The sequence below is a fragment of the Mus musculus genome, chromosome 11, assembly GCF_000001635.26.
Source record: "Mus musculus strain C57BL/6J chromosome 11, GRCm38.p6 C57BL/6J".
NCBI classification, from domain to species: domain Eukaryota; kingdom Metazoa; phylum Chordata; class Mammalia; order Rodentia; family Muridae; genus Mus; species Mus musculus.
Genome location: NC_000077.6, coordinates 98,381,493 through 98,623,267, shown reverse-complemented (window position 1 = coordinate 98,623,267; position 241,775 = coordinate 98,381,493). Strand labels below are relative to the sequence as shown.

Below are 241,775 nucleotides of genomic sequence, written 5' to 3'. Positions count from 1 at the left end.
AACTAACGAAACCCCTGTGCACAACTGCGGGTAGATATTAGCAGAAGAAACTGGAACTCGTCCGGAACTCTCTGACCAGCCATGGCCAGGAGCAGCAACTTGGTTCACCGATGGAATCAGCTTTGTGGTAGAAGGTAAGCGAAGGGCCGGGGCAGCGGTAGTAGATGGAAAATCTGTCATATGGTCTAGCAGTCTACCTGAGGGAACCTCAGCTCAAAACTCGAAGTTCATCGCTCTAACCCAGGCTTTGAGGCTGGCAGAGGGTAAGGCTATCAATATTTACACTGACAGCCGATATGCTTTTGCTACGGCTCATGTCCATGGAGCAATCTATAGGCAGCGTGGCTTATAGACCTCCACTGGAAAAGACGTTAAGAACAAAGAAGAGATCCTTGGTTTGTTGAAGGCTGTTCATCTGCCTCTCAAGGTAGCGATCATCCACTGCCCAGGGCATCAAAAAGGAACCAGACCAGTAGAAAAGGGAAATCAAATGGCAGACCAAGTGGCTAAAGAAGCAGCCCAGGGGCCAATGACTCTGGTAATTAAAACTATGCCCCAACTAGCTGAAGAAGAGACAGAAAGAAAGGTTCTCACAGAAGAAGAGGGGCTAAAGTACCTAGCTGACATACACCATCTCACTCATTTAGGATCTAAAAAGATGATAAAATTAGTCAGTAGGTCCCCCTATCACATTCTTGGGCTACAAAAGGCGGCAGAAGACCTGGTGAGCAATTGCTGAGCCTGCACGCTCACCAATGCTGGATCCAGCAGGCTCCCTGGCAGAAGGCACCTGTGGGGAGACAGACCTGGGACCTACTGGGAAACTGACTTTACTGAGGTAAAACCAGCCCGGTACAGAAATAAATATCTGTTAGTCTTTATAGATACCTTCTCTGGGTGGGTTGAAGCATTTCCCACCAAGAAGGAGACAGCCACCGTGGTAGCCAAGAAGATACTTGAAGAAATTCTCCCTTGTTTTGGGATACCCAAGGTAATTAGGTCAGACAACGGGCCTGCCTTTGTCTCTCAGGTAAGTCAGGGTTTGGCCAGACAACTGGGGACAAATTGGAAGTTACATTGTGCTTACAGACCCCAGAGTTCAGGACAGGTAGAAAGAATGAATAGAACTCTAAAAGAGACCTTGACTAAATTGACCTTAGAGACCGGCGGGAATGATTGGACAGCCCTTCTCCCTTATGCTTTATTCAGGGCCCGGAATAACCCCGAGCCTCTGGCCTAACACCCTATGAATTAATGTATGGGGTGCCTCCGCCCATCTATGGGACAGTAGAGAGTAGAACTTTCCCAGATGTATCCTTCATCCCCTCCTCTCAGCTTTTAGCCCAACTCAAGGCTCTTGAAATTGTGAGAAAGGAGATCTGGGAACAGTTAAAAGAAACCTATGTTGCTGGTGACATGCAGGTGCCGCATCAGTTCGAAGTAGGAGACGCTGTCCTGGTGAGGAGACATCGAGCAGGGAACCTTGAGCCACGGTGGAAAGGACCCTACTTGGTGCTGCTAATAACACCCACCGCCATTAAAGTGGAAGGAATCCCAACCTTAGTTCACGAGTCTCACGTCAAGAAGGCACCCCCTGAGGCTGACCAAAATGAGTGGATCCTGGAAAAGACTCCTAATCCTCTTAAGTTGCACCTACGTCATTGGTGCCATCCTGAAGAAGAGTGACAACCCACACCAGCCTATGAATCTCACTTGGCAAGTGTTATTCCAATCGGGGGAAATACTATTTACCACCTCAAAATTAGAACCTCCGGGGGGCATGGTGGCCAACCATGTATTTTTGCCTTCACCAAATCATTCCTGCAGCCAAGAGTACTCCCCCTAATGAGGTCCAAAGCTATGGGTTTTATAGCTGCCCCAAACATATTAAGAGTTCCCGGTGTGGGAGGCCTAAGTGGTACTATTGCAGTCAATGGAGTTGTGTTACCTCTAATGATGGAGATTGGAAATGGGCCGTTGAGCCTTCTGGGGATGGATTAGAGTTTTCTTTTCAAAATAAGGGGCCAGGAAAACATGCAGTAATGGGGCTATACAAAGATCAGGAATGCAAGTCTACAGACTTAGATCGTGTGGAACTGCAGTTCGCAGAAATGGGAAAAAAATTATGCCCTTGCCCAGTGGATTGGAGGCATGACCTGGGGAATCGTGTTCTACAATTATGGTAGTAGACCTGGATCGTTGCTCCATGTCCATCTAAACATTGAAAGTCCTCCAGCCCTACCAGTAGGGCTAATAAGGTGCTCCCTGAGCCGAACCAACCCCTTCTCCCAAGGCCGGCTCCGACCTTACCCCCCACCCAAAAGACTCCCCAAGAGCCCTCGACCATCGCCCCCACATACCCCCCGACAGGACAGAGACTGTTTAATTTGGTCCGAGGGACTTACTTTGCCCTCAACGAAACAGATCCTGATGCAACTACCGACTGTTGGTTATGCCTATCCTCAGGCCCCCCATACTATGAGGGAATCACTTTTGATGGAAACTTTAACAAAACCAGTAACCATGCTTCCTGCTCATGGGGACCAGGGCAAAAATTAACCCTGACTGAGGTGTCTGGAAGGAGCCCTGGTCTCTGTATAGGGACACCCCCTCCTTCCCACCGGCACCTATGTGGCCGAACTCGTTCCGTGTCCAGGACAGATACCAATTATTACCTTGTGCCATCTTCAGTTGGCTGGTGGGCTTGTAGTACAGGACTCAACCCATGTGTATCAACTAGTGTTTTTGACCCCTCTCATGATTTTTGTGTCATGGTTCAGTTATTGCCTCACATATATTATCATCCTGCTTCCTGCCTAGAGGATGAATATACACAGGGGAGATTTAAGAGAGCCAGTCTCCCTTACCCTAGCTATGTTAATGGGGGTAGGTGTTATTAGACGCGTTCTCACGACCGGCCAGGAAAGACGCAACAAACCAGAATCTTCTGCGGCAAAGCTTTATTGCTTACATCTTCAGGAGCCAGAGTGCAAGAAGCAAGAGAGAGAGAAAACGAAACCCCGTCCCTTTTTTAGGAGAGTTATATTTCGCCTAGGACGTGTCACTCCCTGATTGGCTGCAGCCCATCGGCCGAGTTGACGTCACGGGGAAGGCAGAGCACATGGAGTGAAGAACCACCCTCGGCACATGCGCAGATTATTTGTTTACCACTTAGAACACAGCTGTCAGCGCCATCTTGTAACGGCGAATGTGGGCGCGGCTCCCAACATCTCCCCCTTTCCTTTTAATAAGAGCAAATAGGCCACCCATATTAATGAGAGTGGAGATAGAGGTCAAATCCCCAGTGTGTAGGTAAAGGAGCCATGTACAGGATTAGCTCTTAGGCTCACAGGCTTTTACCCAGAGCAACCCTGACCTGCTCCCGTGTCGTTTTGCCTGGGGGAAGGGAACTAGGACACTGAACCTTCATGAAAGATGACATGTCTCCCTAGAATAGGCTCATATATGCCGCAGAGCCTTTCCATTGCAGTGCTTAGCCGTGCAACTCTCTCGGGCTGCTGAAGCACACTCACTCTATCCCGTGCAATGAGTCTAGCCTCGTGAGATGTAAGAGCTGAGTGGCCAGCGACCTATTGCCTAAGCATAGATAACCATATATCAGGGGGAGCTCCATGTTCTAGTCCTGCAAGCGCCTGGGCAATAACCACCTTGTCTCTCCTAGTTTGGGCCTTAAGCTTACAGACCAATCAAAGAAGCAACACTAATCCACAGCAAAGTGTATCTCCAAATAATATTAATCCCACCCATTTTTTAAAGAAAGAAAATGCTGAGGAGATCCAATTGGGTAATCCTTTGGTCAGGGACAGGTCCAAGCGCGTGGAGTTGACCTGAAGTCTCAATTCCCGAAGGATCTGTTTAAATTCAGCCGTCCAATTCTGTAACATATACTGAAAAAGACTTTTTGACAAATTAGCTGTCCTAGTAAATTTCTCATACTGAAATGGAAGTAACACACAATCTCGGAAACTTTTGTTTACACCCCAGCTGAGTTATTTGTCATAATACATCTAGTTGTATCTGGACAAGATCTATGAGTTGATTAACCAGCATGAGACCTCTCTGTATCTTGACATTAGCTGAGGCCTGTTTATCTATGACTGTAGTCACTGAGGCTGACAAAGTGTTAATGGTGTCAGTCATCTGGACCTGTCCAGACAGAGCCAAGGCTGTCTGAATCAAGGCTAAACCTAGTTCCTAGTTAGTGGTAAAAAAGTAGGAGAATACTTGAGCATTATACATCACCGTCATTGGGAGTGGAAATGTCGACATTATCCCCCAATGCTGCTCTCTCTTTATTATTGACGCCCTGGACATCACCAAGACGAGGGACATCAGTATTCCCTTGGTCAGTCTGGATTTTTCGGGTGAGTCTTTCTGGTATCCAAAATGGGTTGTCTTCATTCTGTGGGAAAACACAGATAGCTCCCCTGGATCTTATCAAAATAGGATCCGGGCCATACCATTTATTATCAAGGACATTTTTCCATTTAACCATCTCATTGGGCCTATCTGGCTCTGTACAATGACGTTCAGCCGCAGTATGGCCATGAGCATCAATATTTAAAAAATTGAGTGTAAAGAGTGCCAAAGACACAGACACTCTTGGTGCTCGGGGTACAGTCTCCTCAAAAGTTCCCCTCTTCTGTTTTATAAGATAGGTTTTGAGGGTGCGATGCGCACGCTCAACAATACCCTGTCCTTGAGGGTTGTATGGAAGTCCAGTCAGGTGGGTCACGTCCATCTGACGGCAGAACTGTTGGAATTTTTGAGACGTATAAGCTGGTCCATTATCAGTCTTAAGGAGTCTGGGTTTCCCCCAAGCACTCCATGCCTCAAGACAATGTTGAATCACATGTGAGGCTTTTTCTCCGGTTAACGGAGAAGCAAACATGATGCCAGAACATGTGTCAATGGACACATGGAGATATTGAAGTTTTCCAAAGGAAGAAACATGTGTAACATCCATTTGCCAGACCTGTAGAGGTCGAATACCGCGTGGGTTAATTCCCACATGAGGAACTGGCAAGAACTCACAGCAGCTTTGACATTGAGTAACAATGTCACGGGCTTCTTTTCTTGTCAAGGAGAAACGACTGCGTAATGTTTCAGCCGTCACATGAAAATTGTTATGAAAATTTCTTGCAGCCTCTACCGGGGATGATAGGGCAGCAGCCACCACTTTAGTGGCCTTATCTGCCAAATCGTTTCCCAGAGCCATGGGGCCAGGTAGGCCTGAATGGGCTCTAACATGAGTAATATAAACAGGAAATCTTCTAGATAACAAAACTAATTGTATCTGCTGAAAAATATTGGCAACTCTACTGGAAGGCTTAATCACTCCAGCCACTTCTAAAAGATTTACTGCATTAACCACATAACAGGAATCTGACACAATATTAAGGGGTTCTAAAAAGGTTTTTAAAACTTCTAAGACCACTAAACATTCTACCACTTGAGGTGAATTTTCATTATATTGTTTGGATACCACTTTACCATTAGCCACATAGGCACCTATGCCAGTTTTTGATCCATCAGTATATACCACAATCCCATTTTTAAGTGGGTTTCTTACTGTTATTTGTGGAAACACAACAGATTGATTTTGGGCAAACTGTAAGATTGGATGTTTTGGATAATGGTTATCTATTTTTCCTGAAAAGGAGGTAACTAAAACTGCCCAATCATTAGATGTGGCTGCCAAGGTTTGAACCTGTGCAGCGGTATAAGGTACAATTAAAAGATATGGACTTTGCCCAAAGTGGGTGATTGCTGCTTTTAGGCCTTTAAGGGCAAGCTGTGCAATTGCATCAGGATACCAATCTATTATTTTAGCTGGGGATACGTTTGGATGGATCCACAACAATGGCCCATTCTGCCACAAAACTGCAGTTGGCAATTGTGCTGTCTTAAAGACACACAAACTGAAAGGTTGCGAATCCTCAATACGTTGTAATTGTGCATTCTGTAAGGCCTTTTCCACTTTTTGTAAGGCCTGGTTAGCAGCTAGAGTAAGAGTCCTAGGGGAGGAGATATGAGGATCTCCTTCTAAAATACCAAACAAAGGCCTTAACTCAGCGGAAGGAATCTTTAAAAAAGGTCTGAGCCAATTAATATCTCCCAACAGCTTTTGAAAATCATTTAAGGTATGGAGGTGATCTCTTCTTATCTCTACCTTTTGGGGCACAATCTTATCTGGGGACACCACAGAGCCCAAGAATTGTCCTGTATCAGAAATTTGGACCTTTTCTGTGGCTATCTGTAAACCCCACTGACTTAAAGTTTTAAGTAGAAAAGGATATGCCTTTTGTAGCATGGTAAGGTCTTTATGGCACAGGAGGATGTCATCCATGTAAAGGAGCAAAATTAAAGAGGGGAATTGTTCCCTCACTGGCAAAAGAGCTTCTTGCACATAAAGTTGGCACATTGTAGGACTATTGGACATTCCCTGTGGTAAGACCTTCCATTGATACCTCTTATCAGGTTCCATGTGATTAATAGAGGGGATGGTAAAGGCAAATCTGGGCCTATCCCTTGGACACAAAGGTATAGAAAAGAAACAATCTTTAATATCTATAATAATTAAATTCCAGCCACGTGGTAAGGCGGAAAGTACAGGGAGACCCCTCTGTACTGGGCCAAATAAGTTCATTTGCTCATTAATGGCTCTGAGGTCATGGAGCAGTCTCCACTTTCCTGACTTTTTCTTAATTACAAAAATTGGAGTATTCCAAGGTGAGGTAGATGGCTCAATATGGCCTAGTTTTAATTGTTCCTCTACCAGTTGAATCACAGCTTCCAGTTTTTCAGAGGATAGGGGCCATTGAGGAACCCACACTGGATTCCCCGTTTTCCATGGTATGGGCCGTGCTGCCCCAATGGCCGCTAAGGAAAACCCAGACCCTGTCTGTCTTGGTTTCCATTAGGTGAGATGGGCTCTATCCTTCCCTGTTCTTGATGTCCTAACCCTTTTCCTTCTTTATAACCCATCTTTGCCATGATATTTTTTGCTTTAGCTGAATACCCTCCCGATGGGGCGTTTTCATTGGACAAAATAAGGCCCAAATGCTGCATAATATCCCTTCCCCAGAGGTTAACCGGGAGTGGGAGCACATAAGGTATGAATTTCCCTTGCTGCCCTTCAGAGGATTCCCACGTCAAGGCAATGGAGCTTATAGTGGGACATGATTGATATCCTAGGCCCTGTAATGAATGAGATGACTCTGTGGTGGGCCATGCTTTGGGCCACCAATGTGTAGAGATTATACTTTTATCTGCTCCGGTATCAAGGATGCCTTCAAACTCTTTTCCGTTGATCTTAAGGCGGAGCTTAGGTCTATCATTTAAAGATACAACCAAATAGGCAGAATCATTTCCTGAGGAGCCCATTTTCTTTATCTCAGGTCCTGCAAATTTCTCCCTGGTATTATCAGGGAGGAGCAGCAGCTGAGCTATCCTATCTCCTTTACTAATAGAAAAAACGCCTTTAGGGCTTGAGCACAGGACCTGTATTTCAGGGGAATGTTGACAATCCATAACTCCAGGGTGGACTACTAAGCCCTGCAAGGTGAGTGAACCCCGGCCGAGAATAAGGCCCATGGTTCCCGGGGGCAAGGATGGTATAGGCTCCACCGGCACCGGCTGAATACTCATTTGAGGCATTAGTAGGAAGTCGGAGGCGGCACGCAGGTCCACCCTTGTGGGTCTTCCTGGGTCGCCTCTCTGACTGCTTCCTGGGTCCTGACAAACCGGTTCCCATATCTTTGAGGGCCCTGGGACCGAGGGCCCGATGACCCGTTTTTTGGCACATCAGTTGATTGACTATCAGGTGGGGGAAGAATTCTGCCCTTTATATCCCTCACAGAGCGACACTGGTCAGCTCTATGATAACCCTTGCCACACTTAGAGCAAAGAGTGAGAGTCCCTCCCTGTTTATCTGGAGCTCTGCAATCTTTCTTAAAATGCCCAGGCTTTCCGCAATTAAAACATGTCCTCTGATTATTTCTGCCCATGGAGCGGTTTTGGGATTGAAGGATGGCAGCCGCTAAGCCTGCATTGGTGAGAGGTCCCCCAAGCTCTCGACAGACCCTGAGCCAGTCTTGTAAGCCTTTGTTCTTTCTTGGGGCTATGGCCGCTCGGCACTCCTTTGTGGCTTGCTCATAGATTAGCTGTTCTATCAGAGGCGCAGCTTGCTCTGACTCTCCAAAAATACGCTCTGCTGCCTCTGTCATTCTGGCCACAAAATCTGAGAAGGATTCCTGAGGTCCCTGGATTATCTTTGTTAACTGACCAGTGGTTTCACCTGCTCGGGAGAGCGCCTTCCAGGCCCTAATAGCCGTGGAAGAAATCTGGGCATAAGCTCCCCAATGGTAGTTTGTTTGATCAGCAGAATAAGCTCCCTGACCCGTTAACAAGTCAAAAGTCCAATCTCTCTGCTCTGGAGTCAAAGCAGCTGCGTTTGCTCGGGCCTGCGCTTGTGCAGCTTCGTGCCAAAGCGCTCTCCATTCCATATATTTGCCCATACTAGGGAGAGCGGCTTTTACAACCGTTTGCCAGTCGGCAGGAGTTAGTGCCATGCCGGCAAGCCTGTCTAACTGCACCAAGGTAAAATTAGCATTGGTTCCGTATTTACGGACCGACTCGGCAATTTCTTTAATTTGTAAGTATTCTACCGGAGCGTGGACACGCCCACCCTCGGCTCCTTCAAAGACCGGAAATGCCTGTTGTATTTTCCTTTGTTCCTCTCTGGGAATGAATGAGTCTGCGCACTGCCTCTCTGCGCACTGCCTCTCTGCGCAGGGCTGACGCACTACGCAGGGCGGGGACTCCGCATAGGGCGGACCTTGAAGCCGACTGCCCTGAGGCCAATCAGCAAACTGGCCTTCGCCAGCCGCTTTTGGCTTCCTTAACTGATTAGCTAGCACTTTACCTGGCTGGTACCCTTTTTTCTCATAATGAGCTGCTTCTTCCTCCCAGTCTGTTTCTTCAGAGGAGAATTCTTCATCTGCTTCAGAGCTACTAAGAGCTGGCTCCCCGAGCCCATCCAGCGATGAGCACAGGCTCCTTTTCCTAGAGACCTCCGCTAATTGATCTTTCTTCTTTTCCCTTTTTCCTCTTTTTCTTCTAATCTCTCTCCAGGTATTCCTACCTAACCTTAACTTTTCCTCAGGTTCAAGACCCTTGGAAAGGCCTGTATACTTATTTTGTGTACCATATTTTCTCTTTGCTCCTACTCTCTCTCCCCGCTTTACTTCTGATAGATTGTCCTGAATTTCATCTAGAATCCGCCCTGCCTTAACCACTTGATAACATGTGAAAAGGAACAAAAGGGCTTCTAACACTAGAAAAAATTCAAGGCCAAACATTTTCCACTTTACTTCTGATAGACTGTCTTGAATTTCCTTAGAAAGTTCAAGGCCAGGCTTACCTCGTAAAGCTGTACTCACTGGTACTCTCGTTCCCCAGCTGAAAAGTTCTGAATTCATACAGTTGAATCCTTCTTAACAGTCTGTGTTGTGGGAACACTTCATAACCGCGACCCGCAGTTCTGGTTCTGGAATGAGGGATCTTCCTTGCACCGGTGATGGTAAACTCTCGTCCCGAGTTTTTTCTCGTCCCGGAATTCGGCACCAATTGTTATTAGACGCGTTCTCACGACCGGCCAGGAAAGACGCAACAAACCAGAATCTTCTGCGGCAAAGCTTTATTGCTTACATCTTCAGGAGCCAGAGTGCAAGAAGCAAGAGAGAGAGAAAACGAAACCCCGTCCCTTTTTTAGGAGAGTTATATTTCGCCTAGGACGTGTCACTCCCTGATTGGCTGCAGCCCATCGGCCGAGTTGACGTCACGGGGAAGGCAGAGCACATGGAGTGAAGAACCACCCTCGGCACATGCGCAGATTATTTGTTTACCACTTAGAACACAGCTGTCAGCGCCATCTTGTAACGGCGAATGTGGGCGCGGCTCCCAACAGGTAGGACTTGCAGCAGGAGTAGGAACAGGGGCAGCAGCCTTAATTGATGGAAGACAAGGAATCCAGTCTTTAAGAGGTGTTGTCAATGAAGACCTAAGGATGTTAGAAAAATCTATAGATGCCTTAGAAAAATCTTTAACCTCTCTGTCAGAAGTAGTTTTACAGAACAGAAGAGGTCTAGATTTACTGTTTTTAAAAGAAGGAGGACTTTGTGCAGCCCTAAAAGAAGAATGCTGTTTTTATGCAGACCACACAGGAATAGTCAGAGATTCTATGCAAAAACTGAGAGAAAGATTGGATCAGAGAAGGCGAGATTGAGACGCTCAACAGGGATGGTTCGAGTCTTGGTATTCTCGGTCTCTGTGGATGACCACTCTATTTTCTGCCCTCGCTGGACCGATTCTTATTATATACTTACTTTTAATTTTTGGCCCCTGCATAATAAATAAGGGAATTGTTTTTATTCAGAGTAGAGTTGATGCAGTCAAGCTCATGGTTTTACAACAACAGTACCAGCCTCTAATTCAGATAGAAGAAGAATCAGGAGATATGGGCTTTTGAAATCCTAAGATTAGAATTACTTAGTAGAAGAAGAGGGGAATGAAAGAAAATTAAAATCAAGGTCCATGACTCATGTGGCTTGCTAGTTAGGAGGGTTTTTTGGGCCTAGAGCAAAGAACAAAGCCTGTAAAGTCATCCCAGGAACCAACTAGCCATAAAGATAGGGAAGACATACAAGAATGTCTGGACTGGCCCGGCGCCTCACTATCTCCCGCCCTTCTGACATGGGTTAAATGTTAACCAGATGCTCTGCTGTTACCTCGATCTGCATGTACAGTCTGCTGATGTTTAAATAAACCAATCATGTGAAACCGTGCCAATGAGTCTCGGCCCTGTAGTGAGGAACAATATAACTGTCTGTCTATTTTTCCAGTTTTGGACAGTCTCTCTTAAGATGACTTATACTAAAAACATTCCTTATAACTTTAGTACTGTGAAAAAATTGCTTGTACTGTAATCCCCTACTGTAATCATGTACTGTAATCATAGTCAAACTGATTGAATGAGAGTCCAATTTCTGCACAAAGGTAGATATATCTAGATAAATCTGTCTTTGCTTTGTATGGCCAGATGGCTGCAATGAGCTGCATTAGTGCTCTCATTCTCTTGGAATCATCCTAATTACAATATATAAGTGAGTTAAAAATCTTAAGTTTGCGATCAAAGTGCAGACTGCAATCAATGGAACATTGGCAGTTTTAACCATAATTTTTAAGTTTCTTTTGCAACGTTAGCATATATATATATATATATATATATATATATAGTTATATATATATAACTTTTGGTAGGCAAAACCCAATTTAAAACAGTTTATTATCTTTAAAAATCAATACCAGAAATATCACTTTAATGTTATGAAGTTTGGCTGCCAATTTATACATATGAATGCATGACAGTGCAAATATTAGTACTTCATTAAAGAGACATTGTTTTAAATCTTATCTCTACAAGTCTACTTTCTAGGATAAGAATTACATAAAATATTATCCCAATTTAGAAGTATCCTTAGAGGCTTAGTTTCCTGGGCTGGTTTATGCCACGTGTTGTTATTTAAAATGACTCCAACCCTGAGTTACCAATTTAAAGCTAACTTTCTTGTTATCAACGTTACGCCTTTTAATCATACCCAATAACTTATAAGCCAATACTCTATGACCAAGACATGCAGAGCATATTTATACTTTCTTTTAAAAAAAGATTTATTTATTTATTTAAAGTACACTGTAGTTGTCCTCAGACACTCCAGAAGAGGGAGTCAGATCTCGTTATGGATGGTTGTGAGCCACCATGTGGTTGCTGGGATTTGAACTCCTGACCTTTGGAAGAGCAGTCAGGTGCTCTTACCCACTGAGCCATCTCACCAGCCCATATTTATATTTTTAAGACCAGTCAGAACCCAAATGAAGCAGCTACAGGAATCTTATAAATTTAGACCAATCAAAGAATTTTTACTTTTTCTAACTATAATTTCAAGATAAAAAGCATTTTGTCATTTGCTGGACCCAATAATCACAATTGCAGAGAATTTTCTAGAAAAAAAACAACTATCAGCTTTTTTTGTCTTAGAACTAAGAATCTGCAGACTCCTTTTTTTTTTTTTTTTTAAAGACAGTTTTTCAGCAGGGCCTCTCCTGCTGTGCTTGACTCCTGGCTAAGGTGCAGGGCAACTTTAACCAGCCTTCGCTGTGTAAACTGAGACTGAATGAAGAGATGGATAGCCAGCAGATAAAGTTTTAACCATTTTTTTTCTTTTCAACATGAAACATAGAACAACAGTTATTCAGACAATGAAACAAAAACAGACATGAATTGACACGTGGACGTATTGGTGCACCAAACGCAGACAATACATGAATAAAAAAAGATGCTTACGGTGCTGGATACATCTTCTTAATCTTCTCGTAGAGCTCTACCTAGACAGTGTTCTCTCAGTCGGTCCTTCCTTTTTCAGGTGCCACGTTCTGGCGCCACCTGTAGCAGCCCATGGTCACATGAACCAGGTTCCTGAAAGGAGGCTGGAGCTACATAGGAGGAAATGGCAGGAGAAATAATGAGACCAAAATAGATTCTGATCAAGCCCCAATGTTTACGTAAGGGTCTGAGTTTATAAAGGGAAAGGCCCATCCCTCGCCATGCCAGGCTTCTTGGTGTTTTGTCGGAAGTTAGCACTTGTTCTGCCATACTTGTTAGCACTTGGTCGCCAGTAGCCAGGTTATCTATCCCAGGAATATCTCAGGAAGACAGGTCCAGGCTCTCAGTGGGTAGGGTAGTGGTGTCTTGGAGAAAAGTGCAGAGGTGGCAGAACAATAGACCTATAAAGGTCGGAAGACTCCACCCTAGGTGGTTTCATTCACAGTGGAAGGTCTGAGCCAGCCTGCTCAAGGCTGGGGGAGGTTACACCTTGTGATCAACAGCCTTCAAAAAATGCAATTTGTAGCGCTAACATTAATGCTGTATGATGCATACCGGGCAAGATATATCTTCTTCTGTTTTCTGTGGAGCCCCACCAAGACAGTATACCCCCAGTCATTCTTTTTACTTTCAAGCCACTTGTCAGGTGCCACCTGTAGCCACCAGCAGCCATGGGTTACTAGGTTCATGAAAGGAAAAATGGGGTTTGAATGGGAAAGGTGATAAGAGAAATAACAAGACCAGGACAAGTTTCTGATCAAGGCCCAATGTTTACTTAAGAGTCTGAGGTTATAGAGGAGGGGGAAGCATGCCCCCCCCCATGCCAGGATCCTGTTGCTTTGTCAGGAGCACATCAGGAAAACAAGTTGAGCCTCTCAGCCGGTAGTGTTGTCTTGGGGGAAACTGCAGATGTGGCAGGACAATAGCGTTTACCTAGGTTGGAAGACTCCATTCTTTGTGGGCTAGCAACTGTGGCAAACCAGGTCTGAGCCAGCCTGCTTAAGGCTGGTGGGAGGGCACAGCCTTCTATAACTTGGAAGCATTTCTGCTTCTCTAAGGATATGAAATATATGTGCACACACACTCAGAGGTGGATCCCAGCGGTGGGATGACAGCGCAGGATGCTGTGGACATTCAGCTGTCCCCCTGTAGGTCATTCAGGAACTTCCCCTCTCTCCCTCTCCCTCTCTGATGTATGTGAGTGCACTGCCGCTCTCTTCAGAGACACCAGAATAGGGCGTCAGATCCCATTACAGATGATTGTAAGTCATGTGGTGGTTGGGAACTGAATTCAGGACCTCTGGAAGAGCAGTCAGTGTTCTTAACCACTGAGCCATCTCTCCAGCCCCCCTCATCTTTCTTCAGTTGCTGCTTAGAAATAACTTGAAAGAGGATTCTACACACACAGTCAGGTCTCTAGAATACAAGTAATGTGATTTACTGCAAGGCCATATGAAGAATCAGTTTGCTGGAGATTTTCTTAGGGGCTGGTAGGAGTGAGGAAAGAGTCTCACACTTGGTAAAAACACCTTTAAAACATTATTACTCTACTTTCTCAGAATCCTTCCACACATTGTCCCACTTCTCTGGTCCCTATTTCTCATCCCCTTTCTTTCCTTCATTCCCATTAACTTCACACCTGGCACAGCTATCAGCCTCTTAGACAGACAGCTCTAGAACCTGCTTGCTTTCTGGTGCCCATCCCCCTTTAGGAAAGGCAGAATTGAGGGCTTGGGTGTGTGGGATGGTTTTCCTCATATGACCGTACATGTGCAGAAGTGTGATATATGTGTTATACAATTCTGTTTTCTGATTCCCCCTAGATTTCTGCCTCTGTCTCTGTTTCTTAAAACCACTACACTATAGGGCATTTAAAATCGTGTATATAGTCTGGGGACTATATACAAACACCTATCTCTTAATTAGCTCTGGGAAGGTGGCCCAACCAACTATTCCCTTGGTCAGATATTTGGAAGTCTCTTCCTAGAGTGTGCCTTCCTCTGGCGTGTGATGACCAAGGTTTCTTGTCTCATTCGTCTTTGAAAGATCTACGGAGCAGCAGCTGAGCACAGTCACACGGGAGTCTGTTTTTCCTGAAAGCCCCAAGTCTCCCGATTGGTTCTTTCCTCTGACCTAGCATCAGCTTCTTTTCTTTCTCTTGGCGTCCTTCCTCCATGTAGATCTCTCTCCAGCCTGATGTCATTCTGCTTGTCCTGCCTCCACCTCATTTCTGTCTTATTGCCCCATTTCCCCAACCTGACTAATGGGATTCCAAGCACCGGGCTTAGAGGGCTCAAAGAAGAAAGGAGGAGAAAATGAGACTATGTTTACGTGTGTCCCTGGGCTGTTGGACTTCACATGCAGATGCCCTGGCCTTTATACATCCCAGAACTCCTCGGCAGAGTTTATTTATTGTCAGAACTAGTGTGTGTGTGTGTGTGTGTGTGTGTGTGTGTGTGTTTGTGTGTGTGTGTGTGTGTGTGTGTGTGTGTGTGTAAGAGAGACAGACAGATAGACAGAGAGAGTAGGCAAGTGTGTGTGAGAGTAAGAGAAAGAGTATGTGTGTGCATGTGCACAAGTGTGAGTTTGTATGTGAGTGTGTTTATGAGAATGTGAGTGTGTGAACGTTGTGGATAGTTACACAAGTCATGATGCACTGGAGAAAGTCAGAGGACAACTTTGGAGTCAAGAATCTCCTTCCACCTTTATGTAGGATCCAGAAAGTGAACTCAGGTCATCTGAGTCACTCTTATGTTCAGGGCAATATAGGTAAGAACTTAAATTGTAAGAAAAATATTTATATGAATTTGACTAGTCTGTGAAAATTCTTTGTGTGTGTTTTGAATCTGTCTGTGTAGCTAAGGGTGACCTTGAACATACAATTCCTTTGCCTTAGCCTCTAGAGTTTTGGGGTTGCATTTGAGTTAGCTAGACTTGCCTCTGTAAGAACTTTTAAATTCTATTTTTTCATTTATTTTCATTTTACCTGTTTGAGTGTTCACTTGCATGTATGTATGTAAGTGTGACAAGAAGACAGTATCAGAGCCCCTGGATCACTAGATATAGGTAATTAGTAGCCACCATGTGGATGCTGGAAACTAAACCTAGGTCTTCTGCAGATCTCTTTCTTTCTTTCTTTCTTTCTTTCTTTCTTTCTTTCTTTCTTTCTTTCTTCCTTCCTTCCTTCCTTCCTTTCTTTCTTCCTTCCTTTCTTTCTTTCTTTCTTTCTTTCTTTCTTTCTTTCTTTCTTTCTTTCTTTCTTTCTTTCTTTCTTTCTTTCTTTCTTTCTTTCTTTCTTTCTCTCTTTCTATTTTATGTATATAAGTATACTGCCCCTGTCTTCAGACACACCAGAAGAGGGCGTGAGATCCCATTACAGATGATTTCGAGCCGCCATGTGGTTGCTGGGACTTGAACTCAGGACCTCTGGAAGAGCAGCAGTCAGTGCTCTTAACCTCTGAGCTATCTCGCTGGCCGTTATTTATTTTGTTTGTTAGCTTTCCAAGGCAGGGTTTCTCTGTGTAGCCCTGGCTGTCCTGAAACTCGCTTTGTAGAGAAGGCTGGCCCTTGGCTTTAACTATATATATGTCTGCAGGTGTGTGTAGGTGCTTATGTAGGACAGGAGTGTGGAGTCCCCTGGAGCTGGAGTTACCATAGACAGTAGGCTCCCTAACATGAACTGAGCCATCGTCCAGCTCCTGTAAGAATTCCTGATGTCAGGCTAGAGACCTGAGGGAGGGAGAGGAAGATAAAATAAAAAAGAAACAACTCAGAAAACGTTTGAAGCCAATTTAAGTGATTTAACTCCACACTGAAAACTGTTGTGGGCGTGGTGCTGCAGTTGGTTGTAGGTGTTAATCTTTATCTCCCCCTGGTGGTCAGTCTATGTAAGTGCTAGCAGATGCTCATCCCTGATTCTCTGACTGTATGCAAAAAGTGTGTGTGTGTATTTATGTATGCATGTGTGAACTCTCTGAGGACTGACACAGGCTCCAGGACAAAGCTTTCTTTCCTTAACTTGCTTTTCCTTTTATTGCTGCTGACTTTTCCCTTTGGAAGGGGTCAGTAGAAGGAAAGGAAAGCAGACAGAGAGAGTCTGCATGGGACTCGCTGGTCCTGGCAAGAATGGGAACTCTGGTGTCTGGAAGCCAGGGGTCCAAGGAGGTTCTGAAATGCAGGAGACAGAGCAGAGTGTGCTGCGAGGTTGCTGGGCAGCTGAGGGCAGCGACTACTCACTCAGACACATTCCCAGACTCTCTTGAGCAAGAGAAGAAAAAGAGGTTGGAGGGAGAGGCTAGGGCAAGAGGAAGCTGCTTTGTAGCTCACATTGGAGCCTCAGGTTCCCAGCTTGCTTCTGCACCTCTCCTCTCCTTCCCTCTTCCTTTTCTCTCCTCTCCCCGTGTCTCTCCCCTCCTCTCCTCACCTCCTCTCTCCCCTAATATATAGTGCTGGCTGACCTTAAACTCCTGACTCCCCTGCCTCAGCTTCTTGGGTGCTGGGATTATAGTACCCCACCATACCTGTTTGCTGTTTTCCCTCTTTTCTTTCCTCTCCCTTATTCTCTCCCCTTCCCCACCCTTCCCCATCTGACATGCGGATAGAAACACAGAGAAAACTGTTAGCATCAGTACCAACTCCTAGAAGCCTCTTCTGTCAGCTGGCCCCAGGACCTTCTTGAGTACCTGAGCATGGAGGTGACAGGTGTCAGAGCTCCTTGTCCACCATGTGGCTGGTGTTAGAGGCACAACCTCCTCAGCTGGGATGTCTAGACCTGCCTGTTAGGACATAGCTTCCAGATCCTTGCTGAAGAGACTGGGTCCCAGGTAAGGAAAGCTTGGAACCCAAACTCCCCCAGGCCTAGCACCATGCTGCACTTTCCCTAACCACAGTTACAACAAGAAAAAATATCTGGAGAGTGGCTATGGTTGGCCCGTGCACAGAACATGGGGAAATTCTATGGACCACAGAGCTATGACAAGGCTCTTGGCTTTGGGTATAGAGAAGCTTGTCTGGTGTGCGTGTTTGTGTTGTTTGGGTTTGTTTGGTTGGTTCTTTTAACTGTTTTTACACAGGGTCTCATGTAGCTTAGTCTGGCCTCTAACTGTCCATGTAGCTGAGGCTAGCCTTGAACTACTGATCCTCCTTCCTCAGCCTCATGAGTTCTGGGATCACAGGGATCTGCCTTCACAACTAGCCGTTCGCATACATGTAAAGGCCAAGAAAAAATCCCGTCAGGGCTTAGTTACCAACTCCTCATCCAGAGGTCCATGAGCATGCAGAATGCAGATGGATGGTCCTTGATACTACTTGGAAGAAATTTTGGCCTAGCATGGCCTCCATCTGCACAGGAGAGAAAGCAAACTAATATAAAGATAACATCTCTTTGTACTAACGCTTTGCACTTAGAGAGTCATCGATTTCAGAGGTGACCGGTAGCAAAAATCTTAAAGTTCAGCTCCACCCTCATCCTTGATGCCCCTCTCCAGGCTGTGAGCGCTGCGAGTGAGCAGAACTGGGCAAGGATTAGATCCCAAAGCCCTAAGTTCAGTACGGAAGCCTGTTAGGAGCCTGCGGGGTGGCCCTGAAGTCCCCATGCTTTGTGTGTGCTGGAGGACTCATCTGAGACAGCTAGATGACCTCAAGCTCAATTTGTCCTCGTGTAATCTCAGGCTTACTCTGCAACACCAGGGCCCACACTGGTCTGTCAGGTCTCTCACTCCAGGGGTGTGGCCAACAGCTGCTCCTCCTCTCAGTCCTACAGAGGTGAGATGAGAGGAGGGTGTGCTCTTCCTTCAGGAAGTGGGGCTCCTCAGATAGAGTTGGAGGTGCTAAAGAGCTCTGTGTGTGTGTGTGTGTTGTAACCATGTGCATGGATGTTCATGTGTGTTCGTTTGCATGCACTTGTGGAGACTTGAGGTTAATTTTGGCAGTCTTTGTTGATTGGTCTCTGTCTTATTCATCAAGTCATCAAGGTCTTCTTCTTCTTCCTCTTCCTCTTCCTCTTCCTCTTCTTCTTCTTCCTCTTCTTCTTCCTCCTCCTCCTCCTCCTCCTCCTCCTCCTCCTCCTCCTCCTCCTCCTCCTCCTCCTCCTCCTCCTCCTCCTCCTCTTCTTCTTCTTCTTCTTCTTCTTCTTCTTCTTCTTCTTCTTCTTCTTCTTCTTCTTCTTCTTCTTCTTCTTCTTTTAAAGAGTTATTTATTATATGTAAGTACACTGTAGCTGTCTTCAGACACTCCAGAAGAGGGCATCGGATCTCATTTCAGATGGTTGTGATCCACCATGTGGTTGGTGGGATTTTAACTCAGGACCTCTGGAAGAGCAGTCAGTGCTCTTAACTGCTGAGCCATCTCTCCAGGCCCCAAACTCAGAGCTCTTCAATACCAGTCTAGCTAGTCAGCTTGCTCCATGGAGACCCTTCTAATGCTGTGTGGTTACAGGTAAATCACTATGCCACCCAACATTTACAGAGTTTTAGGGGACCTGGGCTTTAGGGCCAGTGCCTTCTGCTTGCAGAATAAAATAATGCTTTAACTCCAGAGCCGTCTTCCTAACCTCTGCCTTTAACGGTTGTTTTGATTTTATGTGTATGGGTGTTTTGCCTTACTGTATGCATAGCACCATGTAGGTGTCTGGTACCCTCAGAGACCAGAAGGGGGCATCTAGTCTCCTGAAACTGGAACTACATACAGTTGTAAGCAGTCATGTGGGTATTGGGAATCAAACCCACATCCTCTGCAAGAGCAGAAAGTACTTTTTAGCCCCTGAGCCATCTCTCTAGACCCTTACCATGAGATTTTATTTGTTGTGCTTTTGATAATAGAATATCTTTCCTTTATTGTATGACAACTTATCACTTGTTAACAATGTATTTTGGTCATACACACCTTCAACTCTCCCCCATGCATCCCCAAACATGTCCCTTTCCACACTTCATGTCCTTTGTCTCTGTCTGTCTCTGTCTCTCTTTCTCTTCCTCCCCCCTTCCTTCCTGACACTCCCTGACTGTACTTAGTGCTGGCTGCTGGGATGCTGTCTGATCCTGTTGCTGTAAGGTTGTGTAGGTCCTATCTAGGTGCAAGGGCAGTGTCCTGTCCAGAAGACATTCCATAGCACTCTTCCACATCCTTTGGCTCTTCCATTCTTTCTGCTTCTTCCATGATGTTCCTTGGATCCTTGGGGTGGGGGGGTGATATCCCATTTAGGACTGAGCACTTAAGAGTCCCAATCTTAGCATGTTTACCAACTATATGCCTCTGCATTGAATTTCTCTGGTCTTTCTGCTTTGGTTTCCCAAGTTCTAGAATTGCAGGTTGACCGACAAGACCAGTTTAACTCTCTTAAAAATGTTTGTTTGTTTTGTGTGACAGAGTATTGTTATATAACCTAGACTGGCTTCAAATTCTTGGCAGTTTTCACTTCAGATTTCCCCAAGTACTAGGATTATAGGTGTACGCCACCATACCCAGGTTTTGTTGTTTTACTTATTTTGGTTTTTCAAGGCAGGGTTTCTCTGTAGCCTTGGGTGTCCTGGAACTCACTCTGTAGATCAGATTGGCCTCAAACTCAGAGACTCACCTGCCTCTGTCTCCCCTCCCAAGTGCTGGGATTAAAGTCCTGCATCGCTGCCGCCACCACCACCTGGCCATTTTGATTTTATTTCATTTATTTTTATTTTGTGTATGAACGTGCACCACATGCATGCAGTGCTCATGGAGGCCAGAAGAAGGCATCCGATCTCCTGGGACTGGAGTTACAGACAGTTTTGAGCCACTACAAGGGTTCTAGGAATTAAAGCCTGGGTCCTTGGCTGAGCCATCTCTCTAGCCTAATTATTTTTATTTTTGAACAAGTAACTCTGCACTTTTTTTTTTTTTTTTTTTTGCACTAAGACCTACAAATTTCTGTTTGGTGCTACTGTGCCTATCCTGGCCGACCCAAAACCATGAAGAGCCTAGCAGGTGGAGGATGTTCCTAGACAGCTTGGAGTAGAGTTTGCTAGAAGTCTCCAGCAGCTGTTTAAGGACCATCTCCACGCCTCCCTTCCAAGACCAGCTGGCTCTTTAAAATCCCGGGTTATCCCTAGGCAGATATATGTGTGTGTGTGTGTGTGTGTGTGTGTGTGTGTGTGTGTGTGTGTGTGTATCCCCTCAGGAAGCTTCCTGAGGGAGGCGAGTGAGCCTCCCTTCAAGCACGCAAGCAAGTCTCTCCTTGAGGTTAAAGATAATCTCCTAGCTAAGACCTCATTTTAAGACCTTCTCCCTCTCCAGTAGCCCATAATCCAGTCCTCAGATGACCAGCCCCGCCCCCAGTCCTTTTAAGTCCCTTTCTTTGCTTCTCCGCAGCCCGGGAGTCATTGTCCATCCAGCTCCGCCTCGAGATAGCGTCACCACAAAGGTGGTGGTCCCCAAAGCTGTTTTGCCTCGGTCCTGGGCTGCTACAACGGAGCCCCGGGGCTATCCAGCTGGCTTCAGGACCACTTCCCACACTCCTTCTGTCCCACCCCGGGCCACACCTCATCCCTCGGCCCCGCCCCTCCAGGTCAACACGGGTCCCTCCTAAGCCCCTCCCCCTACCAACTTCTCCGCCCCGTACAGCTCAAGCCCCGCCCACTCACTGCCTGCAGCCTCTTTCCTGCCTTTCAGCACCTGCAGCCCCTCCCTGGAACCTGATTAGAACTTTTTTTTCCCGTTGCAAGAAGTTGGCCAGCGGGATCAAGCTCTCCAGCATCACCGCTCATCCTCCACCTTAACTTCTAGCTACCGAAACCCCATTTGTTCAGGCCCAGATTAAGCTCTGAATTCCTGACAGTAGCAACTGGCTTCTATAGGACTTCATCTGTAGGGTCATCTTCTCCTAAGGCACAGAAGCCTGAAGCTTTCTGGGGGCTTGTTGTCTTGCTTCCTTTCTCAGACACCCCTGATCAGGGAACCACAGGCAGGGCAGAATCTGGAGTGGAGTGTCCCCATTGCTTTGCCCCTTCTTCCAGAAGGTTGTCCAGCATCTCCACACCTTTGGCCACTCCATACTGTTCTGGCTTTTTTTTTTTTTTTTTGCTTCCTGTGATTGGTAGGGGTGAAGCCTGGGGCCTCTTTTCCTCTTAGCTGCAACCCTGGTCCGAGCCTCCTCTGTCCCACTAGAGCAGGAGACTTGTTCTTCTCACTTCCTGTGGCTCTCGCTTCAGGCCTCAGCTTCAGCATTCTGGGCTTGCTCTCTCTCTCTCCCAACCCCCTCTTGTAGATAAGGAGGCTTTGGATAACCATTTCCAGTGTGGAGAATGGCTTAGCTTGATCAGGCTCAGAACTCCCCTGAGTTTCTTACTTTGGTCTGAGTTTCCCAGGGCTCTCTAAGGAGTCCGCAGAGCGAAGAAGCTGATGGTAGAAGGCTTCTTCTCCCTTTCTCCTCCTTCCCACTGACAGCCAGCTCCAGGAAGTTACCCGCCAGGTATGTGGAACCTTGCCTGAGAGTGAAGCTGGATAGCGGAACTCTGGAACGTCCAGGTAGAGGTGGTTAGTTTTGACATACTGTGCCCCTTGGAAAAGCTTACCTTTCTCTTCTCTGCCAGGCCATAAGTGTGCAACACCATCGAGGCCCGTTAGCATCGTAGAACCCACTCCATCCTTCCTGAATCCGGGCAGGGCTGAAGACAGCAGACGCCAGGCCACCTTCTCTCTAGCCTTCCTCACACTTTTGATTCCATTCGCATTATGTCATAGACTCTGTCTCCTACTGCTGGACTCTAATGTCGGGGACCAAAGCAGGAAGAGAGAGGGGTGGGCAGGGCTCCACATTCTTCCTGCTGCTTACTGCCCACCACATATGCTCAGTAAAACAAACAAAGAGAAACAGACCACGCAAGCTCACAAAAGGGTTTTTACTGAGTTGTTCAATGATGCTCTGGGGTCTCTGCTCAGCCCCCGAATTGTTACCCATCCTTAGTTCAGTCTCTAAACGGGGCCATCTTTCCTCCAAGGGAAGCTATCAGTGTATGAAGGAGAGGGCAGAATGACAGGGAAATATTGGGAAAGGAAGTAGGGGACCTTGATGGAGGTCCTTGATAGGTGACCCAGGGAGATGAGCTTGGGAACAAGAGAGGTGGAAGCAAGGTAGAGGGAGCAGAGGAAGAGCCCAGAGGCCCTTCTCAATATGGCCGCAGCCTTGCTTTCTATTCTCTCCTCATATTTGCTTCCACCATCGCTTGACTTTCTCCAAACCCTCCCTCCCTCCCACTCACAAGGCTGGTCCCTCGGTGGCCACCTATGTGGACCACATCTTCTCATCTCATAGCATCCTTTCTTTTGTACACTCTGCCTCTTCTTCCCAAAGCCCTCATTCTGGGGGGGGGGGGAATTCTCTCTCTCTCCCTCTCTCCCTCTCTCTCTCTCTCTCTCTCTCTCTCGTGTGTTATGTGTGTTCATGTGGGTGTGTTCATTTGGCTGCAACGGAAGGCTAGAGGGTGATGTCATTGAATCCCTCCATCAGTTGTTCTCCCTATTATTTCGGCCAGCATCCAGTGACCCACCGAACCTGGAGCTTATTGATTTGGTCAGTCTGGCTGGCTGGTGAGCTCCAGGATCTGTTCGCCTCTCTCCCAACCCCCAACACTGGAATTCCAGACACCCACCCTATGCCCAGACTTTAAGTGTGCACTAGAAATCTGAGCTCAGGTCCTCATGCCTGTAGGACAGGCACTTTACTGTGAACCATCCTCCTTACCTCCCTCAAAGCCATCCATCCTTTGGTCATTACCCACATCTGTATGGTGTGGCTTCTGTGGTCCCCTGTAGCCAGGCACAGGCTCCTATAGCTTCTCCCTCTGAGTTGCTGCACACCCAAATGGCTGTTCATTCTGCCACCCCCACCTCCATCCCATGGATTCAGGAACTCTGGAATTTTTTGAGTCTAGAATAATCCCAAGAAATCCAGGCCCCCAAATCCAGGCACCAAAGTGCTCCAAAGAACAACCAAGAGAGAGAGAGAGAGAGAGAGAGAGAGAGAGAGAGAGAGAGCAAGCTGCTTCTTCATAACTGTACTTTTGATACTGTTATGAATCGTAATGTAAGTCTCTGATAGGCAGGAGATCTGATATGTGACCCCTGTGAAAGGGTCATTCCACGCCCCTACCCCATCCCCGGCTTGAGAACAGCTGGGATAGAGGGCAGATGGGGCAGAGGAGGTGGTAGAGCAGTAGGTGAAAGGCTGGGGCATAGGGCCAAGAGCTCAGAGCACTGTGCTGAGTGTAGAGGAGTCCTCTGAGCGCACAGGCTGCGCGGGAGGAGCCCGCTTGACCGGGCGCCGCGTCTCATCTCGGTTCTGCCACACATAGCGGATCAGATAAGCCACTACCAGTGTCAGCCAGCCCCCCATGGTGACTAACAGGGCCACATCCGTGCTCCTTCGGGTCCCACCTCGTCCTGTCCCACACAGCTCTTCCTCCCTGGTGAGCAGAAGGAACTCGTGTCCCACGAGATCTGGTCGGGCTTCTGGACCACACACAATGCCTGTCCCGGAGCCTGGAGCCAACCTGACGTGCCTGAGCACTTCCTGTAGGGCACAGTCGCAGCGCCATGGGTTGGCAGACAGGTTCACTTGGATCTGCAGCCCCACGAAGGCTGCCACAGGCACAGATGCTAGCTGGTTGGCAGAGAGGTCGAGGTGGCGCAGAGTGCCCTCCAGGCCCTGGAAAGCAGCCCCTGAGAGATGAACAAGAGCGTTATGAGACAGGTCTAGTTCTTCCAGGGCAGGCAGGTGCTGGAAGGCACCAGCTGGCACTGATGCCAACTGGTTGGCGTCCAGGTAAAGCTTTCGGGTGTCGTTGGGGATACCGTTGGGCACGGCACTCAGACCAGCCCGGCTGCAGCGGAATGTCTGTTCCCCGGCTTCTTCTGCTACGTAGCAGCCCTGGGGCAGTGCCAGGGGGCGGGGCACAGAGCCCCCGGTGCCAATCACCAGCAGGAGGGGCAGGAGGCGAGGAGCTAGTAGGGGCATGGTCGCAGATAAACATAATCCTGGAGTGGAGGAGAAGCTGGGGAATAGACGAACCTACGACAGAAGAGCAAAGTTAGAATTCTACGTCCCACTGAAACTCGCTCCTGCTAGAGTCCCTCAGTGGACCCTCTCTGGACCCAAGCCTGTCCTTTCAGGGCTCTCTTAGCCCAAGGTCCATTGGTCTGTCCGACCGTCCCTCTGTCTGTCTCTGTCTCTGTCTCTGTCTCTGTCTCTGTCTCTGTCTCTGTCTCTCTCTCTTCAACAGGACCCCGGGGGAAGGAATCCCTTAGACTTGGAACGTTTGGGTTCTATTGATTCTAGATTAATCTGTGAGGTCCTTCTGTCCCTTTGCCCTGCTGAAATGGGCCCAAGGGGCCTGTCCAAGCTATTTCTTCTGCTTGAATCTTCATTTCCTTCGTTGAAATAAACATTTTTGTCCTCTAAGTACCTGTATGACTGCCAAGGGAGGCCAGGTAAACACCAGGGAGGCGGCCTGGCTGGCACTCGTGTCACAAGAGTGACATATTAGCGATAGATCCCAGGTTGTTCAGAATATACAAGTAGGTAGCGGGTGCCTCTGGCGCCGCCTTCTGTGCACATCAACTCCCCCTTTTCTGAAAGCATCTACCCCATCCTGCTTCAGCTCCTGGATTAGCTCACCTTCCCACCTCTCTCCCTTCTCCTTCCTGCCTCTCACCCTGGTTGGTGGCAGAGTCCTCTCCTGTGCTCCTGCCTTTTTTCCGGAAGTAGTCCCCCTGCCAGTGGGCTCTGGAGACCCGTTTCTTCCTTCAGAAGTCCTGTTTGCTTCAGCAGCTGAAAGCTGTGACCTGGGGCCCAAGAGTGTAGAGTTTCCTGGCATATGACTCTAGGCCCCAGGTGTCAGATACCTGAGCCATGGCCTGGCCAGGCAATGCCAAGAGAGAGCAGATCCCAGACCCTGATGTTCGGGAGACAGGTCTGGATTCCATTTCCTGCCCCAGGCTTTCCTCTCATAACTTAGCAGTTGCTATCTCCTATCAGCTGCGAGAATGGCCTCCCAGAACCTCCTTTTCTTGCCCAGAGCCTGGCTGGCCAAAAGGATGGTGGTTTGGTTGCCCTGGGTGCAGAATCCTACGATTCCCTCTCAGCAACTTGCAGCACAAGCCCCCTCCCGCTATTTTTTTTTTTTTTTTTTTTTTTTTTTTTTTTTTTTTTGTTCTCTGTAGGTCCCTGGTACCGACCCGGTCTTTTCCTCATCTTCAGAGGATGCCCCTGAATCTTCACAGGGCCAACCCTTCTGACCACCAGGAGGCGCTGTGGTTTAGTCTCAGTTTGCTGTTGTAGATGGTCGCTCTAGGAGTTGAAAGCTCTTTAAGTCTGATGTGGTGAATTGTTTTCCTGCCAACTTTTCAGTACTGAACTAGAGGCCAACCCAGATGTTCTTGGGCTCCCAGGATGGCAATTTGAATCCTTCTTCAAGCCTGAGACTGCGATGACTTATTCAAGGACCCTTCATCCTAACGATTGTTTGCAGGGGTCCCACCATTCTTCTACATCCCTTCTCCTGATGTCCTGGGGGTGGCCGGAAGGAAGGATTTGAACTCCGGAGAGTGTTTTGTGTCTATGTCTGAGCCCTTGTGAGTGAACAGTGGCAGAATGGAGGGGCTCCGTGCAGAATGGACGTGAGCGAGCTTGTGGCAGTGAAGTCCAAAAGCTATTGTTTTCATTACATTTTCCAGAACTGTCTGACTTGACTTTATGGTTGCAACACCAACACAGGTTTTCCTGCTCCACTCACCTGCTGTGTTTTGCAGCGACAGGGGTGACCCGAAGTCATGGGTATGGATGTAGATCAGTTGTTCTCAGCCTATGGGGTCACACCAGCCTGGGGTGGGGGCGGGTCAATCGACCCTTTCACACGGGTCACCTAAGACCACTGGAGAACAGATATTTACATTGCTATTTATAACGTAACAGTAGCAAAATTACAGCCATGAAGTAGCAATGAAATTAATTTTATGGTTGGGGAGGTCATCACAACATGAGGAACTATATTAAACAGTCGTAACATTAGGAAGGTTAAGAGCCTTGTTGGGTTGTTATAATAATTTAATTAATTAGTTAATTAATGTATATGTTGATGTAGTGCCTCACTATGTAGCCCAGGCTGACCACATACTGTGTAGTCCAGGCTGGCCTTGAACTCACACTTTTGCTTTCTTAGCTTCCCAATCTTTGCTGGTTTTTTTTTTTGTTTTGTTTTGTTTTTTTTTTGTTTTTTTTTTTTTTGGTAAGAGTTTGTGTTTGACCAGACACATAACTGTAGAGTCTGGTGCAAAATAAGATGTGAGTGAGATAGCCAGGCATGGTGGTGCACGCCTTTAATCCCAGCACTCGGGAGGCAGAGGCAGGCGGATTTCTGAGTTCGAAGCCAGCCTGGTCTACAAAGTGAGTTCCAGGACAGCCAGGGCTACACAGAGAAACCCTGTCTCGGAAAAAAAAAAAAAAAAAAGATGTGAGTGAGGCCTTTTGTTTATAAACTTAAGAATTTCAAGATTGTAATAGCAAAGTGGCAAACCCAGCCCCAGGTTTCTCCGAGCAATGATGTGGCCTTCCTGGAACTATGGACTCTATGTGTCATGAGACTGCCCCGTGACTTACTTTTGAAAATGCAGTTTTAGAAGTGTGATGGGGTTGGGACCAGAGAGTAGGGTACCAGATATTATCACCTCTGAGGATGTACTCACCTCTGACTCATCCCTGTGATGTTGGTAGGGCATTTCTCAGGTTCACATCTGTCTGAAGATGAGGTGAGATCTCTCTCTCTCTCTCTCTCTCTCTGTCTCTTTCTCTCTTTCTTTCTTTCTTTTTTCTTTCTTCCTTTCTCTCTTTCTTTCTTTCTTTCTTTCTCTTCCTTTCACATTTGTTCTGTGTGAGTTGCTTTTGAGTTGAGGGTAGACACTCTGCCACTGAATGCTTGGACATACATTTCCGAGCCTTCCCATCCTGCCGTTCTCTCACCCTGTCAGGGAGATTAGTCAAGGTTCGGGGGGGGGGGGGGCTGAGCCTGTCTGCTGCTGGAGAGTTATCTTCATGGACGAGGTCATCTGCCAAGGCAGAGTGGGACTGGCATGTGCCACAGGGCAGCTAGAAGAGCAGCTGTCGATCCACCCACGGGAGAGGCCACCTGGAGCTGTGGTTGTGGTTAATAAAGAGAGGCCAAGTACAGGGCTCAAGAAATGGGAGATCCAAGGGGATGGGAAACTGTGCTTAGGGCGATGCACACTGACTGCATCGTGGAGACTGATAGAAGTCAGAGGCGAAGATGTGCTCGGCCATTTTAGACAAAGATGTATTGGTATTATTTTTTTTAAAGTGTGTGCATGTGTGTGTGTGTGTGTGCACATGCGCACTTGCACACCTGTGTATGTGTGTGTGCTGGGGAGTGTGTCCACTTGAGGATGGATGCCTGAAGAGAATATCAGATCTCCTGGAGCTGGAATTACAAGTGGTTGTGAAATTCTGGACAGGAGTGCTGGGAACCAAGTTCTGGTCCTACGCAAGAGCAACAGGTGTTCTAAGCACGGAGCCATCTCTGTACCCTCCCCCACGTGGTTTCCTTGTGCAGTGAGGGCTTCCTGTCAGCCTGACGCTCAAGTATGTGAGGTGAGGAGTGAGCTGAACAGACCTGGTTCTAAGGTGCTGAGTCTGTAGTCGATGGTTCAAAAACAGTCTCCATGTTGGACTCTCTAAGACTGCTTTAAAAATCATTTGTGTGTGTGTTCATCTGGAATAATTATGTCATATTTTTCATGCGTTGACTCTAGACACTAGTATGTTTCCAACGTTCCCCAGGAATTTCTTCTTCTTCTTCTTCTTCTTTTTGGGGGGAGTGGGGTGGGGTTTGAGACAAGGTTTCTCTGTGTAGCCCTGGCTAGCTGAAACTCAGTTCGTAGACCAGGCTGGACTCGAACCTACAGAGATCCTGCCTGCCTCTAACTTCTAGGTGCTGAGATTCATGACGACCCCTCAGCATCCCTGGGAATTTCTCGTGTGAGCCTGTGTTATGACTTACAGTCAGTTTAGGGACTACAGACATGTTGATACATTTCTTCTCCATACATTAATGTGATGTTTGCCTTGATTACATGTGTGTAAGGAGCTCGAGGCACAGATAGACACTGTGGCAGTACCTGCCCACTTCCAGCTTGGTATCCAGCCCTCACCTCCCTCTGTGATAGCCATATGAATGTGGGAGAGCCTCTGGATTCTCAGTCTCTGATGATGGAGCCTGATGGGCCCTTCAGATACCCTGGATCTGTGGCTCTCTTTTCCCTCCTCCTTGGCAGCTTGGAAATGATACAGATTCCAGCCAATGATTTCTCAGCGGTTGATTAATGTGTTTTCTGGGACAGTTTTTGATTTGTTCATAAGAGAGGATGGGGCCAGGCCCTTCATGTTCTGTGCTTTGAACAGGGAGGGGCACTCTAGCCATGCTGTCACCATGGGGGCAATCCAGGAGAAAGGGACAACCTTAGTGAGGTGTTGGCCTGGCATCACTGGGTTGCTCGGTCACACCAGCCTTCCTTCGTTTAGGGCACAGAGGTCTTTGTGCTCACAGACTAGCACTGGGGGGCCGGAAGTTAAGCACACTGGGTTGTTCCTTCAAGGGAAGGAATGCAAAGCCTTTTAAGTATCCAGAAGGCAGGAGGGGACATGCTTTCAAGCCTGTGACCTGGTGGTTCTGTACGGCTACACACTTTTTTTATAAGATAGATTTAATTACTTATCTATTTATTTAATGTATATGAGTACGTTGTTGCTGACACCCAGAAGAGGGCCTCAGATTCCAATTTAGAGGGTAGTGAGCCACCATGTGACTGCTGGGAACTGGATTCAGGGTCTCTAGGAAAAGCAGCCAGTGTTCTTAAACACTGAGCCATCTCTCCAGCCCTGGCTATACGCTTTTTCAGCACTGGGTCTTCCACAAGACTCTTATCATAAATTTTTTCTCAACCAATCTATAGAACCTATCTTTATGGATTTTACAAAAACAAACAAACAAACAAACCCCAAACCTTTCAATGTAGATCCATCTGCTCTGCATTTAGCTTGCTTTGTCCTGAGATCATTTATGTAAGCTTTGTTGTACGCATGGGATTGAGTTAATTATCACAAGAATCGTTTTCACCAAATTGTGCTGTGTTTAAAGATCCCTGAAATAAACCATTTGGAGTCAGACTCCTGAAGTTTGAAACAGTACTGGCTACTTGGTAGCTGCCATTGTGCTGAACTACCTCCTTGTGTCCTGTTCTGTCTCTCTCTGCTGCCTGTGAAGGTCTCAGAGATCCCCCTACCCTGAACCTCCTTGATCCACATTCGGGAAGATAAGCCCTCCTTTAACTTAGCTACACAATAGGATAGTAGCAGCTTTGAAACCAACTGGTGTGGATAAAGAAAACATGATAAGGGATACGCAACGGAGGGGTTTGTTTGTTTGTTTTTGCCATAAAGAAGAGTGAATTGGTGCCATTTCGGGAAAATGGATGTAATGGGTGATCATCATGTTGAGCATAAAAGGAAGATTCAGAAAAGCAAATATCAAATGTTTCTCTCATATGCAAATCTGTACACACACACACACACACACACACACACACACACACACACACACACACACACAAGCCCTTTGGTGGGTCTCAAGTTACATTTCAAAAAGATTGCTATAAAACAATCTCTCTCTCTCTCTCTCTCTCTCTCTCTCTCTCTCTCTCTCTCTCTCTCTCTCTCTCTCTCAGAATGAGACAAATGTGGTTACTCCAGACAGCATTAGCTGAAATTATAATCTGATAAGGTTTGGAAGCAGAAGGCACTAGGGCCGCCCAAGGATCTAGCACGTCCTTCCCTGTAAGTGGGGATTCAGGTGAGATGCACAGAAGATTGCAGGGCTGCATCTGGGAAGGGAGCGTGGTCCTGGGGCTTGTTAACCATGCTGGGATTCCTGCTCTGCTATTGTGAGAAGTGCGAACTTCTGCGTTGAGGGGACCCTTTTCTTCCTGTGTCCTTAAGGTTTTCCTCATCTTTCCATCCCATCCCACCTTAGCGCGCATCTCCTGGGGGAGTGGGAATGCTTCACTCACTTGTGTCTGAAGGTGTCTGAGGAACCCAGAGAATGAAGTAGTGGGTGTTGCCTTGGGACAGATCTCACAGGGAGGAAGGATAACTGCCGAGTGGGGCTTTGGGGATGACTGGGAGTCTGTTAGATGTAAGAGAGGGAGGAGAGGGATTGGAGGCAGACAGAATCAAGAGAGTGCTGGTGCATTCTGGGAAAGAAAGCCCTGAGGTGCACCTGGTATGTGTGCAGAGCATACTTCAGTTATCAGCTCTTCTCCCTGCAGGAAAGCTAAGTATACCAAGATGAAACCCGGGGTAAGCAGCCTGACCCGGGGAAGCCAAACCACAAATCTGTAGAGTAAAGCCCTTTGTCCTGTGCTGGAAATATAGCAAGTGTCCAGCAATGTTTACTGGAATTGTTCTTACAAGAAAGGCTAGCGAGCCTCAGGCAGGGGGAGGAGTGGTTTAGGGGTGGAGGCCATCCAGACTTTCTAGCTAGGTGAGGCCTCTTAGGAGCAAGAACTCAGTTGAGAAGGTAGCAGTTTGGGTCTTGTGGTGAGGCTACTGGGTTTAGTATCCTCTGTCCTCCGTCTCTGCAATATAGCTAGTGTCAGTGGCCACATCAAGGAACATGTAGACTGGAGACTACCGTTCTGCCTTTGAAACCCAGAAGGAAGGACCCTGAAGTTCTGTTGGATTTTTACCTCCCTTCTCTACGCTCCCATAAATAAGACTCAGACTGAAGACATGCTTACAAATACCTCGGCCATACAGCTTCTTCTCTGACTAGGACCATAACTTAAGATAACCCATTTATTTTAACCTACATTCTGCCATGTGGCTGGTTACTTGTGCTCAGGTATCAAGTGTCCACCTTGTGACATCTTCCCGTGAATCTCCCGCCTGCCTCTCTCCCAGAACCCTTTCTCCTCCCGGATGTCCCATCTTTATTTTCTACCTAAGCCATATGCCCTAGGTTTGTTAATGGACAGGTGATACAGCCATACAATATACAAGATACTCTCTCTACAGAGAGGTTCTGGTGCCTGGCACTGGCTGTGGGCCCAGAGGCCTGGGAAGGTTAGTTTTTCCCTCTGCAGCCCATGATAGCCCACTGTTAGGCAGGGCATAAAGTAAGAGGCAGGCTGCTGCTGTATCTTTAGCTTCTTCCCCAGAGTGGTCCCCAGGAAGTTCACTCCAGGCTCGGAGTGCCTCCCTCAACCCAAACAAAAGCACACACACAACCCCACACAGCTTTCCAGCCCTGCCTTTCTGCACGATGTAGAGAGTAAGGTGGAGAGGGGCAGAGGAAGGGGTGGTATTTGTAACCCAGTGCTCCTGTCGACAAGACAGAACATATGGGTCTCCATTTCCCAGTAGCCCTTTTTCCAGCATCTACTGTGGCTTCCTTTCAAAGAATGTGTTCCCTGTCTACCGTTCTGCATGCAGGTGGCCATCTTGGCTACCATCCACCAGGGTGTAGATGTGTTTGTCATAAGCAGGGCCTCCCAGCACCAGATGGGATCACTCCAAGGCTGGAGAACGTGTGCAGGCTGCTCCGCCAACCGAGCAGCCTGCACTGGACAGGCGGAGCTTGTGATATTTAAAAAAGACACATTTGATAAAATATTTAAAAGTTCTATCACATTACATAGAGGTTGAAACTGGAGAATGAAAAAGATCATCCCGAGTAGTCCATCACCCGAATATAAGGTCTCTCTTTTCTTTCGCTGACTTCCCGTTGCCTAGTAAAGACGTCAGTATTCCAACCTGGAATGGACCAATAGCAGACAACCCACACTGGGTACTTAACCATGTGCCAGGGCTGCTCCAAGTACTTTACACTTATCGACCCCATCGATCTTTGCAAATGAGGTTATTGTGATCATTACCATCTCCATTTAGAAATGAGGTCACTGAAGTACAGAGCGGGTCAGTGACTTAAGGTCACACAGCCAAGGGAGCAGAGACAGCTGGTGGCCAAGGGAGCAGCGAGCTAAGCCCGATGCCAGGGTTTATTAGCGCCACTCCAGTGTTGCTTTGTGTGTGCACGGATTCAGACTCAGGTTTGCAAAATCCTTTTTATTATGAGCAATTTTAAATGCCAACAAAGTAGAGAAAGTAATACGAGGGGTCTTGTGTCTCAATCTCCCAGGCTTAATAATTATCACTGCACACAGTTTAATAATTATCACTGCACACGGTTTAATAATTATCAGTTTATAGCTGTTTATTTTCCCATGTCCCCAGTCCAAATTATTTTGTAGTAAATCCAGGTATTGTATCATCCATTCACAAATAGTTTAGAATATAATATATCTATCTCTGCTTTCTTTCTTTCTTTGTATATTTAATTTAATTAATTTATTTATTTAGAAACAGGGTTTCTCTAGATAGGGTCTCTCTACTTAGCCCTGGCTGTCATGGAACTCACCATGTAGACCAGGCTGGACTTAAACTCACAGAGATCCACCTGCTTATGTTTCTACTCATGAGTGATAACTTATTTCTCCGCTGCCGCCGGTGAAATGAGGCATTTAAGCCAGATTAGATTATATTAAAGGCAGGTTTATTGGGAAGCTGCACTTGGACGGGTAAGTTTATTGGCCTCAAGGACCCAGGCCTGGGAAGTCACCTGGGGCGGGGCGGGGGGGGGGTGGCTAGTGGGGGGAGGCGGGGAGGTTGGGGACAGGGAGAGAAAAGAAAAGGGTGAGCTCATGCCCAGAGTGAAGAGAAGAGGAGAAGAGAAAAGAGGAAGAGGGGGAGAGGGGGGGAAGGGAGGGAGAGAGGCAGGGCAGGGGGAGAGATCTAGTGAGCAAAATGTCTGGATTATATAGGGAGGACTCTCTGGGGGAAGGGCAGCCAAGCTCTGGGCTAGAAAGCTCAGTGTATGCCAGGTAGGGATAGAGGGATGCTGGGAGAACCTGAAGGCCAGCTCTGCTTTGGTAAAATAGGCACCTCAGTCCCTTTCCCAGGATCCGAAACCTGAAACCTGAGTGTTGGGACCATAGGCATGGACCCTATGCCTGGCTCTTGAGTTTCAAATAGTCTTGCTATGTAGCCCAGGCTGTCCTAGGACTGACTCACTGTGCTACCCAGGTTGACTTCCAATTTTTGAGTGCCCGACCTCTGCTTCCTAGAACGCACCTGTGCCCCTTGACCTAGGTTTTGCTGACGACATCCCTGAGAAACTCGAAGTCTCTATCCTTATCTTTTCATATCATCCGGCAGCTGTTTTCCCATGATGCCACAGTTTCTACAGCCATAAGTGGTTTCGTATTTTTCTGCCCAGTGTGGATAGAGCATTCCCTTTTTTCTTGGGCACTTACATGGCTCTCAGGATTTCACTGCTAGAGACATTGCTGGGATACACAACCTCTCACACGGAGCCGTGTGCTGTAAATGGGTTTGCTTTCTTAGATGTGGATACAGTCATGCCTTCAGGGCATGGACAATTTAGTTCCTTGGCACACGGTGTCAATCTTTTGTCCCAGGGATTGCGTGTTCCCCGGTGCCTTGTGCTTTCACTCTTCCTGAACAGTGCTCAGGCGTCACAGCTAGAGGAAGACTTGGTTGTCTTGAGGCAATGAATTAGAGGAGATGGTGACAGGGACTCGAGTTAACTCGAGTGGAATGTGATCCATAACTTACCACAAGGCAGAAAGAACCAGAACTTTGTTCATTCCCATTGTGGAAGAAAAAAAAAAAAAACAACTTGATAACAGGAGCTATTAATAGGCCATGACATAGCCAGTGACCTTGCCAATGGAGTCTGCATTAGTCAGAGTGCCTTGTTGAGATGTAGACCCTGTCTGGTCCCTGAACTTCACAGAGATGGGAGAAAACTGGCAAAGATCCAGAGCTCAACCAACTTGATGGACAATGGAAGAATTCCAGGAAAAAAAAAAAAAAATCAAAGGAATCCGGCAAGTTCATTTTGGAAAAAAAACAAAACAAAACTCAAAAACAAAAACACCCCCCCCCCCATTGTTTTGGCTCTAAGGCTGAGCAGGAGGGAATAGGGGGTGGAGGTGCGGTGTGGGAGTGTGGAAGTGTGGGGGTGTCTCTGTGAGGCTTCTTCAGTCTCACAGAGGCTGAAGGACGGTTAGTTAGATGTTCGGATCTGAAGGGCCCCTGCCTCTGGAATACTTGAGAAGCTGCCCATTTTTACTTCTCAGGGTAAGTCAGATAGATATACACTCACTCCTGGCTTCCAGGGCTCCGCCTCCGGCCGGAGACAGCTATTCCTCCCCGCCCCCACCCCCTCTGGCAGCTCCCTGATGATGGGCGGGTCTAAGGAAAAAGCTCCCCAGGTTGTCCGGGCAGGCCTTCTCCTTCCAGTCCTCGCATGTTCAGTCCGTCGCGCATATACAGCCAGCCAGGCTGGCATCTGTTACGTCATCTATTCCTGTCATTCCAGCCTTGCCAGGGTTTATGGGCACGAGACTGAGAAGGTGGGCGGGGGAAGTAGAAACAACTAAAAGGAGGCCCTCTATTGTTGACGTGGAAAGTGGGAGTGACCTAGGAGAGCCAAAGAACACTCTAGTTGCGTTCCTACAAGATAAGAAGTGCTTTGTATGACATTCTTTTGAAATATCAAAGCAACCTTGGGAGTAAGTTTTGACAGCTGTAAAACTGAGATTAAGACAAGTCATTTGTCCAGGCTTACTCTGCCAATAAAGATGTACATACACTATATGTACCTAGCAATAAAGTCTGTGCCCTTCTTTTCAGAGCTTCCAGACATGAAAGTTGCAGAAATGAGGCTCCCTACCTAAAGCTACACGTATTAACCTCAGACAGAAGCTCAAAGCTCCTCACGTTAGTAAGGTCTCGTCCTATGACATAAATCCTATTTTATACCTGATGTAGGGAGGAGATCCAGGAGTGGCCAGACCTACACCAGCAAGGATTAAGCATAAAGACTAGGTGGGCCAAAGATGCCCACAGGCTCCTGTCTCTACCCTGAACACATGTACCCAACTAAAGTCCTGAAAAATGTAATCCCGGGAGTGAATGGGGCTCCTTCGGGGCAAAGGGTAGTGTTTCTCGGCTTCTGGAGATAATCCGGGGCCCAGGCAGCGACGGTTAGGAAAAAACCAAACCAAAACAACCTCTGCATTTAGGGTCAGGCTATCTTAGCAGGGCCTTAATGCAGGTTACTTAAAACTCTTAAGTCTTCGACTACAAGATGGGACATGGACAAACCGCTTGTGCAACACGTGAAGGGCGCAGATGCAAAAGCTACAATTGTTAACGCACCAAAGAGACAGCATCTGATCTCACTATTGCGTCAGGGTGGGACGTTCTGCGGGGTGCCAAAGCTCGCGGTGGGATCAAAAGCTAGACCAGGGAAAAGCCTACAACTCCCAGGAGGCGCCGGGCGGGCCGGTGAGGAGGCAGCCTAGAAACTACACTTCCCAAGAGGCACAACGTGATAGGCGCGTGGTAGTGACGTCACCGCCCCGGCTCGGGGAGCTGATTCGGCCAGAGCTGCCAGCGGGGTAGCCACCGCCGCTGGTTTGTTACAGCTGCTGGAGCGGCCGCGGCCCGGGTTCTCGGGCTCTCTCCCGGGCCCTCGACCTCCAACCCCGCGCGGTGAGTCCAGACGGGTGGCATCGGAGTGGTGAAGCCCGAAGGCTCCACGGGTTGGAGAGCCGGGAGAGAAGGCTGCTGCTGGGGAGGCGTCCGCGCAGGAGGAGACCTGAGCTGGGTGGCTGGGGGTGGAGAGTGCGTGCATCAGGCGAAGGAGTGCCAAAAGAGGAAAGTGGGAGCAGGGGGCCGGGGGTGATAATCCGGGAGGAGCGCTGCAGCTGGGGGTGGGAGGCGGGGAACGGCTGGACTTAAGGGATAAAGGTTTGGCTGCCTCCAGGGTTGAGTGAATGCGTGGAGATGGGGGTTGGGCCCCGAACCCGGCCAGACTGCTAGTGCGAGGTACCAGGCTGCAGAGCAGAAGCGGGAGGCCCCGTGGAAGGAGTTCTCATACACATACTCCCAAGATATCGAGGACACCGTTCCCTCGCTCCTGACTCGTGGAGGCTTGCTTTTTTTTCCACACCCACTTTCCTGAGTCCAGGAGTCGGGCTGGCGAGGACAACCGTGGTTCTGCAGATTGAGGGTGGGCCGAGTGGAAGCGACATTGTGTGTTGCATGAACTCCCTCTTGGGATCCCTTGGGAACAGGTTTGCTGTATAAAGGGCAAGTCTTAAACTGGGGAGGGATTTGGGAAGTGCTTACCGGATGGTTAACGCCGCGGGGAGGGGGGGAAGGCGGGAGGGAGGAGATGGGGGTGGTAATCTGGTCTTGGCATGAGTGTCTGACAGACTGGCTTGGGCCTGCATGGAAAAGAGGCAAAGAGCTATACCATAGCCAAAAGTTTAAAAAAAAAAAAAGTGGTTAACAGGACGGAGTTGCTTCAGGCTCTGATTTGAGGCAGATTATGAAATCACACCAGCTACCTGCCAGTTGTGGTAGCAGTTTTCAGTCTGGTCACCCCAGACCTTTCTGCCCCTGCCAGTCTCCTATTTCTTCACTTCTGGGAGAAAGGTCAGTTGTGTCCTAATGGAAATACACAAAGCCACAGGAAAGTCTCAGGAGTACTTTTGGGAGGATGGTGAAAGAGGGTGCAGCAGTCTCCTGAAGTTCCTAACCTGCTTTAAAAGACAACTAGCACTTAGGCTTTAGGAAGACAGTTCCCGTGGGGTCACCTAGGCTCTCTTAGATGCCCTGTTAGAGCCAGAAAGGAGTGGAGGGTCTTGCAGTCCTGGGATCCAGCCAGAGGTTTGGCACTACTGAACCGCAGTGTGAGGGAGTTGTGTCTATAGCTGTGCCACTGTAGGGCTGTGTAATGGAGAAGGACAGCAGTTTCTGCCGAGACTTGGGAAACTTTTCCTCACCTTAATGATCTTTCAGAGACTTTAGCTCTCAGTCCCTGCCCTCCCATGGAGGCTGTTACATAGTAGATGTCCCAGGGGTGGGCTCTGTTAAGGGCCCTAAGGCCTGAGGAAGGTAAACAACTGGTGTTCTAGTTCCTTGGGTTTCTGTTGGGACCAGTTATCTGTCTTAATGAGCCAGGAGTTTGGTCCCTGGCGTATGTCCACCTGCATGCACCCTAGGCCAACTCAGGGGTATGTTTGTTGGGAAACTGTTGTGGGTCCTATCTCCCGAGGTATTTGAGAAGAGGAAACTTGCTTCCATTATCCTTAAGTAATGAACTTATCTGAGTGAATGCTAGCTCCTGTGGAGGAGGCTTGGCCAGAATCCTAGCTGGGTGAGATAGCATCTGAGTCTGGGGGTGAGGTGACTACAGCAGGGTGAGGGAGCTGGGCTGGCACTTCCAGACTCTCTCCATTGTTCCTTCTTTCTGTGCACCTTGCTGTTAGCCTCAGTAATGTGTCTTTCCCAGGCTCGACACTAAAGTGGGAGAGGGTAAGCCAGTACATGGATGCCTCCCATTTCCACTTTCTGCTGGTCAGCAAGTGGGCCCTCAGGAATCTGGGGACAGCCATGCTCCCCTCTGGCCACTGTGGGCTACTACTGTTGTATTCTGGGCATGAAGGGTAGCCTTTTTCAGTTCCTTGTGTAGAGCTTCTACCACTGGGGCTGGGCAAGAAAGGGGTGTTGTCACCTCACACCCACAGACAGATGCTGGGAAGGGAGCGAGGTCAGGTGAGGCCGAGAAGAGAGGCGGTAGGAGGGAGGCCACAGGTAGTTTTGTGTCCTTGGGAGGGGAAGGTTGGTACAGGTACCACATCCTACCCGTGCACATCCTACCCGTGTTGATGTCAGCTGTGTGCTCTGGTCATGTCCTCCTCTCTCCCTGGTGGGCTGAAGGGCTTGGGTGGTTTGGCATCTAGTGGTGGCACCCCAAGAGAGTCAGCCTCAGCAGCTGCCAAGTGGACAAAATGTCCTAATGGATGGGTCATTTGATGTGGCAGTGTTTGTAGGACTGAGGGAAGGCTGTCCCTGGCCTGCTGTTGCCTCTGCCCTCTTCTCCCTTCCTTGTCAGTCATCCTGGGCCTGGGCTTGAGAAAATCCAGGGTTGGAGAAATAGGGGTGGTAGGAACAGTAGCCCCAAAGTTCTTCATCCGTTGTTGCTTGCTGCACCCACAGATCTTCTCTGCTTCTTAACGTTTTGGGGGGAGAGCTTAGGGTGGTGGGTGTCTTCTGTCAGGTCTTCAGTGAGAGCCAGCAGAGGTTATTTTGAGTGAGAGTTCCAGGGCAGGCTTTTTTCCCTCCTGCAGGAGGAAGAGGCCCTCAGGAGATCTGTAGGGGATATGATTGGGGTAAAGGCACTGATTGTTATAGCCTGGGCAATTGATTGCTGGTCACCTCTTGGTGACTTGTCCTCCCTGGCTATGTCAGCAGATGGTGTGTATGACAGCCTGGTGTTAGTCCAGCCCAGTGACAGGAAATGACTAGTGTCACGTTCACATGGACTTTCTCCAGCTTCTGGGCTTGAGACTCCCAACAGTGGACAGTGGTGTGGAGTTCTCAGGGAGTGAAAAGCCTGCCTCTCTGGGGCTTGGGGTGTGAGGGGCAGGGAAAGTGGTGTGACTTGTCTCACCTGTGTTGCTCTTTTGCAGAGCGGCAGTCAAGAGGGGTGGCAGGATGAATGTGGGCACAGCACACAGTGAGGTGAACCCCAACACACGGGTGATGAACAGTCGCGGCATCTGGCTCTCCTACGTGCTGGCCATCGGACTCCTGCATGTCGTGCTGCTGAGCATTCCCTTTGTGAGCGTCCCTGTCGTCTGGACCCTCACCAACCTTATCCACAACCTGGTAAGATCCTGCTTACCACCAGCCACCCCCCCACCCCCCCCCCACCCCCCGTGCGGGCTGTTCTAGGCCAGAGCTGAGAGATAGGAGGAGCTTCTAATGGGACAGACAGCAGGTCCTGACAACATCTGTCACCAGAGCCCAGGCCCAACTCTTACCTGGCTCCCCCTTGTGGGCTTTAGAATCAAATTTGCACATCGTCCATGTCTCCCTAGTTGGGTGGCTGGTGTGTTTGAAGGACAGCAAACTGGGAGCTGAGCCCATGCTGAGGCTGCCCCCAGGTCCCAGGAATCTGTGCAGAGACATTCTTTTCCCATATTAGGATCTCATAATCCTCTGTGCTCCCTAAAACCTGCTGCTTTGTACCCCACTTTTGAGCAGGCTGGGGTCTAGTCCTTCCTCCTTGGTTTGCTCCTTTTAGCTAACATGTAGAGACCCCAGTTGGGCTGGAAAGGCTGCCTTGCTGTGTCCGTTCCTTCCTTATTTCCCCCCTTGTTCTCCCACCAAGCTCTGGTGCGCTCTCCTGTGTTAAGGCTGCCTTCCTGAGTTACTGCAGCAGAGCAGGTGGCAGTCCACCCAGAGCTGCTGCTGTCTGATAAGTGGGGGAGCCAGGCTGGGAGCCATCTCGTATGTTCTGACAAAGGCCCCTCTTTTCAGGGCATGTACATCTTTCTGCACACCGTGAAAGGGACGCCCTTCGAGACTCCAGACCAAGGCAAAGCAAGGTTGCTGACCCACTGGGAGCAGATGGACTACGGGGTCCAGTTCACAGCCTCTAGGAAGTTCTTAACCATCACGCCTATAGTGCTGTGAGTACTCTGGCTATGGGAGAATAAGCAGAGGTAAACGGGTGGGCTCAGCTGGCCCTAAACCCTCCCAGCTTTGGCCCTTGCTGTATGGATGAGCAGAGGGAGGGAAGAGACATATTCTTGGGTCTCACACGGGGCCTTTGGCCTCCCTGGCCCTGTCTTTCCTCACTGGAGTAAGCTGGGGGGGAAGGTAGGTCAGGAGGGCCTTGCTAGCTAGAGAGTTGTCACTCCACTTCTTATCTGGGAACCCATATTTCCTCCTTCCCTCCCTCCCTCCCTCCCCTCCAGGTACTTCCTCACCAGCTTCTACACCAAGTATGACCAAGTCCATTTCATACTCAACACTGTGTCCTTGATGACTGTGCTCATTCCCAAGCTCCCCCAGCTCCACGGAGTCCGGATCTTTGGAATCAATAAGTACTGAGGTTGTAGCCCCTTCCCCAGCCGGGTTGGCAGGGGAAGGGTGGAAGGCCTTTGCTGTGATGCTGAAGACAGGAGCCTCTGGACACTGCCAGAGATGGGGGTGTGCCCTGGGCCTGGCTTCCCCCTCGCTTCCCCAGTAGCCGACTTGGAGTAGCTTGTAGTGGGGTTAGGGTGGGGCCCTTGGGCTCTAACCCATTCTGAAGTTTTTGATCTTTTTCCTTTTGCCTTTTGAATAGAGATGCCATGGGGGTGGTCAGGAAAGAGGCTGGGCTCTCTGGCTGACTGTGGGCCTGAGAAATTGGGACAGGAAGCCAGGAAAAGGCCCTGTTGGCTTGTTTACCCTCAGGCAGCCATAGCACTTTAGCCCCCAAAAAGGGGGGCAGAGGGACGGTACAGCTTCTGCATTGGTTGCCCTCATTCCTTCAGTGTGTGAAGCGAGACTCGCTGTTCTGTATGTATTAGAACCCTGCGCCGTGCTGCCTCTGCCGCCAGGCAGGGAGCAGGCGGGCTTTGTGGGCTTCCTGGCAACCCACGATGGGTAGGCTGTGGGGCAGGGGAGATTAGGAAAGGAAGATGGGTTGATGGGACACCTAGAGGTGGGGACAGGATGCTGCCACCTTGGTCCTGGGGAGAGGGGAGTTCTGAGCAAGGGTTGGGTGGGGATAGTAAGTTGGGTCTTACTTAGAATGGACAAGATAACTGCAGCCGATATGGATCAGTGTAAAAAAAAAAGAGGTCTGGGAAGGAGAAGCCAGACTCCGCCTCCTCTGAGATGTGGGCTAGGAGGAGAGCTGGCGTGGAGGGTTAATTTACCCACAGAACGATGCTGATAGGAAGGGAGGCCCCTGTGGGTTTGAACTCCTGGGTTGGAATGAGGATATGCACAGGCTGGAAGGGCCTGTGAGTCCTCAGAAGCGGGTTCACTTCGACACTTCCCTTAGTGGTGTGTGTGGGCGCGCGCGGAAGCTTTCTGAGAGGCTCTTCCTTAAGCGTTCAATTCGTATTCTTGTGTAGATTGTGCTGGGGCAGTGCCTCTTGTGTGGCTTGCATGTGAATGGTCAGGAGGCCACCTCCACATGTGGTCAGTGGCCTCCACAGTGCTACAGGATCTCTGCCCAAACCAGGCAGTAGTAGGGGCAGCTGCAGGCACTGTCCTCAGCCCAAAGAGAGGCAGGTCATGGAGCCTGAGGCTAGGCCGAGAGGAGCTGTCTCTCCACTCGCTGGGTCGACTGGGGCATGTTCCTTTGGAAACGCGTGGCTACCCAAGCCCTCTCCCAGGGAGGGGCTGGAGGGAGGTCACTCACCTGTTTGTCCCCCTCCCCCTCATTCTGAACCCAGTGTATCATAGGGAACTTTCACCTTCTGGTCTTTCTAAGCAAAGTGTGAATAGGATTTTTACTCCCTTTGTACAGTATTCTGAAAAAATGCAAATAAAGAGCAACATGTTCTGTTTACCATGTCTGGCCTCTGCTTCCTGGCGGGTGGGCCCTGGGAGGAAAGCTGGCGGCAGTGGGAGCAACGGCAGCTCCTGCCTAGGCAGTAGTGGGGACTCTGGGGCGGCTGCCTTTTTCCAGGTCCAGGAGCCAAAGGCGATGTGAGGAAGATGGTGAGGACCCTGGTAAGTCAGAGTGGAGTCCTGCTGTCCTCGGTTGGCTCTGAGCATCCGGCTTTATAGGTCTGGCTGGGGGAATCTGGAATGGGGCGTGGTGGCCGGGAAGGCCAGTCTAGACCTTTACAAGTGGAGTGGGGTGGGGGTTACCTCTGGTTCTCCGGTTTCCTACTGGCACTGTGAATCTATCCTCTTTTCTCTCTCACCTTGGTCATTTCCAGCCAGTTCCTGTTTTGGAGAGGGTTGGCCTTTGTGCTTCCTCCTGCTTTGAGGATTAGGAGGAGAGGAGGGTTCATTGTGGCTTTTGCTAGCACAGCGAGGAGAGGGAGGACACTCCCTTTATCTCCCGAGGACACTGGCCTCTCGGGCTGTCCTGTGTACTATCTGCTGCTCCCTGGCCAGTACAAAGTTCCAGGCAAGCGGAGGACTCCCTTCCCAGCAGCCTGGCCCTGGCTCTGTTGTCAAGGTGTTCTTGGAGCCAGGAGCGAAGGAAAGTGAGATCTTCATTCTAGTCTGGCTACACTGCCCCTCCTCCCACAGGAACTCAGGCTTGGGTGTGGGGCAGACCTCCTTGACCTTTAAGCCAGTCAGGGTGAGCGAGGTGCCAAGGTATCTGGACAGCGACCTTTGTTCAGATCCTTGCTCTGCCACTTGAAGCTCCACGGTCTTATCTCATTGCCCGTCTGAGCTCAGTCTTCTGTTGATGGAGCACGGGCCTGGTCAGGCTGATGTGGGCAATGAGCATAGATAGTCCTGGCATCTGGCCAGCAGTTCGGTAGCTGGGTTACAGTAGTTACCATCACTGCTTCCTCTAGTGTGCTTTGGATGGAGGAATGGGGAGGCCAGGAGGTAGGCTGGGCTCAACTCTAGCAGTAACCTCTGAGATAGGATAGAGGTGAGGCCAGAAGACCCCTGGGGGGAGAAGGCAATGAAGAAGATGGGGGGAGGGGGTGTCTGAGGAGGGGCACATGGGAATGTGTCCTGTTGGAGGCAGAATACTTACTGGACCAGCCAGATGCTGTAGTTGTTGGCTGCGGTTGTGTTTGGTCTTCATTACTGCCTGCCACACTAGGAAGTTGAGGATGATGCATTTGAGACAGGCCTATGGCTCTGGGCACCTGAAATTCCCAGACCAGAAGAAGGTTGAGAGCAGAGACTACCATGATTGGACTGGGGACAGAGAAAAGGGCAGTGAGTGGATTGATACCTGGGCTAGGCCTAAGGGACTTAAGAGAAGGCCACAAGAGGTCGCATACAGGTGGCAGTTGTCATAGAAACCCAGGATGCTTTTGCTTCTCCCTGGGCCTGGCTTATTAGCATCCTGCCTTTGGGAAAGGGCTGGTTGGGAAGCACGTGGTTGTGAGCCAAGGGAAGACATAGCCAGGTTAGGACTGAGTGCCTCGAGTCCAGTGGTCAGCGCTGCTGAGAGTCTAGCCTTTGGGAACAGACAGCAACTTTGCTCTGAAGAACTTCGGAAAATGGGCTTACCCTTCCCACGTGGGAAAATCCCTCACCCCGTTTTGTCTTGGTATAGGTTCTATGAGTAGATTTGGGAGCTGCGGTGGTCACCTTTACTATGTCATGATCGCCTTGCTTTCAATAAGCAGGGGAGATCAGCCATCCAGTTCCTAGTTGTCCTGGAACTTTGGGCTCTTGCTTGACCCCAAGCTGTCAAAGGCAAAGGTTTAAAAAAAGCACGTGAGCCGGGCGTGGTGGCGCACGCCTTTAATCCCAGCACTTGGAAGGCAGAGGCAGGCGCATTTCTGAGTTCGAGGCCAGCCTGGTCTACAAAGTGAGTTTCCAGGACAGCCAGGGCTATACAGAGAAACCCTGTCTCCAAGAAACCAAAAAAAAAGACATGAGTCCAGGGCTGGAGAGATAGCTCAGTGGTTAAGAGCACTGGCTGCGCTTCCAAGGACCCAGGTTCAGTTCTCAGCACCCACATGGTGGCTCACAACCATCTATAATACCAGTTCCCAGAGATCAGACACCCTCTCCTGACTCCCATGGACACTAGGCACACATGTGGTGCACACGTGTATATGCAGGCAAAACGCTTCGCTTAAACACATCAAATAAAAACAAATCTTAAACAAAAAAAATCATGAATCGAAGCCAAATGTAGTGATCTACCTGTAATCCCAGCGCTTGGGAGGTGAAGTCAGGGCGGTCAGAAGGTCCAGGCCGCCCTTTATAACCCTTTGCATAGCAGGTTTGAAGTCAGCCTGAGCTAGACATGACTGTAAAATAAAGCAAAACAACCCCTCTGAACCAATACATTTCCCTCACAGTTGGCCAGGCTAACTGCCTGTATTTGAGAGTCACAGTTCTCTGGTCCAGGACTTGGATCCTGGATGGAAGGAGGAGGAGGAGGAGGAGGAGAGAGGAAGAAGAGGAGGAAGAGGAGGAAGGAGGGGTCCCTCCTCCTCCTCTTTCTCCTCCTCTTCCCCGTCCTCCTCTCCCTCCCCTCCCCCTTCTTCCTCTTCTCTTTCTTTGTTCCTTCTTCTTCCTTTTTCCTCTTCCTCCCTCCTGGCATCTATGGTGGCAGGAACACACACTAACCGCTCCTGAGTTCCCTTCCCACTGTGCATCCCTGTCCCCATCCCACAATAGGTAGAGTAAACTGTGATAGGCGCGTGGTGTTCCTAAGTTAGGTAGCCTTACAGGCACTTACTGTCAAGTAGGAGGTACTTGATGGACAGGGAGAGGTGTCACTGAGACCCTGAACTCTTTTTTTTAAATCCCTTCCACTCCCTCTATGAGGCTGAAGAAGCAGCTACTTGCCTGCTGCATTCAAAACAATTCAGCCTGCAATAGTGGCTTACTCCTTTAATCCCAGCACTCAGGAGGCAGAGGCCTCAGAGTTTGAGGTCAGCCTGGTCTACAGAGTGAGTTCCAAGACAGCCAGGGCTATACAGAGAAACCCTGTTTTGAAAAACCAAAGAACAATAACAACAACAACAACAACAACAACAACAACTCTTAATTCAGAAGGCAATGTGCCTTTGGTGACAGAAAGCCAAAGAAAGTGAGGAAATCAGTGTGGAATCTGGAGCTCAGTTCCTGAGGGCATTAACCATGAAAACAAAGTTAGTGTCCCGGGAGATGGGGCGTGGACGAGTTAGCTTTGTGCCACCCACTGAAGGCCAAGGGGATGCCAGCCAAGACCCAGCCTCCCTGGCTCTTCCTTCAGGCCTCTTGGCGAGGTGCTGGCTGGTGCCCGTGCTTTTGTGCTCTAAGGAAGGATGTGTTTCCCTTCAGAGCTGTCTAAGGATGGCCTCTTCCATGTTCTTTTCTTTCTGTTTTTTTATTTTTATTTTTATCTACTTTTTAAAGATGTATTTATTGTATTTATATGAGTACACTGTTTTTCAGGTACACCAGAAGAGGGCATCGGATCCCATTAGTGATGGTTGTGAGTCACCATGTAGTTGCTGGGAATTGAACTCAAGACCTCTGCAAGAGCAGTCAGTGCTCTTAACCACTGAGCCAACTCTCCAGCCCTATTTTTATTTTGAAACAGGGTTTCTCCATGTAACCCTGGCTGTCCTGGAACGCACTATGTAGATCAAGCTGGCCTGGAGCTCAGTCTGTCTGCCGCTGCGAGTGCTGCATGTCCTAGCACGTCCAGTCTGTCACTTGACATCTGTAACTACGAGGGCGCTCTATTCCTTCTCTGCCTCCCTTCGTAGGAGAATGAACCCTGTCTTCAATATACACCTGTTAAATGAACAGTGGGGACAGCACGGGGTTGGTGACACAGGTTTGGATTTCATTGCTGCCTTTTGTTTCACCTGTAGGACTGGCTCGCATACTTACCTTAGAGCCTTGGTCCTTCCATGTGTAAACTGAGAATAAAAATGTCCACCTCATAGGAATGTTTGGGAGATCAGGGACAATAACAGTGTAATATCCATCTCTCCGAGTTTCTTTCTCCTTAGAACCAAAACACAATCACCAACCCTGCCAGCACAATCCTGTCCTATTGAAAGAAGCAGCTTATCTTTAAAAATGGGAGATTACATGAGCAAGAAGCTGTGGGCACGGGAGGTGTGGCCCTGAACACATGAGTGGGTGGATGTGGATTGACACAGGCTCTGTATTCAGCCTTGGATGGATCGATGGATGGGTGGATGGATGGATGGTAAACCTGCAGGTGGAAGAGGAAGAAGGGAGGAGGGAGGCCTGAGAGGGCTTGTGGGCCACATGGGTTGTGGCTGAACATCCGCCATGACATCAGTCTGGCCTACGGGATGGCAATCTCAGTCTCCTAACGGACTGAAGATTTTTCTTTTCCTCTCCTTGGTTGGGAGCAGCGTGTGGGGGCTGGGAGGGATGGGAAGAGGGAGGGATACAGAGACAGTTGTTTTCTTACCATTCCTCCTTCCTCTGCCTGAGCTCCCCTCAGTGCTGGGTTTTCTGTTGCCTTCTGGACTGAAGCAACACTTTTTTTTTCAAGAAGATGAGTGAGCCCTGGGTTACCTGTTCATCATTTCTGAATGGACAAGGAGGTCATTGTCAAGCAAGAGACAACACATGGCTGAGTATGGAGTAGGATGCAATCAGAGGTGGGAGCCATAGAGGGTAAGTCTGCTTATGGAGAAGCAGCTCAGGTGCACTGTTGGCCTGGGGACCCCAGGCTCCTTTCAGGGCAACCCTGACTTGATGTTCCTGAAGGCCTGATGCCTACAGAGCACAGCTGAGCTCCTGGCCATCTGTTCATGTCAGCACAGGCTGGTACAAAGGGACCACACTGAAGTATTTATTCTCAAGCCTAGTTCTGCAGTGTGGCTCTTGCTCTGTAGCCTCCCAGGTCCTGGTTTTCCTGACCAGGCTGTAAGGTCTGTGGCTCTGAGTGGGATTTTACCTATATCCCAAGCAAACAGTTGTATTGGTGGCGAGGCCTTGGGAAAGGATGCAGGGCACATTGTACCTTCTCTGGCATGGCTGCCGCTTGAGTCTTCTAGGCACAGTCCTGTGGCTGCCTATCTCTAAGGATGTGGGAAGGAGTCTGCAAGGATAATTTCTACATAAGGGTACAGGCTCCCCGACGTGGGCAGTGGCAGTTCAGAGTCCAAGAGTAAATATGTCCATCCCTGGGAAGAGAGTGCCCACAGGTGTGAGAGGTGACCCGAAGACCCCGAAGATCTTCCTGCCTCTGCAGAAGGGACTTCTTAGCTATGAGTGGGGATTTACCTATCCTTAGGCCAACCATCGCTCCTCAGGTCCGTATGATGTAATAATACCACTTAGTGTGATCAGCAGGATGACCCGGGGTGATGTCTTAGTTAGGGTTCCTATTGCTGTTATAAAACACCAGGACCAAAGCAACCTGGAGAGGACAGGGTTTGTTTGGTAAACACTTCCACGTCACTGTTAGTCAAAGGGAGTTGGGACAAGAACTCCAACAAGGCAGGGACCCAGAGGCATAGATTTCTCTCTTCTTCCTCCTTCCCTCAAATTCCCTCCTGCTCACTGCCTCCTTTTCTTCACACCGCTCAGGCTGGCCTGGAACTTCTATGTAGCTGAGGTTGGCCTTGAACTCCTGATCCTCCTGTCTGCTCCTCTCTAGTACTGGGATTACAGATGTGTGCCACTACATCTGGCTCTGGGGAGTATACGTTGAATGCTACCAAGTAAACAACCAAGCTTATTCTTGGATCTGGCAAATGGGAGTGAGCTAGGGAGATGGAAGCCACGTAAATGGGTGATGTTGGGTGATGTCGGGCATGTCTGGAAGAGGGAGCTTCATTTTAACAGAACAAATTAGTTTAGAAGAAGGGAAGACAGAGAGATGATGTAGCATCATCATCATCATCACCACCATCATCATCATCAACAATAACAACAACAACAAGCAGACTAAAATAATATCTAGCCAGGCATGGTGACACTCTACTGTGATCCCAGTTCTTGACGAAAGACCATCATGAAGAAGGGCTATCCTTGGCTCATAAGTGAGTTCAAGCCTGGGCTACATGAGACTCTCTGGGGGGGGGTGTGAGGACAGCAGGGGAGGGGTGTGGAAGAGCAATGAACAGTGGACTTTATGGGCAGAGTGAGTCGGGTTCATAGTTTCTGTCTCTATAAGAACGACTTTGAGAAGACAGAAAAAATAGTAGAAATTTGAAGGGGCAGGTACGGGACACAGTGAGAAGCATCCAGGAACCAGATGAGAGAGATGAAGAATGTGCCCTGCTTCATCACCTTGGGTGCCATCAAGGAAGAGGGCCTGGAGGATCTGGGGCAGACCCAAGGAAGAACTGGGAATGGACACTGTGGAAGGCAGGATGGGAACCAGCTGCTAGAGGACCAAGCTTAGCTTTCTGTCTCCCATCCCCAACAAAAAGTAGACTAAAATAAGGTCTATCCAAGCCTTGATAGGAAAGGAAGGGCCTGGTGTATGGCAGAATCGAGAAGATGCTGAGCAAACAGGCTGGTGGGGAATGAATCTTGGGAAGCCTTGGTTTATGCTCTGTGAGGAGCAGCCCTCAGCATTCCAGAGACTATCAGCCTTCCCCAGGCCAGATATTGAGGGGCAACCACCCCTGTTCTCCCTGGTATAGTCTATGATCCCCCATATTCTAAGAGGGGAGCAGGAAACACTTGGGGTGACTCCTACCCGGTGTCCTTGAGTTCTCTGAAACCCTCTGATAGATATGGTGTCATCGTCAGCCACTGAACTCTGACTACATGCCCTCTTGTTTTCTGCTAAAAACCCTTTTTCTGCCTCCAGAGCTATCTGAGAAACGCAAACATGTGACCAAAGCACTCGAGAAAGGGACCCAGACTTTGCCGAGGGACCAGGAGATACACGTTGGATGGAGAGGTCTAGGGCCATAGTGCACACTAATGTCTGTGTTCTCAAGGGGCCCGGAACCCCCTCAACAGCCCTTTCTTAGTTACTCATAGGCATACATTTTTGCAACCTACATTTAATAATGGGCTCAACTTCTCCAGCCCACCATCCAGCAGAGGTGGTGGAAGAGAAAAGGTATCAGAATGTGGGGGAAGTGAACCTGTTCAGCAATAGTTCTTTGGAGGCGCGCTCGATCTTCTTTGACAGCAGTTCAGTCCCATAGCAAACACCAAATACGACTCAGCCACTGCAGACCAGTCCTCTAGGCAAGCAGACACCATGCATGAACCAGAAGCTATAGCCAGGTCCTTTCAGGAGGCAGATACCAGGCAGCTGGAGTTCAATCCTGAAGAAACTGCCAGGCTTGCCAACTGGCCTAAGGCTAGGCCGCAGATGGCAAGCTGCTACAGGAACCTCACAAGCAGTTCCTGGGCAAGTTTCTCTCAAGGGCAGCGTTACTACAAGTTGAGCTCAACAACACTATGTAAGGCGAACCCATACATGCGTTTCTTTAGCAAAGAATAGCAAGGCAGAGTAAACCAAACCAATGCTTAGCGCTCCTCTCCCACTGTCTGTGGGGTCGTATTGATCCTCCTCCATCACGGGTCCTTGCACGTGTTTGCTATTTCAAACCATCCTTTCACCTATGTCTGCTTCAGGAAAAAAAACATCATTTGACATAACAAACTTGTCAAAGAACCAGAAGTTTCCACCTTAGTTATGTCTATGTAGCAGCTTTGTGACAATTCTCTGGTAAGAGAGAGAGAGAGAGAGAGAGAGAGAGAGAGAGAGAGAGAGAGAGAGTTACCAGGACAATTTGAGATATTTTGTTGTTTGCCTATGAGCAAAGGAGGAGTAGAAAATGGTTAGTCCCACGATGGCATCTGGTACCATCTTGAGTGCCTGCTGCTGTGTGGGGAAGGCACGAGGCTCCTCAGCTCTCTGAGAAGGGTGCCATGGTGGATCCCTGCGTATGTCACAGGCTCAGAATGAAGGGCTGAGACAAGCTGATTGCTGTTGTGGTTATCTGTTCCCAGCTTTTTTTTTTTTTTTTCTGGTTTTTTGGTTTTTCGAGACAGGGTTTCTCTGTATAGCCCTGGCTGTCCTGGAACTCACTTTGTAGACCAGGCTGGCCTCGAACTCAGAAATCTGCCTGCCTCTGCCTCCCAAGTGCTGGGATTAAAGGCGTGTGCCACCACGCCCGGCTTTCCCAGCTTGTTTTTATTTTTTGAGACAGGGGTTCTCTGTGTAGCCCTGACTGTCCTGGAATTCCTTTTATAGACCAGGCTGGTCTTGAACCCCATCATCTGCCTGCCTCTGCATCCCAGATGCCGTGTGGCATCAGGCCCAACTCTAGGATCTGTGTGTGTGTGCATTTCTAGCTTTCAGTCTGGGGAGTTTCCTTTCAGGTGGAGGCCTTCCAGAACCAGGGTAAACAGATTAGCCAGGGTGTGGGCTGTGACCGTGAGGCACAAATCATCTGTGACCACTCTTTGCTTCCTCTCCCCTGGTACGGCGGAGTCCCAGCAATGTCTACTCGGGCCTGTTCCTAATCCGTAGTTGGCCTGGATTCTGTGCATGGTCTCTGATTAAAAGTGGCAGATTGGGAGTATTGATTTCTTCTCACTATACATTTTTGTCCTTTTTGCCTGGCTAGTTTCAAACGCAAGGTCTTCACTAATATGAGACAAGCAAGTATTGTACCACTGAGTCACATCCCCGCCGCCATGCCATCTTCTGTCCCTAGAAATCTCATTAGATGACACAAAGAGAATCAGGCTAGGAGTTGTTGTGCACACCTGCAATCCCAACTCTCAGGAGGCAGGGGTGGGAGGATCCTGTCCAAGGCCAATGTAGTAGTAGACAGGGTTCTTTGAGGAACAGAACTGGTAGAATTAATACATCATATGGTGTGTGTGTGTGTGTGTATGGGATTTATTAGAATGGCTTATAGGCTAGTCCAACAATGGCTGCCTACCAGCAGAAGGTCCAAGAATCTAGGAGTTGTTCAGTCCCTGGGGCTGGTCTCAGCTCGTCTTCAGTACATGCTGGAATCTTGAAGTAGGCTGTAGTGCGAGTGAAGGAATGTCCTTGTCAGCCAGAGTAAGCAGGCAAAGAGAGCAAGTGTCCTTCTTCCGTGTCCTTTATACAGGCTGCCAGCAGGTGCGGCCCAGGTTAAAGGTGGATCTTCCTACCTCTAAAGATCTGGATTAGAAATGGATCTCCCTACATCAAATCATTTAATTAAGAAAAAAATTCCCCCACATGTGTGCCCAGCCATCTGGGTTTTAGTTAATTCCTGATTAACCAAATTGACAACCAAGGACAGCCAGTACAGCCGTTGTCTACGGCTTTGAGATTTTGAGGCATGAAACCACATCTCTTTTTTTCTTTTCTTTTCTTTTCTTTTCTTTTCTTTTTTTTTTTTTTTTTCTGTGACAGGGTTTCTCTGTGTAGCCCTGGCTGTCCTGGAACTCACTCTGTAGACCAGGCTGGCCTCGAACTTAGAAACCTGCCTGCCTCTGCCTCTGCCTCTGCCTCCCAAGTGCTGGGATTAAAGGTGTGCGCCACCACTGCCTGGCAAGACCACATCTCAAAGACAGAAAGAAACAAAAATATAACAGTCCAAACTCCAAAAGCAACAAGAAAAAAAGAAGAAGAAGAAGAAGAAGAAGAAGAAGAAGAAGAAGAAGAAAAGAAGAAGAAGGAGGAGGAGGAGGAGGAGAAGGAGAAGGAGAAGGAGAAGGAGAAGGAGAAGGAGAAGGAGAAGGAGAAGGAGAAGGAGAAGGAGAAGGAGAAGAAGAAGAAGAAGAAGAAGCTGGCAACAGAAAGGAGGGTTTAACCTTTTTCTGGAGTCCAGGAAGCTTGCCACAGTGCAAGCTGGGTGCGGTGGGCAGAGGGTGGAGAGGAGTGGCAAGAGGGCGGTTTCCAGTGGATTATGGAAGAACTGCAGAAGTTAAATACCCACAGCCTAGGATCAGCCAATCAATAAATGGGGAGTGAAATGGACACAGTTCTTAAAGGAAAGATCCCAGTGATGGGAGTGTTCAGCAGCCTCAACTCTCAGGGAAGTGCAAGATGGTTAAAGCTGCACAGTGAGTCCTCCTTGTGAGTCCTCCTGGTCCCAGTTAGAAATGGCTGGCATCAAGGAGACCAACCACACACAACACCGGTGGCATGTGACAAAAGAAAAAGCTAAGGTAGCTTTTGCAGCCACTGGGGAAAGCACTATGGAGGTTTGTCAAACTGAGATGTTTCAGAACCTTCCCATGATCCAGCTGCACCACCCCTGAGTACACACCTGAAGGAGTCTAAATTAACAATTAAAGGATGTCAGAAGTGCTTACACATCAGTGTGTGTCGGGTTGTGCTTTTTTTTTTTTTTTTTTTTTTTTTTGGCTTTTCAAGAGAGGGTCTCTCTGTCTTTTTCTGGCTGCCCTAGAACCACATAGATCAGGCTGGCCTTGAACTCAGAGATCCGCTTGCCTCTGTCTGTCAAGTACTGAGATTAAAGGCATACCCCATCACTGCCTGGCTTACTGATGCATTCTTTACAGTACTAAGAAACAGAACGAGCCTAGACGTCCATCAGTATATGAATGGATAAAGAAAATGTGGTAGCCGGGCATTGGTGGCACATGCCTTTAATTCCAGCACTTGGGAGGCAGAGGTGGGCAGATTTCTGAGTTCAAGCCCAGCCTGGTCTACAGAGTGAGTTCCAGGACAGCCAGGGCTACACAGAGAAACCCTGTCTCGAAAAACAAACAACCCAAATACCTCCCCCCCCAAAAGAAAACGTGATACATACTATGGGGTTCTGTGCTGCTGTAAGGAAAAATGAGATGAAAAAATAGAAAAACAAACAGGCTGGTCATAAAGGCATGCACTTTTTTGTTTGTTTTGTTTGTTGAGACAGGGTTTCTCTTGTAGCCCTAGCTGTCCTGGAACTCACTTTGTAGACCAGCATAGCCTCGAACTCAGAAATCCACCTGCCTCTGCCTCCCAAGTGGTGGGATTAAAGGCGTGCGCCACCACACCTGGCAGAGGCATGCATTTTTAATTCCAGCACTTGGGAGACAGAAGCAGGAGGATCTCTGCGAGTTCAAGGCCAGCCTGGTCTTTATAGTGGAATCCAGGACAGCCAGAACTACACAGAGATACCCTGCTCAGAAACCCAACCCAACTCACACCAAAAAACAAAACACACAGGCACAGACAGACAGACAGATAGACAGACATATATCTATATGGGGATCTGATACCCTCTTCTGGTGTGTCTGTAGACAGTGAACTCACATATTTAAAATAAATAAATCTTTTTATAAAAGTTTGTGGGATTAAGCTAAAATCATTTTTTAAAACATGAAAATATGGATTATCCTCATTATTCATATTAGAAAGAAGGAAAAAAATTCTGGCTTATAGCCGGAAGAGATGAGCACTTGCTACACAAGCAAGCAATAGGACTGGAGCTGAGATCCTTGAAGCTCAGCAAATGCCATTTCAGGTGTGCTGAATTCTGGATCCTGAAGGGGAACCTAGAGCAAGCTGGTTACAGAGACTAGCCAGATCCATGAGCTCTAGGTTCGATTGAGAAACCTGTCTCCAAAGCATAGGTGGAAGGGTCTGAATAGTGGCAATCTAACGGGTGTGGGTCAGAGGAAGATGCAGGTCAGCCCTCGCCAATCGCTTAGAGGGAAAAGGAGACAGAGACCAAGCAATATAATAAAGGCTATGTGTGTGCTAATCTGGAATCTCGGCCATTAACAATTTAAACTGGGCATGGTGGCTCATTCCTATAATCCCAGCACTCGCAGGTTGGAGGATTTCAGCAAATACCAGGCCAGCCAGCGCCACAGGAGGAGACTCTGTCTCAAGACAAACAAAATAAGCCAAAGGGGGAAAAAATCTAAGGAAGAAAACGATAGGATCATTTCCGTTGAAATGAAAGGGCACCGTGTAAAGCAACAGAAATTCAGGAACACACTGGCGCTGCTATAGTCTGACCAGAGTATATGGAAACACACAGGAAGCAAAACTCAGCAGGTAAGCCGGGATGGCCACGCCTACCAGGTCCACTTCCTACTGCACAGGAGATCTAGCAAGAGCAGGGCAGCAAGAGAAAGAGGACAAACAGTAGGACTTGTGAAGGGAGGAGGAGGGGGAGGAGGGAGCGGAGGAGGGGGAGGTAGGAAGGAGGGGAAAGAGGACACCATATTGCTTCACAATGATCAGATATGTGCAACAAAACTACAGGTTTACAGGTAAGTTGGGAAAATAAAATAACTTAGCATTTTGATACAATTAATATTTACTAGGCAGATCACCAATAAATGCAATTTGTAAAATATAAAATACTTAGGAAAGCATCAAAGGATATAAGAGATTTAATCCTTTGCTATAAAATATGAGCTATCTTAGAAACGAATAAGCAAAAGATAAATATAATACCGAATAATTAGAAGACATTGTAAGAATGTTGTTGTTTTTTTCTTTTCCTCCCATTAACTTAAAGATTCAGGACACTCCCCAACAGTTGACTGTCTGATTTGAAAATGCTAAAGATTAAAACGAACCATGATTAAAACAAAACAAAACAAAAACAAAAACAAAAAAAACCACAATTAAAACCCTTTTATTTTTGTGCATGTGCATTCCTGCGTGAGCTCGGTTCACCATGTGTGTAGTACTCCCAGAGGCCAGCAGAGGGCACTTCACTCCCTGGGATGGTGTTACAGGAGGTTGTGGTCTGCCTGATGTGGGTTCTGAGAACGGAACCCACGTCTTCTGCAAGAGCTGTGAAGTGCCTTTAACAGCTGAGTCGTGTCTCCAACCGCAGCCACGATGTTCTTCAAAAAGAGCAAGGTAGGAAAACTTGTTCCACTAGATTAAAGACTGGTTATAAAACCTGTAAATATTTTAGTGTGGCACTGGAGACAAAAACAAAAGCCAGAACGAGACATCTCTGAAACGATCCCATGTTTACAATGATATCTGATATATGAGAAAAGAATGACTGAAGATTAGTGAGAAAGCCCAGGGCCAGGACAGCGGGACAGCCATGGAGTAGTTACTAAAGGCCATCCCTCCACACAGTGCTAACTAACTCTAGGAGCACTTTGAGTCAAAACGTAAAAGGCAAAACTGTAATTATAATAATAGCATCAAAACTTCAGTTCTTCTGATTCATCAAAGTGTATCGCAAGCGGGTTAGAGGCAGCACAGCGTGAGAGAAGCTACTTAAAACAACGCGCAGTTCTGAGTCTGGCACCCAGGACATGAGGGAGTTTGGATAGGTCAGTAACAACAACAAAAAAAAGACCCATTAGAAAAATGTGAGGGATTTCAACGGCACTGTTTTTATAGTTTAGAGGAGATGCTCCATATGTTCATGTGTTTGGGAACTTGCTCGTCACCTGGGAGCATCATTTTGGAAGTTTCGACAAGTACTGGGAAGTCAGGTGTAGGTCCTGACACAGGCACAAGGGGTGGGGGGCCTTGAGGCTGTCCTGGGTGGAGCCTCTCCAGCTGCCATGCCTTCCCTACCATGATGGACTGGCACCCTGTTAAGCTAGGAGTCAACAAGAGCTTTCATACAACACAAGATAGTACAACCAACTTGAATAACAGTTTGGGTTATACATGGAAGAGCTGTCTTCACTTGGTGGTGGGGAGCTTAAGTATTTACTGGATATGCTGGCTGGTTTATGACAGCTTGACACATGCCTCCATAAGCTTGGGCTGCGGGCAAGCCTGGAAGGCATTTTCTTATTTTTTTTTTCTGGCCCCTCTGGCCCCGCTCACTCTGACCTATTTATTTATTATATAGAAGTACACTGTAGCTGTCTTCAGACATCCCAGAAGAGGGCATCGGATCCCATTACAGAAGGTTGTGAGCCACCGTGTGGTTGCTGGGATTTGAACTCAGGACCTCTGGAAGAGCAGTCAGTGCTCTTAACCGCTGAGCCATCTCTCCAGCCCCCTTAATTAGTGATTGATGTGAGAGGGCCTAGCCCATTATGGGTGCTACCCCTTGGCTAGTGGTCCTAGGTTGTGGGGCTGGTGGCTCAGAAAGCTGAGCAGGCCATGGAGAGCAAGCCAGTAAGCAGCACCCCTCCATGGGCTCAGCATCAGCTCCTGCCTCCAGGTTCCTGCCTGCTTGAGTTCCTGTCCTGACTGCTTTTGCTGATGAACTGTTATTCGGACCTTCTCTTCCTCAAGTTGCTTTTGTGAATGGTGTTTCATCACAGCAATAATAACCTGAGGGGTCTCTGCAGGTGTCAGGCAGGGGAGAGAGGGCTTGGTTCAGACTGACTTCCTTAACCTGGATCAAGACTTCAGGGGTAGTAAGGCATATTTAAGCGTATTTAAGCACAGTATAATTTGGTATATTATGATCCCTGGTGCACAGGGAAACATACTTACATCAAAACTCAACTCGGAGTTCATATCATTTCTTCCCAAAAGATGGGTTCTGGAGATAGGCTTCCTGTATTTGCTTAGGGGTCTAGGGAAGGATCCGAAACGGTCTTGGTCAAACAGTGTAGAGGTCGCTTGGGCTAATAACCACCTCTGGTCCTGGCTGTGGGAGCTTGGGGAGTCCCTGTCTGTAGTGGTCATTGAGATTACTGGCCACCTCCGGTTCTGGTTGTAGGACCTTGCCATGGCCTGGGTCAGCAGATAACACAGATCACCAGGCTGTCAGTCACCTCCAGTCCCCGGCTTTCTGGATAGAAGGCAGGTTTTACGTCCATTCCTTTGAGAAGACAATCCTGTGCACTTAACAGTCCTGGCTTCTCTGGAGACCTGTGTTCCCAACAGCCGCTCTAAGCCCCCTGATGACTATTTCAGATATTCATTTATGCTGAATGCTCTTTTCCAGAGTCGTGACTCACACAAGGAACAGCGATGTTCGGGTTTGTATTGAATGCTCTTTTGTGTTGTCTGAGCATGATCCCCACCTTCCACCTGTCATCTTAGTCTCCAAGGGACAGAAGGTCCCACACAAGTATCTAGGCTAAAGATCGGCACAAGGAAATGGCCTTGGTCAGAAACTGCAGAGGCAGGGCTAGAACCAGCAAGGCCAGATCCTCCCCCACAGACTACCGAGGTCTTCTTTGCTTGATTTCTATCCCCCGAGGGAGCTAGGCCTTGAGAGACTCCTTAAAAGCCATCGGCTTATCAGATCTGGTTTGTAATCCCAGGACTGTGAAGATCCAAAGGTCAAGGTCTGCCTGGCCATCAGAGCAAGATCAAGGCGAACACAGGTAAGTCAGGGAGAGAGACCCTGTCTCAAAAAAAAAAAAAAAAAAAAAAAAGCATACGGCCTGAAGATGGACAGCTATTGGGGAAGGAAACAAGACTTTTAAAAAAGGGTTAGGGATATAGTTCACTACTTGATTAGCATGGGAAGATCCGAGGTTCAACTCCAAGTATCACAAAAAATTAAAACCAAACCAAAAGACTTCCTAGGCATGGCAGTGTTCGACTGTACTACTGTAGTACTACTAGCTGCTATGGAGACTGAAGCAGGGGGACCCTTTCCACCCAGGGGTTAGAGGAGCCAGCCTGGCCAACACATCAGTTTCTTAGTGCTGATTCTTGGGGGGGGGGGGAATAGTGCTAGAGGAGAATTATGTATAAGAAGGCTTTAAACAAACTTGCAAAATCTGAAATAACCAAAAGCCTCTAAGGAGACAATGAGAAGAAAACACAAAGGCCAACAATTGGCAGCAGAAGCTGTCACCTATAACCGCCAGCCTTTCCATCCATGCCCCAGTTCCCAGCAATGACGCAGAGGCTTGTTATTGATTAAGTAATTCCCTGGGCATAAGTTAGGGCTGTTCCCACTAGCTTGTAACTTATTCAACCCATTTAAACTATCCTATATCTGCTTACCTCCTCTCAGTTTTATACATCCACCTCTCTCAGAGTGCCAGTGGTGAATCTCCTGTCTCTCTCTCTCTCTCTCTCTCTCTGCCAGGTGTCCCACCTTCTATTTCCTGCCTTTTGCTAACTGGCCGTCAGCTTGTTATTAACAGGTGATGCTCCCCCAAACTACACACGAGATTATCCCTATAAGAAGCTACGTAGTAGAAAAAGGACAGTGAAGTTCGTTTGAACATCTGGTACAGCTGAACTCACCGGGAGTTCACCGTGAGAGTTCTGAAGCCAGCACAGCTGCTTGACAGAATAATTCCAGCGAAGTTGAGCCGAATGCTGCAACCACTGTCCTTCTGTTCTCACTCTTGGGTTTTGGTCTCTGTGTGTTGCATTCTTGGGGATTTTTCTGTGTTACGCGATTCATCTTATGTCTTTTCTTGAGAAAATTATGTCTGAGTCTTTTTAGGAACACCCTAAAATTAACTCTATCTGGCCACTATTTGGAAGTCTTCCTTATGTCCTGGAGATCTTTGAGCACAGATAAGCATAGCTAGATGAGGCCATTACTCCAGGGATCTTCTTGGGGTCTCTGCCCCTGAGCAAACTCACACAGTATAATTGGTGCAGGGTAAACAGAGACAACTGACAAACTCTGACTGGCCGGGGGAAGAGGTTACAGAGTCATGGCCTCCCATTGCAATATGCTTAGAGCTTTCTGACAATGTAGTTTAAAGATACGGGGTCCCTGGAGGAATAGAACTCGGTACACAGGATAGAGTGACTAAAACAAACATTTTCTACTTTATAGCGTAGACGACGAAACATATAGTAAAAGAAGTTAGGTATTAGTGTTTGCCACTCATAAAGAGGCCGGTTCAGATATTTTCTGTTTGTCTGGAGTGCTTTCAAACTGCCGACTCTGCCAGCCTAAAAGCAGGCTGTCGTGTAATGAACGTGTTTGCTTTGGCGGAGACGTCCTTTAGATTCTTTAAATTGGACTTATTGGGCTGATAATCAAAAATTAAATCTGCTCATCTGTTCTCTTTGTATCTTCTATTGGGACTGAACTTGTAACCCTGGATACGTAATGACACACACAAAAAAATCAAACACATAATCTGTACTTCTTAGGCAATCATTAGTCTGTCTTTGTTCTGCGAAACCCGTATGAATACGGAAGCACCCGGTGGCCAGTCAGTCAGAGCTTCCAAGTTCCCTGAACACCGTCACCTCATTCACCCCTCCCTGCCCTCCCTATTTCCTCTGCCCCGGCAGCAGTGGCCCAGGAAGGCCCCTGGCAATGTTCTGGACTTTCTGAGAAAGTTCACACCGAGCTGACAAGCAGGAACGTGGCGTTAAGTCTACCTAGTAATTCACAGAGCAATAACCAGTGCCTAGACATGGACCCTTGCAGGAGATGTCATGATTGGAAAGTACATACGCTATTAGGCTTCTGTTCTCAAGTAGTCTCTCTGATCAGCTTGCTAGCAGGTTGGTAGAGCGTAAATGTCCAAGCAATGGTATTCTTCAAACAAACAAACTAACAAGATTGACTTGTGCATTGTGCCTTCATGTGAGTCCCTGTGCCACTTTTGTGCCTGATGACAGAGAGGGCAGAAGCAAGCACTGGGTGCCCTGGAGCTGGGGTTATGGAGGGTTGTGAGCCACCATGTGGGTGCTGGGATCGAACCCAGGTCCTCTGAAAGAGAAGGCAGTGCTCTTAACTACCAAGCCATCGCTCCAGCCTGAAATTGTGTTCTTTAAAGTTTGTATGATCAGTGATTTTCTTTTACTTCAGTGGCGTTTGGCGGACGGCCAGAACATTGTACTGAAGTGTATTATCTGAGCTATGGCATGCACTAATGTTCTTAGCAGTTTCAAGCAAAAGCATCCACAAGACAGAAAGGCAAGACTCCCACCATTAAAGCTTAGGCCTGGTAGCATCGCAGTTGGTCAGATGGACATTAGACCAAACAAATGGGACCCAGGTGTTCCTCTATCGTTAGTAGTCTGCTAATGTTGGCAGTACAAAGTACAAGATGTTATTTAACAGTGATGCTTGGTAGATAACAGTTATGTGACACCTGACTTCTTACAGACTCAAGATGAAAGAGGGCTGGGACTTTTCAATACTACACTGTGTGGATGATGTTTCAATTTCTGTTTCCATTGAACAATGTGAAGGGTTAGCTCTGTTGCCATTTCAGGACCTTTTTATGCTAATGAGAGAGAAGATGTCATTGAACTTAATTATTGACTGATTTACCATTTAACATACCCTTTGTATCACTGACTGCTCTTCCAGAGGTCCTGAGTTCAATTCCCAGCGACCACATGGTGGCTCACAATCATCTGTAATGGGATCCGATGCCCTCTTCTGGTGTGTCTGAAGACAGCTACAGTGTAAATACATTAAAAAATAAATTTTAACAAACAAACAAACAAAAAAACCAGTGAACAGGGGAGCTGGGGAGCTGGGGAGCTGAAAATGGACCCCTGGATAAAGACTCGGTTGCTTTAATTCATTATAGCTATCAAAGTGGGTGGGGTTGCCGGCCTGGCATAGAGGTACATACCTGTAACCCCAGGACTTGGGAGGTAGAGAAAAGAGGCTTGGGAAATCAAAGTTCTCCTTAGCTACAAGTCTGAGGGTAGCTTGAGTTTTATGAGACCATGTCTCAAAAGATCAAATAACAGCTTCACAAAACACAAACTGAAGACTGCTGAGGAGATGTCTGTGTGGGTAAAGTGTTTGCCAACTAAGTAAGAGCACCCAAGCCTGGTACCCAGGGTGATGGAGGCTGGGGAGACGGCTCAGTGGTAAGGACCATTTGTTGCTCTTGAAGAGGACCAGAGTTTGGTTCCCAGACCCATGTTGACTGACCCATCACTGCCTGAGAGCCAAAGCATCCCTTCTCCTTGGCCTCTGGAGTAGCCATACCGACATGTGCACTCCCACATAAAGATAGGACAAAGTAAATGAACACATATAAATATATAGCTGGGTGTGGTAGCGTGTGCTCGTAATCTCAGTGCCAGAGAAATGGAGACAGGGGATCCTTGGGTCTCACTGACCTGCCAGTCTGGTTGAATTGGCAAACCCCAGGTCCTAGTGAGAAGATGTGGTTTCGAATACAACACAACACAAGACAACTAAACAAAGCAATCCAAGGTAGGTAGCCACAATAATAGGTAAGGCTGACTGCTGGTATCCCGAAGTCATACATACATATGTGCATGAGAAGGTACACGAACACCCACACCACACACACCCTCTCACATACACTCAGACACATGCACACACAAACTCCAGGAAAGGGGATGCAAGAGCAGTGTGAGTATGCTCCTTCTCATAAGTTTATTATTTAACAGGGGAAAGAAATAGCAAGCTAGCAAGCTTCGCTCAGTGCTGGAGAGGTGTGACAGATCATATTACATTTTACACAGAGTCTCACTGTGTAGCCAGGCTGGCCTGCAACTCACACTGTGTAGCACAGGCTGGTCTGCAACTCACTATGTAGCACAGGTTGGCCTCAGCCTCACTGCAGTCTTGCTGCCTTTGCCGCCTCAGTGCTGAGATCACAGGGCAGCTGCCGTACCCACTTACATCCCTTAATACAATCCCTTCATCTTACAAACAATGAAGCTTTGGGATATAAACGGCAGAACATTGTAAGGATGCTTGATAAAATTAGCAGCAGGAGAGGGACTTAAGTAAGAAAGTGGGGAACTAATTACATCTACTCTAAATAAAGGGGGTGTGGTGGCTGTAATCTTATAATCCAAGCAACCAAGGGGCTGAGACAGGAGAAGTGCAATGAGTCCACGGCCAGCCTGGGCTAAGAGTGGGCTGGTGTCTTCAAAACACAAAAGGAAGGGAGGGAGGGAGGAAAGGAGGAAGAGGGGAAGAGAGGGAAGGAGGGAAGGAGGGAGGAAGGGCATTCTGTATATGAGGAATCAATGTAGTTTGTCCAGGAGGCAGAAAAGAGTTTGAGGAAAGGTGAGATTTTTAGGTCTCTCTCTCTCTCTCTTTCTCTCTGTCTGTCTGTCTCTGTCTCTGTCTCTCTCTCACACACACACACACTCACACAGTACAGGCTGTCCTTGAACTCTTCCCTCAGTGCTGGGATTACTGATGTACCTCAAAGCCTGGCTGTGGAGTGGTTGTAAATCTATCTTATCTGTCGACGTGGAAGCCGCCAGAGCCAGTGCAAGGCTTTGAATAGCAACTTTGGAATTTGACCCTTTGATTATGGCTTCACTCACTCAGCGACTGCTCATTATTCGCTGCTCCTGAATTTCTGTCTGGGTCTAGGAATTGCATCTAGAGCCTGGTGCATAAGAGACTGGCAGCAGCATTCTGTCGATGAGCTACGTGCTTGCCTCCCTTACTGCTTTCCATAGAAGGCTTTTTAAGCATTTCTTCCCTAATGGCCTCCCCCAAGAAATTTTAATACAAAGCGACTCTGGATTACTTACAAGGCACAGTAGTATACATCTAATGAGAAGCTAAGTAGTTACCATGACTACTGCTGGTTAGTAGCTGAAGCTAATTAGTTACCACGACTACTGCTCGTTAGTAGCTGTTGCATTTCGTCAGCCTCACTTTACAAACTGTAAGGCAGTAGATGTCACAACTCGACAAAAGTTGGCTTCATCTGCTTGGTACTGAGAAAGTCAGGGCCGATTTGAAACCCTGTACGCACCTCTTCAACAGAACTGCCTTTCTTCAGGGACTCTAAAATGATGCCTAGAAACGAAAGAAGGAAAAGTGCCCCCATCCCTGAGCTAAACTAAGTGGAACCCCATAAGCACGGGAGCAGAGAGCCATCCCTCCAAGCAGCATGGGTAAGAGGCCAGGACACAGTGGAATGGAGGCTTTGTTTTACAGCCGCGGGTTTGTCTTTGTGGTTGAGTACTTGCTAATGTATGTGAGGCCTTGGGCTCCATCCCTAGCATTGCCAAACAAAACCACCAAACCCAAACAGGCCAAACGAACAAAAAACCAACAGTGAAGTGAAACAAGTCCCCAAGTTCCAAAACCCATAATGCTATTGTGTTTTGGGAAAGATAACGTGTTAAGAGGAAAGTTTATACACAACGACCAGCAAGGGTTTATTCAACTACATATATGAAAATTCTTTTTGGGTGATAGTCTCACTCTGTGACACAGGCTGGCCTAGAACTCACTGTCTTGAACTTATGATAATTTCTGAATTAACGCAACCTATCCCATTAACAGGTTTACGGAAAAATCATGTTAACATGTCAATATTAGTGCAGGATTACTAACATATTACTGAAGAATACTATTCAAATTAGGTAGGTACCCATGAAGCAAGGCACTATGGTACACTGACTTATGGACAGTCAGGCAGGGGTTCACTGAAATCAAAACTCTGCTCAGTGAGACAGTGGGAAGGGGATGAAACACAAACCCCAGGAAGAGTGAATATCTATGTAGGGGTGTCTCAAACTCTGGACCAGAACATACCACGACAGACAGACAATCCGATTAAAAAATAGCAGAAAATCTGGACACCAAAGAATAACTAAGGAGCACACACAGAGCCAGTGACCACAGGAGAAGACACTCAGCATCAGACGGCTGGAGGGATTTGGATAAAAAAAAAAAAAGGAACCCCCTCCCTCCATTAGAGTGGTCAGCTCTCACCGCAAATCCTCAGTACTGAATGCTGGCGAGGAGAAGGACCAAGACCATGAGGAGGGAAGCTGCTTTGTCTGGCAGTATGTTCATCTCTTACGAAACAAGACAGTCACCACCTTCGCCTGCAGCCATGTTCCTCAGCATCACCCCGACCTCGCTGAGAACTCTGTCCACATGGACTTGCACACTCACGTTCATGGAAGCTCTATTTACACCCTGTAATATTACCCAGCAGTAGAAATAAGCTATGACATCATGAAAAAGACACAAAGGAACCCAAGATGCATAGGGCTGAGTGAAGAGAAGCCAGTCCGAAGAGTCCACGCATTGTATAATCCCAACGGCATGGCAGTTAGGAAAAGACAAGAAGAAGATGATGAGTTGCCAGAGTCCCCGGGGAGCAGGTGAAGCACGGTGGGTCTCACCTCACATGGTGAACATATCACTATGCATTTCTCCAAACCTGTGACCCGAGGAGTGAGATCTTAATGTGAACAATGGACCAGAGTGAAATTAGTAGGGGATGTGTGTGTGTGTGTGTGTGTGTGTGTGTGTGTGTGTGTGTGTGTGTGTGAGAGAGAGAGAGAGAGAGAGAGAGAGAGAGAGAGAGAGACAGAGAGAGAGAGAGAGAGAGACATGAGTGCACACGGAGGAGCATAAGTGACTGCACATCTCTTGCTTCATTCTCTGTAAATCTAAGCCTAGACTAAAACACAACTCCGTTGTTAGAAATTAAATGCAAAGGGATTAACGTAACCCCTTTAGTTATTAATCCCAAAGTACTATAGTTGTTGGAGAGATGGCTCAGTGGTTGAGGACACTGGCTGTTCTCCCAGAGGACCCGGGTTCAACTCCCAGCTCTCACACATCGATTCACAACCTTCTCTAACTCCAGTTCTGAAGGTACCAAGCACGCATGTGGTGCACGGACATACATGCTGGCGAAATAACCACACATCTAAAATGAATCTAAGAAACAAATTAAAAAGGGTATTATATATGTATTGACAGAAGCCCTTTCAAGCAAATTAATATTTGGAAAATAGACAATGTTTTATTATATTATACTTTGCTACTCTTTTTGACCTTAATATCAGGTACAAAGCATGTTTCAGTTTGTAGAAAACAGAACGTATTCATTTAAAGCATCCAGTAGCACTTGAACTTCCTCTCGTACACCGGAGGCACAGAGATAAATGCCTTCTCAGAAGCAACTTCTCTGGTCCATGTCAGCTACTTTCTGCTGTTGTTTCTAGAGTGCGGACTTCCAAAGCTTTGCCCTTACTGATCTTACTTTCCCGAGGTACCTACGATGCTCTCTGATGCCAGCAGATCTTGGCCCCCACCTTCAAGGGCAAACAGCCATGCTTCCACCTCTGCTCTTGGAGTTTATGGGCAAGCTTTAGCTCCATAGATATGGACAGAAACACAGATCTGACAGGTGACATCCACATCGGGACTGAACGTTCCAGGACTACAGACCACTGCAAGGGAAACGCAGGCTGTCAGGCAATATAGTTTACAGACACCTTGTCTCAACAGTGCAAAGGTGTCTTCAGTGTTAACACTGTTTCTACACAGGCTACCCACACCTGTTTAGCCAATTAAGTGGTAAAGATTACCCCAATCTTTGTAATGTGATAATCTTAAACACAGGAGAGATAGACTATTGTATTTTCCTTTCTATCGGCATTTGCAAGACCTTCTCCACGCCTCATTTGTCAGTGCCTGTCTGCAGTTTCTACCCTCTGCTCCCTAGCTCTGGTCCCCAGGCAGGACCATTCTGCTCTCCTGCACAGAACAGTGTCATATGTCAGAACACGGTGGAAATGTTTTGTAATACAAGAGTGAACAATGCAAAGAATATATAATAGGATGATTATATGTAGAAATTTGTGCTTTCAAGTTGTTTTTTTTTTTCTTCTCTCTTCTGTGGAAGAAACGATGAAAAGATTCAGCTAGATGATCTATCTCTGGAATATACAGACACTTAGGTATGTGTATTTTATAATTACCGCAACAGGTAGCACAATTGCTGTGCAGACCTTCGTTTTTCCCAAAGCCTGGTCGACAATTGTCTATCCGTGTTACTTGAAAACTGTGGTCCACAAAGTGCATAGCTGGGACCGTTCTGTTGAAGTGATGGTGTAGAATGTGTGCTTGTTTCCGAAAAAATTCTTCCATCCGATCTCTCGCCTAAGATTTAGATACGCCAGAGAAAATTATAATTACTAACTTCGATAATCAAAATCCTTCTCATGAATCACAGGCCGTAGAACACAGCACAAATATTTCTTGCTCATTAGGGCAAGATGCATTAGATGAAGTCCTGAAAAATCTATGTTAAAGCCTAAAATTAGTACCTTTGGCTTTACTAGTTTTTGTTAATTTATACATGGAGTGGCTAAGGAAAACAGTTATAAAAACTTGTTGGGGTGGGGTGGGGCTGGAGAGGTGGCTCAGTGGGTAAGAGCACTGACTGCTCTTCTGAAAGTCCTGAGTTCAAATCCCAACAACCACACAGTGGCTCACAACCATCTGTCATGGGATCTGATGTCCATACAGTGTACTCAAATACATAAAATAATTTAAAAAAAAAACTTGTTTGGGGGGATGGATGGCTCAGTTGGCCAAATATGTTCCTTGCTTGTAATCTCAGTGCTGGGGAGGTGGAGACAGAAGGATTCCTGGGGCTTTGCTGGTCAGAATGTCAAGTCTAACTAGGCAAAGACCCTGTCTCCAAGGAGGAGATGGTGGTCCTGAGACTGGCATTTGAAGTTGTACTGCAGCCTCAACACAGCCCCGTGTACCTGCACACACACAAGCAAGCACACACACACACATGGATAAAAACTAGCTTTGAATTGTTTGCCTTTTTCATAGACTAAACATGATCTCTAATTCTCCCTGGTTAAGAAGGAGGGGGGGGAAGCACCAACAAAACAATCAACCCCCCCCCAAACAGAGAAAGAGACAAGGTGCTGCAGAGGGGGTGGCTCAGCTGTGAAGAGCACTGGCTACTCCTCCTCCAGAGGACCCAGCACCTACACGGCAGCTCACGGCTGTCTCTAACTCCAGTTCCAGGCCGTCAATCATATGTCCTATTCTGGCCTCTTCGGGCACTAAGCATGCGTGCGGCACACAGGCACACATGCAGGCAAAAACTCATATACAGAATACATAAATGAAAAATTAAAAAAGAGCCAAGTAAAATAGAAATCAAGGCTTTAGTCAGTATTTCAAACTGACTATGTGAATCTGGCTTTGGGACAAGCTACACTAATGAGTAAGCCTAACCAAGTATTTCTTATAAACCGTATAAAACATTACAGGCACGGACTTGGGAACAAGTACAGATATTTTTCTGACTATGCCCTCAGCCTCCGGAGTCTGTGGCAGGAGAACAACGACCACATTTCCCATAGCAGCGACTTTGGAAGACCCACACATGTAACCTATGGTAACTTGATTGTGAGGTTTTTTTTTTCTTCAGGCCACTGCTTAACCATTTAGAAAATGAAGCCTAGCAGTGGTGGCTCACATCTTTGATCCCTGACATCCACATACTGGAAGGAGAGAACTGACTTCTAAAGTTTGTCAAGGAACTTATCTCTCTGTAAATATTTCTCCATAATAAACCATTCCGGGGCTGTCAGGGTGGCTCAGGGGTAAAGGCACGTGCTGAGAAACCAGATGACCGGATTTGACTCTTGGAGCCCACAGCCCACACAGAGGAAGGAGAGAGCCAATTCCTGCCAGTGGTCTTCAAATGCTCACATGTGTGCTATTGCATGTAAGTGATGCACACACACAAAAACAATGTAAAAAAATATAGAAGAAATAAACGTAAATTGTTCCTTAAAAAAAACTAGAACAGTATTATGATTGTGTGTGTGTGTGTGTGTTTGTGTGTGTATGCACATGTAGGTGCATGCACACCATGGTTTGCATGTGGAGGTCAGAATTTTTCTTTTCTTTTGAGATTAGGTTTTCATGTAGCCCAGGCTGGCCTTGAACTCACGGTGCAGATGAAGATGACCTTGGACTGCTGTTAATAAGATAGGGTATTTACCAAAGGCCCTGTAGGTCCCCAGTGCTTTCCCCTGCCTATGGCATTTGCTTACCTTGAGGACGTTGTGATTCGTGATGTCTTCACAGTCAGCAGAGCGGTTGCACAAACTTCTCCAGCCCGGTGCGAAAGGATTCACTGGAGAGGAAAACATGACAGGGACACACCGGCTTCTCAAAAGCACCGGATCCTTCAGTAAAGTCCCAAAGGCTTTGGTTGGTGTGCAGGCATACGCCCCTTTAACCCAGCTACCTGGTCAGAATACTAAAGCTAGGCACACAGTTTGAGTAACACGTGCACTGTGTCTTTACTCCATCTGGGGGCTAATTGAAGTAATTACAAGGCTTGAACATAGAAACATAGTATGTCTGGCTACTCCCTCGTTAATTCCTCAAAAACAGAAACCATAAAACATCATTCCTAAAGTTCTATAAGAAATTGTTAAGTTTGTACCTAGCTGCACAGTTAAAAGTCATGTCAATAAAACGACATTGACTTTGAGTAATAAACAATATATTATATTTGAAGGTAGGCTGACTTTAAAACCACAACCAGGCAGTAGATTAGTGCTTAGCAAACACTTCAAACTTATTATAGGTAGGAGACATCTCGTGTTTATATGGCGATTCTTTTTTTTTTTTTTTTTTTTTTGGTTTTTCGAGACAGGGTTTCTCCAGGCTGTCCTGGAACTCACTTTGTAGACCAGGCTGGCCTCGAACTCAGAAATCCTCCTGCCTCTGCCTCCCGAGTGCTGGGATTAAAGGTGTGCGCCACCACGCCCGGCGGCGATTCATTTTATAATCTATTATGGTTTTGAATTAAAGCCATAAAATTAACGTTGTAAAATGGTTTCACCTTGAAAGGCTATGAACAGCTCATACAGGAAGTCCCTCTCTGGAAGTTTAACAAAATGGCATTTGTATGATGGCTCTATGACATGGCACAATAAATCAGAGATTAAGTTATCCAAGATTTTCTTCAGCACTCTAAAGAGCAGGTCATTGTGTCTTCCTACACAAGATCCTGTGGTAAAACGCACGGCCATGTGGTAAGAATAATCAGGTTCCCGATATGCTTTAGAGAAAGGTGAGAATAAAAACAGTTGTGTCTTGCATTAGTTTCTGCTGCGTTTTTCCAAAAACATGTAACATTCAACATCGTTAATTTTGCAAATCAGTTTCAAAATCGTACTTATCTAGTAAATGGTCTAGATAATTCCATTGGTCTGTTTATACAATACATATAACTAATAATTTTAATGAAACAACAACAACAAAACCGGTCATTATCATTATTAGATGTCTGTCTACTTAAGAGAAATGGCTACCGTGTGGTAGCAATACAGGTAAGTTAATAGTGTCAAAAAGCCATTGGGGCTCAAGAGATGGCACAGAAGTTAGGAGCTGTGGTTCCCAGCCTCCCCCATCAGATAGCTCACAGCTGCTCCTAACTCCTGGGCATCAGACGCCCTCTTCTGGCCTCTGCTGGCTCCTGCACTCACATGCACGTGACACACACACACACACACACACACACACACATGAGACACATAATAAAAATACATCTTAAAATGTAAGGATGTTTTTGGGGCACTGGAAAGATGGCTCAGGACCTTATATTATTATTATATATATTATTACCAAAGACCAGAAAGTCATATTTCTTCTTTATCATAGTTTCTTCTTGGGTTTCTGCTTTGATAGTCTTATAGGAAAGCATACATGAGTAAAGTCCAGATAACGGCTCCAGGAAATCCTTCAGTACCAGTTCTCCTGTGTTTGTTATATTTATCTGGCTATTCCCTGATCAAAAGAGGAAATCGCTGGGTTACTCAACAGGTAACTTAAACATTATTCAGTAGACGCAGGGCTATAAACAGACATGCAAAAATTCAAAAATTAATAGACTATTTGAACCTTGAGAACCCAATAAAACATTTTTTAAGACACGGTCTCACTGCATAGCCCTGGCTGGTCTAGAACTTGCTATGTAGATCAGGCTGGCCTTGAATTCACAGAAATCTGCCTGCTTCTGCCTTCTGAGTGCTGGAATTAAAGGCATGTAGCACCAGGCCCAACAGCCCAAGGGGGAAAAAAAACCTTAATTGTCATACTACTCTATGAAAGAATTACATGAGCCGGGCACACTTGTGAAATATATGTTGATTTTCTTTATTTAGTTCTGACTGATTTATGCCAGTAATTCAGTAAATTATATATCTATACATATTTACGTGTTTATATAAATACATTTATATTTTATATTTACACACACACACAGAAACACACACAACACACAAATAATGTTGATATTACAAGGTACTATTCTAACATAAAATTACATATTGAATATCCCATATTACTGGTGTTTTATGGGTAAACTTTAGTACTTAGGAAAATGTTTAGTACTTAGGAAAAGTAGGGCCCAAAAATAACTGCCGCAGGGTAACCAGACAGCATAGAGAAAATTTGCTTGAGAGGGAGACTCTGGATTCAGTCCCAAGCACTGGGAAACAAAAGTAACAAAAAATGGTCTCTTTGGTTAGCCCAGGCCACCTTCAAACTTGTAATCCTCCTGCCTCAACATTTTGAGTATTGTGCTCACATGGGCTGTGCAGTCTTTTGCATCTGCTTTTAGTTTTTGCATACGAAGAACTTAAGTCATGGGCCAAGAAAAATTATAATTTGTCGTGTTGAGAAAAGTTAATTGCAGTTAAAATTAAATTTCTTGGGGCTGGAGGGATTGCCCACTGTTTAAGAGCACTTGCTGCTCTTGCAGAGGATCTGGGTTCAATTCCCAGCACCAACAAGGTGGTTTACAACCAGTAGTAATTCCACTTCCAGAGGATCAGATATCCTCTTCTGACCTCTGAGGGCATCGGGCATGTGGTGCACATACACGCATGCAGGCAAAACACTCACATATACAAAAATAAAATACAGCTAATAGAATTTTAAAATTAAATTTGTTCTTTTCAATAATGGCAGTGCTTTTTTAAAAAAACAATGTTCACACCGTTAAAATATATTTAAATTATTTACCTTTTAATGTGTTTTCATTTGGCCCAGTCCATAAATAGGTGGGGTCCACTGTTTCTTTATTGGCACGATCAATATCCATACAAATAAGGACAGGACTAGCCTGATGTAACTTTACATATATTTTTACTGTGACAAAATAAAATTCTGCGTAATTACATTATACAGAGAAATAAAGACACACACACTCCTAGACAATGATACCAGTTAGTTCTTTCAGGATTTCAGTACTTAAAAAGTCTTCGTAACGTGTCCAATGCTAGTTGTCATTTAGAATGAAGTCTTTGCTGCTTCCCCATAGTAAACCTTTAAACTGTACTTTGTCGGTAATATTTTTATTTTGTGACAGTCTAGAAAAATGAAGATCAAGTTCCTTTTAACGTACACATTAATAAATAGCTCCAATAAGGAGCTATGGAATCAATGTTACAGGATGTTAGCTTGACTGACAAACTATTTCAAAACTGAAAACTTGGTATTTCGCGTAAGCTTCCTGTTGTCTTGTGCAGTGTTTACTAGAAAGGTGTACAACAGTGACTCAACTGGATAGATAGTACCTAGTCTCACAAGGTACTTTTTAAGGTCCAATCATTGCCAGGATCAGAATCTCTAAAGTCTATTGTTCAGTTTGGCAGTGTAATGGTGGTGTTGGGAAGAGAAAGGCCTTAAATGTGGAATTGTTCTAGACGGAGTGCAGTGTTATTTCAAATTTGGAGTACTTTTTCCTGAATGTAGGAAAACTACAGAGAGTAGTAACACTGGAGCTGATGTTTGATGCATGAATAGGGCTGGTTAATACAAGAGGGAGAGAAGAGCCTTCCAGAGGGGCGTCCACTCTGCTAAGTGCCTTCACCCATTACAAAGCAGAAGTATTTGAAAGAGAGACGTGGTATCAGAGCGGCAGATCTGTGGTGAACACTGGAATAGAAGACTAGCTTTGAGGGCAATGATGCAAACTTCCCGAACTGCAGAGCACAGACGCCCTCCTGCCTAGCTCCCTTTTCCCTGCCTGAAGAACCTAAGAGGATGCATCCCCAGCTCTTGGGACAAGCCTTGCGTGAGAAGAGGCACGTATTACCTGGGTGCCCTACCGTGCCGTAAACAAAGCCTTTGATATTGAATAAGGAAGAACGTTGCGATCCAACTGCGGAGGAGAGAACACCTCTGGCTTATTATTAGTGTTTGGAGGACACACGGTTCAGGGCGGGGCGGGGCGGAGGCGAAGAAGGAGGGACGGGGGAGGAGCCTGCGGGCCAAGCCCCACCTCCTGCGAGAGACCAGAGCACCGCGTAGAGTAGGGCCCACGCAAGCATCACGGCTCAGGCACTAGTGGCGACGGCTGGGTGCCCTCCTACCTCAGGCCAGGCCCAACGCCTCCCCATCGCTCCTCTACAGAGCGAAGCAAACCGCCAAGGGCATCTTCCCTACCGGTCCCAGGCTATCACGGGGGCGGCTGTGCCCGAGAGCGCCTGCGTGTTCCGGCTTGGCACGAGGGGCGGGGCAAGCGCTCGCAGATGGAGAGCCCCGCCTCCTGGCGCACGCGCAGTTGCGGAGCGCTGCACCCTCCGAGCCTTTCGCACCTCTCCTTGGGTCCCGTGTTCCCGCTCTCTAGCTCTAGTCGGCCTGGTGGTGTGACGAGTAAAGGAAACGAACTCAAGACTTCCTCAGACTAAAGGAACTGATGAGTGAACACAGTGGGTCCTAAGGACGGTGGCGGCGGCTCTGAGCAGCCCAAGGATGCCGTAGTTTGGCGATCAGAAGAAGGGAGATGTTTGTGAGAATTTCCTAAAAGCGAGGGCTCAGCTCTGGAACCCCGAGCTAACGTTGCTAGCGTTGCTGGATCTGTCAAAACGTCACATCCAGTTTTCACCTAGTTGCATTTTTCTGGCATACAAAACCAAGACCTTGAAGAGCCCTCTCCTCTGTGCTTCAGAAGGGTGCCCTCAGACCTTCCCACGTGGAGGAAGGTTAAACCTTTATTTTTTTCAGCTTAGAGTGTGAGATGATGTAAGGGACACCCCCTCATGCAAATTTATTCGGAAGTAACTTTGCTTTAGAGAATGGGTCCCTTCGAAAGGAAGGCGAGAGCGGGTGATCTTTTCCTCAGCTGATGTGAGATAAGTCACTCTCAGGGAGCTCCAAAATAGTCTTTCAAAGTTCTTCTGAACCCTGTGCTGGGGACCAAACCCAGGGCCTTTACTGAATTGAGTCGCTAACCCCATCATGCGTGGTCCCATCTTGACTGCTATTTTAGGTGACCTGAAAGACTTTAGGTGTTGTTTACCTCTTGGCAGTAGAGCACCGCTCTCAGTAGTGGTTTTGAGTAGGTTGGTTAGGGAGAGAGCCCAAGGTTCAGATAGGGTGCAGAATGGTTATTTGGGGTGAGATCAGGAGTTTTCAGTTTTATTTCCTTTGAGCCGAGTCAGTATTTGGACTGTCTCAGATGGTCCAGGAGCAACCTTTGTCAGTAATTTCATTTTTAGTCACTGTTAATTTTATCGATCTAGCACAAGCATGAAATGGGATTCAATGAGTCAGATCCACCCCCTGTCAGTTACTACGTCTAGACTCATGGGTTAGCCTCAACTGTTAAAAATGTGGATGGGTGTTTTGCTTGCATTTCTGTCTGTCTGTGCACCACAGGCATGCACTGCCCACAGAGGCCAAAGAGTGTGTCGCCTCTGGGACTGGAGTTAACAATGGTTGTGAGCAGCCATTTGGATGCTGGGAATCAAACGTGGGTCCTTTAGAAGAGCAGCCAGTGTTCATAACCGCAGAGACACCTCACTTCAGATTTAATCAAAACATTTTCCAAAAGTACAAAGTATTACTAACTTCTCAGTTATTGCACACGATTCTCATAAACTTATGTGTTAAATCTTAACTCTTATAGAAGAGTGTTAGAATAGTCGGGCTGGAGAGATTGCTCAGTGGTTGAGAGTTTATCTGCTTTTCCAGAGGGCTCTAGTTCCAGGATCCAGCTGGGTAGCTTACAACAACACCCTTTTAACTCAGTTCCAGGTGAGCCAGTGCCCTCTTCTGGAAACCATGGATGCCTGCATTCACGTGTATATACCCTCTCCATCCCTCCCATATATACAGAATTAAAAAGAAAACCTTTAGCTGGGTAGTGGTAGCACATACCTTGAATCCCAGCACTCAGGTAGCAGAGGCAGAAGCAGAGGAGGGCAGATCTCCGAGTTTTAGGCCAGCCTGGTCCACAGAGAGAATTCCAGGACAGCCAGGGCTACATAGAGAAACCCTGTCTCAAAACAAACAAGCAAGAAGAAAAGAAATGAGAGAGAGAGAGAGAGAGGGAGAGAGAGAGAGAGAGAGAGAGAGAGAGAGAGAGAGTTAGTTTGGGTCTTGGAAGTATCCATGTAAATGTTTGATGTAAGCTTTGTGCTTTAGTTTTGTTTACTTATTTTGAGACAGTGTTTCTCTGTGTACCTCTGGCTGACCCAGAACTTGTTATATAGTCCAGACTGGCCTCCTAGAGATCTGTCTGCCTCTGCCTTGTGAGTGCTAGAATTAAAGGCAGGTAGCATCATGCTGGGCAGCCCAGACAAACCTTGTCATCTGACTCTATGGAGACGCTACATGAGCTGGGTTCACTATGAAATCTATACTGATTTCCTTTATTTCTCAATATCTCATTTAAACTGATTTAGGTCAGTAATTCAGTATATGATAGATATTTTTATAGAAGACAAATTTATTTGATTTTTAAAAAAGATTTATTTATTATTTTATCTAAGTACACTGTAGCTGTCTTCGGATGCACCAGAAGAGGGCGTCAGATCTCATTATCGACGGTTGTGAGCCACCATGTGGTTGCTGGGATTTGAACTCAGGACCTATGGAAGAGCAGTCAATGCTCTTAACCACTAAGCCATCTCTCCAGCCCTAGAAGACAAATTAATAATGCTGATATCACAAGGCACTATTCTAACATGAAACATTACATATTGATACTTGCCAAGGCACAGTTGTACACTTGGGCTATCCTGTCTTTCCTTCTTTTCTCTTTTTCTTTCCTTTTAACAAAGAGGGTCTTTCTGTATAGCCCTAGTTGTCCTGGAACTTTCTTTATAGACCACACTATCCTCAAACCAGAGATACTCTTGCCTCAGCTTCCCAAGTGCTGGGATTAAAAACATGCAGTCTATGCCTGGCATGATACAGCATTGTTAATTAAAGTTCATATTTTTAATATTTCCGTAGTTTATCTGCACCAGAGTCACACTCAGGCTTTCGTGTCACATTTAGTTGTGCTGTCCCCTCAGGTTCTTCTGAGCTGTTGACAGTTTCTCAGACTTTTCTTGTTCTCTTTCTTCTCTTGTTTTCTTTCCTTTTGGTTGTTGTTGACTTTGACAGTTAAGGACTGCTTTGAAGATCCGGACTCAGCCTTAAATGATCAAGTATTTTGTGGAAAGACTCTCTTGGACTTTGCTTGATGGTTTTTCTCATTATTGCATAGAATTATAGATTTTTGTGAGGATGGCAGCAGAAAAGTGACGTTCCCAATACATCATATCACTGATACATACTAACATCATACTTTACCACTGTTTTGTTTTGGTTTTTTTCGAGACAGAGTTTCTCTGTGTAGCTCTGGCTGTCCTGGAACTCACTTTGTAGACCAGGCTGGCCTCGAGCTCAGAAATCCGCCTGCCTCTGCCTCCCAAGTGCTGGGATTAAAGGCGTGCACCACCACGCCCGGCTACTTTTCCACTTTTAATGTTAAATGCATTAAATGTTTGTCAGGTTACTCCATATAAGGTTATCCCTTGCCCCCAATACTGTACTGTTTGTACTCTGCACTTAAAGAGGAGAGATTTATGCTCCACCCACTTGAGGGTAGAATTGCTACACAAATGGTTGTACGGCTCTGCTTTTTATTTGTCTCTTCAGGTATCTGGAGAGACTGGAATAAGCAGCAAACAGCATGGTAACAGTTTGCTGTTCTGTATAGAGAACATTGTAACAGAAACCCCCAAGTTTCTCTCTGTCTTTTAAATAACCAATTAACTATTCATCCTTCTCATCCCTGTGAAAGTGTACAGTTCCTCTTCTGCTACTTTTGACGTTGCTATTTTTGCTTTTAGAAACTAACAAACAACAAATTTCCCCTTTTCAGTACTAAAATTAAACCTTAGTGTTTATTAAACCTTAGAATGTCTCCGAGCTCCATATTGTCCTGCAGAACTCATGTCAGTGGAGATGCTGCTATGGTTCTGTGATCTCAGAGACAATGTGAGCCACTCGTGTTATATATGCATATGTACACAAACATGGAATATAGAGTTCACAGACTGCCTATATACCAAGGCACTAGTTAATGTGAGCTCGGGTTCATGTTTTCAGTGTGCTTGCTTAGCTCAGAAGTATGATTTTCTTCAGATACAGATAGATGGCTGATGTACAGTTCTCAACCTTTCCTCTCAAATGTGTGTGTGTGTGTGTGTGCGCGCGCACGTGCACACATCTGTCGGTCTTTTTGAAGACAGGGTCTCTCTATTATAAAGCCCTGGCTGTCCTGGAACTCAATGTGCAGATCAGGAAGGCTTCAAGCTCATGGGGATCTCCTTGCCTCTTGCCTTCCCAGTGATGGGATCAAAGGTGTTGCACCCCCATACCTGGCTTCAAATATATTTGTGTAACTAACAAGATGATGAAAGTGGGACCATTCCTTCCACCCTGTTGGCATCGTTAGAAATGCCCCTCTGAGCCCCATCTCTTAGGACTTCAGCGTGATGAACCGCTGAGCTTTGAAAAACTGTTCTGCCTTCAGTTCCTCTCCCCCCTCCCTCCTGTCAAATGCTTTCCTCTCTAAAGTGTAGATGATGGGAAAGGATGTTGATTGGCACGCCTCTGTGAACCAACACCTTCCCTTGACTTAGTCCCTCTACCCCACATAGCTTCACTCTGTATTCTTCTGACACACCATACGTGGGTTTTTGTAAAGTGTCCTATTTAGAGGAAAGAAGATTCGTAGGAAATGAACACACATATGTACTGCTGTCTTTTTTTTTCTTTCTCTCTCTTTTTCTTTTTTCAGCGCTGGCAAACCAACCAGTTCTCAGAAAGGACAGCAAAATGAGAGAATTGTTCCCTCAAGTTAAAAAGTTGGAGAGCCGTAAATGCCAACGCACTTTTGAACTATCTATAAATCTGAACCAAAGACTTTTTAAAGTTTGTTTTCTGAGAAATGGCTCATACTGTAATGTGGGGCTGGCCTGCAACTGATGGCAATCCTCCTGCCTCAGCCTCTCAAGTGCTGGGATCATAGTGGCGGGCCACTCCAACTGGAGTGAAAAACCAAAGGGCGACGGGGGTTGGGGGGAGACCGCCATAAATAACTCAATGAAGTGAGTTCTCACTGACAGTTCTCAAGACCGTCATCCCTGAGTCTAGATAAAAAGTTCCAGGTCCTTCCGTGTCAGGCAAATCTGGAAGTTGGGCTTACGCACACCGCTCGGCTCTCCTTGCGACAGCGCCCTCATCCCCGGTGTTTCTCAAGTAGACGTCCCGAGACGGTCGCTGAGGCACTGTTTCCACGCGATCAGGGTTCCTCAGGCTTGACATTCAAAAGTGGGTGCGGAACCCGCGGCACTCGGAGCGTGCTTTAAAGCGGCCGCCAGCCAGCGCCGCTCTAACCTCGCGCCCCGGCTGCCGGCGGCTCCCGCCCTGCATCTGCGCCGACGCGACCGAGCGATCCCGGGGCCTCCCTGCGCCCGGAATCTCCCGCCAGCCGCGCGGGTCCCCACGGCAGCAGCACGTGGAGCGGCCGCGGAGCCTGAGCGACAGCTGCAGCCCGCGCGGCCCGCGGCGACATGGAAGGTGAGCTCGGCGCCGCTGCGCTGGGGGCTTTGAGCAGCCGGAGCGGCGCGCGCTCAGAGGCTCGGCTGGCTTCCTTCTGAATCTCGGTTTTGCTTCTATTTATTTCTTTTAATTTAAATGCGTGTCCGTTCTCAGACACCCCCTCCCCCAACTTGGGAAAGTGCTAAGTTCTCTTCAGTTTTATTTCTTGGGGGTTGTGAGACGGGGGCATATGTATGGGTCACCTTAAATCTGCAAAGGACAAACAGTCTTGGGTGTCCCTAAGTTTGGCACCAAACCTGGGACGGAATAATCTCCCCCTCCCCCGGGTTGGGGGTGGGGGGGACGCTCCGCGGTCTCAGTCTCCATAGGAATTAGTTTAATCTTAGTTACTTGAGTCTACTTTTCTGTAATGTGACTTTTCTGTGAATACTGTCTTAGTGGCTAAGGGCATATTTGAAAATGATTAGCAATTGTAGTTAGTTAGCTTGGAAATCAAATGAACTTAAAAAAAAAAACAAAAAACAAAACCAAAGGGGGGAAAAAACCCGAAACAAAAATAAGGCTCACGTTAAGGGTTTCATTTGAATTCATTTCGGAAGTTATAGCTTTGCTTCTCAGAAGCCTCGCAGTATGAACTTCCTTAAGATAAGTGCAATTTCACATTTTCAACAAGTGTTTCTAAAACTCTGAAGATGGAAGATGTGGCTCAACTTTGGGGGAGGAGAGGTGGCCCTGAGAAAATCAGAAGTTGAGCGCTGCATTCGTTTAAAGGAGAGAGATACTGACGCTTACCTAATTGAAGTGTTGGTCTGTAAATATTATGAATATCACAGTTACTTTCTTCATGATGGTTGAAGAATCTCTTTTAACACATGAACCTTGATCTTTTGGCATCTTTATTTAGTTCTAGTGTATGTGAAGCTATGAAATATGATTAACAAGTTTGGAACACAGTTAAATATGATAAAGCTTTGTTTCACAATGCAATTGAGTGGAACACAGCCCTTAATTCTCAGCTTGTGCATGGTATGCTGGTAAATGTGGCTTCTTCTTCTTCTTCTTTTTCTTCTTCTTTTTCTTCTTCTTCTTCTTCTTCTTCTTCTTCTTCTTCTTCTTCTTCTTCTTCTTCTTCTTCTTCTCCTTCTCCTTCTCCTCCTCCTCCTCCTCCTCCTCCTCCTCCTCCTCCTCTTCCTCCTCCTCCTCCTTCTCCTTCTTTTCTTCTTCTTCCTGCTTTGACTAATGTAAACATATTTTTTTCTCTCAGTAAAATGGCAAGTGGTAATGCAAAGCTTTTAAATGTCCGCTGTTGAATGATGCTTCAAACATTTTCTCGTGAAAAAAAAAAAAAAAACCTGTATACTTCTAATGTTTTAGTGTCAAAGTTTAAAAAATAACTTCAAATTGTTTTGACACTTAAATAATGATCTATGAAATGTAATATTTTACATGTAAAAGTTTCCTCATCCAAGAACAGAGGGGTGGGGGGGTTGGCATGGTGTATACTATAGGAAACTTTATTTTAAAACGAGCTCCCATGCTTTAATTATTACAAATAATCTCTTTTCCTGAAGTTGCTGGCCAGTTCTCCAATACCATGTCCTAGTTTTAACCGTGTCGTTTATTAGGAATAATGTAAACCCACAACTGGAGTATTTTTGTGCAAATGCTATTAGCTGATTAGTTATTCAAGATGCAATACAGACACTAAGCTAAATAGCTTACTTTAGGACATGGGTCTACTTACCAGGCTCTTCAGTAGGACCCATAAAGACTTCCTGAAGGAAAAGACAATGAAAACTTGTATAGTTCAGCATTTGTAGACTATACGTGAGACAAGAATGTATAGAATATAGGTTAATTATTTAAAGAAGTTATGAGTGTGGATGGCTAGATTAAATAGATACAAAGAGATAGATATCATATGGTATATTTAATACACAAATTCAGTCTTTAAATAAAAGCAAACTAAAAAAGGTTAATATGTGAGTTTGGTCATTTTAATGTTAGGTCCTTGAGGTTAGAATAGTTGATGTAGTAAAATAACTAAAAATAATCTAGACTAATTAGAATAATCTGGCTAATTTTGATTGTTTATTGAGACAATGCAGGGTTAGCCTTGAACTCACTATAGCCCAGGCTGACCTTGAGCTCATGGCAATCCTCCTGCTTTAGCTTCCTGAGTGATGAGATTATAGGACTCACAGCATCTTGTTGACTCATGTTTTTGATATTTAAAATAAGATACTTTGTACTATTTTGATATTTGCTGTTAGAGAGATTTGACTTGTATCATAGCGCTCTGTCTTACTGATATAAGAATGTATGTCATAAAAATGTCTGACTTAAAAATGCATTATATATATCTTCTCATGTCAGATGCCTTTGTTTCTGCCTAATATGCCACAGTTATTGTGAACTGCAAGAGCACACAGTTATTCCTTCATTCCTATCACCTTTTCACCCATTTATCTTTGCAATCATCAACAGACTTGGGGGGGCATTCTCTGTGTGGAGATGTCAGATGAAATAAGCCTTTAAAATAGAGACCTTAGGCTCTATCTATAAGGCTGTATCTTTTCATTAAAATGTAATCTTTCATGTAAAACTGAAGAGCTTACCAAATTAAAACTGATAGCATTTGTCTCCCCACAGTCAGGGACCTGGGGTATTTGTACCCAAGGCTAGGGACCACCGATGCTGCATGGCTCTGTGGCACTACGTCCGTCCATACTACCACAAGCAGCGGTTTTATCCGGAGTGGCTCAGAGAACAGGCGATTCACAAGGCTGACTTTCCCATGGGTTTCTTGCTTGTCCTAAAGTCTTCACGTTAACCATATGCAAAGATTTTTTTTAAGGTGTATCTCTTTTACATAAATTGTTTATTGTATTTCATATGTATTCATCTTTCTCCTGCATGTACGTATATGTAACACATGCCTGTCCGGTGCCCACAGTGCTCATGGAGGGCAGACGAGGGTGTAGAGTCCCGTGGGACTGGAGTTAGAGGTTGTGTACCACCACGAGCATGCTTGGAACAGAACTAGAGTCTCCTGTAATGACAGCTGTGTTCTTAACTGCTGAGGTATCTCTCCCATCCCAAATGTGTATATATTTTGTACAGCTTCCTGCTTTTTAAACAAGGTGCATATCAGGACATGATCTCAGTGCTTCCGGGTCATCCTATAGACTACGGGGAACCTGTTCTAGCTTTCATTCCCATGGGATATTTACAACAGCACAGAACTGGATGCCCCTGCATTAAATAGTTCTTTATTATGCTATCTTTTTTTTTTAAAAGATGTTGACTTCTGTTGTTTAGTTCAGTTTGTGGAATTTATGGTAGTCATTTTCTTTTTCCAGTTTTGAGTCCTTTTCCGTGTTCTAGATGTCAGGGATTAGCAGAGACTTAGCTTCTAGGTGGTGCTTTCTTGCTTCATAATATGAGTGTGTAGAGGTTTAAAATATCAAAGTTGAGCAACCACAGCCATAGAAGTGTCATGGGTTCTGGTAGGATGTGATGTTCTTTCTATAACTTAATAGTGTGTTTCACACTTCCACGTCTTTCCTAACAACCTGGCCCCCCACCCCCAACTACTCAGGTCTCAAGGCTCTGCTCAAGCATCATCACCAAGGACACTCTACTGATAACCTTTGATGATGTCTCTCTACTGCCTTCTGGTTCTCACCCCTAACCAGTGCCACACTCCCCTCCAGTTTTACCAAAGCCTTCTCCTTTCTGTAGGTACTTCTACTATGGTATATGAAAATGGTGGGTTGCTTTATCCTTCCTATGGGCTTCATGCTTTGCTGTTGTTGAAAGAGGGTCTCATGGTGTAACTTAAACTAGCCTCAAATACGTGATCCTCCTGCTTCAGCCTCTTGGGGTCTGGGATTGCAGGTGGCTACCACACTCCATGAGCGACTATTTTTAATAACTTATTTGTTTATTTTTGTGCTTGTGGGAGTGTTTTGTGCATGTGTGTAAACCTGTGTGTGCATGTATATGGAGGCCAGAGGTTGGTGGCAGGTGTCCCCCCCCCTCCCCCCGTGGCTCTCCCTCTTATTTTTGAAGCAGGGATTCTCAGTGGACCGGAAGCTCACTCATATCGTTGGAGCAGCTGATCAGAAGGTCCTGGGAATCCTCTCGCCTCTGCTTCTACACTACGGGGAATGCTGGCACACACTGCTACACATGGCTTCTTATGCGTGTGCTGGGGACCCAAGCTCAGATCCTCTTGTCATATTCTCATTCCTTAAGTTTTACTTCTGTTTGCCCAGTGCCTGGTTTGTAGAAGGCTTTCAGAGTTTGTTGTACTCAGCGAAGAAAGCAGTGCCAAAAATAGCTTTTATTATGTTCATTTAAATTTTCTATTACATTTAGCTGTGTGTGTGTGGGGGGTGGGGGGACACACACATGCCCAGCACACTGTAGAGGTCATAGTGTGGGAGTTGGTTCTCTGCTCCAACCACGTAGCAGTGAGTTTTGTGGCAATTACGGCTGTCTGATATTAAGCCCCTGGTTCTCAGAGCTATGTAACTTCCTTTGTTACACATAGCTTCCTAACTCCATCTTGGTACTGTGGGTGTTAGGTTCTAGCAGTCAAACTTTGAGAAGCACATGAACCAACAGTTTGCAAGAAGTATTTGTCTAAATCAGTTATGTGCAGTAGAGTCAAGGGAACCAGAGGGGAGAAACTATTCACAGCTCGAGCAAACCTGCATTTCATAAGCTTTGCTCACTCAAAACCCCTTACATCTGGTAAATTTTTATGTATGTATAGATAAAAAAAACAGGTATACAAATCATACACTGCATGGTAATAAATCGCAAATAAATTTATTTTAAAGTAACTACTCATATAATTTTATCATTTCTTAAGGCAATCTTAAACATTTCATATTAATGAAATGGATATGATTATTTTTACAGAAGAATTAAATCTTGGTCAAGTATTTAATATGGCAGGACAGAGTATTGTCAATATTTTCTGGACTTGATTGATTTTTTTTTTAAAATAGTTGTCAATACTGAAAACAGTGCTTCATATAAACACATAGAACAAAATGGCCAATGTGTTTAGGGCTATTTCAGAAATTATTGTCTAATCTCAAGCCAAAATTCACTTAGTGGTTGAATTCAGCAACTCAAACAGCAATTTTATAACTTATTTTCATTTTATTTTTTTATCAAATGTGTGTGTCTATGTGTAGGTGAGTGTAGTGCCTGTGGAGGCCAGTAGAGGGCATGAGAGCCACGGGAGTTGGAGTTACAGGAGGTTGTAAATCACCTTATGTGGGTGCTGAGAACGGATGTGCCCTCTGTGAAAGCGCTCTTAATTGCTGAACCAGACAACCCTCCAATAGCAATTTAAAAAGCCATTCACTCTACTCCAATCCAATCCAAACATACACCAACTTACCACTGATATCGCTGAAGAACGATGGTCAGCAAATATTAAAAGTATTTTCCCTAATTAAACCATTATATTCCCATAAAAGGAGAAAACTGTACATAGTTTAAAAAACAAACAAACAACAACAACAAAAGCCAGGTGCACACCTTTAATCCCAGCACTTGGGAGGCAGAGGCAGGCAGATCTTTGTGAGGCCAGCCTGGTCTGCAGAGCAAGTTCCAGGACAAGGGTTTCTTGTCATAGAGTCCTCCCCCAAATGAAACAAACCAACCCCACCTTGCTGCTGTAGTTCGAGTATTAAATAGACTCTGGCTTGGCCCAGGGTGTTTCAGACAACGTTGACTGGCTGTTGTGGCTTGACGGTATACACAACGCCAAGTGTCATGCGCTATGTTTAGAACCAAGGCTACCTTGAGATTGCAAGGTGGGACACGGCTGAGTCCTGCTACAAACACCGAGGATTCATTATACTTCCATTATGACTTAATTTGTGGTCATTGCATTCAGAACTGTTTTGCTGTTGCCAAGTTAGGGACTCCCACACAATCCTGTGACCCACAGCTTAAGGCCCATGGTGTGAGGTGGCTCTTGCTTTGTGAATCTTTGCATCAGGACAGGGGCATTTTATACAGTCCTAACAAACACACATCTGCATGCTACTATTTATGTATGTGAGTGTTTTCCCTGCAAGTATGTCTGCACCACGTGTGTGACTAGTGCTTGAAAAGGCCAGAAGAGAATATCAAATGCCCCGGAACTAGAGTTATAGGTGGCTGTGAACTACCGTGATGATGATGGGAATTGAACCCTGGTCCTCTGGAAGAAAATACAGGGCTCTTGATCTCTTTCTGCAGCACCTCCTCTTCTCCTCCCTCCCTCTCCTCTCCTCTCCATCCCATCTTCTCTCCTTCTTTGAGATAGGGTCTCATGTATTCGATGCTGGCCTTGAGCTGTCTGTGGCCTTGAACTTCGGATCCTACTGACTTGTCAATGGCTCCTCCCCCACTCTGGCCCCCCGAAATTACAAGTGTGCATCATCACACCAGGTTTACTTGGTCCTGGGACAGAATCCAGGGCTTCATGCATACTAGGCAAGCATTCTGCCAACCAGCTCCATCTTCAGGCTGTTTGATATTATTATAAGAATTTCTCTGAATAAATGAGAATGTATGTGTGAGTAGATACAAGGATTAGGATAACATTTTAGCATTTTCATACATTCTAAAAATGAAGTCAGGAAGCTGATAAGCAAGAATTCAAAAAAAATTTTTTTTTAAAATCAACCCTTCGAGGCTGGAGAGATGGCGCATTGCTTAAGAGTGCTTTTTGTTCCTGAGGGGACCAGAGTTCCATTCCCAGCCACCTGTAGTCAAGAGTCAGGGGCTCCAACACCCACTTCTGCCCCCCACTGGTACCTGCATGTATGTGCACCCAAGTGCATGGGCACACATACAAATAAAAAGAAATCTTTTTTTTTAAATCAATCCTTGCATTTGAAAATGTAGCCAGTTGCTTTGTCTCTTTGTAAATTATAATACATACAAAACATAAGACATGATAATTTGTTGTGTTATGATTTATAGATGTAATGATTTAAGTGGAATAAATCTTACTTCTCAAATTTGAATTAAAAGGGCCAGGAGCCCAGAAGACACAATCAAGTACACAGTTTCTGAGTATGCCAAGCCAACAGTATGGCATGCACAGCTCACTGGAAGGTAGGAATTTGTATTTGTCAAAGGACTTCACCAATAGCTGTTACAAACACCAGTGACCTAATATGTCCTGGTTACCTCTAAATAAAGCAGCTAAACAACATATGATAGAGGTATAAGGAATAAAATTGGACAAATAATAACTGATATATAATTCATAGAATTTTTTGTTGTTGTTGTTTTGTTTTGGTTTTTTTTGAGACAGGGTTTCTCTGTGTAGTCCTGGCTGTCCTGGAACTCACTCTATAGACCAGGCTGGCCTCGAACTCAGAAATCTGCCTGCCTCTGCCTCCCGAGTGCTGGGATTAAAGGCATGCGCCACCACTGCCCGGCTTCATAGAATTCTTATAGTTTCTTTTTTGTGCTTGTTTTGCTTTGACACAAGGTCTCATATCCAGGCTGCTTTAACCCTGCTATGTTGGGCTTAAACTCCTCATCTTTCTGCTTCTGCCCCTAAACCATTGGACCTACAGGTGTGTGCCGCCATACCTGCCTTTAGATTTTTATGAGGCTTTAGGTCCCCTGAAATTGGAGTTACAGAAGTGGGTGCTGAGAACCAAAGACAGGACCCCTGGGGGAGCAGCAAACACTGTTAACTGCTCCTCAGCCCTTCATTGTTTGACCAGGCTCTCATTGGGTAGCTCAGGTTGGCTTGATTTGATATTCCTGCTCCATCTCCTAAGTGCTGGGATTAAAGGCATGTGCCCAAGGACCTATGGATTGTATACTGTTAGTTCACCAAGAGTTAGCATTAGAGGCAAAAATGAGACACAACTTGTGTTTACTTTTCAATAGAGGCTGATGAAGCCCAGATGTGAGTGCAGTGTCCAGATAAGAGATGGAGGGAGCAGGAGAGCCTTGTTAGGCCCAGTTTCTCTCTGGCAGAGGTCATCACCCCTGGTGGCCCCTGGGACCCTATAGGTCCCAGGGGGATTACTACTGACTCAGGGGGAATACTACTGACTCAGAATGTTACATGCTTTCCCCTCCTACTGCTAACCTTGTATCTAGACTTTCCACCCTTAATCTATTTTGAGGATGGCTGCAGGAGTGATTGACCCACAACAGAATGTCAGTCTCCTACCCAGAACACTTCACAGTGTAGCTTCCTGGTGTCTTTCCAGTGGTGTTTTCTGTCTTCCAATATTGCCCTTCTGCGCCGCTGGTGTTCCCAGAACACACATTTTCTTTAACTGCCTATTTTTGTAATGTTTCTCTTCCAACTCACCAAGTCCAAATATGAACTCATCTCCCATCTCTCTCAAACCCAGACCAACTTTCCTTGGTTTCCCAACGCTGTTAAGAGCCCTGCCACAGGTGCAGCTCCTCACCCATCCATCAGGGCTCCTCTCCATGCTCTCTGTGAAGAAGCCGCTGCTCATTCCAGGGTTCGCTTCCATAGGTCAACGTCTAACCACCTGCAGGCTCTCACCCCATTTTATGTTTATATACAAAGTGTTTTTGCACGGATAGAACACACTCTGACTTGTCTAGGATTGTAAGTACCACGATCATGGAGAGGATGCTTTTCTTGTTCAGTTCACAACCAATTCTTTCACCATTATTAGCGTGCCTGTATCCTTCTGTATGGAAGTGTCTGTCCCTTGTAGAGGCAACTCTACAGATGCCCCTGTTGTCTTATGTCTCTGATTTCTAGAATAATGGTGCTGGTGCATTTACACTTTGAAATATAGGAAACTTATCTGTCAGAAGGCAATAAAATCATGACAATAAAAAAGATATACAAATATTTTTTTCTGAAGGAGGGTACTAGGTCTTGGTAGGAATGATTGACCTAAAAGGGGAGAAAACAACTTTCAGATACATAGTTTATTCTATCATGAGAGACCATCCAGCCACAGAGTAAAGATAATGTATATGAAATATATGAAATCAGCGTACTTAAAAAATAGACACAGAAGCCAGAGGGTGGCGCACACCTTTGATCCCAACACTTGGGAGGCAGAGACAGGTGGATCTCTGAGTTCAAGGCCAGTCTGGTCTACAGAGTGAGTTTCAGGACAGCCAGGGCTACACAGAAAAATCCTGTCTCAAAAAAGCCCCCCCCCCCCCCGTGCACAAAAAAAAAAAAAGGCCCAGACTCAGAGCCCTGCTAATGTTTGGGTTGGTCCACAAATCCTTTACAAGGCCTCTTCAAAGCCTTGCTGAGAGTCTTGGTTGTATACTGCCTTTAGTTATTCTTCTGTTGTTGCAGTAAAATACCATGACCAAGGCAGCTTATAAAAGAGAGGATTTTGTAGTTTCCGAGGGTTAGAGCCCATGGTGGCTGAGTGAAGTGACAGCTTGAGAGCGATAGCTCACGCCTTGGTCCATTACTCTAAGAGAGGTGGGGTTTTTTAAAATCCCAAAGCCCACCTCAGTGACACACCTTTCACAACAGAGGCACACCTCCTAGTCCTTCTCAAACAGTCCCATAAACTGAGGCCTAAGTATTCAAACGTGAACCTATGGCGGCCATTCTTGTCCAAACCATCTCATAGACCAAGAGCATCCTCATGGAGTGCATCACTGGGAGTTGTTGTAAGTGCAGAAGTGTGGACTAGACAGACTGATCCAGGACCTTCACCCAGATCCCTGGAAAATCCTGTGCACATGAAGGTCTGACACGCACTGCTCTTGATTAGACTAACATCGGCAAAACCTATTACTACTTCCCTAGCACGTGTTGCGACCAGTGGAGGGTTTATTGCTATACATAGATTTAGCATGTCATTTAAATGCTGATTTTATCTTATGTTTTGAGTTTATCTATTTTTTTTAAATGTGCATTGATGCTTGCCCACATGTCTGTGTGAGATATGTCTGTGTGAAACTGTCAGATCCGATGGGACTGGAGATACAAACAGTGCCAAGTGGGTACTGGGAATTGAACCTGAGTCCTCTGGAAAAGTAGTGAGTGCTCTTTTTTTTTTTTCCCTTTTTTTTTTTTTTTTTGAGTGCTCTTAATTGACACATTTACTTATTTGGAAAATTCTTACTAAGTCACCCTTGCTATTCTGGAACTGTCTGTGTAGACCAGGCTGGCTCTCTCATTCCTCCTGCTCCTGAGTACTGAGATTTTGTGTATACACCAACATATTTGGCTTCAATAATCATTGTGAAAGTTACTCAGGGCACGGAGGCTCATGCCTATACTCCAGTACTTGAGAATCTAAAGCAGGAGAGTTGCCGTGAGTTCAAGGACAACATAGTGACAAAACAAAAAATCAGCACTACCAACAAAAAGATGAAGGATAGAAGCCTTTGTTTGTTTGTTTGCTTTTTGTTTAGGTTGAACCTAGTCCTTCTCACATGCTAGGTAAGTGTGCACTCTGCTTACATTTTATTTTGAGACAGAGTCCTACTAAGTTGCGCAGGTTGGACTTGAACTCATTCTGTCTCCTGGACGGGTCTTGGGTACCTCCAAGTAACCCGAGTATAATTTCGAGCGGCTGGAATTATAGATCTATTTCACTAGGCTAGAGAAAGCTTTCTTTTTTTTTTTTTCCATTTTTTATTAGGTATTTCGCTCATTTACATTTGCAATGCTATACCAAAAGTCCCCCATAGCCACCCACCCCCTCTCCCCTACCCACCCACTAGAGAAAGCTTTCTGATATTTTGTTTTGATTAGTCGTGTGAGACAGTGCTTATTATACACTATGATTCAAAACTCAGAACTGAATTCAGTCTTCATTCAAAAATTACTTACTGGGAGACTAGCAAGACGCCTCAGCAGGTAAAGGTGCTTGCCATGCCCAGAACCCCGTAAAGGTGGAAGGGAGAGGACCAGTTCTTCAAAGTTGTTCTCTGACCCAGACATACATGTTGCAGCATGAGCACCCCCAATGTGTACACACACTACAATGAAGTTTGTTTTAAGACGAGATCTCTCTGTATAGCTCTAGCTGTCCTGGAACTCACTGTGTAGACCAGGCTGGCCCAGAACTCACAGGGATCCTCCTGCCTCTCTATCTTGCAAATCTGGGACTAAAGGCATGTGCTGCTATGCCCAGCTAGATTCCTTAAAAACTATGCATTGAATTCCTCCTACCTGACATCTATGCAAAGTACTGGTTTCCAGTGAAGAGGGAAGACTGGGCTTTGGTTCCCATGGATTTAGTCAGGTAAGGAAAAAAGATCTGAAGAAGAGGGAGAGACAATGGAATTAATTAGAATTATGCTAAATACTATTTAGGAAATAAAATGAAGGAGTCATACAGAAAACAGTGGCCGAGGGGCTGGGCACTCGAAGAAGGGCCTGGCTAAGATAGGAGTGTGGCCATCCTCAGCACACCCATCGTATTTGAAGCCGGGAGAATGACTGGAATCTCCTGAAGAGAGAGTTCTGAGAGAGGGGGACTCAAAGCACCAAGAAATAGTTCATTTGGTCAGCAACAGAAGTGGGGACAGTAGCAAAAATGCTGCCAGCAGATCCTTCCCCCTGGAGACTCAGTAGTGAGATAAGAGTGTGGCTGTTACGGTTGGACATGCAGGAGATGTACTGCAATGAAGATGGGAGGTAGGCTACATGTGAAAGGGGAGGCTTATTTAATGCATAGTTTTACATGTGTAAAGTTCAAGACTAGGTAACACCATTGATTTAGTCGCTGTTGCATGACATAGGTGATGTTGCATTATGGTGGGCTATGTATAGGAACGAGAGGGCTTATCTCAAACCCAGAAGCTGAGATGGAGGGGAGGTGGGGGGACAAGGCGGGCTTCTCTTACAGCCCTCTTAATTTACTGTAGACATGTCGTGGAAAACAACAGCAACTGTCTCTTAAGAACTACCAAGGGGGTTGTGGCTTTAGAGATGGCTCAGCCGTGAAGAGCGCTCGCTGCTCTTGCAAAAGACCCAGGTTCGCTTCCCAGCATGATAGCTGACAACCATCTGTAACTCCAGTGCAAGAGGATCCAGCATCCTCTTCCAACCTCTGAGGGCACTGTACATGCATGGTGCACAAACATGCATGTAGGCAAAATACCCATACCCCATCATACACCTAGAAAGGAAGGAAGAAAGAAGAGAGGAGGGGAGGGAAGGGGAGGGGAGGGGAGGGGAGGGGAGAGAATGCTACTAAGGGTATCCCATGAGAGCTGCATTCATGCCCTTTTGGGACAGTGTTCTCAGTGCCCCAAGGGCCGTCTACCACACTACAATTTTTAAATACCAATACTACCACCCTGAGAACAAGCCTTCTGCACGCAGACCCTTAGGAAACACTCAGATGACATCCAGACCATTACAGTGTGTGAACCAGTACCTCCTCATGAAAATTGTAAAGCTATTTAGAGCACTTAGTAGATGACTGACCATCTTATACAATAAACACTGTATAATAAAACCCTTTTAACGTCTGGATTTTTAAAAATTACTCATTTTTATTTTATGTACATGAATGTTTGGCGCATGTGTGGAACAAAGAGACAAAGATCAGGAAAGAGACCAGGGTCTGACGTCAAGCACACACGGCAAGGGGCAGCCTCTCTCACAGGACTGCAGAGTCTACCAAGGGGAAACTGGCCTGGACCTTTTATAGAGGGCGTGGGAATGAGGAAATGGTTGTAGCTGTGGGGAGCTACCTGGGGTTCTGTAGTCTTTCCTCTCTTGGAACACAGACTGTCTTGGAGTTTGGGCTGTCTCAGCAAACATTTCTGTCTGTGGCTGACTGATAACGGTTGAACAGCGCTGGCTGTAACCTCCTAGGAATTCTGTTTTGCCACAGGATGGCCGTATCAACCTGCATGTGTGCCTGGTGCCTGCAGAGGCCAGAGGAGGGTGCTGGATCCCTTAGAACTGGAGTGACAGATGGCTGTGAGCAGCCACCAGGGTGCTGGGGACTGAACCCCAGTCTTCTGCAAGAGCACCAAATGCTGTTGAACAGCTGGATCATCTCCCAGGCCCTGAAAGTCTACTTTCTGTTCAAAGTGGGAAGTTTCTCCTGTAACCCCATTCCCGAGTTTCCAGATTTGAGGCTGTTTGGTTCAGTGGATTTGACATTTTGTTGTTGTCTTTTTTTTTTTTTTTTTCAAGACAAGGTTTTCCTGTGTGGTAGATTTGACATTTTAAAACTTACATTTTATTTATGTGGGTGTGCTTGTGGGAGTTGGTTCTCTCCAGCCACTGTGTGAGTCCACGATATGGGCTCAAACTCAGCTCATCGGGCGTGGCAGGAAGACACCTTTACCTGCTGAGCCATCTTGTTGGCCCTTCAATGATTTTTTTAAATTAACCTACAATAAAGTGTACACACACACATTTTATATATACATATATGCATACATAGTTACATACATTTGTGTGCGTGCGTGCGCGCACTCGCACGCACACACACACACACACACACACACACACACACACACACACACACACATCCTTCTAGATCAAAAGATGGGACAGATGGATGCCTTTAATCTCAGCACTCAGGAGGCAGAGGCAGGCAAATCTCTTGAGTTTCAGGCCAGCCTGGTCTACAGAGTAAGTTCCAGGATAGCTAAGACTATACAGAGAAACCCTGTCACAAAACAAAACAAAACAAAACAAAACAAAACAAAACAAAACAAAACAAAACGGTGGACTGTTTATCATACCAAAAACATTTCCTTGCACTGATCTATAGTTACGTTCTCCCTCTATGCTCATTAAACACTGTTTGGGTTTCTACCATATAGATGAGGGTTATTTGTGTTTGGATTCCATTGGAACAGACTCATGTAATACATGTTTTTTCTTTGTTCCTGGCTTCTTTTTCTCCATATATTTTGAAGATCTATATGTATTATATTTATAGTACAGCAACATCTTTTATTATTGCATAATATAAAATGGAAATATACAACAACTTATTAATCCATCTTTGGTGATGTATATTTGATACGTATATATATCTTTTCTGGGTAAATAAACTCATGCCTCTTTGATATGTTCCTAGACCTAATATTTCTGGGTAATACATTGTGTGTTTGTTTAGCTTTGGCACAGGCCACCAAATGTTTCCAAAGATGTTGGAGCCATTCTCCCTCTTACTGCCAATGTCAGAGTCCCACCTGTCTCACCTCTCAGTGACACTCACTATTGCCAGCCATCTTTTTACTTTTGAGACATTCTGGTGTGTGTTTTAGTAGCTCCTTGTGGTTTTCTTTTGCATTTTTCTTTTGAGTAGGATTTTTGGGTATTTTAAAAAAATGTTTATTGGTTGCTCAGATATCTTCTTTCCTGAAATTCATTTGTTTCTGGCTTATCTATTTTTAAATTATACGTATGTATGTTTGTATGTATGGATGTATGCATGGATGGATGGATGGATGGATGAATGTGGAGAGGGGTGCATGTCATGTCATAGCATGTGTGTGGAGGTCAGAGGACAGCTTTCAGGAGTCATTTATCTCCTTCCACTATGTGTGTCCCAGGGATCCAACTCTGGTCCTCAGACTTGGTGGCAAGTGCCTTTACCCACTGAGCCAGTTCACTGCTCCTCTGAATTTTTAACTCAACAAGATTGTGGGCTTTTTCTTTTTCTTTTTCTTTTTCTTTTTCTTTTTCTTTTTCTTTTTCTTTTTCTTTTTCTTTTTCTTTTTCTTTTTCTTTTTCTTTTTCTTTTCCTTTTCCTTTTCTTTTTCCTTTTCTTTTTTTTCTTTTCCTTTTTCTCTTTCTTCTTTTTCTTTTCTCCTTTTCCTTCTTCTCTCTCTCTCTCTCTCTCTCTCTCTCTCTCTCTCTCTCTCTCTCTCTCTCCCTCCCTCCCTCCCTCCCTCCCTCCCTTTCTTTCTTTTTGATAAGGGCTCACATACCTTAGGCCGACTTTTCAAATTGCTTATGTAGCCAAGGATGACCTTGAACTCTTGATCCTTCCTGCTTCCATCTCCAAACGCTTGGGTTGTAGGTACAAGCCACTACACCCGATTTATGGGGTGCTGGAGACTGAACCCATGGCCTTGTGAGAGCTCGCAAGCACTATACTAATCTAGATCTCTAGCCCAAGTCTGTGATTTTTTTTTTAATGTTTAGAAGTGTGTAACTTGTCAGATGTAAATATTTTCTTCTCTTCTGTAACTAACATACTCCTTTATTTGATGAGGAGAATTCCTATTTCATTCCGTTTTTATATTTATATGTTTAGTGGCAACACATAACATACAACATAATTCGTATCTCACAACTTTATTATTTGTTTTAGATAGAGTCTTGCTATGTAGTCCTGGATGGCCTGGAACTCTCCGTGTAGGCTAGGCTGTCCTGGAACTTATCGAGATCTGCCTGTTTTTGCCTCCTGAGTACTGAGATCACAGGCATCCAGCACCACAGCCAGCCCGGTCTCATGTATTCACACAGGAAAAGTTTGAGCATGCAAGAACCTTAGAGCTCTAATGGAGTCCAGTAGGCTAAAGGTATGCTCATCATTTCCTGTACAAATGTTTAATGAAAAATAGTAGTGTTAAATGGAGCACTGTTTCAAAGATAGTGTAGCTTTCCTTTGAGTTTTTTTTTCTTTTCTTGAGACCAGATCTCACTGTTTCTCCCAGGCTGACCTTGAACTGGCAATGCAGTTGAGGCTGACTGCGAACTGTTGATGCCTCTGGCTCTATGTCCCAGATGCTAGTATTACAGGCACTTGCTACCATGCTCAGCCAGACATACTTTAAGTTATGCTGTGACAGTGGAACCAGGCATTTTACAGTTAGGACACAAAAGCCTCAGTTTGAACACAGTGGGCTCAATCATTTAAGCGAGAATATTTTCCTTTAATTGGCATGACAGGAAATGCCCATTCTTTCCAATTTTTTTCATATTCATTTGGTGGCATGTGACATCCAAGAAATTAGTAAAAACAAATGGTAAACTAGAAATACATAAATAGTCATATTTAGGGTAACTGACTTCACAGGAAAAATAACACTGGACAACCAGCTTGTTATTTTATTAATAATTGTCTGCAGTTCTTCTGGGGCCCGTAGTGTAGTTCTCCATTAGATCCTTATTTTAGGGGAATATTGAATACTTTTTATAAAAGGGCAGGATAAGGCGAACAGCTACCGTGGCTGCAATCTATCTGTTTTTCTTTAAAAAGATTTCATATTTCTTAATCGTTTGCCCTTAGTCCTGGGACTCAGGGAAGGAAGAGTTTCCTGATTGGAGGGAGTCCCTAGCTTTTTGATGTGTTCTTTTCCTTTCTCCTCTCGCCTCCATCTGCAGTAATGCACACTCAGCCACCTGAGATGTTTGAAAGCATTAGGACCTGGAGGTCACTGCTCAGTGTGGCCTTTGAAAATTGTAACCCACACAGGGAGCATTGAAAAGCATGGATTAAGGTCCCCCTCCCCCCAAAAAACAGTGACACTCACTCTGTGGACAGACTGGCCTTGAACTCGGAGATTCACCTGTCCCTGGCTCCCGAGTGCAGGGGATTAGAGGTGTGCACCACCACGCCTGGCTCCTGTGTCTGAATCTTGTCTGTAAAATGGGTACAGCTGTAAATGCCATTGCTCCCATACAGCAGTAGTGGCACTGGGTGAAAAGAACCCTCGCTGTCTGACTTAGCTCAATGCTTGAGCCTCCTCACACCCTTTTTATCTGAAAGATCAGGTACCAACAAAAATGGTTCCATAAGCAAGCACTCATTGTGGTCAGGGGACTGAGAGGTAGCACCTGAGTAATGGCTTACCTGCATGAACCCCCAAACCGAACCAGGACCTTAAGACCTTAAGTGGGCATTTTAGATGTTTTTAAGGAAGGGCACAAACACACAAATGATGAAGACCTCAGTGTTGTTGGAAAGAGACTGTACCGTGAGAGAATGTTCAAGGACATGCAAGCACCAGGTGACAGGGAGGATTGATGACCTGCTAAAGACATCACCTCATGGTTTTTTGCTCTTAGGGTCACTTTTCATCCTCTGGTGACATATCAGGAATGCCTGTGGTGTTGGCTATGAGGCCTGTCAGAGGGCTTTACAGAAATGCTAGCCTCCATAATTACGGTCCAAAGTATTAATTAAATTTCCAAGATTTATCCAGAAAGCAAAAGTGGACATTTTAGATAAGAGAAACTAATATTTTAAAAGGGGCTTGGGCATAAGAGTGTCGTTTTACCATCGTGAGGACAACTAAAGGCTGGCATTGAGGTATTGCCTGTGTGGTTGAGGGCTGAGCGCGGCTCGCATTGAGCACTTTAGGACAAGTTCTATCTGGTTTGCCATTCTGTTCTCCTTAGCATCCGCATCTTCTACTAAGTAAACCAAGTGACTGGAAATCTGATCCCTGAAGAGGAGAATTCCCTAAGTGGGTGGTGACTATTTAATACTCTTAGGCAATAGAGGCAAGTGTATAGCCATCTGAGTAAAATCTGCTCACACATTTTGGTTGTAAATTCGGGTATTTGGCTTTTGTTGTAAGTAAAGAGTTCAAAGCTTAGATATAAATTCTGATATCCTAGCCAGACCTCTGTCATTTCTAGGTTTAAAATTTATTTGTAATCTATCACAGTCGTGATATAAATACAGAAAAATGTTGGTATCTTGAAAATTCTTTAAAAGATGAAAATTCTTGTGTGTCATCTTTGGCAGTGAAAAGATAATCAAAAGGGATAAAAAAATGGAAGCTGTCATCTTCAGGGCTGGGTATACAGGGGTAGAGAATTTGTTTAGCATATGTGAGTCACTGGGTTCAATCCCCAATCCTACCAAAATAAAATAGAAGGGGAAACATGTTATGAAATTGTCATCTTCCATAATGCAATGGAGGCCTGTCTTCAGTACTCATGGAAAGAGACAACTGAAATTGCTAATATAGCCATAAATCACTAACAAGAGTAAACTGCCGGGAGAAGCAAGAAGAGAAACATCTTTAGTGTTGTTACCCCGGGGGATTCATCCACTGTCTCAATCATAGATTAGTGCTGACCTCTGCAAAGTTTGCTACTTAGGAGGCAAATGTTAAGACGAGAAAATTACAATCAGACCTGGAGATGGCTCAGTGGACCAGAGTTCGATTCCTAGCACCTACTCGGAATGGCTCACATCCTCCTAGAGCTCCAACTCCAGGGGCTCCAATACCCTTTTTTCTGGACGCCTTTGGGCATCTATGCCTACTAACCTGGGAAAACCTTCTCTGTGGTCTAGTATAGGCTGTTTGAATTTCTCTGAAGTTACTAGTGCTAAGGCAGTCGAAACCTCCCTCTTCTTTTTAGAGCTGCACCCAGTTATCTTTGCTGCTGTTGTACACACAAGCTATCTGAAAAGTGTTGACACCAATTTAAATGTCATCGCCAGGGAGCTTAAAAGGTCCCGGGACCAGGACTTTTTGCCTTTAGACCACCAAACCAAACCCAAAGTGACTTTGTTGCATGTAACTAAAAGATGTTGCCACAAGACGGTTGCTCGCAGGCCTTTGAACTGCCTTTCCTTTGTTCCCTTTAAGAATCCTCCCAGCACAGTTGAAAGTTTTGCAGCCAGCTTCCCCCTCAGCCCCCCTTTTACAATTAAAGAAAAAAATACTATCAAACTCACAGAAAAGTTGCAGTATAGTGCAAAAAGTACTTTTTTTTTTTTCGGAAAATGTGAGCATAAGTTGCTGAGTTGATCCGTATCACTTTTATCACTTTGAGCTCTTTAAAGTGTAGGTCCTATCTCAGGCATAAAACCACAGTACAGCCAGCGAAACCAGGAAATGAACATTGGTAAATTACTACCAATTTATCCCCTGCCCCATCAGTGTTCTGATTGTGTCTGTAATACTCTTTCCCACGAGAGGATTTAGTCCAGAGCACTCGTGGTCCCCGTCACATCTCTACTTGCAGTCTAGAACAGTCCCTCTTGCTGTCACGACTTTGGCACTTCCCAGGATTGTCAGCCAGTTACTTTGTAAGCTCTCTCTCAAGTTAGGTTGATCCCTCATGGCATGACTCCTGCTCTGTAAGAATTAGGGTGTCCACCATAGTTGATCACGTGTGACTTCACGTGTGACTTCAGGGACATGAAATGTGACTTTGTGTCAACCAGGCTTTGCCACTATATAGCTATTCTTTCACTTCTATGGTTTTAAGCATTGAAAAGAAGTACTCTGGGGACCTGGAGAGATGGCTTAGCTCTTAAGAGCACCTGTTGCTCTTCCAGAGGACCTGAGTTCAGTTCTTAGCACATATTAAGTGGCTTCTCATCACCTATAACTCCAGCTCCGAGGAATCAGACACCCTCTTCTGGACACCCCTGGCACCCCCGATCACACACATGGAATCCACTAACTCAGACACATACACATAAATCAAACTAATTCACAAGTATTTTGAAACTATATAAATAGTCTATTTATCTTCAGACTTACTTTTTTAACTAATTAGATGATGTGTTTATTTTATTTCATTTCATTTTATTTTATTTTATTTTATTTTATTTTATTTTATTTTATTTTATTTTATGTGCATGAGTGTTTTGCCTGCATGCATATATGTGCATCATGTGCATCATGTGCATGCCTGGTCTTCACAGGTTCAGAAGAAGGCATTGAACCCCATTGGACTTAAGTTAGAAATGGGTTATGAGGCACCATGTGGGTGCTAGGAACTGAAACCAGGTCCTCTGCTAGAGTAACAAGTGTTCTCCGGCCCCTTCATCAGATTTTCAACAGCTTATGGTCCAGCACTGTTTATTTCAATGCTCACTAATGCCAGTTGGGTAGAGGAAACTCTTTAGTGATGACTTCTGTGCCCAAAGACATTCTCTTCCTTCTATGATCTCTTTCTTGCCTTCTGGCATAGAACAATGTTTCCAACCCATCTTGTTCTTTCCCTGACATGAGCTGTTTCTCCAGGGAGCCTGGTTCCTTTAAGAGGAGAATAATATTTGGATGTTCTGTCAGAGGCTGGGAGCTGTCTGTGCTTCTCTTTCCAGATGATATTGGCAAAGAGGGCTGTATTTGTTTCTGAGTATTCATGTCATACATTTATATGTGTGTTTTATATTTAGTAGTAGTCATGGGTTTGTGTCTATGCCTTCAGTTCCAACACAACCAGCTTACATATTCAGTATTAATACATTCCTTTTGAGGCTAGACCCCAGACCCTTCCATATGTAAGCCAAGGGCTCTAGCACTCATAGACAAGCCAGAGTTTCCATTAAATATTATTGAGACCTATTTTAAAGGGTTTTAAAGGTTCAAGGGAAACACAGCCTTTTGCATTGCAGCCACCAAATCAAAGGCTATCTTGCTATATTTAACTAAAAGATGTTCATTCTATATGACAGTTGCTCATGAAACCTTTGAACTAGCTTTGTGTTCCCCTCCCCCCCACGCTGAGAATCTTCAGTGTGCACGTGAAGGTTTCACAGCTGTCAGAGAATGACCTTGAACCCTTGATACCACCCACCCCCACCCGTGCCTCCCAAGGGCTTTGGTTCTGATACCTCATGCCAAACTGCGATTTTTTTTTAAATTTTTCAAATTCATGTGTTTCTTATGCCTTCATATTTTGTTGCTAGCATGGAATGGCTGATATACTGAGCTTTCCCAATTAGAATAGAATGTATATAGAGTGATTGTATCTTTCAAACCGACCGGGAACATAACCTGATTACCGTCTATGCTATGACATATGAAATCAGTATTGTCCTGAGCAGTTTTGCATAAACCATTACCATGCAAGTAAAAGCAGATCTCAAAAATTTTCAGCTACACAGGAGCTACCAAACCCTTATTCCCAGAGAAAACAACTTACAGATTCTATACATGTAATTAAAAAAAAATCTATCACCTGAAGACATTAGAAACAGCCTCCGTCTTAAACCTCTGAATGATGAAAGCTTGAATCCAGAATCTACAAACTTAGTTAAAACCACAACAATAATAACAACAACAATGAAAAACCATCCGCAATTAGAAAAAATGGGAAGAACTCTGATATGGAAAAAGCCAAAAGGGAAGTATGAAATGTCTGGTTGATTCTGGAAGAGTGTGTGTGCATGTGTGTGGGTCTGTGTGTGCATATGTGCGTGCATATGTATGTGCTTGTGCATGTTTGCACGATACCCCATCTGAAGCTGAACTATGAAATTTATGTTTCCTCTGGGTGACCAGCTCATTCAGGTATCCTTGGAATTATAAAATCTCTATGGTGCTGTTGGTCATTCTGGCTGCTGCTTACCCCAGGTGAAGAGGGAGAAATAGAACTTGAACCCAGATAAGTCAACTACATGTTTTATAAACTGAAAACAACCACAATTAACCCACCCCCATTCCTACATAGTTAAGAGAAATATAAGAGAATGTAGGATTTCTGCAACATAGCATTTATAATGTCCAGAATACAATCTAAAATTGTTGTGTCATACGAAGAAGCAAGACAATGTATTACTTCCTCCAGGGAAAGAAAAACTATTGATGACTGGGCTCAGATGGTACAGGGATGTTGGGAAGATATTGGGGAGAATCTAATACAACTGTGAGTATTTGAAAGATGTAAAGGAAAAAACACACGCAATGAATTAACACATGGGAAATGTTGGAAAAGAAGCTATAACAAAAATAAAATTTCTAGAATTAAAATCTTCAAGAAACTCTATGGATGGACTTAACAGCAAATTAAGATAATTTAAGAGTGACTGGGATCTTGTGGTATGTCCCTGAGGTCCCAACACTAAGAAGGCAGAGGCAGGAGGAGGATGAATTCAAGGCTTGTCTAAACCACAAAGCAAAGCAAGTTTCAGGCCAACCTGGGCTACATAGTCACAGTCTGAGAACAATATATATCATTCACTGTGAGTGTTAGAGGTGAAATCACTAGGATGAGAAAGAGCAGTGTCAAGGGAGGTGTGGGAAATTTGGAAATATCTAACGTACTTGTAATCGAAGTCCTAGAAGAAAAACAGAACATCAGAGAGGTATGTGGAGAGCTGCCCTCGAGAACATTTTGGTTTGTTGAAAGCCCTCACTTTATTGAAGAGTTCAAGTAGGAGAATGCAAATAAAAGTCCTGTCGTGGTCAATGGCTGTAAGTCAAGGTAAAGGGGGGATATTCAAAGAAGTACTGAAAAAAGAACAGAAGCAAGAATATACCACCGACTCTTCACCGGAAACTGTAGAATCCAGAATTCATGCTGTCTTTAAGGGGATAGAAGAAGGGGGGCGGAGGGGTGGGGTGAAAAACCTGCAAAGCTAAGATTCCGTTTTTGGTTTGGTTTTAGGTTTCACTGAGTAGTGCAGGCAGGCCTGGAACTTACTATATACTCCAAGCTTCTAACTCAGGGCAATCCTCCTGCTCTGTTTTTGGGAGTACTGAGATGATAGGTGTGAGCTGCTGTGCCTGGCTCAATCCAGAAACATATATTCACAACAGGGTCTCACGGTGTTGACTTGGCTGGCCTATAGCTCATTATGTAGGCCAAACTGGCCTTGAATTTAGAGAGTTTCCTATCGCTGACTCCCGAGTGCTGGGATTAAAGGTGGCATACCTGCAATCAGTGTTCTGTACCTAATAGTATTTCTTTTAAAAATGTTTTAGTTATTTTTATTTTATGTGTATGGATGTTTTGCCTACATGAGTGTGTGTGCACCACATATGTGTCTGGTGCCTAGGGAAGTCACGAGAGGGCGTTGGATGTCCTAGAACTGGAGTCATAGATGATTGTGAGCTGCCATGTGGGAGCTGGGAATTGAATACAGGTCCTCTGGAAGAGCACCCAGTGTTCTTAACCATGGAGCCACCTTTCCAGACCCCAAATAAAATTTAACCCCGAAAATAAAGTAAGGGTGTAGCCAAATACATGAAAGTTACAAGAAACTGTTCCCATACTTAGAGTAGTTGACTACTGTTACTGTATTAGCCAAAGCTTTAAGCTGTAGGCGAATTTCTGTTAGACAAGAACCAGACATTCATGAAAAAGGAAATAAAAAGCACAAGAAAGGTTAACTGTGTGGGTAAAGCTGAAGTAAAATCTCCTCTCGATTACTGTAAAATAAAATGTGACTATCTACAGCAAAATTTAATGGCATTGTCTGGTGACGTTTGTGATATATTTAGATATAACACATAACAACCAGAGTGTAAAGGGTGCAGAGCAGAAAAAAAGGGTTAAAATGGCTGCCAGCCGCTGTGAGCTGGTGAGCTGGTCTAACTTCGTTAGGAAGCCAACTGTGGAAAACTGAAGATGTGTGTTCCAGCCTCTAGAACAGGCAGAAACAGACAGACGAATAATAGCGTTTGGGGAATTTAAGAGTCTTCCTTGAGCAGCTTAGACAGCCAGCTAGCTAGAAGTACAGTCTCAGAAGGCGTGAATGGTACTGTCAGTCACTTTAGTCTCATTGACATTCAACAGCCAGTTCACCCAGTCACAGAGCAATGTGTTTTTCCAACAACATATCACATCTTCTTCCCAAGAAAACAAACCTTCATAACTATAAAAGCCCAGAAATTTGGGGAGATTAATTCCAGGGCTTGGTGGGCAGAGGCAGGCAGATTTTTGTGAGTTCAAGGTCACCTGGTCTACATAACACACTCTAGGCCACCTAGAGTCTCAAAAACAAAAACAAGCTGGGTGGTAGCAGCCCGTACCTTTAATCCCAGCACTTGGGAGGTAGAAGCAGGCAGGTCTCTGTGAGTTCAAGGCCAGTCTGGTCTACAGAGAGTTTCAGGACAGCCAGGGCTACACAGAGAAATCCTGTCTCAAAAAACAAAACAAAACAAAACAAAACAAAACATAAAAGCAAAAATAACAACAACAAAAACAAAAACCGAAACAAAACCCATCCTGAAATAAATAAAGAAATGGACCGAAATCATAGGCTTTTTAAAGACTGTAGTAGAGTAGAATTAAAAGAATCTTTTTTACTTTTTGCTTTGTGTTTCCCTTTTTGCAAAAAAGGGAATTGAACCCTGGACCATGCACATGGTCTGCCATGGAGTTACATCTCTTGCCCAGAAATCAATAAATGTGAAAGAGCAGAGAGCTCAGATTCTGCTAAATGTCTACAAATTAAACAAAGTTTAAATAAAGCCACCAATGGCCTGAAGAAGTCCCAAGGAGATTGTAACTAAGTTACAGTGAGGGTAAAGAGTCAAATTCCTAAGTTGGGGCAAGAATAAACCTCAGGGGACAATGTATAGCCTAGGTATTCACAATTACAGTGCAGGAATTAAAGCAGTTTACCATAGTTTCGCCTTAATAGGCTAAAAAAGGAAGGGCAAATTCAACCCAAAGTAAGCGACAGGGAGAAGTTCTGATGGGCAGAGAAAACGCAGAGAAAATGATCTAAATCAGAAGTTGGTTTTTTGAGGAGATGAGTGTCCCTAACAAGGAAAGGCTACTGTAGATTATCAAAATGGAAACTGAGACAAGAGTGCCTGACTGTAGCTCCTGCAGGAAAACAAAGAGATGTCAGGGTGGGTGGGGGTGGGGGGGCAGGGGTTGGGGGGGGGGTGGGACCACAGGAATCTCACTCCAAGAAATTAGAACATTAGAAAAAGTACGCAAAACCTTTGAAAAGTAAAACTCACCAAAACAAATGGGATAAAAGTCTGAATTGGCCTGTATCTGTTTAAAATACGGGATTATCTGTTTAAATATGTTACAATAAACATTTGAGAGGAAACATAGTCAGTTTGACATGATTTTAAAAAAATAATAATAATAAGAGGGAATGCAACAAAAACAACAAAAGAAAAGTATAACAAAGAAATTTTATAAAGTACAGGCCTAAACCATCCAGACATAAACTCACAAATCCTTAATAAGCTGGCTAGTGGTGGGGTCCTCAGTACACACCACAGTGGTTAACGTCATAACCAGGCAGGGATGTGTCCCAGGAGTGTCAGAAACATAATCTCAGGAATTTATCTCACCGTGAAGTCAATGAAATGCACACGGGTGAGGACGCAGAGCAACAGGCAGAACGCATATTTTGCTGATGGCACAACCGCTTTTGAACAAGTTCTGGCAGTTTCTATTAAAACTAAACATATACCTACTCCATGACCCAGTAACTCGACACCTGGGTGTTTACTCAAGAAATCGGAAAGCCAATGGCTCCTGAAAGGCTTTTTTTTACACGGATCGCCATACCACAGTCTACTCATGAGAAAAACAAACACCTCCCAGCTGAGGGACAGCCTCTGAAATACCTGACTGTCACTCAAAACTGTCAAGGTCACCCGAAGAAGGAAAGCCTGAGACACTAACTAACCAAGAGGAACCTAAGGGACACGGTAACTAAACTAATGCCAACCAGCACTGGACGGAAAGGAAGGAAATCTGGATTCTTAGTACAATGAATGGATATCTGACCGTGAGTTACAGCAGATGTCCCACAGGAACAATAAGGTATTGATTAAGAGGAGAGGTTCGATGTGGAGAAAGTGGGAGCCTTTTGCACTTGATTTCATAATTTTCCAATAAACTTAAGACTATCTTCAAACTCAAGCTCACTGTTAAAAATTTTTAAAGATCTATTTATTTTATGTGTATGAGTGTTTTGCCTGCATGTATGTGTTTACACCTGTGCCTCCTGCCCTCAGAGTGCTGTAGAGGGGACATCACATCCTCTGGAACTGGCCTTGCAGGCAGTTGTCAGCTGCCGTGTGGGTGCTGGGATCTGAACCCAGGTCCTCTGCAAGAGCAGAAATGCTCTCATCTGCTGAGTAACCTCTCCAGCCGCAAGTCTACTTTTTACAAATAATAAAAAAAAAGTTTTATTTATAATAAGGAAACCTAGAAACAGCTGGGCTTTAATCCCAGGAGGCAAAAGTAGATAGATTTCTAGGAGTTCAAGGCTAGACATGTGTATGTAGTGAGTTCCAAGCAGGCCAGGGTTACATAGTGAGACATAACAAACAAACAAACAAACAAATAAACAAACAACAGCAGCAAAATTAGACATAGTTTAAATATTCCTCGACAGGAGAGTAGGTAAGTGGTGGATTCATATAGTGCAATATCACTTTAAAAAACAAAACTAATGAGAATCACCACTAAATGCATGGATTCCAAAACATTAAGTTAAAAGAAGCCTTAGACAAAAGGATTTGCATCATCTCTCTGTATAATTCCGTTTTCACAAAGTTTTAGAATAAGCTAAAACTATAGAAAAGCTACAATGGAAGCTGTTGTTTCTGGAGGCAGCATGTGCGTGCGTGAGTGTGTACACTGATGGGAATGGTTCATGGGGACCCCCTTCTGGGGTGATAATCACCCTCTGTCCTGTATATCTTTCTTCCCACTGCTTCTCTCCCTCTCCCCTCCCCTCCCCTCCCCTCCCCTCCCTTCCTTTTCCCCTCCCCTTCTTCCTCCCATCCCTTCCCCATGGAGTCTCATTATGTAGCCCAGTCTGCACTGGAACCCACAGTCCTCAGACTCCTGGGTCCTGGGATTTACAAACACAATTGCTTGCATATAAACCTTACCTTCAAATCTTATAAAAATATACAATTTAGTAATGTTTGTGATGATACACACACACACCTATGGAAAAAAGTATATCTAAAATCCTTTCTGCAATACCCTGCCTTTAAATTTTATTTAGTGTAAAATTTTAAATAGAGTCTCACTATGTAGCTGTGGCTGATCTAGAACTTGATGTGTAGACCAGACTGGCCTTAACTCACTAAGATCCACCTGCCACTACCCCCTGAGTGCTGGGATTAAAGGTGAACACCATCATGCCTCCCGTGACCCACTTTTTCTCATCGCACTTAGTATAGGTGGGTCTGGAAGAGAGTTCTCTGAGCTGCTGCTGCCTGGATAATTCCTTCCATTCTCCTTACAGAGCCATTAGGGGGAGCATGAGGAAGTGTGTTCTGCCTGCGAGAGGAATTCTGCAGCTAGGCTTTACAGGGCTATCCAACCTCATTAGATTCAAAACACTCCAACCTGTGGGAATGTGTCCTGTGTAGCCAATACCCATAAACCCCTTTCTTTTTTAGATATACAACCGACTGTGGAGCTGAAAAGCACGGAGGAGCAGCCTCTGCCCACAGGTAATGCCGGTCTCTGCTGTCGAAGCATGCTTTAACCAAGAGCACTCAAGAAAGGAGAGTGTTCTTTTTATAGTAAAAACTGCAATGGGAAAAATTAATACAGCCCCTTTGCTGATATGTTACTTCCTCCTTAAACACCTTAAAGATACTTTAAGATGCATCATAAAAATGCAACGGGGATGGGGGATAGCTCAGTGGGTAAAGAAGGGCCTGAATTTGGAACCCCAACACTGTATAAAGCCATCTGTGTCCTCACGTACCTGTAACCCCAGCACTGAGGGATAGAAATTAGTCTCCAGCCTCCACACACTTAGAGACATACACACGTAAGTTCACACACACACACACACACACACACACACACACACACACACTTCAATACCACATAGTTAAACTACATTCCAACTAACTTCATTGATTTTTTTTTCAACTAATTGGCTTTGATAAAGCTTGATTTTGATTCTTAAACTTTACTTCATTTTATCATCATCATCTTGGGGTTTTTTTTTTTGTTTGTTTGTTTGTTTGTTTGTTTCAAGACAAGGTTTCTCTGTGTAACAATACTGGTTGTCCTGGAACTTGATTTGTAGACCAGGCTGCCCTTGAACCCACAGAGATCTGCCTGCCTCTGCTTCCCAAGCACTGGGATTTAAAGCATGTGTCAGCACTACTCAGCTAAGCTTCATTTTCAATCAGTGGTCAGCAACCATTTCAGGAAAAGGTTCAGGAATTCATGATATAATCTCTTTCCTGGGTCCTTTGCTGTAGGAGTTGTTTTTAATAACCTTTGAAAATGTTGAAAGCATCCTTCCCCCTGGACCTCTACAAAGCAGGGATGATCAGGCGTGGCCTTGGGCCACAGGTTGCTGATTCATGCTCCAGGATTAAGCAGGAGGATCTTGACGAATTCAGGTCAGTGCAGGCTATAGTGAAGCTAGCCTGGGCTACATAGGGAGATCCTGTTTTGTTTTGTTTTTTAAGTACCAAGAAATTAATGAACAAACAACCCTGGGTTCCATTGTAGGTTTTTTTGTTTTTTTTTTGTTTTTGTAGAATCACACTTATGATATAAATACAATAGAAAATAGATTTGGCATAAAGAGGTTTCTAGGTTTCCTTTTAGGAAAGCATTTCTTCCAAACTGAGCTCTATCAGTTATGTTCAGGCTCAGTGTCTCTTAAACCAGCACATTAATATTTGTTGGGAATGTACCATTCTCCTGAATATTGTGAGTTACAGCAATGAAGACAGAAGTCCTGTCTAGTGGTTCTCAACCCATGGATCTTGGGCCCTTTGGGGTTGAGTGACCCGTCCACAGATATTTACATGAAGCAGTAATGAAATAATTTTATGGTTGGGATTAATCACCACAACATGGGGAACTCTACTAAAGGGTTGTGGCATTAGGGAGGTTGAGGAGCGCTGCTGTCGATGCAGCATGAGTTCATTATAATGTAGGTGTAGGAAGAACTATTCACAAGGATGCAGACTGGCAGAGGGATGCATGCGCCTCATTCACAGTTCTAGGCTTTGAGAGCTTCCATATCTGCCGCTGCTGCGGTGAGTGAAGTGGACGCTACTTGTCAGAGCCGGATGCTGAGGCTGGGCACTAGATGAGGAACACTGGCTATCACTGCTGATGACCGTGAAGTCAAACTCAGCACATGGTTTTACAAACCTCTTCAAGCTGACTGCATCCTTACAACCTCCTCTGTCTTCCAGAGAGCCCAGACGCTCTGAATGACTACAGCTTGCCCAAACCTCATGAGATAGAAAACGTGGACAGTAGAGAAGCCCCAGCCAATGAAGACGAAGATGCAGGAGGTAAGCCACGCTCCACATGTACATGCCTCATGGTGACAGAAACAGTGGATGTGGAATCAACTCAAATTTGTCCGATTCACGTATATTTGCGTTTAATAGCTTGTTACATGAGAACACGGATATTGGGGTTGGGGGGAGATGGCTCAGCAGTTAAGCACTCCTGCTGCTCTGCCAGGGTCCTAGGTTGGCTCCCACCGCCCATGTCAGGTGACTCGCTATAACCAGTAACTCCAGGTGACCTTATGGTGTCTATGGGCACTTGTGCTCACTCGGCATACAGACACACACACACACACAGTCACATGCATTACACCAATATTTTGAGAATTTAAGATACTTATTCATTGTTCACATTATACTAACTTTACTATATGTTGGCCGGATTTGGTGGCACACGTGTATGACCCCAGCTCTTATGGAGCTGAGGTAGGACAAGCATGACATAAGACCATTCTGGGCTATGTATCCAGAACAATGTATTCAGACCCTGTCTCAAGCAACGCAAAATGAAATGCTTGTTTTACCGTGTTTCATTATAAAAATAACAAGTGTCCGAAGTTGGGGGTATCTCCCAACAGCCAGTTCTCCAGACGTAACTGATTAGACAGCAATTCAATTATTTTTAAATTTTTATTTATTTTTATTGGAGGTAGAAGTGTCTGTGAAGGTCAGAAGACACCCCATGGGAGTCACTTCGCTCGCGATCAAACTCAGGGTGTCAGCCTTTATTTTCATATTTCCTGTATTCTTGCTGCTCTGGCATTGAGGGATCTTATGAACCCAGGGGGAGACTATAATGCTCTTGATGGGGAGTTTGTTTTTGTTTTTTTGGGGTTTTCATGCTCAAACCAACTACTCCCGAGTCTACACCAACAATTACATCCTTATTTCCAGCTCCTACACCAAGTCTTAAATCAACTTAAGGCCTCTTACTGGACAGCCAGAAACCAATCCTCTGCCCCAACAAGAGCATTCTAAGTAACCTCCCCTAAACTTCTGGCTCCGCCTTGCCTTTCTCACAGAAACTCCAGGAAAGAGTTTTACACGTCATCTTAACACCAATGGTGCGTTCTTCATGGCACCATAATAAAGGAAACTATCTTCTTCCTTCCAATCCTCCTTTTCATGTCTCTGTACATTCTCACATGCATGCTTAACTTTGGCATTTCCTGTGGCCTGGTTCTGGGCCTATTCAGCAGGTGGCTATCCAGCCAACCATAAAGCCAGCCCTGCATGGCTTGAATGGGAGGTATAGCTGCTGTTCTATCTGGACGATCCCCTTGGCTTATGAGAGGAGTTAGGTAGGTGACTGCAAGTTAAACAGTGGCTCATCCCATCTTCCAGGCTGGTAGTTTCCTCAGGAATAGTCCGTGATTGGGGATCCTGAATCAGCCCACGCATGCCTGACTATTGGCAGCAGGAAGAGTCAGTGCTAGAGGGCTTTGCTCAGGGTAGAGTGTGTACTTATCACACTCAAGGTCCTGGGTTCCATTGCCAGCTAGAAAGAAAAAGAAAAATGAAGGGTTAAAATACCACCCCTAAATAAGCTCACAGTTCATTCTAGTAAGGGTTCATCAGGAGGTTGACCATAAAGGCTTACAAAATAACGTCACTCCGCCCACACTCTACCCCTGGCTTCATTTCTTGGTTGTACCCTCCCATACCTGGATCTCTCTCTCTCTCTCTCTTGGCACCCCAAGTGTGTGTGCATGCATGCATGTGTGTGGAAACACTGCAGAAGCACACGGGTGAGTGGGGGTTAGCGGTTAAGATGGAGCGTCTTGACTGATTGCTCCCCACTTTCTATGTTGAGGCAGGCTCTCCCACTGAACCCAGAGCTTGACGCTTGTCTAGTCTAGCTAGTCAGTTTGCCGGGGAGATCCCCTGTCTCTGCCCCTGATGCAGGGGTCACAGTTGAGCTACCACACCTGCCTGGTTTTTACATGGCTGCTGGGGATTTGAACTCTGATCCTCTGCTTGTGTAGCAGGTGCTTAAGCCGTGGATCTGTCTCTGTAGCCCTTGTCCAGACACAGGCGGCATCTTGTTCCTGCGTGATTTCTTTTCCCTTTAGAGACACAGCATGGAATCTAATATCCAAAGCTCAGGTCAGATGTAATCTGAGCTTGGTCTGGCTTCAAGACTTGATCCAATGCGTTCTTTGCCTATAATTTAACTATTACAATAGCAGCCAAAGGGTTAAACATCTTACTCCTCATCTTAGCTGCATCCTTGGACATCCCAGTGCCTTGGGAGTTGGCCATTGGTAACTTTTGCCTTTAGTAGCTGATTGGAACACTGTCGTTGTGGCCCCACACCCTGAGTAACAATACAGCCACCCAGGAATCAAAGGTTCAGTACTCCCCCCCCCACCCTTTTTTTTCCTTTTCTGTAAGCCACAGCTGAGCTGTCAAGTCCTGCTTCGGACACCAGTTCTGAGGTGTTTTCCACACTGACAACCAAAGGCAGAGCTTTAGTTGTTGAGTGTCTGTTTAGTTCTGGCGTTAATTCCCAGGATTGGGACGGGCACAGTGGGTTAAGGCTTCCATCTTATAAGGGAGCCCCCTGCTTCAGACATCAGCCACAGTACAGAGCCCGGTGCAGCTTGGACAAACACACAGACATCGCTTTACTTACTGTTAATGCTTTATTATAAATCATTCGACTCAGAAGCAGTCAAATGGAAGGGAGCACAGGCCAGGGCTTGGGAGGAAGCAGGTAGAACTCTCATGCCTTCTCCAGGCATGTCCCCCGTTCCCAACAGCACCTCCGTGTGTTCCCCAGCATGGAGCCTCTCAAGTTCACTGTCCAAGATTTTATTTGGATCTCCAGCCCTTCATGTTCTTTCCCAGAGATCAGTGGGTGAGCCTGGGGTCCCAACCTAAGTCACCTCATTAGCATAAACTCATGAATAGTGAAAGGGTTTTGTTGTGAATCACAACATCTCATGATCACGAAGAAACCACACGAGTTTTAGGAGTTGTGTGCCTAGAAGAAAGAACCGGAACAAAGACCAAATACATCTTTGCAATGTACTTTAGTCTGTAAGGTTCATAGAAGAGGAAAGCAAGAAGAAAAAAATTTCAAAGCAAAACAAAACAAAAAAGACCAAAAGCAGGAAGGAAAAAAAATCTGTATTCCACTATTCAAACATTCTAGACTGAACTTTGGGGCTTTTGTTGGTGTGTGCACTGAATTTCAGCACGGAGTGCTTGTTTGCAATGCTCTTATGTCATGCAAATAAATGATGGTGACAAGTCTCATCCACTGCTGCCTTGCGAATGTCACTGGGATCTCATCTAAAATATCATTTCTTTAGAGGTTTCCCTGACAACCTGGTCAACACTTTAACTGCATTTTATTCTGCAGTGCTAGCCTAGCAACAGATAACTCTCCTCCTGTATCCGTTAACTGTCATTCTCCTTCCCCTCTTTCTTGACTGGCATCTAGGACATCTTTTTTACTAGTAGGTACCTCACCCATAGTAGATGTGCAATAAATGTTTGTTGTATGACTAAAAGAAAGCCCTGGGTTAATTGCGTGTGTTCCTACATATTTCTCCGAAGAAAAGTGTTTTCTTCTCAGACTCTCTCTTTTGCCCGATCACTCATGACCAAGAAATTGAGTTCCTTGTCTAAAATTTCTGAGATTCAAATCACAGCTTTAGCGCATATTCCTGATCTGCCGAGCTATACATTAATTCGTGCCAGTTTTTAACCACAGAGTCAGCAAATACTGCTGCGCAGGATGTGGTCGTGTGTGCTGAGGAAAGGCGCATGGTGGCTCTGATTCGGCAGCTTCTCGATGGGGACATCCATCGGGTTACATTCAGGATGAGGCAAAGCTGTGCCCACACTTTTCTAGGTTAGGGCTTCTGAGTTCTGGTAGTCACCACAGTAAGTTTTTATTTGGGACGACAGCAACCTCTACACAGCGGTTGGTCTGGGAACCGATAATCCATGTTGGGATATCTGCAGGGTTTTGAATAACCTCAGAGTTAGTACTCCAACATAAACATGGAAACAGATAGTTCTCATGCAACAATAAGAATTTAAAATACTCATATGGCAGAGGCAGGAGAATCTCTGTGAGTTTGAAGCTAACTTGGGTTAATAGAAAGTTCCAGGCTAGCCTTGGATATATAGAGACTTTGTCTCAAAATATTAAAAAAAAATAAAAATTAAACCGACCCGTTTAAATTCTGTAAACGTTCAACTTTCCAAGTTGGTGGCGTCAGGAAGTGTCATGCAGTTCTTGGTAGCAATTTGAGGTCGTGATCTGTTACTCTAAGCAACTTGGGAATCAGGAAGAAGCAGGGTAACACGCTCCTTTAAAATTGTCTTAGAAAGAAATTAATAGAATAACACCGGTGTTGAAAGATTATTCTGTGATCGTGATTAACTTTCAAACTGACTCAGACACTATAAATGTCAAAAGTGTGAGTAATTTGCCTTTGAAAAGGGTAGTTAGCAGGGCACACTGCTTTAAGAAAGACCATCAGCGTGTTCGGATTATACGTGCCAAACAATAAGACTTACAAAACTGGAGAGGAACGTTAGCTGGGCATTGTGGCATAGGCCTGTGACCCAGACTTTAGGAGGCACAGGCAGGAGGATCAAGGCCAGCCTGGACCATATGATAATCAAACTCATTGTCACCATCATCATCATCATCAAACAACAAAACAGTGCATGGCAGTCCAATGTTGAAGCCAGAGTTAGGATTATATTTATAAATTTTAAGTAGGAAGATGTAGCTATGATGTAGTAAGAATTATAGAAAACATTCGGAGAATCCTGTATATTTAAATTCGATGGGAACATTCTTTTAAGTGTCCTTAGAAAGGTTGTAGAAGCTAAGACCTACCCGGAGTGTGTTGAATTCGAACTAATTATAATTGTATTTATAAATGTATTTTCACTAAAAAGAGGGGGAAGAAAAAATTAAAAAGAGGAGAGTAGCACAGGCCTATAGTCTCACCACTTAGGAGGCAGAAGCGGGAGAATCGGGAGTTCAAGGCCAGCCTTGACAACAAAATAAGTTTGAGGCCTCTATGAACTATGTCCTAAGACCCTTTCTCAACAAAACAAAACAAAACAAAACAAAACAAAACAAAACAAAACAAAACAAAACAAAACAAAACAAAACAACAAAACAATCATAAACATTAAGTGAAAAGGTTGAGTCGGGTTTATAAGCTCTAAGGTCTCAGCCCAGGGCTTCTCTTGGCCCTATCACTTTGGGCTCGTGACAAGATAATCATGGCAGGGAGTCCAGTGGAACAAAGCTGTTCACTTCATGGTTGGCAAGAGACAAAAAGACGGAGAGGAAGGAGCTAGGACCCCACTAAACCTTCAAGGACTCCTCGCACTTCCTCCAGTGAGGCCCCGCCCCCCGCCCAGTGAGGATGTCCAGGCCAACAGCTCAGCAAGGAAGATTCTAGCGCCAGCTCTCTGGGGCCAGGAGCCTGTTTTGGCTCCAAAGGCTAACAGTGGCTGGATAGGGACTGCAAAAATTAGGGACCCAGTAAGACAGGAAACGCAGGACACTGGTGGCCTAACTCAGCGTCCCTAAAATTTCAAAGATCGTGCCAGCCTAACAAGCGTGCTCATGGCAAACTCCTTCTGCTTCCTATGTGGAAAGTGGAGATGATGAGAATCCAGTTTCGGGTGAAGAACGAAAGGAAGAACCGGGGCTTCCACCTCGTTGGGAGGGTGCTCCGTAGCTTCATGGTGTCTACCCGAGGTATCCCTGGGCACGCTGAAGTCAAACGTGGGCCGGTTCTAACCCTGGTTTTCAGAGACTTTTATTGTTTTGGGGAGTCAGGTTTTTTTTTTCCCCTTTGCCATGCAGATCTTGGGATTGAACTCAGGTCCTCAGACTTGGTAGCAAGCACCGTTGCCTGCTGAGCCATCTCTCTGGCCCTCAATATATCTATTTAGGTCTTGCCTGGTTCCAAGAGGAAAGTTGAACTTGATACTTTGTTGAAAGGCCTTAAATATTTTCTATGGTGGCACCCGAGGGATAGTTTAAGATAAAGATGGGAACTTGGAAAGTTTGCTAGGAAAAAAAAAATTGTTTCTTCCTCAGAAAACATAGCTCCATGCCTTGGTAGCTTTCCACAGCACGGCTCCTGTTTGGAGTGGGAGGAGGACTGGAAAAAGGAGCTCCGACACGGACTGTAGTTAAGGCCAACCTGTAGCTCACTCCGTAACAAAAGTTAGCCTTCTACTGTGGCTCAGGCTCCTGTTCCCAAGTGCTAAGATTGCAGGCCCACGGCACAGGCATCTGACACCAGTGGCGAAGCCTTGAGCCTTTCTGATGTCTGTGATCATCTTGTGCTTATAAGAAACATTAACACAAGCTACTCTGATGCCCCCGAAGGGAGGAAAAACAAGCCACCTTTGCGACTTATGGATGCTAATGATGCTGTATGTTGTGTGTGGGAGGGGTGCTTGGAGCAGCTGGGAGAGACCAATTCAGCTTCACCTCTGTTCACCAAAGCTCAGCGAGCAGTATCGCTCCGTGCACGCAAATACCTGCCCTGAAAGGAAGTGCCACGTCTTATCAATATATTACATCTCTTGAGCCCAGAGCACACCCCCCTGCTCATGGGATGCAGGAGTTATCTCACAACATCAGCAGTGTGCCCCTGCAGAAATCTACTTCTTCTGTATGCGTTGTGATGGGCAGGCTCACAGCTTCCCCAGTGTCAAATTGTGGTTGTGTTAGTGATAAAACCAAGATGTCTCTCCTTGAATCTTCTTGACAAAAACAAAGGCATCTCTGGTCTCTCTCTCTCTCTCTCCCTCTCCCTCTCCCTCTCCCTCTCCCTCTCCCTCTCCATCCCTCCTTCCTTCCCTCCCCCCCCTCTCTCTCTTGCCAACCCATGAAGCACAGTTAAGTTAAAGGAATGCTATCTGCAGAAGAATAGACAGTTGAAAGGGTTAAAAGAATAGACATCCACCTGCTCTTTCTGGGGGCTCTTTGGGGAGATTGCCACCTCTTTTCACCATGGTCTCTGTGGTATGACGGTATTGGCATCTCTTCTTAGGCTGATGGACACATGACACCCACAGGAGCATGCATGTCACAGCAGCTGCTCCTGCCAAGTGAATTCTGGGCTCAGATAAAGTTTGGCATTAGCTAGGGAAACTGGCCCATGATGGCTCTCCGTGCAGTTTGCTACCATGTGAGAAAACCCTGCTGAGGGACAGAGGGGATCCCGGCGGTGTGCCAGAGCCAGCGTGTAAGTCACTTGTGAAATCTTCAGGAATTTTGTGAGCTGGCAGGCTTTGCATTGGTAGCTTGAAACTGGCTGTGGTGGAGTATTTATAGCACGGAAATCAACAAGCCTTTCCCCAACCCATGGTAACCATTCAGCGTCACCAGCTCACTGCTAGACTAGGAGCTGAACACGCTCTTACCTGGCTCTCACGCTGTGTGTGCACGTGGGAGCAGGGTGGCGGCTGTTATTTCTAATTATTGCAAAGGACAATGATGTGAGAGATAAGATCTCTCCACTAACATAGCAAATAGGATGTAGAACTTATAGAGTATAGAGGTCTCATTATCATGGAAGTAATGAATATAGTCAGTGTTGTGTGTACTGTCACAAAAGGTATACAACAAGAACAGAGACATTCCACCTGGGCACAGTTGGCATGAGATGCGTGTCACATTAAAATCCCTAAAGTCTCACATAGCAGCTACTCCTTACCCACTTCCATGAGATAAAGGCCAATCACTACCATGTTATAGCTCCATTTTGACTATCTATACTGTTTTATGGTAGGGGTCTACTGCAGGTTATTGTGCCCTAAAGAATTTTCCTCCTCTTCCTCCCCCTCCTCCTCTTCCTCTTCCTCCTCTTCTTCAAAAGCAAGGTCCCAGTCTATCTTAGAACTCATTATGTTATCCAGGCTGACCTCGAACTTAGAATGATCCTCCTGCCTCAGCCTCCCAAGGGCTGGAACTATAGACACATCCCATGAACCTATTTGTATTTTTTAATATCAGAGTTCTGGGTAGACAGTAAATGTCTGTGTTTGTTACTTTCATTTTTTGCCTTTCCATCCATCCACCTATCCATTCATCCATCCACCTTCTCATCTATCTATCCATCATCCATCCATCCATCCATCCATCCATCCATCCATCCATCAATCCATTCATCCATCAATCCATCCATCTATCCATCCATCCATCCATCCATCCATCCATCCATCTATCCATCCATCCATCTATGCATCCACCCACTCATCCATCCATCCATCCATCCATCCATCCACCCACTCATCCATCCATCCACTCATCCATCCATCCATCCATCCATCCATCCATCCATCCATCCATCAATCCATTCATCCATCAATCCATCCATCTATCTATCCATCCATCCATCCATCCATCCATCCATCCATCCATCCATCCATCAATCCATCCATCTATCCATCCATCCATCTATCCATCCACCCACTCATCCATCCATCCATCCATCCATCCATCCATCCATCCACCTGTTCATTCATCCCAGCATTGTGGACAAGTGCTCACTAGACAATTGTTGTTTTATCAAGTGATGAGCAGGTAAAGACATCTTGGCGATATGTTTTGGGGGTTGGGAGGAGTGAGCTTCAGCCTTGAGCCATCTCTCCAGCCTGACAACATGATCTTTGTTAGCAACGACCTTCAAACCTTGGTGGGTGGGGATGATTTTAAGATAATTTCTAGGTTCTTGACTTCAGTGTGTTCTTTTCCTGAAACTGGTCTTACAAAGGTTGATATTCTCCTTTTCAAACAAACCTATTCCAACTCATTAAAGAAAGGTTCATCTTTTACCATCATTAAGGTGACAACTTTCAGTGTGACTATCTAACTATCTTTTTGGATAGTTAGATAATTTTGTTGACCAAAATTCCACAAATTATATCCACTCTGCTTTTCTCAGAAACGTTGCCTGAACATGTCTGCAGTACCAACATTCAAGAGGCAAACACAGGGCAGTGTGAGTTTTAGGCTAGCCTTGGCTACATAGCAAGTTTTAGCCCAGCCTGAAGAACAGAAAAATCAATTTCTTAATAGAGAGAGATTACTAATTATTACCATTTTTATACTTAATAATTACTTAATAATAACTATAGCTATATTATTTAATCAATTTCATGCTAATTATTGTCATAATAATTTGATGGAGGAAAGCATTGAGCATACCTACAATGCTTATACTACTATTTATAATCTGTTGAAGCAGACCGATCACTGTGAGTTAAGGCCAGCTTGGGCTACCTAGTGAGTTCCGGGACAGTCAGGATTAAATAGAGAGACCCTGCCTCAAAAACAATAAAAAAATACAATACAAAATTTGATACATACGAGTTTTTTTTTAACATGTGGCACCTCATTGCAACAAAAAGTAAGTGAAAAATTATTTTTCTTGTGTAATTTTAATGAGGAAACATATACCAAGATGTTTATAGTGTGTAGGTACAGAGCAATAGAAGTTATGGCTCTTGTTTGTTTTGTTGTTGTTGTTGTTGTTTGATTTTTTGAGACAGGGTTTCTCTGTATAGCCCTGGCTCTCCTGGAACTCACTCTGTAGACCAGACTGGCCTCGAACTCAGAGATCTACCTGCCTCTGCCTCCCAAGTGCTAGGATTAAAGGCGTGCGCCACCACTGCCTGCCTAGGCTACAGCTCTTAAAAGCAGAACACTGGGATGAGATTTTATTGGGAAAGAAAACTGGAAATAGAGGTTACGGGAATATATATATGAGACAAGGTTTCTCTGTGTAGTTCTGCCTGCTTTAGAGCTTGCTCTGTAGCTCAGGCTGGCCTCCAACTCAGAGATCTTCCTGCCTCTGCCTCCCAAGTGCTGGAATTAAAGGTGTACGCCTCTGTCACCCAGCTTCCTATAAAATTTTTAAAAGCTCATTTATATGATTGTTAATTTATGATGGGATAAATCTCATGACTAATACTGCTGTTCACTGGATGCCTTTTCACATCTATCAATTCATTTATTATGTGTGGTCAGAAAGTAACTTGCCAAAGCTGACTCTCTTTCCACCATGTGGGCTCCGAGGATTGAACTCAGATCATCAACCTTGGTGGCAAGCCCCTTTACCCACTGAGCCATCTCACCAGCCAGGATAACTTTTTAAAAAGATGTGGTCACAGCTCTATCTGTAGCCAATGGGACACATGCACCCCTGAATAGCTCTGGATGTGGTCCATCACAGAATCTTTAAGTCTACTTAAGAAACAGACATTTTGCAATTTATTTTTTTCTGTAGCCCAGTTCCGTGATTCTCAAAAGTAAACTTTGTAAGTGACAAAATTGATGTATGCAGAACCTCCAGTATCTAAGACAGAAATGTTTCTGGTTCTGTTTAAGAGTTTTAAGAGTAAACTATGATGAAAAATTGTAAATGTTAACCTAGCACCCTCTTAATGTCTCAGTGTGTAAGGTGAAAACATATTATTTCCAATTTCTTTTAAGGGTACTTGTGAAAAACTTTGAATGCCAAACCACTGTTTGTTCAAAGCACAGTGTAGAGATAGCTTTCATTTAAGCCTGAGCTGATTTAAAGATATAGGGCAGCATCTGCAGCCTTACACCTCGGGGTTTGGGAAAGATCTCTCAGTAGCAAGGCACGTTTCATGCTGATAGGCATGTATATGTTTTATACGTTTTATACATGCCTATCAGAGCAGAAACGATTAACAAGATCTGACCGAAGTATATAAAGTCTTAGGGCTCACTTTTAAAAATCACTTCTTGTGTGCGCGCGCGCGCGTGTGTGTGTGCGCGCGCGTGCGTGTGCGCTCGTGCCTAAGTGTATATGTGTGAAGATGCCCAGGGACACCAGAACAGGGATCTCCTGGAACGAGGGCTTCAGGCAGTTGTGAGATCCTGGTGTGGGTGCTGACGACTGAACCCTGGTCCTCTGGGAAAGCAGAGAATGTTCTTACTTATTGAACCATCTCTGCAGGGCTCTTGTCTTCAATGTTTCTTTAAATGATTATTTTCATGTTGTAGTTCCAACGTAAACAATCTTGTTTTCTGCTTAGATAGAGAAAAATATATGCTAATTGTGAAAAATCCTGAGATAGGCCCAGATAGACACACCCTCTTCCTTCTTTCCTCCCTCCCTCCCTCCCTCCCTCCCTCCCTCCCTCCCTTCCTTCCTTCCTTCCTCCCTTCCTTCCTTTTTACCCGCCTCAGTGTTGGGAATTGAACCCAGGTCCTTGCTCAGGTTTGGTAGGCATTTGACCCCTGAGCAACATTCCTTTCTCTTCTGCAGTCCCCAAACTTACCCCAGGACCATCTTTTATTTTTATCTCTTGCTGATCAAGACTGCTCATTTTTCTTGGTTTTGATGGAGGAATGTTTTGAGTGCTTTATCCATACAAAAAGGATGGACGGGAATTAAGAAAACATTTTTTTAAGAGGATAGTCAGCCTCCCTGGACTCTCTGGTCAGGTGGTCTTTTTTAGCATTTAACTGATGGCCCAGCAACAGGTTGACAGAGGATTCCAGTTCAGAGTTAGCAAAATTACATTTAGAAGTGATGGTCTAATTTCTACGGCTTTGGATTTTCAAATGTCTCTATGCAGCAGAATGAATATAGATGTCAGAGCCAGGCCTGAAGGAGGACCCTGGTAATCCAGCCCTTGGTGAATAACCTTCAAACATCAATAAACAAGATTAACTGGGTTTAACATGTGACCTTTCTCGTTTTGACTGGTAAGCACAGATGTTTTCTCATTTAGCTGCCTAGTTGAAATCTCCCCTTGCTGCCTGCAGTTGGAGCTAGATTTGAGGTCTCAGGAATGACAGTCTTGAAAACTATACCCCTCAGCCAGTGACACTGTCTAAACAGTAACATATGGACACCCGTGGTTTAATAATTAAAAATAATGTGTGACCTTACCCATAATAAATTTGTTAATTATGTCAACTGAAGTAGTAAAAAATGGGATCATGATAGATATTTCGCTATTTTTGTTGGTCTGGTGGCATTAAAGACAGTGACAAGATTTGTTAGAGCCAGCCTTTCTGCACCTGCGCCCGCGGAGGCAGAAATCCCAGCCAAGTCTTTGTTACCCTTTGGTATTCCTCAAGGAAGTGCAGAGAAAATACGAGAGGCTTTGATTAGCTTCTCCTAAGTCATTCTAGGCTTGTGGCCATACTTCCTACCCATCAAACTATAGAGACAACTGTGTGGTCCTTTAGTGCCCCTTTATTGCTTGAATCCCAGAACCATCTCTGGCATTTTTATGTGACCTGTTACTTACCCGGTCAGCTTGCTCTTCAGGTCCTTCAGGCTACACTCGCTTCCTTTCTGAGGTCTTGCAGAAAAAGTAACTCTAGTTTCTTCTCTTGTCTTACGAGAGCACTAAAGCCATCATCCCTGGATGCGTGTGAACACCTCCCCATGTCCTTCTGCTGCCTCGGATGCAAGGGCTATAACCATTAATTAATTAATAGATTTCTTTTTAAATTCATTTATTTATTTGTTATTTACTATTGTGGGAGAAAGCATGCTGCATCGTGTGTGGAGGTCGAGCCGGTTCCTCACTCTCACCTTTACCTAGGTTCTGAGGATGGACTTCAGGTCGCCAGGTGTGTGCAGAAGCACCGTTATTGGGGGAGCCCTCTTCCTGGCCCAAGATTTCTTTTTTAAAGCAGTCTTAGGTTAGTTTTAATTTATCTTGTCTTACGTGTGTTCAGTGGCTATTCTTTAGGTGAACTTAGCATTCTATAACTACCACCATGTTTTAGGCCATGTCTGCCCCATCACAGGCTCCCTTGTACCTGTTTGGCAGCTAACTGTCATTTTACCTGTAGCCTCAGGAAGCCACTACTCTGAACTCCATCTCTATAGTGTCACCACTTCTGGACTTTCATGCAAATGGAATAATACAAATTATAGTCTTTTACTTCTGCCTCCCTTTTTTCAAGATGTTTTGGAAGTTCATCTGTGGTGTTATAAGTACCACTGGTTTGCTTCTTTTTTAATTTAGTATTTTATCTTAATCAAGCTAGCCTTGAGCTTGTGACCTGCCTGTCTCGGACTCCTGAGTGTTGGGATTAAAGCCGTGTGCCATCCTTCCTGGCTTCGTTCTGCTTTGTTTGATATCTGAGTAGGATTCCATTGTTGACACAAACCAGTTTGCACAGTTCACAAGTGGATAAGCATAATGTCACAACAAACATTATTATATAGGTCTTATGTGAGTATGTGCTTTCGTTTCAAGTGGGCATTTAAGAGTGGAATTCCAGGGTTGTTTGGTCTATTTATGTTTAATTTTTTTTAATTTTTTTAGGGAACTGCCTATTTTGGGTACCAAATGATGGGTAAGAAATGACCACAACCCTGAACCATTTGGAGACAATGCAAATGGGTTGTCTCAGAAGCACCACTGGGTTCTCTGTCTCATAGGCTCTCCCAAGATTCTGATGGAGACACTGACCTGAACTGCTGTCTCCTCTGAAAACTTGACAAGAGAAGAGACAACCCAAAACTCACTAATGGCCATGGTCAGGAGTCAGTCTTAACAGTTGTCAGACCAAAGGCCTCATTTTTTCTCCCCGCTGGAGCTTGGCCAGGCACTGGCTCTAATTCCCTGCCCCTTGAGCTATCCAGCTCACCTACCGGAGAATCACAAAGCATCAGGATGGGAGAGAAAGCAAGATCCAAGTCACCATCTTATATAACCTAAGCACAGAAATGACGCCTCTTCTGCCAACTGGGAGGCATTTGGGAGGCTGCTTGCCACAAATGCTAATTGGTTTTCCAAATGGCCACACCATTTCCCATCCCCACCACCCATACACATGAGGATTGTGTTTTCCTCGTGTCCTTGTGTGTCTTTTTTAACTTAATCTTTCCAGAGGGTGTGAAGAGGCATCTTGTAGTTTTATCTGCATTTCTCTAACAAACAATGATAACTATTACCATTAGCCCACTGTTCATTTGTACAATCTATCAAGTGGGATATCAATGCAGACTTCCTATGTGCTTTTAAAAATCTGTTATGATAGTGCTAGCAACTGAATCTAAGGTCTTGTATATGCCAGGCTAACACTCTATTACTTGAGTTATATTTCATTTTTTAAAAGATTTATTTATTTATTCTATGTTGTAGCTGTCTTCAGACACACCAGATCCCATTACAGATGGTTGAGAGCCACCATGTGGTTGCTGGGATTTGAACTCAGGACCTCTGGAAGAGCAGTCATTGCTCTTAACTGATGAGCCATCTCTCCAGCCCTTGAGTTGTATTTCTATCCACTTGTGTGCCTACAACTGAGCTTTTAGTCTTATTATTGAATTATGAGACACTTCTTGTTTATGAATCAGGATTTTAGTATCATATCTAAGAAATCTTTGTCTAAATCAAAGTCATGAATATACCACATGTTAACCATTACACTTGGACTGTGCGATATCATGATGAATTTCATTACTGTAAAAACCCCATGAGGTATAGATTTTATCGCTGCACAAATGAGAAAATTCACAGAAGTCAGATTTTCATTAAAGCCCTGGGCTGGTTAGTGTGAGGCATTGGATTGTAGTTTCAGTTGGAAAAAAATAGTTAGATTCCATATTGTCATTGTCCTGTGGCTGTCAGTCCCTGCTTTATTCTTTGATTATGAATGGTCGACAGTCTCTATTAGGGATCGCTAGGAATTTCCATACAACACAGAGAGAGAAGCTGTGGGCTCAGGTCCTTGGCCAGCTTCTGCTCTGGTTTCCTTCTGTTGGACAGCATTCCCTCCACAGTCTCTGGTAGAGCTGAGATGTCTCTTTGCTTGCAGCCCTCTGGTGTGTGACTGGACAGCTGTTAAGCAGTTGTGCTCCCTGCTCCAGGGATGAGCACGTTCCAGTGACAAGATAGCATATTCCCTGGTGCGCTTTCATGGTGCATATTCACCTAGAAGACAGCGGAGCCCCTCCCGCTTACTTATGCTCTCGTCTCATTATTTGAATGTCAGGAAGGAAAGAATGAACAGAAAGGAGGGCTGAAAGTTCAAGTGATACGTTACAGATGGTCAACTTTATACTCTTTCTTTACACATGTTTTATTTCAATTAATTTAATATTAAATGCAAAAGACTCTCTTAGATTTCCATCTCTGCCTTTTCCCCCACTCCCCACTCCCACCCCCACCCCCGATAGTTCCTCGTATGCTTTGGGTCTGATTGCTGCACCTTCACTTAGAACAATTGATTGGTTTTCCTCTCTGCTAATGTGCTCGCTTTAGGCAAAGCTACAATCTGTGCAATTTTTAAAAACACCATCAACCCTAATTTTGTACTTGGGGCAAAGCGCGGAACGATCGTTCATCTTCTTCCCCTCTCACCTCCTTTCCTTGCTCCTTCCATTGGCTTGGTGAGCAGTCCCAGACCCGAGCCAAGCCCAGCAGTCACCGTTGAAGGTGCAAGGAGAGCAATCTGCCGCTATTGGAAGCGAAACACGATGTGCACACCCATTGTGCCAGCACTCCGGAGACTGGGCAGGACAGCCATGAGTTCCAGGACAGCCTGAGCTACGAGGCAAAACCCTGTCAAGGCTTGGGGGTGGATGTATCAGAGTTCAGTTAGAGGACAGCTTGTCCCACACAAACAAAACTGCAGGTTGGTCGCCCTCTCCCCGGCATTGCATTGACTGAATAAGGTGTCACACTCCTAGAATCCGCACACTGAAGAAGTAGAAGCAGAAGGATTAGAAACTCAAGGTCACCCTGACCACATAGTCCAAAGCTCGTCTGGGATGGATGGATTTAGAAGTGGGAAGCTATTGTGGTAGTTTGTGGATCGTGAAGCAAGTGTAGAAAACCAGGAAGTGACTACCCGTGTCCCTGGGCTCAGCAGGGAGATATAGTCAGGCAGTTAGGAGAGAATATAAAAGAAAAATGGAAAAACTTTGAAAAAAGCAGAGCCCTTCCCGCCTTGGCCTGGTTGTTATCAATGAATTGGTTCAGGCTACATGAGCAATTCATTCATTCATTCATTCATTCATTCATTTCCTAGAGTAACTAAGTCTGCAGGTTCTGGAACAGCCTTGAAACGATTCCTAGTCCATAAGGGAATAAATGTGTTATCTGTCCCACAACACACTACATACACCAGCAGCTACATGTGCTGTAACCATGGAAGACATTTCGGTTCACCTGTGACCCTGAGTTTGATATTGTGATAATCAGAAGGTTTTTAGCCAATTTGATTATATTTGAATTAACAGCCTTTGAATTTTCCTAAGAATTATATTTTAACATATGCTATGTAGATGTAGATGTTCATACATGTCTACATGTATATTTGTTTGGGATGGTATATATCTGTGTCAGATGCCTTCCTCTGTTGCTCTCCACCTTATTTTGTAAGACAGGGTCTCTTACTGGGACCTGGTGCAAACTAATTAATCAAGATTGGCTAGCCTCTGAGCTCCTCTGAGCTCCAGGGATCCTCTTCCCTCTACCACCCCAGTGCTAGGACTAAAGGTACCAGCACATCGCCCTTTCCACTGGGATGTTGGTGGTCCCAACTTAGCCCTCAGGCCTGTGCAGTAAGCATTTTACCAGCAGAACCATCTCCCTAGCCTCTAAGTAAATGCGAGAGCAAGCAAGAGAGAGAGAGAGAGAGAGAGAGAGAGAGAGAGAGAAAGAGAGAGAGGAAGGAAGGAAGGAAGGAAGGAAGGAAGGAAGGAAGGAAGGAAGGAAGGAAGGAAGGAAGGAAGGAAGGAAGGAAGGAAGGGAAAAAGAGAAAAAGTTGGAAGCCAAGCATGGCAAATACACTCCTATAATTCTGGCACTTGGAAAATGGAGGCAAGACAACCAGGACTTCAAAGCTAGCCTGGCCTATGTGAGAAAAAAAAAAAAAACAGTCAATTCCAGCACTCAGGAGGCAGAAGCAGGTAGAGCTCTGTGAGTTTGAGACTAGCCTGGGCTATGTAGTGAATTCTGAGACAGCCAGAGCTACAGAGTGAGATCCTGTCTCAAAAAAAGAGGGATAGATCCCCTGGAATTGGAAGGTTGGCTGGTTGAGAGTCACCAGGTAGGCGCTGGGGATTGAACCTGGGTCCTCTCCAAGAGCAACAAGTGCTCTAATCATGGAGCCATCTTGTCCAGCCTGTATTTTCATTCATTTTTCAGGCATAGCAATTACTGCTCAGAATTACAAATTCTAGATAAAATATAGATTCAAACAATAGATAAAAGAAATCTCTGTAGAGTTCTTTATTGTATTATTTTATGTATATGACTGCTTTGCCTGTATGAATATGCACCATTTTCGTGCCTGGTGCCCTCAGAGGCCAGAAAGGGGCATTGGGTCCCCTGGAACTTAAGTTACAGAAAGTTGTGAACCATGACATGGGTGCTGGGAAGCGAACCCAGGTGCTCTGTAAAAGCAACAGGAGCTCTTAAGGGCTGAGCCAGATGAAGATGGTCTTTGGAATGGGCGGAACTAAACGATGCTTTAGACTTACAGTGCTATGTGGTTCGGGAGAAGCCTTCATGCGCTGGTTGGTTCTTCAGGATTTTCGGGGTTTTTTTCAATGAAGGGCCATGCCTGGTTCCATGACATTTAAAAAGCTTCGCTAAGTCAGGTTGCTGAAACCTCACCTATCCCTGGGTGCAGAGTATTCCTGATGTTGGATGTAGCCAATCTTATCTAAATGGAAAGCCAAGAAATGTACTGAAATGATTGAACAAAGTCATTGTTGCTATTATCTGAATGAACTGTGTGGACAGTCAACGACCAAGGCACAGACTGGTGTCCTTGGTTAAACTGGCGGGGCGAGGGTGTCTCTTTTGTAACTGTTAACTTTGGGGGAGTGCGCTAATTCTCTTGCAATCGAAGTGACATGGTTTACCCAGTATGTGTGTAAATACTTGACAGAGAAAATTGAAAGGTGGAGGAGGACTTGTTTTCATGAGCACCTTAACCCAAGCCTGCTTGCTCGCTCTTCCGCGTGCTTGAGATGGGAACATCTCATCCCTTCGTAGATCGGGTCGCCTTTCCCGTTTTTTTGATCTTAAAATAGACACTTCAAAAAATAACAACGGCCCATCATCTTATCTTTAAAGGCCAGAGAAGAGAAACCGTAACAGGTCCTGCCAATCATTGATCAGAAGTTTAATATGCATTGAGACTTTAGAGTTTTAGTAAACACCCAAAACCCTCCATATTCCTTAGTTCTCAAAACATCAGAGTTTCTCTTTTCTCTTGAATGCCTTCATACATAAAATGGTGAACCAGGAAAAGGAAAAAGACGATCATTTCAGTGTTTTCATTCTTGATACAAAGAGGACATCCCGGGAAAGATGTACAGACATCACGTTTATGAGGGATCTAGTGGTTCTAGTTACCTGTGTGTGTGGACACTGTGTGAGTGTGTGGACACTGTGTGTGTGTGTGTGTGTGGACACTATGTGACTATGTTTGTAGACACTGTGTGTGTGTGTGTGTGTGTGTGTGTGTGTGTGTGGACACTGTGTGTGTGTGTGTGTGTGGACACTGTGTGTGTATGGACAAGACACCTACGGAACCTGCGTCTCCCGGTTTGCTTTTCCTCCATCAGGCTTCTAAATCCTATTAACAGCTGTCAAAACCTGGTAAACTATTTAGGTGCTTTCACAATTTGTTTAATTGGATAGTTAGGAAATGGCATGCTAGAAAATCCCCCCGCCTTTCTTTTAGCCTGGCTGAACATCTGTAGCATTAGGGCCTCATTATCTCTGAATTGGCATAGCAAGTCGGCGCATCATTAAAATGCCACATTAAGATGATTAAGCGTCTTTGTTATCCAGTTGACTTTTGCATGTGCTGAGGGTTTCATGGTTACGACCCTCCATCCTTGTAAAACACTTGAACAACATCATCCCGTTTTTTGTCTTCCCCGGTCTAACAGCCTCTATGTTGTTTTGTCCCTTCTGGCCACATCGCTGGCAAACTGACGGCCATTCTTTCACCCCTGGCCTTCCTGTTGGACTTTGAGATCTCGTGTTTCAGAGTGGAAATTCAGCACCTCCTATTAATACTCGGATGTTCCTTCAAGCAACGCGCCACCCGAGGAACCCAAGTTGCCTGTTCTGTGTGTCTTTGATGGGGTCTGCTCTCCAGGCGAGCATTTTATGTGCCTGTAAAAACAAACGGAGGCACAGTTGGCTGAGGCTGCTATGGCCCCTGAAGGACTTAGGGTCTGGATCCTTTCCAGGACCCATTGTTTTTGCAGTGTCTCAGGTGAAACCAAAAATGTCTACTCCAGGAGCTCGAGCCTTTCAAGTGATAAGCATCACCCCAGGAAGTGAAACCATGTGCGTCTGCCCCAGTGAGCCAAACCTTTGTTCTCCTCAGCCTACAAAATTCTCTCTAGGGGGTGTGTGTGTTAGTGTGCTCCATCCTCCTAAGCGGCCTCCTGAACACAGACAGCGATGGGAACAATGGTCCCCCAGAGCAGCTCCTTCAGAAAGTTTAGTTTAATCTAATTTCCTATGGGTTAGATTCAATTCAAACATCTTTTCCTCCCTCTGGGGATGTAGAGCAATTACTTTTATCAGCAATTTGTGGTTTGCTATGTTCTCTTCTCCCCAAGTTCAATTACATGAAATTTACTTAGGAAGCCTTTAATATTTTTTTTATTATGAAATAGATCATACACACAAAAAGGCAGATTATAATTAAACTTACAGTTTAAAGAACACTAATAAAGTGAGCATCGAGAGACCCATCACCCGACTTAAGAAATAAATCTTACTAGTGCCTAAGCGGCTTCTCGGTGCTGTTTGAAGAGTCAATTCAGATTGTCTGAGAAACCTGATCTAATTATAATAAGGTTAGAATTTACAAAACCAAGTGCGAGATTGCCCACATTGCAAACAGTTCATTCACTTTACAAAAGACTTCAGACTTTGGTTGGGAACGTAACTCAGTATGTAAAGCACCTCTTGCCTAAGTGTACCAAGCCCTCAATCCCTAGCACCCACAGGGTTGGCTCTCCAGTACCTACGTGCACACCTGGTACGGTAGCGCTTGCCTTTACGCCTTCCTCACATGATAGAGGCCCTTCTCCCTAATTAGTAGATCAAGGTGAGACTCCAAAAATATCCAGGTTTTATTTTATTTTATGAAATAGGGAGGTGAGGGGCAGACAGGCTATAGTGTGTCATGTGAGCTCAGAGGACAATTTGTAAGGGTCAGATGTCCCCTTCCACTGAGGGTCCCAGGAGTCAAACTCAGATCATGAAGCTTGCATAGCAAATGCATTTACCCGTCTCATTGGTTCCACAATTTCTGTTTTAAAAAACATGCAATCATGCCAGGCCATGGTGGCGCACACCTTTAATCCCAGCACTGGGGAAGCAGAGGCAGGTAGAGCTCTATAAGTTCGAGGCCAGCCTGGTTTAGAAAGAGAGTTCCAGGACAGCCAGGGCTGTTACACATAGAAAGCATGTCTTAGAAAACAAACAAAAAACAAACAAGCAAACACGGGCAGCCCCTGGTCTTCTGAGGTCTTTTTGTTTTGTTATTGTTTTTCCAGTGTTTGCTTGTTTTGGTTTTGGTTCAAGGTCTCACTATAGCCCCAGTCGGTCTTGAGTTTCCCGTCCTCCAGTCTCCACCTTCAGAGTACAGGGATTACTGATCTGTAGCGCCATTCCTGGCTAGTTTGATTGCTGTTATTACTTGGGTTTTAGTGTTTTTAAGAGGGAATTGGGGGACTGGAGAGATGCTCAGTGGTTAAGAATGGGACCTTTCCAGAAGACCTAGGTTTGAGTCCCAGGACCCGCATAGTGTCTCATAACTGTTCGTAACTCCGGCTTCAGGAGATCTGATACCCTCTTCTGGCCTCTACAGGCATCAGACATGCAAGTAATACACAGATAGACGTGCATATAAAACACCCATATGTGTGATATAAGATAATTTGTCTTTTATTTTGTTGTTGTTGTTGTTGTTGTTGAGAAAGGGTTTCTATAGCCACGGTTTATGCTGGAACTCACTATGTAGACCAGACTGGCCTCATACTCACAGAAATCTACTTGCCTCTACCTCCCAAGGGCTGAAATTAAAGGCATTTTCTACCATACCCAGTTACAAGATAAAATAATTTTCAAAAAATTAAAAGCGAGTATTTTTTTTACTTGATTTTGTTGTTGTTGCTTAACGCAGTCTTGTTATATTGCCTACAATATTCTCAAGCCCATGAGCTCCTGTGGTCCTTCTGCCTTAGCCTCCTGAGCAGCTGGGACACCAGGTACATAGTTAAGCCCAGCTCCTCAACTCATTAAAAGGAAAAAAGTGTGTGTGTGTGTGTGTGTGTGTGTGTGTGTGTGTGTACACGAGCGTGCACGTGTGAGTACAGGTACCCACAGAGGTCAGAAAGGAGTATTGGATACCCTGTGGCTGGAATTACAGATGGTTGTGAGTTGCCTAGTGTGGGCACTGGAGACAGAACTAAAATCTTCAGCAAGAGCCAGGTGTGCTTTGATCTCTGCCACCCTTTTCTAGGGCAGCCCCACCTCTGCTCTAGGTAGCTACTGGCAAAGCAGTGTCATAGAGAATACAGAGAGTTACAGAGAGAGACAGAGACAGAGACAGAGAGAGACAGACACAGAGAGAGACAGAGACACAGAGAGAGAGACAGAGAGACAGAGACACACAGAGAGAGAGACACAGAGAGAGAGACAGAGACACAGAGACACAGAGAGAGAGAGAGAGGGAGAGATACAGAGAGGGGGGGGAGAGAGACAGAGACACAGAGAGAGACACAGAGACACACACAGAGAGAGAGAGAGAGAGAGAGAGAGAGAGAGAGAGAGAGAGACTACTAGCCCAGGGCTGTGGCTTCTGCCCTCAGCTAGCTTAACAGCTGTAGGGAATAAGAGAGTTTATAAGCAGCCTAGAGGAAGAAAGAATGGGCTATTTCCCAGCTGAGGGAATCCAGGAAGACAGAGAGGGGAATTGGCGTTTTGCTTTAGGCTTGTGGCAATGTTGGGGAAGACTGTGTAGTCAGTGGAAGCAATGTGAACAGACCAAGGACACTTAGAAGTTTAGCTGGATGAGGAGATTTCAGGACTAAGAGCCAACATCCCAAGGATAAGCTTGGCCCGGATCTCAAAAAAGCCCTTTTAGTTTTGTTCCTGCATTTTGACTTTATTTTGTTGGCAGTGGAGAATATTCCAGAGTTTTGGCAGCTCTGTGACATGAGCCACACTTTAGTTTTAACACAAAACACAGTACACGGGATGAGCTGGAATGGTCCATATCATGAAGGCTCCGGATAGGAGGAGAGGACACGGGGCCAGGGAGTGATGGGTGTGGGAGGTGGTGGGTGAGCATCCTTGAATGTGTGACCCAAACAAGAAGAACAGAAGGTGACTGCAGGGCTCACAGCCTGAGTTAACTAACGGGGAAGAAATACTTTGACTTGAGAGGATTTGAAAATAGGATTGGAGAGGAGGGAAGTGTGGCATCTGGAACTGTATACATCTGGGGACTGATCACATTAGGCCTTGGTGGGACCCTTAAGAATGGTTGGGATTGCCCTAGAGAAGTATTCAGGGGGGAAAAAAACAGAGGGTTAGCCTCAGAACTTAGGAGGTAAGTGTGGGCAAATGAGTAAATTGTCCCAGGGCACAGAGTCGATTGCAGATGCCAGATTCCAGGGAATTTGGGGGAGCTAGAGGCAGTAAGTGTAAATCCAACTAGAAAGCTATGAGGAGAGAATGAGCTTAGGTTCCTTGTGATGCGATGCTCACCTAGACAGATATCGCTCCTCAAGAGCTGCTCACCTTGTTTTTTGAGACAGTGCACATCTCTCACTGAGCATACTTGTCAGCATTTCCTTGTGGCATTAGTAGATTGCCTGTGTTTCTTTGGCTCCAAGAAATCTTCCTCCCAGAGTATAGAATGAATCTCTTCAGTGGGAGTCCAGTGGCTTTCCTGGTTTGGGTTCAGTGGCCCATTTTGGAGGCTGAGGGCCCAGTGGCCTCTCAGGAATCCCATCTGTACCTTTGTGTCTCTCGGGTTTTGAGTCTGCACCTCTATTTGCCTTTCCATGATAAACCATAAAGTTGCTGAACCCCAGTAACTTTATTAGTTAAATTGTACTGTAGCCCCGACGGTCCTGGAGCTCTTTTCTGCTGCCCCTTTCAGTCCTGCTGGTCTTCAGTTCTCAGTAGAAGACGTTTTTCCGTTGAGGTTCTTTTAAACGCCTACATGCAAACTGAAGTGCACTCAAGCTTTGGTGGAATGTCACCCACAGCTGGAACAGCGGAGGCAAGGGGGGACACCAGCCTTGAGTTCACACTTCTCTTAAATGGTGAAAAAGAAAAACAACGCTCAAGGAAACAGATTCCATAGGAAAGCAGGCAAGATCCAGGAAGAAAGAAACAGAGAAACGAAGAAAGAAACGAAGAAAGCTAGCTAATCTCTTTCCCTGTAAGACACAGAAATCATTTCCCATCCAAGCAAGATGCAGCAGGAGACAACGTGGCCCAGCCACCCATAGCTGCAGTCAAGGGGTCGTGAACCACGACCTGTGACAAGCAGTGAAGCAGTGTGGCCCTGACGATGGTGGTTAGGCCTTGTCTTGCTCCATTAAGCAAACACAGTTAATACAGATGAAAGGAAACCCTGATAGAAGTGAAAATTGAAACCAGGGTGGAAGGCACAAGCCCCGTGCAGCTGCCGTGGCACTTCCTTCTCTGCTAGCAGGATCAACACTTCTGATATGTTTTGGAAGGGATGTAGTTTTTAAAAATATCGTGGGTTTTTTTTTTTTCTTCACAGTGTTTTGGGTTTTTACATCTACCCCAGTGAGAGAAGGATGTGGAATAGAGATGTTAAACAGATGTGGGAGGATGGGGTCCAACCCAACCACCTGGTAGTTTAAGTTTAGCACTATTTATTTATTGATTTATTGATTTATTTTTACATGTATGAATGTTTTGACTGATAGTATGTTGGTAACCACCTGTGTTCCTATGGAAGTTAAAAAAAAAAAAGGGACTTCAGATCCCTTGGAACTGGTGATAGGGGTGGTGGTGAGCCACCATGTGCATGTTGGGAACCAAACCCAGGTCCTCTGCAAGAGCAGCCAGTCCTCATAACTGCTGAGCCATCTCCCCAGACCCAGCATAACCTGTGCCAGGAACTGGCTGTGTAAAATTAGGAAAATGACTGACTCGTGTCTGCTTCCATATTTCCTGTCTGAGAAGGAAAGGGGCGGGGGGGGGGGGGTGGGGGAGTTGGATTAGCCAACCTCTAAATTCTCTTTTGCTCTAAATTCCATTGATTTGTGTTTCTTCGTGGGAAAGTAAGCCTTCCAATGTTTAAACACTCAGTGCTTGAAAGAATAAGCACCTACATAGCAAGCTTTGCTTATGAACATGTCTTACATGTTGGTCTCATGAGGCAAGTTTTTAGAGGGTTTTTTGAGAGGGTTAATATATAAACTTGCCTTCTCCATTTCTTCTGTTGTTTGGCTTTATTTTGGGGGACAGGACCTCATTCTGTAGCCCACACTGGCCAAAAACTCACTGTATAGACCAAGCTGGCCTCATACTCAGAGATCTACCTGCATCCTGGGCCTCCAGAGTGCTTGCACTATAGGTGCAAGCCACCATGTCCAGCCAGCCTTCTGTGTGTCTTACGTCCTCCCAGTTGGCAAAGTGTTTGCCACACACACATGAGAACCTCAGTTTAATCTCCAGCACCCAAATAAAGCAGCAGGTATGATGGCAGGTGCTTGTAACCCCAGCACTGAGGAGGTGGAGACAAGAGGCTCCTTGGTGCTCGCTGGCTGGCCAGCCAGCTTGGCCTGATCACTGAACCTCAGGTCCCAGTGAGAGGTGGGCACTGTCTCAAAAAACAAGGTGAACAGCTCTTGAGGAGCGACATCTGAGTTGACTTACACACACACACACACACACACACACACACACACACACACACACACAAGGGTTGTAGCAGGATAGAAGAGAGCACCAGGAAGTGGAATGCTGCTTCTGTTCTGTGTTCTGTTCCCCCTGACTGTTCCCACCTGCAAAAAAGAACGCACAACACAACAGCCCTTTAAAGAGCGGTGTTTAGTCATCCAGCTTACTTAGGTCAGGTCAGTCCCTCCTCTCAAGTCTAGTCCTATAATTAGTCTTGAGTTTAGTCTTACTTAGGGTAGGTCTAGATATCTCTTCCCCCGATGGGGTTGCACTCCGCTCATCCAGATCAATAGAAGTGGTTCGTTGGCTTGGATTAAAGCGTTACTTCCCTTGTCTGTCTCAACACTGTTGGCCCCACCAGATTTCCTCTGCTTTCAATGCTGTCTCTATCTCTTCCAAGGCAGAGAGATAAGAGAATCTTCCCACCATTCCCACAGAAGCAAAGCAGCAAAGCCCAGCTTCAACTCAGAAAAAAAACAGTTTCAAATCCATGGGCTGGAGAGACGGCTCAGTGGTTAAAGAGCACTGGCTGCTCTTCCAGAGGTCCTGAGTTCAAATCCCAGCAACCACATGGTGGCTCACAACCATCTGTAATGGAAACTGATACCCTATTGTAGTGTGTCTGAAGACAGAGACAGTGTACTCATACATAAAATAAATGAATAAATATTTTTTAAAAAAAATTCTCAGCTCTCGATATTCACGGTCTGCACGAAGACCTTTGTGACATCAAAATGAGAGGTTCATCTTGAAACCAAAGACCATGTCCCATCGTCTTTTTAACTGCAGCCACCAATAAAAGATCTGAGAACCTTTCTTCTCTCCAAGGACTAGGGACATTTTGTTCAGAATGTTTGTGTCATGGTCTCTGTGTGTGGTCACACCTAAAACTTGTCTCTAATCTTCTGGGCAGCCTAGGACTCTGCCATTTTATGTGTGTATGTTGGGAGGGGGTATGTGTGTGTTAGGATGTGTGTGTGTGCATGCACACATGTGTGTTCATTTGTGCATATGTGTGCGCTTGTGTGTGCGTTTGTGTGTGCATGTGCATACATGAATGTATACGTGTGTGTGCATGTGTATACATGTGTGTGCTTTTGTAAGTGTGTACATGTGTGTATGCTGCTCTAACTGTGGTTCCGAATTCAAACAGTGAATGGTCTCCCTCACAGCATTTTTTTGTTTTGATTGTATACAACATTCCGTGAGCTTACTCTGTCCTTAGTTGTCAGTTGTGGGTCTCTTTTCTGAGCCGCTTCACAGCTTCAAATACAGTCATCGTTCATTTCTTGCTCTTCTGTCCCCTGCAGAAGATTCGATGAAAGTGAAAGATGAATACAGCGACAGAGATGAGAACATTATGAAGCCGGAGCCCATGGGAGATGCAGAAGAGAGTGAAATGCCTTACAGCTATGCAAGAGAATACAGCGACTATGAAAGCATTAAGCTGGAGAGACACGTGCCCTATGACAACAGCAGACCAACCGGTGGGAAGATGAACTGCGACGTGTGCGGGTTATCCTGCATTAGCTTCAACGTCTTGATGGTTCATAAGCGAAGCCATACCGGTAAATAGTCTCCTCTGTCCATTCTCAGAACTGTCCTCATGCAGTCCTGTGAGGAGTGAAGTGGCAGAATGGGGGGTCTCTCTTTGGACTCCTCCATTGCTGTCTGCTATAATGTTGGTGCCTCTCTTTGCGTTGCCAATTTACCCAGTGGCTCCTGTTTGTGCTTCGCTATGCGTTTGGCAAACACGGTGCAAATACTGTGGCTAAAGAGAGACGAGCAAAGGCCTGGTGTAATGTCTCACACCTGTAAACCCAGGGTGCGGGAGGCAGAGGCAGACAGATCTCTGAGTTTGAGGCCAGTCTACATAGTGAGTTTCAGGACAGCCAGAGCTACATTGTAAGACTCTGGAAAGACAGAGAGACAGAGAGAGTCAGAGAGAGAAGCAGGGAGAAAGAGACAGAGACAGAGAGAGATAGACACTCAGAGAGACAGAGAGAGGGAGACAGAGAGATATGGAGTCAGAGAGATAGAGAGAAACAGAGAGACAGGGAGAGACATAGGGGCACAGAGAGATAGAGACAGGGAGAGACATTAGGGGCACACAGAGAGATAGAGACAGGGAGAGACAGGTCCTCTTACTGTGGATAAAAGGATATGAGTTTTATCGTCAGTCTTAAAGACATCTTCGTTTGGTAAGCAAGGATCCATAGGAAGGCCTGTGAACAAGTCAACACCGAGTCAATAGACTCCATATGACGAAGAGACTCTGCACAGGCAGACTGGTGCCTTGATCCCTCGTTACATCGCGCATCTAAGCATGCCTCCGTGGCTCAGTCCCAGTACTCAGGAGGCTGCAGCAGGAGGACCATCATGATGAGTCCCATGCCACCCTGGGCTGCAGAGGAAAACCCTGTCCAAAATCCCAGCACCAGCACAGGAGGCAGAGGCAGGCAGTTTCTGTGAGTTTGGGACTAACCTGGTCTATATAGTAAGTTTCGAGCCAGGGCTACAAAGTGAGGTGCAGTCTCAAAAATAAGAAAATGAAGTCTTGACTCTGTGAGTCCGTTTTGCAAAGGCAACTGCATTCAGATGCCAAGAAATGGAGAAACCTCTAGAAAGCTCCTGAGGCAGCTCGTGTTCCTGACTCAAGCAAGATGACAGCTAGAATTGCTGGTCTGAGTGGGGGCGTTCGTTCTTCACGGAGGAAGCTCCCACAAGTCTCTTCACCTGAAAAAACCCAGTTCCCAAGCGATCTGTGTCACTGTGGGGAGAGGTGCCCAGGGATGGGCCTTCACCTTAGGCCTCTAATCTGTGCGCCCGCCTTCCCACTTACCTTGTGATCAGCGATCTCCTTTTTCCTCCTTTCTGAAGGCGAACGCCCGTTCCAGTGTAATCAGTGCGGGGCATCTTTTACTCAGAAAGGTAACCTCCTCCGTCATATTAAACTGCACACGGGGGAAAAACCTTTTAAGTGTCACCTCTGCAACTACGCATGCCAAAGGAGAGATGCGCTCACGGGACACCTTAGGACACATTCTGGTAAGTGAGGACATGGACATCCCATACCTAGTTGAGTGTGGAGGCCTCCATCTGTCACCTCCCCCACCCCCCACCCCCAGGGGTTGCATCAGCACGGTCCTCTAGGGCTAATGCACTTCCATTAAGGCATTAATTGCTCTCCGTCTGCCTCACTGGAAACCGTTCCCCCAGCAGCCTTGTGTCTGGAGAGCAGCAGCAATCAAACAAATTACCACGCCTTTGTGATTTTTTTTTTGGTGAGAAAAATTGTGTCCATCAGTATTTTTATGGTAAACTAATTGTTAAGGGGTTGTTTTCTTAATTTGCACACACACACACACACACACTTTCCAGTTTTCCATTCAGAAACTATACATGCAAACTATGTACAGCTTGTAAATTATTATAAAATATAAACAGGGGTGGGGCGGAAGCGCTGAAGCGATGACGCAGTGGTTAGGAGCCCAGATTGCTCTTCCAGAGGACCAGGATTCCGTGTTGACATCCATATCTTGTTGCCTTATAGCCAACTTCAGCTCCATCTCCAGGGGGTCCAACAGCTCCGGTCACCACAAATGCTTGTTCTCACGTGTATATACACCACATAATCATAAATTTAAAAAAGAAAAGAAAAACTGTGACTCAGATATAAATTATTATTTGAAGTTCGTTTTGGTTGTTCTGGGCTAAATTTTTTTCTTCATTTTGTTTTAGTTTTTGAGCTAGGAGCCCTGCGTTGTAGTCCTGGTTGGACTGAAACTTACTATGTAGACCAGGCTAGCCTCAATGTCATAGCCATCTTCCTTCCTTACCTTCGGGGTGCTTTAATCGCAAGTGTGCACCACCCTACCCAGCTTCTGGCTAAATTTCCTAACCCCAACTTCCCCCTTCCCGGCCTGCTTATTTTTAAGCTCTAAGAGCAGCCTCAAGAATTCTTAAAAAGCCACATACTGCCTTGATCTTGTCACTCCTTGTTTTGAACAAGCAAGATGACACTTTTTTTTAACATTGAGAATTTCCCTCTTAGAAAAATAAGGCTAGTCTTATTTTCAAAATCGGGACCTCATGTTCTTGATGTTATCTGTCGGCATTTTAATTTGAGAGAGAAAGAGGTTTGTTTTTATGTCAGACCATGTTACTGCTTTGACTAAACCCCGGCCCCATCTCAAAGCTACTCCCAATTCAGAGGAAGATTAAACAAGCCAACCTCAGCAAAACCCAGGACAGATCATATGTGTCAAAGAGGGGTTCTCTCTCTCTCTCTCTCTCTCTCTCTCTCTCTCTCCCTCCCTCCGTCCCTCCCTCCCTCCCTCCCTCTCTCCCTCCCTCCCTCCCTCCCTCTCTCTCTCCCTCCCTCCCTTCCTCCCCTCTCTCTCTCCCTCTCATTTTAGCTCATTTGCCAGTGTAACAAATCAGCAATGGGCATGATGGGGCAACAAGAAAACAAAAATAAGATTTATCTCCTGTTGCCCTCTTTCAAGCATAAACCTAGTAGGTGTTTTGAGACAGACTCCAGAGCACCCAAGTTATGCAGGAATGAACATTTTTAGCCATTGCAAACCTGTACTTTATTTTGATTTAGGACTTCATAAGGATCCTTTGAGAGTATTTTTACTCCCAAAGCAAGAGGAATTAGAAAATAAAACATTTCATGACAGAACCGGGTGACTCAGTGGTAGCATCTTGGCCTAGTACACAGGAGGCTCTGGGCTTGCTCCCTCATATACCAGAAACAAAAGGGGGGGAAACCCATTTCAGTCTCTAAAACAATGACAATTTTTTTTAGGTTATGTTTTATCAATAGACAAAAACAAAACAAAACAAAACAAAACCTTGTAAAGAAAGCTGAAAGTGTTGCTTTCCCATGAATAAACTTACGGGGAAACTTCTGATTTGCTTTAGAAAATTAGTTGAAGTCACTTTTGTAATTTGTTCTTTCATTTGTTTTGTTTCTTTGTTTTAAGACAGGGTCTCACTTTGTAGACCAGGCTGGCCTGGAACCCACAGAGATCTGCCTGCCTCTGCCTCCCAGGTGCTAGGATTAAAGGGTTGTGCCACTATGTCTGGCTATTGCAATTAATTCTTAATTCTATTATTAAAAATATTCCTTGTTAAGCAGTCATGGTTTGGCCATGCTTGTTTGAGGCCACTTGATAAGAATGGCCTGCACACCCCAAAATGTGGGTGTCTGATTTGTCTCTAGCCTGATCCCAATGCCCACAAACCTCCTAGTTCCTTACTTAAAGTAGATAGTTGTCACAGCACAGGAAGGATGCCTTCCCATTCCCATCAATTTTATGGGAATGGGCATTTTCTCTGCACACTTGTGCCCAAGGAGGTCAGAAAAGGGCATCAGATTCCCCTGGTCCTGGACTTACTCTGGATGGTGGTGAGCTGTCAGGTGTGTGCTGGGACTCAAACCCTGGTCCTCTCTGAGAGCAACAAGCACTCTTGCCACCCCAACCGCCCCAGTAGTAAGTACTCCTAACTGCCGAACCATTGTCCCAGGTCCCAAATAAAGTGCTTTGTTTTGGTTTTGAGACAGGGCCTCACTATGTAGACCAGGTTGATATCAAAATCACAAAGAGCCTCCTGTGTCTGCTGGGGTTAAAGACATTGTCACCACATCTGGCTGCATTGCATTTTGTACCAACTACCCACCTTGAAGAACAAATGGCTATGGTTTCTCTGTTTGTCGTCCTTCCTTCCTTCCTTCCTTCCTTCCTTCCTTCCTTCCTTCCTTCCTTCCTTCCTTCTTTCCTTCCTTCCCCCCCTTCCTCTTCCTCCTCTTCCTCCTTCTATGTTTAACTCTAGATCCCCTAGGACTAGGGTTACAGCTGATGCGATTCACCCCATATGGCTGCTGGAACCAAAGCCCAGACCTCTGGAAGAGCAGCCAGTGCTCTTAACTGCTGAGTCATCTCTCCAGCCTTCTAGACCTGTTTGTGTTAACCAAAAAGACATGAGATTTTACCTGAAGCCAAACACTAAACAAAACAGAGTTTGCCCACTCCAGACCCTTCTTTCTTCGAAAGACTGTCCTTTTTCAATGTGTTGCTGTGATAGTGGACAGTACCCTTAGTTCAGCTTAACAGAATGTGACAGCAACATAGACTTGGAGGAATGGGTCTGGCCAGGCCAGCATGCATAGGGTCCCTGAGTACCTTGAGTCTTCCTTCTAGTGGAGAAGCCGTACAAGTGTGAGTTCTGCGGAAGAAGCTACAAGCAGAGAAGCTCCCTGGAGGAGCACAAGGAACGCTGCCGAGCTTTTCTTCAGAACCCTGACCTGGGGGACGCTGGTGAGTGGCACAGTGCTAGGTCGCTGGCCATGTCAGTGAACGTCTGTTCTTCTAGGTGCTGGAGACAGATCCTAGATGGAACAAATGAGCAAGGCGGAGAGATCGTGAGTGCTATGGAGAAAAACAGAGCATAGAGGGTATGGCTGAGCTTGGGAAGCTGCCAACCGTGCAACATGTCAGGGGACTTAAAGGCATGGCAGGGAGCCCCATAGGTCGCTTCTTCCCACCTGTTTCCCATCCCCCCATAGGGATGCAAAGCCAGAGGGGAGAAGGGAAACCAGAGCTTATCAGGCCTTGTAGTCTATCGTAAAGGCCTTTGAGAGAAACGGAAAACCTTTGAACATGGACAGGTGATGTCACCGGACCGCTCACTTGAAAGCCATCATCTTACCTGTTTATGAAAGTAGGTTGTGCCGAGAACAAGGCGAGATAGATCTGGGGGAATCCAGTTAGGAGTCTGTGGCAGGAATTCACGCCAAGGGAAACTGTCTTGGCCCTGACCAGGTGATGGTGTTCCGATTCTGTAAACACATCTCAAAGGTAGAGCCAGGGCGGAGCCAGCAGGATTTCCTAATAGTGTTGGAATGGCACAGAATGTGGCACAGGCTGGGGAGTGGTCAGTGAAGAACCAGTTAAAAAGTGCAAGGGCCCAAAGGTGATGTCCTTGTCTGCGCATGTGACTTACTGCGATGTCTGTGTTTGGCTTTAACAGGTTTCTTATTTTCTCCAGGGATTTGAACTGTCTGCTTCCTGATCGCAGGTTGAAAAGCTCTGCTTCTCCTCCACGTCCAGGGTGGCTTCATTTCCTTCTCTTCTTCTACTTGCATCAGCCTAAAGCTTGTCTTGTACGGCATCTCTGGTGGTCATCCTTCCTCCTATCCATTTGGCCTTCAACCTGATTCTTCAGTGTGGGGTGGGGACTTGGTTGTTTGGTTCTGAGAACCAAGTGCTTGTATAGCGGGAAGCAGTCCTCATGGGCATTGGTGTCTGACAGCTGTAACTGCACTGGGACCTTTTGAGTGGCCTGAAGCAGGGTGATTACAGAGTGCGACCGAGCAGAATGGAGGAGTTGTGAAAAGCAGAGTGGAAATCCTGAGTGCTCTCCCTCGTGGAGTGGAAGGAGACTGAGCTTTAGTTAAAGCCTGGTTCCCGAGTCCAGCGCTGGGCCTCAGAAGCCTGTGGGTCTGTGCTCACCTCTACCTCTCATTCTGATGGCATCTTGGGTTTTATCAAGGACCCTCATTGACCGTCTTGGTTCTGGAGAGTGATGCTTGCTCTTTTAATAAAACAACTAAAGCTTGGCGTTCACCCTCTTTGGCAGCATGCTTAGTAGTGAGTTTAGTGTTTGCCTAAAAAAGAAACATCTAATCCTGTGTTCTTCATTTAGACGTGGAAAAACAAAGACTTGTCAAAATCCATTGACTAACTGAAAAACCACTAGAACTTTAGCTTGCTTGTTTAGATTGTGTGTGTGTGTGTGTGTGTGTGTGTGTGTGTGTGTGAGTGCACTCAATTTGTGTGTACATGTGCATGTGTGCATGTGTCTAGCCATATTTTTTGTTTTTAAAGTACAACTTAAGGTGCAGTTCATACCTATTTGTAGCTGAAAAAGAGTCCACGTACAAATTTACCACATTCTGCTTTTCTATTCATCGATTAATAGGTAGCTGATTTAGTTTCCATTTGGGGGAATAATAAGCTATATTTTTAGTGATCTTATATTATCTGGATAGCAAAAGAAATAAAGCAACACATACTGAATAGATGTGTGTGTATACATGTGAGTGTATGTGCATGTGTATATATGTGTGAGTGTGTGTGTATGTATTTATGTGTATGTGTGTATATGTGTGTGTGTCTGTATGTATAAATGTGTGTGTATGTATGTATAAATGTTTGTGTGTCTATATGTATAAATGTGTGTGTGTCTGTGTGTGTATGTATGAATGTGTGTGTATGTGTATGTATGAATGTGTGTGAGTGTGTGTGTGTGTGTGTGTGTGTGTGTGTGTGTGTGTGTGTGATGATTCTCCTGGAAACAGGAGGAGAACCAGCAAGTTTTCTTTGATAAACAATATATTTGAAGTGATTATTCCCCATGCCATTTTAGTGATTTGAAGTTTTAAAAGTTAACAAAAGAAGTATTTAGATCGTTCAGAAGTGCTGGACAGTTGGGGAGGCGCTGAGCTGCAGACTAAGCTAATTTGTATTCATAGGGGTGTTCGATGGATGCGTGCAGCATAGTTTAAGTCTCAGCAAAAAGTGAAGGGTTAACCAAGTCAGCAAGTTTTGATTTGATTCTTTAGTTTGTTTTGGTTTGGGTTTTGAGATGTGGCGAGCCTCTCTATGTAGCCCTGGCTGGCCTTGGACCTGCAGAGATCCACCTGTTTGTGCTTTCTGGATACTGAGATTAACAGAGGGGTGCACCACCATGCCTGGCTTTGATTTTTTTTTAGGTTACATCATGGGTAAAGTCACAGCTTAATAAAGTATAAATACCACATGCCACATCTCTATGACTGAGACTCTTCGGTCTTAAATAGTGTCCATACATTTTTTTTTTCTGAGATCCAAGTGTGAAGGCTTTCTGATCCAACCCAAGCCAACCCCTCATCGACAACATTGGTTTCCCATTTCTATTTCCTTCCTGTAACTAGGAGTCCGGTGTGAATACCGTGTTCTATCCCAAGCCTGACCAATGCAGTAAAGTTTTTCTACTCTCTGCCTCCATCCTCTCTCCATGCTGGGATTACAACCATGTACCACCATACCCAGTCTGATGTGGCAAAAGAAGCATTGGCTTTGTGTGGGCCACACAATCAAGCAGCTATACTTACCCGTAGTGCGGCACATCCTAAAGCTTTATCCCTCTGGGGTCCCTTCTAAAATGCTATCCGAGGCAGAGCGCAGTGTGGCAACAGTGATACCCGGGATGCTGCGGTAGGATGATTCTGATTTGGAAGGTAGGATAGCAAGACCCTGTCTCCAAAGAAAAAAAGCTGAGTAAGTTAAGTTGCGGTGAGAGACGAGCTGAGGACAAAGTCGCCTAGGCTGGAAAGCAGGCCTTCCTGGAAGGAGACAGGTGAAATGCCCTCAGAGTAAAGCGCAGCCTCTGAGAGAACACCAGCGTGAAGTGACAGAACCTCCAGCTGTCCATTCTTTTATTCGGACACAGCCGGTTCAAGTCTAGATGTGCCACATCTCGTGTCAGAACTGTTTGCAAGGATGAGGAAAGCTAAACTCCTGTCCCTGTAGAACACCCAGTCCACTGAGGCACTGCTCTAGTAAGGGAGACACGTGAGGTATTGCAAGTTCAGCCCAAGTCTGTGCAGGTGCCGTGGGTGACATCATCACAGTCTTCTGGTCCTGCTGCCTAAAGGAGTCCAGGTGACCAGAGGAGCGATTGAGGACCACGAGTTTCCTCTCCGTGTCACCTTGGTCTTCCTGGGGTCCAAGTGGCTTCATTTCACACGAGTTAGACTTGTCTAATTTTCTTGTGAGTAATCATGCATTCTGGCAATAAAAAAACCTTTTTGTTTGCAGTGCCAAAACTCAAGCCAGGGCCTTGTGCATTCTAGACAAGCACTCTACCGCTGGTATTAACATCTATAAAGTAATTGGCTAAACCCTGGTGTGACAGCACACACCTTGGATCCAGCACTTGAGAGGCAAAGGCAGGAGGATCTCTGTGAGTTCAAAGCCAGTTCTGTCTACAGTGTAGACTCTACACAGAGAGACCTTGTCAAAAAGAAAAACCCTAAAGTGACCAATTAATTATGTTTATTTGTGAGTCTAGGAGTTAACATTTCTCTTCTCTCTGCTTGTCTCAGTTGAGCTAATGCAAGCACAAGGGTTTCAGGATTTTTTTTTAAGCAAGGTAACACACTTTTTCTTCTAAAAGTAAAGAAATAAAATAAAATAAAATAAAATAAAATAAAATAAAATAAAATACCAACTCTGTTTCCCTAAGTCCTCACCTCACTTGCTCACAGGACAACAGTTTCATGCAACTTTTTTTTGTTTGAACCTGCCTTGTCTTTGATAGTGATCTGTTGTTAGACAATCTTGTTGCACAATGACTCCTCTTGTTCCCGTCCCTATTAGCTGCTGACCACACCATAGAAGCGACAGGAAGCAGTGACTGGTTTAAGCTCCATTTAACACTTCGAGCCCTAAGGAAGGATTTTGCAAAAAGCAAAAGCAAAACACCACCACTTAGTCAAAGCTGCAATCGCCTTGAGATTTTTTTTTCTTTTAAATGCATTATGGAAACAATTAATAGCTAAGGCACGAGCAGAGATGAAAGGCAGTGGGTCACTTCTGCGATTGTGATTTTCAATGACGCTTTATTATTTTTCCAGTATGCCTTTACAATCTATTGCTAGTAAAAGTTGACATTACTTACCATGTAGTAGACACATGATGTGAAGGGACAGTGTCCCAGACCTACCCCCGTGCCCACTCAGGAACCAAATATGCCAATGTCTACCATCCCGGATTCCCCACCCCCACCCTGGCAACATTAAGCTGACAAATAGCACCTAGGAACGGATTCCTATTTCCTCATCTAAACTCATATCTTCTTCCCTTGCCATCTTGCCAAACTTGTTTTCCTCCATTTACATTTCTGAGACATTTCTGTAGCAAGATAGCAAGTCTAGACAGTTGAGTCGGGAAGACCTGGAGCCAGAAGGCTCTCTTTTGTCTTTTCAGTATAGTTCCTAAGCAATCGCTTTGCTCAGAGGACACTGACATCTGACTTAGTGTTTCAGTGTTTGCTATTCAGCTCTTTTATTCATCAGATCTCTGACAGGTCAGAAGTGGAAAGGTCTAGGAAAGAAAATAGAAGTGTCCTCTATGTTGTTGCCATTAGCCTAGGTCCACTTGGCAGTTAGAAAACACTTGAGTCTGTGGAGATAATCTCAGCCCCAGAGGGGTTGTTCCCTGTGGTTGGGGGACCTGGAATCAGAGAGTCAGTGAATGACAGATATGGGGAGGGTGCAGGGAATGGGAATCTGCCTCTTGGTTTCTTGCAGAAGGTACCTCCCTCTAAGCAGAACTGTGAAATAGGGAAATAAAATAGGAATAAAAAGGAAAGCCTCGAAAGTCTCGTGCTTCAGGTTATCTCTCCACCCATGAACACTCCTGAATGTTATTTTTTTTTTTTTTATGTCAGCCATTTGGTCACTGATTGCTGTGTTGAGAGTTATCTGGAAATGACTGTTTGAGACCAGCTTGGTGGGTAACCAGGAATGAGAAAGGTGATGTTATCTCAGAAGGCTGCCATTTAGTGACATGCCCTAATTACAGTTATTTAGGTCAACGTGTCCACGCATCAGCATCCTCTCAAACGCAGAGGATGTTGATTGCGTGTGCCCACAAACCTGCTGATGCTGATGGTGACTTCGGTGCAGCATAAGCAGTGGCTCCTAAAAGATAAGTGGGAAACCAAGGCACTGCGCTCGCTCAGGGTAGGTCCTAGGTCATGATGTGCCCAGGAAGGGAGCGACCGCAAGGGACAGAACACGGTGGTAAGAAATGGGGTCAAAAGGAAAAATTCCCTAAATATTTTCAACTTCATTTCAATCTAGATCATTTCAATAAGAGCTACAAGAGTGATCCTCTCAATGGCACCCCTAGAGTACAGACATGGCTCCCCTGCTTCTAAGAGAAAGGAAGTGTAAAGAAATGATCCCTCATATTGGGAAACAACTTCAAATTCCAGTCTCTGCCTTTCATCTCTCTGCTCAAGGGGCTTTGGGTAGCGCCACATCTGGTGGTGGTTTGTGTGAACGGAAATAATACGTGTGATCGTTTCCTCTTTGGTCATTTTAACCTGTCCCTGGACTGAACAGAATTTGACCCACTTCAGTGGGTAGCAGGGTTCTGTCTACAAGTACCAGAGTCCAAAGACCTTACGGAGTCTGAATGCTGCCCACGCCCCTGGCCCTGAGCATGGTGTGTTCATTTACATAAACCCTGTTGACAGCTGGAGCAGAACTCAGGATGTTTTTTGACAAGAGCCAGGAGTTTTTTTTTTTTTTTTTTTTTTTTCAAGAGCCAAAGTCAAGTAATGTTGGCGTTGTCTCTACCCCCTTTTTTTTTTTTTTTTTTACTTTTGGAGACAGATTTTCTTTTATTACTGACTTTAAAATCCACACAAAGTTTTATATGGTATGACACCTGAAATAGAGTTCTTTTGATGATGGTACTAAAGTGGAAAATAATTAATCCTTGGAATGATCCTTTTCCAATCTGGCATTGACTCTCTCTGGCCCAGGCTGACTGTCCTGCCCTGCAGTTCTTTCTCTGCTGTTCATTTTCTGCAACGGTAACCATGGTCACGTGTCCTACAGACCATGTGCTAGAATCTCTTCACACAGCCAATGCCCAGACTCTTCTATTATAGAGCAAGGGCTGACTCTTCCGGGACCTGTCCTAGGAGTATCTCATTCTGGAAGCTGTCGTTAGCTTTTAAAATCTAGTTCCTTAAACGAATTACATTTTCTTCTTCCTTAGACACGTTAGAGATGTGTGGCTATTTAGCTTAGACCTTCTGACGTGCTCAGATAAAACAGAGACATGTTCATAACATCATAGTTTTTGCTAAGATAAGGATGCACACACCATGGCCCTTGAGCCGAGTGCAGCCAGCAATCTGTCTGTGCACAGGACTTTTACCATTTACCTATTGTATAGGTAATGTACGTGTGTTATATGAACATGTCCATGTGAGACGTGCCTGGAGCCAGAAGTTGACTTGGGATGTCTTTCTCAATCACTGTCCACCTTATTTCTTGAGACAGGGTCTCTCATGGGCTTGCAGATTCAGCTAGATTGCGTGGCCAGTGAGCCTCTAGGGTCTACTGGTCCTGTTTCCCTGGTGCCGGGGATACAGGCCTGGGCCACAGCACTGGGGATCGACATTCAGGTTCTCAGGCTTATATAGCGAGCATGTCACTGACTGAGCCACTGCCCAGCCCAATGTTTACATTTTTAAAGAGCCGTAGAGTAGGAAACATGAGTATAGAAAGAGACAATACAACCCACAAATTTAAAACTATTCACAACCATCATGAGCATAAAAGTGTGCGTGTGCAATCCCAGGACTTGAGAGGTTGGGGCTGTGTAACAGAAAGACCCTGTCTCAAAAATAATAATGATAACAGAATAATCATACATAGTATTTTTACTCTTTGTGTTTTTTGTTTGTTTGTTTTGTTTTGTTTTGTTTTGTTTTGTTTTTAACTGGAATAATTTAATGATCTTTGAGCCTGGCTAGCATTATAAAGTCTTAGGCCTTGTACTTATAGCAGCTAGGGAGTCTTCCCTCTGGAGCCGTGATGTCTCTCTCACTAGCTACTGCTGGCTGTAGCAAACTCAATTATATTTGTTCAGTGTATCGGCACTATTTTTATATCCCTCTAGTGGACTGAAATTCTAGCTCCTCTCCCTCCCCAGAGTTTCACATGGTAGTCTAGGATGGCCTACAACTTACTGCATAGCCCAGGCTAGTCTCAAATACATGGCAGTCCCCTTTGCCTCAGCCTCCCAAGTATTGGCATTATAGGTGTGAGCCACTGTCTCCTGTTGAAGCTGTCTTTTAAAATCATCTTAGCAAGCTTTGAAAGCATACTTGTCCTGGCCTCTCTAGAATAAAAGGGAACCTTCCTATAGATATATCTTATGTGTGTATAAGGCAATTAGGCAATACTACTTTACAGCCGGGCCAGAGAGCTCTAGCCTGTGCCATCTGATGCCTAGAGATGGGCTGATCACGAATCCACAGTCTCAGGCAGTTGCTATTCTCCCTTTTCAGTAGAAATATAATGGAAATATAGTAAAACAAATTGCTCTTTAATTTCAAAACAACAGTGGGGCTCAGGCACACTTTAATGGAAACAATTTTCAGACGTGAGGAACATACAAAGCCACACACAGAACCCAGAGAAACGGAATGTGAAAGATAAGAACAGAGAGAAACGTAGTAAAGAAAAAAATGACTCAGTATTTCAATACCCAAATCACTGAGTAGATTTCTTGCTATCTGGGTGAGTGTATCTATTTTCAAAAGTGCTATTAGCATAAACAGAGCAGTAAATCTGGGGCACCATGCCCTCTTTTTTTTTTTTTTCAAAGTTGTTAAGAAGAATTATATCAGTGTGCAGGTGTCACGCGCGGTTACTCAGAATCAGAAAGAAGGCCGATGGGGGTTAGGAGACCTCCATCTATCTATCTTTTTGCAACCAACCACGTCCAAGCTATTTCTTCAACACTTCCTCTTGCTAATGAAGGTACTAGCTGGGGATGGGTCGGGCTTTCCCATCTCAGCATAAGACTGCAAGATTTGAATGTGCCCCTGAACCGGCCTCACTGACCACAGCAGGTACCCGGGGGGGGGGGGGGGGCAGAGATCTAAGCAGGAAGAACAGGTAATGACAGCGCTGTGCATCTGACCTGTCGCTTCTTCCCACCTGTTTCCCATCCTCCCATTTACCAGTGTGTTCTTCTCCCTCTTCTTCCAAACCAGCAAGTGTGGAGGCAAGACACATCAAAGCCGAGATGGGAAGTGAGAGAGCTCTCGTCCTGGACAGATTAGCAAGCAATGTGGCTAAGCGAAAAAGCTCGATGCCTCAGAAATTCATCGGTAAGAACACACGGCCCTCTCTTGCTTCTGACAGCAGACACCTTGGATGAGATAACACAGAGATGTCGACTACCCTTGCTTGCCTGGCTCAGTCTGTTAAAACAAGGCTTCTTACTCTGTGTGATTGGTTCACTTTGGCGGCTGTCGTATATAGATGTAAAAAAAAAATATTAACTCAGAAGTCTTAGCTAAAGAACAGGGGAGCATTTGGTGTTGTTTCTTAGACGGAGTTGGTGTTTAAAACTCTGCTCCTTCCTCTTCCTCCTGAATGACATCTGTTGCATAGATTTATGCAACTTACACCAGTAAAGTGTCCAAGATAGCATCTTGGTAAAATTTTGCAATGATATGTTACAAGTTGGTTCTGTTAGCATGCTCTAACCCTTTTTTTTTTTTTACGTTCTAAAGAATATCACCATATTTTCTTGAATTTGATTGAGAGCTGGCTTTAGCAGAAAGTTGATGGAGAAAAATGTGGATTTAAATAACTCAGTTTGACTTGATCACTGTCTTACTGAAGTTAGATTTTTATGTCGTTGGTTTTCACATTGTCAAAAGTGTCATGTCAGACAATTATGCTCAGACAAGTGTTGGGTCTTACAAATGGTGGGGCTATTTCTTTATTTGCCCAGATGTTTAAATATTTGTGACCATAGTGTTTTAAAATAGATTTGTAGCTGGAAATTAGGAAGCTGAGTTTGAGTGTGTCCATTTTATTATAAGTTGAAAGTTGGTGGTGTTGAGCAAAGGTAGTTACTATATAAAGAAAAATCTACGTAAATAAAGAAAATTTCCAATAAAAGAAAGAAAAGGAAAAATCTTCCTCAACACGGATAATATTTTAAAATTTGTCAATACCTTTTTGTAAAGCTGCTTCTGACTTTAGTCTTCTTGTATTTATTGATCTTAGTGGCTTTTACACACACCGAGTGCCTGTCTACTTTTGCTTTGTTTTGTTTTGTTTTGCTTTGCTTTGCTTTGTTTTGTTTTGTTTTGTTTTTTTGAGACAGGGTTTCTCGGGGTAGCCCTAACTCAGAGATCCGCCTGCCTCTGCCCCCTCCCCATATTGCTGGGATTACAGGCAAGTGCCAGTACCTTCTGGTTTGCCTGTCAACTTTTAACTCAAAGATTATTCGGGCCTAAGTAACACTTTATAAGTAGACGTTCAATTGAATTATATATCGAAAGAACCCATAGATTTTGAAATGATTGAAGTTGGTGTTTCTGCTTATTTATTTTATTGTTATTAGCTGGATATATTCTGTGTGGTTTTTGTCACTTCAATAACAAAATGTAGCACAGGCCTTTAATCCCAGCACTCACAAGGCAGAGACCATTAGTAGATCCCAGGGAGTTTGAGACCACCCTGGTCTACATAGTGAGTTCCTAGCCAACCAGGGCTATAGAGAAACCCCCAAGGGTATGGTGGATTGTTTCTACATTCTCAGCGCTTGGGAGGTAGAGGCCAGAGCATCTGGAGTTCAAGGCTATCCTCATCACATAGTGAGTTTGGGGCCAGGCTGGGCTATATGAGAAACCCTGTCTTTAAGAAAAAAACTTAGCAGTCAGTGAACCCATCAATAAATCCCATCAGGCTGAAGTTGGTGTGTTTTGGTTTATGGAGATTTGTGTCTTCTAATCATTTCACCTCCCCACGAGGAGACATGACATGGGAAATGGAGTGACAACCACAGAAAGATTAGGCGCATCGGACCAATCAGGATGCCAAAGCATTACTCGGGTATCTTCTGATCCACGTGGATCGTCAGACTCTAGAAATGGCTGACGCTGATGTGGGAGGAGCACGGGATGAGAGGGGCAGGGGAGCACAGGTAAAGCGTCTCAGTTCCAGCCCCATTTTACTCAGGGAATGAAAGTTCCAGAGAGGCTCCATCATCCCGGCAGTTTGGGACAGTTGGCTTAAATATACGGCTGAGCAAAACCCTACTACTGTGGTAGAGGTTACTGTGTGTTGCCATTGCTGTTGCTGTTGTCATTGTTGCTGTTACTGCTGCTGCTGTTGTTGTTGTTGCTGCTGCTGCTGCTGCTGCTGTCATTGCTGTTCTCAGGTCTCCTGTGTCCAGGACCACTTGGGGAGCCATCCCGGGCTTTCTGACCATAGGATTTCAGACCTGCAAACTCATAGAAATCTGCAGACTGATTTCAGTCCGGAACCTCACTGCAGCAGTGGGCTTTGAAAGGTCTGGTTTCTCCTTTTCTGAGCCAGTCCATCTTCTGGATTGTAGGATCAAGAACTCAGGAGAGGTAGTGCTTTTTATTTATTAGTAAAGCTTGTTCTTTGATGGCTTCGTATTCTTTTTTTTTCCATTTTTTTATTAGGTATTTAGCTCATTTACATTTCCAGTGCTATACCAAAAGTCCCCCATACCCACGCACCCTTCGTATTCTTTTAGTACCTAATGCATTCCAGTCACTCTTCCCTCTGCTCCCCACCCCTTGCTAGCTGTCCCCTCCCTTCCCTGCGTTTCTCAGCCATTTAGACAATCCTTTCTGGGTCCCTGCTTACTCATGGGAGAGTAAACTAACTGGGGATGAAGTGACTGGGGCGCCCCGAGAGTCTATGGGAACTGAATTGGAAATGTCAGGGAGAACCAGCTCGTGTTTCAGAGAACCTGGCCATGTGACTTTGCAATCTCTTCTCAAGGCTCTAAGGATAAAGAGTTCGTGTCATACACCAGGGTCCAGCTTTGACCTGGGTTTTTTTGTTTGTTGGTTTAGAGGGTGGCTCCTAGGGGCCTGCAGTGATGCAATGGTGTGAGCACCCGGCGATGTGATGTAAGCACTCTAGTGAACGACATCTTAGTCTTTAAAGCTTGTGTTAGTTGGGTTGGGTTCCTTTTTTTTTTCCCCTTGAGGAAAAAATTCTTAAAGCTCAGACTCCAGATCAAATAATTACATGCATCTACTTGCTTAGGACAGCACTGTGCAGCCTGCTCTTGTGTTCATTCATCATACACAGAGTAACCTGGGGGTGGGAGTGGGGGTGGGGTATCTCTAATGCCTGTAACCCCAGCACTTGAGAGATGGAGGGAAAAGGTCACCTTCTCAGTGTCAAGGACAGCCTGTGTGAGACACTGCCTCAGGAAGCAAAGACACAAATGTTTCTCAGCCTTTTGCTAAGATCAAGTGTAGTATCTGTTCTTATCAGTTTAATATCTGATACGTCCTCTATCCGAAGAGAATATATTAAATGGACTTTTGGAGAGGAGGGGGGAGAGGAAGGGAGAGACAGAGAGAGAGAGAGAGAGAGAGAGAGAGAGAGAGAGAGAGAGAGTATTCTTGTTATGGGGGCATGCTCATAATCTTCTAACATTAACTTGTATCCTAAGCCTTTGATTATGGGATTTTTATTTTAGGACACACAAGAGACAAGACAGATCTCTGTGGTTCTGTACCAAGAATTCTGGGCCAGGTAGAACTAGATAGTGAGACCCTGTTGTGGGGTGGGCTGATGGACAAGGATGAAGACCAGAGTTCATTACTCATCCCCCCCACCCCCCAGAACCCACATAAAATCTCTTGTAATGCGGTCAGGAGTCTCAGGAGCTTGCTGGCCAACCTCTCTCGCCAAATTGGAAACTCCAATTTCAGTGAGAGACTGTCTCAAAAAATAAGAAAAGAAAAAAGTATTAAGGAAGACACCCTTAAGGTGGACCTCTAGTCTCTACTTGCACATGGGTACACACATGGAGACACACTCAACAAGGTATATACATCCATACACACACACACACACACACACACACACACACACACACACACACACAGAGGAAGAAAAAAATGAAGAAAGGAGGAAGAGAGGAAGCAAGGAAAGAAAATCCATTGTAAACGGAAAACCCTTGGAGCATCTAGCTGAGCTACACATTGTGCCTGAGAGCAGTGAGGTCCAGAGAAGGAAAGCAGAGCACCCCCTGTGAGATGAGGGATGCAGCAGCATGAGCCCAGGCCAGTGCTCCCCTCCCTCTACTCTCCCTCCTCCCTTTCCTTTCCAAGGCACCATTTTCTGAAGCGCTTTGTTGCCATGGAAATGGCACCAAGTGAAGAATGAGTCAATCCCTTTCATCCTTGCAAAGTGTGCACCCTTTCTCACACCAGCCCTCACTGCCCTGCCCTGAACGGTGAAGGCAAAGGTCAAACAGAACTTGGTCAGTGGATCCCTTCCCCTGCAGGGGTGGAGGCCCTCATCGAGGTCAAGATGATCTCTTTCCAAGGTGGGCTTGCTTTGCTTGTAGCATTCTGGCTCAAAGCTTGTCCTGTGATAAACAGTGCTTGACCATCCTTTAGGTCAGGCTAGCCTCAGATAGTTGGCCCAAAACAGAGGGCAGATTTCTCTCCCTCAAGGAAGGGAAACACAACTTGTTTTCCTGGTTTTTCTCCCCCGACCCCACCCGGCAAACAGAACTCACCACATGTGAGTTACTTTATTAACAAAAGTTCTTGTGTTGAAAAGAAAATGAAGACAAAAAAAAAAAACTTTGTCAGTGGCAGTAAATGTGTGTGTGAGGTTTTGACACTTCTGCAAGCAGCATCAGCTCACCCACTTTGGTTAACAGAGCAGCAGGGAGCAGGTTTAACACCTATGTCCCTGGTTCCATAGACATTGAGATGTTCTTAATTAAGGCACATTCTGTTGGGAACCTACAGAGAAGTCCTTAGACTCAGGAAGGACAGACAACCAGAGCACCAGGGAAACACAGCTTAGATAAAGCAGGGCGAGACCCAGGTCAGCTTGATACTGAGGCAGGGGAGCTTTGGGCAGCCAGAAGTCTGGTCCCTGAGAGCTGGTGGTGGGGAAGCCCTGAAAGGTGGCTGTTCTGTGTCCAGAGGGAAGAACTGTCTTGGCTGCCTGGAATTCCTTATATCCAAGCAGTGTGTCACAGATGACAGAGACCTGGCCTGCAGCTCCAGCTCAGGTCTCCTCCCCATCAGTGTTTATACTTTCTTCCCTTCCTGCTGCTGCCTGACTCCCTCATGTCCTGAAAGGAGTGTTAGTAACTCCAGTCTTCCTTAAGTTGAAATCAGAATCACTACCAAGCACCAAGTACCCCACTTTTCTTTCCTATCTGCCCTACCTTTTTTCTTCCCTCCCTCCCCTCTCTCTCTCCTTTCCTTCCTCCCTCCCTCCCTCCTTTCCTCCCTCCTTTCCTTCCTTCCTTCCTTCCTTCCTTCCTTCCCTCCCTCCCTCCCTCCCTTCCTTCCTCCCTCCCTCCCTCCATTCCTCCCTCCCTTCCTCCCTCCCTCCCTCCCTCCCTCCCCATCTTCCTCCCTCCACCTTTCTTTCTTGACATGTGGTTGCAGTAAAGTGAGTGGGAACAGCCATGGTACATAATAGGAAGCAGCAAGAAACACACTTAAGTGACCTGAGGAACTTCAAGACTCAAATAATCATCCATATATTTCCATTGCCCAGCGTTGACTGTAATATTGGATTTGCAGTTTGTCTGGAGGTCAAATCATTTTTGCCTTCCTCTTTAGATAATAAAACCCCCATAAGTTGCTCCCAGTGGAGTAGAATCCCCAGAACTTGCCTCTCCTGGTCTAGCAGTATAGCCCAGTGGCCTCTGCCCAGCCTCCCTGTGCTCTCCCTTCACTTCTCTCTGGACCCCCCCCCCTCCACTTCCAGGCAGGCCTTCCTTCCCAGATTCCGGGTCTGGATGCCCTCCCATCCCTGTTCCTGCTCCTCCCTGTGCCCATTCTCACTCTGCACTTCAAGCCCGTGCAGTCTTCTACCCTTCGCTGTGGCTGCAGTCCCCTCCTCCACTTCTGATACCTGCTGATGATTGTGAGAATTAAACAACAAGGAGCCATGGTGGCTACCACTCGGCCCTCTGCCCTGTCTGTGAGAACTATCTCACTGTGGAGGGCTGAGCCACCATGAGCAAGAAAGCAGCCAGCATGTGCTAAGACGTGACTCTTAAATTGCAACCATGGTCTGGTCACCATGGACAACCTTGGAAAAAGTGAAGCAGTTTGAGGTCTCGGTTCCTCTTCTGTCAGAGACAGCAATCCACCTTGAAAGCTTTCAGCCTTGAAGGGGTGGCAAAGTGTGGCAGTAAGCTTAGTCTGTAGCACAAAGCTCAGTACTGTAGGGCTGCAATAAAAGTCGCTTTTATCATTAGCATCTTATATGCAATATATAGTGGCTCTTGACCTTAGACCCTGCAGACAGAGCTCTAAGTCTGCGTGCCCAGTCTGTGCATCTAGGCTCCCAACAACCTTGTTCCCGTTGCTTCAATACAGGCGTGCCGTTACTCACTTGAGAAATACCAAAATAGAGGTTAGCCGCCTTTAAGAAGGTTTATAAGGAACAAGTGGCCCAACCAGGCAGCCTCTGAGTCTGCGTTCAGGATCATTTCTGTCTTCATCAGAAGAAAATCTCTATGAGCTGCCTTGGAAGCAGTTCTACTCTTGTGGTTTGCCTAACCTTTCTTATGAGTGTATTACTAAAGAAACGTGAGCTATTGGCTTCTCAATTACTGTAGCCTACCCCTTCTGCGTTTCATACACATTGAGTCATCCGGTCTGCAGGTGACTGATAACCATCTGCAGCGATCAGGTTACGGTAACTGGGAGATGAGGGGATCTGATCAGAGTGAACTGTGTGCACGTGAAGATGTGGGGCGGGCGCTCCCCTCGTCGAGTTGAACAATGGTCTGCATTAAACCACATAACTCCCGTCACCTGACTCCATTCTTCCAGGGCTTTGGTCTCCCTTCCTGTCTTGTCTCTTTCCACCTGTGGTATCCCAACTGTTCGCTTTGAGGTGCTTCGGGTGGTGTGGATGAGAGGGGAGGTGGTGGCGTGCCTACATAACCCTGGAAACTTCCCAGAGCCTCTCTGTCATAAGAAACAGTGATTAGAGATCTCCTGGTACTTAGGGAGGTTAGCAGAGCCAGCCACACTGGGAAATGACCTTGAAAAGATTAAGAAACCAGATTTCATCAGCCCTGTGCCGTTTCCAGGGGAACGGGTGTGGGTGAACTTGGTGTTTCCTGTTCTCGGTGTCATTGATACAGGCAGCCATCATCATGAAGGAGAGAACCAGTCTGGGAGCTGGGAAGAAAACCCACTGGTTACTTTGGCAAACTTGTACATTCTTCTGTGGCTTCCTAGTGAGTTGTCAAGTTAGGGCTTTTTCTTTTCTTTTTCTCAAATATTAGTGTAGGAAGTAACAGGTCCACAAGGTCACAGGGATGCAGGGTAAACGCATCTCAGATCTCCTAGCTGACCTTTCTGCCTCCCCGCCTTGGTCTGGCACATCTTACACATTGCTGTTCATTGATCACGACCGTCTTTCCTCAGAGGCAGGTGACCACTTGCTGCGTGTTTGAATCCAACCACACTCTATGGCTGGTTATTCAGAATGCCTATCATTTGGCCCTACTGTATGTTTTCCAGAGTCCTCTGTTTGATTGTGGCCCTGGGATCAACCCTAGGGCTTCACACAGATAGACAAGCACTCTGCCATTGAGCTATAACCTCAAATCTGTCTTTAACTTTAGAGACAAACATTCACAAAGCTGCCCAGGCTGACCTTGAACCCCCTTTGCAGCCCAGGCAGTCTTCCATCTGGTCCTCTTCCCTCGGCCTCGGGAGTAGCTGGGATTATAGGCCTACCTCTTTCTTTTTGTTTTGTTTTCCAGCTCTTTCTTTCCCACAATATGGGATACCTGGAAACACACAGGACATTTGTAAACTTTGATCTCTATGAACAGAAAACCCAGGCCATTGAGGTGGCTCAGCAGATGAGGGCACTTGGTGACAAGCCTGGTAACCTGAGTTCAAAACCAAGGTCCCACATGGTGGAAAGTTAGAACTGAGTCCCACAGTTGTCCTTTAACCTCAACAAGCATGCTGTGGCACACGTGTGCCTTTGGACAAAGCAAATAAATAAAAGTAAGAATACAGGAACGAAGGGAGGGAGGAAGGAAGGAAGGAAGGAAGGAAGGAAGGAAGGAAGGAAGGAAGGAAGGAAGGGGAAAAGAAAAAAGGAGATGCCAGCATGTGCCAGGTGCTGTGTATGTGCCCAGTCCTGCCCTGAGTGCCTTCCAATGACCCTGTGAGGAGTTACTGTGTTCCTTTCACACAGGGTCACACAACTAGTAGACAATGGAACCAGAATCAAACCAGCCCAAACTAGCCCATGTGGCTGAAGCCCGTCTCAACTACCACTGTTACCCCAGTGTGTGGCCATTACAGTGTGGGGCTCTGTGAAGTCTGAGAAACACCTTCTGTGGCTCTCTCTGCCTGCCTGCATCTTTCAGCCCTCATCTCCTCTCCTCCCTCATACAGAGCAATCCTGGTCCTACCAGTTCATCAAGTAACCCTTCTCAAGAGTTGAAATTTCCCAAGAATTCATTTCTTTCCCAGAGTACTTCTGAAGTCTTGTCATCCCCTTAATGTTGCAATATACAGTTCATACCAAATGGCTTCACTTTGCCTGTATATAACACCTTACAACACACACACACACACTTTTAACAGAAGACAAGGTCTTCCCTTGGTTCAAACATCAAATGGGACATTTAGAATAAAACCACAGATAGCCTCCGTAGATGAGCAGCCTTCTGTGATGTCCACGCTGTAGCTTGTCTCCAGCTTTTACCCCTGAAAGTCTTGTGTCTGCCCTGCAAGGGTAGAGTCCACTCAAGAGCAGAACCTGACTCCTCTGATCCCTGTGTTTTCTTATGGCACCATAAGTAAATTAGTAAAAAGTAAATTAGGATTAGGAGACAATCCTAAGCTATAAGCCTCAAGCTACTGAGGCTGATCACTGACGGCTCTATTCTTTGCAGTACTCATTACAGTGGAATAGCAGTTAGGATGGCGCCAGTTAAGGGACCACACAGTGGCAGAGCAGAGGCCCCTGGCTCCTGACAGCCCACCCACCCTGAGCCGGTCCCACTGTCTTTGCATCCTGTGCCCACCCCCTTCCTCCAGTGGGCGCACCTCATGACATGGCCTCACCTAATGGCATCTCTGCCCTTCTCCTTTATCCACTGGCTTAAATTAACAAGTCAACCATGTACAGCACCCCTAAACATGTGACTGATGTACCCCCTGAGACTGTGTGGCTGGGTGCCTCCCGCCCTGTGGCTGGGATCCAGTGTGCAGCAATCATAGCTTACCCTTCCCCTCTTCTGAGGGACTCTGGGAAACAACTTTCCCCACTCTGCCTCCTGCTGTTTCTTCTGTAACCTCCCCTCCTGCTTGTTCCAGGTGAGAAGCGGCACTGCTTCGATGCCAACTACAATCCCGGCTACATGTACGAGAAGGAGAACGAGATGATGCAGACCCGGATGATGGACCAAGCCATCAATAACGCCATCAGCTATCTAGGGGCTGAAGCCCTTCGCCCCTTAGTCCAGACTCCGCCTGCTCCCACCTCTGAGATGGTCCCAGTCATCAGCAGTGTGTACCCCATAGCACTTACTCGGGCCGATATGCCCAATGGGGCCCCGCAGGAGATGGAAAAGAAACGGATCCTCCTGCCAGAGAAGATCTTGCCTTCTGAACGAGGTCTGTCCCCCAATAACAGTGCCCAGGACTCCACAGACACCGACAGCAACCACGAGGATCGCCAACATCTCTACCAGCAAAGCCACGTGGTCCTCCCCCAGGCCCGCAATGGGATGCCTCTTCTGAAGGAGGTCCCTCGCTCTTTTGAACTCCTCAAGCCCCCTCCCATCTGCCTGAGGGACTCCATCAAAGTGATCAACAAAGAAGGGGAGGTGATGGATGTGTTTCGATGTGACCACTGCCACGTCCTCTTCCTAGATTATGTGATGTTCACCATCCACATGGGGTGCCATGGTTTCCGTGATCCCTTTGAGTGTAACATGTGTGGCTATCGAAGCCACGATCGCTATGAGTTCTCCTCTCACATCGCCAGAGGAGAGCACAGAGCCATGTTGAAGTGAGCATCTGTCCTCAATGCGAGGGTCAACATTGTTTTTTAAAGCTGATGGTAGCCTTATCCAGTAGACTGAACTCAAACCCACAGTCCCACCCAGTTCTGTTAGCTCTCAATCATGTCCACATGAACAGTCAGGGAAATAACTGTCTTCATTCAGAAACTGTTTGCAGAGCTATCATGTTACTCTGTGAAACCTCCCTTCCCATCAGTTGAGTTTGATGGGATTTAAAAGCCAAAGAAGTATCTGGTTCATTATCTTTTGTAGCAATAGACAGCCATCTACTGGAGCTCCCGGCCAATTGGAACAGTCCTCCGTGGGCCGCAGGAGTCATTCACTGGAATACAGCAGCCATATGTGGAAAAGCCCTTTGATCCTATGCCCAGATCCACACAGCGGAAGAGCCGCCCAGCTGCCCTTGCTCTTGGGCACCAACACAAGGCAGAAGCCTTAGCGTGTAGTCCCCCTCCCTTCACGTTCTAACAGCAAGGAAGAGGTGGCCGTACAGTAAGGACCTGCTGATAGTAATGGAAGACCCTATTCTTGGAGCATCAACCCACTTCCTATCAAACAAAACTGAAGCCACCTGAGCAAGGACCCTTCTCCTTTACCTACGGTCACAAGGGTGAACCTCAGATGATTTGGCCTGAGCCAGACCCTGATCCTCCTGCCTCCGTCTGGAGGAAAATTCTACTCCAGAAGAACTGATGCGTTTAAATATTGGGTATCATTGAAACCGCAGAGTCATGCACCGAGGGGTGGTATTTGTCTCCTTTGATTGGGATTGGTAGAGCAAGTGGTGGGGACATAGTTTAAGGGTACAGTGCCTGCCAGGTACAACCACCACACCAGGGGGCAAAGAGGGAAGAAAGAAAATGGAGGGAAGAGAGGTTGGCTGAGTAGAGCGTGTAAGGTTGACTGGTTGGCAACCCTTGTCACCTTGGTGGAGTACTGGCTGAAACCCCAAAGAACATTTGAAAAGTGATTTTTGGCAAAGGAGCCAAAATGTGCTGCTTAGTTCCCCACCACCTCCCACCCCACAGGCGTGAGATCAGGGACAGAACCACAGATGTTCTCTCAGGACGGTGTGACATCACACTCTCCTGGGTTAGAAATGCATGGTTTTTATTATATTACTCTATTTTCAAAACAGGGTCTCCTGGTGCCCCGGCAAGCCTCAAACTCATTGCTGGCTGAAGCTGCCCAGCACTCTGAGCCTCCTGCCTCAGCCTACAGAGTGCTGGGTTGAGAGGGTTATCAGCACCGTGGTGTTGGGCTTCTGCTGTCCTAAAGAGGAGCTGCCACATCCCACTGAGAGTCTGGGAAGGCTGATCTTGTTCTGTAGATAGACCAGGTAGTCACCTTTGTCACACAGGCACCAAGACATCAAGATTCTTGGAAAAATGCTCCATAAACAAGCACTGGAATCGAGGCCACCAACCGTGCTTGCCAAGCTCATATTTGCAACTAATTGGTTAACTCTAAAAGACAAATGGCCTCAACCATAAAATAAGAGTAGCATCCAAACCCTCTTGATGGTCACTTCTGGCTTTGATACATGATTATTCAATAGCCACAGGTTTTTTGCTTTTGTTTTTGTTTTTTTAACTTCTTGATGTGTGGGCATTAAGCAGACAAGTCTGCGTGTGAGAATGTGTTTCATATGTCTTTGATGTGAAAATATAGTTGTGTTAAGTTTTTCCTTCAGCTACTGAGTCATGACCATGAAGGAGGCGATGAGGGGGGACTAAGGACAGGAAGGGTTTTGATCATGCAGTCGTGTATACACGAGCTGGCATCTGCAGCAGCCGTGTACACACGAGCTGGCATCTACAGCTTCTTGCCGGAGCCCTTTTCTTCCTTTCCTTTTAAAAGAACTTGTGTTAGGGAAAAATAAGTTCTGCTTACAGGGACGGCTTCATGGAGCCTATTTACAAATTAAGAGCTTAGCTTTTATGAACATTTCTGCCAGAGCCAGGAATCCCAAATTCCCGGTATGTTAGCATTTTCCTTCTAAGGGGCTTATGGATTCGGCTCTTACTCATTCATGTATACGATGCCAGTAATTAAAACATTCCTCCTCAAACACACAAATAGCTTAGCCTGCCTTGTAGCATGGTGTCTGTCTCAGGGTAAGGGGGGTGGGTTATGAGATTCCGTGGCAACAATTCTGTGGCAACAATCCCGTGTCAGCTTAAGGGCTAGGTGTCTTCAGCACATCTCTGCATCTCAGCAGAATCGGATGTGAGCTGCACCACATTGTTCATGCCCACTGTGAAAGAGGACCTGCCTAGTCTAGGCTTGAGATATCTCACATCCTGTTGTCTTGGCGGGGAGAGGGTGAGATACAAAGAGAGGGCGTTGGGAAGCAGGGACTAGAAAGAAGAGATGCAGAAATGGGGGGGGGGGCGTTTCCACCATAGTGCTGTTGAAATCAGCTGCAGGGGGGCAGACACACATGGGCATGTGTACATGCATGTGCGTGCATGCGTGTGTGTGTGTGTGCGCGCGCGCGCACACACACACACACACTTTGTCATCTTAAGATGGCGGACTACCATTCTACCAGCCCAGACACCTCTCCAGATCAGACTCTGTCCTGTGACTGTGGACCTGATGGTTTGCACCCCACTCCTGAGGCTCCTTCTTTGAGTGATGTGCACACAGAGCCTTGACCTACACAGAAGCTTCTGTAGCCTGGGTAGGAAGGAGCCCTCAACTCCGAGGGCCTGTGGAGCTTGAAGACCTTGAGTCTGGCAGTTGAGGCCAGTGGGGTGTCGTGGTTAGCACCGCCTGTGCACGTGATCCGAGCACTACCTAAGGGCCCCCCTGATGGAGGTGGGGGCTGAGATGAGAAAGGGAAGATCTGCATCCTCCGTGGGGCTGTGTAGTTCTGGGGTGGCTTCAGCTTCCTTATACAGACGCCTCTGCCATGAACCCTGTGGATCTTGCCTTCCTTTCTCACCAGCCCTCTTATAAGCAGACTTCCACCACACACCGCAGGGTGGGGGGGGCTGCGATTTGGGGACCAACCAAACCCACAAGAAGTTCCATTGCAGCCAAGGTGACAGAGTTGGGGTGTGAGGGTGGGCAAAGAGTAGAAATGGCTCTCCAAGTGTTCCTCGCCATGAGCTGAAGTGCGGCACAAAGCTGAGTAGAAGTGGCCTTCCATGGCCGCCCACTATTACCAGAGAAGAGGGGAAAGGCCCCTGATCTTCATAAGCCTCGAGTCATTACCCTTGCGACAAGCCAGCTAGTCTTCTCTCTGCCGCCCGTTCTCGGCCCTTCCTGACTTCATTTCTGAATCCACCCACCACAGATTTTTCCACCTTCTATGTGCTTACCACGCAGTTTAATCCATCCATATTCACACACACACATATACACACTATATACACACACAGACACACACACACATATACATACTACAAACACACACCACACCACACACCCACCACACAGCCACACACATACACACACACACACACACACATACACACTACACACACATACCATACCACACACACACACAGACACACATATATGCACACATCACACCACACACATATAACACACACAGATACACACTACACATACACACACACATAGCACACACACACACTACACCAGATAAACACCACACAAACACACACACACACCACTACCACCACCACACACACACATACACACATAGCACACACACCACCACCACCACCACCACCACCACCACCACAACCACCACCACCACTACCACTACCACCACCACTGAAGAAAATGGCCCCAGGTGTCTTCTGCAAAGAGAAATATTTTAAAACATAAAATCTTAATTGAAATATATAACTAGCAAATGTCACATTGACATAAAAGTTTTCTGAGAAGGTCTACATTACCATCCCCCTCAGCTTCTTTGTCCCCTTACTGAATGTGAAGATTGTAACACTTTGAGAGGGAAAGTCTTACTTCCAGGCTAGGGTGCAGCTCAGCACAAGAATGTCCGCCTAGCACTAGCACGAGAGAGGCCCTGGTTTCCAAGCCTGGCTGGAAGAGAAAGAGATAGACAGATGAGAGCTGATAGATAGATAGATAGATAGATAGATAGATAGATAGATAGATAGATAGATAGATAGATAGCAACAGACAAATTGTAGTTTTGAAACATACCCCAGAGCAGGCAGGAAGACTATGGGAACAAAACTAGTCTATGGTCCTCCCTATAAGGTCCATTGTCCTCCCTGTAAGGTGCACGCCACTGAAAGGCATGCTGGTCTCTAGTAAGGCTTGGAAATCTCTGTGACAGGACAGACTTGGGAACGAGCTTGGGCATCTTTGAGGATGCAGAAGCCTTGAATTTAGACTTCTGCAGTCAGGAAGGAAGAAGAAAGAGTGGTGGAAGAGGATATATATTGTCACATTTCAGAGGACAGCAATGCTATCTCATGCAAAGGGTTGTTTAGGATACTTCAACAGACAGTGATTCCGGGCGTCACGATTGGGGATCTACACTCTTCATCTGAAACCAACACCTGAATCTGGGTCACCCTGGGGTTGTTCTCTAAGAAGACAGGACCGAGCAGCCGTGGGGATGGGCAATAAGGATAGAGTTGGGGACCACAGTTTCTAAGGACAAGGGACTTGGAAGAGCCTAGAGGGCAGGTGTGGGCTTTGACCCAGAGTGAGCTCAGAGCGTAATGGAAGTCTCTGTCTCTTGCCTTACCAAAGCTGTGACCTCCATCACCCACCAAGCCATCACCATGCTAAATAGGTGTTTTTAGGAAGAAGTCGGATACACCGTTCCCCTAAACCCTCCAATGGCAGACCATCTGATCCACTGATACCACTCGGTTGTTATCCAAAACTGGAACATTCACGCTTTGATTTTAAAATGAAGGTCCTAATAATATCCACCTTCCAGAGTTTTGTGGAGTTGGCTGCAGTCTTGTCTGTAAAGTTGCTTTGGGGGAAGGGAGGTTAACACTGTGCAAGCGTAAGGTTTCTACTGTAGCTTCCTGCATCTGGTTCGAAGGACATGAAAATGTTCAGGATCACACTGGGGCCAGTGCCATGGCAAACGGAGGCCACCGATGCCTAACTAGCAGTTTCTTAGTGTTGTGTGGCATAGAGCTTAAGAATCTGGAGCCGCTGTAAGTGAGCCACATACAGCCTTTCATGGCCTTTCACCAGGACAGTAGAATAGCTTTGCTCCCTCCATGTCTGTGAGACTACAGCCATTAGCCCTCACAGTCTTTCCAGAGGGTCCCCGCCCTCTTTCACTCTAGGGAGCCCATTCCTGAGAGCCCAGAGAGTAGTAGCCCCACTGGGTTCCCTACCTTTCTCAAGCACAGCCCTATTTCTTTACCTCCCAAAAAGAGACACACATTTTTAACATGTTAGGGAAGTGGAGCAGCCTTTAAAATTGACCGGTGTGGCAGCCAGTGACTCATCGATATGAGACCTTTCCAGGCTCACTGGCAAAGCCCTTCCTGCTTGGCCTGCCTCTGTGGATTCACGGAAACCAAATTACTGTGGGTTGTGAAGAATTAGCAGGTCATTTGAAAAGCAGACATACCTTCACCCAGACTGTGGTTTTTATATGCTCAGTGAGCCCCCGGTGGGGGGGGGGGGGGGGGAGGCGGGGAGGAAGGATCATTTTGGCTACTGGAAAAAACCATAGCTTATTTTTAATTTCTGGTTGTCAAAGTCACCACATGTGTGGTCTGTGAATGACCCTCACCTGCAGAGTTGACGAGAGAAGAACAAAAGGAGGCTTGGAGCTCAGGGGACCCTCACCTAGAAGTTACCACAAGGCCTGTGCTATCAGCCTCCCCCTGCCTGTGTTTCTCAGAAACATCCCTTGCACTGGTGTCTCTCTTCCCTCCTCCCTCTAGAGATTTACCTGAATCCCTCCATCAGGATTCAGGCCTGTACTCCCCACCCCATACCGTCTCTCCAAAGTCCACTTTGAGTGAAGCCCTTGCTAACCTCGCCAGAATGTAAGGACTGCATCTCCTGTATAAAGCAGCTTGCTAGTATTGTCAAGTTTTCTTTACTGTGTTTAATTTTTTTTTAACAGTGATAAATAAATATAATCCTGATGTGTTTAAAATTAGTCCTGGTGTATGTCTGTCATTTGTCATGGCTCCTGTCAGAATGTCCACAGGACATTCTGCCCAGAGGAATATTTCCATCATTTTGTCTTAGGTTTTTCTTAAAGTCTAAGTCTCAAAATCAGTGGAATTACCACAGAAGTCTCACCCCAGGCACACTGCTGAGCCTGCTATGGTGCACCACTGGTCTCTGAGGCCATAGCAGGGTTCTGGATCTACACAACTCTTTGAAATTCACTAGGGATTCCAGTGGACAGGGACATACCAGGAACAACACCCCCAGAACATCTCCCTGATCTACATTGCTTCACCACCCTCCCCTCCAACAGAGAGCCTTTGAGATAGGCAGGGAAGTCAAGGAAGTTCTCAACTGAGGCTCTCAGAAACAGTGAGAAACTCAAGGTTGCACTCATTAAACTCAGCCAAGTTACATACAGTCTGTAGATACTCGGGGACCCAAACTTCAGTTGAAGTGTGGCATGGGAGACTCCCAAAAAAGAATGATACATCCCTGCCTTATTATCCAGTGTTTACTCAAGACAGTTGGAGGGGTACGACTGCTCTAGCCTCCTGCCCAGTTCATATAGACTCACCCAAAGGCATGTAGAACCTAGGCCCCTCCTGGATCACGTATAGCCAAGGATAACCCTGAACGCGATCCAACACACAAGCCATCAACTTAAACATGAAGGTTTCGATGCATTTGCTCGTGCAGTTCTCGGATGGGGACTTTGCAGATGATACCATCATATCATGATGTCAAAAGGTTGGACACACATGTCTGCCTCGGGGCTTCTGCAATTTGGATTTAGTAAGTTCAGTCCTAAGCAGATCAGTGGTGGGGTCAAACAGCTCTACCGCTGACATGCTTGAGGACTTAGAGCAGCAACTCCTTCAGCGCAGAAGAGGATGGAGAGCAGCCTAGCCTTGTATGTTAGAGTAAAGCATTTAAAAGTAGCTTTCCCTTAGTCAAAAGCCAGACATATATGTGGACTTCCCCAAGCCCACTCCCTCCCAAGCAGAATCAGCTGCGGGAGAGAAAGGGAAGACAAGGAGGCCTTGAACTCTTTTTCCGAGGAGATGGGGGAGGGGGTATTCTTTCCAGCCTAAGTTTCCCTAGCTCCAGGGACCAGTGTTGCCTTAAAGGGGTGATGAGCCCAGCAAGAGAAGCCACCCGACACCTGCAGACTTCCCCACCCCCAACATCACTGCACAACCCAGGCCACCTGCAAGTTTGAAGGACCCAAACCTCCACCTGCAAGCAACTGCCACCTGAGGGCAGGGAGGCCAAGGACCAAGTTCCTCTCCCTCCAACCCATCCTTAAACCCCCAGGGCATTAGAGTCCAGACTGCCAGGATTGGCCCGAGGTAAGTGGTAAAGTGGGATGGTTCACCCAGGCCCTAAGTTCTGCCCCTGGAGCATCCCCGGGCAGACGGTTGTTTGCATAAAAGCCAAAAGCCACTGCACCTGGGCTGGGGAGGCCCTCTAGGGAGGTGCTCCTTGGCTTGGGGGAAAGGGGGAAGGAAGGTGTCATGGAAAGTCCCTGAAGGACACGGGTGTTGAGTTTGTTGCGGTTTTGTTTTTAACTCTTGTCTTGACCTGTGAAGTCTGCAGCTGCCTCCCTGCCCCCAAATAGCAGAGCTTTCCCCCCATATGTAACAAGCACAAGGAAAAAGGTCTCCGATGGAAAGAACGGAGGTTAGAGTGCCTGTGAGTGATGTAACCTGCCACCACCGCCACCGCCGCCCCCTACCCAGTAGTGAGGGGGCAGGAAGCCCCAGAATCTTTTTCCCATCAACCCCACCACCACCCCTCTGCCCCCTGGCCCAGAAGAGCAGCCCAGTCAAATAAACCACAGCTCTGGATGGGAACCAGGGGGGCACGTGCTACCTCCTCCCCCAACTTTGTCCCACCACCAGCTCAAGCCCCATCCCACCCCCACTGGAATGACATTCTCAGCCTTTCCTGTGTGTGTTTTAGGGAGAGAGGACCTCAGCAAAGCTCTGGACAGCTTGGGTGCTGGTACTCATATTCCGGTCTCAGTCTTAGCCTCACGACTTGCTGTGTGACCTCGAGTGTTTCACTTTCTGGACTTTAATTTTCCCTGGAGTCGTGAATCTTTCCGATTTCTTTGGGCTGGGACTCTAAGCTCAACGTCAACCCCATTGCTCTAGTAGACTCTAGAGACCTGTCCTCTAACAACAAAAACAAACCCCGGGGAGAGAGAATCCTGTTCCCGTTCCTTTCTCTACACCTCGGGGCTTCTAGAGGGTGGCCACGGGAGGTGAAGAGTGTAGCCTAACATTCTCGCAAGAGGTCACTTTCTCAATTGTCTGTAAGGACAGAGAGGTACCAGGCTCCTCCTGACTCTTCATCTGTGGGAAGCTCTGGATGTGGGGGTTGGGGTGCCCTACACCCCTTTCTCAGGGTGGATACCGATTCCTGGGGTCAGGGAACCTAGGAGAGACAACCCAGGAAGGGCTCCGGAGAGGTGAAAGGGTGAGGTGCAAGGTGGGAGCCAAGAGGGTGAGGGAAGGGGCAGCTATATTTCTGAGAAACAGCCAGGCGTCCCAGCAGCCTGCAGATTAACCCGGAGCCTGCGGCTTCACAGCTCTCCCCTTCTGCCGCCCACGCCGCCCAGCGCCTCTTGGGGGTCTGCAGCCTCGACGGGGCGGTGGCCGCTGCGGACACGCAACAGATCTGGGGACCGCGGAATGGAGCCTGGGGGAGGAGGGGGCGGGGCGGGTGGAAGGTAAGTGCAGGAAGGCGTGGGTCGCGTGACACCCCAGGGGTCCCGAGCGCCAGACCCCGCCTGCCCGCAGGTACCGCCCTTGCCCTCCCCACCCAAGTCCTCCTCTCCCAGCAAAGCGGGATCCAGAAGTGAAACCGCCAGGGTCACAGCCCAGCGCCATCGCTGCGCCGCGCCGCGCCCCGCCCTTCCGGGCACTGCAGCGAGGTAGGAGCTCCCCGCGCCCCTGAGCGCGGCTTTGAAACGGGGGAGGGGCAGGGGAACCTCGGGAGGTGTCGCCTGTAGTTCCAGGAATGGCCGCTGGGTGACACTGCAGCCGCGTGGCTGGACTCGCTCGGGATCCCGGGGGGGGGGGGCGGGGGGGGCGGGGGGGGGCTCGCGGGGCGCCAACCCGAGGCTGCTGCGCGCACCTGCCGGCACGGCGCTGCGCGGGGAAGGATTCAAGATGTGATGTCGCTGCAGACCCTAGGAAGGGTCCAGGGACCGACGGCGAGTATTTGGGTCCTCGTTCAAAAAAAACGTCAGGTTGTCAGCAATTGTGTTGTCGTGCAGGCGAGTTGGCCGCAGGAGGGCAGCCATGGACACCGGATCACCTTGCACACATCTGTGTGGGTGGGACTCCCGGCGTGCATGCGCTCTCCAACTCCAACCCGGTCTCACCAGCCTGGAGCCTCTCTTTATTCACTAAACCCACTCCAGGTCCCTTCACCACCCCGTCGTCCAGTGGTGAGGGGTTGCAGGAAGAATACCAAGTTCATCCCTTAGACGCGTGGGACTGGGCGGCTCTACAGCTTGGGAGGAGGGAACCCAAAACTGTGAAATCCGTATAGAAACTGATGATTGTGAGAGAGCAGGGTAGACCAGGGTTGGCGGAGGTTAAAATATGCTGGAATCCGACGGGGAAAGTAGGCAGGTACCCAGAAGGAAGGGGTTCTACCGTGTGCCAGGCCTTAGAAACTGGCAGGTTAAAGGATGCACAAGCCTTCCATAATCACGTGTGCGTGGTGTGCCCACAGCACGTCTCACTCCCACACAGCTTTTCCTCAACTCCAATCACAAGGCCCATTTCCAACCACTGATACCCTGCCGCTGAGCCACTCTGAAAGCCCTCAAAACTATTTATTTATTTATTTATTTATTTATTTATTTATTTATTTATTTATTTATATGGAAGGTCACAGGCCATGATACATGTGTAGCAGAGGAAGTCAGAGGACAACTTGCAGAACTAGGGTCTCTCCTCCCACCAGGTGGTAGATGCCATCCCTCATAGCTCTTAGCACCCCCCCCCATCCTCCCCCAGGGCTGGAAAAGATGGTATCTACGGTCTGCAGGCTGGACTGGCCGTTTCTAACTTTCTCTGTGACCCCAGGTGGGTCACTCTTTCTGAGGCTCAGTTTCCTATGTGTAAAGTGGAAGGCCTGTCGATCTCAGGGATTCTGACCTGCTAGTTGACATAGAAGGGGTGAGCTCCCCTGCCTGGGACTTCAGGTGCTGGGTTTTCTTGGGGGGGACAGATTAACTCCTCAGACAGGCTTAAAGGATGACTCATCTTGGTCCCCCAGTTACTCGTGAATATATTTTTACAGCGAGTTTGTGTCATTTCGCTGTCATGTCTAAATTTCTTGTCATTTCTGTCACTGAAGTAGAAATTGAGCTATCCTGTTTCCTGGTCCAGATTTTGATAACTGTCTCATGTCAACTCATGTGTTCTTGTATTTCTGGGAAATGAGTTTGATGGAATCAAAGTTGTTTGATTTTTTTTTTTTTTCAAAATACAATCTACTTAGGATTCACATTCTAAAAACTGTTCTCCAACTGGAGGAGGAGGTGCAGGTGTCGTTGGACGTGCGTTCTTTTAAGGCTCCCGTTCAGTGAAGGGATGAAACTCTGGGAAAACACAGCCTGGCTGAGCAGTGGGCACACTTGCACAGTACAGAACTCACTCTGGAAGTTGAAGGACGGGCTGGAGAGAGAAGACAGACTCGGGGCTGCGTGTCCCTTCCCTTCCAGGCTTTCTGAGTGAGGGAGACTATAGGGACAGAGAGCAGATCTGGGGACTGCAGAGAGGGCGAAGAGGTTGGTAGAAAACAGGGGCGTGAGGGAAGTGAGACCACTCTCCCCTGTGGCATCCGTCTGTCAGTCAGGACTCATTGTCCACCAACTGCTGACTCGTCTTGCTTTGGTTTGTGGAGAGAAGGGAGGTGGTGAGACAGGGTCTCATACAGCCCAGGCTGGCCCTGAACTCTTCTTCCTGTAGCTGCTGCCGGAGTGCTGAGATTCTAGGCATGCATCACAGGTCCCAGATCTAGGCTGTCAGAAAAGCCCAGTCCCTTGGAGGAGGGGGACTGAAGAGATGGCCCAGTGGTTAAAGGCATGTACTACTCTTGTGGAAGACCTGAGTTTGGTTACCAACATCCATATCAGCACACAGCTGACTCTAACTACAGCTTGGAGGGATCCAGCGCCCCCTTCTGGCCTCCTTGAACATTTGCGTGCACTCACACACATACTTATATACACACAGACATAATTTTAAGTTTAAAAAAAAAATGAAAGAAAAGCACCATTCCTTGTTATTCAGTGTCCATTCATCCATTTAACCAGTATTGACTGACACTCCAGGCTGCGCCAGGATACCTGCTAGGATTTGGACGCTCTCTGGCAGCTGACACCATTTTTGTCCTCAGGGTATATTCTAGTTGACCAAGACCTTCACCTCTGCTGGTTCTCTGACATGTTCTTGCCAGACAGGACTCACAGATGTATCAAAAAATAATCTTTATTGCTACTGGTATAAAACAGAGCAGATCAACTGGCCTCTCAGTCTGTACAGATTACGGGTGGGGTATGAGACCTCCTGGGCTGCCCCGCTCCTCTCATAATGCCCCTCACTGGAACAGTACCTCAGGAGCTCTACCAAGGGGACAGGACCACAATGCCTCCCTTGGGGACAGGAGTCAGGGATGGACAGGTTTAGGGGATGTTTCACTGGTTGAGAGAGGTTTTTAAAAAATGGGATAAAATTGGGGGGAGGAGCTCTTCCACTGTTTACCACCCCACCCACCTGCACCGAGTCCACAGAACAGAAAGGTGGTAGGCAAACCCATGGCTGCAGTAGCTTGTGCGGCCTCAGAGGGCCACACGGGCACAGCAGTGGCGCAGCAGGCAGGGCAGGATGCCTCGGTTCAGCTGGTGGAATTCTACCAGCTGCAGCAGGTCTGTGAAACGGGTCTGGCCCTCATCCATGCTGAAGTAAAGGCAACCTTCATCTTCGCTCTGTGGTGTGGCCAGAAGGCAGGTCAGGGAGGGGTCCCGGGCAGAGGAGCAGCCCGTGGGTGGGGACAGCAATTGGCCCCCCGTTTCTTGTACAGGGAGAAAGGAGGTGCATCGTGGGGCTTCAAGTCATGGTTCCCAGGCTACAAGAACCCACCTTAGGAGTAAGGGAGTTAGTTACTCACTGGCAAAATGAGATAATGCTTGACTTTCTGCAGATGGCACAAGGACAGGACAAAGCCCTGTGGGTTCCTCTGGCTCTCCCGGACCAGGAACACACTTGGGGGAGACAAAGCAGCATTATCAGGGACTCCTGGTTGCAGCTGCTTCCTTGTTGGTCCCCAGGTCTGTTACCCAGCCCAGCCCAGCCCCTTACCCATCCACCAGGCCCTGCTGTCCAATTAGCCGCTGGCTCTCCTCCCGAGAGATGCGTCCATGAAACCAGGGCTGGGTGCGATGAATGGCTGGGGTCAGAGGAAAAGAAATGTTGATCATTCAGGGAAGGGAACTCCCCCACCCCAGCCAAGACCACTCCGAGTAGCAACGTAGCCCACCCTAGGGATTCTAGACCATCACCCACCTGCGCTGAGGCTCGAGCCAGAGCATGTGGTGGGCAGGCTCAGACGGTGGTTTGTCTTCTTCTGCAATGGGAGACATGGAAGTCAGGGTACCCTTGGTACCCACTGCCTCCCCACACCCTCTTCCTCCTCCCACTCCATGAAAGCCCACTGGGAACCAGTGCAGCAGAGGCTCAGATGGGTGAAGGCCCTTACCCTCCAGGCCTGGGCCTCCTCCATGGCGGCACTCAGAGCTTCCCGGGGGTTATCAATGACACGCCCCGCATGGCCAGAGAAGTCCATAGCCACTAGGGTATTGTCTGAGACGCTCCTCTGAAGAGAGGACAGAATGAAGAGGGGAAGGGTCAGAATCGCTGCCCTGAGCCTGCATACCCACTTCTCTTTCCCGTACCCCAGAAGAGTACACTCACCAAGGGTGGAGACCCCAAATAGGATAGGCGCAGGTGACGAGACTGGGCCTGCTGATAATTCTTATATAGCTGTACCCCGTACTGGAGACAGGGAGGAAAAGAGGGCTTGAGGTTATGAGAGCCTAGGAGATGGGGGGTAACAGCAGGGCTGAGCCTGGCCTTCCTGGTGGGTGTTCTGAGCTGGGTGGTGATGATCTCTTCCATGGGAAGACATCTGAAGGCAGAGCTATGTCGACTCCATCAGGCCAGACCAGCCCCACAGCCATTCCAGGCGTCTCACCTTGAAGAGCCGGAAGGCAGCCAGCCAGCAGGTCCGACTCTGCTCATCCTCACTGCAGAAGATGTGGAGCCCCTTGTGGCCGTTTCGAAGCTTGTTGGGCTGGGGAGAGGAAGCGGACTGTCCCCTATATGATTCTGTGCTCAGCTGCCATCGGGCAGGGAAGGACCCAAGGACTATCCAAAAGTTCAGGTAGATGGAGAAGAGGCTGGGTTCCTCAACATGGCACTCAAAAACCACAAGTAGGACACTGGACCTTAGGCAGCTGTCACTGTCCCCCAGCCCGGGTCAGGTGCAGCCCTCACCTTGACACAGAAGCCGAAGTCAGTGGGCATCCCATACAGCTTGCGGCCCTGGGTCACCACATAGACATTGGACTCATTCACATCTGCCACATACTGTAGGTGTCTGGGGTCCTGGGCAGCATGAGAAAGCAGGACTTAGTACAGGTAGAGCCTATCTCCATATTGGTGTCCTACCAGGCAGGGAGATTTTAGGATCAGGGAGAGGCAGGGCACACAGCCAATAGAGGCTGAGGAGGTGGCTCAGCTGGTAAAGAGCCCCAGCACCCACCTACAGGGCCGGATGTAATGCTGTACCTCTAGTCCCAATGTGAGGAACAAGAGGGTTCTCAGGGCTCTCTGGCCAGGCAGCCTCGCCTAATCCTAGGTCCTAGGTCCCAGTAGGGACCCTGTGTTAAAACTCAAGATAGACAGTTCCCGAGGACATCCACCTGAGGCAGACTGCAGACATTCATGCATATACAGACACACACACAGAGACACATAGACACACACAGACATATACAGACACACACACAGAGACACATAGACACACACATACACAAACATATCCACACACAGAGGCACAGGTACACACACAGAGAGACATACACACACACACAGAGGCACAGGCACAGAGTCACAAACATACAGACACACAGAGAGACACACACATAGATACAGGAACATAGAGATACAGACATACATAGAGGGACACACACAGACACATACATACAGAGGTGCACACACATGCATTTGGACACACACAGAGACATACACAGGCACACAGAGACACACCCCACGGGAACATATACACAAACACACACAAGCAGAGGCTGATTCCAGTCGCCTGTCTTTTCTACTGCCACTCCTGGGGTAGGTTTGCCAAGTGGGATGGGGTAGGAAGGTGCATGCAAGTCTGGAGACAGCCAGCCCAAGGGGAGGGAAGCAGAGCTGAGGGTCCCCTAGTCTGAGAGTGGAAGGGTCCGGGCAAACCACTGAGGAAGACGTACGTGACAGGCTGGAGCTGACTCCCCACCAACTCACCTTGGAGGTACCCTTGGTAGAGTAGTAGAGGCCAGATCGACGCAGAAAGCAGAAGAAACGTTTCCAAAGCTTTCGACCTGACCCCCGGCCTGATCCCCGCAGCTGCAGGAAGCCCTGGATCTCAGGGAAGCTGCCAGCGTTCAGGAAGTTCTGAGGAGAGATGTGTGCGGGGTATGAAGGGCCAGCCTCCTCTCAGGCCTCGGGAGGAGGTGCTGCACCGGGAATGACAGTCACAAATTCTCAGGCAAGGTCACACCAACAAACACAGACCTCACATGGCCTGGTGGCCGTGGGGCTGAAACCCTGGATGACTTGTAGGGGGACTGTGGCTATATGGTGAAGACCTCACCTGGATGAGGTCTTCATGGGATATGCCTGTTTGTGCATCCAGACAGCTCGAGACCATCTTTTCTGGGAACAGGGTGTGCTGGGGAAGAAAGAAATGAGGAATCAGAGCTCAAGAATCCAGGCTGGGGTCCGGGGGCAGAGTCCGGGGCGGGGTGGGGGGGGGTCGCACGGGCATGCGCCCCCAGGTTCTCCTTGTACACTCACTGGGGGGCTCTTGAATAGTTCATACTTGGCGAAGTTTTTACGAAAGATGAAGCGGCTGTCTCCACCCACAGGCCAGGCCTCCTGCACTTCCACCACAAATTCATGGTCCTCCAGACCCCGCTCTGGATTCGAGGGTAAAAAAAACAGGGGTTGGTAGAGATTGGTTGGTAGAGATTAGCTAAGCCTCCGAGATGAGCTACCTACTCGCCCAAGATGGAAGACATGCCCCCATAGCTCCTTGTACCTCAACTCACCCAGTGCCAGGTAGGGGTGGGATTCCACTAGTCCCCAGCTCTCGTCGCTCAGGGCGTGAGCTCGCTGTACCAGCATCTCACACACGTGACGAGCTGTGGCGCCCGCTGCCACCTCCACAGACCGGCAGGCCCCATCCTCACTGTACACCTTCACCACCTGTACCCCAAGAACTCCGAGTGACTTAGGGGAAGGTGGGGGTGTCATTCCTCGGGGACCAGGATACCTGCCCCCACCTGCACCAAAGAGGCCTGTCCCCACCTTTCCCTTTTCCAAAACAACTCACACAGAGGCGGCTGGAGTCTCGAGGAAGCAACCCCCTTGCACCGGAGGAACCACCAAGAATGGGTTTCTGTGAAGGTGGGCTGCAGAGCTCAGGGAAGGGGTTGGGGATGGAAGGCAGAGAGGTTGCCTGAAACTCCTCTTCTCGAAGTTTCCTATGGCAACGAGTGAAGGATAGAAGCCCTGTATGTCAGTCAGAGCTGGCTAGCCTCCCTGTCCGCTGACCACCCTACCAATGCATTCCCATTGCCCCATCCTACCTGCTGCTGGGGATGGGCAAAGGCTGCGACCGCTTCACATCCCCTGGCGGAGGGTTATCAGGGGGCGGAGGAGTCTCAGGAGGGGTAGCAGGAGTTGGGCACACATCTTCTGGGGAGCTGCTGAGATGAGTCGGGCTCAGATCCAGTTCCATGGCACCTATAGAGAAAGGGCGGAGCTGCTGACGTCACAGGCTGCCGCTGCTGACATCACAGGCTGCCGCTGATCCCTTCAAACTGTGGCTGCCTCTGAGTCCTCAGAGAACAGGATGTGCGTCCTTTATACGGAAGCATGCGTTTATGTACCCAGTGGTTGTCAGGCCAGTGCTTGGGACTCCAAAGCCAGTGTTCAGCCTCCAGCAAAAGCAGCTCGGGAAGGTTGGGGCTGGCTCCGTGCCTCACGCCCCTTAGCTACAGCCACTGGGCCAAGGCAAAGGTTGCTTATTTTACTGGGCTCTGTCCCAGATTTTCCAGGCGCTTTGTCGTTCGGTACCTCATTGCCAGATGCGGTTGTCAAGCCTGTTGTGGTAGCACCTGGCTGCGTGATGAGTGATACCGAGAGAGGGGGGTGGGGAAGAAGGGCAAGAATCAGGAGGGCAGGACAGTGTGCTCAAGTTGTGGTGGGAGCAGAAGGCCTAGCAGAAGCCTCAATGCTAAAGTCACCTCCTAGATAAGAGAAATCCTCTTGGCCTTGCCACACTCAGCCCTGAGCTGGGAACTCTGCCCCCATTACTGTGCACCTGTCTTAGCCTTTCCCTGGTCTGAAAGCACCTGGCATACACACCAGAGTGTCACCTATGCCTTAGCGCCCACGGGTACAGAGACAAGTGAGGACAGGAAAGACCGGGCAAAGAGATCTTGGGATGGGGGAGTTCCAGCCCCTACTCTGCAGGAACCAGCAAACCCTTGGTGCTGAGCTTGGCAGGGCTCAGACAAAATGCCAATCCCAGCAGCCTGCCTATTCTCCAGACATCCTCACCGGGACTGTGAGGCTACCCAGGACACCCAGGGTTCCCTCCACCAGGGTTGACCCTTCCATGAGGGCATGAAGGGATCTGGGGGACAGGTGAGTCAAGGCGGGGCGGGACAGCTATGCCCCAGGCTCTCCATTCAACCTTGACTCATCCACAGGACTTCCTGGCTAAGAAGGAGCACAAACAACCTGCCTCTGCCTTCCATCCCTGACTTCCCAACCTACAGGTAGCCTGGGAGTAAGGGGTGCGGGCTGGGTAGAGATGAAGATGTGAGGAGGGGCAGCCTGAGGCTCCTCTGAGGTCACCCTCCCCACCCTTGGCCAGTGTCCAGCTCAGGTGGGAATAATCATCTACCCACCTCTAGTCCTGAACCATCTCCCTGCCCATAGCCCAGGAAGGAGAGAAGAAACGCCCGGCCTGGATCCAGGAGCCTATCAGGATTGGAGCCCACCTCCTGGTGATAGACAAGCAGCATCCAGCCCTGCCTGGCCTGGGTCTGGAACCTACAACTCTGTTTGCTGTTAACTATCCCAAGATATATGATGGTGATTGTATATCTAGTCCCAGGGATTGCTCTGTGGGAGAGGGTCTCTAAACACACTCTGGGGTGTCCTGACCTGAGGGGTATCACCAGGCAGAAGTGGAGTTAAAACACCCAAGAAGACAGGCAGGCAGGCAGCAAAGCACCCCCCAGGACAGCCAAGAAGAGCAAGCAAGACCCATCTGACACTTAGCATCCTCAAGACACCAAGCAAGGAACATCAACACCGGGCACCCACTCCCACTCACCTAATCTCCTTTTTCAAGCAGAGGTGGGAGCATCAGCAAGGGTGCCCCTCCCTCAAATGGAGAAAACAACACCCAGTTAGACAGGTGTTTGAAACGGGAGGAAGTAGATTGAAGTCAGATTACAGTCTGATGTTAGAAGCTCAGGTGCAGGCTAAACTAGGGTTAGCTTCCAGATCCCTCCACCACACCCTTAAGATGGACAGCTCTAGGGGACGGTAGAGTAACTAAAATTTGAGATGAGGCAGGGGAGCCTGCTGTGGGGCCTGCCCAAAAGATGGAAAACATTCAAACTAGGGCCTAAGCAAAGGTTCCGTTGGAGAAACTGGTCCCCCAACCAATTTGTCCTCTCAGCTAGGCCACTCCAAACTCTGGCTCTCCAGCCCCAGCAGCTCCTGCCCCACCCTCTCTCCTACCCTCCCTGCTGCCTTGTTTACTTCCTGAATCTTGCCCCACCTAGAAAGCCCCAGGGGCGAGTGGCAAGGCCTAATGTTTGGGGCCAACTGCAAACAAGGCCACCATCTCCTCTTCCCAAGATGAGGCGAAGGGTTCGTGGGGCAGACACTGAGCTGCTGGCCTGGGCAGCCTGAGATCCGGCTCTGGACCAGCACAGGAAGCTAACACCCATCAGGACTTGGGGAGGGAAGTGGGGGGGGGGGGGGGCTTAACCTTTCCGGGTACCGGGAGCAGGTGGGGAGGTAGGAAACCCTGAGTTGACCCAAAGTTGATGCTCCACCCATTCCGCCGGGGTTGGGGGGGGGGTGGGAACATCCAATGAAATAAAGCGGGCGGGACAACTCTTTTAATGTTTAATTTGGGAAGAATGCTAGAGTTCTCTGTAGAGTTAATCATTAGTTTGCCTTCGGGGAGAACACAAACACACACACACACACACACACACACACACACATTAGCACGCGCTATTGGGGGAGAGCAGAGTCCAAGCTAGACAGACTCATGACCCAGAAGGCATTGCATTCTTGGGGGGAAAAGAGGGAGAAAAGGTTGAAAATACTATCAGCTGTCCCTCAGATGCACTCTGTCTCCATCCTACCATGAAAACCCAGACCTAACTAGGTCTTTCCCCCAACTTCAGCCTCAGGCAGGCCCACATACCCGGCCATACACTGTTTTCCAGGCCCCGAACTGCAGACCTTCACACTACACCCACCCCTCTAGCTTTCTTTGTCCACACTCATTTGCAGCCAGGAGGGATCCGCAGCCTGCTGAGCTTCCGTATCGGAGATGGGACCACAACGTGGAGAGATGCAGTTCCAACCATTGCGGGAGTCGCTCTCCCTTACTCCCCTCCGAATGGGAACCCCAGATTGTAGTAAACTGAGCTCAATAAGGTATTGAAGGGCAACCTCCGGATCTAGCACCCCCTACTAACTGGTGTTGGGTAAGAACTAGTTTTAGCCGGAAAGTCAAGATTTCAGGTGATGGAGAGACCTTACCTCGGGTCTCAGGGAGCAAGATGAGGAAGGGGAAGGATTGGTGATGCCAAGCAACAAACAAAACAAACAATGCAGCGCAGAGAGCATCAGGAGTGTGACTCTTTCCTTAGGGACCCAGACCTAACTTGCATCCCATCCCATCCCATCCCATCCCCCAAGATGAAGTTCCCGCTTCCGCCTTTACCCAGACCATAGCTCACCTGCCTGAGGCCACCGGTTTAGGGAGGAAGATTCCAGGCCTTAACTATCACCCACCCCCCTTCTCCCCCACCCCCACCCCCACCCCCCGCCTCTGGCCTGACCTCGCCGAGAGAGGGCGGTCAGGGGGGAGAGCGTGGCAGCCTCCCGGCCATCTAACTGGGCAGCAGGCCAGATCCGCTCGATGCAGGCACAACCTGGGGCCCTCGGTGAGGCTGGGGGTAGGAGCAGATTATCTAAGACCGATCTCGGTCGGCTTACCTGGAGCACCTCCAACAGAAGGAGCCGGACACCCGGCCCAAAGTCTGGCTCTGTCTAGAGATCCCAGACACTTAGATTTGATTTCGAATCCTTTCTCTCTTCTCTACAGATGGTAGAAAGGCTATCCCGCCTTTGGAATGTTGAGGCGGGAGAATATAGAGCGAGCCCTGCGTATCCAGATTCCAGGCCCAGGGAAACTAAAATTATCTCGGGCAGGTAAGGGCGGAGCCTGAGAGGCTCCCTGGAGAAGGAAGCGCAGGAGGAGGGGTGGAGACTCCTCACAATGCACCGCCTCGAATTGCTCTTGCCCTTCCTACTGAGCAGCAGGTGCTAGGAGAGAGGGAGAGAGAGAGAGAGAGCAGGTGCCCCGGAGAGAACAGGCTGGACAGAGAAAAATCTAGAATCCTGACTACATGGGAAGGGGAGTTTGGAGGCTGTTTGTTAAACGCGAATGGTCCCGCCCACTCCTACTCGTCCCATTCCAATGATGGTCAGTTCATTGGTCAAGCTAGGGGGCCGTCTTCAGCTCGGATCTCACCCCCTAGGGCAAAGGGCACTGGGCTTAAAAGGGAAGCCAGAAGAGGTGCTCTGCCCTTTGACCTCCAACCACAGTCCAGCCGCCCAGGCTGTTGTCCTGGCCCTGCTAAAATACCCAAGGTGCACCCTCTCTTCCGAGGCAAGTCCAGGGTCTCACCTTCCTAGTTTCAAGTTTAAGAGTGGCAAGGTGGCCTAGTGGGAGGGGCCACAGTTCTGGTGACCGTTGTGGCCTGATGCAGATGGCTTCTATTACAGCAGTTACTCCAGCTTTCTGGTTCAGCTCACAGCAAACATTGGAGGATCAGGAAGAGGGGTTGAGAGTCCCCAGATCAAAGGCAGCGGGCCACCTCCCAGCTTCCTATGGCTAAGAGTTAAGAAAACAAACAAGCCACTGGGGCGATAAGGGGTCTGCCCTGAGGAAGCACAGCCTCCCTTAGCTTTTCCGCTTGAAAAACTAATGTGGAAAGCCACCGTGGAAGTGTGTGCCTTTTAATCCCAGCTCTCTAGGGGCAGGGGCAGGTGGATCTCTGTGAGTTCGAGGCCAGCATGGTCTACATGGACAGTGAGGACTGTACAGAGAAGCCCTGTTTCAAAAACAGAGTGACGACAGACAGACAGACATCAGACAGACTAGTATGAATAGAGCAAAGCAAAAAGGTGAGGAAGGGGCAGGTTGCTTGGGCCAGGAAGCAATTTGAACAAATTGCAGGAGACAATTTCCTCATTTCCAACCTAGCAGACCTGTGCTTGGCGCTGGGTATACAGAGCAAAACAACAAAAACAGACCCGCCCTTTGCTGGCTGCAACCCAGTCGGGGAGACTGACCTTTAAGAGTCACACAAATAAGAAATGACAGGTGACAAGTTTGCCAGGTGAGTGACTCACAGGAGGCAGGGAAGGCCATGAAAACAAAGCCAGGGAGGACCTGGCAGTGAGTGGGAACCAGAGGGGTTAACCTGCCATGGTGGACCCCCAGTGTGGAGAAGCAGCTGCTGGGAGGGAATGCAGAAGAGAGTGGGGGTGGACAGGAACGGAGGCCATCAGGTAGTCTGGGCAGGTCTTGCAGGTACGGGAGGGGTGGAGGGAAAACACTGCAGCTCTTAAAAGGGGGGAACACAGTCTCTTAAGCTGCTCTGGAAAGAGCAGACCCGTGGGCCCCTCCTCAGCTACCAGAGTCTCAAAGCACTGAGGAGGCAGAGCCCCAGGAATGTGAGATATTGACAAGCCCTCAGGTGGCTGTTTTGCAAACCAGGTTTGAGAGCCATCCATCCTGTTTGTCCAGACTGGCAGGAGGAGTGGGCAGAAGCCAGACCCTGCCAGGAGTGCAGGGCTGCACTCTGAAAAAAGATCACTATGTAGAAGGCTGAGCTGGAGGAAAGCCAGACTCCAGCTGAATGAGTGATATTCTCTCTCTCTCTCTCTCTCTCTCTCTCTCTCTCTCCCCCTTCCCTCCCTCCCTTCCTGTCTGTCTGTCTGTCTGTCTTTTGTTTTTCAAGATAGGGTTTTTCCCTGTAACAGCCCTGGCTGTCCTGGAACTTGTTTTGTAGACCAGGCTGGCCTACAAAGATGCTCTCGAACTCACAGAGATCAGCCTGCCTCTGCCTCCTGCCTCTCTAGTGGTGGGATTATTACAGTCATGTGCCACCATGCCTGGCTCCATTTCTTTCTTTCTTTCTTTCTTTCTTTCTTTCTTTCTTTCTTTCTTTCTTTCTTTCTTTCTTCCTTCCTTCCTTCCTTCCTTCCTTTCAAGGATCTTTATAATATGTGAGTACACTGTAGCTGTCTTCAGACACCTCAGAAGAGGGCATCAGATCCCATTACAGATGGTTGTGAGCCACCATGTGGTTGCTGGGAATTGAACTCAGGACCTCTGAAAAAAAGCAGTTAGTGCTCTTAGCCACTGAGACATCTCTCCAGCCCTCCATTTCTTTTACAAAGACTTCTGTTTTTATTTATGTGCACATGCCTCTGTGTGTAGGTTCCTGCAGAGGAACTTGCCAGGTCTCCTGCAGCTGGAGTTACAGGCAGTTTGGACCTCCAGAAGAGCACCAAGTATTCTTAGCCCCTGAGCCATTTCTCTCCAGCCCAGGGATTCCATCCAGAACAGTGGTTCTCAACCTTCCTAATGCCGCAACGCTTAACACGGTTCCTCATGTTGTGGTGTTCCCCAACCATAAAATGATTTTTGTGGCTACTTCATAACTGTTATTTTGCTACTGTTGTGAGTCATAATGTAAATATACATTTTCCAATGGTCTTAGGCAACCCTTGTGACAGGGTCATTCAACCTCCACCCCCATCCTCACCCCCACTCCCACCCCCACTCCCACCCCCAGCCCTCAAAGGTCAAGACCCACAGGTTGAGAAACACTGATCTAGAAGTAGGGCTTTGAGAACAGGGCAGGTGGAGAACTGATCTGAGGTCCCAGGGAGGAGACAAAAGGAGCTAGCAGTAGGGGACATGGGTTTGTAAGGACTTGGGAACCATTCTGTCTGGAACCTTAGGATAGATGTATAAGGGTCATGCCAAAAGAGCCATGAGGGATTCTGGGAACGTTGCATGGTGGATTCTGGGAATGAGAACTCATAGCATCAAGGTTGGCAGCAGGTGCCTCTAATGCCATAGCTTTCGTGTCCACCAAGGGTGAACTTTAAATATGTATAAGTTAATTAAATTTAGGATCAAAGTCACCACAAGCTGAATGTGTAATCCCAGTGCTGAGGAGAGTTACAAGTTCAAGGCCAGCCAGAGCAAGAGCATCTCTACCAAAAACTGTCAAGATAAAAGGCACAAGAGCAGGAACCAGGTCACTGATGCTCCTTGCCTTATGATGCTATTACATCTGGATAACTTAGTTTTGGGGACTGGAGAGATGGCTCAGAGGTTAAGAGCACTGGCTGCTTGCTCTTCCAGAGGTCCCAAGTTCAATTCCCAGCACCCACATGGTGGTTCACAACCATCTATAAAAGGATCTGATGCCCTCTTCTGGCATGCAGGTGTACATGCAGCTGAGCACTCAGACAATAAAGTAAATAAATAAAAGTAAATAAATAAAAGTAAATCTAAAAAAAAAGTGATTAAGAAGACGAACCTAGTTTTTGGTCAGGTGGTGATGGTGCATGGCTTTAATTCCAACAGTCCAGAGGCTAAGGCAGGAAGATTTCTGTGAGTTCAAGGCCAGCCTGATCTACAGAGCAAGTTCCAGGATAGTCAAGGCTATACAAAGAAACCTTGTCTCAAAACAAACAAACAAAACTAAATAAATGAAGTAAAGCTTCATTTTTGTTGTTCCATGGCTTTGGGCTTAGTTTTTGTTTTTAAGGTTTATTTATTTGTATTTATGTGTATGTGTTTGCGTTTATTTACATTTATTCACATGTATTTGAGTTTAGCATGTTCTTGCCTGATGCCCAAGGGGTCCGGAAGAGGACATCAGAACTCCTGGAACTGGAGTTAGACATGTTTGTGAGCCACTATATGGATGCTGGGAACTGAACCCAGGTCCTTCCTTTGCTAGAGCAGCCAGTGCTCTTAACCACTGAGCCATTGCTCTGGCTCACTTTGGCCTTTCCAACATGACATCTTGGCGTCTTGATATGTAGCCCCAGCTGGTCTCAGACTCCCTATTTAACTGAAGCTGTTCACGTACTTGTGGCCATCTTCCTGCCTCTGCTGGGCTTATAAAATCTGTGCCATCATAAAATACCTTGGTGTGAAGAAGCCTGGGAGATGGCTCAGCTTGCTGCGAGCCTGAGGGCCTAAGTTCTCCTTTCAGGAACCACACAGTGAGGAGAGAACAGACTACCATAGTTGACCTCTGACCTCCACAAGAGCACCATGGTATTGGTGTTTCCACATCCAGAATGAATACTGTTTTTAATTTTAAAATGCTTTAATTGGAAAATGTACATTGACATCTAAACTACCAAGCATCAAATTCCAGTTTCTATTGAATCTTTTTCAAATATACACTACTATAAAGTCAAAACTTCAAGGTACTATTTGTATACAGATCCATGAGAGCACTGACAGCCCAAATGTAAACCTTTATGCTTTTACCAGTATCTTTTTGTTTGTTTGTTCTTTTGTGTTGTTGTTTTGTTTGTTTGTTTGTTTTTCCGAGACAGGGTTTCTCTGTGTAGCCCTGGCTGTTCTGGAACTCACTTTGTAGACCAGGCTGGCCTCGAACTCAGAAATCACCTGCCTCAGCCTCCCAAGTGCTGGGACTAAAGGCGTGTGCCACCATGCCCAGCCTTTCTTTTTCTTTTTAACTTAAGACAGTATCTCACCACATAACTCTGGCTGGCCTGGAACTCTCTTTGTAGACCAGGCAGACCTGCCTCTGTCCTGAGTGCTGGAAATGAAGGCGTAAGCCACCATGATCTGAGTTAGTAGCATCTTGACAAAGTTGCAAAGCCCATTTAATGAACAGATACAATCTTTGAGACAGTGCTTTGCTATTTTGCCCAGAAGGTCCCTGAATTCAGTCAATCCTCTTGCTGGGTCTCCCTAATAGCAGAGGTTACAGACATGTACCACAATACCCGATAAAAGATATTTTAACTAATGGCACCGTCACAATTTAATACTCACATACTAAAAGAGTAATTTAGCTCTTTGCTTCTCATGATGCACAAAAATAATTCTAAATAGGTCTTAAGGAGCTGGAGAGATGACTCAGTGGTCAAGAGCACTTGCTGCTCTTGCAGAGGACCCCAAGTTCAGTTCTCAATCACTAAACATCCAAAGGTTCACGACAGCCTGTAACTCCAGGGGCTCTAATGCCCTCTTCTGGACTCCACAGGCATCTGCATATGCATGCACATGCACAGATATAGACATACACATAAATAAGAATAACCACTAAAAAAATAGATCATAGCCAGGTGGTGATGGCACGTGCCGTTAGTTCCAGCACTCAAGAGGCAGAAGCAAAAGGATCTGTATGAGTTCAAGGCCAGCCTGGTCTACAGAATGGGTTCCAGGACAGCCATGCTATGTACAAAGACGATGTTTCAAAAACAAAACAAACAAACAAACAAAAGACTAAACAAACAAGAAAAATAGATCATAAACCTAAATATCAGAGCTGAAGAGATAAAATCACAATGAAACATCAAAAAGTTAAATAAATAACAATGGGAGAAAATTTGTAGCCTTGGGTTAGGCAAAAGATTATTTATTTGTTTGTGTGTTTGTTTGTAGTGTTTCCAGACAGGGTTTCTCTGTGTAGCCTACCTGTCCTGAAACTGACTGTAGATCAGGCTGGCCTGGAACTCAGAGAGCGGCCTGCCTCTGCTTCCCCAGTGTGGGGACTAAGGATTAAGGGCTTGTGTCTCCTCTGTCGGCTTGCAAAGGACTTTTTTTGTTTTGTTTTGTTTTTTGGTTTTTCAAGACAGGGTTTCTCTGTATAGCCCTGGCTGTCCTGGAACTCACTCTGTAGACCAGGCTGGCCTCGAACTCAGAAATCTGCCTGTCTCTGCCTCCCAAGTGCTGGGATTAAAGGTGTACACCACCAGGCCCGGCCTTGCAAAGGACTTTTAAAAGAAAAACATTTTAATTGCGTATATTCATTTAGTGTGTGTGTGCTGCAAATAGCAAGAGAAAATCTTTGTAAATACTTATTTCACTTGAGATATTGTATGTAGGATATATAGAGAACTCTTAGATGCCAATAATAAAAAGAAAGTAACCCAATTTAACTGGGCTATAAAATGGGCAAAGGTGGCACAGGCCTTTAATCCCAGCACATGGGAGGGAGAGGCAGGCAGATTTCTGAGTTCGAGGCCAGCTTGGTCTACAGAGTGAGTTCCAGGACAGCCAGGGCTATAGAGAAACCCTGTCTCAAAAAAAAAAAAAAAAAAAAAAAAAAAACCAACAGCAAAAATGTGACTACTTGAAAAGATGGCCTATTGCATTACCTAAAAGAATAACTATCATCAGGGCTGGAGAGATGGCTCAGTGGTTAAAAGCACTGATTGCTCTTCTGAAGGTCCTGAGTTCAAATCCTAGCAACCACATGGTGGCACTCAACCACCCATAATGAGATCTGACACCCTCTTCTGGGGTGTCTGAAGACAGCTACAGTGTACTTAGATATAATAATAAATAAATCTTTAGACTGGAGCAAGCGGGCCGACCAGAGTGAGCAGGGTCTACCGGAGTGAGAAGAGATCCTGAATTCAAATTCCCAGCAACCACATGATGGCTCACAACTATCAGTACAGCTGCAGTCTACTCATATATACATAAAATAAATAAATAAATTTAATCTAAAAAAAAAAAAGTAATATCATCAAAGAGACAGGCAACCAGTATTTGTGGTGGCTATGAAGAAACAACTCCTTGTGCCCTTTTGGTGGTGTAAAATGCTACAGCTGCTTAGAAAAAAAAAAACAAAAACAAAAAACAAAAACAAAAGCAGGTAGGCAATCCATAAAGAGTTAAATATAAATTTCTCGCAGCCCAGTAGTTTTAATTTTACTCTAAGGAACTTAAGAGAAATGGCAACACATCCATACAAAGGCATCTACAAGACATTTACTCAAAACAAACAACCCAAAGAAACCCAGATTAATGTTAATAGACAAATAATCTGTGCTTTTTCTATACAACAGAATGAAATAGTATTCATCAATAGAAAGGAACGCCTGGGACACAGCACTGGATGGAGGCTTGCTCTGATACAACAGAGCAAACGTCACATGCTGCAAGAGTCCATTTATGTGAAATGTCCAGAAAAGTTTAGAGAGCAGAGCAGCGATTGCTTGGGGCTGGAGTTGGAAGCTGCAAGCAAACAGGAAAGGCCTTCTTAGATCCATTGAAATATCCTATAACTAGATGGGATGACGTCAGAACTCAGCAAACACAGACCGACCCAACAATGAACAGTTTCAAGGGACACCAGAATGGGTGACTTGTTACGATACTGTAGTGGTGCTTCAGGGAAGGAAGAGACAGGGAGGACCCAGGCTGCAGTTCCAGAATTACAAACTGAGTTCAATGACACTAGCCCTCTAGCAAGAGGCAGGGATGAGGAGTGTGCATAAAGTGGGGGTCAGCACTTCAGAGTCAAAAGAACTAGAGTTCTGGGCTGATGAAGACGCTTGACCTGTAAGAGACAGACCTTTGAGACAGAATCTGATACTCTGAGTTCAATCCCTGGGACCCACATGATAAGATGGAGGAGGCCGAAAGTTGCTGTACTCTGACCTTCAAAAGCATGCTATGGCATGGCCCCCACCTCCAATACACACTCGTCCACAAATTAATAAATAAATGTAGTAAGTTTTAAAGATGCCCTCGCATGCATAAATTCACACTTATACACATATATACGTAATTAAAATATTCTTAAAAGTTAAAAAAAAAAGAACTCGAAAGAAAAGCAGTATGGTGTGGTTTCAAACGCTATCATCGTTCGAGAGGTAAATAGCAACACCAATCACAGACCATCAGCTACCTCGGCCGCCTGCCCCATTTTCTCTGTCTTTTGTAAATGGAAAATAGCTTTGTGATCACAGGCAGTTCGTTAGTAAGCAAATCCATGACTGTGAGCATTGGATGCCAATGAGCTCTCAGAACCCAGGATCAGTGCTGGTCCAGGATATTCGCTCTGCAGCTGGATCAAGATGTAGCAGTACCTGCTGACGGCAGAGGGCGCCCCGACGCAAAGCGAGGTCCGGACACGCCCACGGACACGCCCCCCACGTGACTTTGGCGTGGCGTCACACCCGGAAGCAGCCCTGCAGCGGAGCGGGCAGCAATGAGTGGGGAGCCAGCGCCGGTGTCCGTAGTGCCCCCTCCCGGGGAGGTGGAAGCAGGCAGTGGAGTCCACATCGTGGTGGAGTACTGGTAAGCCACTCGGGTTGAAAAGGAGCCTCTTGTGCTCGCCCGCAAGATGGGGGTGGATCCACGGGAGGCCCCACCCCCGGAACCCCAGCTCACTCCACGTCTCTTCTCCCCAGTAAACCCTGCGGCTTTGAGGCGACCTACCTGGAGCTGGCGAGCGCTGTGAAGGAGGAGTATCCGGGCATTGAGATTGAGTCGCGACTCGGGGGGACAGGTGAGGTCCGCAGAGCACCTGCTGAGTCAGTCCATGTGATAAAACTCCAGCTCTCCCTACATTCTAGAGCTGACATTGGCTGTTGTATATAAAGCCCCTAGTAGGGTCTGACACATAGCAAAAATGCCTACTGTGGGTTTGGAGTGAAGGAACTCTTAATGGCGTATTGGAAAGACGCACGGGTGAGGACTTTGGGGTTTGGGGCTGAATGGCTTCAGGATCGGTGTCTGCCGAGGCCATGAACAGTCTTGCTTGGACTCGAGGTGGTGCCAAGGACCTCCCTGAACTTCTGCCTGTTGTTCTTAGTTCGTTCTTGCATTTATTTCCTACCAGGGGCCTTCGAGATTGAGATCAATGGACAGCTGGTGTTCTCCAAGCTGGAGAATGGAGGGTTTCCTTATGAGAAAGACGTGAGTATTTAATGTACCTCGGGAGGGTGGCTGAGACGAGACACACCCTCCTCTCCTGTGCATGACACTCGCCCATGTCTCTGTCCGCTAGCTCATGGAAGCCATCCGAAGAGCCAGCAATGGAGAACCTGTAGAAAAGATCACCAACAGCCGGCCTCCCTGTGTCATCCTGTGACTAAGAAATGATTCTTGGAAGCTTGGTTCTGGGGTTTAAACCTTTCCTTGTGGTTACGCTAGGAATCCCTCTACCTTTAGCCCCTCACTTGGCCCTAGGTAACTAAGACCCTGACTTCACTTTGCCTCTTAGGGCACAAGGAGGGACTAGACATTTCTGTGGCCAAAGGCAGAAAAGAGATGTTCTCTGTGAACATCACCATCGCTCTCCCGGGATCTGTGCCCTCTGCAGTTTGGTCCTCTCCCCAGCGTGGCAATACCTTTCAGATGCCACGGTTGCTATAACTTATTTTCCCTGAATCCTGGGCAGTGTCGGCTCTTGGCAATAAAGAGTAATTACAAATGCTTGTGTCAACTGGCGTGTGTTTATGTCCAGCCTGTGCGGGGGGCACACAGGTCAGTCTGGCCCTGCTAACACCTAGTGGGTGGGACTAACACCTAGTGGGTGGGGTTTTCCTGGATGGATACTTCTTTCTAAGGCAAGGAAAACAAGTCACATGGCAATGCTCTCCACAAGCTCCCCTCTCCCACTGGGAGGACAGGACTTCATTCTGGGGGTAGCCTTGGAATGAGTGTGTCCAACGGAGTATTCTGGGGGTAGCCTTGGTATGAGTGTGTCCAACGGAGAATGACCCTGTTGCCAAAGGGCCTTCAGAAGGAATCCTAACTCCCCAGTCCCTCAAGCCCAAAGCCAAATTGTCTCAAACTTTTGGAAGATCTCTACACACTCACTCCAGGAGGAGCTGTGTGTCAGATGAGCAATACGGTTTGACCCGGCCCGGGACCACTCTCAGACATAGGCTGGGGTCCAGTTATTTTACAAATCTCATTGCAAATGGAGAAAGGGGACAGCACCCCCCGACTTTCATATAACACCCACTCTCCCACTGTATCCTTATTTCATCTTTAAAAAAAAAACAAAAAACAAAAGTAAAAACAGAACAAAATAAACTCTGTACAAAGACCAGTCTGGGTGCAAGTGCTGTCCCCCTCTTGGGATGCACGTGCCTCAGTCCTAGTGGGGTGTCCTGCTCCCAGGATATTCACCTGGGGCCTCCTCCCTTGCAGGCTGAGCTTCCCTCAGTCTTCAGAACCAAGAGAGCCAGGCCAGGTAAGGAATACCCACTGGACCCTACAGTCTGTCAGGGCAGTCAGGGTCTGTAATCCTCTGGGGCTGAACAGTGTGCTGTCTCTTCCGGCCAGGCGGGGCCCTCTTAACCACTCAGGATTGAAGCATCGAGCGAGGTTCCTCAGGGCACGTTCCTGGCATAGCCGGCTGCCCTGGATGTCATGTGGCCAGAGGACCTTCTCCCTGCTTTGTGGCGGGCGATGGAGACCACAAGTTAGGCCTTCCTTCCCCACTCTGAAGACAGAGGATGTCTGCACATGTGACCTCATACTGGCACATCCAGGCCTAGGTACTCAGGGTTCTCTGCAGTGGGGGTCCCTTCAAAGGTACTTGGTGGAGGACCCTGCTCCGATGAGTTCTGGTCCCAGTAATAGAGGTTGTCAAAGGCTGGGCTGAAGGCAGGAGAAGGGTGGGGCTGAGAGGCAGTGCCTGCTCTGGGTGCTAAGTATTCAGGGTTCTCCACAGCACCCCCAAAGGCAAAAACGTCTTTGACAACCCCATTTTTCCCAGGAGAGAGAGTCTTGGGTCTTTCTAGAGTAGCACCAGCAGGTCGGATGGGAGGCGGAGGACCCTCTGGGGTCAAGGGAGACTGAGGCCGAACCTCTGGCTGGTTCACATACTCTGAGGAGAGAAGAGATGTTGTTAGGGAAAGGGTCCAAGATATTCCTGCCCCATCATTGCCCCTCAGTGGGTGTAGCCTGAGGGTTCTCAACTCCCCTCTCCTCCCAATCTCTCGGGCCTGGATTTCATACCGGGCTGGGGGCTGCAGGCCAGGGGAGCAACGTAGCCATCAGTCTCGGGGGGCAGAGGTAATGTGGGATCCTCACTGTACCGCTGTAGAGGGCTGAGGTCATGTGGAGAGAGGCTCTGCAGTCCTTTGGTTACCCCCACTGCCAGGTCACCATCAAACACATCGGAGCCAGCCCCTTCGGAGGGAGCCAGTGGAGATCTGGGGGGCTCTTCTTCCGAGGGCTCCAGGCCCAGTGTCAGCTCACCACCGCCACTCTGGGGTAAGAGAAGGTCATGATGGGAGCTACTCAAAAGTCTGCGAGGGGAACAACGGGGTCCCAGGAGAGAAACACAGGTCACGATGGTGGCAGTGATGGAGAGAGTGGGGCCCCAAGGGTTGGAAAGCAGCCATGGTAATGGAATCTTCAGGAAAGGTGAGGGTGGGGGAGCTCAAAGGGCAGGACCATCCCTATTCCGAGGTGGGCACTGACCCTGGCCGACGAGCTGCGGTGTCTGCGGTGGGCTGTGCTCCCAGTACCTAGGGCAGGGTCTGGGGAGAAGAATCCCTGCTGGGGTACCAGGTACTCTTCAGCATCGACCAGCTCCCCCATGTCATCATCCTCCAGCAGTGAACGGTAGAAGGTGCTGTCCATGGGGCTGGAGGGGCCTAAGTCCTCGTTCTAGGAAGGAAGGGGAGACACGAGGTGACAGCCCTCCCAGCCTGGTGTTTAGTTCCCTGGAAGGGTTCACCGAGCTTTGGCTAGAGGCAGGGGCTATCCCTGCAGGAGGGAGGATGCTGTCAGAGCAGGTATGGTGTGGGAAAGCCCAGTACCTGGATGACCACAAAGCGCTGGGGGTCCCTTGCCATACGGGAGAATTCTGATACCAACTCCCGGAATCTCGGGCGACATTCGGAGTCAATCATCCAACCTAAGGCGGAAAAAAGTTCAGCATCCTTGTCCCAGGACCAGCCTGGCCTAGACAACCCTGGCTAAGCTGAAAGCCCTCCCGTGGCAGAGCACAACTGGACTCTGGGATCTTGAGGCAGAACCCTGGAGCGTTTCTAGGGTCCCCTTTTAGACTGGCCTCTCTCCTCTCCACAGATGTCCTCTGGCAGGACTTCCACTGTGAATAGGTAAGGCACCTTTGAGGCTCCCTCCAGGACACCTCCCATTTATCCCCCAGCCTGTAAGCGCCCGCACACAGGTCTACCACCCTTCCTCTCTGCCTGCCTGAGGCTCAGCCCTGCCACGCACATTTGACCATGATCATGTAGACGTCGATGGTGCAGATTGGAGGCTGAGGTAGGCGTTCTCCCTTCTCCAGCAAATCAGGGATCTCCCGAGCTGGGATCCCATCGTAAGGTTTGGCCCCAAAGGTCATCAGCTCCCACACAGTCACACCTAGGACAGACAGGCGTCAGGAGTCGGGGGACAGAGGAAGTCTGGGTGTGCAAAGGGAGGGGCTGTGCCAAGAGGTGGGGTCTACCCAGTCTCCTCACTCCCCAGGTGGCCATAAGACTGCACTGGGTAGACATAGACAACCTTCCTCCCCTTCCTCCTATCCCCACCCTCATTCTTCTGCCTGCATCCCACCCTGCCCAGCAACGCATCTACAGCCTCCACACACCATAGCTCCACACATCACTCTGATGGGTGAACCGGCGTCTGAGAATAGATTCCAATGCCATCCACTTGATGGGCACCTGGGGATGCAGAGTAAGAAGTCCTGACTGGGTGTGGTAGGGAGGTGACCCTTTTCCACGTTATCCCAAAGAAAGGTCAGATACCAATCCAGCCCGCCCCACCTCTCCCTCCTCCTCTCCCTCCTCCAACCTTGCCCCCATCTGCATGGTATTCAGTCTCATCAATGTCCAGCAGCCGTGCCAGCCCGAAGTCGGTAATCTTGACGTGGTTGGGACTCTTGACTAGCACGTTTCGGGCAGCTAGGTCCCTGTGAACAAGCCGAACTTCCTCCAGGTAGCTCATCCCCTGGACAAAGGGCATCCGTGTGGCACGTGAGTCTACATCACACCTTAGGGGTACTCCCACCTCATCCTGGCCCCGAATGAAGGCAGGGATTTGCACCCAAAAGATCTGCAGAGCCAGCAACCCCCAAAGCACATACCTTGGCAATCTGAACACACCAGTTGAGCAGGTCCTGGGAGCCTAAGCGACCTCGGTGTTCTCGGACATGGTCCAGAAGGCAGCCATAGGGCATAAGCTGTGTCACCAGCTGCACTGTGGATGTCAGGCAGATGCCCAGGAGGCGGGACACATATGGAGAACCCACACCAGCCATGACGTACGCTTCCTGCAGACAAGGGAACAGAGGGATACAGGAAACCATCAACTTCCATCCACTCTACTCTCCCAGAGACCCTCACCCTCCCTCACTGGCTACAGCCAGGGCCTCCAGACTAGGAAGATGAAGAGTCAAACCCCAATGAGGAAAAAGCAGCCCAGATCTGCACCTAGGAGCTCCTCACATTCTCAAGGGAGAGGGTAAAAAAAACAAAAACGGGGGGTGATCTTCACAATCCCAAGGAGGAGGTTAAAGGGGGGCTCCTCACATTCCCAAGGGGGAGGGTAAGGGGGGAGGGCTCCTCACATTCCCAAGGGGGAGGGTAAGGGGGGAGGGCTCCTCACATTCCCAAGGGGGAGGGTAAGGGGGGAGGGCTTCCCTAGCGGGGGGGGGGGGGGCTTACATCTAGGATTTCTTTGTTAGCTTTAGGAGATGTGTTTTCCCTCAACACCTTGATGGCCACGGGGATTTTCACGTTCTCCCCATCTGGGATCCAGATGCCCTGAGCGAAAAGAAAGGGACTAGAGTCAGGCCCCCATTAAGACACTGAGGAGTAGCCGTCCCCAGCCTCCAGCTTGGCCCACTCCAGTCTCTTGACCATGCCCCTCCCCCAGATCCACCCATGCCAGAACTGGTCCTCTCCTGACCTTGTAGACAGTGCCGAAGGCTCCTGACCCAAGCACCTTCAGCTTCCTTAGCTCTGTCTCCTTTAGGATCCGCATCTGAGCCTGGTTGGGCACAGCTCCACTGGGCGTCAGCGGCTCCACCAGCTGGAGCGAGAGGGTGGTAGGGTGAATGCCCAGCTAGCTGCAAAGCCAAGGGGGTGCTAGGAGGCCCTCGGCACGCCTCACCTCGGTCTCCTGCAGCAGCCTACGCATGGTATACTTCCGGATCTTCTGTCGCCTTCGTTTGATTAGGATTCCAATGACCACCACTATGATCAGGAACAACAGGACGCCCACCACAGTTGCAATGATGAATGTCACTGGGCTGGAAACAAGAGCCAGAATCAGAGACTGGGGACTAGTTTGAGGAGGAAGCTTGAAGAGAACCCATGAAAGGACAGGAATGTCCCTTGGCTCAAAAACTTCACAGGAGATAACCCACCTTGTTAATCTGCACTGTGCAGCCCACCCCAGGGGCTTCTGCCTCATATGAAATGGGGTCCAGTTATATGTACCCCAAAACTCTCAGGTACTAGCCAAAGCATTCTTCAAGGAGCCATGGTTTCCCCTGCCTTGCAGCAGTTGCACCTAAGTTCTCAGGACCCGTGTTTCTCCATGATATAATCGTCTATGATTCTGCTTATCTTGGGGCACACAGGGTCCCTGATAGTCACCAGACCATTATTTGTTGGTATACTTAGTCTTGAGGCTACCTCACGATATAGCCCAGACTGGCTCTGAACTTACAAGCCATGTGCCTCAGTCTCCTAAGTGCTGGGGTCACAAGGTGTCTGCCACCATGTCGAGGCAGAACACATTCTTGTCACCCTTGCTTCCTTAATCCCCATCTTGCTCTGCACAAGGCCTGTTGTTACAGCCAGCGTCCAGTGTTTGCCTCACAGGCAAGCAGCAGCTTCTTAGAGCACACCCTAGACTGCTTTTCTCCCTTCTAAAGCTCTCCTCTGGCAAACCAGAGTCCTGGGGCCCAGGGGTCAAGAACCCTACCCTGCCTTCCAGATCTAGACCTCACGGCCTCAGTTCACACCCTTTCTGCACTGGTGTGGTTCACAGCACACACCAGAGAGCTCTTAGCCACCCTAGACTTGCCTGACTCTCCACCGGAGTGCAAAGAAAACACAACACCGTCCCCCCTGCCCGCCCCCACCCCATCCTGGAAGCTTCTAGGTGCCCAGCTCGGATAATCTGAGGTTTCACAAGCTGCCACTGCACTCTGCAGTTCTAGAAGCTTGGACCTGGCCTGCATCCCTAGGGAACTACATTTCCCAGCATTCCTTACTCCAAAGCATCCTGAGCAGATCTGTATCCACTTGTTGAAACAAAAAATCAGTAAAGAAAGAATGGGCTAAGGAGAGAGACAATGTGCATTCTGGGTAATCTCTCTTCATTACTGACCACGGAGGCCAATGAAGGAGTCGGGAAGTAAGGGGGTACCTCTGGGGCTCAGGCCCACCTGGCTCTCTGCTCTGCTGGGCAGCCTCGTTCGTCCAGGTCCACACATCTGCAGAAGAGAGAGAGAGAGTGCCATCATCAAACCTGGGAACAGCCTCCTGGGGCAGGTGTGGCAGGATTGTTCCCATGTGACAAGCAGAACCGGGCTCCAGGTCTCCAAATTGCTCTGTACTTGTCCACAAGAAGAGTCCCTCTTCAGTCTGGGAATCCACCTCCCCTGCACTGTTGGGACTTCCTGCGCTGGGCAGGAAGCAGGGCACTATGACGGTGGGAAGATCAGCTAGTCCCTCCATGAAAGAGGCCTAGGGTATATGGTACATGTGAGGAGAATTTGGGAAGACCTATTAAACACACAGGGTGGCTGGGCCATAGCTTAGTGGGAAAAGGTCTACAAGGTCCTGGCACCGATCTCCACCAACCAAGCAATAAAATGTCAACAGTTCTGCCCCAACAGTTGGTACTACCATGCCAACACCAGGTCACAAGAAGGCATGCACACAGATGCCCCTTTGTGTGTGGAGCTGAACAACAACAACAAAAATCAGGCCTTACTAGAAGAGGAGGTGCCTAGTCTTACTGTAACTTGATATGCCATGGCTGATCAATATCCATGGGAGGCCTGCCCTTCTCTGAGGAGAAGGGGAAGAGGAATGGACTGGGGGTTGGGGGGACTGGGAGGAGGGAAGGGAGGAAGGAAAAACTGTAGTCAGGATGAAATAAATAAATAGGCAAGCAAGAGCGACGATATCCCTCAAATAGGGCCTGTACTGAGTGATGTGCTATGAAGGGGGACATCTGTAGAGGGTAGATGGAGAAACATTTGTAGGAAAAGATACAGAGAGTGGGTGAAAGGCAGAGCACAGAATATGAAGGAAAGTGTTGGATTATATCAGGAAATGAGGGCAAGCTGGGTGGTGATGGCCCACACCTTTAGTCCCAGCGCTCGGAGGCAGAGGTAAGTAGATTTCTGAGTTCAAGCTAGTTCCAGGACAGCCAGGGCACACAGAGAAACCCTGTCTGGACAGGAGAGGACAGAGGGAGAGGGAGGAGGAGGGGAGGGATGGGGAGAGGAGAGGACTGGAGAGATGGCTAGGAGGTGAGAGCACTGACTGCTATTCCAGAGGGCCCAGGTTTGATAATCCAGCACCCACATGTCAGCTCACACCCCTCCATAACTCGAGGTCCAGGGGGTCCGACTGCCTCTTCTGGCCTACACAAGGCACCAGACAGATCTTCATGCAGGCAAAACAATCCGCACTTTTAAGTCAGCTTGATGGAAGCTACTGCCATTTGGGAAGAGGGAACCTTAATTGAGACAATGTTTCCACCATTCTGGCCTGTGCAAGCCGGTATAAGCCTGTGCACATTTTCTTGATTGATGGTTGCTATGGGAAGGCACAGGTCCTGGTGGGCAGTGCCACTACTGAGCTAGTGGTCCAGTGTACTGCAAGAAGGTAGGCTGAGCAAGCCATGCCGTGCAAGCCAGTAAGCAGAGTCCGGTCGCATCCTCTGCATCAATTCCTGCCTCCAGATTTCTATCTTGAGTTCCTGCCTCAACTTCCCTGGATGGGACTATGATGTGGAGATATAAGTTAAATAAACCCTCCCCCGCCAAGTTACTGTTTATTGTGGTGTTTATCACAGCAGTAGAAACTCCATACACACACACACACACATACACACACACACACACACACACACACACACACACACACACACACACACACACACACCTAAAAGAAAGAAACGGCCACACGTTGGTAGTTGGCAAGATGACTCAGCAGGTAAGGGTACTTGCCACCACACCTGACAACTGCATTCAATCCCTGGAACCCATAGGGTGGAAGGGAAGAGCTGACTCTTTCAGATTGTCTTCTGACATCCACAAAGTCTCCAGCACTAGGGACTTGGGGAAACAACTCAAAGTACTCACAGTAGAACCGCCAACAGTATTATTTTATATCTTATGTGTAGTTTAAAATTTCTAATGCACTACTGTACAGATTTAGTTCGGTTACATTATTTATTTGTGTGTGTATGTATGTGTGTGTTTGTGCTTGGAACTTGGAAGGCATGCATGTGCCACAACAGGCATGTGGAGGTCAGAGGACAAGCTCTGGGAGTTGGTTCTCTCCTTCCATCATGTGGGTCCTGGGAACTTAGGTGAAATCACTAGGCTTATGAGCAAGTGCCTCTACTTACTGAGCTATGTGTTAATGTGTTATTTTTAACTTTATTTACATGAATGTGTGTGAGTGTGTGTGTGTGTGTGTGTGTTGTGTACACTTGCAGAGGCCAGAAAAAGACATCAGATCTCCTCAAGCTAGTTATCAGGCAATCAAGGGTCTCCTGTAGTGTGTGTTAGGAACCAAGTTCCAGCCTTCTGAAAGCAGCGAGTCCTCTTAACTACACAACCACCTCTCCAGACCCTAAGGTGTTATTTTTTTGTAATTAGAAAAGAGATAAAAATTACACCTCCGGCTGAAGAGATGGCTCAGTAGTTAAGAGCATTGACTGTTCTTCTAGAGGTCCTGAGTTCAATTCCCAGCAACCACATGGTGGCTCACGACCATCTGTAATGGAATCCGATACCCTCTTCTGGTGTGTCTGGCGAGAGCAACTGTGTACTCACATACATAAAATTAATAAATCTTTTTAAAAAAATTACACCTCAATATAAGTGAACGTAGACTTCTGCCCCTTTCACAACAAGAGCTCAAAAAAGGCTCCCCCCATGAAGGCCCTCCTTTCTACAGAAAAGACTCCACTCCCTCCACTCACGAGTGGGTGCAGTTGATGGGGCATGGCTGACATATGCCCTCCTCATCCGGGTACTTCCAGATAGGCATGTAGGAGAGGTCTGGCTTCACACCACTGGGGCAGCGAGCCACACAGGAAGATGAGTCCTTGTAGTGGGCACAAGCCTCACACTGGTCAGCCTCCTGGACAGAGAGGAAGGGTTTGTGAGGGTTTAGGGATGTCATCGTTATAGCAGAAGGATGGGGCCCCATGTCCCCAAATCAGATGCACTGCCTCCCTGATCCTGGAGTAAACATCCCTGCTCTCAACAAGGAAGTGAAGGCGCCCAGAGAGGGACGTGCGTTCCCTAAGGTGTGACAAGTGACAACTATTATGTACAAAGGTTTTATTCCATGCTTGGGCACTGTGCCAAATCCTATTTAATTCTGTTCTCACCACACCCCAACCAGGGAGGAACTATTACAACATTCACCTTATAGAAGTGAAAACTGAGGCTGGAAACAGGGCCTGCATTTGGTCATTAGCGTAGCCACTGCCAAAGACACAGGCCTTCTTGGAACCTTGTCCTAGCCTGAAAGGGCTCCGGTGTCAATAGCAAGAAGGGGTAGCCCAGGGTCCACAGCATAATGTGAGCAGTTCCTAGTCCCCAGTCCCAGCCTCCCTGATCTTCCCTGCTTCTGCTCTCCAGTGAAGCCTTCTCTGGGAATATTTCACCCTGTAGCAACTGGATGGACCCTCAGCTCGTCCCTCCCCCAGCCCCGAGCACACCAGCACCTCACCGATCCATAGCAGGTCTCCGAGCTGTTTTGAGGCTGACACTCGGGGTGGCATGGCAGACAGTGCTTGCCCCTCACATACTCCCTGGGGAGCCTGTGAGAGAGGTGGGTGTAGTAAGGGGTTGGGGTGGGGCAGAGTACCCCGAGTACCCCTCAAGCCACCCACTCCTCTGCAATTCGTACCCCTTCCATACTCGGCACTCCTCCACACACTCCTGGCCCCGGAGGAACTGACTGCAGTTGACACACTGGGTGGGCCCTGGCCCCCAGCAGTGCCCACGGGCACACAGTGAGTTACAGACCAAGCCCTCAAGACCTGCAGCAAGGAGAAGGAAGTGTTTGGCTAGGCTCAGGTCTAAGGGAAAAAGCTGTAAGCATGGCTCCAGGCTGAAGGGTTAAGGGTTGGTGCTAGAACATGCAAGTTCAAGAAACAGGGGAGGGATGTGGATGCCTGGCAGCACGGCAGGACACAGCTGGAAGCCATGCTCAAGGCTAAGCCATCCATAGGCAAGTGAAGAACCAGGCTGTAGCCGGGCATGATGGTTCACGCCTTTAATCCCAGCACTTGGGAGTTAGAGGCAGGTAGATCTCTGTGAGTTTGAGGCCAGCCTGGTCTACAGAGTGAGTTCCAGGACAGCCAGGGCTACATAGTGAGAGCCTGTCTCTAAACAACAACGGGGCTCTAAGACATGATGCACAGGTTATAGGAGGCTGCCGCCAGAGGCTACTGAGACTCCTCTGTGCCAGCCCTCAGTGCTGGGCTTCCTGTCTTACCACATGCCTCTTCTGGCCGGTTCCCACTGTGGAGTAGGGCCTGGTGCGGGTTCCGGAAGAGCTGGTCCCAAGGTACAGTGTTTACAAAGCAGAGATGGGTGTTGCGGTGAATGAGAGCCAATCCACTGCCCAGCTCCCGCAGTGAGCGTAGCCCCAGTGAGTGAATCCCCAGGCCTTGCAACGTCAATGAGTAAGCACCACTGTGGAAATGGGGGCTTCCAGTCACAAGAAGGCACCTACTCTAGCCACCAAGGGCCTCAGGGCATGTAGCCAGACCTCCTAGCCTTCCCCTCCCCACCACTTACTCATGGAGAATCCGTCCCCGAATGACCCGAAGGTTCTGGAAGACACTGAGGTCTTGGAAGCTCTCTGGCCATGCTGAAATGTATAGGTAACCTGCAGGCAGAGGAGGGGGCTTGGTATGTAGAAAGGTCCAGAACTCCTAGTTCCTGCGAAGGAGGCCAGAGCGTACAGCCTACCTGTGATCTCCTCCAGGGTTTCGAACACTTGGAGATGCTCTGGCTTCAGTGGGGCAACGCCGGAGGAGGGGTTCCTAGAGGGACCAGAAGGAGTGGTCAGTAGGGCAGGAGCCCCGGAAGGCCTTGGCAAAGCACTCTGCACCCTCACAAATGCCTTCAGATAGAGCCTATCAAGCCGTTCTCATCCTGAGGCACAAAGCCCAGGGTCAAAGTCTGGCAGGGCAATATTTGTGTCCTTTGGTCTAGAAGTCTGATTTGCGGTATATCCTGCAGAGACACTGGCTTCAGCTGCCAGAGGCAGAAACAAGCTGAACTGTTTGTAGGAAAAGACATTTGAAAATGGCCCAATATCCATCAGTGATACACAGAACACTGATCTCTGCATATGCTAAAATACAAACACGGGGCGAGGGGTGTCTCGGCATCCATCCAGCGCTGTTCTAAGCGTGCCCACATAAACCGCCTTGAGCATAGAGCCATGATGGTCCTCACTGCACACATGAGGCACTGAGGCACAGAGAAGAGAGGAGACGGCAATGAGGCTAAGCCATAGAGCTCTGCCATACAAACATGAGGACCTGAGTCAATACCCAGAACCATATAAAAGAGCTCATGTTAGCCGAACATAGGACTGTAATTCCAGCACCTACAGAGACAGGCAGATCTCTGAGTTTGAGACCAGCTTGGTCTACAGAGTGAGTTCCAGGACAGCTAGGGCTACACAGAGAAACCTTGTCATAAGGAGGAGGAGGAGAAAGGGGAGGAAGAGGAGGAGGAAGAGGAAGAAGAGGAAGGAGAGAAGGAGGAAGAGGAGGAGGAAGAAAAGGAGGAAGAGGAGAAGGAAGCAGCAGCACCCCGTATGTGATACTGAGCTTGTAACCCCAGCACTGGAGAGGTAAAGACAAAACAGTTCCTGGGGTCCCCTGGTTGTCATTGTAGCCTGTTTTAGTGAGCTCCAGGCCAGAGAGGGACCCTATTTTGAAAAACAAGATGGACAGCTCCTGAGGAGTCATACCTGAGACTGTCCTTTGAACAAAGGCACACACACAGATAGACAGACACACAGACACAGATACAGAGAGAGAGAATAACAGTCAAATAAACAGAGAGGGACAGAGACAGACACAAATACAGAAAGAGAAAGAATAACAGTCAGATAGGCACAGACAGACAGACAGACAGACAGAGGTAGGTTTTAAACCCAAGTCTGTGCCCTGTTGCCTGTCTTTGCTGGCTCCCACTCGACAGCTATTGTAAGAACGAGTCAGCTTTGAGGTCTGAAGAGATGGCTCAGCAGGTAAGAGCATTGACATCTCTTCCACAAGGCCCAGCTTCAATCCCCAGCACCCACATGGCCGCTCAAACTATCTGTAACTCCAGTCCCGGGGCTTCTGACGCCCTCACACAGACACACGTGAAGATTAAACACCAATGAATATAAATTTTTTTTTAAAAAAAGAGGTTCCCCAAAGCAAGGGATGCATGGCAGTTTCCATGAACCACCTCCCCAGTCAAAGCTGTCACTCTGTGTCCACCAATATACAGAAGGCCTGGAAGAACACACACAACTTTAACAATGCCCCCTCCGGATGGTTTGATCACCACATTACGTCCCCGCCTGTGGATTAAATGATATGTATACCTCCAACTCCATGCCCTGGCTCCCTGTGGACTCCCACCTGCCTCCTGTGTATTCTTAGCCACAAACTCTGGGTCCTCCATGACACCACCTCAGGCCACTGTGTACCCTTACCCATCAAAGCTCTCCGGCAAAAATGCCAGGCTCCCAAAGATCTTCTTGCAGCCAGCAAACTCCTGGATATTGTCACTGGTGATGGCCCTCGCCCCTCGGAGGTGCTCCATGCCCAGACCATAGCATACTGAAGGAGAGGGAGGTGAAAAGGGGCCACCTCAGGATCACATGCACACCAGAGACCTGTCCGCTGTCCCATCATGAAGTGACAAGCCTCCTCCCTATGTTGACAAGAGAGACTGGGGAGACTGCTCCGGAGAGGGGCAGGGGAGGCGACAGCAGAAAAGAAGTCTAAGCAAGAGTTGGGCGGACTGGACTGGAGTGGCGGTCGGGGCCGCAGCTGGTCTTGGAATGGGGTGGGTACCTCCAGCACAGGGCTTGCTGCATTTCTCACACCGCTGTGTTCCGTCCTCAGCTGTGACCTCTTGGTTGTTCGGGGGACAGACCAGAGTGCAGGATCCCACTTCCGTGGAGAGGTAGTTGTCTGTACAGATTTGGGAATGTACATCCATGTGCCCTAGCCTCTACCCAGTCATCCTCGATCAAGGCTACGATGCCCAGCTCTAAGGACATCTCCCACCACTCCTGGAAGGCCCTCTGTGCGCACCCGAACTCAGGGCAATCATTTGCTCGTCACTACACTCCTATGGGGACAACACTGTTATTTGCATTTAGCAGAAAGGGAAACTAGGGTACAGAGCTATACAAGTCACCCCCAATGCTGTGCTACTAAAGTAACAGAACTGGGATTTTTTTTAAGGAGTCCTCGCTATGCAGCTGAGGATGACTTAGGACCCCTAAGCCCACCACCTCTACCTTCCAAGTGTCAGGGTGACTGGTTTGTGCCACCCAGGAACCAGGACTTAAACCAAACAATCGGCCTCCCCGCCCCCCCCCCCACACACACCTTGTCCTCTCACCCTGACCACAGAGAAGCATAACTAGACCCTAAAGGCCACACCCCACCACCCATAAAAGGAAGGAAAAGAGGGTCCCCAGGTCCAAGTCCAGTCCCTAAGTGTCCACAGGGCTCAGGGTTACTGCCACACAAAGCCCTACTCCATGCAGACGGAGGACCAAGACACATTCAAGAGTATTTAGTGCAGGCTAGGCATTGTTCTCAAAGATTCACCAACATGAACTCATTCAGATGCTTCGCAGTTATCAGGATGGGACTAACAGTGCCCCTATTTCACAGATGAAGAAACTGAGGCCCAGCAAGAAGAAGGCAGTAAGACTATTAAACGGTAGGGGACAGGTTTCAAATGCAGTTCCCAAGTCTGGGCTCTTTCTCTGCCACCTGTTATGCAGCTGTTAAACAGAATGAGGCAAAAACCTGGGAGTGGCGGCGCACACCTGTACCCTCAGCCCTTGGCAGGAGCAAGGCAGGAGGATCAGAAGCTAAGTGTCATCTCTGGCTATATGTTAAGTTCAAGGCAAGCCAGGTTAAGCTACGTGAGATACTGACTTTAAAAGGGGGTCGGGAGAGATGGGCGAGGCAGAGACAGGAGGCTCTCCATGAATTTGAGGCCAGCCTGCTATACAGCAAGTTCTAGAACAGCCAGGACTACAGGAAAGACCCTGCCTGTCCAAAACAAAACAAAACAAAACAAGAAAATGGCAAGAGCCAGAGAGATGGCTCTTGCAGAGGACCCAGGTTCAGTTCTTAGGCCCCATGTGGTAGCTCACAGCCACCTGTAACTCCAGTTCCAAAGGATCTCATTCCCTCTCTTCTGACCTCTGCAGGCAATGCATGCACATGGTGCGCAGACATACACACAGGCAAAACACGCATGCACATAAAATAAATATAAATAAAATAGTTTTTTAAAAACTATTAAAGGCGCTCGCTTCAGCTGCACACATACTCAAATGGGAACAACACAGAGATCGGCATGGCCCCTGCGCAAATTCGTGAAACGTTCCATATTTAGAAAGAGAAAAGGAAAAGAATAAGGCACCCAGACTTGAGAGTCATGACCAGCCCTCCAAGGGGCACACGATACTCACAGCATGCTCCCTCTTATACAAGCCACCTTCCCCGGCCCAGGCATTAAAAGGATGGTTTTTTTCTCCCCAGTACTCACAGGGGCAGGTGGTCACACAGCTGGCACCAAAGGTGTAGCGACCCTCAGGGTTGAGCATGGACTCGAAGGTGTCTGTGTTGTAGGTGATGAGGGCCGGGCAGTGCAGCTCACAGATACCACTATGATTGAAGTGGAGGCAGGCCTGGCAGAGACAGGCCGCTGGTGGTCACTGTGATGTTTCCACCTGTGCGCCAATGGCCAGGAGAGATGCCCACCCCTTGCGTTCTAGAGGGTTGACCCAGGGGGCACAGGAGCGAGACACATACCAGGCAGTCAGAATGCTTGGGACCCGTGCAGCCTGCAGCACACTGCTCATGGCAACAGTCAGTGGGCAGCCGGCCCTTGCACCGGGCACAGCCACTAGTACAGATGGTGCCAGTCACTGTTGGGGAAAGGGCAGGATGAGGGCTGGGTAGGGCCCGGACACCAGACCCTCAGCTCCACTGCCTTCTGGGAGACATCTCCCAAGTAAGTCACTCGGCTACACCCAGCCATCCAACTGCCCCAACCCCACCTCCAGACACCAGGGCTCCCTCTGACTCACAGATCTGACAGTCTTCAGGACTCTCACCCCAACAGTGATTGTCTTTGCAGGTTGGGGCACAAGGTGGACCTGTGGACAGAAGCAAAGGGAGACGGTAAGGGTGGGGGAGGCAGGAAAAGCGGGTAGAGGCAGTGAGGGAGGGAAGTCCAGAGGAGAAAGGAAGCAAAGGAAGGAAGCAGGAAGAAAAAGGGAGGCTGAGAGGGACGCAGGGAGGAGCGAATGGCGGGTGGGAGGAATATGTCGCAGAGCCCAAGGACAGTTGCACAGGAAGGGGGGGACCCAAAAAGTAAAGAGGCCTCAGGAGGTGGAGGCCCTGCCTACGGGCAGGGAGATGAACAAGGACAGGGAAGGTGGGATGGGTGGCTGTCTGGGTCAGGTGGGCTGTCCCATGGACATGGCTTACAGGCCCGGGAACGATTGGTGTCCATGTCGACAGGAGCCAGCTGGTTATTCTTACGGAGGACATCCTTCCACAAAACCATGTCCTGGTAGCAGAGCTGAGGGTTCCCACGGATCAAAACTCCTCCCTTCAAGATCTCTGTGGGGAAGACAGATAGTCAGCCCCTTCCTGACCACTCTTGGGGGCTCCTGACTTCCCTGTGAGTGCCAGCCACACAGGAGATTAACAAGGGACTAGGAAGAGGGGATGGGGCAGTGGGGGCGGTGGGCGGTGTTCACGTGGCTGGGAGCTCCCCACTGGCCTTTCGCCTCACCCTGTGCTCACTGTGCGGAGGCAAACAGAGAGGCTCAGTGGCAGAACAAGCACCCATCCTGCCCCAGATCTAAGATCAATCCCCAGCACAAAAACAACAAAAATGTCTCTGAAGTCTGAAATCCCACTTCACCACCGACTGGCTGCGTGACCCTGCCTGCCTCGGATTGCTCCTCTGTGGAGTGAGGCTAACACTGGAGAAAGCTGGTGGTGGCATGCCGGGGATTCCAGAACTAGAGAGCTGAGGCAGGAGGACTGCTTTGGAATCAAGGTCTACCTGGGCTAGGTAGTGAGATCACTGTCTCAAAAACCACAAAACCAGAAAAACCAAAATAAACGTAACAAAAAAGAAACACTGGAAGGCTTAGCAGCAGGGCTTCCACGTCTGTAGCGTGACCGGAGTGGGGTCCAGTACGCAAAGCACCGGGTACCCTAGTTGGGACACTGTCAGCTCGGGGCTGTCACATACAATTCCACAGGTTATTCACCACATACTCTGACATGGCCAAAATGGAGAGAACAAAATATCCTGACCTCTACTAATGAAAGCTGCATCTTCCTGAAGAGGAAGGGATCAAGCCCCAGGGCCTTGTCCATGCTAACCAAGCACTCTGACACCGAGCCACTGCGTAACCTTCTTTTCCTTATTGTCACTGGGGTGAAAAGAGAGGGAGGCTCAGCCTGCCTGCATGGAGCTTGAGAGAACCATACTTTTAATCCTCACGGAGCCTCTCCACAGCCAGAACAGCTTAGTCGGCAACCAAGAACCAGGAAACCCTTGCAATGACAGGAAAGGCACCTGTGAGACTTCGAAGCTGCAGCTCCCGCAGCCCTTCTGGGGTTCTGCCTGGGGCGGCGGTGGTGACGTTGTCCAAAGGGTCTCGGTTGTCTAGCACAGCCAGGGCATACTTGTCCTCAAAGAGCTGAGTCCCTCTCACGATGCGCAACCTCTGCAGTGGGACGTGTTTCACTCGGTTGTGAGCGATGAGCATGTATCCCTGGACTTCCTGGATGTCCTGGTGGGAAGGGCAGGGGACGGGCAGTGAGGCGCGGCTGGGCTGGCGAAGCGCCTGTGCCTCACAAAGCCTGAGGGTAACAGGGTTGGGGCTGTGTCCTGCATGGTCCCACTGGACACTGAGCAGTCTTGACCCCTTAGATCCAAGATGGAGCCCTAGGCTACTCCTCACTGGCCTCAACAGATTCTTGTCTGTTAGATCAGGACTGATAAGCGGTGCCCCACCTCTCTGCACATCTCAGTATCGAGGGCTTGTACAAGATGGTATCTGTGATTTAACAGACCCACATCCATTCCTTGCAGCTTCACTCCAGGGCCTGTGGATATGATCCACAACGGTAGGCCAGGATGTCTGCTAGTCCAATATAGAGAGAAACTGAGGCCTGGAGAAGCTAAGGGTCTAGATCACATCCAAAAGGCTGGACCTGGAACTTAAGAGCCCTAAAGGAATAGTGTTGGGGACAGCTGGACCACGGCCAGTCACTGCAGAGGGAGTCAACTGGTTTTTAAGTAGCTATCAGAAAGGCACTCCTGATTGAGGAACCACAAGAGAGCGAATACAGGAATGTAGTTGCCCCTTCCTCACACACCTCGACTCAGGAGGCTCGGCAGGACCAGGTCTCACCTGCAGGAATGAGAGGCTGGCATTGGCGGGCAGGTAGGTAAGCTCCAAATTGCCCTGCACCACCTGACAGCCCTGGTAGAGGTGGCGAAGCATGTCCAGGTGGGTCTCAGGACTGGCAGGGAGTCGCAACTTCATGTCGGTACCGGTACACACTGATGGAAGGGAGGAAGTGGGTCAGGACACTGGCCACGACCCTCTCCAATCTAGTCACCTCCTCCACACTCACTCCCTGGAGTCCTGTCACCTCAGACAGGGAGAAAGCATGGCTGACAGCCTTTCCTCCCACACCTCTGCATCCACAGGGCCTAGAGTAGAATGCTCTTCTGTTTGGGAAAGAGTTGGCAAGCTGGAGAGAGGCCCCCTGTAGCAGGGTCACCTTGGGCAGCCAGAGGGACCCTAATGTGTCAGCCCTTTAGGGCTTACCACCCATACTGGGTTTTAGCATGCTGCAAAGAAAGCCTCCCTTTGTCCCAGAACTGAGGGTGAAAAATCCCCAAAGAGAGGCGATGATGAATCAGGCCCCTCTGGATACCCCCATCTGTCTCCCACGCACACAGGCTCAGGGCATTCTCCTCCTGCCATCGCAACACACCCACATGTCAACTTCCCTGATCAAGACAACTGTCCCCAGAGTGCCCCCCAAAACAGGGGCAAACAGGATTGACTGGAGTCATTGCTGGGATAGGAGGGCAGGCAGGGGCCTGGTCATCATGGGAGAGCTCTTTGGAAAAGCATCCACACGGAGAAGAAAAGCCTAGGATATCAGCTAGGAGGCCTGGCTGCAGATCCTAAACAGGGCGAGACACTCTGCAGGTTCCTACACTGGCTCTCTCACCCTCCTCCTGGGGCAAAACTCCAGAAGCAGCTGGCAGAAGGTATGCCACAAGACTCCTGCCACAAGGGCACACTACTCTGTGTACCTGCCCGGTGCCAACTATCAGCCAAAGGGGGTCCCCAAGGTGCACTGCCGTTCCGAGCCTGCCTGACCCTCAGGCTGGGGTACCATTCCTCCCACTAAGTCCTCACATAGGAGAAGCTGCCCCTCAGCTAGGGGGCTCTAGGTAGCAGCTGGCACCAAGCCTGCCAGCAGGGGAGAGATTAAAGTGCCCAGTTGAACTTGTTTTTCTGCTCCGGTGAGAAGATGAATCACCTTGTGCGTCTTGCCCAGGAGGTTGGGGGGTTGGGGGAGAAGGCGGGTGGAGGTTGTCTACACAGGTGCCCGAGCTGCTGAGAGAGAGACTTCCTATTGGTTACCGCTTTGCCTTCCCAGTGACTGGGTGCAGATTCAAGAGACAGTACAGTGGTCAGCTCTGGGATCGGACTTTAGGAGTCCTGTTGTCCCGGCGACAAGGAGCCCAAAGCCAAATCCCAGTTATCATCTTGCCTCTGGATTTGAAGAGGGCTTGCAGGGCAAAGGCTGCCTTCAGGAGCATCAAGCTGATGGCCTTCTAGTAGACAGCCTCTTCCCCAGGAAGATAGGGAAGGAAGCAAGGAGGGAGAGTGGGAAGGAACAGAAATAGAACTCAAAGGCTCCTCTCTTGGATGGAGGGGAGACAGCCAGGCCTACCCACCCCATCCCGCACCCACTTGCACCCCACCCTCTGTCATCTGGCTCACGCCTCCCCACCCTCCAGCCTCCCCCCCCCCCCAAGATTCCCAGGAGAAACGGGAGCTAGGGGTGGCAGCCAAGCCCAAAATAACGCCCTGCTGCCAGGACCTCCCCCAACACGGAAGCTTCAGCTGCTTCCATGCACAGCTGTCTCCAGAGCCAGATCCCAGGTCCAGCCTAGCTGGGGACAGGGATGGGTGGCAGAGCTGGAGTAGAGGCCCACCCTCTGTGACAGTTTACCCACTGCAGCTCTCTGCTGCCCCATCTCCAAGGGGAAGGGACACCAGCTGTGGCAGCCAAGCAAAGGAAAACAACAGCATACACCATGGTAACGACCTGAGTACCTACTGTATACTTCAGAGATGGGGGCTACTGCCTCTATTTTACAAAGAAGGAAATTGATTCTTCCAAGGTCATAGCCCAAGTTCAGCAGTAAATTGCTTGCAGAGCACGCATAAAGCCCTGAGTTTTAATCCCAGCACTTGGGAGGCAGAGGCAGGCGGATCTCTGAGTTTGAGGACAGCCTGGTCTACAGAGTGAGTTCCAGGACAGGCAGAGCTACACAGAGAAACCCTGTCTTGGAAAAAAAAAAAAGTAAAAAATCAAAAACAAACAAAAAAAAAAACAGCAATGACCAATTCCAGCAACACAAGCCAGACCAGAACTACAGCTTCAGAGTGACAGAGTCTCGATGTGAATCCAGGTTTGCCACAGATCCCTGTTCCTTCCACTAAACCTCAGCGCACACACGGACACACATACACATACATGGTCACACCACACACATATACATGGACACACAGACACACATACATGGTCACACCACACACATACATACATGGACACACCACACATATACACATACATGGTTACACCACACATATACATACATGGACACACCACACACACACACATACATGGACTCCCCTACACACACACATACATGGTCACACCACACACATATACATGGACACACCACACACACACATACATGGACCCCCCTACACACATACATACATGGGCACAACACACATACACACATATACATGGACACACCACACACATATATACATGGACCCCACACACACACATATACACGAACACAACACATATACATACACATACATATACATACATGGACACACCACACAGACATACATGGACATATGAAACACACACATACACAACACACACAAACATACATGGACACACCAAACACACATACACCCACACACACACACTAACAGGCACATACCAACGCCACACCCCCCACAAACATAAAAACACAATAATTCTCCAGTGAGACCAATAAACACACAGGCTCAGGAAGGGCAGGGTAGCTGGGCTAGGCAGGAGGTCAGAAAGAGTGGCAGCCACACCCCACTAGCCAGTTTGTTTATCTGATTTGTGGTTGGTTTGAGTAAGAGTCTTAAAGTGTTTGTAGACAGGTGGGAAAATTGGTACCCTGAGACCTCCTCCAGGGGAGCTAGAAGCTGCCAGCTGACACCCCCCCCAACACACACACATACACACTCACACACACACATACACACACACACTCACACACACACACACACACACACTCACACACACACACACACACACTCACACACACTCACACACACACTCACACACACACACCATGCTGACTACAGCCAAGAAAGCCTTGGGACTCTGCCAAGTCTCGGCCTCCCTCCCACTCCCCACTCTTTACCAAGCTCTCCCCACCAGCTTTGACCATGGTCCCCATAATCATCCTGTTCCAAGAATTTATAGAGTGGGAAAAAAGGCTCTAATTCTACACAGGATGCTCTTTGGCTCCAGGACAGGTGTCCCTCCAGAAACCCCACCTTCCAACTCTTGGAGACAAAAGCAGGAAGAAGCAGGACAATCCCAGAGCAAGGCTGCGGCTCACACACAGTGAGTGCTGGGCACACGTCTACGGAGGGAATGAATGAATGAATGAATGAATGAGTGTGACTCCACCTTGTGAAGAGCTTCCAAGCTGAAAGGGACAAGTATCCATCCATCCCTCTGTTCAGAGCTGGCCCAGGTCCTTTGGGTCCCTCCTGCTGAACACTGGTAATCAAGGTTCAGCCCAGCTTCTAGCTTCTCATGTGGGTTCTTGTCTCCCAACTGGTCCTCAGCCCCAGCTGAGCTCTTTCTTGCCTTCACTTCCAGCACCAAGGAGAGAACCCAGGACCTCCTGCATCCTGGGCCCCCAGCTGCTATCTTGCTCACCATGTGAAAGCCAATATTTCCTTTGGTGTTCATAAGCTCTGCCAGGAAACTACCTACATCCCCAAAGCTCCCCAACTAGGTCAGAGGCCAGAGCTCACTCAAATGACACCAGGGCTCCCTTGCCGCACACACCTGCTGTAGGACGCTGGTGTCAGAGCGAGAGTCTAGGCTCAGGGTCTTTTGTCCAGAACCTTGGCTCAGTTACTCTTGGGCTACAGGGAGGATATGCTCAGACCACCAGGGCAGAAGCTAAATAAGACTGATCTCTAAGCCCAGCAGCATCGACTGTGACTTAGTTGGCTCCATCGGTGAATATTTACTGACCTCAATTTGGTGGCAAGAACTCTCACTCCCCTCGGAGGGCCCTGGGCATTAAAGGAGAGGAGGAAGAGAAACACTCTGTAAACACAGGGAAGCTTTGTAAACAGACCTGCAGCAACCTAAACAGCAGCTTTAATGACTCTAACCACTGCTGAGGACAGAGGTTCCCTGCACATCCTCTCTGCCTGACTGGTGGCCTAGCAGATCACAGAACTGTCACTCCCTGAGGCCACGGAGGGAGAGCTCTCCACAGGGGACAGGAAAGGGACTCTCTTTCTGAATCAGTCTTTCACTCTAGGGCAAACACACCTTCCCGGAGCCCTCCTCTGCCCTTGCTCCACTAGTTTCCACTTTACCTGCCCACATCATTCCCATGAGCCTGTATGTCCTAGTGATCTCTGCACCTTCCGGCCCTCCATCCCTGGCACTGCAGAGGGCCCAAGAGAAAGGCCAGCATGTGCTAGAGGCAAACTCAGCAGCCAGGAAGGCATCTCAGGCCCCTATCTTGAGGCACCTTCTCCAGCCTGGGATAGGGGCTAGGAAGACCATACTGAGTAAGAGAGGAACACTTTCCTGTGTGACTCCCTGGCCGGCCCAAGGCTTTTCTAGTCCGTTCCTGTTTGACAACTAAAACTCTGATCACCTCTAAATGCCCCCTTGATAAGTCTCTTCATCTCTCTGAGGTAGAGTGTGTGTGTGTGTGTGTGTGTGTGTGTGTGTGTGTGTGTGTGTGTGTGTGTGTTTCATCTGTGCACCTGCTTCACGGGACAGTGCAGAGAGAGAGCACAAAACCATCTATGGAAAATGATCTGGCATGTAAGAAGCAGAAAGAAGTTTTTAAAACGGGAGACAAGCACTTAGTGGGATCTGGGTAATTACAGGAGAAAAGAGAAAGCCTTTTCCATTTGATTTTGAGATGCAATATATTTCTCTCTTTTCTTGTTAGGGTTAATTTTACTTGATGTGTGTCTCTTGCCTGCCCTTGTGTCTGCACTAACACACATGCCTGGTGCCTGTGGAGGTCAGAATTAAGCATCCAATCTAGAATTGGAGTTATGAATGGTTGTGAGCCACCAGGTGAGAACTGGGAACTGAGCCCCAGGTCTTCTGCAAGAGGAATCTATTTAGTCCCCGTATGTATAACAAAAGGTAGGAAGGGCCTGGAGAGACTCAGACTAGAATTGAAATAGGAATGACCCCTGCCAAGTTAAAGACCTGTGTTTACTGCATTTCACAAAACCTTTAGTACTGAGGAACCCAGCAACAGCTTGATCCTCTGGGTCTCCCCAGATCTCCTTTCCCCTACACACCTGCCCAAGACCAGTTCTGGGGTCGAACCTGGAGCTAGAGGCAGCTGATGGTGCCCTGCCCTTTTAACCATTCCTGGCAAGGCAAACTCTGCCTTGTCCCTCTGCATCCAGCAGTGCATCTGAAGGGATGAAGGCTCAGCAGCCCTCCACTCCCTGTCTGGAGAGCAGACCCTTCAGATTCCAGCTCTACAGCACAGGGCCACTTCTGGTCAACTGCAGACCCTACCCAGCTCAGGTGAAGGGTCTAACCTCACTCTTCTGCACGGAAAGTCAGCAGGAAGGCTGGCCTCCTGAGAAACTGAAAGGAGACTCCATCCTGAAGAAGGCAAGGGGCATCTCCCAGTGTTTACAACAGATAGAGCCCAGTGCCTTGAGGAAGTTCCTAGAGAGGGCAGAGTTCATCCTGTGTCCCCAAGTCAGCAGAGAGACTGCTGTTTGGCAACAGAAACTGGGAGGAACACACAACCATCATAAAAACCTCAGACACACAGGGGTATCCCACAGTGAGCACAGCAGTGTGCTGTCAGGAACTGGGGCAGGAGAGGGGGGCAAGGGGGCACAGATGGTGATACTCCACCAGCCTCCAGGCTCGCTGGCCTCTGGAGAGCACCTACTGTTTCCAGAACCTGTGTTCTGCATCTTCAATACAGCCCACTGATTACGGAAGCAGTGTCTCCGCACTGCTCAGCTAGACTCGTATTTATGTGAATCATATATCATATCCTGTGGCTGGTCACATTGCCTGGGATCCACCAGTTACTCCAGGATACTTCATTTCCCCAGCCCAGGTTTCCCCCCTGGGACAAGGAGAAGGCTACTAATGTTTCCACTGTGGAGTTGTTCTTAGTACTGTAGAAGGAATGCATGCAAGCCACCACCCACGGAGCCTGGCAGAGCTGACCCACACGGGGTGACTGTCAGCTTTTACGCTCATGGTAGAACTGGACATATGGGTCAGTATACACACTGCTGGGTCACCCTCCCAGCCCCCAACACGAAGATAAAGGCAAGAAAACAACCCAGCTCTCTGTCTACCCCTAGCTGACCTTACTCCTTTTCGGTGCCCTCCCCCCGCCCCCAAATGCCCAGGAACCCTTTCCAGTTTATTGTATGGAAGCCGGGAAAACACAAGACCACCCTTCAAGATCCGAGCCTTCCCGGAATCCCAAAGCACACAGTACTTAAGCTGGCTCTAAGGAAATTTGTTCAAAACAGGGCTGTGGAGTGTGCAGCACTGTGATAGAGGGCTTGCCTAACACGGGCGAGACTGGGATGGAGGGTAGGGGTGTTCCATCCCCAGCACAGAAGAGAGAGAGAGAGAGAGAGAGAGAGAGAGAGAGAGAGAGAGAGAGAGAGAGAGAGAGAGAGAATGAGAGAGAACTGTTGCAAACAAATGCCTGCCCCTCCTCCTGCTCCCCCATATCCCAGACACTATCGATAGGCAACTCAACTGCGGAGCCGCCACTCGGTCCTCCCTGCTCGACAGGATGGGTTACTTTCCCCACCGCCCCCTCCACGGCGACCCCACTGGAAGCTGGAGTAACTTACTAAACCCAAAGGGCCAGAGGGGGTGGGAAGGGGGAGGGGAGGGGCAGAGGGGACCCCGAAGGCATCCTGCCCAGTCCGGTCCGGAGGCGGAGGCTGCCAACTGGAAGAGCTCTGAGAAAGCGTGAGGGGGGCTCGAAAGGGGGGAAGCAGGCGCACGCACGCACAGCGCTTCACACACCCTCCGGAGGAAAACTTTCCGACTAGTTTCAGAGAACTTTCCCAAGGAGTTCCCGGAGTCTCCTGGAGCCCGGGAGGCTCCGGTGTAGCGAGAAGGGGCCGGTCCGGACCTCCAGTGTGGTTCTCCGAGTGACTGTCCCATCCCCAACTGCTCCGATCTCCTCCGGGCCGCGGCGCCGGTAGCCGGAATCGTCCCAACGTCCCGGACCGCCCGGCCGTGGAGCTCTCGGGGCCCCGCGGCTCCGGCCGCCCGTGGGCGCAGCCGTAGCGGCCCGAGCCCTCCCCAAGCCAAGACCCACCTTGGGTACCCGCGGCTCCGGGGGACAGGAGGGCGAGGAGGAACCCCCAACGGCACCAGGCCGCCAGCTCCATGATGATCACTGCGGCTCCGGCCCCATGGCTCAGGCTGGACCAGGCTGCGGGCGCGGGGCGCGGCGAGGGCAGGCACAGGCGCGGCGCCGGAAGGGGCCGCCTGGGAAGGGGCGCTCCTGGGCTCCGGGTCCCCAGCGGCGGGCAATCTCAGCTCCACAACTTCACGCCGCACTTCCTCGAGCAGCCCTCCTCCTCCGCCTCCTCCGCCGCCGGTGATTGGGAGCCGCGCGCTCCCGGCTCGCCCCCCCACCCCTCCAACTGCATTCCAGCAAGACTGGGAGTGGCTGCTCCCAGCTTCACTTTCTCCCTCCCGGCGCAGGCCTGGGTGCGTCGCGCCCTGTGCCCTGACGCCTCGCTTGCTTGCTTGCAGTTCTCACCCACTTCCTAAAAGCAGGGCATCTCTTTACCCCTCTTTGCAGTCTTGGGTGGGTTTTATCTTGGATACTCTTGGAACGTTTGCATCACACTCTTAATACCAGATAAATGGTTTGTCGCCACATCCTCAGGTAAAATCAGCCTGGGAAGGGAATGTGTTATGTCTAACTGGTGACTTCCAAGACTCTCTGGGATATCAATTCTGTCCTTTTGGGTATCTCCTGCCTGATCTTAAAGGAACCCACAGAACTAGGAGAAGCGAGTCACATCGGGAGCCCTCTGTTCATCCTTGGAAGAACAGCTTCTCCTGTTTCTTTCTCTTTTTAAGACTTATTTTTATTTCAAATTATGTGTGGTCATATATGGGTTTTGGGGGGTGTCACATAAGTGCTGTTGCCCACAGAGGTCAGAAGAGGAAGTGGGAATCCCCCAGAGCTGGAGTTACAGGGTGCCGCCCACCCACTTTGGTGCTGGAAACAGAACTTGGGTCCTCTGCAAGAGCAGCACAGGCTCTCAACTGCTTAGCCATCTCTCCAACCCCATGCCCACTTCGTTCTGACTTTACCCAGTTCTCAGTTTCATTCATCGTCCTCTCTCTCCCTGTCCTTTTCGCCTGCCAGTTTACCCCTGAAGTACCTAGATATCACTCCTGAAGCCTGGTAACAGGTGAGAAAGGAAACAAAGGTATGCCTTTGGTTGGAAACTCCAAGAACACATTGCAAGAGACATGTTTACCAGGATGAATTGCCCGTCGTTTATCTGAAATTCAAATTGAACTTCATTACGTCCTTCTTCTTTATCTGCTACATCTGATGATGGTACTTGGAATGTTCCAGTAAAGAACACACCTGTGCTGGTCAAGATGCAATCAGAGGCATCTTTGGGGGAGAGAAATGAAGGGTGGCCCTCTCTTAATCTACTTTCATTGAACTGAAACTCAGTTTCAGGCAGACACTTCCACGCTAGGGGCCAAAGAACATGGGACTCTGGTATCTAGAAGACCTGAGTTCGTATCTTCCCTCTATCACATTCTGGCAGTGAGACCTTAGGCAAGTGACTGACGATCTCTGGGTCTTGTTTTACAAATCTGTAAGACTGTGTGTGCTAGGGGCTAAAGGAGAAGACACTCTAGAAGCACTCAGCAGTGTAGTGCTTGACACATAATAACTGCTCAGTAAATGATCCCAGATTTAGCCATTCTGGGGCAGATGGGGTGTTTGTGGGGATCAATTTGAGGTACTCAAAGAGAAAGAATACAACATTATAAATCACACCACCACACCCAGAAGTAGAACAAGAGGGCTGAGCCTGTGTTTTGGTGATAATGTATTTGCCTAGCATTGGGGCAGGGAAGAGGGGACAGGAAGGAATTTGAATAGAGAGAAAAAAATGTATGTGCATCATATGTAATAAGAATCACATGTGGTGACATATATATATATGTATATATTATGTATGCATCTATAATATATAATATTATATAATATACATATTAGGTGATGATATCCAATGATTTACTCATTGATCATTGTCAGGAATGTTCAACACATACATGTGACAAAGCAGCCCCTCTGATTAGCTGTCCCTATTTTCAGCTGGGGATGATGGCTCACCACTAGAATCCCAACACTTGGGAAGTTGAGGAGAGGGGTTGGGGATTTGAGGTCAAAAATCTTAATAACAAAATGAAATACACACACCTATTTGAGATTATGAAAATCAAGAGTCAAAAAGATTAAGACATTTGCTGCCCAGGATGTCTTAAGGCAATGGGAATATCTGAGCCCTAGCAAAACCCAGTTCTTACCCTGGCCACATCTTCCAGCCCCTGAGCTAATCTCTGTGTCCCTCAGAGCTGCAACTTCTCAGCTCTCCTGAGATGATATACTAACCTGGCTCTCAGAGCCATTGCTGGCTGTATCCTGGCATGCTAAGACCCTAAAGGTCAGATCAAAGGTGTCCCTTCTCCCCCAGCCCTGCCCCTCTCCTGCTTTCCTTTAGCGCAGCTGAGAGAGAGCTGTTAAGGATGGCCTCAGCGGTTGAACTGCAACTGTATCGCTCTGCAGGCACATCCCTCCTCTCAGGACTCCGAAGTCCCAAGTGTTGTATCATTATTCTTCATTTTGCAGACCAGGCACCCTGAAATTCTAAGCCAGTGGTTCTCATCCTTCCTAATGCTGGGACCCTGTAATACAGTCCCTCATGTAGTCTTCATTGCTGCTTCGTAACTGTAAACTTTGCTGCTGTTATGAATCGCAATGTTAATAGTTTTAGAAAGAGAGGAGTGTCTGATAGGTCGCGACCCACAGATTGAGAACCTCTGTCCTAAGCGGTAACTGCAACTTTCTGAAGTCATACAGCTGAGTCTGGAACTAAGCCAAGAAAGCTCTGGCTTCAACATTATCTTCAAGCAAGGGGTCCATGAACCACCCTTCTCCCTAGACCACTATAGGGGAGCAGAAGTGGCTCCTCCATCCATCAACCACCCGGGTCCCACCATCTGCAAAAAAAAAAAAAAAAAAAAAAAAAAAAAAACCTCCTCCTCCTCTCTCCCTCTTTCCTGCAAGTAAGCCCACGTACTGGGCATCCCAGACCCCTGGAAGAAGCACAGCACTGTAGACAATGCTCAGCCCTAGTGGGCTGCATGGAGGGCGGGGCCTGGGTGCTGAGCCGGCAAGGGAGGGGGAGGAGGAGGAGGAGCTGGGGTCAGAACTCACACCCTGGGGAGGAGGCTCCGGAGGGCTGAACCTCCCCGAGAGAAAGAGTGCATTCAGAGCCTGGAAGGAAAAGGAAAAACCTTCTCTGGTGTTTGACAAGGGGAGAGGAAGGGGGGCGGGAGGAGGGGGGGCGATGCCGTTTGGATTCTCTACTCAACTGTCGCTTTAGCAAGGCCTGCCAGGAAAGCCAAGGAAAGAGGATGTTTGGGGACAAAGACTGAAGGGGGAGGCTGGGGAGGAAAGGGGGGGTGGGCATTGGAGGTTGAGAGTTCGTGAGACAAGCCCAGTGAGGGAACTTCGAAGACAGAGAGGGAAGAGGGGTTGACTATACTCCGGGCCTGAGCAGCAGAAAAGAGGCTGTGGAGGAGAGCATTGGCATCGAAGGCACAAGAAGGGGCTCTGGACGCTGGAGGTGACCTCTAAGGGTCACCAGGCCAGGGTCTGAAACCAGTGGCCTGTGAAGTGCCAGTCAATCATTGACCAGCCTGGGGGGCACAGAAGGTGATGGTGTGTGTGTGTGTGTGTGTGTGTTTGCGACCGTGCAAGCCTCCCTTCTGCCTACCTCAAGTCAGAGCATTGAAAACAAACAGAGCAAGGGAGGAGACAGTCTTGTCCACAGTCCGAGGTCCACGCCACAATCTTGGGCCTACTAAGGAAGGAGCTTTGAGACCTGGGTGTAGCTTACAAGGGAAGCGTCTATATGGGAGTCCCCTCAGTAGGCAGAAGGCCTCTCTGGCGCCAAAGGAGACTAGTCCAGATACTTGTGATATTTTGTTCCTAAAGATGGCCTTTTTTAGCTTGGTGGTTGTGGTGCACGCCTTTAATCCCAGCACTTGGGAGGCAGAGGCAGGTGGATCTCTATGAGTTCGAGGCCAGCCTGGTCTACAGAGTGATTCCAAACAGCCAGTGCTACACAGAGAAACCCTGTCTCAAAAAAACAAAACAAAACAAAAGAATGACCAAAAAAAGGTGTTTGTTGGGGCTGGTGAGATGGCTCAGCAGGTAAGAGTACTGACTACTCTTCCAAAGGTCCTGAGTTCAAATCCCAGCAACCACATGGTGGCTTACAACTACCCATAAGTGAGATCTGACACCCTCTTCTGCTGCATCTGAAGTCAGCTACAGTGTACTTATGTATAATAATAAATAAATTTTAAAAAAAAGGTGTTTGTTTCTTTGTTTCTTTCTTTCACAACAGAGTCTCACTATGTAGCTCTGGTTGTCCCAGAATTCTCTCTGTAGACCTGGCTGGCCTCAAACTCACAGAGATCCTCAGTGGGAGGGTAAAGACTTGTCTGACACTGTGCTCATGAATGCTGGCCTTTTTAAAACAAGGGGAAGCAGGGCTTGGTGGCCCATGCCTTTAATCCCAGCACTCGGGAGGTAGAGGCAGGCGGATTTCTGAGTTCAAGGCCAGCCTGGTCTACAAAGTGAGTTCCAGGACAGCCAGGGCTACACAGAGAAAACCCTGTCTCAAAAAAACCAAAAAACAAAACAAAAGAACAGGGGGAACCTAACCATGAGGACTGATCTTTAGCCCACCCAGGTTTAGCCCTAATCTCAAGGACGGTGCTCACCAATTTCTGGCTGGGCTGATCCTGGGCCTGCCGGTACCTCCTGCATTCAGCCATGCAGGGCCAAGGTTCTAGAATTCCTTTTATCTCTCAAAGCTTCTTTAGAACAAAAATGAACTTCTGACAGTGAAACCATGTCTAAAAAAAAAAAAAAAAATCAAATCCTGAAGACTCACCAGGATTTTATGCACAGAATGCTTCCAGAATGCTGCTTCTGTTTCTGTGGAGATAGGATTTTGTTATGGCATCCAATCTGGCCTTGAACTCCTGAACTCAAGCCATCTCCACTTCCCAGGTGGCCAGCTGGTATCTGTAGCCACCCCTGGCTTCCCATTGGTATTTTGGGATTGAGAGCTTAAACTCCCTTGCTTGTCTCCCAGGGGCCTCACCGAGGCATTCCTCCCTCCGGTTTGGGGTCCCTTGTTTTGCTGAGGGGTGTCCCAAACTACACTGTGCCTCTTAGTCCTTTGAGGCCCTAGGTTTACCTCCCCAGGCACTAGAGTTCAGAGCACTGGGTGTGGATGAGAGCCCTGCCTTTGGAAAGAGAGGGCACATGGCAATCCCAAGGTCCTTCTTCAGTGATCTAGTTTCATGTTGCTGTCTGAGCCCACCTTGTTGTGTCTGCTCTTTGCCTTTTACAGGCAATCTTCTCCTCCTCCCTCCTTCAGTTCTGAGGATAGAGCCCAGGGCCTCACGCTTAGGACAAACGCTCTATCTCTGAGGTATATCCTCACTCTCTAGTTTTGAAACAGAATCTCTCAAAATTGCCAAGGATGGACTTGAACTCACCCTGATAGCCCAGGCAGGCCTTGAACGTGCGAACCCCCTGCCACAGGTTCGGGACTAGCCAGGGTCTGTCCTAACTTAAAGCAAAAGAAAATGACGCAAAAGTGCAATCTGCTGTCTAGGTGAAGGTTGGGTGGAAAGTCATTAGGTAATGTAATGGTAACCTAACTGGGAGGGAGGGGTGGGGAGGTGGAGAAGCCTACTTTGGGGTGGGGCTAGAGAACACCGTTTTAAAGGGGTGAGGTAAAACCTGTCTGACCAAAAAGAAGCAACCCTATGCTCCTGGGCCAGGCCAGATAGTTCTAGACTGAGGAACAGTGAGTGCAAAGGCCCCAAGGCAGGAACAAGTTTGGCATCCTGGAAAAGCAGTGAAGGCTCCCAGGAGACAGGGATGTCCTGAGCTTGAGGCAATGACACACAGCGGTCAGGCCTTGGGGTCTCCTGGGTCCCTCGAGGCTTCAGGCAAGGGAAAGCCATGGAGTCCTGGAGCGAACCCATGATCTGATCTCTGCTTAAAGACTATTTGGCTGCTGGACTAAAGAAAACAAAAACAAAAACAAAAAACGACTGTAGGAGCCAAGCGACTGGTGGTTTGGCCTCGGAGGAGAAAGGCAAGGGCTTAGACCAGCTGGTGGGAAAAGCAGAAAGGGGACTCATAGATTTTTATTTATTTGTTTAGTTAATTAGTTAGTTAGTCAGTCTAGTTTAGTTTTAGAAGCAAGGTTTGTTGTCGTTGTTTTGTTTGTTTGGTTTTTTGGTGTTTTGGTTTTCGTTGTTGTTTTCTTCTTTAAAAAAGTATTTACTTGATTTTATTTTACGTGCACTGGTATTTTGCCTGCATGTATGTCTGTGTGAGCATCTTGGATCTCCTGGAACCAGAGTTACAGACAACTGTGAGCTGCCATGTGGGTGCTGGGAATTGAACCTGGGACCTCTGGAAGAGCAGCCAATGCTCTTAACCACTGAGCCATCTCTGCAGCTCCAGAGGCAGGATTTCTATGTATGGTAAAAAAAAAAAATGTTTTAATTTTTTAAAAAGTGAAAGAATACATATTTTCTTTTGTGCCAGGTGGAATGGTGGATACTCAGGAGGCAAAACAGCAAGTGGATCTCTGAGTTCAAGGCCAGCCTGTTTTATAGAGTTCCAGTCCAGCCATGACTGCTAGAGAGTCCCTATCTTCATAAGAAAGGTGTGTATGTGTGTGTGGCCTTTTCCTTTACTTCCATGTTTTTCTTCTTCTCCTCAAAGCCAGTAACTATCACTACTTATACATCTTTCTAAATATATTCTTTACTTTTTTTTTTAATTAATTTAGTTTTTTTTTTTTTTTTTTTTTTTTTGAGATAGTCTCACTGTGTAGCTGTGGCTGGCTTAGAATTCACAATGTAAACCAGCTTGGCTTTGAACACACTTCTATCCTTCTCTCCTCCCTGAACCCTCACATCTGGCCAGATGTACTTTTTAGAATAACAAACAATAGGCCCTCCTCTTTCTCTTCACTTGAGTGATGTATATACATCAGTGTGCCCATGTGTATTTTTTTTAATATTTATTTATTTATTTATTTATTTATTTATTATATATAAGTACACTGTAGCTGTCTTCAGACACTCCAGAAGAGGGCGTCAGATCTCTTTACGGATGGTTTTGTGCCACCATGTGGTTTCTGGGATTTGAACTCAGGACCTTTGGAAGAACAGTCAGTGTTCTTACCCGCTGAGCCATCTCACCAGCCCACCCATGTGTATTTTGCATTCTATACTTAACAGAACTATTATGAAGATCTTTCTGCATGTCAGTACATGACACTTACAGCCTATTGTTATGAATTTCTAGTCTCCATTCCATTCTAGATAGTACTTCTTCAACTGACAAAATTTGATAGATATTTGGTTTTTTGTTTTGGTTTTGGTTTTTTCCTTTTCATTCTTTTTGAGACAGGATCTCACTATGTAGCTGTGGTTGGCTGGTCTGGAACCTACTATGTAGACTAGGCTGGTATTGAATTACAGGGATCTGCCTGCCTCTGGTTCCTTCCAGAGTCTTGGGATTAAAGGTAAACACTGCCAGACCCAGCCTTCTACCTAGCCTTCTGGGTGGGTCTGGATAGCCATGGAAATGCTTGGTTATGTGGTATGTGTGCAATCCAGTGGAATTCGTGTACAGAGCGGTTGCACAGCATGCTATTAACTTAGCAGGGAAGTCCCCTTAGTCTTTAGTGTGACGTTCCTTCACTCATCTCCTTTCCCAAACCACAAACACCGTGCCTTCCTTGCTCAACACCATTCCCGAAGCCTTGTACTCATAAACAAGAAGCCCTTACTGTGAACTGGTTCCCCGTGTTTGCTCTGAGAACACAGCCAGCTTGCTTTGAGCCCTTGTCATACTGTGCCATTTGTTAAGTCTCTCCCTTCCCAGGACTCAGAACAGTTCTTTTGGAGGGTATAGGCAAGCCCTGGGGATTGAGCACATGACCTTAAATAAGTGCTGGCAGCCACTGTGTCCTCCATGGCTCAGTCCTGGAAACCTGACTGAGGTAATGAAGGAATGGAGAAAGGTCAGACACTCAGACACACTTAAGAGAGAAGCTGGGAGCCAGGCATGGTGGCGCATGCCTTTAATCCCAGCACTTGGGAGGCAGAGGCAGGAGGATTTCTGAGTTCAAGGCCAGCCTGGTTTACAGAGTGAGTTCCAGGACAGCCAGAGGTATACCGAAAAACCCTGTCATGAAAAAAAAGAAGAAGAAGAAGAAGAAGAAGAAGAAGAAGAAGAAGAAGAAGAAGAAGAAGAAGAAGAAGAAGAAGAGGAAGAAGAAGAAGAAGAAGAGGAAGAAGAAGAAGAAGAAGAAGAAGAAGAAGAAGAAGAAGAAGAAGAAGAAGAAGAAGAGGAAGAAGAAGAAGAAGAAGAAGAAGAAGAAGAAGAAGAAGAAGAAGAAGAAGAAGAAGAAGAAGAAGAAGAAGAAGAAGAAGAAGAAGAAGAAGAAGAAGAAGAAGAAGAAGAAGGGAGAAGCTGGGATCAGACGGGCTGTGCTTGCTCTGGTGATGGGCATGAGCATACAGAACCGGAGCTCAGTGTGTTTGCTGTGTACTGCAGGGGAAGTGGGACTTATTCTGTCTCTGCAGAAGGCCTCTGTAGGGGGCAATCTCAGGTTGCAGGCGCCTGAGAGGAGGAAGCTACCAGTTGCTAGTTTTTGCACACACTGCTCAGTCAGTTATAAACACTAGGATTTTGATCAGAGAAAAGCTTTGCCATTCCTCTGTGCCTCGTGGGAAGGAAGGCGTCGGAGGCATTGTTGTGTCATGTGAACAACACACATTTGCTCGGAACGTTCTTGGCTTCCTCGGCTCCCCACAAGCAACCAGTTCAGTTCATCTTTCCTTCCTTCACTAGTATAGTGGCTGCTATATCCCAGGGCTCCATAAGGCCGAATTGAAATAATGAGTTCATGATGTTCCATCCTGTGGGTTCACACCGAGAACCAAATATAAATTTGAAAGCAGGTTAAGCCAATAGAATGCAATACGAAAGGGGGCTCTGAGCTGGAGACCAGAGAAAGGGAGGACACCAGGTAATTGTTAGCAGGGAAAACATCCGAGAGCTGTCCCAGGAGACGGCATCCTGCCAAAAGACATAAAACCCCAGGGAGAGATGGCTTCCTCAGTGGGTAAGGACCTGCTGCCAAGAGTGACCACTTGAGTTTGATCTCTGGGACTCATGAGGTGGAAGGAGGCAAGTCCCACAGGTTGTCCTCTGACCACAGCATAACTGTGGCATGGGTATGCCCCGCCCCCTTCCACAGAAATAAAGAAAATGTACAATTAATCGATTAATTATTTTAAAGTAAATAAGGTGAAAATAACAACAAGTAGCTCATACAGCAAATGGACTGCTCCGGTTTCATTAAACAGCGCTCAGGCATGATCACACTGGTCAGAACGGGATTCAGGGTCTTGTAAATGGAAACAAAGAAGCAGAACAAGAGAAAAAAAAAATCCTGACTGGGAAGTGGGCAGGAGAAAACAGGACAAGAGAAAAGCAGCTCCGAATCCCTTCTTAGTTTTTGTCCCCAGGATCAACCCAGGGCCTAGACAGTGTAAGCACCTCCGACCTCTGTTTCCTCCAGGTCTAGAAAGGATCAAAACAGAGAGAGTGCTTAACTAAGATGTCGAAGGCAGACCCAGACCTTCTGTTTTTGGTAGCAACTGGTTTCCTTTGGGATCTACCTTCTCTACATGTTCAGTTTGACTTTATGTAGCCTTTAGCATGAGCCACTCCCTGTTGCCTTGCTCTGGTTTCTCAGGGCCTCCTGCAGCTGCTCAGTTCAAACAATGGCCTCCCATAAAAGATACATCCTCAGAATAATAAAGACCAAAAAAAAAAAAAAAAAAAGGTAAAGGGCTGGCTGTAATATTAGGATTTGATTGTGTGTCTCTCATCAGCTACTGGGGACCACAGTGCCTGCTTTTTCATTTTAGTTTTCTTTGTTGTTGGGTTGTTTTGTTTTGGTGTGTGTGTGTGTGTGTGTGTGTGTGTGTGTAAGTCTGGTACTCAAAGAGATCCCCCTGCTTCTGCCCTTTTAATGCTGGGATTAAAGGTGTGTGTGACCCCACCTGGCTTGCTTTCTCATTTCAATTTCCCAGAGTGAACTGAGGTGGCCAATGCCTATACTCCCGCATTTAGGAGGCAGAGGCAGGACGATTCTAATTTGGAGACCACTCTGGGCTATACATTAAGACCTTATCTCCACAAAAACCAGTAATTTCCTCATCCCTATCAACTGGATGGTCCACTTCAAAGACAGTACTTACGTTATATTTAGCTGGAAGAAGTGTCATTCACAGAAGATTCAGGGTGAATGATATACCCTTGAGCTCTTCGCTGGTTAAATGAAGGTAATTCCATAGTACTTCTTGCTCATCCACCTTCGATTTAGTAATCCTTAAATCCTACCCCACAACCCTAATTCCCTCTCCAGGATGTAAAGAGAGAATTACCATGAACAAAAACAATGGGGGGGGGGGCGGGGAGGAGGGGAGGGAGGCAGGATTTAGTTACATGACATCAAAGCTACAGAAAGATTTGGGTGCTGGTGGTTGGGCACAGAGATGGGGGTGACTGAAGCAAGTGTCTCGATCAAGGTATATGTGTCTACATGCAATGCCTGAAAAGACAGGAAAAAGTTCTTCCATCCCCTGGAGCTGGATTTGCAAATGACCCTGAGCTGCCTCTGTGGATGCTAGGAACTGAGCTCTAGTCCTCTGCAGGAACAACATTCATTCTTCACTGATAAGCCACCTCCCCAGCCCCTGAGAGTGCAGTGTGTGTGAGTGTGTGTGTGTGTGTGTGTGTGTGTGTGTGTGTGTGCTGCAGCACACTTGATGTCAGAGGACAACTCTGTGGAGAGGATTCTCTTTTCCCACCTTTATTGAGTTCTGGGAATCGAGTTCAGTGAAGAGCCTTCACTCACAGGTGGCTAGCCCACCCAGACAGTTTTAAGTTGTTCATTTACTTAAAGAAGGAAAGAAAGAGAGAGAGAGAGAGAGAGAGAGAGAGAGAGAGAGAGGGAGGGAGGGAGGGAGGGAGGAAGGAAGGAAGGAAGGAAGGAAGGAAGGAAGGAAGGAAGGAAGGAAGAAGGATCTCAAAGTGTCTCCCATGGAAAGCAAAGTTCTACTTTAGTGCCAGAGGTGAGCAGGACAAGAAAGGACTCCATCCCATCGGGGAAAGACAAGCCACTACATAGTATCCATCCAGTGCTAACAATCATCCTTAAAACACAGCCTTTAATTGGTAACAGGAAAACAAGCAGGAGCAAGAGGGCCAAAGCACACAAGGACAAGAGACTCTGGAGACATGGACCTTTAAAGTGCATCTGGAGCAACAGAGTGAAGACCAGCAGGCCAGGCCAGGCTGAGTTGAGGAGTTAGTAAGGAATTGTAAGAAAGAGATTGGTCAACCTTGAATTTTAGAAAGTGGAGCCGTGGTTAGTTTTGGGTTTTGTTGTTGTTCGTTTTTGTGTTTGTGTCTGCTTGACACTGGCTAGGGTCATCTGGGAAAAGGGTACCTCAATTAAGAAAATAAATGCTTCCTTCAGACTGGCCTGTCAGCAAGTCTACAGAGGACACTCTCTTGATTAATAATTGACATGGGAGGGTCCATACCACTGTGGGAGGTGCCAACCCTGGGCAAGTGGTCCTGGGTGTTGTTAAGTGACTAAGCCAGTAGGCAGCACTCCTTCGAGGCCTCTGTTTCCGCTCTTACCTCCAGGTTCCTGCCCTGGCTTCCCTCCATGATGGCTTGTGATGGGGTGACATAAAGCAAACCCCAAGTTGGTCTTTATCACAGTAACACAAAGCTAAATAGGAGAGAAATGCCTACTGGAGGGGACCAAAGTAGAGACAAAGACACCTGTTAAGAAGTTCTTCAGCTCTTTTAATGGCAGCGTCTTTAATCAAGATGCTGACATAAGAAATGGGGATAAGTGGGGTACCCAGAACATTTGGAAACTGGAATCTAAGAGAGTGGGTGACAGAAAGGCGTCTGCTTGAAACAAAGACCGTGTAAAATAGAAGGGAGAAAGTACACTTAATTTGCTCCTGGGCGCAAATCGCCCCTTCTCCTTAGGTGCTGTATATGAAAAGAGGAGACAGCAGTATAGAGGTGGGGTACCCGCCCACTGAAATCCGGGAACTTTTATTTAAAGTGGGCGGGCGTCAGCGGAGGATGCAACGATGAACACAGGTACTTCCGGTTGTTACGGAAGTGGGACTTCGTCTTCTCCCAAGCTCCTCCCTCAGCGGCCGGGCACAGTGACAGAATGGCCAAGCGGACGGCGCCGCTGCTGCTGCTAACCTTGGCAGTGGGACTCGCGGGGGGTTCCCAGGGCGACCGCGAGCCCGTGTACCGCGACTGCGTGCTCCGATGCGAGGAACGGAACTGTTCGGGAGACGCACTGAAGCACTTCCGCTCCCGCCAGCCAATCTACATGAGCCTAGCTGGTAAGCCCCGCCCACCCGTGAAAGCCCCGCCTGTTCGTCTTGGCTCCGCCTACTGTGCCCTGCTGTTCTGCAACTTAGAACCTCAGTTTCCCTCAGCGTTCTCTCAAGAGTGTTAATGTCAGGAGCCTCCTGAGTGTGTGTGGAGGGGTGGGAAGGTGGGGGGGGGGCTATTGCATCAGCCTACCCCACCTTTCCAGAGGTTTCATGTTATTTATTCAAACCACTACTTTTTAAATACAAAGAAGACCTGAAGTAACCCAGGAAGCAGACCAGGAGCCTGCCCTTCTGGGCTTATAATCCCCAGGCAGGTGAACATTAGCCTTCTCCAAGACAGAATAGTTTGAGACCTAATGGGCCCATAGGTTAAGCACTATACGCATTTGGAAGTGAAAGGGACGGAGTCAGCTTCAGTGGGTGGAGGCAGGGTGTTCAACCACAGAACAATTTAAACAGGATGGAATTGATGTCAACCAACATATTGAGCACCCACGTTGGACGGGTGTCACAGCAGGTCAGCTGGCTTTCACCACAACCCCGTCAGATACTTTCCCTAATCCGCTTTAAAGATGAGAACACTCAGAGAGACTAAGTACCTTGCCCAAGGTCACACCGTCTGTAAAGTGGCAGAGCAGAATTCCCAGATCTGACCTGTTTGACCAACAGCTCCTCCACATTATTATCCGGTTTCCATTCCAGACAGAGGCAACAGAGAGCTTGGAGGTCCTAGGAGGATTTGGGTACATGAAGCATCTTGGTTTACCCAGAGATCAGGGAGCAGGAAGATTAGGGGCAATAAGGAAACAAAGGTACCGGGGAACCTGAGGAGTCTGATGAAAGGTCTGAGCTCGATTTTCACAGGACATAGGAGGGCACCAAAGATCCCTCCCTGGGTTCAGGATGGACAAGTATGAACCTAGGTCTCCAAGAGGGGCCTGCCAGATCCTAAGAGCTTAGATCAAGGGAGAAGAAACTATTCTCTTTGCTCCCACTGATATAATATATTCTCCCCCCCCCCCCGCTGTGTGTGTGTGTGTGTGTGTGTGTGTGTGTGTGTGTGTGCGTGCGTGCTCGAGCGCACACCCACCCTCTCTTCTCTGTCCAACTGGGAAGTAAGATTCTGAGATTTCCGCTGATTCTGTCCAGCCTTCAGGTCCTCTTGGTCTCCATTCGTGCCTGGAGGCTTATGCCTCCCTAAGTCCTCACACAGCTGTAGTCCTGTTTGTCTGTTTCAGGCTGGACCTGTCGGGACGACTGCAAGTATGAGTGTATGTGGTTCACTGTTGGCCTCTACCTTCAGGAGGGCCACAGAGTGCCTCAGTTCCATGGCAAGGTGAGTCGGGGGCTCAGGGATGGTACATGGTGGCCCTTCAGCCCCGAGCTGGTCCATGCCATCCCAGCAGCCTGAGATGCAGTGTCACAGGGTGCGGAGAGATAGGACAGGTACTTGCGCTCAGCATCTCTTCCTTTTCCAAGGGTGCCAGTGTGTCCTGCTTCTGAATTTGGAGGAATAAGGTCTGTGTCCCAAGCCAATTGTGATGGCACACACCTTTAATACCTGCCTCTGGGAGGTAGAGGCCGGTGGCTCTCTGTGAATTTAAGGCCCACCTAATCTGTGCAGCCAAGGCTTCATAGTGAACCCCTCTCTCCAAAAAACAAAACCACAAGCAGAAAGACCCCCTTGCAGTACCCACAGACCCTGACTGAGATGTTCCTGTCCCTGCTTCTCCAGTCAGAGTCTAGATCATCAGAAATACCCTTCAGACCCCCACCACCACCTCGGCTCTGTGCCCACTGTTACCTCATTTTGGCCTGTGGGGTTGCCAGGAACTGGTCACCCTACTTTACCACAAAGCAGCCAGGCGCCCCGAGGACGATGGCAATCAGTTGAAGGGGGATGGGGCCTACATCTGGATGGCAGGTCTGTATGGTTTCACCCCATGTGTCTGCTGTCCCCAGTGTCAGGCTCCCATGGCAGTGGCTGCCTGCCAGCCAGGGAAAGACTCTCATCTTAACCAGGGACTTCTGGAGAGATACCCATTAACTTGAGGGAACTTGAAATCCTGAGCTGAGGAACCAGCTGGAGTGCTGTCAGTGCAGCCGTCATGGAAAGGTGGACCAGGCTGGGTAGGGGCTGCCACTCCTCACCTCCCTGTGCTCCTTTTTCAGTGGCCCTTCTCCCGGTTCCTGTTCATCCAAGAGCCAGCTTCTGCCGTGGCCTCACTCCTCAATGGCCTGGCCAGCCTGGTGATGCTCTGCCGCTATCGCGCCTCTGTGCCAGCCTCCTCCCCCATGTACCATACCTGCATGGCCTTCGCTTGGGTAGGTAGCCTGCCAGGACACTCTGCACCCTGCTATGAGAAGGGGAGCCCTTCCATCCCCAGAGATGGGCATCTAGCAGCCAGCTTCTTCAGTTTCCGGGGCTAAAGTGTATGGTTCCAGGCACCGCAGAAACAGAAGGTGCGGCAGCAGGCTTCTGGTGGAGAGTGTTCCTGCCCAGTGTGCTCTGGACGAGGGAAGGAGGACACATGTTATTCTTGCCCTAAGCGAGGAAGCTTAGGCCTCCGTGGGGTGGTTTACCAACAGGGATAGGAAGTGAATAGTAGGGAACAATCTTGGAGGGTGGGTCTTTCCAAGACCCCTCTGGAGGATTAATACGACTTTTGTTGTGGCCCAGAGTTCTTATAGGAGATCAGCCTTGTTCTGAGAACCCAGATAGATTTATCAGAGTAGGAAAGATGGCTTAGCCTCACCAGTATGGCTGGGCCTAGGAACTAGAATCCATGGCCTGGGAACCGTTGAAGAAATGTGGTCTTGGGTACAGAGGGGCACCTTGTGACAAGAAGGGGGTGCAGTGGATGTCTGTCAGAGTGTCTATGATAGGCCATAAGGGAAAAAAAAATCCCACCCCCTTCCTGCTATAAGAGCCTTCATTTGTGTCCACGGGACACCTGCTGTGTGACAAGCCCTTTGCTGGGTGCTGGAAGCCCCCAAACATGTGAAAACACACATGTTCCTTGCCCTCTGGTACTAGTCTCAGAAACCCACGATTGGATGTTAAAGTAGAGCCTTGAAGAAAGCACAAAGGAGGGGGGAGCTGTAGGGCACTTGATGGGGACCGGCCTACAGAGCAACAGAGCAAGGCCTCCCTGGTGTGAGATAGGCCTGAGGAGTTGAAGGTGTCGGGGTAAATATGAGAAGAGCAGGAGAATCTTCTAAACAAATCCAGAAAGTGTAAAGACAGCAGGGCAGAGGGTAAGGGCGTCTGTAGGCCAGAAAGGTCAAGAGCCACCCAGCAGGAAAAGCAAGAGTGCAGGCTGCTCCAGGGTCTGGTGGTGGCAGACTCTGACCATAGCTGATGGCACAGTGCACTGAGATGCACAGGCTGACCTGACTAGGGCGATGTGCGTGGAGGGATGTGCTAGACCTAGTTTTTGCCCTTTAGTGATAATAATAACTGTTAAGACCTATGGAGTAACAGCAAAAAGAGAAGAGAAGAAAAAATTACAAATTTGGGACAGTTGGGCAGAATGACCATGATGTAATCCCAGCACTCATGAGGCTGAGGCAGGAGGACTTCAAGTTTGAGGTCACCGTAGGTAGCATAGTTGATACCTTATCTTAATTTGGGGGAGGGGGCAGGCTTTGAAACTCTGTCTCAAAAAAATTTTTTTTTAATTTGAAAGCAAGAGTTATGGCTCATGCCTGCAATTCCAGAACCTGAGACAGGGAGGCAGGTATGAGTCCAAAGCTAGCCTGAGCTACGTAGTACATTCTAGAACAGCGAGTGCTGCTGAGGGGGACCACATGCATGTGGTACCGGGCTTGTTCTCAGCTCTTGACCAGCACGTCCTTGTGGGATCCTGATCATGCGTAAGACTCAGACACACGGGGCTTTGGACCCAGACAACAGCTAACAAGTCAGCAGGGAGAGGAGACAGGGCTAGCCTCTAGCACCACGCCACTGGGCTCCGGGGCCTGAGTGTTCTCTGGGATGAACCCTGGCTGAGCGCTTGCTAAAGGCAGAATCCTAGTTTGCATTTGTGTAGCTGGGGATTCCAGTGCAAAACCCATGCATAGACCCAGTCAGCCTGGGAAGCAGGTCACAGACATACCGGAGAAACTTGGTAAGCCTACGAACTGGAAAGTAGGACACAGGTCCCCTGGTGGGGGGCAGACGCTAAGGCTATTGGGGTCCTTTCTTGCCTTTATGGGGTCTTCTAGAGACACAGGGACACAGAGTCCATTGGTTGGATGATCTCGTTTTTCTTTTTTTTTTTTTTTAGATTTATTTATTTATTATATGTAAGTACACTGTAGCTGTCCTCAGACACTCCAGAAGAGGAAGTCAGATCTCATTACAGATGGTTGTGAGCCACCATGTGGTTGCTGGGATTTGAACTCTGGACCTTCGGAAGAGTAGTTGGGTGCTCTTACCCACTGAGCCATCTCACCAGCCACAAAAGATTTATTTATTTTATTTATATGAGTACACTGTAGATGTCTTCAAAGGGCTTCAGATCCCATTACAGATGGTTGTGAGCCACCATGTGGTTGCTGGGGATTGAACTCAGGACCTCTGGAAGAGCAGTCAGTGCTCTTAACCGCTGAGCCATCTCTCCAGCCCTTGATCTCGTTTTTTCTTTTGCTGAGACAGGGTCTCACTGTTCAGCCCAGGTTGGCCCTTGACGTTCACTCTCCCTGCCTCCGGGCAGCTGGGCATTGCTGTAGTAGGCAGGTACCACAGCGTGTATTCTAGGCTGGATTTCACACTTGCCATTGAGGCCTGTGTTTCTGCCTGGAGGGTGTGGCGGTGGACTTTATCCTGGGCCAGGTCTTCTGGCACAAGCGTGGCTCTCCTTTGTGCTGGGCTGTGTGGATGGGAGGGCCCCCTGCCAGCTCGAGGTTCTGCCATGGGGCAGGGCTGACTTTTCTCTGATAACTCTATCCCTTAGTGACCCTGTGAAACTTCAGCAGAAGAGGGTGGCCCCTGCCTTGCCGTTTAGATCTAGGTTTGGCCTGAACAGGAAGGGCTGTGGAACCTGCCAGAGTTCTACATGCTGTGGCCCTTTGACTTCATGGAATGGGGGAGGAGAGTGGGGGCTGGCCCTCTGCCAAAGCTAGGAGGCCAAACCAATTCCCCACCTTTGTCTAGCAGGGAAAAGTCCTCAGATGTGGATGTGAGATGAGGTGCCAGGCACTGGTCGTATAGTACCACCTCTCTTGAGGGAAGAACAAGAGAAGAGATAGGCTGAAACTCTAGCAGAATAGTGGCTAGCCTTCAGGAAGGACTTCCCAACTGTCAGACAAAAATCTAGTGAAACAAACAATGTTAGGAAATAAGAAACCTTTTTAAAAATCTTGATTGATTTGTGAATATAGGCGTGCAATGAGTGTTCCTGCCATGGCTCATGTTAGACTGGAAGATTATTATTACGTTACTGGCTCTCTCCTATCCTGTAGGTACTGGGGTTTGAGCTCAGTTCTTCAGGCGTGGTACAAGTACCTTCACCCAAAAATGTCTCACTAGCCCAGGAATCCTTCTTTGATGAAGGGAAAAACAACCCGCCTCCCCATGGAGGGAGCCCAAGGCAGTCTGACTGTGGCCCCCGTGGCCCTGAAAAGGCAACAGACATCATATTTAACATTCTGCCTCCCCCACTTCTGAGACACCAAGCTATTTAAAGATCCACTTGTCCCCACCGTGATGGTGTCAATGACAGCCCCGAGCACTGGGGCTTAACACTGGGGTCAAATTCCTGACAGATCTGGCTCACTTGGCATCCAACCAGTTTCACGGCTGTGATATTTTTGTCTGTTTTTGTATTTGCCAGCAAAACTAAACCAGCCAGCCCCCTGCCTCCCTGCACCCACCTCTTGTCCCCTCACCCCCCGACACCACTGCCACCCTGGCCCATGTCCTCCATTCTCATTGTTTACGCATGATTCTCACCTCCCCTGTGGCCCCTCCCACCACACTGGGCACAGCCAAGGAATATAGAACAGTTGTGTATGTGTGGGGGTTTCCCTGTCCATCTGTCCTCTGTTTGCATCTGACTATAAGCTCTGAGGAGAAACAGCACCTGCTGGGACCACACTGATGGGACAGGGGAGCCATCCATGCTCATGGGACAGTGGCTTGGGAGCACAAAAATGGGTTCTTCCCATATTTTGCACTGTAGGAGCCGGGGTCCCAGAGCCCCACAGTTTAATCTTGAATTTGGTGGCCCTTGAGGAAAAAGAAATGAAAGGACATGGTGGAGTCAGCCTGGTGAATGAGATGGAGAAAACCTAGATTCCTAGTTTACCTGTGTACCAGGCAGCAGCAGTAGAAACCGCAGGTAGTGGGAAACTGAGGCAGGACAGGTAAGTGTGTTGCCTGAGGACACACAGGAAATGCTGCGCTGTGGTTAGAGCTTAAAGCCCCCAGGTTTGGTTCCTCGGCCTGCTTTCTTAGCAACACTGCCTTTGAGTGCAAGGAAAGTATCAGAAAGATCCCACCGTTCGTGGGTCACTCCGTAAGAGAGAGGGACATCGCGGGGGTGTACAGTACAGGCTTCAGATAGGACTCAGTAAGTAGAAGGCCCCTGGGAGACATGCAGATAAGGAACCAGCAGCCCCCACTGTCTGTGGTGCTCAGGCCTGGCCCTGCGCACCTCTACTCTCTTCTTCCAGGGTTCCAACTGCCACTTAGCTCAGCCCTCTTGTCACCTCCCCCTTCCTGCTGTGGGTGACAAGGACTCCTGGCTGGCTGCCAGTGCCTGCTGCCTCCCCCCCACACACACTGGTCCCAGGGCCATTCTCCTCCCTAAGATATCCCTGCACCTGGTCTGCCTGGTCCTTGTGATTACTTGAGCCCTGTCTCCAGCCTGGGGTCACCCATCTCCCCACACCCACAAATCTCACTATAGGCCTTGTGTAGGGTGGGGGAGGTGAGGGCTACTCAGGCCTGCCCCACTTGAAGAGAGAGGGCTTAGACTTGTTCTGAACTTAAGGGTCACAACCCATGTCCCAAGCCAGATTTGGCTACTCATCCTTAATAAACCAATTTTAAAAGCCAGACTAATAGTAGAAAACCACAGAAGGAAATATGTGGCCACATCGGGAAGTCTGCTTATTGAGAACTTGGCGTGGGACACAGGCTGTGACCTCCCCTCTCAGAGTCAGTAGCAGGCTGAGAGGCACAGCCAGGTACCCACAGGAAATGTAATGCTACCCCCCAAACCTGAGGAAAGAGACGGAAGAGGCCTACCCACCATGAGATGCACCTCAGAGCCTTCTGAAGGCTACAGAGGCCATTCTTCAGGTAGCCTGTGTAAGTAGAAGGCACTGTGAGGGACTAGCTGCCAGAGATAAGCCAGGCTCAGCAGTGGGTGGGGACAGACCGCTCCCAGAGCCAGAACCCAGCATCAGGGAATCTGCCTGCCTCCTAGCCCTGCCTTGCCTCCACTCCCGCCCTCTGTGTTACCCCCAGCTCTTAGCAATCTCAGGAACTCAGCTGTGTCGCATCCTCCTACCATGGGCCCCTACAGACTGGCTTCCTGACTTGCTCCTGTGTCCCCTGACTGGCCACTTGTTGTGTTACCTAAGTGGGCAGCTCCCACAGGCCTGTCCTGCAAGTGTCTCTGCCCACTCTCCCAGGAGTGGCAGGCAGGTCAAGCCCTGCTCTTCCCTTTGTGACTGGCTGCCACCGATTCCTCAGGGTCTGGTGTGTGTCTCCGCCCTGGCTCGCTCTTCTCTCAGTAACTGGGGCCTGTGCTGGGAATGGGTCCTGAAGAAAACACCAGCATGGACTCCCACAGTACGGTGCATTTGCAAGTCCTGCCCACTGCCCAGTTCTGGGAAGAGCCCCCCCCCCCCCCCCCGCATTCCCCTAGGCCGTCCTGCTATCCCGCCCCTGCTCCTCCCGAAACTCTAGAGCAGCTACTGGCTCAGCGGGTTAGACTGGAAGCTGGGCTAGGTTGGCCAGGTTGGTCTTCCTCAGAGGCTGGGCTGCAGTGGGATCTGCTTCGTTTCCCTCCCTGGATTGCTGTTCCTCCTGACACACCCCAAGCTAGCTCAAGTCCCCCCACCCCACCCACCTCATTCCCGCCCCCAGAAGCTGAGGTCACAGGCTCCCCTGGGCTGGGCTGGGGTTGTCATCACCTGGCAGTGGGGGAGGAGGCAGGGCCCTGGGGGCTGTTGTCTTAGAGATTGGGTAATTTGGGAACTTGAGTCTGCCAGGACTGGTTCCTTGGCCCGGCCAGAACCTGCGGAGGCCACAGCAGCTCTTTTTGGCGTGGTGGGTTTGGGTGGTAGTTTACAGTGGTGGGAAATCCTCCTGAGGGGAGTGGGGTAGGTTGGAAGTGAGTCCTCTGCTTGTTCAATGGCCTGGCTGGGCACAGGAAACACTTTGTCTAACAGAGCCCCACAGGTCTCCTCCACCTTGGGCAACATGCTGACTGGCCCCTCCCTCCTCAGGTGTCTCTCAATGCTTGGTTCTGGTCCACAGTCTTCCATACCAGGGACACTGACCTCACAGAGGTGAGCGCCTCCCAGCCCCCTGCATGGGACAGTCCCAGAGGAGCCCAAGAGAGGGCAGGACAGGCTCCCCAGAGCGAGGGCAGCACCATTCATAGAGCTCACACATCTCTGCAGAACCTCATCTCTGCCGGGTATCCCAAACCAGGCAGTGCATGGAGCCATACCTGGACCTTGGCAGGAGAGTTTTGTCATTGGCTTTCTGACCTATAAGGCCACTGAGCTGGGGGAGAGGAGATGGAGACATTTTCCCCAGGGTTTCCCAGCTAGTGTGATCATGAGTACAGTCCATGTCTGTCACATCCCAAATGACATTTTGAGTTCACGGTGTGCTGTGCCCTCTCAATGCCATGAACGCTGAGCCATTCTAATGTTCTGGACACAGTGAAACAGCCATGGGCGGGGGGGGGGGGGCAAAAGGTAGGGCTCCTGATGACTGCAAGGCCAGGCTCTGTCCCTTCCCTGCCTCGTCCCCTGGGTCTTCTCTGTGGGCCTGCGCCAGTCCTGTGCCATACTCTGCTCTCTCACATGGCCCCATGGGCTCTCCCACCCTCAGAAGATGGACTACTTCTGCGCTTCAGCTGTCATCCTGCATTCTGTTTACCTGTGCTGTGTCAGGTGAGCACTTGGGGCAAAGACAGAGAGGGGACTGCCCCTGCCCTTCTCTTCTACAGGCCCGACCCGGGTGGGGATACCAGAGAGAGATGGATCTGGCTTCTCTGGGAGCTCTGAGCCTTGGTTTCTCTGAACCAGCTGACTTGGTGGGCTAGGGTGAGGAAGGTGGCTTCAGGGAGCCTTCAACCCTTTGGGCAAGGAAATAGTTGAGGGGACGCAGCTCTGAGGACAGCCAGCCACACTCTGAGTTGTTCTGGGTGCCTGGACAGGACCGTGGGACTACAGCACCCGTCTGTGGCCAGTGCCTTCGGTGCCCTGCTGCTGCTGCTGCTGACAGGACACATATCCTACCTGAGCCTTGTCCATTTCGACTACGGCTACAACATGATGGCCAACGTGGCTATCGGTGAGCCCCTGCGGAAAGAGCTGTAGTTGGGCACAGGGTGGATTCTTGGTGGGGGGCGGGAGGGAGGTTCTGGAGAGCAGGGAGAAGCTGAGGTGGGAGACTGGGGGTGAGGGGAGTCAGGGGAAGGCAGCCAGAGTCCAGGGGAAGATCCAGTGAGTAAATCTCTCCTGTTCCTGCCCCCCCAGGCCTGGTGAACCTGGCGTGGTGGCTGGTCTGGTGCCTACGGAACCGCCAGCGCCTCCCTCACACCCGCAGGTGTATGGTGGTGGTAGTGCTGCTGCAGGGGCTGTCCCTGCTGGAATTGCTTGACTTCCCGCCCCTCTTCTGGGTCCTGGACGCCCACGCCATCTGGCACATCAGCACCATCCCGGTCCACACCCTCTTTTTCAGGTCAGTGCTCCACCCAGCCTCTGGATTCCATTTTCTCTGCCCTTCCTTGTCCGCTCCTAGGGCAGGCTGGGGCTCCCCATACCCACTTGGCCCTCCTACTTGCCTGCTGTCCCCCCCCCCCCCACCGACTGGGACGTTCTCAGAACTGGGTGACTGCCTCAGTGGGCTCATCTCTCCACCCACAGGTTTCTGGAAGATGACAGCTTGTACCTACTGAAGGAATCTGGAGCCATGTTCAAGCTGGACTAAAGAGGCTGGGAGAGAGTGGCTCCATCCGCCTCGTCCCTGAGGCGTCTCAGGGCATCTCCCTTCTCCCCCCCCCCCCTTGAGATGATTGGCTTTTCCCCTTTTAGCTTCCTGAACTTGATTATGTGGGGTTTGGACCTGAAATCCTGTAGCTACCTGGCCCTTGCTGGCCTTCACATGGAACCTGTCTTGGGGGCGGCCTCCCCACATCTGGGGCAGGGACTAGGCAGCTGTCCGGTGGCTGGGCCTGAACGGAGACCAAGTTTAGAGGTTCACAGAGAGGAGGAGGGCTGCGTCTATATTCCCCAACCCCTCCCTTTCCACATCACTCACCCCCATAGTGCCACCCCAAGTACCTCCACTTACCCCCCAAACCACACCCACAGGCCTTTGGGGTTCGTTGGGATCTCTTTTTGTCAGGGCACACTAGGTGGCGCTGGATGCTTGCTTCTCAGCTGCCCAGGTTTCTCTCCAGCTCTGAGGAACCGGGCTCCTTGGGTAGGAGGGGTTTCTACCCTGCCTCCCACAACCCAGCCAGGACCCCGGGAAGCTCAGGATCAGAACCCAGTCTGCTGTTCTGACTGGGAGTGGACACATTGACACATAGAGGGCTATGGGCCAAGCCAGGGGCAGAGATGACCATGTGGCCAGTGAGCTGGGGCACTGTGGGTCTTCACTTAGAGTGTACTGCAGTTCAGGGGGCAGGGCGCTGAGGTGGTTTGGGGAAGGTATGTGTAAGAGATGAACATGCACCGGATACGCTGGTAGGAGGCGGAAGCAGAACTCTGGAATCAAGTCATCAACAGTCACTGGAACTCCAAGTCTGCCCCAGGCCCCAAGGCCATCCAGCTGCTAGGATATACACATGACCTGATAGACTTTGGGATGCTGGGTGGGAGTGTGGGTGCCCACCCAGTGCCCCCTTTGCACTCCACTCAAATCACATACCTCCCCCCACGTCTTGAGAGCGCCCTGCAGAACTAGCTCCCCCCCCCCCAAGGCAGGGAGGCGGAGGGGGAAGTACCCACTCCTGCCCCCTGGTTCTTTATCTTGGGATGGTGGACCTCCCACTCAGTTCCCTTTGTCAGAGCTGGACTCTCCCCGGCCAATCCCAGGGCAAGCAGGGCCCATTCAGCCTGTATCCTGAACCAACCCATCAGGAAGGCTGTCTGCAGTTGAGCCCTGCCTCTGTCCTCTACCCCCTCTTTGCGGGGGAGGATAGCTATGCCAAGGCTCCAGCTCAGGTACTTAGGCAGCCTATTAGGGTTTTGGTTTTTGTTTTGTTTTGGTTTTGTACTAAGAATAATTTTAAGGCCGGAGGCAGGAAAGGGCATGCTTAATAAAGCAACTCCTGGCCTCCCTCACCCTGACTCTGCTACTCTATGTGTATAAGGTGGGCCGGAGGGAAGGAGGAATCACTGACCGGTGGCAGATCTCTCTACCTGGGCACATGAGCGTGAGGGTGGTAGGGACTAGGCAAGGAGCTAAGCAGAGCCCGAGGCCAGCAGAGGGCAGGGGCTGGGCTTCGAGGCTGGCACTGGCTCCTGCCTTCTTGGGTCTCGGCCTGTATTTGCGTCTGGATCTTAACACCTCCCACCTCTTCACTTCAGCCTCTGGCTCTCCAGCCTTGGCTCTTATTACTCAGGCTCCCTGCGCTTCACCTGGGGACAAGCTGGCGGGACCTACTACCCAGCTGAGGCTGGGTCATAAGCCACCTGGCATACAGCAGGTGCCGTGTGGCCTCCTGAGCATGGCCTTCCTGGGGTGGGGGGATGGGTGGTGTAGAAAGCAGCCTTCACGGAGGCTTCCAGGGAGAAGAGAAAAGCTAGGGGTTGTTCTTCCAAAGCCAGCACAGTCACAGCCGGGAACTGTCACTTTATTAGGTTCCACTTCAGGTGATAAGGACTTTGGGAGGCACAGGACACCTGGCATTTTTGGGGCCCTCACACCTGCACCTCCATCTTCTGGGCCCAGGCAAAGAAGATGCCTTTGACATCATCTACCCCCGTGCAGAGGTGGGCAGGCATGATGTAGGTGCGAAGCTCTCGGACCTCGTAACCACCAAGGACCAGGGCCTCCCTCACCTCCTCCTCAGACACTGGCACCACAGACAGCCTGGCCTCCCCAGCAAGGTACCAGGACTCCTCCAGGGCCCCAATGAGGAGGAGATGACCCCCGGGCCTCAGCAGTGTGGTGATGTGATGCAAAGCCCGCTGGAAGCTAGTAAGATCTGGGCTCACAGCCTCCAGGCAGAAGGCAGAGACCAAGGCGTCGGCAGGCAGAGGGACCAGACTGGGAGTTCCCAGGGGCTGGGGCTTGTGCACATCGATAGGCAGGACTCGCTTCACCCTCGCTCGAAGCTGGCGTTCTTTCTCCTGCCAGGACTCACTGTACAGGGGGGCACAAGGCGGGGCTCAGGACTACCCCAAAGACTCAGCCTTCTGCAGCCCCCCCCCCAGCCACCCACTGCTACGAAGCTGCCAGTCCAGCTCTCACCCCTTGTCCTCAATGAGGCAGGCATGCTGACTATACACACTCCAGTCAAAGGCTCCTGGCTCCTCTCGCAGCCAGAGTCCCAGCTCCTGACGGTTGACTTCCAAGAAGTCTGTCATGGTGATGTCCTCAAAGTGGGCACAGGCACTGAGCAGCTGATATATGGTGGGGCCGGAGCCAATATCAATGAGAACCCGTCCCGACACCTCACCTGGTGGAGCAGAGGCAGGGATAACCAGTGGCTCCTGCCTCAGCCGCCCCTTCCCCTCGTGCTCTCCTCAGCACTTCTTCAGGGTAGTATCTGGAGCAAGTGCTGTGCTGACAGGGCTCCTCTGACTCGGGTCCCACCCCTCAGAAACTAGCTCTAGTTACGATTTAGTGGGGGAGATCACGATCCCGAGACATCAAGGAATGAGCCTCTCCAACCTCCCCCTCCCGCCCCCTCCCTCTCCCTATCTCTCTCACCTGGCCCCATCCGTCTCTCAATCTTAAACATCCTCCCCTTGAAAGAAAAAGACTCTAAACTGTCTAGTCAGTCATCCAATTCCCGGCCTCAAGTGGTCCTCCAAGCCTCAGCGTCCCTAGTCGCTAAGACTACAGGCCCGCTCCTGTCTGTGCCTGCTAGGTAGGCACCTTTCCCCATGAGTTCTGCTCTCTCATGCCTCCGTTTCCGGTGCTCACCGGTAGCAAAGACTTGTGCCATGCAGCGCAGCTTCCAAGGCCCGACGCCATCAGGGTTGCTCAGGTCTCCACGAGGAGGCGCGTAGTTGTTGCGGAGATAGGCGCGGGGCTCGAAGCGCTGGTAAGCCAAGGCGACAGCTACCTGGCCAGCGTCGGAGTCAGGGTCCATCTCTGCAGCGTGCTTCGGGTCTGAGCCACTCCCTGTAGCGTGCTTCAGGTCTGAGCCACCGTTCATGCTTCTGTTGAGACCTCCTCTCCCCCATCCCTTTATCTACCACTGGGTCCCCCCGCCCGGACCCCTCCGTCACAGGGGTGGGTGGCTGCTGAGGGATGAGGCGCCTGAGGCCACCACATCTCTGTCACTCCATCCATCTCAGTTAGTGTCTGAGCAACAGACGCGCGGGGGCGTGGGGGGCGCCCTTTAGAACATCGCTCCTGCCCCACCCTTGCTTTCCACTTGCTCAACAAACCCTCCACCCCCCCCCCCAGCCCCTGATCGCTCCAGGGCTGCCCTACACCCCCAGCCTCAGTTCCAGCGGTACCCCAGCTCCTCTCCAACCTCCCAAAGACTCTTTGCCCAGCATCTCACCCCTTCTCTTTCCCGAGGTCTAAATTAGCCTGTGTTCCCAGTCCCAGCATCCTTCCCAGACTTCCTCCCCTCTCTCGGGGCACCCCTTACAAACTCCTCTTCTTTATAATACCATCCCTACCTCCAGACCTCTAACCCATCTCTATCTTGCAGCACCCCTTCCCTCCTCCAGAAAGGACACTCTGTTCTGGCCTCTGTCTTGAGGACCCTGGGTCCTGAGCAGGTCTCTGCCCTGAGCATCGGATGGCAGCAGAGATAAGGAAGGTGAGCCGTGCTAATGCTTTTAGCAAGCAGAACATCCGGGCATCCCCTGCAGGCCTCTAGGGCTATGTGCTGCTTATCTGGGGGCCAGGCAAGCATGGTTGGTTCAGGATGTTCCTACCAGGTCCAGGACACTGGACTCAGGTAGGAACAAAGAGTACAGAGCATGTTCTTGGTACTGCCACGGCCGCTAGAGGGGCAGCGCATGCGCACTCTTGGCATTTCGCAGGTACAGTTTCGCAGGTACAGGACATCCCCACACCCCTACCCTGATCCCGACCCCTCAGTCAACAATCGTGTCCCCACTAGGAAGATGGCAGGGCCTGGCCTTCAGGCCTTGCTTAGTGCTCCAGGTATCTGGAACATAATCTGCCTGTCTTCCTTCCCATGTTCTCAAAATGGCAAGCTACCCTGGCAACAGCATCCCCAGTCTTGCTAAAGCAGAGACCCTTTAAGTCCTAAGAAAGTCCTATGTCTTTCTGGGGTGGGAGGGTTACTAGCCTCTGCTAAGATAGTCCTGGTCTTCTATCCAGTCCTACCCAGTGTCCCTTCCTTATCCCAAAGGCCAGACACCCAGGCTGGGATGGGGATCATCACAACAGCTGCAGAGGTCACAGACAGGAACTTAAACCCTGTCCTCCCACCCAGGCCAGGGACAGTGGGACACCTGATGCCAGCCAAGGATTGATTCTGTCTGGATCTACAACTGACAGGCCTTAGGGTCACTGACCCCATCCACACCCCAAGGCACAGCCAAGGACGGCCCTGGTGCCAGCCCCTTCCATAACCTCCTCCACAGATATCATTTAAACAAACCTTGAAGCCAGCTGGCCTGCTAGACACGCTCCAGTGCCAGGAACTGGACATGAAGCCAGGGCTGGGCAGTGGCACAGGAAGGGGGACCAGACATTCCCCCTGTTTACAGCTCTGCCCCTGTACCCCACCCCTAAGCATGGAGTGTACCCTCTGGTTATGCCAGATTTAGCTCCAATGCTTGGCTGTTCCCAGAAGTGCACGGTGGACATTCATGCCCACCCCAACCACAAAGAAAGAGAGAAGCGTGGAACATGGCTGAGCATTTATTGCAGTGCTACCAGAGGGTGCTGGGGGCCTGCCCACTTCCACCCTCTTCACATCCCCCTCCTTTCCAGAGCGTTGCACATCCTTCTCCTAGTCCATCTGTTCCCGAGCAGGCCATTCCCAGGGGCCTCTCCTCTCACCAGGATCTCTTGTCTCTTCTTCTGGGGCTGAGGGTGCTCAGCTCTCCACTCCTAGTGCCCGCCATCCTCGCTCCCTTCCCTGTGGGGACTCAGGACACCTAGGCATCCTGGCCTCGGGCTCCCTCCTCCCATAGCTCCCACCTCTGGGCAAACTACAAAGCAGCCACTGCCAGCAGCTCTCCTCCATTGTCCTAGCCAGGAAGTGCCTAGCCTGAGACAGACACAGTGGAGTCTGAGTCACACAGTCCATCTCAGCCTCTCTGAGCTTCCTGAGACATGGATCGAGACAGGGTACGGCGCAGGGGCCCGGGTTTGCTGACTGGCACCACAGGGGGAAGCTGCTTTGTGATCTCAGCCACGTCCTGGCGCTCCACGCACTGGCCGCCCAGGGCCGTCTCCAGGGCCAGCAGCTCCCGAAGCTGGATGGGGGTCTCCTCGCGCTCCTCCTTGGAGGCCCCCACCTTGGTGGGCGTGAAGATGGGTAGGGGCAGCACCCGCTGGTACGGCAGCTGGTATTCCTGTAGCCCACGGCCGAGGATACCCAGGCGCATCACCAGCCATGGTGAGCGCTGTACCACCGCCTGACACTGTCCCTGCCGGTGGTAGGTCTCATGCCTCTGTGTATCCTCCTCGTGCAAGGAGCATCTGAAAGTGGAAAGGAGACAAAGGTGGTGAACTGAGGGCAGCTCTTCTCTGGTCTTGGGCTAAGTGGGGTCTCCCTGGCATAGCTAGTTCCCTGGAGCAGGGGAGGGGCCCCAGAAACTTCAGGGGCTTGTACTCTGATATGTAGCAGGTGCTTTGGGGGAGCAGAGGCAGAGCCTCCCAATGATTCACACTCACCCCTCTTCCGGCCGGGTAGACAGAGTCAGGTCTTTCCACTCAGCCCAGAAGGCTTCCCTGCGTTCCTGGTTCTCCTCAGACACTTGGCAGCTCAGCTCTGAAGTGGCCATGATTTCTGATTGCTCCCTCTGCTATGTCCTGCTCCTCCAGAGCCCTTTAAATAGCCCCTTCTTCCCCCTCTCCCCCTTCTCCAGGGGCTATTTTCAGCCCCTCTGGCGTCAGATGCTATAAGCAGAGCCAAGACTCACTGGTGGTGATGGGGCTCTGAGTCCGGGGCGGGGGTTGGGGTACCCAGATTCTGGTTGCTCCCAGGTCAGAGGTCAGCTTTCAAAGCCTGCAAGATGCTCTGTTGGGGACCTGGGTTCTCAGAGTAGCACCTCTGGGTGTCTGGCATGCTGCAAACACCACCTCGGACCAGGCACATGGGCAGCCTCGTGCCACCTTGGCACTGTCTTCCTCTGCTCCCCCCTTGCTCAGGGAGGACAGCAGCTTGTCTGTAAACAGAACAGGAGAAGCAGGAACTGATGCCCTCCTCGATCTGCCCCATGCTACCCGGATCGTCTCTCCTTCCTGAGCTCAAGGGCACATACCATAGTGAGGTCCCTTGACCAGAAGGATCACATAACCGAGTCTTCGGGTTGCCTGTACAGAAAGCAACACACCAGCAGGGGAGAGGACACTTCTGCCACACCCGACCTCTGGGTATGAGTCTGTGAGCTTTCATTCCTCAGGGCCAATCATTAGAGAAGTGTTCTCCTAAATCCCACCAGTCGGGGTGAAGGAGGTAAGAGTGGGGGAGGTGGCCCCTTCTCCTCTGCCTGCATGGAGAGAAACACTGTGAGACAGAAACAGAGAAAGCCCATTGAACAGGGTTAGGAGATCCAGACCAGCCTCAAGCTGGCTCTATTTTATATAATCATGGAGCAGTCTCTACCCCTTTCCAAGTCTCCCTTTATCTGCTTTTCTTTCTCTTTCTTCCTTCCTTCCTTCCTTCCTTCCTTCCTTTCTTTCTTTCTTTCTTTTTTTCCTTCTTTCTTTCTTTCTTTCTTTCTTTCCTTTCTCTTCCTTCCTTCCTTCCTTTTTTCTTTTTCTTCCTTCCTTTCTTCCTTCCTTTCTTTTTTTCCTTCCTTCCTTTTCTCTCTCTCTCTCTTTCTTTCCTTCCTTCCTTCCTCCCTTCCTTCCTTCCTTCCTTTCTTTTCTTTCTTTTTAAAAAGATTTTATTTAATTAAAGTATATGAGTACACTGTCATGTCTCAGACACACCAGAAGAGGGCATCAGATCCCATTACAGGTGGTTGTGAGCCACCATGTGGTTGCTGGGAATTGAACTCAGTGCACTTAACTGCTGAGCCATCTCTCCAGTCCCTTATCTACTTTTCTAGCCACGGTGGAATGAACTCTGGGACTGGGCAGTTCCACTGCTTCACCTGGGAGGGGACTAGCTCGCTCAGGCTCTCTCTCTCTCTCTCCCTCTCTCCCTCTCTCTCTCTCTCTCTCTCTCTCTCTCTCTCTCTCTCTCCCTCTCCCTCTCCCTCTCTCTCTCTCTCTCTCTCCTCCCCCTCAGCAGAGGAAAACAGATGTCAAGAGATCCCCCAAGCACCCAGAATGTAATTCAATTCATGGTACAAGAAGTTGGTGGACAAGGAGTCGAGGCTGGGGGAAAAGGGGCGCGGGGGGGGGGGGGGGCGCGGCGGGGATGAGGGTGCTGCTGCAGGAGTGAGGAAAGGGCCTACTTAGAAGCAGCAGCAACAGAGGCTGAGTCTCCTGGGGACAGCAGAGAGAGCACTTGCTCCTCTCAGACTCAGAATGGCACATTACTGAATCCCAAGGCCTTGGCCCACGTTGTACAACACTCATGTCACAACCCTATAGGCCTAGCCCCCTTTGACAAAATAGGAAATGGAGGCTCAAGGAAGGGTTGCCTGGGGTCTTGCACCTAGCCAGGACCAAGAAAACCTACCCAGCTCCAAGCTAACACTCCTTCAGAAGCCTGCATGGAGGGAGGGGAGGAGGGAAGAGGGGACCTGACCAGCCCTGGAAACCCAGCCTTCAGGTTGCTTCCAATGTGAAGACAGTTGGGGCACAGGGCCAAGGTGAGCCTTGAAGACTCAGGGTCTGTGTCTGGGGTGCCACAGGTACCTCAGTAACCCTGAAGCCCAGGTGCCACCTTCAGGCCCGTGATTCAGTGGGCACCTCCCCAACCTCCAGCTGCATACAGACCTGAGCCTGGGACACCTCAGTAGAACCTTTCAGAGCCTTCAAAGGAGAACCTAGAAACTGCTCACCCTGGGTGCCGGTGAGGGGCTGGGTGCCGGTGAGGGGCTGGGTGCCGGCGAGGGGCTGGGTGCCGGCGAGGGGCTGGGTGTCGGCGAGGGGCTGGGTGCCGGCGAGGGGCTCGGTGCCGGTGAGGGGCTCGGTGCCGGTGAGGGGCTGGGTGCCGGCGAGGGGCTGGGTGCCGGCGAGG

At 48.0% G+C, this 241,775-nt stretch overlaps 10 protein-coding genes, 2 long non-coding RNA genes and 1 pseudogene across 34 annotated transcripts, besides 1 other annotated feature; 6 read left to right on the top strand and 7 right to left on the bottom strand.

The window, feature by feature from the left end:
• Positions 1-23,681: 23,681 nt before the first annotated feature.
• Positions 23,682-24,977, bottom strand: Lrrc3c (leucine rich repeat containing 3C). The gene is made up of 2 exons (NM_001195544.1): positions 24,898-24,977; positions 23,682-24,503 (listed from the first exon to the last, which is right to left on the bottom strand). Exon 2 carries the CDS (start codon positions 24,447-24,449, stop codon positions 23,682-23,684), a length of 768 nt encoding a protein of 255 aa, NP_001182473.1. The 5' UTR covers positions 24,450-24,503; positions 24,898-24,977.
• Positions 24,978-36,022: 11,045 nt separating this feature from the next.
• Positions 36,023-41,974, top strand: Ormdl3 (ORM1-like 3 (S. cerevisiae)). The gene is made up of 4 exons (NM_025661.4): positions 36,023-36,140; positions 39,128-39,326; positions 39,981-40,132; positions 40,421-41,974. Exons 2-4 carry the CDS (start codon positions 39,153-39,155, stop codon positions 40,554-40,556), a joined length of 462 nt encoding a protein of 153 aa, NP_079937.1. The 5' UTR covers positions 36,023-36,140; positions 39,128-39,152; the 3' UTR covers positions 40,557-41,974.
• A 67-nt stretch (positions 41,975-42,041) lies between these two features.
• On the bottom strand, positions 42,042-47,387 carry Gm31460. Of its 12 annotated transcripts, none has more exons than XR_880200.3 (7): positions 47,361-47,387; positions 47,098-47,260; positions 45,984-46,659; positions 45,725-45,884; positions 44,298-44,404; positions 43,734-43,832; positions 42,042-43,599 (listed from the first exon to the last, which is right to left on the bottom strand). It is a non-coding gene; the product is annotated as a predicted gene, 31460 (long non-coding RNA). The 12 variants fall into 12 exon arrangements; XR_389015.4 differs by lacking the exon at positions 47,361-47,387 and having other exon boundaries at positions 42,042-42,246; positions 42,371-43,599; positions 47,098-47,337; XR_389016.4 differs by lacking the exon at positions 47,361-47,387 and having other exon boundaries at positions 42,042-42,170; positions 42,371-43,599; positions 47,098-47,337.
• A 7,114-nt stretch (positions 47,388-54,501) lies between these two features.
• Gm38981 lies at positions 54,502-59,554 on the top strand. Its single transcript, XR_880197.2, has 4 exons — positions 54,502-54,888; positions 56,906-56,939; positions 57,228-57,290; positions 58,007-59,554. It is a non-coding gene; the product is annotated as a predicted gene, 38981 (long non-coding RNA).
• A 5,048-nt stretch (positions 59,555-64,602) lies between these two features.
• On the bottom strand, positions 64,603-72,171 carry Zpbp2 (zona pellucida binding protein 2). 4 transcript variants are annotated; one of them, NM_027061.2, is made up of 8 exons: positions 71,946-72,171; positions 71,760-71,825; positions 70,685-70,810; positions 69,284-69,445; positions 68,499-68,717; positions 67,699-67,781; positions 65,590-65,770; positions 64,603-65,058 (listed from the first exon to the last, which is right to left on the bottom strand). In NM_027061.2, the coding sequence occupies exons 1-8, from the start codon at positions 71,992-71,994 to the stop codon at positions 64,964-64,966; spliced, it is 981 nt and encodes a 326-aa protein (NP_081337.2). In that variant the 5' UTR covers positions 71,995-72,171; the 3' UTR covers positions 64,603-64,963. The 4 variants fall into 4 exon arrangements, with proteins under 4 accessions (NP_081337.2, NP_001159967.1, NP_001159966.1 ...); NM_001166495.1 differs by having other exon boundaries at positions 72,037-72,171; NM_001166494.1 differs by having other exon boundaries at positions 71,760-72,171.
• A 5,065-nt stretch (positions 72,172-77,236) lies between these two features.
• Positions 77,237-158,658, top strand: Ikzf3 (IKAROS family zinc finger 3). 4 transcript variants are annotated; one of them, NM_011771.1, is made up of 8 exons: positions 77,237-77,524; positions 104,540-104,593; positions 106,316-106,417; positions 132,679-132,936; positions 134,249-134,416; positions 137,578-137,694; positions 146,225-146,341; positions 155,582-158,575. In NM_011771.1, the coding sequence occupies exons 1-8, from the start codon at positions 77,518-77,520 to the stop codon at positions 156,280-156,282; spliced, it is 1,524 nt and encodes a 507-aa protein (NP_035901.1). In that variant the 5' UTR covers positions 77,237-77,517; the 3' UTR covers positions 156,283-158,575. The 4 variants fall into 4 exon arrangements, with proteins under 4 accessions (NP_035901.1, XP_006533267.1, XP_006533268.1 ...); XM_006533204.4 differs by lacking the exon at positions 104,540-104,593 and having other exon boundaries at positions 77,450-77,524; positions 155,582-158,658; XM_006533205.4 differs by lacking the exons at positions 77,237-77,524; positions 104,540-104,593; positions 106,316-106,417; ... (1 more) ...; positions 134,249-134,416; positions 137,578-137,694 and adding an exon at positions 138,430-145,988 and having other exon boundaries at positions 155,582-158,658.
• Positions 124,533-126,309: an enhancer, noted in NCBI's record as "VISTA enhancer mm503". NCBI's record gives its function as "enhancer in: neural tube[6/12] | eye[9/12]" and the evidence as "EXISTENCE:transgenic organism evidence [ECO:0001131][PMID:17130149]".
• Gm25106 lies at positions 149,460-149,583 on the top strand (annotated as a pseudogene).
• A 6,379-nt stretch (positions 158,659-165,037) lies between the features above and the next one.
• Mien1 (migration and invasion enhancer 1) lies at positions 165,038-185,560 on the top strand. Of its 2 annotated transcripts, XM_030245455.1 has the most exons (5): positions 165,038-165,337; positions 183,174-184,410; positions 184,524-184,621; positions 184,955-185,031; positions 185,123-185,560. In XM_030245455.1, exons 2-5 carry the CDS (start codon positions 184,322-184,324, stop codon positions 185,204-185,206), a joined length of 348 nt encoding a protein of 115 aa, XP_030101315.1. In that variant the 5' UTR covers positions 165,038-165,337; positions 183,174-184,321; the 3' UTR covers positions 185,207-185,560. The 2 variants fall into 2 exon arrangements, with proteins under 2 accessions (XP_030101315.1, NP_079835.1); NM_025559.2 differs by lacking the exon at positions 165,038-165,337 and having other exon boundaries at positions 184,280-184,410.
• Positions 167,895-176,434, bottom strand: Grb7 (growth factor receptor bound protein 7). 3 transcript variants are annotated; one of them, NM_010346.2, is made up of 15 exons: positions 176,019-176,434; positions 172,346-172,502; positions 172,090-172,240; positions 171,806-171,962; positions 171,552-171,673; positions 171,349-171,426; positions 171,000-171,149; positions 169,977-170,087; positions 169,675-169,773; positions 169,395-169,475; positions 169,180-169,296; positions 168,987-169,047; positions 168,783-168,870; positions 168,592-168,685; positions 167,895-168,409 (listed from the first exon to the last, which is right to left on the bottom strand). In NM_010346.2, exons 2-15 carry the CDS (start codon positions 172,495-172,497, stop codon positions 168,263-168,265), a joined length of 1,608 nt encoding a protein of 535 aa, NP_034476.1. In that variant the 5' UTR covers positions 172,498-172,502; positions 176,019-176,434; the 3' UTR covers positions 167,895-168,262. The 3 variants fall into 3 exon arrangements, with proteins under 3 accessions (NP_034476.1, XP_006532296.1, XP_030101435.1); XM_006532233.1 differs by lacking the exon at positions 176,019-176,434 and adding an exon at positions 175,760-175,783; XM_030245575.1 differs by lacking the exon at positions 176,019-176,434 and adding an exon at positions 172,649-174,470.
• Erbb2 (erb-b2 receptor tyrosine kinase 2) lies at positions 185,552-210,784 on the bottom strand. The gene is made up of 27 exons (NM_001003817.1): positions 210,533-210,784; positions 203,028-203,179; positions 202,187-202,403; positions 201,079-201,213; positions 200,676-200,744; positions 200,398-200,513; positions 200,132-200,273; positions 198,409-198,528; positions 198,045-198,171; positions 196,292-196,365; positions 196,118-196,208; positions 195,813-196,012; positions 195,222-195,354; positions 195,042-195,132; positions 194,284-194,444; positions 191,504-191,551; positions 190,219-190,357; positions 190,015-190,137; positions 189,771-189,869; positions 189,191-189,376; positions 188,899-189,054; positions 188,693-188,768; positions 188,320-188,466; positions 187,896-187,993; positions 187,555-187,743; positions 187,087-187,339; positions 185,552-186,955 (listed from the first exon to the last, which is right to left on the bottom strand). The coding sequence occupies exons 1-27, from the start codon at positions 210,603-210,605 to the stop codon at positions 186,600-186,602; spliced, it is 3,771 nt and encodes a 1,256-aa protein (NP_001003817.1). The 5' UTR covers positions 210,606-210,784; the 3' UTR covers positions 185,552-186,599.
• An 11,287-nt stretch (positions 210,785-222,071) lies between these two features.
• Positions 222,072-234,596, top strand: Pgap3 (post-GPI attachment to proteins 3). 3 transcript variants are annotated; one of them, NM_001033537.2, is made up of 8 exons: positions 222,778-223,053; positions 224,286-224,383; positions 225,220-225,372; positions 231,511-231,573; positions 232,127-232,188; positions 232,455-232,591; positions 232,777-232,981; positions 233,167-234,596. In NM_001033537.2, exons 1-8 carry the CDS (start codon positions 222,873-222,875, stop codon positions 233,228-233,230), a joined length of 963 nt encoding a protein of 320 aa, NP_001028709.2. In that variant the 5' UTR covers positions 222,778-222,872; the 3' UTR covers positions 233,231-234,596. The 3 variants fall into 3 exon arrangements, with proteins under 3 accessions (XP_006533612.1, NP_001028709.2, XP_006533613.1); XM_006533550.4 differs by lacking the exon at positions 222,778-223,053 and adding an exon at positions 223,901-223,958 and having other exon boundaries at positions 233,167-234,591; XM_006533549.4 differs by lacking the exon at positions 225,220-225,372 and having other exon boundaries at positions 222,072-223,053; positions 233,167-234,591.
• Positions 234,597-235,087: 491 nt separating this feature from the next.
• On the bottom strand, positions 235,088-236,645 carry Pnmt (phenylethanolamine-N-methyltransferase). Its single transcript, NM_008890.3, has 3 exons — positions 236,402-236,645; positions 235,724-235,931; positions 235,088-235,615 (listed from the first exon to the last, which is right to left on the bottom strand). The coding sequence occupies exons 1-3, from the start codon at positions 236,634-236,636 to the stop codon at positions 235,171-235,173; spliced, it is 888 nt and encodes a 295-aa protein (NP_032916.1). The 5' UTR covers positions 236,637-236,645; the 3' UTR covers positions 235,088-235,170.
• A 1,669-nt stretch (positions 236,646-238,314) lies between these two features.
• On the bottom strand, positions 238,315-239,457 carry Tcap (titin-cap). The gene is made up of 2 exons (NM_011540.2): positions 239,312-239,457; positions 238,315-239,116 (listed from the first exon to the last, which is right to left on the bottom strand). The coding sequence occupies exons 1-2, from the start codon at positions 239,419-239,421 to the stop codon at positions 238,723-238,725; spliced, it is 504 nt and encodes a 167-aa protein (NP_035670.2). The 5' UTR covers positions 239,422-239,457; the 3' UTR covers positions 238,315-238,722.
• Between the last annotated feature and the right edge of the window lie 2,318 nt (positions 239,458-241,775).

What these genes read in the sequence shown, in the direction of transcription:
- Lrrc3c (NM_001195544.1), bottom strand. Translation starts at nt 24,449, where the DNA reads ATGCCCCTACTAGCTCCTCGCCTCCTGCCCCTCCTGCTGGTGATTGGC.
- Ormdl3 (NM_025661.4), top strand. Translation starts at nt 39,153, where the DNA reads ATGAATGTGGGCACAGCACACAGTGAGGTGAACCCCAACACACGGGTG. An exon ending in CCAACCTTATCCACAACCTG is followed by an intron (nt 39,327 to 39,980) that starts GTAAGATCCTGC and finishes CCCTCTTTTCAG; the next exon opens with GGCATGTACATCTTTCTGCA. An exon ending in ACCATCACGCCTATAGTGCT is followed by an intron (nt 40,133 to 40,420) that starts GTGAGTACTCTG and finishes CCTCCCCTCCAG; the next exon opens with GTACTTCCTCACCAGCTTCT.
- Zpbp2 (NM_027061.2), bottom strand. Translation starts at nt 71,994, where the DNA reads ATGCTTGCGTGGGCCCTACTCTACGCGGTGCTCTGGTCTCTCGCAGGA. An exon ending in ATATGACTTTCTGGTCTTTG is followed by an intron (nt 68,718 to 69,283) that starts GTAATAATATAT and finishes CTTTCTCTAAAG; the next exon opens with CATATCGGGAACCTGATTAT. An exon ending in CAATTGTGCTACCTGTTGCG is followed by an intron (nt 65,059 to 65,589) that starts GTAATTATAAAA and finishes TTTCCCTTGCAG; the next exon opens with TGGTCTGTAGTCCTGGAACG.
- Ikzf3 (NM_011771.1), top strand. An exon ending in GGAGCAGCCTCTGCCCACAG is followed by an intron (nt 104,594 to 106,315) that starts GTAATGCCGGTC and finishes TCTGTCTTCCAG; the next exon opens with AGAGCCCAGACGCTCTGAAT. An exon ending in TGAAGACGAAGATGCAGGAG is followed by an intron (nt 106,418 to 132,678) that starts GTAAGCCACGCT and finishes TGTCCCCTGCAG; the next exon opens with AAGATTCGATGAAAGTGAAA.
- Grb7 (NM_010346.2), bottom strand. Translation starts at nt 172,497, where the DNA reads ATGGAACTGGATCTGAGCCCGACTCATCTCAGCAGCTCCCCAGAAGAT. An exon ending in CCCATGAAGACCTCATCCAG is followed by an intron (nt 171,150 to 171,348) that starts GTGAGGTCTTCA and finishes ATCTCTCCTCAG; the next exon opens with AACTTCCTGAACGCTGGCAG. An exon ending in CTGCCTTCCGGCTCTTCAAG is followed by an intron (nt 169,476 to 169,674) that starts GTGAGACGCCTG and finishes CCCTGTCTCCAG; the next exon opens with TACGGGGTACAGCTATATAA.
- Mien1 (XM_030245455.1), top strand. Translation starts at nt 184,322, where the DNA reads ATGAGTGGGGAGCCAGCGCCGGTGTCCGTAGTGCCCCCTCCCGGGGAG. An exon ending in GTCGCGACTCGGGGGGACAG is followed by an intron (nt 184,622 to 184,954) that starts GTGAGGTCCGCA and finishes ATTTCCTACCAG; the next exon opens with GGGCCTTCGAGATTGAGATC. An exon ending in GGTTTCCTTATGAGAAAGAC is followed by an intron (nt 185,032 to 185,122) that starts GTGAGTATTTAA and finishes TCTGTCCGCTAG; the next exon opens with CTCATGGAAGCCATCCGAAG.
- Erbb2 (NM_001003817.1), bottom strand. Translation starts at nt 210,605, where the DNA reads ATGGAGCTGGCGGCCTGGTGCCGTTGGGGGTTCCTCCTCGCCCTCCTG. An exon ending in GCAGCTTCGAAGTCTCACAG is followed by an intron (nt 201,214 to 202,186) that starts GTGCCTTTCCTG and finishes TCTTCCCCACAG; the next exon opens with AGATCTTGAAGGGAGGAGTT. An exon ending in ACCATGCAGATGGGGGCAAG is followed by an intron (nt 188,769 to 188,898) that starts GTTGGAGGAGGG and finishes CTGCATCCCCAG; the next exon opens with GTGCCCATCAAGTGGATGGC.
- Pgap3 (NM_001033537.2), top strand. Translation starts at nt 222,873, where the DNA reads ATGGCCAAGCGGACGGCGCCGCTGCTGCTGCTAACCTTGGCAGTGGGA. An exon ending in CCTGCATGGCCTTCGCTTGG is followed by an intron (nt 225,373 to 231,510) that starts GTAGGTAGCCTG and finishes CTCCCTCCTCAG; the next exon opens with GTGTCTCTCAATGCTTGGTT. An exon ending in GTTTACCTGTGCTGTGTCAG is followed by an intron (nt 232,189 to 232,454) that starts GTGAGCACTTGG and finishes GTGCCTGGACAG; the next exon opens with GACCGTGGGACTACAGCACC.
- Pnmt (NM_008890.3), bottom strand. Translation starts at nt 236,636, where the DNA reads ATGAACGGTGGCTCAGACCTGAAGCACGCTACAGGGAGTGGCTCAGAC. An exon ending in GGCACAAGTCTTTGCTACCG is followed by an intron (nt 235,932 to 236,401) that starts GTGAGCACCGGA and finishes CTGCTCCACCAG; the next exon opens with GTGAGGTGTCGGGACGGGTT. An exon ending in TGCCTCATTGAGGACAAGGG is followed by an intron (nt 235,616 to 235,723) that starts GTGAGAGCTGGA and finishes CCCCCTGTACAG; the next exon opens with TGAGTCCTGGCAGGAGAAAG.
- Tcap (NM_011540.2), bottom strand. Translation starts at nt 239,421, where the DNA reads ATGGCCACTTCAGAGCTGAGCTGCCAAGTGTCTGAGGAGAACCAGGAA. An exon ending in TCTACCCGGCCGGAAGAGGG is followed by an intron (nt 239,117 to 239,311) that starts GTGAGTGTGAAT and finishes TTCCACTTTCAG; the next exon opens with ATGCTCCTTGCACGAGGAGG.